Genomic DNA, 265193 nt, shown 5'->3' with positions numbered 1-265193 from the left:
GCCAAGCCTGCTGGGAAAACTGGTTCTGTTCCCTTGGCTGGAAAGTCAGTTTACAGTCTCTGAGTTTCTCCAAAAGGGCCGAATTGCCCGAAAACCTTACAGATGACAACTCTGTCTGTCCTGGCTTTTAACTTCCAGCCTAACTCCCTAAACTTGTTTATTACCTCCACACCCCTTTTCCTACCTATGTCGTTGGTACCAATGTGCACCACGACTTCTGGCTGCTCCCCCTCCCCCTTAAGGATCCTGAAGACACGATCCGAGACATCCCTGGCCCTGGCAGCCGGGAGGCAACATACCTTCCGGGAGTCTCGCTCGCGACCACAGAATCTCCTATCTATTCCCCTAACCATTGAATCTCCTACAACTATTTCTTTTCTATTCTCCCCCCTTCCCTTCTGAGCCCCAGAGCCAGACTCAGTGCCAGAGACCTGGCCGCTAGGGCCTTCCCCCGGAAGGTCATCCCCCCCAACAGCATCCAAATAGGTATACTTGTTTTGAAGGGGAACGGCCACGAGGGATCCCTGCACTTTCTGCCTGTTTGTTTTTTTCCCCCTGACTGTAACCCAGCTATTCTTGTCCTGTACCTTGGGTGTGGTTTCCTCCTTGTAACTCTTCTCAATCACCCCCCTCTGCCTCCCGGATGATCCGAAGTTCATCCAGCTTCAGCTCCAGTTCCCTAACACGGTCTTTGAGGAGCTGAAGTTGGATGCACTTCCCGCAGGTGTAGTCAGTGGGGACACCGGTGGTATCCCTCACCACCCACATCCTACAGGAGGAGCATGTAACTGGCCTAGCCTCCATCCCCTCTTACCTGACAGAATATAGCTGCCCTGTGGACTAACTAGATCTCCGCCCTCCGACCCTGCTCCCAGTCAGCTACACTTTCTGTAAACTCCTGGCTCTCTTCGCACTCTTTGCGGAAATGTCGGAAACAAAATGAAAGGAGCACCTTACTCCCTCCTCACCTAACTCCCTCGGTCACCAAACTCTCACTATCGCACTCAAATGCACCAAATTCAGCACTCCCTCGGTCACCAAACTCTCACTACAGCACTCAAAATGCACCAAATTCAGCACTCCCTCGGTCACCAAACTCTCACTATCGCACTCAAATGCACCAAATTCAGCACTCAGTGCAAACACAGTCTGCACTGTAGGGGATCACTTTTATACTGTGAATCTAGCCTCTGAAAACTGGCCTAATCCAATTAACTAATTAACAAGCTCCAGCTGCAAGTGCCTACAAGTAGAAGCCTGTTTAAAGCTTATTGAAAATTCACCTTCTTCTAAACCAAACAGCAACTTTTAAGTTAATTAACTAAATAAAAGAAAGACTAAACTTTAGATAAAAATGAAGCCTTATAGTCCGTCGGTCACCAAACTCTCACTATCGCACTCAAATGCACCAAATTCAGCACTCAGTGCAAACCTCACTGGTTTGAATAGAGGGATACGGACCCAGGAAGTGTAGGAGATTGTAGTTTAGTCGGGCAGCATGGTCGGCACGGGCTTGGAGGGCCGAAGGGCCTGTTCCTGTGCTGTACATTTCTTTGTTCTTTGTTCTTTGTCTTTAAGACAGAGATAGATAGGTTCTTGATTAAAACAGGGATTAGAGGTTATGGGGAGAAGGCAGGAGAATGCGGATGAGAAAAATATCAGCCATGATTGAATGGCGGAGCAGACGCGATGGGTCGAGGGGCCTAATTCTGCTCCGACGTCTTATGGTCCTAATCGTGGAGGAAACAAAGGGTAACGGTGTTTCAAAAAGAAATAGCTTGCATTTCCCTCGTGCCTTTCACAACATTGGGAGACACCAAAGTGATTTTGTACTTTGGGGCAGAACAGGGCGGAACCACACCACCCGGGACACCCGAGCAGCAGCCGGGCCCCGTTGCCCCAGAAGACGGCCGTCAACGGGGACCCAGGTCATGTAGCATTTGGGCCCGTAACGCCAGGAAGTTAAACACCAGTTAAGTTGCCATGGGTGCAGGGCACAATTTAGTCATAGGGGCTAGGGCACAACTCTGTATATATGTTGTCACATTAAGCACCTGTTCACTCTGTTACAACCTGCCTCTGTGCTCTGTCGATGGGTGTGAGGGGTGGACTGGTCTGCGCCAGGGTGGGGGGGGGGGGGCGGTGGCGGTGCGGGTAGAGAGGGGAATGGCCGGACGCTATGGGTGGCCTGGGCTCTTCACCCTCCCTCCCAGACCATCATCCCAGGGATTTGATGGCACCGTGTGATGGAATGACCAGCAGAGATCACTCATGTGGATGGTGGGAAGTGCCACCATGGGCAGGAGTCAGATGTTGTCATACGATGCATCGCAGAGCAGGTCGTCATCATTGTCCATCCCATGGACCAGACTCAGCGTTACTGCCAACCCAGGGCCTGCACTCTATAGTGCAGCAGGTATGTATCACGGAGGGGTTTGCAGGTGAGGGGGTGTCCGGGGAGGGGGGGGAGTGGCATGGTGGCCTCCGTGCCTGCCTGAGTCCCATGTCCTGCCCATCCTCCCCCTTCCCACATCCTCCTCATCGGATGAGGCCTGCCGTTCATCCCCCTCCTCCAGTAAGCCCCCTCTCTGCTGTGTGATGTGAAGGACGCCACAGGCTGCCACGATGCAGGCACTGAGTGCTCGCCCAGGGACTCCGTCAGGGCCCGTCGCTTTCCGCGGATTCACTTTCAAGAAGATAGCTCTTACCTCTGAGGCTGTAATAGTGGGATTGGGTGTGCCCAGGGCTGTTGGGGCGGGTGGCACTGATACATTGACTGACTGCTCAAAGTGAGCATAGAACTTGTTCAGATCATCGGGTAGGGATGCCCCAGATATTCCGCCTGGCCTTGCTTTATAGCCTGTAGGCCCTGCCATAGTCGTCGTGGGTTAGTGTCGTTGGCCTGGGACTGTAGTTTGCTGAAGTATTGTCTTAGGAGGCGGAACCCAAAGTGTTCCCTCCCGCTCTGCCTTCAGAAATTGAACACTTGCAGGCTGGATAGAGAGGAAAAGCTAGCTGGATCTGTTTTCCTGGGGTGATCCACAGCTTAAGTCTTAATCTGCTGCTGGATTTTAAAACAAAAGGCCCAGCCTGCACCCAGTGGCTGGACTAGATTTATTTGCAGTTCAACCTGGCTGTGCAGAGACAAAGGTCTTTACTTTGGACCTTTAGACAGAGTCCATCAGGTGGGAGAGAGAGAAATCAGAGCTGTGACCCTCCAGCTTCTGTTAAAACAAAACTAAAAGCCAAACACCATCCCACAGAAGAAGGAACATTCCAGAATGGTCAGCACCAATGAGCATCAAATATCAGGGGCTGGTTTAGCACAATGGCTTTGAAAGCAGACTAAGGCAGGCCAGCAGCCTCCCCGAACAGGCGCCGGAATGTGGCGACTAGGGGCTTTTCACAGTAACTTCATTTGAAGCCTACTTGTGACAATTAGCAATATTCATTAATTAATTAATTAATTAATTAATTAATTCATTCATTCATTATTCATATCAGCCAAGGCCCGGCAATTGTAAAACACCTCATCGGCCACCAGCCAAGTCCATCAAGACGTGTCATCGCTGCTGTCAGACCAAACAGCACATCCTGCTGGAGTTCCCTGTTTCTTTAAAATTATAGGTGGAGTCCATCTTAAAGGCATAGGTCCCATTAATTGTCCAGGTACAAAAATTGAAATAGAGGAATAACAGAAATTAAAAGGAAAAATAAGGGACAGACAGAGATTAACAGGAGGATCCTTACGTCAGTTACATTCTTTGTTGAATTAATATTGTCCCAAATAGACCGATTGTCAGCATGATATTCTTTCAGTAAACCTTTTTCACATTATATAAAAAGTTCTGACAATATATTGGACGAATAAACCCCTATATCCAGTGCTTCTACCAAAGCCAATATTTCCGCAGCTAATGTGCTTTTCCTGACTCTCTTTATTTTCTTGGCCTCTCAAGCCAATGGACAGCAGTTATCATTTTTTCCCACCAAGAATATGATAAATCCTGCGGCGCTAGAGTATCCATCTGGGAGGTTGGCACGTGAGGCATTACTGAAAATGACCAAACCACATTCTCCTGGCTCACCCAAGGCAGGGAACATCAGCTTTTTAAGTGTTTTATTTGCTTCCAGAACTTCCTCAACTGAAGCATGTTTGATCATGGTACTTAGCTCAAACACACACCTGGTTGTGGTGGCTTGAGGTCAATCATAACTGCAGGAGTTCCTCAGGGTCGTGTCCAAGGCACAACCACCTTCAACTGCTTCATCATTGGCCTCCCTTCTATCATAAGCTCAGAAGTGAGATGATCACAGATGACTGTACAATGTTCAGCACCATTCGTGACTCCTCAGATAATGAAGTAGTCCATGTCCAAATGCAGCAAGACCTGGATCAATCCAGGCTTGGGCTGACAAGTGGCAAGTTACATTCGTGCCCCACATGTTTCAGGCAATGACCATCTCCTGCATGAGAGGATCTAATCATTGCCCCTTACCATTCAATGGCATTACCATTGCTGAATCCTCCACAATCAACATCCTGGGGTTTACCACTGAACAGAAATTGAACTGGACTCGCCATGTTAATACTGTGGCTACTTGGGCAGGCCAAAGGCTAGGAGCCCTAAAGCGAGTAACTCAATTCCTGACCCCCTCCAAGCCTGTCCACCATCTCCAAGGCACAAGCCAGGAGTGTTATGGAATACTCTCCACTTGCCTGGATGAGCGCAGCTCCAACAACACTCAAGGAGCTCGTCACCATCCAGGACAAAGCAGCCCGCTTGATAGCTCCCCCTTCCACAAACATTCAATCTCTCCACCACCAAAAAACAGTGGCAGCCGTGTGTACCATCTACAAGATGCACTGCAGTAACTCACCAAGGTTCCTGAGACAGCACCTTCCAAACCCATGACCTCTCCCATCTAGAAGGACAAGAAAAGCAAATACTGGGAACACCATCACCTGCAGGTTTCCCTCCAAGTCATTCACCACCCTGACTTGGAAATATATCGCCGTTCCTTCACTGTCGCTGGGCCAAAGTCCTAGAACTCCCTCCCGAACAGGACAGAGGGTGTACCTACACCTCAGGGACTGCAGCGGTTCAATAAGGCAGCTCACCCCCACCTTCTGAAGGGCAACTAGGGATGGGCAATAAATGCTGGCCTAACCAGCGACGTCCACATCCCGTAAATGAATTTAAAAAAAAATCACAGATAGCATCACATCTAATTTGAGTGCTCAACATCCCAATCAATATATCTCAGTTGTTCTGTTTCTCCCTTGGTAGCTGGATCATCGATTTGAGAGGATCTAACCTGAGTTATAGGGACGTGATTAACTCTTTCTAGATAAGATTGTTGATTCAGTGTCACTACTGTCTTGTTTTGCTTAATGGCTAAACTTGTGTATTTAAAGGCCCCTGAAGCCCGACGTCCTACCTTGAATTCCTTCCTTATCTTCTCGATTACCCCTTGTTCAAATTCAACAGAGGCTGCCCACAGGAAATCATCAATATGCAATGTGAACATTCCAGCTAGTTTCTCCTTCTGGTACCAGCAGAATATTGCGTGGTTTGCCTTTAACTGAGGGCAACTTATTTTCAATAGGACAGACCCCGCTGAAAAATACCATGGGCTGGATTCTCTGCTTCTGAGGCTATATCCCCACGCCGGCGTGGGGATGGTGGCCTTTTGCACCAGATATATTGGCGTAAAATGGCCACTGATCCTCCATTTGGCTGGGGAATAGCATGCCGGCAGCATAGAGCACCCGGCCCTAGCTGCCGATACGGCCTGGAGAATTGCCGGGCATGCGCACAGCGACTGCCTGCAGCGGCCGCGCCGTGCTACATGGCCGGAGGCTGCTCGCGGACCCGGCCCGCGAAATAGTGCCTCCCCTTTGGGCGGCTCGCGCGCCCCGGACCACCCCACCATAGTGCCCCCAGCCCCGATAAAGCACCCCCTGCCCACGGATCGGCCCTCCCCCGACTGTGGCGGCGCTGGACTGAGGTCCGCAGCCGCCACGCCGAGTTCCCGACGGACGAGGCCACACACAACCGGCGTCATCGGGAACTCGGCCGGTCGGGGGTGGAGCATTGTGGGGCGGGCCTCAGGCAATGTCCTGAGGCCGTCAATACGTGCGCGGCGTACTTGCGGAGTACTTTGGAGTGGGCGGAGCGTCGCGATTTGGTCGGGAACTTAGATTTTCCGGCCGACCGCCAAACGGAGAATCCAGCCCCATATCCCTGATGCATCGTTCAACCCTTGAACACACTTGTTCATTTTCCGTAGCTTTCCTTCTATGTCACAAACTTCTTTGTGGGGTTTCAAGAAAACGTCTCTTTGAAAATGTGATGAATGGTTACTGTACCCTTAACACCATGTAGGTGATGCCCCTTTAAGACCGGGTGTAGATCCCTGGGGGACTCCGCCTCTGGCTCCGCCCACCAGGGAGTCGTATATAAGATGACGCCCTGTAGGCAGCACTCAGTGAGCACTCATCTCTGTAGCTGGCCCTTTCTCTGCTTATTAAAGCCTTCGTTTACCATTCCACACTCTCGTGTCGTTATTGAGGGTACTACAGAAACTTCCCCCCTTGTAAAAACGCAGCCGTTGGATCATAAATTTGCATTCCCAGGAATTTTACGCCAAAATAATCTTCAAACTCACTTTCCCTGCAGTAGATGAGAGCAGCTGTTCCCCTTAGTTGAAGGGTCAGCTACGAGGGGGACACAAGTTGAAGGTGAGGGGCAGCAGGTTTAGGGGGGATTTGAGGAAAAACGTTTTTACCCTGGGGGTAGTGACGGCTCTGGAATGGGCTGCCTGGGAGGAGGGTAGCGGCAGGTTGATTCACATCCTTTGAAAAGTACCTGGGTGAGTGCTTGGCACGTCACAACATTCAAGGCGATGGACCAAGTGCTGGCAAATGGCTCTTAGGTAGGCAGGTCAGGTGACTTTCATTCGGCGGTGCAGATTCGATGGGCTGAAAGGGCTCTTCTGCGCTGTATGATTCTGTGATTCTGATTCTCCGATCTGTGAGAAAAAGCTGGCTGTAACTTGGAAGGTACCCCTGTATCCTTCCACATTCCTTCCGACTTTCCAACTATCTCTGGTTTCCTTTATTAGTTTGTTTTCCAGTTTACTAGCGGTTACTAAAATCTCTCGGTCATGAGGACTTCCACTTCTATGGAGATTGCCATCTTGCTCTCTGGGCTTCATCCTTGTTAAACTAGGACCTCTAGTTACATCCCTTTCCCTTTCTGGACTACTGCTATTTAACCTTTCTCCCATACGAGCAGGACCTCGTGCACAAGTTTGCGATTTATTTCTGAGGTCACCGTCATTTTAAAAGCAGAAAAATTAGAACTAATTCTCATCCCTTTGAAAGCAGGGGGAGCATCTGATAGCACGGGAAGGCAGCTCTGGATATATTCCGCACACCAACTGGTATAGATTCTACCCCCCATCCTCCCCATCCCCAAACCATTTGCAAAGAGTTATTTGCGTGTACCGTCCATGTCAATGCCATTTGCAATTTATAATAATATTATTGTCACCAGTAGGCTTACGTTAACACTGCAATGAGGTTACTGTGAAAATCCCCTCGTCGCCACATTCCGGCGCCTGTTCGGGTACACTGAGGGCGCATTCAGAATGTCCAATTCACCTAACAAGCACGTCTTTTCGGGACTTTGTGGGTGGAAACCAGTGCACCCGGAGGAAACCCACGGGGAGAACGCACAGACTTCGCGCAGGCAGTGACCCAAACCGGGAATCAAACTGGGGCCCCTGGCACTGTGAAACTACAGTGCTAACCTCTGTGCTATCCTGCCGCCCTGAAGCAGATAATATTTTATGTAACATATCGTCCACTACGGTATGGTTTCTTTCACAAAGACCAAAGTCGGCCTTTGGTTTAGGGGCTGGTGTAGCACAGTGGGCTAAACAGCTGGCTTATAATAGGGAACAATGCCAGCAGCACGGTTCGATTCCTGTACCAGCCTCCCCGAACAGGCGCCGGAATGTGGCGACTAGGGGCTTTTCACAGTAACTTCATTGAAGCCTACTTGTGACGATAAGCGATTATTATTACTAAACGGGCCCTCAGCTGCAGTGTGCATAACTACAATGTTTACATTTTCTCACATTATTTGAAATTCCTCATTGGTAAATTCCCCACCATTATCAGTCAGGAGCTTCATTTTAGTTCCTAATGCTGTTCCTACCCATTTTTCCATGACCTTATTACAGTTCTTTTTTTAATTTGTTTTGTTACGAGACGTGGGCTTCGCTGGCTAGGCCAGCATTTGTTGCCCATCCCTAGTTGCCCTTCAGAAGGTGGGTGGGGAGCTGTCTTCTTGAGCCTTTGTAGACCATGTGATGTAGGAACACCCACTATGCTGTTAGGGAGTTCCAGGATGTCTATCCAGTGACAGTGAAGGAACGGCGATATATTTCTAAGTCAGGGTGATGAGTGACTTGGAGGGGAACCTCCAGGCGGTGGGGTTCCCAGGTATCTGCTGCTCTTGTCCTTCCAGATGGTAGTGGTCGTGGGTTTGGAAGGTGCTGCCTAAGGAACCTCGGTGAGTTCCTGCAGTGAATCTTGTGGATGGTACAATCGCTTGGCCAATAAACACTGGTCCAGCCAGCAATGCCCACATCCCATGAATGAATAACAAAAGTCTAAAATGTTCCCAATCTTCTGGCCTATCACTATTTTTTACAGCACTTTCTGCCTTTTCTTTCCAATTAGCATGTTGCATTATGAGACCAGCGTTTACGCAAGGGACTCGTAATTGGGAAATAGACCCTGCTTTGTCCTTTGGTCGCAATGCTGCTTTCAGTTCATGTTTTATCTTCTCACATTCCTTGTTGGCCTTTCTGTTGGATTTTTATCAGATTGTTATTATTTTTCCTATAATTTTACTGGGATGAGGTACTTACATTACCATTAACATGATGACAACCTGGACATTGCTCTCATTCCTCTCAAATGATACATTTTCTTCTGGCCTTCCAGCTGCTTATCAAGGTGGGGGTGGGGGGTGGGGGGGTCCTCAGAGCACATCACTCAGGGAACTCTGTACCAAATATAGGCGTCAACTGATTGCAAATTGTGTACACAACATCATCTGAAGTCAGAGGTCCCCAGCTGGAGATGTATCTGTTTAAGAACTACTGCACAGTAAAGAGAATAGGCATTGTATTTATTACTTACTATCTTGTGTTGTACTCCTTTAATGTTTAAACATTGACCTGGGCGAGGACATAATATTCTATCCTGTGCATGATATTGAGTTAATGATAAGTTGTGGAAGATATTGGGCGTGGATAAAATGTAACATCCTGCACTCCGAAGAATTGTTTCAAGCAGTGTACTGTTGAGTATGCACTAATCTATCCTGTTTCCAACCTCCCAGTACCTCCCTCCCAGGAAGGCAAGAGTTGGCAACACCAGAGTTCGAGGAGTGGAAGTGTCCCATTGCCTTGTACTGGCAGTGGGGGAGGAACATGCCGTTGGCAGTGGGAGAGGCGTGAGGTTAGAGAGGGGAGCGATCTCTTTGCATGAATGTGGAAAGAGGAATCACAACCCCTCCTGTTGAGATTTAAGCTGGAGATATCCGCCAATCTTTCTGACGCGACCAACGTCTGAAGGGACAGCCTTCAGGTGAGTCAGTGTAATTATCCTTATCTCTGACTGCGCTGCAGGTTCGGAAAGGAAATCCCCCTTGATGATGCACCTTGAGAAGTTGTTTTAAAGAAAAGCACATCTAACCATGTGATCAGCTCCAGATAGAAGCCAACATGCAACAGGCAATCTTGAATAAATGGGTCACCTTCAGATTGGCAAAATGGAACTAGTAAAGTGAAAGCAGGATCTGCATTGAGGCAGAAACTATTTGCAGTCTGGATGAAAAACTGAGGTGAAAGAGTATTTTAGTCAAATTTCCGGCAATATAAAAATAGGTAGGAAGGCGAGCTGTGAGGAGGATACAAAATGTAGCCATAAGGATATGAATTGTTTAAGTGAGTGGGGAAATCACTGTCAGATGTTGTACATGTGAGATTGCACACTTAACAATGCAATGAAGTTACTGTGAAAAGCCCCTAGTTGCCACAGTCAGGAAGAATAGAAAATACTTTTCACTGTACCTCGGTACACGTGACAATAAACAAAATCCAAATCCAAAAGTAGGGTATTTGTCAAATTGACAGAGATTGCCAGAAGCAGTGCTACAGAGGGACCTGGGTATCCTAGTACATGAATGACAACATGTTAGCATATATATCGGCAAGTAATTAGGAAGGCAAATGAAATGTTAATCTCCATTGCAAGTGAGGAGGCATATAAAAGTAGGGAAGTTTTACTACAACTGTACAGGGGAATAGTGACATTACATCTCGAGTGCCATGTGCGGTTTGGGTACTCTACTTATGGAGGGATTAATTGATGTGGAGGTAATTCAAAGAAGATTTAATCGGCTGATTTCTGGGATAAAGGGATTGTCCTAAAAGGAAAAATTGAGCCGGTTGTGTCCTCACTGGGGTCTGGAAGAATGAGACGTGTTTTTATTGAAACGTACGGTTCTAATTGCTGAGGGGGTGTTTCCGCTCATGGGGAATCTAGAACTAGGGGTATAGCTTCAAACGAAGGGGCCTCTCATTTAAGACTAAGATGAGGAAGAATTTGTTCTCTAAGCATTTGGAATTCTCTCCCTCAGAGAGCAATGGTGACTGGGTCAGTGAATATATTCGAGGCCAAGTGAAATAGATTTTTGGTTGACAAGGGGGGTTAAGACTGGAAAATGAACCTTTCGTCACATCAGATCAATCATGATCATATTGACCAGCAGAGCAAGCTCAAGGGGTTGACTCTTGTTCCTCTTCTTTATGTTTGTATGATCTGAATTTAGAACGTTGGGTTAAGTTGGCTCCAACGCTGTTCCTGTCAAGTGGATTGCCGACTCTCACACTCCGTGCACCTGTAAATGCTTTTGGGTCAGGAGGGGCTCCATCCAGGTTCGGTCAGGTCCGGGGAGAGGGGGTAAGTCCAAAGGGGGGGGGGGAGTTTGCCAGTGGGGAATACCATGGGGGAGGGGGTCCTTAGTGGGTGTGGGGGCAGGGGAGTGTCCTGGGGGTTCGGGGGTGTGGGGAGTGTCTCTTACAGGGGCTCAGTCTGGATATTTAAAATACGCTGAAGTTAGAAGTATTTTTATTTCTTCTAACTTTTTCAGAGTAACTATTAATGTAAAACTGGCAGAAACATCTGAACTCGGCAATTTAAATCACTTTGTCAGACGGAGCCCAACGCAGTGCAATTGTCCAGGGGAAGCTCGCGCTTCTGAACAATTGACAGGTAAACTATCAATTACCACAAAGACGAGAGTAGTGGAATAATCGAGGCTTTATTGAGCAAAGATGTTGTGTCTCCTGTAGCTGGAACCAGAATGGCTGCAGCACCGGCAAGCACACACGTTTATACGCCGCTTACTGGGCGGAGCCAGCAGGCAGGGATTTACCCATGTACCTCTAGTATATGTGTCTTACCGTAATACATACAATACAGCTAGTGATGACTACCACAAAACTTCCCTGGTGATGAACGATCAATTACAATTAAAGACGAGGTAGTAACATAACTGAAGGCTTTAATAGACTAGATTAGTTCCCCAGCAGCTTCGGTACAGAATGAGGGCTGCTGGGACGGCACCGGTTCTTATACCCCGCCTGTCAGGGCGGAGCTACATACCGAACAGCCAATGGTAAACTCCTAGGTTTAACCAATGGTCTTCAGCCTCTCGGATACTGCAATACCTGATAATACCACATTCACCCCCTGTTAAAAAAGAGTCCGGTTGGGGTGGTGGCCAGTGGTTACAAATGCATCTAACATGGTATGATCAGATATGGAGGTACCGTGATACCTCCTTACAGGGTTGTCGTGAATATTTACAAGCTTGGAAGATATATACATTCAGTGTTCATTTACAGTGACAGTTACAGTGAAGCAATTAGTCGGTTGGGTGGCCTGGTCGTCCTCCTGGATCGTCTGAGCTTCGGTGGTGATTCTGGTGGGGGTCCAGGCGTCTGCGACTCCGGGAGTGTGGCGTCGGCCTCCATGGCAGCTTCGTCACCCCTAGACGGCGCTGGTGGGGCAAATGGTTGACACGAGAGGGGGGTGCCTATAGGGGGCGTCGGTGGTTGGGAGGGCCTCGGCAGGAGCAGTGGGAGGACTGACCCTCCTGTGAGGTGCTGTGGAGGTGGGGGGGAGGGGGGGGGGTAATGGTTCGGTTGCGCGTGGGGTTCCGGCGGGCGCCAGGTCCCGAAGGGAGGCTGTATCTTACCGGCCGTCAGGGAACGCCAAGTAGGCGTACTGGGGGTTAGCGTGCAGCAGGTGGACCCTCTCGACCAATGGGTCCGACTTAAGCGCCCGCACGTGCTTCCGAAGCAGGATGGGTCCGGGTGTTGCTAGCCAGGTTGGGAGTGAGGTCCCGGAAGAGGACTTCCTGGGGAAGACAAGGAGACGTTGTACAGAGCAGAGACCGGATGGCATGGAGGGCCTCCAGGAGGACTTCTTGCCAGCGGGAGACTGGGAGATTCCTGGATCGTAGAACGGTCTTCCAGAACATTCCGTTCTCCCTCTCTACCTGCCCATTTCCCCAGGGGTTGTAACTGGTCGTCCTGCTTGAGGCAATGCCCCTGTTGAGCAGGAATTGACGCAGTTCGTCGCTCATAAAGGAGGACCCCCTATCACTATGTATATACGCGAGGAAACCGAACAATGTAAAGATACCCTGGAGGGCCTTGATGACGGTGGTTGTGGTCATGTCTGGGCAGGGGATGGCGAATGGGAACCGGGAGTACTCGTCAATCACGTTCAGGAAGTACGTGTTGCGGTCGGTGGAGGGGAGGGGGCCTTTGAAGTCCATGCTGAGGCGTTCAAAGGGACGGGAAGCCTTTATCAGGTGCGCCCTCTCTGGCCGGTAGAAGTGCGGTTTGCACTCCGCACAGATTTGGCAGTCCCTGGTGACTGTCCTGACCTCCTCGATGGAGTAGGGCAGGTTGCGGGTCTTAATGAAGTGGAAAAAACGAGTGACCCCCAGGTGGCAGAGGTCCTCGTGGAGGGCTCGGAGGCCGTCCACTTGTGCGGTGGCACACGTGCCGTGGGACAGGGCATCAGGAGGCTCGTTTAGCTTCCCGGGACAATACAAGATCTCGTAGTTGTAGGTGGAGAGTTCTATCCTCCACCGAAAGATCTTGTCGTTTTTTATCTTGCCCCGCTGTGCATTTTCGAACATGAACGCCACCGGACGTTGGTCAGTGAGGAGAGGGAATCTCCTGCCGGCCAGGTAATGCCTCCAATGTCGCACAGTTTCGACTATGGCTTGTGCCTCTTTTTCGACCGAGGAATGGCGAATTTCGGAAGCATGGAGGGTACGGGAGACGAAGGCCATGGGTCTGCCCGCTTGGTTGAGGGTGGCGGCCAGAGCTACGTGGGACGCATCGCTCTCGACCTGGAAGGGGAGGGGCTCGTCGATGGCGCGCATCGTGGCCTTTGCAATGTCTGCTTTGATGCGGCTGAAGGCCTGGCGGGCCTCCGTCGACAGGGGGAAGGTTGTGGACTGGATTAGGGGTCGGGCTTTGGGACCCACTGGGCATAATAGCTGAAAAACCCGAGGCAGCGCTTCAGGGCATTGGAGCAGTGAGGGAAGGGGAACACCATAAGGGGGCACATGCGTTCAGGGTCAGGGCCTATAACTCCATTTCGCACTACGTAGCCGAGGATGGCTAGACGGTCGGCGCTAAATACGCATTTATCCTTATTATACATTAAGTTAAGGATTTTCGCGGTCTGTAGAAATTTTCGGAGGTTGGTGTCATGGTCCTGCTGGTCATGGCCGCAGATGGTGACGTTATCAAGATACTGGAACGGTGCGCGTAAGCCGTACCAGTCAACCATTTGGCCCATCTCGCGTTGGAAGACCGAGACCCCGTTAGTGACACCAAAGGGAACCCTTAAAAATTGATAGAGCCACCCATCTGCTTCGAAGGCAGTGTATTTGCGGTCACTAGTACGGAGGGGTAGCTGATGGTAGGCGTATTTGAGAACCACCGTGGAGAAGACCTTGTATTGCGTGATCCTGTTTACCAGGTCGGATATGCGGGGGAGAGGGTACGCATCCAGCTGCGTAAACCTGTTGATGGTCTAACTGTAGCCAATGACCATCCTATGTTTCTCCTCGGTCTTTACCACCATTACTTGAGCTCTCCAGGGACTGTTGCTCGCTTCGATGACCCCTTCCCTTAGCAGCCTTTGGACCTCTGACCTGATAAAGGTCCGGTCCTGGGCACTGTACCGTCTGCTCCTAGTGGCGACGGATTTGCAATCCGGGGTGAGGTTCGCAAACAGGGAAGCCGGGTCGACCTTAAGGGTCACGAGGCTGCAGACAAGTAAGGGGGGGTATAGGGCCGCCGAATTTGAAGGTCAGGCTTTGCAAGTTACATTGGAAGTCCAACCCCAGGAGTGTAGCCACGCAGAGGTGCGGCAGGACATAAAGGCGGAACTTGTTGAATTTCCTGCCTTGGACAGTGAGGTTCGCTAGGCAGAAACCCTTTATCTCCACTGAGTGTGACCCGGAGGCCAGGGAGATTCTTTGGTTTACAGGGTTGGTAACAAGTGAACAGCGCCTTACCGTGTCGGGGTGTATAAAGCTTTCCGTGCTCCCAGAGTCGATCAGGCAGGCCGTCTCGTGGCCGTTGATGAAGACCGTCATCGTTGCTGTTACGAGTGTCCGAGGTCGACTTTGGTCCAGAGTCACCGAGGCCAGATGAAGTAGTTGCAGGTTCTGATCGGGCAGCGTGTAGTCGGCCGTGCTGGGGGCCTGGGGCCCCCTCCAAGATGGCATCGCCCATGGGTCGCACAAGGTGGTCGGGGATGGACAAAATGTCAGCGGGGATGGGCAAAATGGCGGCTCCCATCCGTCCAGCGTGGTGTCCGAGGGGCAAGATGGCCATTCCCGTGGGTCGCACGTGGCCCTAGGATAGGTGGGTGGCGGTGAGTGCTGGCCGCCTGGGGCCCGAAGGGAAGGTTGCCGCGGCGGTCCGGAGTTGCTGGAGACCGCGGCCATGGCTCGTGCCTGGCAGACTCCCACAAAATGGCCCTTCTTGCTGCACCCTTTGCAGGTGGAGGTGTGGGCCAGGCAGCGCTGGCGGGGGTGCTTCGCCTGCCCGCAGGAGAAACAGCCGGGCCCGACAGAGTTAGCGGGCCGTCTTACGGCGCAGGCCTGCGGGGGCACGGGGAAGGTCTGTGGGGCTGCTGCTGCAGGATGCCACGCAGCCTAGGGGGCCGCCGCGCGGTCGGGCGCACGGATTGCGCGTTTCTGGAGGCAACGTCCATGGACCCTGCCAGGGCCCGTGCCTCTCTAAGTCCCAAGGTGTCTTTTTCTAAGAGTCTTAGGCAGATCTCTGAGGAGCTCATACCTGCTACGAAGGCATCCCGGATTAGAAGTTCCGTGTGCTCGCTGCCCGAAACCTGCGGGCAGCCACAGTTTCTGCCCAGCACCAGTAGCGCACGGTAGAACTCCTCCAATGATTCTCCGGGGCTTTGCCGTCTAGTTGCAAGCACGTGACGTGCGTAGACCTGATTTACAGGGCGGATATAATGTCCTTTTAACAGTTTGTTCGCAGCATCGAAGTCCTCCGCCTCCTCGATGAGGGTGACGATCCCAGGGCTTACTCTCGAGTGCAGGAGATGCAGTTTCTGTTCTCCTGAGGGGGCGCCTCCGGCCGTCTCGAGGTAGCCTTGAAAGCACGCCAGCCAGTGCTTAAATATCGCCGCCGAGTTCTCCGTGTGGGGGCTGAGTTGTAGACACTCCGGCTTGATTCGGAGATCTATCCTTTCAGCTTAAGTGTAGTCTATTAAATTGATGCACGATCAATTACGCTTAAAGATGAGGTAGTAACATAACTGAAGGCTTTAATAGACTAGAACTGTTCCCCAGCAGCTTCGGTACAGAATGAGGGCTGCTGGGACTGCACCGGTTCATATACCCCGCCTGTCAGGGCGGAGCTACGTACCGAACAGCCAATGGTAAACTCCTAGGTTTAACCAATGGTCTTCAGCCTCTCGGGTACTGCAATACCTGATAATACCACACCTGGGAATTCCGAGAGGGATTCCTAGCGCATCTTTGGAGTTCTCCCCTTGTACGAAGCTGGGGAGCCAGGAAGTTACGTACATTATCTGGTCAATGCTGTTTGTGAGAGCCTGCTGTGCACAAATTGGCTGCCATTTTTCCCACATCACAACAGTATCTAGACTTTATTGGCTAGGAAGTGATTTGGGAGCTTTATCAAAGGGGCGTTATAGATGCGAGCTCTTTCTTTCCTTTAATAACTGATGGAGCAGCTGAAGACGATTGAGCCCTCCTCTCAGGTCCTGGAGTAGCAATGTCCTGGGATTGTGAGAAACAGCCTCACCATGACCCAGGGGATTGATAGTATTTATTTCAGTGTTGAAAACAAGCAATGTGAATGATTCTTTGGAAAGACAGCAGCAGATTGTTAACCCAGGCAGCACAGTGCTCATGTCCAAAACATTAATGTTTACCAGACTCGGATAACTTCAAACCAAAGTAGGCAAAGGGAGGGGGGGGGTCTGGGGTGTGGAGGGCAGTGTGAAGGGGGGTGGAGGGAGTCAGAATTTGGGAGTGTGCTCGAACAAGCTGAGATTCTGCCCTGTGCAAAATAAGCAAAGGAAATTCCAGTTGGAGAGAGTGGGAATGCCAAACGTCCACTACCCCGATCAGCTCACAGCTTGAATATTAGCCATTGGAGTGTCACTCTGCTTCTATATTTCTCCACAGCGTCAGAGCTCTGCATTCCTCCCTCGGACCTCCAAACGGGGCCTATTCAGGAATACGGAGTGTGCCTATTCTTCTTTGTAGTGCAGGATCATCGGAGAAGCAAAGACACAGCCCCTTTAATGGCACAAGCCACTGTAATTTGTGAAGTCTTCATTCTCCAACACATTGAGAATCTTTGGCGTATTTAAATAGCTTTTGCTGTGTTCGTGAATAAGTGTGAGTGAGATAAGTGGGTAGGGGGTAGGATGGTAGGGTAGTAGGGTGGTTAGGGTGCCACTTGAGTAGGGCAGCGTAGTGGTAGGTTGCAGGGTGGTGAGGTCATGTCAGGTTCGATTCATAGAATCATAGAATCCCTACAGTGCAGAAGGAGGCCATTCAGCCCATCGAGTCTGCTCCGACCCTTCGGGGCACCGCACCCAAACACACGCCTCCGCCCTATCCCCGTAACCCCACCTAATTGTGAGGGGGTCAGGGGATAGATGGAGGTTCCGGGGGTTTGGGAGATTGGCGATTTGGAGGGTCAGGAGGCGAAGGATAGGGGAGTTGGAGGATGGGGAAATTCAGAGGATCAAAGGGCTTAGAGATTTGGGGGGAGTCAGGGGGAAGTTAGGGAGCAGGGGTTGGTGGAGAGGGATCAAGCCTATGATGCCTCAGGCTATGTCTAGGCTGCTTTTCAAAATATGCGCAACACTTGCAGTCTGCAGTGCATTGGGGCTGGTGCAGTACGAGGGGCTGGTTTAGTTTACTGGGCTAAATCGCTGGCTTTTAAAGCAGACCAAGGCAGGCCAGCAGCACGGTTCGATTCCCGTACCGGCCTCCCTGAACAGGCGCCGGAATGTGGCGACTAGGTGCGTTTCACAGTAACTTCATTGAAGCCTACTTGTGACAATAAGCGATTTTCACTTCATTGTTGTATAAGAGAGGTCTCTGTGCAAACAGCGATTGCTTCCTCTCATTCCCTCTTGCCCGAGAGAGGCAGGCAGGGCGAGTGCATGGATATGCTAGGATGACAGGCTTCCCTGCGGTGCATGGTTCCATGGGCTGCATCATGTTTTGTACGTGCTCCAGGCTGCTGGCTTCCAATGCAGGCGACTGTAGATGGCCTCGGAGGACAACCTCGAGCAGCTCTGAGTCTGGAAGACCCAGCACAACGTTCAAAACTGCACCACCTTGGCAATGGGGCAACAGCAAGGACAATGACGAGGTGGCAGAGGTACATTCACCATGTCCTCCCAAAAGCCCAATTCTATCACCCTCATCCTTGTTTTCCACCCCTCCTGTTCAGAGAATTTAGCTGAAAAGAATTCAGCTGCAAGCTTTACTTCAATGTTGTCTTCCGAGGGTTTGAGGCCACCAAGGACACATGTGCGAAAGGCAAGGCCTAACACATCTGTATGAATGACCTGAGCCTCTGTAATGGCCTCCAGTTGACTGCCAATTAAACTAGCAAGTTGGGGGGAAGGGAAGTGTAAAGCTATGGACAGTATAATGGTTAATGGAGATCAAGGCAGCAGGTTACGTGACAGGTTATTATGTAGAGATATGGGTTCAAAGACAAGGAAAATTAGGAGAAGCGGTAAGAGGAAAAATAATTTGCGAAAAGTTACTGATCAAGGTGTTAGGATTCATAACAAAGACATAAAAAACAGCATAAGTGTACTTTACCTGAATGCTCGTAGTATACGAAATAAGGTAAATGAGTTGATGGCGCAAATCATCATGAATGACTATGATTTAGTGGCCATTACTGAAACATGGTTAAAAGCTGGTCACAACTGGGAGTTAAATATCCAAGGGTATCAGACTATACGCAAGGATAGAATGGACGATAAGGGCGGTGGTGTAGCTTTGTTGTTTAAGGATGGCATCCGGGCAATAGTAAGGGATGATATTGGTGCTATGGAGGACAAGGTTGAATCAATTTGGGTGGAAATCAGGAATAGTAAGGCGAAAAGGTCACTGATAGGAGTAGTCTATAGGCCACCAAATAGTAACAGGATGGTGGGGCAGGCAATAAGCAAAGAAATAACGGATGCATGTAGAAATGGTACAGCGGTTATCATGGGAGATTTTAATCTGCATATCGATTGGTTTAACCAGGTTGGTAAAGGCAGCCTTGAGGAGGAGTTTATAGAATGTGCCTGGGATAATTTCCTGGGACAGTATGTAATGGAACCTACAAGGGAACAAGCGGTCCTAGATCTGGTCCTGTGTAATGGGGCAGGATTGATTAATGATCTCATAGTTCAGGATCCTCTTGGAAGGAGCGACCACAATATGGTGGAATTTAAAATACAGTTGGAGGATGACAAGGTAAAATCAAACACTAGTGTTTTGTGCTTAAACAAAGGCGATTACAATGGGATGATAGAAGAACTAGCTAAGGTAGACTGGGAGCAAAGACTTCATGGTGAAGCAGTTGAGGAACAGTGGAGAACCTTCCGAGCGATCTTTCACAGTGTTCAGAAAAGGTTCATACTGACAATTTTCACCATTTTCCTGCACTATCCCCATATCCTTGACTAACTGAAATCTGCCGATCTGTGTATTGAATGCACTCAATGACTGAGCCTCCATAATCCTCCTTACTACTCCAAAGATTCAAAAGTGCACAGAAACTCCTCCTCATCTTCGTCCTGAATGACCTACCCCTTATTAGAAGTTTTTTTTTAACCTTACTGTGGAGCCCCCCCCCGCGCCCCCGCCGCCGCCCCCCCCCCCCCCCCCTGCCCACTCCCAACATCCTTCCTGCAGCTACTATGACGAGCCACATAGCAATTCTGTAGATTTCAATGAGATCAACTCTCCTCCTTCTAAACACCAGAAAACGCTGGCCCAGTCTCCTCAATCTCTGCCCTGGCCCTCAACTCGGCTCTCCCTGCCCTGCGTATGGCTACTTGATTATTGTTAAATTAGTGGAACACCATCACATCGCATTTTCTTCCTTTTGTTCCATTCCAGGTTTGTCTTCGAGGAACTTTGTGCACTGGTTACTGTATTCCGGTAAAAGGGCAGAATGGACTCCAGAATCCAGTCTGTGCCAATGGAAACTCTCCTGGTTCTCAGTCTCCTGCTTCAGGCCACAAGTGGCAGAGTCTACGAAAAATGTGAACTTGCCCGGATTTTGAAGGATAAAGGATGAGATGGATTTCGCAGACACAGCCTGGCTAACTGTGAGTCTCGTTTCATCAGTGCTCGTTAACACAGTGCTCGCATATTCCCACTCAACTGGGGCTTCGCTTGACCTCATTCCCTTCCACAATGGTGATCATTCGTGGTCACAGGTTCCTTTCAGTGGGTTAGGGAGTAAATAAGGACATAAGGATTAGGAACACGAGTCGGCAATTCTGTCCCACGTGTTCGCTCCGCTATTCAATACAATTATGGCTGATCTCCACTCGGCCTCAACTCCACTTCCCCGCCCATTCTCCATAACCCTTCACCCCATTAGTCATTAAAAATCTGCCTGTCTCCTCCTTAAATGTACTCAATCAGCAATCACCGTACTCTGAGGCAGTGAATTCCACAGATTCACGAAGCTTTGAGAGAAGTCATTTCTCCTCACCTATGTTTTAAATCTGAGACTCCTTTATCCTAAAACTATGGGGCAGGATTCTCCAATAATGGGGCGATGTCCCCAAGCGAGCGGGAAAACCGCGCCAACCACTCCGGCGTCAACGGCCCCCGAAAGTGAGGAATTCTCCCCGTTCAAAGGGGCTAGGTTGGCGCCGGAGTGGTTCCCGCAGCTCCAGCTGGCGGCGAACGGCCCGCGCAAGTCTGCGCATGCGCGGAATGGCCGGCGTATTTCCGCGCATGCGCAGGAGTTCCCGTTTCCGCGCCGGACCCCGTGCCATAAGCGGAGCCCTACAGGGGCCCGGCGCGGAGTAAAGTAGGCCCCCGTAGAACCAGCCCGCCCGCTGATTGGTAGACCCCGAGGCCAGGCCACCGTGGGGCCCCCCCGCAAGGTCGGATCCCCCCCTCCTCCCCTCCCCCTCCAGGACTGCCCCCGCACACTCACCTTCCAGGTCCCGCCATGCGTGAGGTGAGTAATTCACACCGGCGGGACTGTGCAAAACATGTCGCCCACTCAGCCCATCGGGGCCCAGAGAATCGCTGGGGATGGGGGCGGGCGGGGGGGGGGGGGGGGCACTGTCAACGGCCCCCGACCGACGTGGCGGCGATCCCACCGGCGCCCGAAAAACGGAGCCAGAGAATAGGGCAGCCGGCATTGGGGCGGCGGGGCATGATTCGCGCCTCCCCCCGGAGATTCCCCGACCCGGCGAAGGGTCGGAGAATCCCGGCCATGAGCTCTCGTTCTAGAACGCCCTACAAGATGAAGCAGACGGACTACATCAACCTTGTCAATACCTTCATCGTCTTATACACCTCAGTTAGATCTCTCACTCTTCTAAACTAGAGTGGCTATGAGCCTAAACTGCTCGAACTCTCTTCAGTAAGACAAACCCCTCACCTCTGGAATCAATCTAGTGAACCTCCTCTGAACTGCCTCCAATGCAACTACATCCCCCTTCAAATAAGGGGACCAAAACTGTGCACAATACTCCAGGTGAAATCTCACCAATGCTTTGCACAATTGCAGCAACACTTCCCTACTTTTATACTCTATCCCTTTAGCTATAAAAGGCAAAATTCCATTGCCTTCCTTATTAGCTGCTACACCTGCACACTAGTTTTCTGCGATTCATGCACAAGGACACCCAGAATCCTCTGCATCGAACCATCCCAAAGTTTCTCTCCATTGAGATAATAAGTTGCCTTTCTACTTTTCCAACCAAAATGGATGACCTCACACTTATCTATGTCAAGCTCCATCTGCTAGATTTGGACCCACTCACCCAGCCTACCTGTGTCCGTTTGTAAGTGTGTTATTTCCTCATTGCAACTTACTATCCCACCGATATTAGTGCCATTTGCAAATTTGGCTATCTTACCTCTTATCCAGTGTGTGGTGTTGGGCTGGGTTGCACACACCCATAAAGGCCAGAGTTGGGTCAGGTGACTGAACGGTATCCCAGGAATTGAGATTGGGCAAAGGGTTGGAACGGTCTTACTTTTCTTCATTGTCTGCAATCCAGGAAAAAGGGCGAACATTTCAGGTCTGTGACTTCTCAACAGAGCCAATTTCACCCCCAGCTTTGCTTTGATTGGCCACTGCCTCCGAATCAGTCTTTCCCAGAAGCTCAAAATGGCAACTTTCCAATGTTCAAACCACAGATTTTAAATCTTCAAGTTAATGCCCTTGATTTAGTTCATCGCCATGACTTCTATCAGTCTCGCTGGTGCCCTGAGTATGGGCTCAGTCCCTCACCTAGGCCATTAAATAACAGCATTATGAATGGTCTGTGAGTGGGAGCAACCGGTACAGAGAAAGAAACACCTCACCAAAACTAATTGAAGCAAAACCTTTGACAAGAGTGACAAGGGGATGGATAAAGTCAATGAAAGAAAGTTTCTGCTGCAAGAGATCTCAAGACGTTTGCACAATTTTTTTCATTCAATCATCATCAGGTGTGGCGTTGCTGGCTAGGTCAGCATTTACTGACAATTCCTAATTGCCCTTTTATGCGAGGTGAGGGTGAGCTGCCTTGTTGAACCACTGCAGTCCCTGTGGTGTAGGGACACCCACAGTGCTGTTAGGGAGGATGTTCCATTATTTTGACCCGGCGACAGTGAAGGAACGGCGGAATATTTCCAAGTCAGGATGGTGAGTGACTTGGAGGGGAATTTCAAGTTGGTGGGATTCCCATGTGTCTGTAGAACTTTGCTTCCAGATGGTAATGGTTGTGGGTTTGGAAGAAGCTGTCCAAGGAGCTTTGGTTAGTTTCTGAAGTGCATCTTGTAAATGGTACACAATGCTGCCACTGCGCGTTAGTGGTGAGTTATTCGCCGCAGGATTCCGAGCCTCTGATCTGCTCTTGTAGCCACAGCATTTATATGGCTCGCCAAGTTCAGTTTCTGGTCAATGGTAGCCTCAAGGATGGTGTTCTTGGGGGATTCAGCAATGGGAATGCCGCTGAATTACAAGTGGTGATGGTTAGACTCTCTCTTGTTTGAGATGGTGATTTCTTGGGACATGAATGGTGCGAATGTTACCAAATATCAGCCGAACATTGGATATTGTTCAGGTTCTGCATTTAGACCAGGGCCGGGATTCTCCGCTACCCGGCGGGGCGGGGGGTCCCGGCGGGATGGAGTGGCGGGAACCACTCCGGCGTCGGGCCGCCCCAAAGGTGTGACTTCTCTGCACCTTTAGGGGCCGAGCCCTCACCTTGAGGGGCTAGGCCCGCGCCGGAGTGGTTGGCGCGCAGCCGGCAGGCGAGAAAGGCCTTTGGCGCCACGCCAGCTGGGTCGGAAAGGACTTTGTCTGCCGGCGGAAGTCCGCGCATGTGTGGGAGCGTCAGTGGCTGCTGACGTCATCCCCGTGCATGGACAGGGGTGGGGGGGGGGGGGTGTCTCTTACGCGTCGCCCATGGTGAAGGCTGTGGCCGAGGCGGTGGGAAATGAATGCCCCCACAGCACAGGCCCGCCCGCCGATCGCGGGCCAGGCCACCGTGGGGGCACCTCCCAGGGCCAGATCCCCCCCCCCCCCCCCCCAGGACCCTGGCGCCCGCCCATGCCGCCTAGTCCCTCCGGTAAGAGAGGTGGTTTGATTCTCGCCGGCGGGACAGGCATTCCAGCAGCGGGACTTCGGCCCATCGCGGGCCGGAGAATCGCCGGGGGGGGGCCCGCCGACCGGCGCGGCGCGATTCCCGCCCCCGCCAAATATCCGGTGCCGGAGAATTCGGCAACCGGCGGGGTTGGGATTCACACCAGCCCCCGCCGATTCTCCGACCCGGCAGGGGGTCGGAGAATCCCGCCCATGGATTAACCCTAACCCTAAAACGACAGGAAGGTCTGGGTCCTGCTTGTGGACGGACCGACGGTGTTCTGCAAACCGCTCACCCAATCTGTGTTCAGTCTCTCCAATATAATGTAGACCCCATTGGGAGCAGCAAATGCAATAGGCCAGATTGAAGGAGGTGCCCGCGAAGCACTGTCTCACTTGAAAAGAGTGTTTAGGCCAGTGGATGGTGAGCAGGGAGGAGGTAAAGGGACAGATGTTGCATCTTGTTTGATTGCATGGTCAGGTGCTGTGGGGAGAGGGTGAGGTGTTGGGGGTGATGGAGGAGTGGACCAGGGTGTCCCGGAGGGAATGGTCCCTGTAAAATTCTAACTGTGGAAGTGAGGGCAAGATGTGTTTGGTGGTGGAATCATGCTGGAGTTGGCGGAAGTGGTGGAGGATGATTCTTTGAATGCGGAGGCTGGTGGGGTGAATGTGAGGACAGAGTGGGACCCTATCCTGATTCTGGGAGGGAGGGGAAGTAACAGTCAGTTCCGCTGCCATTTCTTTGTTTCCTGTTATTACTTCTCCAGCCACATTTTCCAGTGGTCCAATGTCTATTTTTGCCTCTCTTTTACCTTTTATATATTGAAAAAAACACTTCCTATCTTCCTTTATATTACTAGCTAGCTTGCACTCATATTTCATCTTCTCCCCCCTTATTGCTTTTTTAGTTGTCCTCTGCTCACTTTTAAAGGATTCCTAATCCTCTGGCTTGCCACTAATACTCGCCACTTTGTATGCTTTTCCTTTTTCTTTTATGCTGTCCTTGACTTCCCTCATCAAGCATGGATGCCTTGTCCTCCCCTTATTTAATTGTAATACCGTTACATCTGATTGCAGCTTCTCCCTCTCAAACTGCAGGGTAAATCCTATCATATTGTGGTTACGGCTCCCTAAGGGTTCCTTTACCTTAAGTCCTCATGCAGGCCCTGGCTCTGCAACTGCATCTCCAACTATGATGGGGCTGTCCTTTCCATAAGCCTGAGACCTATCTGGACGACAGCTAGTCCCTGGGCTGGGCCACCCTCCAAATGTCCGCCCCTCAGGGATTCCTAACTCCACTTGATATACCACTGCAGATGTACCACTGCATATGTGGGGTACGCACCAGAAAGTGACCCAGGTGCCTCTTCACTAACAAGCCCAACCGAGGTGAGTGTCTCTGGGATGGTGGAGGGAGCTGGTGATAGCAGCGATGACAAGTCAATGTCATCTCCAACATGTGCTCCAGGGAGTTGACAGGTGAGTCCAGGGTTTGCGGCGACCCCAGGTGGACCTGCCTCGTTCACAGGCAATCCTGAGAGACACAAGACAAGACACATGGTTCGATCGCGGGAAGGCATGGTGTGGGAGTGGTGGGGGGGGGGGGGGGGGCACACGTGCCATAGGGACATTGCAATTCATTGGGGGCTCACTTGGATCTCCGATGCCAACCTCTGCCTCTGCCTCTGTGACTGCCCACTCTCCAACCTCATCGACCAGGTCCATTGCCTTTTGTTCTGAGACTGTCCGGCGGGCCCCCTCCGATCTTTTCCTGCTCCCTGCGGTTGTGGGGCACCTTCTCATGGGAGGGGGACAGATAATGCACAGTGTGAGACACTCGGACGCGGGCAGCACAGGGAGTGCATGGCCAGTGGCCTATGTGTGCAGGGCGCCCGGCCATGACGGGTGGTATGGGTGTGGCATGTGCCATAAGGTGGGGTTCGATCGCCAGCTAGTGTTTCATAAATCATAGAATTTACAGTGCAGAAGGAGGCCATTCGGCCCATCGAGCCTGCACCGGCTCTTGGAAAGAGCACCCTACCCAAGGTCAACACCTCCACCCTTTCCCCATAACCCAGTAATCCCATCCAACACTAAGGGCAATTTTGGACACTAAGGGCAATTTATGATGGCCAATCCACCTAACCTGCACATCTTTGGACTGTGGGAGGAAACCGGAGCACCCGGAGGAAACCCACGCACACACGGGAAGGATGTGCAGACTCCACACAGACAGTGACCCAAGCCGGAATCGAACCTGGGACCCTGGAGCTGTGAAGCAACAGTGCGAACCACAATGCTACCATGCTGCCGGGGGGCGGTAGCTATGGATGTGTGCAACAAGGGTTGGTGCCAGGGGCACGGTGGTGGTGGGGTCTCACACTGGCTGGCCTGGGGGGGGGGGTTGCCCATCCTCACCCAGCACTGCCTACTGGTCTGTCTGGTGGGGGTTGCAGGTGATGATGGTGTTTGGGACATTGTAAGGTATGATTGGGTGAGAATGACTATGTCTCTCTGTGGGACAGCTCTCCCAATTATGGCACAAGCTCCAAATGTTAATAAAAAGGACTTTGCAGAGACAACAGATCTGAGTTTTCCATGTTGTTTCTCGTGCCTCGTGCTTGGTGGTCCCTCCAGTTTCTTTCCTCATAGACTTTCTAGTGGTTCATATGCAACTTCAAGGTTTACTTGACCATTCCAGGGGCAGCTGAGAGTCAACCTTTGCTGTGGGGACATGTATGAAGGGATGGCAAGAAATCTCCTGCCCAGATGGGCTTGTGCAAGAATCAACAGCGGCCACATGGTCATTATTAGGCTTTTTAAATTCCGTTTTTAGTGATTTGAATTCAAATTCTACCCTATTTCTTGGTGATATTTGAACCCCGGTCCCCAGAACATTGTAAGAGACTGGGTCTCTGGATTAATAATCCAGTGACTATTCCACGACACTTCACCATCACATTCCATAAACTAGAGCTCTGTAGTGGTGATGTGTGGAGGCCAGAGATGCTGAATTAACGTCCCACAAAAGTATAAAATTGAACTGCGCCAATTTGTGAGAGAGAAGCTGGATCAATAGGTGAAACAGAATCGTAGAAAGATACGGTGATGGGGTGGGATGAAGTGAGAGGGGGTAACTGTTTTGTTACGCTCTTGACGTAGCAGAAGCTGCTTCCTTGATGTGCACTCTGACAAAGGAAGGTTCAGACTTGGAGATAGCTTTAACACATTTATTACTGTAACGATTCTCCTACTTGGATTCGACTCTCCTGTTAATCCTGCTATAGCTACTCAGACTGACTAACCAGTCTGCTGCAATCCACGTGGTGGGTGTGATGTTCAATCACCCCTGTGTCTGTACTCACTCAGTGTCTCCACTGGAAAGTGACTGAGCATGTGTGCTGTGTCCTTTGAGATGGGTTGGTGTAATGCCCCCCTGTGTAGTGTCATGTCTGGATGTGTCTTGAATGCCCATTGGCCTTTTCCTATCTTACTGACCTATTGGTTGAATATCTGTGTGTCATGATGTCTCTGGTGCTCCCTCTAGTGTCTAGCTAGGTGTGGTGTGTTCACATTAACCCCTTGTGTATTTACAGTGATGCATATCACCACAGTAACTATGGCTGGGCAGGAAGTAGGCTTAGTTGTAATATTTCACAAAGGTAATTTCGGCTCGGGTTAAACATTTGTTCTTTTCGCTGACTGTCCCCAAGAAGCTGGTTAATACTAATCAGGCTGTACTGACTTTAAGGTTTACTAAACATCCAAGAATAGGAAATGAATTCCTGGTTTGTCATATTCCTGGAGCTCTCACCATTTACCCTTCCATCTTCAAGCACCCAATCGCCCAGCAGCAGTCGGACAGACTTTTATTTTCCACTTCTCCAATATTCTGATAACCAAATTGACAAAGCTGAAGTCACACAGGGTCAGGGGTGAGGTGGTAAGATGGATGCAGAACTGGCTCGGTCACAGGAGGCAAAGGGTGGCAGTTTTTCTGAATGGAAGGTTGTGACTCGTGGTGTTCCACAGGGATCCGTGCTGGGACCTCTGTTGTTTGTATTGTACATAAACGATTTGGAGGAAAATGTAGCTGGTCTGATCAGTAAGTTTGCGGATGACACCAAGGTTGGTAAAGTGGCAGTTAGTGTTAGGGATTGTCAGAAGATACAGCAGGACATAGATAGGTTGGAGGCTTGGGCAGAGAAATGGCAAATGGAGTTTAATCCAGACAAATGTGAGGTAATGCATTTTGGTAGGTCTAACATAGACGGGAAATATGCCGTAAATGGAAAAACTCTTGGCGAAATAGAAAGTCAGGGCGATCTGGGCGTGTAGGTCCACAGATCTTTGAAAGTGGCAACACAAGTTGACAAGACAGTCAAGAAAGCATACAGAATGCTTGCCTTCATTGGACGGGGCATCGAGTATAAAAACTGGCAAGTCATGTTACAGTTGTATAGAACCTTGTTAAGACTGCATTTGGAATATTGCGCACAATTCTGGTCGCCACACCACCAGAAGGATGTGAAAGCTTTGGCAAGGGTGCAGGGGAGGTTTGCGAGGATGTTTCCAGGTCTGGAGGGTGTTAGCTATGCGGAGAGGCTGAATAGACTCAGACTCTTTTCATTAGAAAGACGGAGGTTAAGGGTGACCTGATATTGGTCTACAAGATTATGAGGGGCATGGATAGAGTGGATGGGCAGGTGCTCTTTCCCAAGGTGGAGGGGTCAGTCACCAGGGGGCATAGGTTTAAGGTCCATGGGGCCAAGTTTCGAGGAGATGTGCGAGGCAGGTTTCTTACACAGAGGGTGGTGAGTGCCTGGAACGCGTTGCCAGGGGGAGGTTGTGGAAGCAGATACATTAACGGCGTTCAAAAGGCATCTTGACAAACACATGGATAGGATGGGTATAGAGGGATATGGCACAAGGAAGTGCTGAGGGTTTTGGTCAAGGGTGGTATCATGACTGGTACAGGCTTGGAGGGCTGAAGGGCCTGTTCTCGTGCTGTATTGTTCTTTGTTCTTTGACAAAGGTGTTCCAAAATAGGTTTTTACAAATTTTCTGTGATTTTGCTTCTCGGCAGTCATGTTCAAGAAATTAATTTTCAATTCCTGGAGATGCACGGGCACTCCCGGGCAGTTGGCGACCCTGGCAGCAAGGCTACTTTCGTCGACATTCTCAGGGGGATGTTTTAATCTGCGTTCAAACCTGTGTTTGTGAAATATTCAAGCAATAGTGTTCTTGTGTCATTTTAATTTTAGGGGTGTGCATGGTTGACTTGGAAAGTGGATTCAACACAAAAATAACAAGACATTATCGGAATCGTGGCAGAATCACGTCAACTAACTATGGAATTTTCCAGATTAACAATAAAGTGTGGTGTGACGATGGCACAGCCTCATTCAACTACAATCTCTGTGATCTCAACTGCAACAGTAAGTCAACCAACGCTACATCAGTCTTGCTTATTTTCCTGACTGTTACTTGACAGCCGTCGTGCTATGGGTGGTATTTTCAACCTCTGAATGGGAAGGGTGTAGTCACAAATCCTGCTCCAGCGACCACAATCTCCGAGGTGGCATTTCCCAAGAGTGCGGAGCTGTCGGAGGTGCGGCCTTTAGGAAGGGATGATGAACCGAGTCCTTCTCTGGTCGTTGCAAAAATCCCACTGCCACTGTTTTGAAGGTGAGCAAGGAAGTTATGCTGTGTGGATCTCTCTCCCTGAACCACGGTCCCTGAAAGAACAAGATAGTCTGGTCGTGATAGCTTTTGTGGTTTGTGAGATATTGCTGTTTGCATAGGGGCTGGTTTAGCACAGTGGGCTAAACAGCTGGCTTGTAATGCAGAACAATGCCAGCAGCGCGGGTTCAATTCCTGTACTGGCCTCCCCGAACAGGAGCCGAGATGTGGAGACTAGGTGCTTTTCACAGTGACTTCATTGAAACCTACTTGTGACAATAAGCGGGTATTATTATTACTACGTTTCCCCACATTGCAATAGCGACTACACTTCAACAAGTACTTAATTGGCTGCAAAACAATTTGGGTCAGCTTGAAGTTACGAAAGGCCAATCTCAAGTGAATGCAAGTCTTTTTCTGTCTTTCAATTTGCCAAACTGGGTGGGTGATGGTGGGTGAAGCTGTGGAGGGGAAAGGGGAGTGGGCTGGTCGAGAAGGTGACCCAGTGTCTCAGGGTCACATTTGTTGCTCTCTCCTGATTTCCCTTCATTCATCAGGTGGTGGTGAGCTGCCTTCTTGAGCCGCCGCAGCCCATGTGGTGTAGGTACACCCACAGTGCAGTTGGGAAGGGAGTTCTAGGATTTTGACCCAGCGGCAGTGAAGGAACAAATGATATAATTCCAAGTCAGGACGGTGTGTGACGTGTGGTTGGAATGGGTTAACAGACTTTCCAATTCAATGCTGATTTGATGTCAATTGTCCAATAGAAGTCCCTGATACATAAAGGGGTTACAGGTGGCACTATTGGTTGGTGGAGATTTGTGTGTGAAGTTGGATCAAGGAAAATAAAGGAGTTTTGTGGAGAAGCAGAACTCTTGTCTCCTTAATCTACAGCAACCCAGAAATCTTAAACAACTTGGAGGGGAGCTTGCAGTTGGTGATCTCGTCATGAATCTTCTGCCCTCGTCCTTCTAAGTGGCAGAGATCACGGGTTTGGAAGTTACCGTTTAAAGAGCATTGGCAAGTTGCTGAATGCGGAAGAGTGCGAAGAGAGACAGGAGTTTACAGAGAGTGCAGCTGACTGGGAGCAGAGTCGGAGGGCGGAGATCCAGTTGGTCCACAGGGCAGCTATATTCTGTAAGGTAAGAGGGGATGGAGGCTAGGCCAGTTGCATGCTCCTCCTGTCGGATGTGGGTGGTGAGGGATACCACCGGTGTCCCCGCTGACTATACCTGCGGGAAGTGCACCCAACTTCAGCTCCTCAAAGACCGTGTTAGGGAACTGGAGCTGAAGCTGGATGAACTTCGGATCATCCGGGAGGCAGAGGGGGTGATAGAGAAGAGTTGCAGGGAGGTAACCACACCCAAGGTACAGGACAAGAATAGCTGGGTTACAGTCAGGGGGAAAATAACAAACAGGCAGACAGTGCAGGGATCCCTCGTGGCCGTTGCCCTTCAAAAAAAATATACCGTTTTGGATGCTGTTGGGGGGGATGACCTACCAGTGGAAGGCCCTAGCGGCCAGGTCTCTGGCACTGAGTCTGGCTCTGGGGCTCAGAAGGGAAGGGGGGAGAATAGAAAAGCAATAGTTGTAGGAGATTCAATGGTTAGGGGAATAGATAGGAGATTCTGTGGTCGCGAGCGAGACTCCCGGAAGGTATGTTGCCTCCCGGGTGCCAAGGCCAGGGATGTCTTGGATCGTGTCTTCAGGATCCTTAAGGGGCCAGAAGTCGTGGTGCACATTGGTACCAATGAGGTAGGTAGGAAAAGGGGTGTGGAGGTAATAAACGAGTTTAGGGAGTTAGGCTGGAAGTTAAAAGCCAGGACAGACAGAGTTGTCATCTCTGCTTTGTTGCCGGTGCCACGTGATAGCGAGGCTAGGAAAAGGGAGAGAGTGCAGTTGAACACGTGGCTGCAGGAATGGTGTAGGAGGGAGGGCTTCAGGTATTTGGATAATTGGAGCCCATTCTGGGGCAGGTGGGACCTGTACAAGCAGGACGGGTTGCATCTGATCCAGAGGGGCACCAATATCCTGGGAGGGAGGTTTTCTAGTACACTTCGGGAGGGTTTAAGCTAATTTGGCAGGGGAATGGGAACCAGATTTGTAGTCCAGCAACTAAGGTAGCCGATATTCAGGATGCCAAAGCGTGTAATGAGGCAGTGGGGAAGGGAACACTGACAAAGGAGAGTGCTTGCAGGCATGGAGATGGGTTGAAGTGTGTATACTTCAACGCAAGAAGCATCAGGAATAAGGTGGGTGAACGTAAGGCATGGATTGGTACTTGGGACTACGATGTGGTGGCCATCACGGAAACTTGGATAGACGAGGGGCAGAAATGGTTGTTGGAGGTCCCTGGTTATGGATGTTTCAATAAGATTAGGGAGGGTGGTAAAAGAGGTGGGGGGGGGGGGGGTGGCATTGTTAATTAGAGATAGTATAACAGCTGCAGAAAGGCAGTTCGAGGAGTGTCAGCCTACTGAGGTAGTATGGGGTGAAGTCAGAAATAGGAAAGGAGCAGTCACCTTGTTAGAAGTTTTCTATAGGCCCCCCCATAGTAGCAGAGATGTGGAGGAACAGATTTTGGAAAGCTGCAGAAGTCACAGGGTAGTAGTCATGGGTGACTTTAACTTCCCAAACATTGAGTGGAAACTCTTTAGATCAAATAGTTTGGATGGGGTGGTGTTTGTGCAGTGTGTCCAGGAAGCTTTTCTAACACAGTATGTAGATTGTCCGACCAGAGGAGGGGCAATATTGGATTCAGTACTTGGTAATGAACCAGGGCAAGTGATAGATTTGTTAGTGGGGGAGCATTTTGGAGATAGTGACCACAATTCTGTGACTTTCACTTTAGTAATGGAGAGGGATAGGTGTGTGCAACAGGGCCAGGTTTACAATTGGGGGAAGGGTAAATACGATGTTGTCAGACAAGAATTAAAGTGCATAAGTTGGGAACATAGGCTGTCAGGGAAGGACACAAGTGAAATGTGGAACTTGTTCAAGGAACAGGTACTACGTGTCCTTGATATGTATGTCCCTGTCAGGCAGGGAAGAGATGGTCGAGTGAGGGAACCATGGTTGACAAGAGAGGTTGAATGTCTTGTTAAGAGGAAAAAGGAGACTTATGTAAGGCTGAGGAAACAAGGTTCAGACAGGGCATTGGAGGGATACAAGATAGCCAGGAGGGAACTGAAGAAAGGGATTAGGAGAGCTAAGAGAACAATCTTTGGCGGGTAGGATCAAGGAAAACCCCAAGGCCTTTTACACATATGTGAGAAATATGAGAATGACTAGAGCGAGGGTAGGTCCGATCAAGGACAGTAGCGGGAGATTGTGTATTGAGTCTGAAGAGATAGGAGAGGTCTTGAATGAGTACTTTTCTTCTGTATTTACAAATGAGAGGGGCGATATTGTTGGAGAGGACAATCTGAAACAGATTGGTAAGCTCGAGGAAATACTTGTTAGGAAGGAAGATGTGTTGGGCATTTTGAAAAACTTGAGGATAGACAAGTCCCCCAGGCCTGACGGGATATATCCAAGGATTCTATGGGAAGCAAGAGATGAAATTGCAGAGCCGTTGGCAATGATGTTTTCGTCCTCACTGTCAACAGGGGGGGTACCAGGGGATTGGAGAGTGGCGAATGTTGTGCCCCTGTTCAAAAAAGGGACTAGGGATAACCCTGGGAATTACAGGCCAGTTAGTCTTACTTCGGTAGTAGGCAAAGTCATGGAAAGGGTACTGAAGGATAGGATTTCTGAGCATCTGGAAAGACACTGCTTGATTAGGGATAGTCAGCACGGATTTGTGAGGGGTAGGTCTTGCCTTCCAAGTCTTATTGAATTCTTTGAGGAGGTGACCAAGCAGGTGGATGAAGGTAAAGCAGTGGATGTAGTGTACATGGATTTTAGTAAGGCATTTGATAAGGTTCCCCATGGTAGGCTTCTGCAGAAAGTAAGGAGGCATGGGATAGTGGGAAATTTGGCCAGTTGGATAACGAACTGGCTAAGTCAGAGAGTGGTGGTGGATGGCAAATATTCAGCCTGGATCCCAGTTACCAGTGGCATACTGCAGGGATCAGTTCTGGGTCCTCTGCTGTTTGTGATTTTCATTGATGACTTGGATGAGGGCGTTGAAGGGTGGGTCAGTAAATTTGCAGACGATACGAAGATTGGTGGAGTTGTGGATCGTGAGGAGGGCTGTTGTCGGCTGCAAAGAGACATAGATAGGATGCAGAGCTGGGCTGAGAAGTGGCAGATGGAGTTTAACTCTGAAAAGTGTGAGGTTGTCCATTTTGGAAGGACAAATATGAATGCGGAATACAGGGTTAACGGTAGGGTTCTTGGCAATGTGGAGGAGCAGAGAGATTTTGGGGTCTATGTTCATAGATCTTTGAAAGTTGCCACTCAAGTGGATAGAGCTGTGAAGACGGCCTATGGTGTGCTAGCATTCATTAACAGAGGGATTGAATTTAAGAGCCGTGAGGTGATGATGCAGCTGTACAAAACTTTGGTAAGGCCACATTTGGAGTACTGTGTACAGTTCTGGTCGCCTCATTTTAGGAAGGATGTGGAAGCTTTGGAAAAGGTGCAAAGGAGATTTACCAGGATGTTGCCTGGAATGGAGAGTAGGTCTTACGAGGAAAAGTTGAGGGTGCTCGGCCTTTTCTCATTAGAACGGAGAAGGATGAGGGGCGACTTGATAGAGGTTTATAAGATGATCAGGGGAATAGATAGAGTAGACAGTCAGAGACTTTTTCCCCGGGTGGAACAAACCATTACAAGGGGACATGAATTTAAGGTGAATGGTGGAAGATATAGGGGGGATATCAGAGGTAGGTTCTTTACCCAGAGAGTAGTGGGGGCATGGAATGCACTGCCTGTGGAAGTAGTTGAGTCGGAAACATTAGGGACCTTCAAGCAGCTATTGGATAGGTACATGGATTACGGTAAAATGATATAGTGTAGATTTATTTGTTCTTAAGGGCAGCACGGTACCATTGTGGATAGCACAATTTCTTCACAGCTCCAGGGTCCCAGGTTCGATTCCGGCTTGGGTCACTGTCTGTGCGGAGTCTGCACATCCTCCCGTGTCTGCGTGGGTTTCCTCCGGGTGCTCCGGTTTCTTCCCACAGTCCAAAGATGTGCAGGTTAGGTGGATTGGCCATGATAAATTGCCCTTAGTGTCCAAAATTGCCCTTAGTGTTGGGTGGAGGTGTTGACTTTGGGTAGGGTGCTCTTTCCAAGAGCCGGTGCAGACTCAATGGGCCGAATGGCCTCCTTCTGCACTGTGAATTCAATGATAATCTATGATTAATCTTGGACAAAGGTTCGGCACAACATCGTGGGCCTAAGGGCCTGTTGTGTGCTGTATTTTTCTATGTTCTATGTATTTTGTTGATGGTGCACAGTACTACTGGTGGAAGAAGTGAGCATTTAAGGTGCTGGATGGGGTGCCTTCCATTTGCCTTCTGTTACAAATCAGAGAATACATCCCGGCTGGTGAAGCATCAGATGATCTGCAGTGTGGTCAGCAGAGAGTGTTGTGTGCGCGGCTTCAGTTCTCCCTCGTAGTTTGTATGAGTAACATCCCGAAATAAAACCTCTCTGCGAGTTTGTAAGAGTCCAGAGTGTGGGCAACCTCCGTGCCTTTTCTCTTTGCCGCAAACTCAAAGATACGACAAAAGAGAAAACTGACGACGAGGATTGAGGCAAAAATAGTCGACTAAAACAGTGGAGCAGTGTCAAGGGTGGAAATAGATTCTCGGGACCTGCCTCTCACCCACGTCGGGTGAAGCAAGCCGCCGATGCAGTAAGGTTGTTTTAAAAATCGACTACAACCGTGAGTAAAGAAGAAAAACAGTTTGCAAACGTGTCTGCTGTTGAAGGGGTAGAGTTTGGATTGCAGAGGCCGCGCATGTGGCAAAACTAAATGGGCTACGGGAACAGGGATTCAGAAGTCTTCTGACTCTGTACAGGCCACTCCTCGGGGAAAAGGTCAAACCACAGTAAAGAATAAAGGAAAAAATGTGAAGCTACATTACAGGTAAGGGGACCACTTGTACCATTTGTGGTGTTGGGCGTTCTGACACACAGATGAGCCAACACGGTTGTATATGGTACAACGCTATTTTATTTAAACTTTCTATGTACCGTTTTGTCTTGATACTCTGCACGTGGGGATTCCATGGTTGTAATCTTGTAACAGGTCTTGTCCGTGTCTTTGTCCCCAGACCTACTGTCCACTAGGTGTCGTGCTCGTGCTTTTATGTGGTTGGTGTCCTTGTGTGTGATTGGTTGTGGTGTTGTGTGCTCTGATTTGTCTGTTGGTGTGTCCATCATGATGTGTGTGTTTGAATATCATGACATCCCCCCTTTTTACAAAGATATGTGCCTACGTGGTAATAAATATGATCGCGTCGTGAGTGCATCTAAGAGTGTGTGTGTGTTGTGTACAGCATGTGCATATGACGTAACTATTTACATGGGGCGATGTCGGGTGCGTCACATGAACAAGGTTGTACCATAACAGAACATGAATGCGAACGAGAAAAAAACTTGAACAGTGGTCCAGTCAGACGATATCTGGAACGATAAACAACAACAGGTTATCATATAAAATTGTGTAACTTGTTAGACATATGAACGGTGTTATAAGTCCAGTCTAATGGGCTTGCGACGAGTTCGGGTTGACCGTCAGGGTGGCACACCACTCATCGGCTGGATTGATGGCATTGACCTTGTTGACATCGATGACGGAAACGCGGAAGGCATCCTGGTCATCTGCATCACTTAACTGGAAGTCTTGATGCGTGGGCTGGACGGTCCTGACTTGTCTGCGAGATTGTCGGGGATGTGCAGGATCCATGGGTTGAGCCGAACGACAGTGGGCAGCATAGTGGCCCATCTTGCCACATCTGAGGCACTGTCGGTTTTTAGCAGGACATTGCCCTTTTAAGTGTACAGCTCCACAATTGCCGCACGTCATGACGTCACGGCGTTCGTTGCGCCACTGCGCATGCGCAGTGCGATCTTGCGGTGGGCGCGCCTGCGCAGTGCGTCCCTCGATGTGGCCGTTATTTGTGGTGCGCACCAGCGCGGGAGACCGCGAAAAGCGCGGGAAGCGGCCGCTGTCGTCCGGGCCGTGGGTCGGGAAGTAATCGACGGCCTGGATGCGTTCGGCGTCGTGGGCGGCCTGGCTTGCCGATTCGACGGCTGGGGACCCCCAAAAAGGGTTGAAAAAGCTCCTCCATACCTTGCAGGCGTTGCTGAAAGAGGTATCTTTCAAAACTTTCATTCACTTCAACATTAAAGTGCTGGTCCAGTTTGAGGATGACCGTGTCATATTTGGATTGGTTTTCGCCTTCTTCGAACACCAGTGAGTTGAAGACGTCGAGGGCGTGCTGACCTGCGTAGAAGAGGAGCAGTGCAATCTTCGTTTCATCCGAGGCACTCTGTTTTTCGTTGGCTCGGATGTACAGGTCAAATCCCTGCCTGAAGAGCTTCCAATTGGTACCTAGGTTCCCCGCGACTTGCAACGGCTGCGGTTTGTCGGTGCGGTCCATGTCCAGAATGGCAGGTTAGTTGGCAGGTATCGATCCACTCCTGTACCATGTGGTGTTGGGCATTCTGACACACAGATGAGCCAACACGGTTGTATATGGTACAACGCTATTTTATTTAAACTTTCTATGTACAGTTTTGTCTTGATACTCTGCACGTGGGGATTCCCTGTTTGTAATCTTGTAACAGGTCTTGTCCGTGTCTTTGTCCCCAGACCTACTGTCCACTAGGTGTCGTGCTCGTGCTTTTATGTGGTTGGTGTCCTTGTGTGTGATTGGTTGTGGTGTTGTGTGCTCTGATTTGTCTGTTGGTGTGTCCATCATGATGTGTGTGTTTGAACATCATGACACCATTCATCCAAAAGAATTAGAAGGAGGAAGTTGGTTGAAGCATAGATCCTAGGAACATGGATCTGAAAGTGTGGGAAGAACAGGTGCCATTGATGCATTCCATGAAGACTGAGACTTGGAAGTCATATGGGGAAAGATTGCAGTCATATATCGTAGCGAATCAAACACTGGAGTAGCTAAAGGTCGCAACATTTCTCAATTTGTAGGTCTAGGCCGCACAGGCCTGACTGCTGGGTGTAAGCCGCACAGGCCTGACTGCTGGGTGTAGGCCGCACAGGCCTGACTGCTGAATGTAGGCTGTGCATTCCTGACTGCTGAATGTAGGCCGTTCAGACCTGACTGCTGGATATAGGCTGCACAGGCCTGAATTCTGGATGTAGGCCGTTCAGACCTGACTGCTGGATGTAGGCCATTCAGACCTGACTGCTGGATGTAGGCCGTTCAGACCTGACTGCTGGATGTAGGTCGTTCAGACCTGACTGCTGTATGTAGGCCGTTCAGACCTGACTGCTGGATGTAGGCCGCTCAGACCTGACTGCTGGATGTAGGCCGCACAGGCCTGAATGCTGGATGTAGGCCGCACAGGCCTGAATGCTGGATGTAGGCCGCTCAGACCTGACTGCTGGATGTAGGCCGCACAGGCCTGAATGCTGGATGTAGCCGCACAGGCCTTAATGCTGGATGTAGGCCGCTCAGACCTGACTGCTGGATGTAGGCCGCACAGGCCTGAATGCTGGATGTAGGCCGCACAGGCCTGAATGTTGGGCGTAGGCCGCACAGGCCAAACTTAATGGTCATCAGATTAAGATGGAAGTGGATACAGGCACAGCTGTATTGTTAATACCTGAGACAATTTATCATCATAAGTTGAAGCATCTGCTTTTAAAAGCTTCAGATGTGATCCTAAGGACATACACATAAAAGGATACATTATGATGAAAGTAACAGTCAATTGACAGATGGCGGAGTTGCCTCTTCACGTTGTCCGTCAAAGATTTCCTGCTTTATTAGGCAGAGTACGGTTGACAAAGCTTAAACTCAACTGGGGAGCAATAAATCAATGAATTCGAGTCCAAGAACAACCTACAACAACTCCCAGACAAGTATGAGGAAGTGCTTGAAGATTTACCAGGCTCCATGATCGGAGCTGAAGTACAATTAAAGATCAAGCCAAACAGCACACCAAAATGTCTCAAATCTAGAACCGTACCATACGCCATCAGGCCAAAAGAGAGTGGTAAGTGAGGTACAGCAATCTGTCAGTGCCCAGCTCGCGATGGGGAAGCAAATGATGCGACCAGCAGACTGAATTCGAAGAGAAGCTTACATGAAAGTGCCCCCTTGAGAAATCTCAGCCCGCCCAGAACTGCAGTCTCAACACTGAGCAGCCCTCCGGCTTTAAGGCAAAGGAAATGCTCTCAGAATCTTACAACGTAATTTAGCGGAGCCTGTCAGCTGGCAGGCGAAACCTCACTTAGTTCTGCTTTGGCAACATAGAGAAAGGTTACTTACAGTCTGCCACGCTGTATTTGGTGAACGTGGTCAGTATGGAATTCTTTACAGCTCTCGCAACGTCACAGCGTGTAAGGACTGTGGCGCTGGAGACTGTGAGGAGGACGCTGAGGGCAATGAGGCTCTTCATCTTCTCGGCAGGAGATGTGTTCGGAGTTTGGCAGTGACTGCTCTTTTATGTAGGACCGTGCCTCTGGTTATCAATCCCACAAAGCTGGTCAAACAAAAACCTGGGAAAAATAAAGATAAAACTATGTTTGCCAGATTACTATTGAGTTTGGAATGACGGGCTGTCATTTAATAAACATTGCAATGCAAGGGGTGGGAGACAAGAACACAAAGGGTTGGAATTTGCAGTGAGGCATACTGCACGGCGCACCCACCATGCCCAGATGGAAGAAATCAAACCGCCCAATTGATAAGTACCACACCCCGCTCCCAATACCTTCCAACCTTTTTAAAAAAACATCTGTTTTAAAATCGACCATTGTATCCTGACACGCCTGAGTTTTCTGAGGATGCAGGTGGATTGTGGATTGACAGGGCAGCACGGTAGTACAAGTGGATAGCACTGTGGCTTCACAGCGCCAGGGTCCCAGGTTCGATTCCCCGCTGGGGCACTGTCTGTGCGGAGTCTGCACGCTCTCCCCGTGTCTGCGTGGGTTTCCTCCGGGGGCTCCGGTTTCCTCCCACAGTCCAAAGACGTGCAGGTTAGGTGGATTGGCCATGATAAAATTGCCCTTAGTGACCAAAAAAGGTTAGGAGGGATTATTGGGTTACGGGGATAGGGTGGTTTAAGTGGGTCGGTGCACTCGATGGGCCGAATGGCCTCCTTCTGCACTGTATGTTCTATGTTAACTGCCGCCTAATTAAGTCAAGAATCTCAATATTTTATGTGCCCCCCCCCCCCATCTGCTAAAAACACAGCTGGTGGGCAGGGCAGGCGGGGGGCGGTGCTGCGTAAAATCCAACTCAAGAATAAGAAGCAGAATAGGCTATGTGACCCTCTGGACCTGCCCCCCCCCCCACCCCCCCCCAGATATTTACATGTTTCAATAAGATCACCTCTCAATCTTCTGAACTCCAATGATGAAATGCCCACCCTTCCGCATCAGCTCACCCTTTCTCCCCCAGGAATTAGTCAAATGGGTAAAAGTCAAATCTGAAGTGAGAATGGAAAATACTCTCAGGCTGCAGAGCCCTTGGCACAGAGTTCACGTTTCGAGTCCGATTGACTGCTCTTCAGTCAAGCGAACCAGTTCTGAATTGCTTTGAAAGCATTTCTACCCTTCCTTAAGTAGGGGAGCCAAAACTGTACACAATCCTCCGAATGTGATCTGTACCTGGAGCAACACTTCACTACTTTTAAACTTGGGTCCCCTTGCAATACACACCGCATTCCATTTTGCCTTTCTACTCACTTGCTGTACCTGCATGCTAGCTTTTTATGATTTAAGCACCAGAATACCCAGATCCCTCTGTACCCAAAGTTCTCCAATCTCACACCATTTAAATAACATACTTCTATTCTTAGTGCCAAAGTGGATGATTTCACATTTTCACACATTATGCTTCATCCACCAATCTTGTTGCCTACTCATTCAACCCATTTAAATTCCTTTGCACATTTACTGCCTCTTCCCTATTCTCCAATGGGGAGTTTACTTTCCTCACTAAAATTGTGACACCAGCAAATATATTCTGTCCCTTCACCAAAGTCATTGATGTGGGACATCAATTTTGTGGGCAGCACGGTAGCACAAGTGGATAGCACTGTGGCTTCACAGCGCCAGGGCCCCAGGTTCGATTCCCTGCCGGGTCACTGTCTGTGCGGAGTCTGCGTGTCTCTCCGTGTCTGTGCGGGTTTCCTCCGGGTGCTCCGGTTTCCTCCCACAGTCCAAAGACGTGCAGGTTAGGTGGATTGGCCATGCTAAATTGCCCTTAGTGACCAAAAAAGTTTGGAGGGGTTATTGGGTTATGGGGAAAGGGTGGAAGTGGGGGCTGATGTTGGTCGGTGCAGACTCGATGGGACGAACGGCCTCCTTCTGCACTCTATGTTCTATGTAGATTCTAAATAGTCGAAACAGCAGAACGAGTCCCTTTGGCACTGGCCTAATTATAGCAGGCCAAACTAGGAGTGACCCATTCATCCATACTCTCTGCTTCCTGTTAGCTAATCAATCCTCTATACCTGCTGATATCCTGCCCCCTAAATTATGAGCTCTTTCTTTGTACAGTAACTTTTGGTGTGGCACCCTATTAAATGACGTTTGGAAATCCAAGTACACCACATCTACAGGTTCCCCTTTACCCGCATTGTTTCTCCCTCAAAGAACCCTAAAGTCTAGTCACACACAATTTCCCATGTACAAACTCAGCCTGCTTATATTATCATTTTGTAAATGTCACGTTATTATCGCCTTAATAGCATTTTCCCTATGACAGATGTTTCAACTGGGCTATAATTTCCTGCCTGCTCTCTCCCTCTCTCTCTTGAATGAAGGTTGTCACACTTGCAAATTTGGGATTGTTCTTGTGTCATCTGCAGCGATACAGAGGGCTGGTGTCCCCCCCCCCCTCACCCCCCGCCCCACTCCCTCAGTTTTGCTGTGACAGAGGCGGGCCACAACTAGCTGGTGGTGGGATCGCCTCGTCCCACCGCTGTCAATGGGTCTTCTTCTCGCCCCCTTCTCCACCGAGGTTGCCGTCGGCAGGACCAGACGATCCCCCTGGTGGGAACGGCTGGAAATGTTTGGCCAAAATATCTGTTCAACACTTCTGCCTTTTCCTCGGTTTCCCCAACACTCACTGGAGCTACTCTTTTCCTTTTTAAATACTTGTCAGCTCTCTAACTACCTGTTGTTATATTTCTCACCAGCCTTCTCACATATTGTAATTTCTCCATCTTATCGTTTTAGTCCTTCTTTGCTGGTTTCAAAAATCTGTCCAATCTTCTAGACCTGCCACAGATAGTTGCAGTATTGTACGCTTTTTCTATCAATTTGATAAGATACTTAACTATCTTAGTTAGTCACAGATGACGAATCAGTCTCATAGAGCCTTTGTTCCTCGATGGAATACAGAGGGAAAAGGACTTTAGGGCTGACTTCACTAATTTTATCCCTGGCGTAGAGATGAGGTATATATGGATGTTTCAAACATCTACAGTAATATCAGTCATATTACTTCAAGATACAGATACAACATACTGCCATGAAATGATGATTACACAATGTTCAGCACCATTCGTGACCCCTCAGACACCGAAGCAGTCCACGTACAAGACCTGGGCAATATTCAGGCTCGGGGCTGACAAATGGCAAGTAACATTCACGCCACACAAGTGCCAGGCAATGACCATCTCCAATAAGAGAGAATCAACAATTGCCTCTGGGTATTGAATGGCATTACCATCACTGAATCCCCACGACCAACATCCCGGGGGTGACTATTGATCAGAAACGGAACCGGACTAGCCATATAAACACTGTGGCTACAAGAGCAGTTCAAGGGAATCCTGCAGCGAGTAACTCACCTCCTGACCACCAAAGGCTGTCCACAATCTACAAGGCACAAGTCAGGAGTGTGATGGAATACTCCCCACTTGCCTGGATGAGCGAAGCTCCAACACCACTCAAGAAGCTCGACACCATCCAGGACAAAGCAACCGCTTGATTGGCACCCCATCCACAAACATCCACTCTCTCCACCACCGAGGCACAGTCTGTACCCTCTACAAAGTCCACTGCAGGAACTTACTAAGGCTCCTTAGGCAGCACCTTCCAAACCCACGACCACAACTATCCAGAAGGACAAGGGCAGCAGAACCTGGGAACCCCACCACTTGGAAGTTCCCCTCGAAGTCGCTCGCCATCCTGACTTGAAAATATATCGCCGATCCTTCACTGTCGCTGGGTCAAAATCCTGGAACTCCCTCCCTAACAGCACCGTGGGTGTACCTACAGCACATGGACTGCAGCAGTTCAAGAAGGCAGTTCACCACCGCCTCCTCAATGGTAACTAGGGATGGGCAATGAATGCTCCCCTCCTTGTTCCCTGAAGCGTGGCAAATGTTTTCTATTCTATCCAGTCCCCTTTTGAAAGCCATGGTTGAATCTGCCTGCTGCACATTCTCAGCCAGTGCATTCCTGATTCTCACCACTCGCTGCAGAGAAAGGGTTTTCCTCATGTTCCCCACTGGTTCTTTTTCCAATCATCATGTGGTGAATGATATCTGTATACATATGTACCTTTAATGAATAGGCCCCTTTAAGACCGGGTTTGGAACCCTGGGGGACTCGGCCTCCGGCTCCGCCCCCAGGAAGCTGTATATAAGGTTACGTTCAGTAGGCTGTCTACCCCCCCAGATCTTGTATTCCCATAACAGTGGTAGCTGCTGCCGCCCGTCCATTCCACCGAACACCCCCGTGTCAGGACCCCGACTGTGGTAATGTGGTGATGGTCACGCTAACTCCAACTGACCATTGTGGTCACTGACCGCACAGGCGAAGGCTATTGCTCATGGGGAATTGTCAATTCTAGTAATGCCAGCACCTAGAACATCGAACATAGAGCATACAGTGCGGAAGGAGGCCATTCGACCCATCAAGTCTGCGCCGACCCACTAAAGCCCTCACGTCCACCCTATCCCCGTAACCCAATAACCCATCTTAACCTTTTTTGGACACTAAGGGCAATTTAGCATGGCCAATCCACCTAACCTGCAGATCTTTGGACTGCGGGAGGAAACCGGAGCACCCGGAGGAAGCCCACGCACACACGGGGAGAACGTGCAGACTCCGCACCGGCAGTGACCCAGCGGGGAATCGAACCTGGGACCCTGGCACTGTGAAGCCACAGTGCTAGCCACATGTGCTACCGTGCTGCCCATCGCAGCTGCAAAGTGGCTATGTCAGCCATGTGTTCTGGGAACTCCTCCATTTTTCTGTACAACTACCTGCTTGCCTGGTCTTCTGTTGCTTTGGCTGCTGCCTCTATATTTAGTTGTTTTCTGCCTGACTGACCGCCTGGAGGAAAGAAAAGAAGGAAGAGGGGAGAAGGGGAAGGGGGAAGTTTGTCTGCCTGCCTGCAGGAAGAGAGAGAGAGTGAGAGGTGAGTGTTGCCTCTCCTCCTTTCCTGCTTGTCTCCCAGCCTGCCTGCCTGAGGGAGAAAGGGAAGAGAGGAGAGAGAAGTGGAGGGAAGAAGGAGACACCTGCTGTCCAGGAGAGAGGGAGAGGAGGGCTTGGTGCCTGTTTTCATCGACTGCCATTCTCTTTGAGACTGAGGTGGATGTGGGACTGTGCTGCCTATCTGTGTGTTACTGGGCCCTGCCTGGGCTGAAGGCTCAGCCCTGACCTGCCCACGCACCCAACACCCGGGGTGGGAGTGGGACTCCTGTGGATTGAGGTTCTGCTAGGCCCTCTGTGGTTGTCACCACTGATGTATATATTAGGCGATTGGTGGTAAGGCCCTGTACTACAGGTACGGGGGTAGTTCCCTGCCTGCTGGCTCTGCCCAGTAGGCGGAGTATAAATATGTGTGCTCCCCACACAGCAGCCATTTCGCCAGCTGCTATAGGAGGCCACACATCTTAGAGTAATAAAGCCTCAGTTGCATTCAACTCTTGTCTTTGTGTGATTGATCGCGCATCACCCTCTCTGGGCCAAAGACTTTTCCTCTTTCCACTAGCTTCCCACTTACCAATTATGGTGCCCTACCCTCCTGTGCCCCTCATATCCATCGTTTACTCCCCCTTTCCCTTCTCGCTCCTCCACTCAGACACCCAGCCCTCCCTGTCTGTTCCCACACTGCTGCAACCACAGCGGCCACATTCGGGTGAGTGTAGGAACTACCCGGCTGGTGACACCATCTTTGCCGGTGACGGGCCCCTCCCAGGCCACCTCTGCGAGGATGGCAGCCTCCATGGCGTCGACCGCTCCCACGGCACCGACACCTTTTCACCTGCTCACTCGGCGGCTATGCACACACCACAATGTCCGTGAAGGTGTGCGTCCGCGTAATTGCCGGGGTTGTTATCCCTTCGGCCGTTGTGGCCGTCTCCCGGATGAACGGTAAAGTCGTATTCTTCCTGTGTGCCGAGCAGGTGGTCCACCTCGCCTTCGAAAGGGGGCTCACGGTGGGTGGTACCCACGTGGCGGTGGACCTTCTAGAGGTCATTGCCTCCTCTCCCCCCTCCATCCGCTTTGGGAGGTTACGTCGTGGGCGGTGCCTCTCAGGCTTGGCCTCAAGGGCATCCCCTACGGCATATCTTCACCTCCCGGTGACAGGTCTTGATGTCATGGATGTCCTGTTTTCCTGGGCAGCCAACTATATAAACTTTGACCTGGACCAAGCCCATCAAGATGCCCGGGCAGCAGGATTTTCCACCATCGCTGGATTGCTGCAGGTCCAGCGGATAATGGATGGCACGCATGCTCACTGGGCAGTCCGGGGGCACCCTTCATTACCAGGAAGGGGTTCTGGTCCCTGAACATTTAGCTTGTGTGTGACCACCACACGAGTGTGCACGCTTCCCCAGGAGTGTGCATGACAGCTACATCCTGGGGCAGTCGGAGACCCCTGGCATCTTCGAGGGTCACCCCAGGGCGATCGGCTGGCTCTTGGGGGATAAAGGGTATCAGCTTAGGACCTGGCTAATGATACCAGAATGGAGTCCAGAGACCAAGGCGGAGACCCAATATAACGAGGCACAAATGGCCACCCGGGCTGTCATTGAGCAGTGCATTGGACTGATTAAATGCCGTTCTGGTGCCTCGGCCGCTGTACACCCCCCTGAAGATCGCCCGCCTTGTGGTTCTCTACTGTGCCCTCCACAACCTGGGGACGAGCTGGAGATGAAGGAGGAGGAACATGCGGCCACCTCTGACAAGGAGGATGAGCCGGACCAGGAGGGGCTGGAGGATGAGCCTGGGGAGGACCCGCGGGACCAGTCGGAGGGTGGAGGACAGGCCGCGGAGGTGAGGGTCCGGCATGCCTGGAGAACCAGGAAGGCCCTCAGCCTTGCCCACTTCTCAGAGGACGTCGCTCCGTCCTTCATCTTGCCTCCTCCCCCCTCCCCACCCACCGTTCCCCCCCCCCCCCCCATCCACCCTTGCCTCACACTACCCCGTCCCTCCCCCTCACCCGACCATCCCCCCCTCAATCACAATGTTCCCAGGGTCTGTGAAACATCACTCCAGAGTGGTGGGCCTGTGTTGGCTCTGTCAGAGGGTCAATAGACAAGGCAGGAAGGTGATGACAACCCGCTGTGAGCTGATTGGTGCTCCTCAATCTGTGTCACAGTCTGACTCTTGTCTGTCGGCTGAGTGCTCGCTCACACCCATTACCTACACGTGGAATGCCACAGTGGGTGCAGGATGGCACAGGTCTGGTAGCTGGGAGCCCTGGGGTTGGCACCGGGGAGGGCGAAGGGTTACTGGGGGAGGCAGGCGCAGGCCGTCCCGTTTTACAGAATAACGGGACAGATGCTTCACGTCTCTCGGGATTAACATTTTCAATGGTGCACGATCATGACCCCAGCTGTCCCGAGACCCCGCTGGTGCCTCCGCATCCCCCCCCCCCTCCCCCAGTGTCCTTTCAATGATCCTCTATCTGCTTAGCTCTCCCTGCTCAATCTCTACATCTAGATGCATCCCCAGGATGCACATTAGTGATGAAGGTAGCCTGCTGCTTCCTGCATCCTGTGGCCTTTGATGCCCCCGGCGGGTGGCCTCTGGAGGGTTTGGAGCTGGGAGGGCCCCTTCCAACTTGGCGGTGACACATGCCTTGCTGGGCTACCCTATTCTGAACGCTGACCCCAAGATACACTATTGTCGGGGGTTGTGGGGGGTCAACACGGGAGAGCCGGTAACCGACATCGTCACCCCATGGGGAGTCTCCGAGTTGGCCTGCTGTGCTCCCTCCTCCCAATCAGTGCCCGTAGGGCCCTGGGGGTCACTTCGGGATCGAGAAGCAGCTGGATTGAGCTCCGGATGCCCCTGCATCATCTACCTCTGCCAGCCCGGGTGGCTCCCCAATGTCTGCACATGGCGTTGAAGACCCTCTGTGAGCGGGCCAAGCTCTGCAATGCTTCGCCAATATCCACCTGAATCTGGGACATAGTCCTCAGCGGCTGGGACATGCTCCGGAGCACCTCAGTGATACCCACTTGACACTGGGACATGCTGCGTAGTGCACCGGCAAGGTCCACCTGAGATTGGGACATGCGGTGGTGTGCCTCGGCAATGCCCACCTGAGACTGTCGGAAAGGTCCACCTGCCTCAGGGACAGTCCCCCAGCGACTTGGACATGCTGTTGAGGCCCTCAGCCGCGGTCGGCACTGACTAAGCAATGCCTTGGACACCACCGCTCACGGTGCTGACATTGTGCTCCTGGCTCTCCACTGCCACCTTAGCAAGTGTTGGCCTCAGTGCCACGCATTTCCGGCACACTTTCCTGCGGCCGCAGCCTTTGGGATTCTGCCAATCGGCTGACTCTCACCACCACATGGAGGTTCCCCTCCAAGTCACTCCCCACCCTGTCTTGGAAATATATCGCAGTTCCTTCACTGACGCTGGGGCAAAATCATGTAATTCCCTCCCTAACAGCACTGTGGGTGTACCTACACCTCAGGAACTGCAGTGGTTCCAGAAGGCAGCTCACCCCCACCTTCTGAAGGGCAACTGATGTGGACCAGTGACTTCCACATTCCCTAAATTAATTTTAAAAATGGTGTTCCCAGGTATCTGCTGCCCTTGTCCTTCTAGATTGTAGTGGTCATTGGTTTGGAAGGTGCCTTGGTGAGCCACTACAGGTGTACACATCACCAGCAATCTGTCCTGGTTCAGCCATGTCGATGGTACGAACAAGAAAGCACAATAGCGCTTATTCTTCCTCAGGAAACTAATGAAATTCGGCATGCCTACATTGACTATACCCAACATTTACAGACGCACCATAGAAAGCAGCCTATCTGGCTGCATCACAGCCTGGTACGGCAACTGCTCGGCCCAAGACCATTAAAAACTACAGAGAATCGTGAACACAGCCCAGTCCATCACACGGACCTGCCTCCCATCCATTGACTCCATCTACACCTCCCGCTGCCTGAGGAAAGTGGGCAGTATAATCAAAGATCCCTCCCACCCGACTTACTCACTCTCCCAACTTCTTCCATCGGGCAGGTGATAGAAATGCCTGAGAACACGCGCGAACAGATTCAAAAACATCTTCTTCCCCGCTGTTACCAGACTCCAAATAATAATAATAATCTTTATTATTGTCACAAGTAGGCTTACATTAACACCGCAATGAAGTTACTGTGAAAGCCCCTAGCCGCCACACTCCGGTGCCTGTTCGGGTACACTGAGGGAGAATTCAGAATGTCCAATTCATCTAACAAGCATGTCTTTCGGGACTTGTGGGAGGAAACCGGAGCACCCAGATGAAATCCTGACTGACCCTCTTATGGACTGAACTGATCTCTCCACGCATCTTCTCTACTGAGTAGTACTACACTCGTATGCTTCACCCGATGTCTATGTCTATGTGTTTACATTGTGTATCTATCGTATGTCCTATGTTTTTCATGAACGGAATGATCTGCCTGGACTGTCTGCAGAACAATACTTTCCACTGTACCTCGTTACACATGACAATAAATATATATTAGTGCATCTTGTAGATGGTACACACAGCTGCCACTGTTCGTTGACGGTGGAGGGTTTGTATGTTTGTGGTCGGGGGAGCAATCAAGCGGGGCTGCTTTGTCCTGGATGGTGTCGAGCTTCTTGAGTGTTGCTGGAGCTGCACTCATCCAGGCAAGTGGAGAGTATTCAATTACACTCTTCAATTGTGCCTTGTAGAAGATGGACAAACTTTGGGGAGTAATGAGGTGAGTTACTTGCCCTAGGATTCTTAGCCTCTGACCTGCTCTTGTAGCCACAGCATTTATATGGCTAGTCCAGTTCAGTTTCTGGTCAATGGTAACCCCCAGGATGTGGATGGTGGGGGATTCTGTGATGGTAATGCCATTGAATGTCAAGAGGAGATGGTTGATTCTCCCTTGTTGGAAATGGTCATGGTCTGGCCCCGTAATGACTAAATAAACTTTATAAACCCTCTAAACGTACCCCATTACATACCGTTTCTTGTTTCAACAAACTTAAATAATTTTGTAAATGATTTAGGGAAACAGTAAGTTTTGGTGAGTAATGTAGAGCTGAATTGTCCTGCTGACTGACCCATGCTCACTCGCCTTGATTGCATAGTTGAGCCTGGGTGTGGACCCAAGAAGCAAACAAAACTGCAGAAAGAGCTGGAAGCCAGGGCCACAAGCATGGAGAAGACATTCAAAAGCACTCGAAACAAACCTGTCACACGCAAACAAGCAGAGCAACCAAAATAATCTCTGCCGAGCCGCGAGATATGACCTGTGCAGCAATTGCCTCATCCTTTTTAATCTGGACTGAATGGTATAGAAACCAAAAAAATTCCCATCATTAAAGGTTTTCACTTGCTTGGGAAGCAATTATGTTGAACAAGGGTGAAACATTGATTAGATAACAAAGGGTGTTATAAGGGACTTGTGGGCTGATAGAGAAAAGAGTTTGTTAAGTAAAGAAAGTTAAGCGTTATTGATAAGATTGTGTTAACCCAATTTGCCTTGTAGGGAATTGTATTTTATTTGTAATGTGCAATTTGCAAGTCAGGATGGGCACTAAACATGGGATGGGCACTAAACATTGTCCGAGTCAGCAATACCCACACCCTGTGAAAGAATTGAAAACAATTGTTATATCATTGCAAAAATAAATGAATAATAGGGTCGTTTGTGATGGGTGTTTGGTTTTATAAGCACTTTGGAATGTTGAGGTATATTAAAAATGATATTAATGATCACGTTGCTGTAAAGACCTAAGATAATGGGCAGTGTAAAAGTTTTGAATTCCCAAACAACAGCCATCATATGTGGCTATAAGCAAAATCGCCACAGTCCCTTATGACCATAGGCTGCTTTCCCCTTGGTGGGGAAGAGCTGGCTGGTGGTGAATTAACCTGGATTCTTGTACAACACGAAGAGAGGTTCATTAAGGGTGTTGCTCCATTCAATCAAGATGATGATCGGCTCACAGCCCCCACAGACACTCGGCTGTTACCTCTACACAGGGACACTGAACCAGCAAGAATGTATTCCCAGACACATAACACCCCTCCATCTTTACTTCATTAGTGCAACAACAGCAATTGACATTTATACAACAGATCCCCAGCTTTGATAAAGGGTCACCTGGACTCGAAACGTTAGCTCTTTTCTCTCCCCACAGATGCTGTCAGACCTGCTGAAATTTTCCAGCAGTTTATCTTTGGTTTCAGATCCCTAGATATGTTACTTCTCTATAAATATTTATAATTCAGTAAAACAGTCTCTTTGGTGGACACCAGGGGCGTCATTCTCCGACCCCCCAGCGGGTCGGAGAATGGCCGTTGGCCGCCGTGAATCCCTCCCCCGCCGGTTGCCGAAGTCTCCGAAGGGAGAAAAGTCGGCGGGGCGTTAATCATAGATTATCATAGAATTTACAGTGCAGAAGGAGGCCATTCAGCCCATCGAGTCTGCACCGGCTCCTGGAAAGAGCACCCTACCCAAGGTCAACACCGCCACCCTATCCCCATAACCCAGTAACCACACCCAACACTAAGGGCAATTTTGGACACGAAGGGCAATTTATCATGACCAATCCACCTAACCTGCACATCTTTGGACTGTGGGAGGAAACCGGAGCACCCGGAGGAAACCCACGCCTCCTCCCCGGCACGGGCCCCCCATCCCCCTCCCCGGCACGGACCCCCCATCCCCCTCCCCGGCACGGACCCCCCATCCTCCCACGTTAATGGCGGCGCAGACGTCGGAGAATGGCACGGGTGTGCACAAGGCAGCCGATTTTGGGCCTGCCGATATTCTCCCGTCCGGATGGGCCGAAGTCCCGTCGACGTGATGACGGGTCACGTCGACGTAAATCAAACCTCCTTTTAATCGGCGTCAACCTGTGCTCCAGGTTCACGCCGACCAGCGTGGAGGTGAGTGACGGCCTGGGGGGTTGGCTCTGGGCAGGCGATGGCGTGGCCGCAGTCTGAATGTGTGAGGAGAGGTGTGTCTCGGGTTGTGTGTGTGTGTGTGCGACGGGGGTGGTGGTTAGAGTGGGCTGGGCTCCGGGGGAGTGCCGGGAGGGGGTCAGTGCCGGGGAGGAGGATGGGGTCCGTGCCGGGGAGGAGGATGGGGGGGGGCGGGGTCCGTGCTGGGGAGGGGGATGGGGGGCCCATGCCGGGGAGGTGGATGGGGGGGGATCCGTGCCAGGGAGGAGGATGGGGGGTCCGTGCCGGGGAGGGGATGGGGGGTCCGTGCCGGGGAGGGGGATAGGGGCTCCGTGCCGGGGAGGGGGATGGGGGGTCCATGCCGGGGAGGGGGATGGGGGGCCCGTGCCGGGGAGGGGGATGGGGGGCCCGTGCCGGGGAGGAGGATGGGGGGTCCGTGCCGGGGAGGGGGATGGGGGGCCGGTGCCAGGGTGGGGGATGGGGGGGGGGCTCGTGCCTGGGTGGGGGATGGGGGGGGTGTCTGTGCCGGGGAGGAGGATCGGGGGCCCGTGCCGGGGAGGAGGTTGGTGTCCGTGCCGGGATGGAGGATGGGGGTCTGTGCCGGGATGGAGGATGGGGGGTCCGTGCCGGGTAGGGGGATGGGGAGGGGGATTCGTGCCGGGGAGGAGGATGGGGGGGTCCATGCCGGGGAGGGGTATGGGGGGGTATGTGCCGGGGAGGGGGATGGGGGGCCCGTGCTGGGGTGGAGGATGGGGGGTCCGTGCCGGGGAGGGTGATTGGGGGGGGGGCCGTGCCGGGGAGGGTGATGGGGGGGGGCCGTGCCGGGGAGGAGGATGGGGTCCGTGCCGGGGTGGATGATGGGCGGTCCGTGCCGGGGAGGGGGATGGGGGGTCATTGCCGGGGAGGGGGATGGGGGGCCCGTGCTGGGAGGAGGATGGGGGGTCCGTGCCGGGGAGGGGGGGTGGGGGGTCCGTGCCGGGGAGGGGGATGGGGGGTCCGTGCCGGGGTGGGGGATGGGGGGTTCGTGCCGGGGAGGAGGATGGGGGCCTGTGCCGGGGAGGGGGATGGGGGGTCCGTGCCGGGGAGGGGGATGGGGGGTCTGTGCCGGGGAGGAGGATGGGGGGTCCGTGCCGGGGAAGAGGAGGGGGGGTCTGTGCCGGGGAGGGGGATGGGGGGGTCTGTGCCGGGGAGGGGGATGGGGGCCCGTGCCGGGGAGGGGGCTGAGGTGGGGTGGGGGGGGTCCGTGCCGGGGACGAGGATGGGGGGTCCGTGCCGGGGAGGAGGAGGGGGGGTCCGTGCTGGGGAGGGGGATGGGGGGCCCATGCCGGGGAGGAGGTTGGGGTCCGTGCCGGGGAGGAGGATGGGGGGCCCGTGCCGGGAAGGGGGATGGGGGGTCCGTGCCGGGGAGGGGGATGGGAGGCCCATGCCGGGGAGGAGGTTGGGGTCCGTGCCGGGGAGGAGGATGGGGGGTCCGTGCCGGGGAGGGGGATGGGGGGGGGAGGGTCTGTGCCGGGGAGGGGGATGGGGGGCCCGTGCCGGGGAGGGGGATGAGGTGGGGTGGGGGGGTCCGTGCTGGGGACGAGGATGGGGGGTCCGTGCCGGGGAGGGGGATGGGCGGCCCGTGCCGGGGAGGGGGATGGGGGGCCCGTGCCGGGGAGGGGGGGTGCAAGGGCAAGTGAGTTGGTCCACCTGGCCAGGTGCCAGCCTCCAACAGTTGGACCCATGCGGTCCATGCCACCTGGCTGGGTGGAGGAGGGGATATGGGCAATGATGACATGTCGTCGTTCCCCTCCCCCCACCAGGCTGTCATGTTTTCCGATCATCCAGCGATGTTGACCGCCGTGGCGGCAGCCGCTAATGTCTATGTTGCCCTGGATGAGGAGGAGGAGGAGGAGGAGGAGGAGGAGCGTGCCAGAGAGGCGGCGCAGGCTGCCGCAGAGGGGCAGGCGGCAGCCGCCCAGGCTGGAGGGACACCTGACCGCCAGGGGGAGGAGGGGGAGGAGGACGTCGCGGCCCCACGGCAACGGAGGCACCCGAGGGCGCCCCGTGTGTACCGGCCCCGGCAGTCATACCAGGACCTCACAGACCGGGAATGCAGGAGGAGACTCCAGATGAGGCGGGAAACGCTGGCACACATCTGCCACCTGCTGGCACACCTGTCACCGCGTGGCACTGGCGGGGGACACCCTCTCCCCGTGTCCGTCAAAGTTACGGTGGCCCTGAACCTTTATGCAACGGGGTCATTCCAGGCACCGAGTGGGGACCTGTCCGGCATATCGCAGACATCGGTGCATCGGTGCATCCGGGCAGTGACAGATGCCCTATATGCCATGGCGCACTGCTACATCCGCTTCCCTGTGGACCGGGCCAGCCAAGATGCCCGGGCCGTGGGCTTCTCTGCCGTGGCCGGGTTCCCCATGGTCCAGGGCGCGATTGATGGGATGCACGTCGCCGTGCGGCCACCTGCAGATAACAGGGCTGTGTTCACCAATAGGAAGGGGACCTATTCGATGAACATACAGGTGGTCTGTGACCACCGCATGATGATCCTGCACGTCTGCGCCCGTTACCCAGGCAGTGTACACGACTTATACGTGTTGTCGCGGTCATCCATCCCCGGCATGTACGAGGGACGCCATTCCCGGCTGAGGGGCTGGTTGCTGGGCGACAGGGGCTACCCATTGCGATCGTGGCTGATGACGCCTATACGGAGGCCACGCAATGAGGCGGAGAACCGCTACAATGATGCCCATGTAGCGACAAGGGGAGTGATCGAGAGGTGCTTTGGCGTGCTGAAGATGCGTTTCAGGTGCCTGGACCTCTCTGGGGGCGCCCTCCAGTATAGGGTCGGCCGCATCATTGTGGTGTGCTGCGTCCTGCACAACATAGCCCAGCAGAGGGGCGATGTGCCGCAGGCAGAGGAGGGCGGAGTGGAGGAGCAGCAGGAAGAGGCGCAGTCCTCCCCAGATGAGGGGGATGGGGGCGATGGTCAGGGCAGACGGGCTAGACACAGGCGGGTGGCTGTCCACCGTTACCGGCTGGCCCAGCGGGCATGGGACAGGCTGATAGCCGCCCGCTTCACTGACTAGATGGGTGTGGGAATCGGGTAGTACGGCCACAGACCGCACACCATGGCAACAGCCGACCACCCACACCCCCCACCCATCCACCCACCCAGCACCCTCACCCCCCTCCCCAACCCCACCCACCCCGCCTGCATGCACACCACCCCCCCCATTGCCGATCCACCTGCGGCACAACGGCCGGACTCACACAGTTGCGAGTGGACGCGTGTCTATTGCAGGCCATGGAGGATGATGACAACCCGCCCTGCGGTGAGCTCCTGGCTCTACATCGTTGGACTATGTCTGACCCATGACCACAGTACCACCATCCACCCAGACCATCCCTGCATGCGGCTGTGACACTGCAGCGCACGGTCCCGTCCTCTGCCCGGGGGATGTTGATGGCGGCCCAGGGGGAAGGGGGCAGACTCACCTGGGGCTGAGGTAAGACCACCCCTCACACACACACTTGCGCTCAACGTACATGACACCCCCGCACACTTTGGACAGAGCACAAAGGCAGATTCTGTAGGTGTAACATTGACTTTAATAACCAAAGGAGTTCATGCACGTGCCCTAGCCCCTAAAACTCATCTGTGTCCTGCACCCGTGCCAACTTACTCAGTGTCTAATTGTTTGGCCTTACGGGCCCTTTGACTACGTCTACGTGGTTCCCCAGACGGTACAGCAGAACTGGAGGTGGACTCCTGTGATTCCTGCCCTCTGACACTGGATCCCTTTGGCGGCCGTTTCCTGGGGCTTCCTGGCCTAGATGGGCCAGGCTGCGGCCCGGGCGACTGGGATGGCGAGCTGCCAGCCTCTCCTGCCCGTTGCCCACCCGATGCACCTGAGACGGAAGGGGGGGACCCGGGACGGACCACACCACCTCCTCCTCCCTCGGGGTGCCCGATGGCCCCCAGGCCTCTACATGGGTGGGGGATGCGAACGGACTGGCCATCCAACGCCCCCCCCGACATCTGGCGCTGCCAGTCCTGGAGGCCCGTGCTGGTATCGACAGGGGTCTGCAGGTTTGCAGCCATGGAGCCCAGGGGATTGGCAAACCCTGTCTGTGACTGTGCGACGCCGGCTCGCACATGGCCAATGGCGCCGATGCCCTCAGCGATGACCTGCTGAGACTGGGCTATGGCCTGCAGAGACTGGGCTATGGCCTGCTGAGACTGGGCCATGGCCTGCAGAGACTGGGCCATGGCCTGCTGAGACTGGGCCATGGCCTGCTGAGACTGGGCCATGGCCTGCTGAGACTGGGCCATGGCGTTGAGCGCCTCTGCGATCTGGCGCTGGCACTGGCTCAGCAGAGGCCTCCTGTGAGAGGGCAGCCATGTCCTGGGCCACAGACACCGCCTGCACGGTGTAGCGCACAAAGACTCCGTGAGACGAATAGAGTGAAGTCGATGAGGCTTTATTAAGCGTGTCTGTTCCCCCGCAGCTCGATAGTAGAATGGACTCCGGCTTCTTATACTCCGCCTTCAGGGCGGAGCTAGAGGTCAACGGCCAACCAGGACCCTGGATCTGTCAGCCAATGACATTAGGGCTTCCAGTCCCACATGACCCTAATACATACTACCACATTCACCCCTTGTCAAAAATGAACCCGGCGGGGTGATGTTTCGCATGGTGGTAAGGGTTTACAGGGCTGGTCCTGGGAGGAAAACATTCACATGGCAATACAGTATGTACAATTTTGTCCTGTTTCAACTATTTACAGAAGGTATCGGGAGAAATGTTCTTGTGAAAAGTCCATATATTGATTTAGATCGACGCCACGAGTCGGTCGGGCGGTCTGGTCGTCCGTGTCGATCGCCTCGGCCCCGGTGGTGGTGGTGCTTGTACCAGTGTTGTCGTCTCCGGGAGCCTTACGGTTTCAGCTTGGGCTTTATTCTTGGTCGGGCCTGAGGGGAGGGGAACCGATCCTCCTGGGAAGGGGGCGGTCGCGGGGTGCGGCGGTGGCAGGAAGGGGGGGGGTTGGGTGAATGGTGTCGGGGGGGTGTGTGTGTTGCCGGCGGGTGCCAGATCCCGCAGGGAGACCGTGTCCTGTCGGCCGTCGGGGTACTCCACGTAGGCGTACTGCGGGTTCGCGTGGAGGAGGTGAACCCTTTCGACCAACGGGTTCGCCTTGTGTGCCCGCACATGCTTTCGGAGCAAGATGGGTCCTGGGACCACCAGCCAGGTCGGCAGCGACGTTCCAGAGGAGGACCTCCTAGGGAAGACAAGGAGACGCTCATGAGGCGTTTGATTAGTGCTCGTACAAATAGCGACCGGATGGAGTGGAGAGCGTCCGGGAGGACCTCCTGCCACCGTGAAACTGGGAGGTCCCTGGACCGTAGGGCCAGTAGGACGGTCTTCCAGACCGTGCCGTTCTCCCTCTCTACTTGCCCGTTCCCCCGGGGGTTGTAGCTGGTCGTCCTGCTTGAGGCTATGCCCTTGCTGAGCAGGAACTGGCGCAGCTCGTCACTCATGAAAGAGGACCCCCTGTCGCTGTGGACGTATGCGGGGCAACCGAACAGTGCGAAGATGGTGTTCAGGGCTTTAATGACGGTGGCCGCTGTCATGTCAGAGCAGGGAATGGCGAATGGGAAGCGGGAGTATTCGTCCACCACATTAAGAAAGTATGTGTTGCGGTCGGTGGAGGGGAGGGGCCCTTTGAAATCGAGACTAAGGCGTTCAAAGGGGCGGGAAGCCTTAATCAGGTGCGCACCATCCGGCCTGAAAAAATGCGGTTTGCATTCCGCGCAGATGTGGCAGTCCCTTGTGACTGTACGGACCTCCTCTAAAGAGTATGGGAGATTGCGTGACTTGATAAAGTGGAAAAACCGAGTGACCCCCGGGTGGCAGAGGTCCTCGTGGAGGGTTTGGAGGCGGTTAATTTGTGCGTTGGCACATGTGCCGCGGGATAGGGCATCGGACGGCTCGTTCAGCTTTCCGGGACGATACAAAATCTCATAGTTGAAGGTGGAGAGCTCGATCCTCCACCTTAAGATCTTGTCGTTTTTGATTTTGCCCCGCAGTGCATTATCGAACATGAAGGCTACCGACCGTTGGTCGGTGAGGAGAGTGAATCTCCTGCCGGCCAGGTAATGCCTCCAATGTCGCACAGCTTCCACTATGGCTTGGGCTTCCTTTTCCACTGAGGAGTGGCGGATTTCTGAGGCGTGGAGGGTTCGAGAGAAAACGGCCACGGGTCTGCCCGCTTGGTTAAGGGTGGCCGCTAGAGCTACGTCGGAGGCGTCGCTCTCGACCTGGAAGGGGAGGGACTCGTCGATGGCGCGCATCGTGGCCTTTGCGATATCCGCTTTGATGCGGCTGAAGGCCTGGCAAGCCTCTGTCGACAGAGGGAAGGTCGTGGTCTGTATTAGGGGGCGGGCCTTGTCTGCGTACTGGGGGACCCACTGGGCATAGTATGAAAAAAAACCCAGGCAGCGTTTCAGGGCTTTTGGGCAGTGCGGGAGGGGAAATTCCATGAGGGCGCGCATACGTTCGGGGTCGGGGCCTATTATCCCATTGCGCACTACGTAGCCCAGAATGGCTAGCCGGTTGGTGCTAAAAACGCACTTGTCCTCGTTGTACGTGAGGTTCAAGGCTTTGGCGGTCTGGAGGAATTTTTGGAGGTTGGCGTCGTGGTCCTGCTGGTCGTGGCCGCAGATGGTTACATTGTCGAGATACGGGAACGTGGCCCGCAACCCATGTTGATCAACCATTCGGTCCATCTCCCGTTGGAAGACCGAGACCCCGTTTGTGACGCCAAATGGGACCCTTAGGAAATGGTATAATCGCCCGTCTGCCTCAAAGGCTGTGTACTTGCGGTCACTTGGGCGGATGGGGAGCTGATGGTAGGCGGACTTGAGGTCCACGGTGGAGAAGACTTTATATTGGGCAATCCGATTGATCATGTCGGATATGCGGGGGAGAGGGTACGCGTCTAGTTGTGTGTACCTGTTGATGGTCTGGCTATAGTCTATGACCATCCTTTTTTTCTCCCCTGTCTTCACTACTACCACCTGTGCTCTCCAGGGACTATTGCTGGCCTGGATTATGCCTTCCTTTAGTAGCCGCTGGACTTCGGACCGAATGAATGTCCGGTCCTGGGCGCTGTACTGTCTGCTCCTAGTGGCGACGGGTTTGCAATCCGGGGTGAGGTTCGCAAACAAGGACGGGGGTTGCACCTTGAGGGTTGCGAGGCCGCAGATAGTGAGTGGGGGTATTGGGCCGCCGAATTTGAACGTAAGGCTCTGTAGATTGCACTGGAAATCTAATCCCAGTAAAGTGGGGGCGCAGAGTTGGGGAAGGACGTGTAGTTTGTAGTTTTTGAACTCCCTCCCCTGCACCGTTAGGGTAACTATGCAGAAACCTTGGATCTGTACGGAGTGGGATCCTGCAGCTAGGGAAATCTTTTGTGCGCTGGGATAGGTGGTCAAGGAACAGCGTCTTACCGTGTCGGGGTGGATAAAGCTCTCCGTGCTCCCGGAGTCGACTAGGCATGGTGTCTCGTGGCCGTTTATTAGCACCGTTGTCGTCGTCGTCTGGAGTGTCCGGGGCCGAGCTTGATCGAGCGTAATTGAAGCGAGACGTGGTTGTAGTAGTGGAGTGGGGTCCATTGTTGCCGTCCAAGATGGCGTCGGGGATGAACAAAATGGCTGCCCCCATACATCGCACATGGCTGGGGGGTCACAAGATGGTGGCGGGGGTGGACAAAATGGCCACCCCCACGCGTCGTACAGGTGTGGGGTGGTCCAAGATGGCGGCGCCCTTCCTCCCCTCGTGGTGGCCGGGACCCAAAATGGCGGCGTCTGCGGATCGCACATGGGGCGCTGGGGGGGTTGGGGAGCGTTAGGACCGCGCGGGGCTCCCTCATCTCTGGGGACAGCGGTGGTCGGGACGCAGGTTGGTAGCGCCGGTGGGTCAGACGTGGGGCGCGGGGGGGGGGGGTTTGGGGGGCGTTAGAGACGCGCAGAACTCCCTCTTCTCCGGGGAGAGCGGTGGTCGGGACCCAAAGTGGTAGCGCCAGCAGGTCATACATGGGGCGCGGGGGGGAGGTTGGGGAGCGTAAGCGGCGTGCAGGGCTCCCTGTTCTCCCGGGACCGCGGTGGTCGGGACCCAGAGCGGCTGCGCCTGCGGGTCGTACATGGAGCGCTGGGGGAGTTGAGGAGCGTAAACGGCTTGCAGGGCTCCCTGTTCTCCCGGGACAGCGGCGACCTCGCGGGACCGGCACACAGCCGCGAAATGGCCCTTTTTCCCGCAGCTCTTGCAGATAGCTGCGCGGGCCGGGCAGCGCTGTCGGGGGTGTTTCACCTGGCCGCAGAAATAGCAGCGGGTGCCCCCGGTGCGACTTGGCGTTTGGACCGCGCAATCCTGTGGGGTGTCCGGGGGGGGGGTGGGTTTGTCGCGACGGATACGTACGGAGCCCAATGGGCTGCCGCGCGGTCGGGGCCGTAGGCGCGGGTATTACGCGCGGCCACGTCTAGGGAGGCTGCTATGGCCCGGGCCTCTGAGAGTCCTAGCGACTCTCTTTCTAGAAGTCTTTGGCGGATTTGGGAGGAATTCATACCTGCCACAAAAGCATCGCGCATTAACATGTCCGTGTGTTCATTTGCGTTCACCGAAGGGCAGCTGCAGGCTCGTCCCAAAATCAGCAGCGCGGCGTAGAATTCGTCCATCGATTCTCCGGGACCTTGCCGTCTCGTCGCGAGCTGGTAGCGAGCGTAGATTTGGTTAACTGGGCGGACATAGAGACTTTTCAGTGCTGCGAACGCCGTCTGGAAATCCTCCGCGTCTTCGATGAGGGAGAAAATCTCCGTGCTCACCCTCGAGTGCAGGACCTGTAGTTTTTGGTCTTCTGTGACCCGGCCGGTGGCCGTTCTGAGGTAGGCCTCGAAACAAGTCTGCCAGTGCTTAAAGGCTGCTGCCGCGTTCACTGCGTGGGGGCTGGTCCTCAGGCATTCCGGGATGATCCTGAGCTCCATAGTCCTTTTTAGGCACGCTTAATAAATTGTAGCGCACAAAGACTCCGTGAGACGAATAGAGTGAAGTCGATGAGGCTTTATTAAGCGTGTCTGTTCCCCCGCAGCTCGATAGTAGAATGGCCTGCGGGGGAGGACTCCGGCTTCTTATACTCCGCCTTCAGGGCGGAGCTAGAGGTCAACGGCCAACCAGGACCCGGGATCTGTCAGCCAATGACATTAGGGCTTCCAGTCCCACATGACCCCTAATACATACTACCACACACGGAAAGCCCCAGGCCTCGCAAACCGTTCCCCATGTCTGACACCGTTGCACCCATTGCCTCCACCGCGGACGCCACCCGTGCGGTGTCGGCCTGGGTGGCACGTATGACCGGCACCACTCCCAGCTCCTGGACGTGGGTGGACTCCTCCACCTGCGACTGCAGCCGCCGCAAGCCGGCCGTCACCCTCTTCGCTCGTCTCCGGGTCGGTGGTTGCATCGGATCTATGGGTGGGTGTGGTAACTCCAGGAACCCGGGATCCATCTGGGCGGCAGATGTTCGCTTGGGCTGGGCTGCCCTCCGACCGCCCGGCCCCTCTGGTGCTCCTACCTCCACCTGCTGTACCGGGACGGCTGTGTTGTGCGCACCAGTGAGTGTATCAGACGCCTCATCACTAAAGTGCCCAACTGAGGTGAGTGTTTCTGCGATGGTGGAGGGTGTTGGTGACAGCAGTGGCGTTGTGTCGTGCTCTTCGTCCCACTCTGAGTCCATGGCACTTTGGGGTGGGGGTTCGTCTCCACCCACCCACTCTGTGTCACTGTCCGGTATTTCGTCTTCCTGGGTATTGCTGCCCCGGGTAGGGGTGTCCGGGGTAGGGGTGTCCTGGGTAGTGGTGTCCTGGGTAGTGGTGTCCTGGGTAGTGGTGTCCTGGCTCGGCTGTGACAGGGGCCTGTGGCTGCCCCTCTCGTTGCTGGGTGGCACACACCTGCGTCGTCGCACCTGCACGTGACGGGGGCGTCGTCTCCCTGTTGCTCCAGGTCTCTCCGTCTCCCGTGGTCTCCGAGAGACATCCTGCGGGCGTCGCATGCCGGAGGGTCCGGGTCTCTCCGTCTCCCGTGGTGTGCGAGGGGCATCCTGCGGGTGTCGCATGCCGGAGGATCCGGGTCTCTCCGTCTCCCGTGGTGTGCGAGGGGCATCCTGCGGGCGTCGCATGCCGGATGGTCTGGGTCTCTCCGTCTCCCGTGGTGTGCGAGGGGCATCCTGCGGGCGTCGCATGCCGGAGGGTCCGGGTCTCTCCGTCTCCCGTGGTCTCCGAGGGGCATCCTGCGGGCGGTCTGCATCTGCGGGGATGGGTGCCTGGACGTTTGGTCCTGCGATACACAATGAAGCATGCATGGTTAGACACGCAGGCAGTGATTAGGTGATATGGGGGAGGGGGGATATGGGGAGGGGGGATATGGGGGAGGGGGGATATAGGGGAGGGGGAATATGGGGATGGGCTGTCGGTGGCTCACTTGCTAGTACGCCCCCGACATTTGCATCAGCAAACTCCCGGTCCTCGGGTCCGCCAGCCAGTTCCAGGGCCCTTTCCTCGTGTACGGTCAGTGGCCTCTCATCAGCGGGGCCTCCTCCAGTCCTCACATGCTCCCTGGTGTTGTGTGCGCGTTTCTCCTGTGGCGGGGGGTGGTGGGGGTGGTGGTGGCAGGGGTAAAAGGCAACAGTGTTAGACAGGTATATGAATGCACGCCATCGGTTGCGCGTGTATTGCAGAGGTTAAGGTTAGGGCTGGATTCACTTGGGGATATGGGGGATATGGGGGAGGGGGGATATGGGGGATATGGGGGAGGAGGGGATATGGGGGAGGGGGGATATGGGGGAGGGGGGATATGGGGGATATGGGGGAGGGGGGATATGGATATCGGGCGGGGAGGGGGAGGCTCACCCTGGCTGCTCTGACGAGGTTGTTCACCTTCTTGTGGCACTGGGTGCCTGTCCGTGGTGTCAGGGCCGCAGCGGTGACGGCCTCTGCCACCTCCCTCCACAGACGCCGGCTGTGGCGTGGGGCAACTCTGCGGCCGTGCCCGGGATACAGGGCCTCCCTCCTCTGCTCCACTGCGTCCAGGAGCGCCTCCACATCCCGTGACTGGAACCTCGGGGCTGAGCGGCGGGCGGCCATCCGGTCGGGTGTTCCGGTCGGGTGGGGGGGAGCAGCGCGTCGATATGAGCCGTCACGCCGTGTGGTGTGTATGACGCTGCACGGCGTGAACCATGTGAGCAAGCGCGGATCCCGTCACGTCGCTGCTAGCCCATTTCGGGCCGGAGACTTCGCAATGATTTTTGCGGCGTGACGCAAGTCGGACTTGCGCCGTTTTTTGCGCCGATAACGGAGAATTTCGCCCCTGTTCATTTTTGGTAGAATTCGGTGTTCTTGAATTTGGCTACTTGCAACCTCGTAAGTGTAATGTTATGTAGACTGACAGGAAACTAAGGGGTTAATCAGAACACCCGGCTGTGGCACGGCCACTAGAGGGCACTACACAACTCATTATAAAACCAGACACACACTGGACCCCTCCTCTCACTCCTGGCAGGGACTGTAGGATTAGCACCAGAATAGTTTAGATCCTAGGCTGGGTCACCACATGTGGCCTAGATCCCAGTTGTACAGTTAGTCATTATCACTGAGTTACTAGAGTTAGATCAGCAGAGTGTCGAACTCATTTATCTAGTTGTTGTTACTGAATAAATCCTTTCAACTTACTTCAAAGACTGGAGTGTCTTTCAACATCGTCTATGGTCAGTGGCAACTTATGTTAATCAAACAGCATAACATAACATGGTACCGGTAGTGGCTGCTGCATCTACCTAGGTAAATTCAGTAAGTTTAGGGAAACAATCAAGACAGCGATTCAACAACAGAACGGCGCTGTCGAATCCAGGCACGGTGGACAAACCGCAAGCTCGTCATCACCTCAGGACCAACGGTAATCTTCGTGTTAACTGGCGCTTGTTTAAACAAAAATTCCAACTGTATGTTGAGGCGTCTGATTTAACAAACGTGACCGATGCTCGGAAAACAGCTCTCTTATTGACCCCTGCTGGTGATCACGCGTTAGAGATCTACAACTCGTTTAACTATACAGATGGGCAGGACAAAACTAAGTATGAAACCATCCTTAAAAAATTTGATAGCCATTGCGAGATGCAGGAAAATGAAATCTTTGAGCGCTACATTTTTAAGAAAAGGATACAAGGAACAGGTGAATCCTTCAACAGTTTTTTCACTAACCTCAGACTGCTGGCCCAATTTGTAACTTTGCTGCACTGGCTGACTCGATGATCAGAGACCAGATAGTTTTTGGAATCCACTCTGATCCTCTCAGAGAGCAACTACTAAAGCTCAAACACATGACTTTAGAAATCGCCATAGAAACGTGCACGGTGCATGAACACTCAAAAAATTGCTACCTACAGTATAAGAGCGCTGAACATGGTGAAAAAGCCTCCCTCGAGGTCGAGTGCGTCCAGGCCATCTCCCGATTGCAGCGCCCCCATGTTTCTGACGGCAGCCATCTTGCGCGTGCGAATCCGGGCCCCGCTCATGCGCAGTACAAGAAAAAGTATGAAATGCCCGCGAGCCGCTCCGCGCAGGCGCACCACGAGCAAAGGTACGAAACGGCCGAAAACCGCATCGCGCATGGAACGTCATGACGGTGACGCGATGATGTGCACAAATTGTGGAACCGCCCACTTTAGAAAAAAAATGCCCTGCAACCGGCAAACACTGTCTCAACTGCGGGAAACGTAATCATTATGCTGCCCAGCGCAGGCCCGCACCTCAATTCAGAAACCAAAGACCGCTCATAAAGCAGAGTCGCATCAGATGTGTGCAATTTCAAACGGACGAGTCTGATCCAGACGAGGAATAACTGGATAAACCATTCCAAGTGGGAATCATCACCAAGTTTGAAACCTCCGCACGGAACACTTCGAAAGTCAATTCAATCCATGCCATTGACGTTGACGCTGAATGGAACAGTGTTAACTGTAAACAACTGCCCCATTAAGTTCAAACTGGACACAGGTACCTCCGCCAACCTGATCTCGAAGTTCGACTTTACGAAGATCAAGAACGCTCCCAAAATCCTTCCAGCTGCCTGCCAACTCCAGGACTACAATGGCAATGTGATCTCCTCACTGGGGTCATGCCATTTAGCTGTATCCAACAACGACAGGGAGGCGAGCCTGAGGTTTGAGATTGTTCACCCTGACAAGTCATCGCTGTTAGGTGCGCCAGCCTGCAAGCAACTGAACCTCATTCGAAGATTCCACACCATGACGTCTTCTCATCACGCTCTCCAGACCAGCATTGACGGAATAATGGGACAATACCCAGATGTCTTCAGCGGCAAGGGCACACTTCCATATCAATATCAGATTCTGCTGCGTGCTGATGCGAAATCAGTGGTTCACCCACCCAGGAGAGTGCCCGCTCCCCTGAGGGAACGGTTAAAATCAGAACTTGCGAGTCTTCAGAAGAAAGGCACCATCTCCAAAGTCACTGAACCAACTGACTGGGTCAGTTCGATGGTGTGCGTCTCGGGGGACTTAAGAATCTGCATCGATCCCAAGGATCTCAACAAAAACATCATGAGGGAACACTACCCGATCCCAAAAAGAGAAGAGATCACAAGCGAAATGGCACACGCACATTTCTTTACCAAGCTATATGCATCCCAAGGATTCTGACAAATCCAACTAGAAGAATCCAGCAGAAAGATCTGAGGATCCTGGGATTATATTCATTGGAGCTTGGGAGGTTGAGGGGAGATCTAATAGAAACTTACAAGATAATGAGTGGCTTAGATAGGGTGGACGTAGGGAAGTTGTTTCCATTAGCAGGGGAGACTAGGACCCGGGGCACAGCCTTAGAATAAAAGGGAGTCACTTTAGAACAGAGATGAGGAGAAATTTCTTCAGCCAGAGAATGGTGGGTCTGTGGAATTCATTGCCACAGAGGGCGGTGGAGGCCGGGACGTTGAGTGTCTTTAAGACAGAAGTTGATAAATTCTTGATTTCTCGAGGAATTAAGGGCTATGGAGAGAGAGGGGGTAAATGGAGTTGAAATCAGCCATGATTGAATGGTGGAAGTGGACTCGATGGGCCGAATGGCCTTACTTCCGCTCCTATGTCTTATGGTCTTATAGAAAGCTCTGCACCTTCAACACGCCTTTCGGCAGATTCTACTCCAATCGAATGCCATTTGGGACCATCTCGGCATCTGAAATCTTCCACCGCATCACGGGACAGGTGATGGAAGGGATAGACGGAGTTCGTGTCTGCGTGGATGATGTTATCATCTGGTCCTCGACTCCAGAGGAACATGTGTCGTGACTGAAGAGGGTATCCAGGCGCATACCCGAGCACGGCCTCAAGTTAAACAGATCCAAATGCAGCTTTGGTATGTCCACGCTCAAGTTCCTGGGCGACCAGATATCGGAGCACAGTGTACGCCCCGACACGGACAAGGTAAAGGCCATTGAAGTGATGAACAACCCCGATTGACAATAAAGCGGTACTTCGCTTCCTTGGAATGGCGAATTGTTCAGGCAAATTTATCCCAAATTTGGCCACACACACCACGTCTCTACGACAACTGATTAAGAAGACCACCTCTTTCGAATGGAAGACCGAACATCAGAACGAGTGGTTGGAGTTGAAGGCAAAGCTCACCACTGCACCCGTTTTAGCGTTCTATGACCCTGATCGTGGAACCAAGATTTCGACTGACGCCAGTAAGGATGTGGAGATGCCGGCATTGGACTGGGGTGGGCACAGTAAGAAGTCTTACAACACCAGGTCCCTCTCTCCATCTGGCCCTGTAAAGACTTAATTACCTGCAAATACTCACATTCAAAGTATCGTCGTGCATCATTGACTTTGTCTATATATGTGGTTGTGGAACCTACCTCTTCACTCACCTGATGAAGCAGCTGTGCTCTGAGAGCTAGTGATTCCAAACAAACGTGTTGGACTTTAACCTGGTGTTGTAAGACTCCTTATTGTAGTTAAGGATCACTGACCTATCAAATGGTGAAATGAGGCCCATGAAGGCACTAGTGGAAACTTCTTACATCGAAAATTATGCTCAAAGCTTCTTTTTCTAGCAGAGCGTAATTCCCTTCTGCGCGGGTAGGACTGTGTGAAGCAAATGCTATTGGTCGTTCCTCTCCTGTAGGTGTAATGAGCGCGACGACTGCACTAACCCCATAGGGTGAGGCATCACAAGCTTCATTGTAATTAATTGCAACTTCATTTTTGGATTATAATGAAGCAACAGCTGTGACTTCAGTGAAGCTTCTTTCACTTCGTTGTTTACATTTTCACATTCTTCTGATCACTGCCATGCCTGTTTGACACATAGTGTTATGGGCGAGGCATTTTCAGAACCCCAAAATGTATCATGGAGTTCAACCAACCTCTCCCTTTAATGGATTTGTTGCTTTTCCGAGCACACGGCTTGTTCCCCAGGTGTGGGATTACAATTATGGACACATGGGTTTTAAACACAAAACAATGTTTATTCTATGCACTCAACTTAACCTTTTAAATAAACATTGGATCCCTTAACACCCCTTATTTCAAAGATAACCCTGAAAATAATACACCACTAAATAATCCCTCAGTTATTCCTTTCAACATCCAAGAGAGACTTAACACCTTTAAACAGAAACGCATCAGGTTAAAGAATATATATATTTTCTGTAGAATGGCAGAGATATATTAGCTTGGTTGCCTTCAGCTCCAGCACCTTTCTTTCTTCCTGCAGCTCTCTGGAAACACACAGACACACCCACAAGCTGCTTTTTCAAACTGGCTTTCTCCCTTCAAGCAACTCACAGCAAAACAGCCAGGCACTTTTCAAAACTTAAACTTCAAAATGGCTAAACTGAGCAGAGAGCCACCCACTCTATGACATCACTGTTTTCTTAAAGGTACATTGCTTAAACATCCAGTTCTTAAAGGTACTCTCACATGACACACAGCAACATGTGTAAATGATTCAATCATGCTGCTAAATTAAGCACAAATTGACCATAATAATTGATCAACTCTAAACATTATCTTAATTGTGTCACATTTTGAGGATGTGGTGCTTCCACGATTGATGACATTTTCTTCAGCTCTTTGTGTAAACCACCTTTGGCAATTATATGACTGTTGTAATTTATGGGAGACTTGTATATGTCCCACTTTTCCTTCTTAACTCTCATGTGTCTCTGTAACCACTTCAGAGTAGCTTCCAAATTCTCCAACTGTTCCCGTTCCAACAAACAAGTCTTCAATCAGCAGCAGTGGACAATGATCCATGCACAAAACTGGGTTAATAATAGTTTTGAAATCTCCACAAATTTTGTCTGAGCCAAACCGTCTTAACACAGGAATGATTGGTGTCACCCAATCACTTACAGTAACAGGTTTAATGACTCCTGTCCTTACTAATCTTTCTAGTTCTTCTTCAAGTTTTGGCTTGATGGCGTCTGGTACAGTTCCAGCTTTGAGACATTTGGGTGTGCTGTCTGGCTGGATTATTAGGTGTAGCTCAACTCCAGCCATAGAGCCTTCAAACACCTTCTCATACTTCTTCAGATGTTGGAGGTTGCTCTTTGAAGCCACTAATTGATTGACTGTTTCTCAGTTAAGCCTAACCTGAGCCAACCATGCTTTCGAAATAGAGCAGAAAAGTCTCCACGGGACAACATGAAGAGGCAACTTCGCCATCTGCCCATTTGCTCCTTCTTTCACCGTAATGCATCCTCTTAATGATACAACCACTTCAGTGAATGTCCTTAGATCACATTTGACAGTTTTAAAGACAGATGTCATTTTTTGTTAAATTGTCTCAGGCATTAGCGATACTGCTGTGTCTGTTTCTGCTTCCATTTTAAATTCATGACTTTCAAGTTTCTGATATGCCCCAAAAGTGTTGTTGATTGCCCTGCATTGACAAGACACCTAGCTTAAGCTCTTGTCGTAGTTCAGTTTTGCTGCCTTTTGAATGGTTATGAGCTTCATGCACTAATTTGCAGACAACGCTCGATTGTTTGACTGTTCTTGCACCTTCTTGGCATAGGAGAAGTTTTCTGAGCCCAACAAGCATTGGCAATGGGTCCCTTCTTGCCACAGTTCTTGCAGGTATTCGATTTACTCCAACATTCCCCCGCTAAGTGTCCGACATGTGTACAACGGTGACATGATTGGACCTTTGCAGCCTTGCTCCTTGGGGTATCCATTTGGTGGATCCTCGCTCCAGCCCCTAACAAGCGTCTCTTGTTGCACGCTCCGTAGATGAAAGGCCGCGCAAACACTCTGCTGACGTCAATGCACATCACATGACGAAAAGAGGGAAGAGGTGCTCTTTGCTTTTTCTCCTTGCTTGCTGACTTTCAAATCTTCAGAGAGGGACCTGGCCCTGCTGTAGTTGAGGACACAAGGGAGGCAGCTGATCGGTAAGTAGTGGACAGGGTGGGTAAGTCTTTAAACTTTCAGCAATTATAGTTTGAAAATAAGTTACGTGGTTTATAATCTGTAAAGGCTCTAATTGTTTATAACTTGGACAAGCAAAGACGGGCCGGCGGAAAGTTAATCTAAGTAGTCGGCAGGGAGCGGAGTTGGTAATTCACCTATTGGGTATTGGGGACTGGGGAAAATAAAACGGAAAAGTGACGTCACAGCAAAGCTGTGACCTGATTGCCTGATTATTCTAAATTTGAAAAACTAGAGTTATTAACTAAGCAGAGGAGTAACTAGGAGATTAGTGTATTTAGCATTTAATATTGATCAGAGAAATCTAGCGTAAGGGACCATATTGTTAATTTTAACTTAAATTTAAGAAGTATTTATCGTAACATATTTTAACATAATTAAATAATTGGTACTAAATTTAATAGCTATTTATTTGACGTAATTAATTAATTAGTGCTAGAAGTGTCAGCCAATGGGGTTCAGTGCTCTAACTGTGAGATGTGGGAGGTATGTGATGCTTCCAGCGTTCCGGATGACTACATCTGAATGATGTGTATCCAATGGCAGCTCCTCACAGACCGTGTTGTTCGGTTGGAGCAGCAGTTGGACGCACTTAAGAGCATGCAGATGGCACAAAGCATCGTAGGCAGGAGGTATAGAGATGTGGTCAAACCCAAGGTGCAGGCAGACAGATGGGTGACCACTAGAAAGGGCAGGCAGTCAGTGCAGGAATCCTCTGTGGCTGTCCCCCTCTCTAACAAGCATACCATTTTGGATACTGTTGGAGGGGATAGCCTATCAGTGGAAAACAACAGCAGCGGCACCACAGAATCATAGAATCAGAGAATCATCATAGAATTTACAGTTCAGAAGGAGGCCATTTGGGCCATTGGGTCAACACTGGCCATTGGAAAGAGCATGCTATGCCTCCACCCTATCCCCGTAACCCAGTAACTCCACCTAACCGATCCACCTAACCTGCACATCTTTGGACTGTGGGAGGAAAGCAGAGCACCCGGAGGAAATCCACGCACACACGGGGAGAAAGTGCAACCTCCGCACAGACAGTCACCCGAAGCCGGAATTGAACCTGGGACCCTGGAGCTGTGAGGCAGCAGTGCTAACCACTGTGCCATCCTGCCACCCCTGTTTTCAGCAGGGAGGGACAAAGCGCAGAAGAGCAATAGTAATAGGGGTCTCCATAGTCAGGGGCAATGATAGGTGCTTCTGTGGTTGTGACAAAGACTCAAGATGGTGTGTTGCCTCCCTGGTGCCAGGGTCCGTGATGTCACTGAATGGCTGCAAGGAATCCTGAAGGGAGAGGGTGATAAGGCAGAGGTCATGGTACATGTTGGTACCAATGACATCGGTAGAAATAGGGATGAGGCCCAGAATCAAGAATTCAGGGAGTTTGACAATAGAGTATCGAGCAGGACATCTCGGGTTGTAATCTCTGGATTAATCCCAGAGCCACGAGCTACTGAGTACAGGAATAGGAGACTAGCGCAGATGAGTGCGTGACTCAAGAGTTGGTGCAAGAGGGGTGGTTTTAGGTTCCTGGCCCATTGGGACCATTTTGGGGGAAGGTGGGACCTGTACAAGTAGGACTCTCTACACCTGAAGCAAAGCGGGACTAAAATCCTTGCTGGCAGGTTTGCGAGTGCTGTTGGGGAGAGTTTAAACTAGTTTGGAAGGGGGAGGGGATGCAGACAGGTAGCAGAATAGGGACACAGTATAACATAAAAAAGCAATCAGGTCAGAGGGAATACGGTGGTAGTAAATTTCAAGGGAGTAAGATGGCCTCTACTTTAATGCCAGGAGTTTTAAAGGTAAAATGGATAAGTTAAAGGCGATGATTGACACGTGTAATTATGATATAATGGCAATCATACAGACATGGTTGAGTGAAGGGCAGGAATGGCAGCCCCATATCCAAGGATATAGACTCTTCAGGCAAGACAGAGGAGGGCTTATAAGAGGAGGAGACATTGCATTAATAGTTAAGGAGACAGTTCCTGCGGTAAGGAGAGATGATGGGCTGGATTCTCCGAACCCCAACGCCAAAATCATGTATGGCGACGGGGCGGAGAATCCCCGATGACGATGAAATCGGAGGCGGCGCCGCTTTCGCGATGCTCCGCCCCCTGAAAAGCGGCGTACTCGAGGAGTACACCGCACGCTGTATCCACGGACTCAGGCCATTGCCTGAGGCCCACTCCGCGATGCTCTGTCTCTGACCGGCTGAGTTCCTGACGGCGTGGGACACGTGTGGTCTCACCCGTCGTGAACTCAGCGTGGCGGCTGTGGACTCAGTCCAGCGCCGCCACAGTCGGGGGAGAGCTGATCCGTGGGGAGGGGGGGCTTCATTCGGGTCTGAGGGCACCGTGGGTGGCGGTCCTGGGCGCGCGAGCCAGCCGAAGGGGGACTAGTTTTGCTGGCCAGGTCCGCGGGCTGCATCCACCATGAAGCACGGCGCGACCGCTGCAGGCCACCCCCATGCGCATACGCGACCACGGTCCCGGCAGTGCCCCGGGTCGTATCGGCAGCTAGAGCTGGGAGCTGCCTGGCTGCTAGCTCCCCCCGGAGCAGGGAATCAGTGGCTGTTTTGCGCCAGTTTTTCTGCCGTAAAACACCACTGTTTTCACGCTGGTGTGAGGATTTAGTCTCTAAAACGCAGAATCCAGCCCAAAACCTTGGAGGGGGCATCAAATAAAGCTTAGGAATAAAAAAAATGACAGCTACGTCGCTAGGTATTTATTATAGACTCCCAGTTAGTCAGCGGGAAATTGAGGAGCAAATATGTGTGCAATTCATGGAAGGGTGTAAAATAATGTCAGGGGATTTTAACTTTCCCAAAATTAATTTGGATAGCCATCCTGTTAAGGGCTGAGATGGAGTAGATTTCTTAAAATGTATACAGGGAAAAGTTTTGACTCAGTAAGTAGAGGATCCAACAGTGCAGTGTCTGACCTAATTCTGGGGAATTAAACCGGACAGGTGTGTTCGTTCAATTTGAATTTGTGATGGACAAAGAAATAGACAAGTTGCAAAAAAACGTTTTGGATTGGGGGAGAGTACATTTCAACAAAATAAAGCAGGATCTGGCCAAGGTAGACTGGAAAGAGTATTTGTGGGATAACCTACAGATGAGCAGTGAGAAGGGTTGAAAGATGAAATGCTGAGGGTACAGTACCAATAGGTACCCTCGCGGGTAATAGGAGGTGTAACAAACCCAGAGAACCATGCATGACCAGAGATACTCAGGATACGATGAGAAGGAAAAGAGAGGCGTTTAAGGGGAGCAAGTCTGCAGAGGCATTAGCGAAGTACAGAAAGTGCAGGGTGGAGCTTAAGAATTCAATTAGGAACAAAGAGAGGATATGAGAAAGCTCTGGTGGGTTAAAGTAGGGAAAATCCCAAGATATTCCATAAGTATATCAATGGGAAGAGGATAACCAGGGAAAGAGTAGGGCCCATTAGGGACCAAGGGGGAAATCTATGGGTAGAGCCATAGGAAATTGGTAGGGTGTTGAACAAATATTTCACATCTGTCTTCTCCCAGGGGAATGAGGAGGTAGTTATGGAACTCGGCGAGAGAGATTGTGAGGTTCTTGAGCAAATTTTCAGAGGGAGTGACAAGGTATTGGAGGTGTTGGTGGGCTTAAAAGTGGACAACCTCCAGGTCCGGATGGATTGTGTCCCAGGTTGCTGTGGGAGGCGAGGGAAGTTCTGAGATTTCTAGGTATGGGTGGTTCCTGACGGAAATTCATGACAATTTTCAGGAGTGCGGTTCCTCCAGTGATTGAACTTTTGAAAAAAGACAGGAAATTACTGTGGTCATCAGAATATCAGGAGGTGTTCGACCATCTGAAAACTGTGTCAACCACCGCACCGGTGTGGGTATGGGGCAGGGTTAGCTCAGTTTGCTGGATTATGAGGGGCATAGACAGAGTGGACAGTCAGAGGCTTTTCCCCAGGGTAGAGGGGTCAATTACTAGGGGGCATAGGTTTAATGTGCGAGGGGCAAGGTTTAGAGGAGATGTACGAGGCAAGTTTTTTACGCAGAGGGTAGTGGGAGCCTGGAACCCGCTACCGGAGGAGGTAGTGGAAGCAGGGACGATAGTGACATTTAAGGGGCATCTTGACAAATATATGAATAGGATGGGAATAGAGGGATACGGACCCAGAAAGTGTAGAAGATTGTAGTTTAGTCGGGCAGCATGGTCAGGAGGGCCGAAGGGCCTGTTTCTGTGCTGTACTTTTATTTGTTCTTTGGACAGCTGGTTTGTGACACAGAACATGGCCAACAGCACAGGTTCAAATCCCACACAAGCTCAGTTTATTCATGAAGGCCCCACGTTCTGAACCTTGTCCCTCACCTGAGGTGTGGTGATCCTCGGGTTAAATCACCACTAGTCAGCTCCCCCCTCAAAGGAGAAAGCAGCCTATGGTCACCTGGGACTATAGCAACTTTACTTTACCATATGTTGGCAAGCATTATGCCAAGCAGTTTAATGTGCAAATTGACACAAGTGATGTGGGTGTCGGTGCTGTACTGTTGCAGGAAGATAACAAAATAATTGAATGGCCTGTTGCTTATTTTTCTCTGAAACAAAATATTCATCAAAGTAAATATTCCAATCTCGAGAAAGAAACCTTAAATTTGGTATTGGCCTTACATCATTTTGATATTTATGTTTCTAACAACTCATCAGAGACAATTGTATATACAGACCATAATCCGTTAAAGTTTTTGGAAAAGTTTAACGATAGAAATGTAAGACTGTCTAGATGGAGTTTATTGCTCTCACTATTTAACACAACAATTACACATGGAGCAGGAAGATGAAACATGATTGCCAATGCTTAATCACTACTTTGAAATGTGAGAACACTGGAAGGTTCGAAGCTGGAGAAGGAAAAACAGAAATGGACTATACTTATGTTTGAGTTTGCATGTTTAAATGCTTTGTATCCTATAGCGTATTAGTTGTGTTTAGTAATGTGAAATACTTAGAGTTAAAAGGCTGTGTGAAAACAAAGATATTTTGATACTGTGTTAGTCATAAAGTTTGTCTTAATGTACAATATCCCTATTTCATTGTGCAATCACTCCTGGAGCAAAGTTTCCTTTCCTCACAGTCTTACAAAATTAAAATTCATTATTGGGGTTTCTGTCCAGTACCCTCGCAACTGTCGGGATCTGGTCTCGGATCGTAATACCATCACCTTCCCAAGGGCAATTAGGGATGGGCAACAAATGCTGCCCTAGCCAGCGAGGCCCACATCCCGTGAATCAATGAATTGAATAAAATCAACCTTGCCCAGAACCTTGCTGCAGTTCTTCCTCAGGGCTGTGCCTTTGGCCCCCAAATCTGCAGCTGTTGCATCAATGACTTCCTCTTCCCACATGTCAGCACCGGGAAGGTTTGCTGATGATGGCACAATGTTTATATCCATTTGTAATTCCTCAAGCAATGAAGCCGTTCACGTAACACAATGTGGATAGCGATCAGGCTTGAGCTGATAAATGCTGATTAACATTCATGACAAGCAATCTCGAACAAGAAGTCAACCATCTCCATCTCGTCTTGATGATTAACACCGTTAATGTTGCTGAATTTGTAATTGTCGTGTTATGTACTCTGGGATAATACAGGCTGCAACTGGATGCAGCTTTAGCCAAAAGATACTCCAGACCTTGAATCCAATAAATCAATCTGATTTATTGAACCAGTAGCACAGTTAGCACAGTTCTCTATGAGTTTGACTCTCTGCTAACCTAAGTGTGGTTACTCTGTCTGACTGAACTAGACTAGCTCTTAGCCACGTGCAGGAGGTGTGATACTGTACATACACCCTGACTCACTCTGTAGATGTTCATCAGTGGAAAGAGGCAGCGTGTGAGTGCCTCGTGCCTTTTATAGTGAGATACCACCCCTGAGGGTCCTGCCTGCTCATTGGCCATGTCCCGTTCTCTGTGTTCATTAGATGCCTGTCTGTGCCTGTCTGTATATCATTATCTGCATATCATGACAGTAATGTTGCTGAATCTCCTCCCATTAACATTCGGTGGGCTGGGGAGGGGGGGGGGGGGGGGCGGTGGGGTGAGGCAGGGGAGGGAGGGTTGTCAGCATTGACTCAGAAGCTTGACTGTGCCCCCCTAGAAATACTATGACTACAAGAGCAGGTCAGAGGCTGGGAATTCTATTGCAAGTAACTCACCCCATGACTCCCCAAAGCCTGCCCACTATCTGCAAGGCACAAGTCCAGGAGTGTAATGGAATATTCTCTACTCTGTGTGCAGCTCCAACAGCGCTTGAATTGCTCATTCAACTTGAGACTCTGATCCTCTGAACTAAGAAAGACAAGGGACGCGGACACACGGTAGCACAGTGGTTAGCACTGTTGCTTCACAGCTCCAGGGTCCCGGCTTGGGCCACTGACTTTGCGGAGTCTGCATATCCTCCCCGTGTCTGCGTGGGTTCCTCCGGGTGCTCCGGTTTCCTCCCACAGTCTAAAGATGTGCAGGTTAGGTGGATTGGCCATGCTAAATTGCACTTAGTGTCCAGAAAAATAAATTAGGTGGGGTTACAGGGATAGGGTGGAGGATGTGGGCTTAAGTAGGGTGCTCTTTCCAAGGGCCGGTGCAGTCTCAATGGACTGAAAGGCTTCCTTCTGCAATGGGTAAACCATCCAGTTTTGGAATATTTATATTGTATTTTCTCATCTGCACTGGACCTAAATCCGCAAACTCTCATTTAGCACTGTTGGAGTATCTAGAGCAGATGGACATCACAGGTTAAAGAAGGTGGCTCACCACCCTTTTCCCAAGGGCCACTGTAAGAGATCTACCATGCGGATTTAGTGAGGAGCTTGCGACACTAAAACTCAGTAGAAATTTGAGTTAAAACTTCTCGGGTGCAAAAAGAATCTTTTATTGCTTCGATTTGATTACAATTGAGAGTCATTTATATCTTATTCTCTAACAAGTCTGGCAAGCAAAAAGGACTTAAAGAGAAGCAACTTGTACACAATTTAACTTTTAAAATAATACTGAAATGGTTTCTTGCTTACGGCAAAACAGCTTGCATTTACTTCAAGAGTTAGAGTGGAAAAGTGAAAGTATGAAAAATAGAGCCAGCGAATAGTTTAGATCAAAGAATAGGATGATTCCGGAATAAAGATGGCCGTACGGATCCTCACGGTTATACAAAATCATATCAGTTTTAACCATCTATCTACATCTCTAAGTCATCCTAATTGGGTTGGGCTAGAATCAAATGAGTTTGATTTGACGGTTCGCTGTCAATCTTCAATGTGCAACATTAGTTTTAAATGTTTCATGTTTGAATACTTGTGCATGTTATGGAATGCGATTCTGTGCCAGTATCAAACCCAGTTCAAACTGGATTTCTGCTGACTTTGCTATTATCCACATTGTGGGCAATAGCGCCTTAATGTTGCTATGGTGTTGCTATGTCCTTGATCTGATAAATGGTACAGCACAAGTACAGTGTCAAACTGACTTTGAAATTATATTTGTCAGAACAATGGCTTTCTCATCTTTGCCCAGTAAAAGTGCAGTTTTAATCTCTACTGCTTATGCGTGAGTCAGGCTTTTTGTGTCTCTGTTGAATTATGTGTTTTAATCAGGACCTGAGGTTATGAGTGCTGAAATCCTTAATTTAAAATGGGTATTTAAAACTGGGGCTTAATATTTATGCTAAATAGCTATCTTTTACCTATCAGGTGTATTAGGAAATAGTTGGTTTCTACAGTCCCCGCTTTGATAAATCGAAAGAATAAGTGAGATATATTACAATAAGATAAAAGGTACAATTAATGCGATAGGATTTGCAGTTTAAAACAATAGAGTGGGCAAGCATTGCAATACAAGCATTTCAGCAAAGATTATTATAATTCTTAAAGAATCATTATTATAAAATAACAATTAATCAATTAATCAAATTTGATTCTACTGATTCAGTCTTAATACATTAACAATATGTTAACAATACAGTCAAATAATTGATTGATCAGTAACATTTCAACAATAATCCTTCATTTCTATTTCATCTAATGGTGGTGCAGTAGGGTTAGTGTGAATCATTCTGACAGGCGGTCCCCTGTGTTTAGCGAATAGTTCTTTGATGCACTTGATACATTGGCATGTTATGTAAATGATGAATCCAGCTACACAGGAGAATAAGATTATTCTTACTGTGGACATTCCAGTGTGTCCCAACCACCCGCAAAGCTTATCCCAGAGAGAGATAACGGGGGGTGGATCAAGTTTCTTGATTTCTCTTTGGATATGTGATGCCAGATCTTTAACTTCTTTTGAGTTATCTGGAATGAAAGTGCAACACTCTGCACCAATCAAGTTGCACATAGTCAAGTGCCATTCGATTTTGTAATGACACGGTTCGAATTGCTCGCATTTCATCAGAAATTTGGCCTAAGGCAGTGGCGGTGTAATCGGCTTCGAGTGGTTGGTTCTGAAACATAAGGGAGATGAGGAAGATGACGGATGGCAGGTACTAGGTAGCCTAAATAGGTATTACGGTAAAATGATATAGTGTAGATTTATTTGTTCTTAAGGGCAGCACGGTAGCATTGTGGATAGCACAATTGCTTCACAGCTCCAGGGTCCCAGGTTCGATTCCCGGCTTGGGTCACTGTCTGTGCGGAGTCTGCACGTCCTCCCCGTGTCTGCGTGGGTTTCCTCCGGGTGCTCCGGTTTCCTCCCACAGTCCAAAGATGTGCAGGTTAGGTGGATTGGCCATGATAAATTGCCCTTAGTGTCCAAAATTGCCCTTGGTGTTGGGTGGAGGTGTTGAGTTTGGGTAGGGTGCTCTTTCCAAGAGCCGGTGCAGACTCAGGGGGCCGAATGGCCTCCTTCTGCACTGTAAATTCAATGATAATCTATGATTAATCTAGGACAAAGGTTCGGCACAACATCATGGGCCGAAGGGCCTGTTCTGTGCTGTATTTTCTATGTTCTATGTATGTTAAATAGCAAGATCCTGACCAGTATTTTGGGAGCCAGGAATATGCTCTATCATCACAAATAAAATAAGTTTTATTATTTGTGATGTTATGTATGCCTGTTATTTTTGAGGACTGTTTAGTTCTTTGTAATAAATTTTGTGGACATTTATAAGCTGTGTTAACATCTAAATAATTAGTACAAACACTATTGCCCATTTTCATCCCTTTGGAGTGATTACTTTGGAGGCATATTGACCCTTTTTGTTTAATATTACTTGGGAGGCTAACATATTGAGGATTTCTGTTAGGGTTATATTTAAGTTGGAGCCATCCTGAAAAGATGTTTAGTGGATGGCCTGCAGATTTCCATAAGTTAATAAATTTCTGTAAATAAATTTTGTACCTTCCTTTTTCACATGAATATTCTCCAGAACGGACCACTACAGAGTGAGGGACACTCTGAAAGATGTACCATTCTGCTGTTTCTGAAGCATTAAGGGGGATAGTTGAGAAGGTAATACCCTCTCCTGAGTTAGTAGGGGTAGCAATGCATACCCAACAATTGGAAATGTTGAAATTAGACTTCCGGGTGCGGCTATGCAGAGCTAGGTTGCATTTTCAGTAGCTCCTGCTTGGAACGGACTTTTGGGCTCTTTCCAGGGCCCCCCACGGAATTTGTTTGACATTTCCCGGTGTGGGAAGAAGACTGCAACATTCCCCTGACAGTGTCCCCCAGGAATGGTATGTCTTTTGGTTACCAGACCCGGCAGAAATAGTAAAAGATTTGGCTGTAACTGCAGGGGAGAGAGGGGCCTCTTCCAGCATGCAGGTGGGGGAAGGGCAAGCTTAAAGCTGCAAGCTGACTTGAGGGCCTCTATTAAAGGTGAATTCTAGCAGCAGAGGGAACAACTGTGAAAAGATCTACCAAGGCCATTGAAGAAGTGGGGACGAGGCTTCCGGTGGCGGCCATGGAGGAGTAGGTCGCGCATTCGGCAGCTCCCGTCTGGAACGGACTCTCAGACCTTTTTCAAGAGTTTCCATAGACGTTTTGGGGCAGATTGGTGAAGCGAACACTGCCAGAAGGATTCCCTCTCGAGACTTCCGGTTGCGGCTATGCGGAGCTGAGTCGCACATTCGGCGGCTCCCGCAAAAACGGACTTTTGGGCTCTTTTCAGGGCCCCCAAGGGCACTTTTTCGACATTTCCCGGTGTGGGAAGGAGTTAATAATAGCTCCCCGTCAGTATATGGCTTTAATTAGGAGCGGGGCGACAAAAAAGGTGGTGGACCAGGAGAAGGGAGGGAAGAAGGACAAAATAGCAGCGGGCAGAGACCAGGCAGCGTGGAGGCAGTGGGCGGAGGAGCAACAGGAGGGTATCCAGCGCTGCCTCAGAGAGGTTAAAATGGACCTGCTAGAGCCGATGAAGGCTTCTATTGATAAGCTGCTGGAGACACAGACGGCCCAGGGGGTGGCGATCCGAGTGGCTCGACAAAAGATCTCTGACAATGAGGACGAGATCTTAGGCCTGGCGTAAAGGTGGAGGTGCACGAGGCACTCCACAAGAAATGGCAGGAGCTGTTCGAGGAGATGGAAAATCGGTCGAGGGGGAAGAATCTGCGGATTCTGGGCCTCCCGGAGGGGCTGGAGGGGCCGGACGTGGGGGCCTATGTGGTCACCATGTTGAACTCGCTGATGGGAGCGGGGTCCTTCCAAGGGCCCCTGGAGCTGGAAGGGGCCCTTGGAAGGACCCTTGGAAGGACCTTGGAAGGAAGAGTGTTGGCGAGGAGGCCCAAGGCTAACGAGCCTCCGCGGGCGGTGCTGGTGCGGTTCCATCGGTTCATCGATCGGGAGTGTGTGCTCAGGTGGGCCAAGAAGGAGAGGAGCAGCAGGTGGGAGAACGCGGAGGTTCGGATATATCAGGACTGGAGTGCGGAGGTGGCGAAGAGGAAGGCCGGGTACAATCGAGCGAAGGCGGTGCTGCACAGGAAGGGGGTGAAGTTTGGCATGTTGCAGCCGGCGTGACTGTGGGTTACCTACAAGGACCGGCACCATTATTTTGAGTCTCCAGAGGAGGCGTGGGCCTTTGTTCAGGCCGAGAAGCTGGACACAGGCTGAGGGTCGGGATGGGCGATTGGGGACTGCGGTGGATATATGTTATGCCTATTTTTGGTTCGGTGGGGGGGGGGGGGCCTTTGCATTGTTTTGGGTTTCTTTTTCTCTGTGTTTTTCTCTTTCCGGTTGGGGAGGGTGGATGAGGCGGGTTGGGCACTGTTTTGGTTGGTGGCGGGGCCTGGTAGGTGGAGAGCGCAGGCTTTTTTCCCACGCAGAAGACTGGGGGGGGGCAGGGCCGGGGCGGGGAAGCGAGGATTGTTTCCCGCGCTTAGAACGTAGGGGGGAGGGGGAGAACCTGTGGATGGGGAGTGGGAGAGGAGGGTGTGCCACACAATGGGAGGAGTCGAAGGGGAGGCGAGAGTAGCCGGGGTCAGCAGGGGTCAGCTGACTTGCGGAAGTGCAATGGGGGGAGTAAACCAGCTAGGATGGGTGGGGGGGAATCGAGTTGCTGTTGCTAAGGTCAAGGAGGAGCTGGAGCGAGTGGGGGGGGGGTCGAGACGGGGGTATGCCGCTGTGGGGAATGGGCCGGGTGTGGGGTGCGGCTAGTCGGCGGGGGAGGGGGGCGGGTAACCCCCTGATCCGGCTGATAACCTGGAATGTAAGGGGACTGAATGGGCCGGTTAAGCGGGCCCGCGTGTTCGCGCACCTGAAGGGGCTCAAGGCGGATGTGGTTATGCTCCAGGAGACACACCTGAAGGTGGCAGACCAGGTAAGACTGAGGAAAGGGTGGGTACGTCAGGTGTTTCACTCGGGGCTAGATGCCAAAAATCGAGGGGTGGCGATCTTGGTGGGAAAGAAGGTGTCATTCGAGGCGTCGAGCATTGTGGCAGATAATGGCGGTAGGTACATAATGGTAAGTGGTAAGTTGCAGGGAGAGAGGGTGGTACTGGTCAATGTGTATGCTCCGAACTAGGACGGTGCAGGTTTTATGCGGCGTATGTTGGGTCAGATCCCAGACTTGGAAGTGGGGGGCCTGATAATGGGGGGAGACTTTAACACGGTGTTGGATTCGGCACGGGATCGCTCCAGGTCTAGGACGGGTAGGAAGCCGGCGGCGGCTAGAGTGTTGAGGGGATTTATGGACCAAATGGGAGGGGTGGACCCTTGGAGATTTGCAAGGCCGGGGGCGAGGGAATTTTCATTCTTCTCACATGTCCCTAAGGCTTATTCTCGAATCGACTTTTTCATTTTGAGTAGGACGCTGATAGCGAGAGTAGAGGATACCGAGTATTCGGCAATAGCCATTTTGGACCACGCCCCGCATTGGGTGTACTTGGAGATGGGGGAGGAGAGGGACCAGCGCCCGCTGTGGCGCTTGGAGGTGGGGCTGTTGGTGGACGAGGAGGTGAGCGAGCGGGTCCGAGGAAGTATAGAGAGGTACTTGGAGACCAACGACAATGGGGAGGTCCGAGTGGGGATGGTATGGGAGGCACTGAAGGCGGTGGTGCGGGGAGAGCTGATCTCCATTAGGGCCCGCAAAGAGCAGAGGGAGCGGGGGGAGAGGGAGTGGCTGGTGGGGGAGATGGTGAGGGTAGACAGGAGGTATGCGGAAGAGCCTGAGGAAGGATTGTTGAGGAAGAGGCGCAGCCTCCAGGCCGAATTCGACCTGGTGACCACCAGGAAGGCGGAGGTGCAGTGGAGGAAGGCCCAGGGGGCGGTCTACGAGTATGGGGAAAAGGCAAGCCGGATGCTGGCGCATCAGCTTCGGAAGCGGGACGCAGCTAGGGAGATCGGGGTAGTTAAGGACAGGGGAGGGGAGCGTGGTGCGGAGTGGGGTTGGTATCAATGGGGTCTTCAGGGACTTCTACGAGGAATTGTACCGATCCGAGCCCCCACGGGAGAAGGGAGGGATGGGCCGTTTCCTGGACCAATTGAGGTTTCCAAAGGTGGAAGAGGGACTGGTGGCGGGACTGGGGGCCCCGATTGGGCTGGAGGAGCTGATCAAAGGGATAGGAAGCAAGCAGGCGGGGAAGGCACCGGGGCCGGATGGTTTCCCAGTCGAGTTCTATAAAAAATAGATGGACCTGTTGGGCCCGCTGTTAGTTAGGACCTTTTAATGAGGCAAGGGAGGGGGGGCTTCACCACTGACGATGTCCCGGGCACTGATCTTGACCCTGAAGCGGGAAAAGGATCCCCTGCAATGTGGGTCTTACAGACCGATTTCCTTGCTAAATGTAGATGCCAAGGTGCTGGCGAAGGTCTTAGCCACAAGGATTGAGGATTGTGTGCCGCAGATCATCCATGAAGACCAGACGGGGTTTGTGAAGAGGAGACAGTTGAACGCGAATGTGCGGAGGCTTTTGAACGATATCATGATGCCGGCGAGGGAGGGGGAGGCGGAGATAGTGGTGGCGATGGACGCTGAGAAAGCCTTCGATAGGGTAGAGTGGGGGTACCTGTGGGAGGTGCTGAAGAGGTTCGGGTTTGGGGAGGGGTTTGTCAGGTGGGTTAGGCTGTTGTATGAGATCCCGATGGCGAGTGTGGCCACAAATAGGAGGAGGTCCGAGTACTTTCGGTTGCACCGAAGGACGAGACAGGGGTGTCCCCTATCCCCCCTGCTCTTCGCACTGGCGATTGAACCCCTGGCTATGGCACTGGGAGAGTCGAGGAACTGGAGTGGGTTGGTGCGGGGTGGGGAGGAGCATAGGGTGTCGCATTATGCGGATGACCTGCTGCTGTATGTGGCGCACCCGGTGGGGGAAATGCCAGAGGTAATGAGGATCCTTAGGGAATTCGGGGACTTTTTGGGGTACAAGCTCAATATGGGGAAGAGCGAGCTGTTCGTAGTTCAGCTAGGGGACCAGGAGAGGGGGATTGGCGAGCTCCCACTAAAAAGGGCAGAGAGGAGCTTCAGATATTTGGGGGTCCAGGTGGGCAGGAGCTGGGGGGCCCTGCATAGGCTTAACTTTACAAGGCTGGTGGAGCAAATGGAGGAGGAGTTCAAGAGGTGGGACGCGTTGCCGCTGTCCTTGGTGGGTAGGGTGCAGTCAATCAAAATGACGGTGCTCCCAAGGTTTTTGTTCCTGTTCCAGTGGCTCCCCGTGTTTATCCCAAAGGCTTTTTTCAGGCGGGTTAACAGGAATATAATGGGGTTTGTGTGGGCGCAAGGGATTCCGAGGGTGAGAAGGGTGTTCCTGGAGCGGAGTAGAGATGGGGGGGGGGCTGGCGCTGCCCAACCTCTGTGGGTACTACTGGGCCGCCAATGCGACGATGGTGCGCAAGTGGGTGATGGAGGGGAAGGGGGCTGCATGGAAGAGGCTGGAGACGGCGTCCTGTGTGGGTACGGATCTGGGGGCGCTGGCAACGGTGCCGCTGCTGCTCCCTCCAAGGAGGTATACCACGAGCCCGGTGGTGGTGGCGACCCTCAAAATTTGGGGGCAGTGGAGGCGGCATAGGGGGGAAGTTGGGACCTCGGCGTGGACCCCATTACTGGGGAACCACCGGTTCGCCCCAGGAAGAACAGGTGGAGGGTTTTCGGGGTGGCACAGGGCAGGGATACGAAGGTTGGGGTCCTGTTTGTGAACGGGAAGTTCGTGAGCCTGGGTGAGCTGGATGAGAAGTATGGACTCCCCCCGGGGAACACCTTCAGGTACTTACAGGTAAGGGCGTTTGCCAGATGGCTGGTGGTGGAATTCCCGCGGCTACTGCCACACACAGTACAGGACAGGGTGCTCTCAGGGGGGTGGGTGGGAGTGGGGAAGATCTCGGAAACTTATCAGGTGATGCAGGAGGAGGAGGAGGCCTCGGCGGTGGAGTTGAAAGGTAAGTGGGAGGAGGAGTTGGGAGAGGAGATCGAAGAGGGGACGTGGGCAGATGCCCTAGGGAGGGTGAATTCTTCCTCTTCGTGCGCGAGGCTCAGCCAGTTTAAGGTGCTGCACAGGGCACACATGACCGGGACAAGGACGAGCCGGTTCTTTGGGGGTGAGGACAGGTGTGTTAGGTGCTCAGGGAACCCAGCAAATCACACCCATATGTTCTGGGCATGCCCAGCGCTGGAGGAATTTTGGAAGGGCGTAGCGAGCACGGTGTCGAGGGTGGTAGGACCCAGGGTCAGACCGGGCTGGGGGCTCGCAATATTTGGGGAGGCAGAGGAGCCGGGAGTGCAGGAGGTGAAAGAGGCCGGAATTCTGGCCTTTGCGTCCCAGGTAGCCCGGCGAAGGATTCTCCTTCAGTGGAAGGATGCGAGGCCCCCAAGCGTGGAATCCTGGATCAGCGATATGGCGGGGTTCATTAAATTGGAGCGGGTGAAATTCGCCTTGAGAGGGTCGGTACAAGGGTTCTTTAGGCGGTGGCAACCGTTCTTAGACTTTCTGGCAGAACGATAGACATTGGTCAATGGCAGCAGCAGCTCGGGGGGTGGGGGGGGGGGGGTGTTTACTTTATTTTTGTTTATGTTATTTACACTGGAGGATCTGAGGGGGTGTGTACACCTGTTGTGTTAAGTCGGGGTGTTAATGTTAATTTATTATTTAGGTACGGGGGAAGGGGTTTGGGGGGTTGCTTTTTTAGATTGTGTTTTGTACTTAACCCTGTTGGGTTCTTTTTTCTTTCTCATTTTGTTCTTGATATTTTATGAAAACCTTCAATAAAAATTATTTTTTAAAAAAAGGAAATGTTGAAATTTTTAGCATATAGTTTAGATGTGTGAAGGAATGTGTTCTTAGTAAGTTCTGGTACAACATTTACAAAGCTAATCAAATAACTGAGAATGAATATTACGGTAAACATTTTACAGATCTTAATATTTATACGCGCGCTTCAGATGTGATGCGTGGATCCAACTTTTCTTTCCTTAGTATTGCGCAAAACATTGATGTACTGATTTTTAAAAATTGATATCATGATTACATAATTCAGTAATAAACAATTAATAATAATAATTTCATGTATACAAATAAAATGATTATACAGTAAAATAACTGAAGTTTAGTATATGATTTAGTAATAAATTATTAATAATAATTCACTAATAAATGAATAATAATGCAGTAAATAATAGTTCAACAGAAACTTTCCATTTTGATGTTATTGGCTGGTGGTGCATATGAATAAATATGAGCCATGTGGAATGGTGGGGCACTGTGGGTAGTCATGCATTCGCCAAAGTATCTGATCAGCAACATTAGTACGTGAATGATAAGTCCAAATATGCAAAATAGGAAAAGTTCCTTAATGATGTTAATTCCTGTGCCACCCAACCAATGGAAAGTCAACCCCAAAGAGTAATCAAAAAGTTGGTCAAGTTTTTTAAAACTTTGTATTGGATGTGAATTGCCAAGTCTTTGACATCTTCAGGATTATACACAAAAGCCTGTTGAAAAGGTTAATTTTCCTACAGAAACAAAAAGGGCGTGGAGCTTTAATATATGTCACTTAAATGGACTGGGAGTAAAAGTTGGATTACTGCCAAATTCCCCTTATCAATTGTCTTAGAACAATGTGTTCTCTTGGAACATAGATTTGCTTTTAATAAAAATTGTTTTTTTTAAAGAAAACAGCTTCCACATTGTCTGAATTTTAATTTCCAAGCTAATTTTAAACATTTATTTTAAAATATCAAACACAATAACTTATTAAATATATGACTGAACCAATCTTGCGCTGAATGAACTTGGTTTTCTGTAGATAAATTTTTCGACTCTGTTAAAGGAAGCACAGCTAACCAGATTTGTTAATTTCTTAAAATTAATAAAGCAATATTCAAAATAATGACAGTTTTCTCAAATTATCAGTTCTTGGCAACTTTTTAGCGATACGTGACTTGGGGCACATCCCTGTACCCAGGAGGCGGGCCTTCATCGTAGGGGACCAGTTTGTAATCATGAAATCTGAAACTCGCAAAATGGCCGTCTTCAACACGAGAAAGGAATTCCATATTTCTTCTGGACAGATTTGTCGTTAACGGAGGAGGATAGGCAATGATTGACGTGCTTTTTTTAAGCTGTTGCGGTTTCGGACTGAGGTCAGGGTAGGAACAATTTAAAGCTGTCGACAGTTCTGGTTTTAAACCAGTGACAAAATGGGTTTTTGATAGATCTTTTACATGGTTTAAAACCCAGGCTGTTGTCTTTATCACTTCAACTCCAAGCTGTTTGGTGCTTAATGGGTTAAGTTGTATTTCACCTCGTTTGCCACGAGGCTCGTTGCTCAACCAAATATGTTTTTCTTGTTTATAAATCTCACAGTCTTTAAAGCTGCCGTGAGAGGCTTTTGGATCGGGGCAGCAGCATTTTGTGGTCGGTCTCAGAGTAAGATAACGGTTTGTTCTGGGGTAAAAGTGTCCGTGACAGATAATTCATTTGGCCAGGCCCCCCTTGTGGAACCTCGATCAATGTATTCATTGTTTTCACATCAGTAGCAGCTTGCAATAATGTAGGATTTGTTTTAGATATCACTGGTACATCTTGGGCTTTAGTTAAAATAATTTCAACTCTTCCCGTTGGTGGCGCTGTTTGCTTTGGAGAGTTCAACTGATTTTTTAAAGACAGATTTGAAGGGTATTGAGCTGTTAATTTGTCTGTCAATAATTTGTTATGACATTTCATGGTGTCCATGTCATTTTCCAAAATACATTTTTCCTCAAGTAACTGGCAATTTTGACTTTTAAGACCATAATTTTCTGATATTAACTGTTGAAGTTTGGATTCTGAGTCAGTATTTTTACGTTGTAATTCACCAATTTGAAATGATTGTTGTTGAACTTTAAAGGTTTCATTTTCCAATAATGTTTTAATCTGATCACATTGTTCAAGTTTAGATTTTGCATCTCGTAATTCTTCAACAAGTGCTGCTAGTTGGTCTTTAGTGGACTTAAGGTCATGATCGAATTTAGTTTTTGTGATTGTCTCTTGATGTTTTTGGAGCTGCGCCATTACTGCAAAAGACCATTTCATATGTTTTCCTCTAGTTAAGCGTGTGGTTTTTCCCCATGCCTTCTTGATATTATCAAGGGACCACTGTCCTTTGAGGATATTCAATTTTTCTTGCAACTTCAGACAGTCCAAATTGTCTACAAATCAAAGATCTAAGATCACCCAATATATTGTCAATAGAGACATCCGGCACAGTGCGACCTCCCTTGGACGTTGTGGGAAGTAGTTCTCTACCATTTGAAGGTCCTGAATCAATTTTAGGAGTCATGTCCGCCATAAACTCGGTCTTACACCTAATTTTTTGGTTGTCAACTATGTGTAATCTGTGTACATTACCACCACTATTCTTTCAGTCCCGTTTTATTTTAGTTTCAACGACCGGCACCCGATTGAATTAACACAGTCTATAAAAAGGTCCTTTCTAGGGGTCGAAGCACTGCTTGATGCGGCTTTAAGACTTTTAATGGGTGAAAAAGATATTTCTTACCCCAGTCTAGCCGTTTTTCTTTGGGTCTTCCGTCCTTCTGGTCTTTCTTCGGTCTGCTGATTTCTTCCTGGCTGGCTCCTCCCATTCTGCTGACTACACCAATTGTAAGAGATCTACCATGCGGATTTAGTGAGGAGCTCGCGACACTAAAACTCAGTAGAAATTGGAGTTAAAACTTCTTGGGTGCAAACAAGAATCAGTAATTGCCTCTATTTGATTACAATTGAGAGTCACTTATAGAACATAGAACTGTACAGCACAGTACAGGCCCTTCGGCCCACGATGTTGTGCCAAACTAGTCTGAAACTAAGATCAAATCAACCTACTCCCAATCATTCTAGTGCACTCCATATGCCTCTCCAATAACCGCTTCAAAGTTCCGAAAGTGTCCGACTACACTACCATAGCTGGGAGTGTAAAACACTTTCTGAGTAAAGAACCTACCTCTGACATCCCTCCTATATCTTCCACCATGAACCTTATAGTTATGCCCCCTTGTAACAGCTACATCCACCCGAGGAAAAAGTCGCTGAACGTCCGCTCGATCTATCCCTCTCGTCATCTTATACACCTCAATTAAGTCACCTCTCATCCTCCTTCACTCCAATGAGAAAAGCCCTAGCTCCCTCAACCTTTCCTCAGAAGACCCACCCACCAATCCAGGCAGCATCCTGGTAAATCTCCTTTGCACCCTTTCCAATGCTTCCACATCCTTCCTATAATGAGGTGACCAGAACTGCACACAATACTCCAAATATGGTCGAACCAAGGTCTTGTACAGTTGCAGCATAACCTCACGGCTCTTAAACTCAATTCCCCTGTTAATGAATGCTAACACACTATAGGCCTTCTTCACAGCTCTATCCACTTGGGTGGCAACTTTCAGAGATCTATGGACATGAACTCCGACATCTCTCTGTTCCTCCACATTCTTCAGAACCCTGTCGTTAACCCTGTAATCCGCATTCAAATTTGTCCGACCAAAATGAATCATCTCACACTTATCAGGGTTAAACGCCATCTGCCACTTTTCAGCCCAGCTCTGCATCCTATCAATGTCTCTTTGCAGCCTACAACATCCCTCCACATTATCCACTGCTCCACCAGCGGAGCTGGGGGTCGGCGTGGGGCGGCCACCGGAGAAGTGACGGCACGGCCGCAGGTGGTGGTGGAGGGTCGCAGGAGCCGTTGGTGGGTGCGCGCCGAGGGGGAGGGGGATAAGGCTGGGGGAGAGAGAGGGGCTGGGGCGGAGGGAGGGCCTGGAGGGGAGGGGGAGAGGGGAGGGGCTGGGGGAGAAGGGGCTGGGGAGGAGGGAGGGGCTGGGGGGGAGGGAGGGGCTGGGGGGAGGGAGGGGCTGGGGAGAGGGGGGGAGGGGCAGGTGGAGGGGCTCGGGGGGAGTGAGGGGTTGGAGAGGATGTGTGATGGAGAGGGCCCGTGATGGAGAGGGTGCGTGCCGGGGCGGAGAGGGGGGGTGGGGTGGTTAGGGAGGGGGGGTGGTTAGGGAGGGTGTGTGCCGGGGAGGAGGGGGGGGGTTGGGGAGGGTGCATGCCGGGGAGGTGGGGGTTTGGGAGGGTGCCTGCCGGGGAGGGGGGGGGGGTGTTGAGGAGAGTGCGTGCCGGGGAGGGAGGGGTTGGGAAGGGTGCCTGCCGTGGAGGGGGGGGGGGGGTTGGGGAGGGTGCGTGCCGGGGAGGGGGGGGGGGGGGTTGGGGAGGGTGCGTGCCGGGGAGGGGGGGATTGGGGAGGGTGCGTGCCGGGGAGGGGGTGGGTTGGGGAGGGTGCGTGCCGGGGAGGGGGGGGTTGGGGAGGGTGCGTGCCGGGGAGTGGGGGGGGTGTTGGGGAGGGTGCGTGCCAGGGCGGAGGGGGGGGGGTTGGGGAGGGTGCGTGCCGGGGAGGGGGGGGTGTTGGGGAGGGTGCCTGCCGGGGAGGGGGGGGGGGGTTGGGGAGGGTGCGTGCCGGGGAGGGGCGGGGTTGCGGAGGGTGCATGCTGGGGAGGGGGGGGGTTGGGGAGGGTGCCTGCCGGGGAGTGGGGGGTGGTTGGGGAGGGTGGGTGCCGGGGAGTGGGGGGGTGTTGGGGAGGGTGCGTGCCGGGGCGGAGGGGGGGGGGGGTTGGGGAGGGTGCGTGCCGGGGAGGCGGGGGGTGTTGGGGAGGGTGCCTGCCGGGGAGGGGGGGGGGTTGGGGAGGGTGCGTGCCGGGGAGGGGCGGGGTTGGGGAGGGTGCATGCTGGGGAGGGGGGGGGTTGGGGAGGGTGCATGCTGGGGAGGGGGGTGGTGTTGGGAAGGGTGCGTGCTGGGGCGGAGGGGGAAGGGAGTTGGGGAGGGTGCGTTCCGGGGAGGGGCGGGGTTGGGGAGGGTGCATGCTGGGGAGGGGGGGGTTGGGGAGGGTGCATGCCCGGGAGGGGGGTGGTGTTGGGGAGGGTGCGTGCCGGGGCGGAGGGGGGGGGGGTTGGGGAGGGTGCGTGCCGGGGAGGGGAGGGGTGTTGGGGAGGGTGCATGCCGGGGCGGAGGGGGGGGGGGAGTTGGGGAGGGTGTGTGCCGGGGCGGGGGGGGGGGGGGTTGGGGAGGGTGCGTGCCGGGGCGGAGGGGGGGGAGTTGGGGAAGGTGCGTGCCGGGGCGGAGGGCGGGGGGGGGGGGGGGTTGGGGAGGGTGCGTGCCGGGGAGGGGGGTGGTTGGGGAGGGTGCCTGCCGGGGCGGAGGGGGGGTTGGGTTGGGGAGGGTGCGTGCCGGGGAGGGGGGGGCGGTGTTGGGGAGGGTGCGTCCCGGGGCGGAGGGGGGGGGGGAGTTGGGGAGGGTGCGTGCCGGGGCGGAGGGGGGGGGGATTGGGGAGGGTGCGTGCCGGGGCGGAGGGGGGGGGGCGTTGGGGAGGGTGCGTGCCGGGACGGAGGGGGGGGGAGTTGGGGAAGGTGCGTGCCGGGGCGGAGGGGGGGGGGGTGTTGGGGAGGGTGCGTGCCGGGGAGGGGGGGGGGGGTGTTGGGGAGGGTGCATGCCGGGGCGGAGGGGGGGGGAGATGGGGAGGGTGTGTGCCGGGGCGGAGGGGGGGGGGGGGGGTTGGGGAGGGTGCGTGCCGGGGCGGAGGGGGGGGAGTTGGGGAAGGTGCGTGCCGGGGCGGAGGGCGGGGGGGGGGGGTTGGGGAGGGTGCGTGCCGGGGAGGGGGGTGGTTGGGGAGGGTGCGTGCCGGGGCGGAGGGGGGGGGTGGGGAGGGTGCGTGCCGGGGAGGGGGGGGGTGTTGGGGAGGGTGCGTGCCAGGGATTGGGGGGTGTTGGGGAGGGTGTATGCTGGGGAGGGGGGGGGTTGGGGAGGGTGCGTGCTGGGGAGGGGGGGTGGTGGTGTCCGCCTGGCCATGTGGCATCTGGCAACAGTCGCGACCATGCAGCCCATGGCACCTGGCTGGGGGCTACGTGCAATGGTGATATGTCGTCTACCCCACCCCCGCCCCCCCCCACCTCCACCCCCCACCCCCCACCCCCTGCAGGCCGTTATGTTTGGTCATCACCCAGCGATGTTGGCCGCCGTGGCGGGAGCCGCACTTCTACATGTTGCCCTGGGGGAGCTGGAACAGGAGCGTGCCAGGGAGGCGGCGGAGGCTGCCGCAGAGGAGCGTGCCACAGGGAGGCAGGTGGCAGCCACCCAGGCTGGAGGGCCACCCTCACGACAGGACGAGGTGGAGGAGGAGGTGGTGGTGGTGCCATGGCAACGGAGACGCCCGATGAGGCCCCGTGTGTACCCGCCCCGATCGTCGTACGAGCACCTCACGGACCGGGAATGCAGGAGGAGACTCCGGATGAGCCAGGAAACCGTCGCCCATATCTGCCACCTGGTGGCACACCTGGCACCGCGTGGCTCTGGGAGAGGACACCCTCTCCCCGTGGCCGTCAAGGTTACGGTGGCCCTGAACCTTTACGCCATAGGGTCATTCCAGGCACCGAGTGGGAACCTGTCCGGCATCTCGCAGGCATCGGTGCACCGGTGCATCCGGGCAGTGACAGACGCCCTATATGCCATTGCGGACCGCTACATCCAGTTCCCTGTGCACCGGGCCAGCCAGGATGCCCATGGCCCAGGGGGCGATGGATGGGATGCACGTCGCGGTGCGGCCACCTGCGGATAACAGGGCCGTGTTCACGAATAGGAAGAGGATCTATTCCATGAACATTCAGGTGGTCTGCGACAAGCTGATAGCCGCCCGGGTCACAGACCAGGGCGGGTGTGGGAATCGCTGAGTATGGGCACAGACTGAACACCACGGCACCAGCCTACCACCCTCACCCCACCCAACCAACACCAACCACCCTCACCCCACCCACCCAACACCAACCACCCTCACCCCATCCACCCAACACCAACCACCCTCACCCCAGCCACCCAACACCAACCACCCTCACCCCAACCACCCAACACCAACCACCCTCACCCCAGCCACCCAACACCAACCACCCTCACCCACCCACCCAACACCAACAACCCTCACCCCATCCACCCAACACCAACCACCCTCACCCCACCCACCCACCACCAACCACCCTCACCCCATCCACCCAACACCAACCACCCTCACCCCATCCACTCAACACCAACCACCCTCACCCCACCCACCCACCACCAACCACCCTCACCCCATCCACCCAACACCAACCACCCTCACCCCATCCACTCAACACCAACCACCCTCACCCCACCCACCCAACACCAACCACCCTCACCCCGCCCACCCAACACCAACCACCCGCACCCCAACCACCCAACACCACCACCCGCACCCCACCCACTCACCACCAACCACCCTCACCCCACCCACCCAACACCAACTACCCTCACCCCACCCACCCAACACCAACCACCCTCACCCCACCCGCATGCACACCACCCCTCCATTGCACATCCACCTGCGGCACAACGGGCCGGGCTCACACGGTCGCCGGTGGACGCGTGTCTATTGCAGGCCATGGAGGATGATGACAACCCGCCCAGCGATGAGCTCCGGTCTCCACATCGTTGGACAATGTCTGATCCATGGCCACAGCACCACCCTCCACCCGGACCGTCCCTGCATGTGGCCGTGACACCGCAGCGCACGGGCCCGTCCTCTGCCCGGGGGGATGGCGAGGGCGACTCGGGGAGAGTGGCGGCACTCTCACCTGAGGCCGACGTTCTATCACCCCTCACACACCCACTGGCGCTCACCTCACACCACACCCCCGCACGCATCGGACGGAGCACAAAGGCAGCTTCTGTAGGTGTGAAAGTGATTTTAATAACAAACAGTTCATACACGTGCCCTAGCCCCAGAACTAATCTGTGCCCTGCACCCATGCCAACTTATTCAGTGTCTAATCTTTTGGCCTATGACTACGTCTAGGTGGTTCCGCAGACGGTACAGCAGAACTGTGATTCCTGCCCTGTGACTAGGGACCCCTTTGGCGGCCGTTTTCTGGGGCGGCCCGGCCTAGGTGGGCCAGGCTGCGGCTCGGGGGACTGGGATGGCGAGCTGCCAGCCTGTCCTGCCCGTTGGCCACCAGATGCACCTGGGAGTGAAGAGGGGAGTCCGAGGTGTCGCGGTGTTCCGGGACCTCCTCTACAGGGGGACCCAGAACGAGCCCCAGCACCTCCTCCCTCGGGGTGCCCGATGGCCCCGGGGCCTCGACATGGGTCGGGGATGCGAACGGACCGAGCACCCGACACCCCCCCGACACCTGGCGCTGCCAGTCCTGGAGGCCCGCCCTGGTATCGACAGGGGTCTGCAGGTTTGCAGCCATGGAGCTGGCCATCCTTGTCTGTGTCTGGGCGACGCCGGCCAGCACCTGGGCAATGCCGCCGATGCCCTCAGCGATGGCCTGCAGAGACTGGGCCATTGCCTGCTGAGACTGGGCCACGGCATTGAGCACCTCTGCAATCTGCTGCTGGCTCTGGCTCATGGCCTCCTGTGAGAGGGCAGTCATGTCCTGGGCCACGAAAGCCCCACACCTTGCATACAGCGACCCATGTCTGACACCGTCGCACCCATTGCCTCCACCGGGGACGCCACCCGTGCGGTGTCAGCCTGGGTGGCTCGCATGACCGGCACCACTATCTGGACTCCTCCACCTTTGTCTGCAGCTGCCGCAAGCCGGCCGTCACCCCCTTCGGCCGTCCCTTGGTCCGTGCCAGCATCGGGTCTATGGGTGGGTGTGGTAACTCCAGGAACCCGGGACCCGTCTGGGCGGCAGATGGTTGCCTGCGCCGGGCTGCCCTCCGACCACCCGGCCCCTCGGCTGCTCCTGCCTCCACCTGCTGTACCGGGACGGCTGTGTTGTGCGCACCAGTGAGTGTCCCAGATGCCTCATCGCTAAATTGCCCAACCGAGGTGAGTGTCTCTGCGATGGTGGAGTGGAGTAATGGCGTGCTCCTCATCCGACCCGAAGTCCGGGGTCACCTGGAGTGGTGATTCCTGTCCATCCTTCCGCTGTGTGTGGGTGCCGTGTGCGTCAGTGTCCTGTGCGTTAGTGTCCTGGGTCGGCTGCGACGGGGGCCCGTTGCTGTGGCTGCCCTCCTCGTCGCTGGGTGTGGCCCGCCGGCGTTGCCGCACTCGCACTAGATCTGGGCGGCGTCCGCCCGGTGCTTCGGGTCTGTCCCTGGCTCGTGGCCGCCCTGAAACGTCCAGTGGGCGTCATATGCCTGATGGGCCACGTCTGTCCTCCCTTCCCCCATATCCCCCACCCCCCAAATCCCTCCTCCCCCAAATCCCCCCTCCCCCCATATCCCCTTCCCCCATATCCCCATATCCCCCTTCCCCCATATCCCCCATATCCCCCTTCCCCCATAGCCCCCTTCCCCCCTATCCCCCATATCCTCCCTTCTCCCATGTCCCCCCTTCCCCCATATCCCCCACCCCATATGGGGGGATATGGGGGAAGGGGGATATGGGGGAAGAGGGGATAAGGGGGAAGGGGGATATGGGGGAAGGGGAGATATGGGGGGATAAGGGGGAGGGGGGATATAGGGGAAGGAGGGATATGGGGGAAGGGGGTATATGGGGGATATGGGGGAAGGGGGGATATGGGGGAAGGGGGATATGGGGAAGGGGATATGGGGGAAGGGGGATATGGGGGAAGGGGGGATAAGGGGGGATAAGGGGGAGGGGGGATATGGGGAAGGAGGGATATGGGGGAAGGGGGTATATGGGGGATATGGGGGAAGGGGGGATATGGGGGAAGGGGGATATGGGGAAGGGGGGATATGAGGGAAGGGGGAATATGGGGGAAGGAGGGATATGGGGAAGGGGATATGGGGGAAGGGGATGTGGGAGAAGGGGGATATGGGGAAGGGGGATATGGGGGAGGGGAAATGGGGGATATAGGGGAAGGGGGGATATAGGGGAAAGGGGGATATGGGGTGTATGGGGGAAGGGTGGGTATGGGGGAAGAGGGGGTATGGGGAAGGGGGATATGTGGGAAGAGGGGATATGGGGGAAGGGGGATTATGGGGGAAGGGGGATATGGGGGAAGGGGGGATATGGGGAAGGGGGATATAGGGGAAGGGGGATATGGGGGAAAGGGGGATATGGGGGGTATAGGGGAAGGGGGTATGGGGGATGAGGGAATATGGGGGAAGGGGGATATGGGGGAAGTGGTGATATGGGGGAAGGGGGGATGGGGAAGGCAGAAAGGGGGGCAGGCAGTGGGGGGTCTCAGTTGGTGCTGCGCCACGGGCTGACATTTTGCCGGTCTTGGGGGGCGTCTTTTGTGCAGTGACGCCACGCGTCCGTGACAGGTGATGCCGTCGCGAATGGCGTCACGCTGCGACTAGCCCATTCTGGGCTGGAGAATTCGCGATGTTTCGTGGGGCCCGACGCCGGAGTGATTCGCGCCGTTTTTGCCGGGTTCGGGCCATCGCGCTGATTCACGGAGAATCCCGCCCCACATCTCAATTGTGCCTATCCCTGACAGTTCCTGTTTCCATCTTATGCTCCCCAATTGTTGCCTAATCGCATCGTAATTACCCTTCCCCCAGTTATAAACCTTGCCCTGCCGTATGTTCCTATCTCTCTCCATTGCTATAGTGAAAGTCACCGAATTGTGGTCACTATCTCCAAAGTGCTCTCCCACAACCAAATCTAACACTTGGCCCGGTTCATTACCCAGTACCAAATCCAATGTGGCCCCGTCTCTTGTCGGTCTATCCACATAGTGTGTGAGGAAACCCTCCTGCACATACTGGTAAAAATAGCCCCACCCAAACTATTCGAATTATAGTGGTTCCAATCAATATTTGGAAAGTTAAAGTCACCCATGACAACTACCCTGTGACTACCGCACCTATCCAAAATCTGCATTGCAATCCTTTCCTCCACATCTCTTTTACTGTTTGGGGACCTATAGAAAACTCCTAACAAAGTGACCGCTCCTTTCCTATTTCTATTTCTACTTAAATCTTATTCTCTAACAAGTCTGGCAAGCAAAAAGGACTTAAAGAGAAGCAACTTGTACACAATTTAACTTTTAAAATAATACCGAAATGGTTTCTTGCTTACGGCAAAACAGCTTGCATTTACTTCAAGAGTTAGAGTGGAAAAGTGAAAGTATGAAGAATAGAGACAGCGAATAGTTTAGATCAAAGTATAGGATGATTCCGGGATAAAGATGGCCGTACGGACCCGCACAGTTATACAAAATCATATCAGTTTTAACCATCTATCTACATCTCTAAGTCATCCTAATTGGGTTGGGCTAGAATCAAGTGAGTTTGATTTGACGGTTCGCTGTCAATCTTCAATGTGCAACATTAGTTTTAAATGTTTCATGTTTGAATACTTGTACATGTTATGGAATGCGATTCTGTGCCAGTATCAAACCCAGTTCAAACTGGATTTCTGCTGACTTCGCTATTATCCACATTGTGGACAATAACGCCTTAATGTTGCTATGGTGTTGCTATGTCCTTGATCTGATAAATGGTACAGCACAAGTACAGTGTCAAACTGACTCTGAAATTATATTTGTCAGAACAATGGCTTTCTCATCTTTGCCCAGTAAAAGTGCAGTTTTAATCTCTACTGCTTATGCGTGAGTCAGGCTTTTTGTGTCTCTGTTGAATTATGTGTTTTAATCAGGACCTGAGGTTATGAGTGCTGAAATCCTTAATTTAAAATGGGTATTTAAAACTGGGGCTTAATATTCACGCTAAATATCTATCTTTTACCTATCAGATGTATTAGGAAATAGTTGGTTTCTACAGCCACCAATGGCTACATTCCACAAATAAATACCTGAAAACTAAACTCGAGGCTTGATATTTTCTGCATTTCTTTATCGATGGCACATTCCTGCAAAATGACTGTCCTGTGTTGGCATCGCTGAGCTTTAGCTGATAGTTGGAAAGAAGTGTTACAAAGCAGAATATTTTCTTGGTTCAGTGAATCAAACGCAATGATGTGGATTATAAGAATTGAATGAAATCAGCCAGAGCTGGTTTATCGTCACCATGGCAGCCTCTCGCTGTAACGCTATTCTGCGCTGATGTCACCATTATGATTGTGTCCAGTGAACGGAATCTGCCACTGCCTGTAGCCAGAGAGAAGAGCTTGTGTGAATCATAGAATCATAGAATTTACAGTGCAGAAGGAGGCCATTCGGCCCATCGAGTCTGCACCGGCTCTTGGAAAGAGCACCCTACCCAAGCCCACACCTCCACCCCATCCCCATAACCCAGTAACCCCACCCAACACGAAGGGCAATTTTGGATACTAAGGGCAATTTATCATGGCCAATCCACCTATCCTGCACATCTTTGGACTGTGGGAGGAAACCGGAGCAGCCGGAGGAAACCCACGCACACACGGGGAGGATGTGCAGACTCCGCACAGACAGTGACCCAAGCCGGAATCGAACCTGGGACCCTGGAGCTGTGAAGCAATTGTGCTATCCACAAGGCTACCGTGCTGCCCGTGAATGCATGGGTGGCAGAGGCTGCACATCTGTGAGAAGTAAAACCAATCGACATTGCGCTGACAGTTTTACAACTTACACCCAACACGAGGCAGTTTTATCTCTGCACCCCCTGCAAAACAATGTCATCCTTGCCTGACGTGAAAAGGTAATGCCTTGAGCTTATGTCAATTCCACAGGTTCTGGCCGTTTCCCTGGTGTGAGGGATTCACAATCGTTCATGGCCACAGACAGTAGATATCGGAGAGATATTTGACTATGGGAAACCTCATCTGATCCTCCATGAGGTTGGTAATTTCCTCTTGATCATCCACCCTCGCTTTGGCCTGATTGGCTGAAGCAGCACTGTGTTGGCCAATGTGGTGAATCCCCAATTGGATCTGAAATATTCACCAATCTAATGCACAGAAAGTGATTATATAACTTATATATTTAGCATCTGCAGGAAAAATATCTTATTGCATCACACTTTTATTGAATTTTAACAATGTCAAGATAAATGCGACAAGTTTTAGACTTGGTTCCAGCAAATGGACCAAAAATCAGAAGTTCTTTCAGCTAGTACAGGCGACACTCAATCCAGAAAATGGCTAAGATCTCGGTTGCGACAATTGTCCTTCCAGCCATACCTGTAAAAGAAAAGAGCATTAGACATGAAAGCACTGGGAGTGGACCATTGATTGTCCATCCTACCCCAGTGGCTTGAACCTGGAACGGGCGACAGTTCCATTATACTGACTGGACTCCCGTGCTTCATCAAGCAGTCATTCATTGGGCTGGATGTCAAAGCAGGAAACATGGCCGCCTGGCCCAAGTAATTGGGGACAGGCCGCATGGCAAGTTCCAGGCAGTGGAAAACCGTAAACAATGAATTTATGAATATATCCACCCTGTCAATGCGCCTCAGGATCGTAAAGGCTTTGATCAAGTTGCATCTTACTCTTCTGAACTCTCATGGATACAACCCTAACCTCTCCAACATTTCCTCCTGGGATACCGCCCACCCCCATCCAGCCCTGTGCGGCCACAAGGTGCCGGGAGAAGCCTCCCGTGAGTTTCCCAACAGACATTGCGCCTCAGAGAACCCACTTAAGCATGCTGATGCTGGATGTAACTGTCTCCTGCCGGATCTAACTGTCTCCTGGCAATGACTGGCCTCCCCGGGGAGAGCCCAGCCTGGCGTCGATGAGTAAAGTACCACACAAACGTGGACTAGGCGGAACTGTGTCTGGGGGTCTCCCAGGACTTTGGAGGCCTGTGTGGGGTCAGGAACAGGGTAGGGTGGCATTCTCGCTCTCCCCTTGACATCTGGGCACCTCGACACTGCCAAGCTTGGACCTTGGCACTGCCACCCTGACATTGTCAAGATGCCTGAGTGGCACTGCTGGGCGAGCAGGAGCACTGACAGGGTGGCACTGCCAAGGGACAGGGACTGAGGGGCACCCATGCAGATGAAAGGAAGTATGAGGGGGATGTGACAGATGGGGGAGTGAAGGGTGGGCATGAAGGGGCCTCCAGAGGCTTGGGGGGGGGGGGTCCTGATAAGGGGGCCCCAAAGAGGTCGAGTAAAAGCCTTGGAAAGGAAGGGTTCTCAGCGAACCCATAGCAGGGTGGCCTTACTTGGAGGGTTATGGATAATGGCCATGTGCGTGGGTGGGCAATATTGCCCATGGGTGGGGGTGTGGGAGACTTCCAACCCCACTTCGAGATCAAGACACTACTTTCAAAATGGTGGCCCAATCTCTGAGGAGCCAGCCTGCCCAGCTCCCCAGCAATCAAACAAACTCTAAAGGCAGGATGTGCTGGCTGTTCATGCCAGCGGTATATTCCGGTCACTCCGATGACGCACGGGATTCCCGGCGACGAGGGGTGCAGTCAATGGGAAATCCTGTTGACAATGGCGGGACCAGGAAAATCTCGCTGGTGGGCTGTCTCTGCGCCAAATAACATGCAGCGGGTTTGACGGTAAATCCTGCAGCCCGGAAAAACTCCCCAGGGCCCGGAAAAGTGACTAAATGTGTTTCGACAGCGGTGGGAAACTCGTCAACAGGGCCGGGGAGTCAAACGCGCCCGAAATGAGACTTAGGGGGCTATGGAAAGATTGCAACAGCCGTGGGGACCATGTAACGGTCTGTTGGCCTCGGGTGGGAATTTCCGGTCGTCGGACGATGAAGCCGAAACATCCCTCCCAGAGTCTTTTCCATTGGGTCGCGCCGTAATAGACGGCTCGGAGAACAGGCTTTGCAGACACCAACCTATCGGAGCACCATTACTCCCAAAGCCAAATGATGTTTAGAGACAGCCAGAAACAAGAAATCAAAATGTTTTCCCATACCAGGCACCCATTCCTTGGGAGTCTCTCACCACCCTTTTTGCACACAGAATGTCATTGATGATGTCAGAATTGAGAAAATCTACAAAGAAAAAATGCAATAAGATATTCAAATCAATTCATCGAGTGTGCCGCGTAAAGTTCGTGACGCATGGTTTTTGATTTGGCAAAAACAGTTTGGCATTGGGCAGGATTTTCAGCCATTGGCCAGTGGCGGGTTCCACCACCCCGCCGATGTCTGTGACGTATTGCATTGTTCACCGACTGCGCAGCCGGGGAACCCACCACATGGGCTGGTCGCGATCGGCAGGACAGGAAGATCCCATCGCCGGGAAGGCTGGAAAATTCAGCCATATTCTTACTCAGCAACTCATACCTCACAACCATGTCCTTGACGGGGCGGCACGGTAGCACAGTGGTTAGCACAATTGCTTCACAGCTTCAGGGTCCCAGGTTCGATTCCAGGCTTGGGTCACTGTCTGTGCGGAGTCTGCACGTTCTCCCCGTGTGTGCGTGGGTTTCCTCCGGGTGCTCCGGTTTCCACCCACAAGTCCCAAAAGACGTGCTTGTTAGATGAATTGGACATTCTGAATTCTCCCTCAGTGTAAAGAACAGGCAGCTAGGGAATTTTCACAGTAACTTCGTCTTGTAGATGCTGGACAGGGTTTGAGGATTCGGGATGTGAGTTAACCGCTAAAGAATTCCCAGCCTCTGACCTGCTCTCATAGCCACAGTGTTTACATGGCTAGTCTAGGTCAGTTTCTAGTCAATGGTAACCGCCAGTAAGTGGACAAGTGGTACAGGAGTCAGAATGCACTCACCAAAAGGATGCTGGAAGAAGCCTCAATTGTAACTTTGACACAGAGAACGTGATTGCACAAGCGCAATGGGCTGAACTGGCCACCTTTGTGCTGCAGGAGTCTACGGTGAGGAACTGGAAATGTGACCAAAATGAGAGATAGCAATCCTGTAAGAAGAATCCATTAACTTTAAATTTACAATGGGTCGTGCTGAGAGGGCATCATTGAAGCCTTAACTGCAAGGATTAAACCACTTAAATAAATTCTGGTTAACCTGTTCTGATTCAGTTCCAGGTAGGTACAATGCATAACACAGGTACTCACCTCGATTTCGCTGTGAAGTCGACTCCTCCAGTTTGAATCTCAATCTGTCTGGGGCAACAGCTTTATATTTCTGCAATTGCGTTGCACAACATCGAAACAAAGCACACGTAACAACTCTGCACAGATAGCAACCCAAGCTGGCATTCGATAATACCTATTCAGTGTTTCCTGGAAATTAGATGCATGAGAAAATTTGGATCCCAGCCAAGTTTTCTTTTCTCAAAAAGCCATAGCAAACTTCCAATCCGAAAGCTTCAGGCCATTTTGAAATGTACCCCACCCCATAGCATAACTTACACCCGAAAACCAACGGGGAATTTTTTGGGAGAGCATTGGGAAGGGTTAAGCTCCCTAAACTGGTATTCCAGGTCTGACGTTAAAAGCAATCGAAAATGATGGAATAAATGTGTCAATTAACTCTGGGATTATCCGGGTTAACGATGAGGAGAAGGATAAACACACACATGTTCTCCTCAATCATCATCAGTCACAGTAGTCACAATAATCAATGTAACATCAATGTCACTCATGCCCTTTCATTATTGTAACAGCTGTGGCTCAGTGAGGAGTGTTGTGTGTCAGGCAGTCGTGGGTTCAAGTCCCGGTTCAGCGCCTAAGGCTCAAAACCGATTATTTTACACGCCCAGTGCAGTACTGAGGAAATGCTGTCTTTTGACTAAGATGTGAAGCAGAGCCTGTTCTGATCTCCGATCTCTCAGATGATCACAAAATGATCTTCTGGAGTTCTGGCCAAGACCTAAGCCTCAACCATGGGCAGCATGTGTCCAAAAATGTTCGGTGGGGTTACTGGGTTATGGGGATAGGGTGGGGGTGTGGGCTTAAGTGCGCTGCTCTTTCCAAGGGCCGGTGCAGACTCGATGGGCCGAATGGCCTCCTTCTGCCCTGTAAATTTTATGATTCTAACCAACATCACGAGAATAGATTATATCTGTCCATCCTCATGTTGCTGATTGCTGTTTGTGGAATCTTGCCATGCCTAAATTGGCTGTTGTGTTTCATACGTTCCAACAGTAACTATAATTTAAAAAGCACTTCATAAGCTCTGCAGCATATTTGGGTGCCCTGAGATCATCAAAATGCGATGGAAATTCTTTCTTTCCTTTCTCCAGACCTGAGTCTTCAGAAGGACCCACTGGAGGTTTATCCGAGACATGCCTCGTCAGACCTGGAATACTCCTGCACACCTTGGGGTTGAGGGACACTGGAAGTGGAAAAATGTTGAGGGTGAGAGGACCACATGAAAGTTTGAGATTAAGTTAAAATTGGTAGTACAGAACTTGACACGTGCGGGAAAAAAAACCACATTGTCAAGGTTTTTCATCTTACACTCATCAGGACAATTCGCAAAATCATCAAATGTAAAGGCAACAACAATTTATACATAATGAGAAGAGAATGCTGAATGGTGGCATGAGGACTCTGATTGGTAGATGTGGTGTAATGGAGAGTACACCAGTTGAATGATGGCTGACAGTTAACTTCCAAGCTTTGTTGAAATTCAAACCTGGCAGTTAACTCTGTTTGGTCAAAGCACTATATTGGGAAATGAACCAGAGAATGGCTGTTGCCTAATTTGTTTAGTTGAAACCGGTGCAATGTGTTTGTTCTTTCCAACTGCAAAGAACAGGACCTTGTGTACTTATACATGTAGTTTCTAGCTAAGACCCAGGGATGAAGTCCATCAGGCGCAGAGACTTGGCAACCTGGAACTTCCTCAGTTTTCTTTGTATAGCTTCCCAAGTGATTGTAATTTCATCAAGTTCCACTTTTCCTTCCACATCCTGATATGCAGCTATTACTGGAATTGTTTTTGTATCTGCAATAGAGAACACAGAGCATTTCATCCACCGTTATCTTATTATCTACTATAATCTTCACATCCTCACTGTCCAGCGGACCAACACTCACCTTACCAACACTTTCCTTGTTGAATTACCTCCGGAAACTCTTGCTATCCATTTTAAAATTTTGAGCTCGCTTCCTCTCATTCTCTAATTGTTTTACGTCAGATGAACCACATTCTCTGCCATTCTTTATCTTCCGACCAATCACTTGTGCTATTTCCACATTTGCATTGTGGCATGGTAGTCGAGTGGCTTGGGTCATCACAGACAGGTTAAGGTGCTAAACTGGGGAAAGGCATAACGTGAGACAGGAATTGAAGAAATTGGATTGGGTGCGGCTGTTGGAGGGTAAATCCACATCGGACAAGTGGGAATCTTTCAAGCGACAGTTGATTAGGATTCAGGAAAGTTTTTGAGGGAACAAAGGATAAGTATGGGAAGTTTAAGGAGCCTTGAATAACAAGGGATATTGTGAGCCTTGTCAAAAAGAAAAAGGCAGTTTATAATAAGAATAATAATCTTTATTGTCACAAGTAGGCTTACATTAGCACTGCAATGAAGTGACTGTGAAAATCCACCAGTTGCCACACTCCGGCGCCTGTTCGGGTATATGGAGGGAGAATTCAGAATGTCTAAATGACCTAACAGCATGTCTTTCGGGACTTGTGGGTGGAAACCGGAACACCCGGAGGAACCCACGCAGACACGGGGAGAACGTGCAGACTCCACACAGACAGTGACCCAGAGCGGGGATCGAACCTCGGACCTCGGAGCCGTGAGGCAGCAGTGCTATCCACTGCGTCACCGTGCTGTCTGAGGAGGTGACAAAGATAATTGATGAGGGGAGGGCGGTGGATGTTGTTTACATGGACTTCAGTAAAGCCTTTGACAAGGTGCCTCGTGCCATACTGGTACACAAGGTGAAGTCACACGGGATCAGAAGTGAGGTTGCAAGATGGATATAGAGCTGACTCAGTCATAGAGGGCGGAGGGTAGCAATAGAAGGTGTTTTTCTGAATGGAAGATTATGACTAGTGGTGTTCCACAGGGATCAGTGCTCGGGCCTCTGTTATTTGTAGTACACATAAACGATTTGGAGGAAAATGTAGATGGTCTGTTTAGTAAGTTCCCGGATGACACCAAGGTTGGTGAAGTGTCAGATCGTGTTGAGGATTGTCAGAGAATACAGCAGGACATAGATAGGTTGAAGACTTGGGCAAATAAATTGCAAATGGGGTTTCATCCGGACAAATGTGAAGTTATGCATTTTGGTAGGTCTAACGTAGAGGGGAAATATACCATAAATGGTAAAACTCTTAGGAATATAGAAAGTCAGAGAGATCTGGGTGTACAGGTCCACAGATCTTTGAAAGTGGCAACACAAGTGGACAGGGTAGTCAAGAAAGCATATGGAATGCTCGCCTTCGTTGGATTGGATTGGATTTGTTTATTGTCACGTGTACCGAGATACAGTGAAAAGTATTTTTCTGCGAGCAGCTCAACAGATCATTAAGTACATGGGAAGAAAAGGGAATAAAAGAAAATACATAATAGGGCAACACAACATTTACAATGTAACTACATAAACACTGGCATCGGATGAAGCATACAGGATGTAGTGTTAATGAGGTCAGTCCATAAGAGGGTCATTTAGGAGTCCGGTGACAGTGGGGAAGAAGCTGTTTTTGAGTCTGTTTGTGCGTGTTCTCAGACTTCTGTATCTCCTGCCCGATGGAAGAAGTTGGAAGAGTGAGTAAGCCGGGTGGGAGGGATCTTTGATTATGCCGCCCGCTTTCCCCCGGCAACGGGAGGTGTAGATGGAGTCAATGGATGGGAGGCGGGTTTGTGTGATGGACTGGGCGGTGTTCACGACTCTCTGAAGTTTCTTGCGGTCTTGGGCCGAGCAGTTGCCATACCAGGCTGTGATGCAGCCAGATAGGATGCTTTCTATGGTGCATCTGTAAAAGTTGGTAAGAGTCAATGTGGACATGCCGAATTTCCTTAGTTTCCTGAGGAAGTATAGGCGCTGTTGCGCTTTCTTGGTGGTAGTGTCGACGTGGGTGGACCAGGGCAGATTTTTGGAGATGTGCACCCCTAGGAATTTGAAACTGCTAACCATCTCCACCTCGGCCCCGTTGATGCTGACAGGGGTGTGTACAGTACTTTGCTTCCTGAAGTCAATGACCAGCTCTTTAGTTTTGCTGGCATTGAGGGAGAGATTGTTGTCGCTACACCACTCCACTAGGTTCTCTACCTCCCTCCTATATTCGGACTCATCGTTATTCGAGATCCGGCCCACTATGGTCGTATCGTCAGCAAACTTGTAGATGGAGTTGGAACCAAGTTTTGCCATGCAGTCGTGTGTGTACAGGGTGTAGAGTAGGGGGCTAAGTACGCAGCCTTGCGGGGCGCCGGTGTTGAAGACTATTGTGGAGGAGGTGTTGTTGTTCATTCTTACTGATTGTGGTCTGTTGGTCAGAAAGTCGAGGATCCAGTTGCAGAGTGGGGAGACAAGTCCTAGGTTTTGGAGCTTTGATATGAGCTTGGCTGGGATTATGGTGTTGAAGGCGGAGCTGTAGTCAATAAATAGGAGTCTAATGTAGGAGTCCTTGTTTTCGAGATGCTCTAAGAATGAGTGTAGGGCCTGGGAAATGGTGTCTGATGTGGACCGGTTGCAGCGGTATGCGAATTGTATGGGTATGGGTGAATTATGGGCTGCTGGGGCACTCGCCAGCGGATTGTTGGTTACCTGCTCAAACCGAGCATAGAATGCATTGAGTTCATCGGGGAGGGGTGCGCTGCTGCCAGAGATACTGTTCGGCTTTGCTTTGTAGCCCGTTATGTTGTTTAGTCCTTGCCACAACCGCCGAGAGTCTGTCTGTGACTCGAGCTTGGTTTGATATTCTCTCTTGGCATTCCGGATGGCTTTGCGGAGGTCGTACCTGGATTTCTTGTCTAGGTCAGGGTCGTCTGCCTTGAACACCTCAGATCTGTCCTTCAGTAGGGAGTCAATCTCGCGATTGAGCCATGGTTTCCGGTTGGGGAAGGCACGTACTGCTTTCTTTGGCACGCAGTCGTCCACACATTTGCTGATGAAGTCTGTGGCATACTCATTTAAGTTGGTCGCTGAGTTCTTAAATATGGACCAGTCCACTGTCTCTAAGCAGTCACGTAAGAGCTCTTCTGTCTCCTCGGACCAGCACTGCACGACCTTCTCAGATGGATTCTCCCGCTTGAGTTTCTCATAGAATGTACAGTGCAGAAGGAGGCCATTCGGTCCATCGAGTCTGCACCGGCTCTTGGAAAGAGACTACCCAAGGTCAACACCTCCAAGGTCAACACCTCCACCCTATCCCCATAACCCAGTAACCCCACCCAACACTAAGGCAATTTTGGACACTAAGGGCAATTTATCATGGCCAATCCACCTAACCTGTACATCTTTGGACTGTGGGAGGAAACCGGAGCACCCGGAGGAAACCCACGCAGACACGGGGAGAACGTGCAGACTCCGCACAGACAGTGACCCAAGCTGGAATCGAACCTGGGACCCTGGAGCTGTGAAGCAATTGTGCTATCCACAATGCTGCCGTGCTGCCCACAATTCCCCTCACAATAAATTGCAACATTTTATTGATTTTCCTAATTATTTGCTGTGCCTGTTTACTAGCCATCTTCAAATCTTTCATCAATGTCCTTCCTCTATCACAAAGTCAGAAGTGGGGATGTTTGCTGATCGTAGCACAATATTCAGCACCAGTTGTGGCTCCTCAGATAATGTCCGTGTCCATATGCAGTCAGTCACTCCCTCACAGTCACTTGGCCACTCAAAGGTGGGCTGTTGGCTGCGAGGTGCCGCGCAAGTCCCCGCTCGAGCCCTGGAATGGTCGTGAGGCGTAAAAGTTCAGGGCTGCGCTGACCTTGACGGTCAACGGGAGCGGATATCCTCCTTCTCCAAGTGGCGGCAAGTCCTCGACATGGCGCAGGTGCCGCACCATCCCCTTGTTGAGGCGGAGCCTCCTGTGGTACACGCTGTCAGTTATCTGCTCGAAGGAATAGCGACGCTTGTACACCTTGGCCCGTTGCAGGCCTCCCCCTTTGGGTCCTGCCATGGCCTGTTAGGTGGCCGGGTTTGCAGGGTGTGTGCGGGGGTGGGGGGGGGGGCAGCACGTGGGCCACCGTCTCAAGCCTCTGTCGATGCTGCATCTGCCACTGCCTTCTCTGGCGTCTGGCCGCCTGGCCTGCCAACAGCACCTCTAGGCAGGTATTGCTGGGTCCACAATATCATCCATACCGTTAAATATCTGTTAGGAATTGGAGAGTGTGTGAGATTGACACCCAGTGATGACTTCCACGCTGGGACCCTCCAGTCCTCCCATTGCCCCCGCCCCCCACTCCCCGGGAAGCCCTGCCCTTGCATCCCTGGCCGCAGCGAGGGCCCGTGCTCACCGGATCCCACACCCCAGACACCCGCATGTTACGCTACCTGGACTGGGTGCAGGTCCCCTCCCCCGGTGCACTCACCTACCCTCCGGTCATAGCAATGTCCCCGGTGCAGGGAGCCAGCCAGTCCTCTGATGGAGCGAGCTGCCGCTCACAATCGGCTGGGTGGACCTCTGCCCAATCGTTGATGGGCGATTCATCACCTCTGCTCGACCCGTTTGCCGACGACTAGCTCTGTAACGAGTGTTTCAGTCTTTCTAGCATCTATGACCACATCATGACCCTCAGAACATGTACCGTATGGAATGGATATCAAGTATATCTCTGGACATGGAGCCGAATTTTCCAACCCTTCCCGGTGGGGCGTCTTCCAGTCCCGCTGATGGTCACCGCAACGGCAGAGGGTGCAGGCCATTTAAAGCCCTGTAGACATCGGTTTGTGAGGATTTCTTTGAACCAGTTCACCGAAACATTCCTGGGGTTTATCATTGACAACTGTTCTCTATTTGGTCATTGCAACAAAAAAAACACTGAGTTAAAAGAGTCAAACATTAACCCTCAGCTTGTGGGGTCGAAGAAAATTGGCCATTTGCAGTAATGGGACATGGGGAGAATTGAGAAATGTTTGACGTGTCACTGATGTTGACATTATTTCAAACCCGACGACTTCTCAATGGTTCCCGGCTCTGAACACTGGACTGGCAAAAGGCAAGTAATTATAGTGTTGCATTGTCTCATCACATACTGGGCAGATTCGGAGGGAATTTGCTTCAATGCTGTTGCATTGAAACTTGCAGCAAAGCTGCCAGCTTCGGTGAAGCAAATGTTACAGCGAATGTTTCTCCTCATCCGTCACTTCCAGGTACAGTAAAATGTGCTGGAATCTCTCTGTATTCGTGAAGCTAATCCACCAAACCCTCCAAAGTATTTCATAGCATTTACAGTGCAGAAGGAGGCCATTCGGCCCATCGAGTCTGCACCGGCTCTTGGAAAAAGCAACCTACTTAAGCCCACGCCTCCACCCAATCCCGTAACCCAGCAAACCCACCTAACCTAAGGGCAATTTAGCATACCCAATCCACCTAACCTGCACAGCTTTGGTCTGTGGGAGGAAACCGGAGGAAACCCACACAGACACGGGGAGAACGTGCAGACTCCACACAGACAGTGATCCAAGCAGTGAATCAATCGAGGGACCCCGGAGCTGTGAAGCAACAGTGCTAACCACTGTGCTACTGTGCCGCCGTAACCATGACAAACCTTCCAAAATAGGGAAGGGGAATGGGCCTAGATAGGGTGCTCTTTCGGAGGGTTGGTGCAGTGTCAATGGGCTGAATGGTCTCCTTCTGCACTGTATGGATTCTATAATTCTATGAACATTATCTAATATGCTTCAATAGGCAGAGGTCCTTAGCTGGAGATGTTTCTGTTTAAGAACTACAGTACGGTAAAGAGAATAGGCACTGCTGTATTTATTATCTAATATTTCACTGGTTAGCAACACATGATGCTACAGTAATATTTAAATTGTGAGTAGTTAGAGCTGGGACATGATATTCTATCTTGAGCAGGATATTGAGTTAATGATAAGATGTAGAACATTGAGGGCTCAGACATTATGTTTTGTCCTGTAGCTTGAAGATCTGGCACACTGCGTGTACTCTTTAGTCTGTCTCCAACACATGACTTTCCACAAATTCCCACCCCCACCGCCCCCATCAACACAACCCTGCACCAGACTCCAGACTCCATCAGGGGCTGGTTTAGCTCACTGGGCTAAATCGCTGGCTTTGGAAGCAGACCAAGGCAGGCCAGCAGCACGGTTCAATTCCCGTACCAGCCTCCCCAAACAGGCGCCGGAATGTGGCGACTAGGGGCTTTTCCCAGTAACTTCATTGGAAGCCTACTTGTGACAAGTGATTTTCATTTCATTTCCCTCCCAGGATGGAAAGCGTCGCCAACACTAGAGATCAGACAGTGGAAGTGTCCCATTGGCTGATGCCGGCAGTGGGGGAGGAACATGCCATTGGCTGTTGTGAGGGGTGTGGGATTGGCGTGGATAATGATCCACTTCCAGGAGTGCATAAAGAAACTGCTCCCATTGGGTTTAAGGTCGGAATCTCTGCCACTCTTTGCCACGGAAACACAGTCTGAAGGGACAAGCTGTTCACCATCCTGATTCCTTCAAACAACACAGTGAGTCAGTGTAATTATCCTCATACTGGGCTGCGGGTTCGAGAAGGGACTCCCCCACGTTGATTGAGGAGTTGTTTTAAAGAACGTGTTGCACGTAGTTGTTTTAAAGAAACCTGCAAATGTCACGAAAACATACAAAATTCTGAAGGGAATTTTGACAGGGTAGATGCTAAAAGATTGTTTCTGTTGATCGGATAATCAGAACATCGGGGTCGCGGTCTCAAGCTAAAGAGCTGATCCTTTGGGAATGAGATGAGGAGAAATTGCTACACACAAACTGCTGTGAATCTTTGGAATTCTCAACTCCAGAGGCTTGTGGCTGCTTCTTTACTGAATATATTTCAGGCTGGGTGATGCACGATCAATTAAACTTGAAGACTAGGTTGTATCATAACTGAAGGCTTTAATAGACTAGATCTGTTCCCCAGCAGCTTCGGTACAGAATGAGGGCCTCTCGGGTACTGCAATACCTGATACTAGCACATTCACCCCCTGTTAAAAAAAGAGTCCGGCGGGGGTGGTGGCCAGTGGTTACAAATGCATTGAACATGGTATGATCAGATATGGAGGTACCGTGAGTATTTACAAGTGTGGAAGATATATACAGTCAGTATTCATGTACAGTTGCAGTTACAGTGTAGCAATCAGTCGGTCGGGTGGCCTGGTCGTCCTCCTGGATCGTCTGAGCCTCTGTGGTGGTTCTGGTGGGGGTCCGGGCATCTGCGACTCCGGGAGCATGGCTTCGTCGTCCATGGCAGCTTTGTCACCCCTAGACGGCGCTGGTGGGGCAAACGGTTGACACGAGAGGGGGGCGCCTGTAGGGGGCGTCGGTGGGTGGTATGGCCTAGGTAGGAGCGGCAGGAGGACCGACCCCCCAGTGAGGTGCTGTGGGGCGGGAGGGGGTGGGGGTGATGGTTCGGGTGCGCGTGTGGTTCCGGCGGGCACCAGGTCCCGGAGGGAGACTGTATCTTGCCGGCCGTCGGGGAACGGCACGTAGGCGTACTGGGGGTTAGCGTGCAGCAGGTGGACCCTCTCCACCAACGGGTCCGACTTGTGCGCCCAAACTTGCTTCCAAAGCAGGATGGGTCCGGGTGTCGCTAACCAGGTTGGGAGCGAGGTCCCGGAGGATGACCTCCTGGGGAAGACAAGGAGACGTTCATGAGGTGTCTGATTGGTAGTTGTACAGAGCAGTGACCGAATGGCGTGGAGGGCCTCCGGGAGGACATCCTGCCAGCGGGAGACAGGGAAAGTCCTGGACCACAGGGCCAGTAGCACGGTCTTCCAGACAGTTCCGTTCTCCCTCTCTACCTGCCCGTTTCCCCGGGGGTTGTAACTGGTCGTCCTGCTTGAGGCGATGCCCTTGCTGAGCAGGAATTGACGCAGTTCGTCGCTCATAAAGGAGGACCCCCTATCACTGTGTATGTACCTGCTACGAAGGCATCCCGGATTAGATGTTCCGTGTGCTCGCTGCCCGAAACTTGCGGGCAGCCACAGTTTCTGCCCAGCACCAGTAGCGCACGGTAGAACTCCTCCAGCGATTCCCCGGGGCTTTGCCGTCTAGTTGCAAGCAGGTGACGTGCGTAGAGCTGGTTTACAGGGCGTATATAATGTCCCTTTTACAGTTCGATCGCATCATCATAGTCCCCCGCTTCCTCGATGAGGGAGAAGATTCCAGGGCTTACTCTCGAGTGCAGGAGATGCAGTTTCTGTTCTCCTGAGGGGGCGCCTCCGGCCGTCTCGAGGTAGCCTTGAAAGCACGCCAGTCAGTGCTTAAATATCGCCGCCGAGTTCTCCGCGTGGGAGCTGAGTTGTAGGCACTCCGGTGTGATTCGGAGATCCATCCTTCCAGCTCAAGAGTAGTCTATTAAATTGATGCACGATCAATTAGACTCGAAGACGAGGTTGTAACATAACTGAAGGCTTTAATAGACTAGAACTGTTCCCCAGCAGCTTCGGTACAGAATGAGGGCTGCTGGGACGGCACCTGTTCTTATACCCCGCCTGTCAGAGGGGGGTGGGGGGGGGGGTGGGATTGGGGGGGGGGTGGGGGGGAATTATTGTTAAACGAGTGGGACACCAGGTCATTCGAAAAGCATTTTCTTCCCTGTGTTCTATTCCAGATTCACCTTTGAGGAACTTTGTGAGCTGGACACAGTATTCCTGTAAAAGTGCGGAATGGACTCCAGACTCCAGTCTGTGCCAATGAAAACTCTCCTGGTTCTCAGTCTCCTGCTTCAGGCCACAAGTGGCAGAGTCTACGAAAAATGTGAACTTGCCCGGATTTTCAAGGGCAGTGCATTAAATAACCATTACAACAGCTTGGCACATTGTGAGTCTGACCACATCAGTTCTATAATCATAGCCGAGTGCTTGACCTCACTGCTTCCCACAATGGTGACAATTTAAGGTCACAGGCTCCTGACAGTGGATTAGAGAGTAAATGCAGTGTGTGGTGTCGGACTGGGCTGTGCAGACCATAAAGGCCACAGTTTCAGAACATTCACTGTCAGCTTGGGTCCGGTGACCGAACGGTATCCCAGGAAAGGTGAGGGGGGGGGGGCGGGGAATAGAGGAAATGTGCTGGAAACAGACTTACTTTTCTCCCGATCTGTGCAATTCCCGGGCTTAGAGATTTATAGGAATGTGGGAATGTTATGCCCCAGCCCTGGGGAAAGGGCAGACACAGTGTGGACACATACTGTGTGAACAGGAACAGTGTGGCACAGGTACAGTGTGGACAGGCACAGGGGTGCACAGGCACAGTGGGGCACGAGCACAGTGGGGCACAGGCACAGTGTGGACAGGCACAGTGTGGACAGGCACAGTGGGGCACAGGCACAGTGGGGCACAGGCACAGTGGGGCACCGGCACAGTGTGGACAGGCACAGTGTGGACAGGCACAGTGTGGACAGGCACATTGTGGACAGGTACAGTGTGGACAGGCACAGTGTGGACAGGCACAGTGTCGACAGGCACAGTGTGGACAGGCACAGTGTGGACAGGCACAGTGTGGACAGGTACAGTGTGGACAGGCACAGTGTGGACAGGCACAGTGTGGACAGGCACAGTGTGCACAGGCACAGTGTGGACAGGTACAGTGTGGACAGGCACAGTGTGGACAGGCACAGTGTGGACAGGTACAGTGTGGACAGGCACAGTGGGGCACAGGTACAGTGTGGACAATTACAGTGTGGACAGGCACAGTGTGGACAGGCACAGTGTGGCACAGACACAGTGGGGCACCGGCACAGTGGGGCACCGGGACAGTGGGGCACAGGCACAGTGTGGACAGGCACAGTGTGGACAGGCACAGTGTTGACAGGTACAGTGTGGACAGGCACAGTGTGGACAGGGACAGTGTGGACAGGCACAGTGTGGACAATTACAGTGTGGACAGGCACAGTGTGGACAGGCACAGTGTGGCACAGACACAGTGGGGCACCGGCACAGTGGGGCACCGGGACAGTGGGGCACAGGCACAGTGTGGACAGGCACAGTGTGGACAGGCAAAGTGTGGACAGGCACAGTGTGGACAGGTACAGTGTGGACAGGCACAGTGTGGACTGGGACAGTGTGGACAGGCACAGTGGGGCACTGGTACAGTGGGGCACAGGCACAGTGTGGAAAGGGACAGTGTGGCACAGGCACAGTGTGGACAGGCACAGAGGGGCACAAGTACAGTGTGGCACAGGCACAGTGGGGCACAGGCACAGTGTGGACAGGCACAGTGTGGACAGGCACAGTGTGGCACCGGCACAGTGTGGCACAGGCACAGTGTGGCACAGGTACAGTGTGGACAGGTACAGTGGGGCACAGGCACAGTATGTACAGGCACAGAGTGGCACAGGTACAGTGTGGACAGGTGCAGTGGGGCACAGGCACAGTTTGGACTGGCACAGTGGGGCACCGGCACAGTGCTAACAGGCACAGTGTGGCACAGGCACAGTGGGGCACAGGCACAGTGTGGACAGGTACAGTGTGGACAGGTACAGTGTGGACAGGAACAGTGGGGCACAGGCACAGTGTGGACAGGTACAGTGTGGACAGGTACAGTGTGGACAGGTACAGTGTCGCACAGGCACAGTGTCGCACAGGTACAGTGTGAACAGGTACAGTATGGACAGGCGCAGTGTGGCACAGGTACAGTGTGGACAGGTACAGAGTGGACAGGCACAGTGTGGCACAGGTACAGTGTGGCACAGGTACAGTGTGGGCAGGAAAAGTGTGGACAGGTACAGTGTGGACAGGTACAGTGTGGACAGCTACTGTGTGGACAGGAACAGTGTGGACAGGAACAGTGGGGCACAGGCACAGTGTGGACTGGTACAGTGTGGACAGGTACAGTGTGGACAGGTACAGTGTGGACAGGAACAGTGGGGCACAGGCACAATGTGGACAGGTACAGTTTGGACAGGTACAGTGTGGACAGGTACAGTGTCGCACAGGTACAGTGTCGCACAGGTACAGTGTGAACTGGTACAGTATGGATAGGCACAGTGTGGCACAGGTACAGTGTGGACAGGTACAGAGTGGACAGGCACAGTGTGGCACAGGTACAGTGTGGCACAGGTACAGTGTGGGCAGGAAAAGTGTGGACAGGTACAGTGTGGACCAGTGTGGACAGCTACTGTGTGGACAGGAACAGTGTGGACAGGAACAATGTGGACAAGTACAGTGTGGACAGGTACAGTGTGGACAGGTACAGTGTGGAGAGGTACAGTGTGGACAGGCACAGTGGGGCATAGGTACAGTGTGGACAGGTACAGTGTGGACAGCTACAGTGTGGAGAGGTACAGTGTGGACAGGCACAGTGGGGCACAGGTATAGTGTGGACAGGTACAGTGTGGACAAGCACAGTGTGGACAGGTACAGTGTGGACAGGAAAAGTGTGGACAGGAAAAGTGTGGACAGGTAGAGTGTGGACAGGTACAGTGTGGACAGGTACAGTGTGGAGAGGTACAATGTGGACAGGTACTGTGTGGACAGGTACAGTGTGGACAGGAAAAGTGTGGACAGGTACAGTGTGGACAGGCACAGTGTGGACAGGTACAGTGTGGACAGGAAAAGTGTGGACAGGTACAGTGTGGACAGGTACAGTGTGGACAGGTACAGTGTGGAGAGGCACAGTGTGGACAGGTTCCGTGTGGACAGGTACCGTGTGGACAGGTACAGTGTGAACAGGCACAGTGTGGACAGGTACCATGTGGACAGGTACAGTGTGGACAGGTACAGTGTGGACAGGTACAGTGTGGACAGGAAAAGTGTGGACAGGTACAGTGTGGACAGGTACAGTGTGGAGAGGCACAGTGTGGACAGGTACCGTGTGGACAGGTACCGTGTGGGCAGGTACAGTGTGGACAGGCACAGTGTGGACAGGCACAGTGTGGACAGGTACAGTGTGGACAGGCACAGTGTCGACAGGCACAGTGTGGACAGGAACTGTGTGGACAGGAAGAGTGGGGCACAGGCACAGTGGGGCACAGGCACAGTGTGGACCGGTACATTGTGGACAGGTACAGTGTGGACAGGAACAGTGTGGACAGGTACAGTGTGGACAGGTAGAGTGTGGACAGGCACAGTGGGGCACAGGTACAGTGTGGAGAGGTACAGTGTGGACAGATACAGTGTGGACAGGGACAGTGTGGACAGGTACAGTGTGGACAGGTACAGTGTGGCACAGGTACAGTGTGAACAGGCACATTGGGGCACAGGCACAGTGTGGCACTGGCACAGTGTGGACAGGTACAGTGTCGACGGGGACAGTGTGGACGGGCAGAATGTGGCACAGGCACAGCGTGGACAGGTACAGTGTGGGCATGTAGTGTGAACAGGTACAGTGTGGACAGGCACAGTGCGGACTGGTATAGTGTGGACAAGCACAGTGGGGCACAGGTACAGTGTGGACAGGTACAGTGTGGCCAGGTACAGTGTGGACAGGCACAGTGCGGACAGGTACAGTGCGGACAAGCACGGTGGGGCACAGGTACACTGGGGCACAGGTACAGTGTGGACAGTAACACTGTGCACAGGTACAGTGTGGACCGGTACAATGTGGACAGGTACAGTGTGGACAGGCACAGTACGGACAGGTACAGTGTGGACAAGCACAGTGGGGCACAGGCACTGTGGGGCGCAGGTACAGTGTGGACAGGAACAGTGTGGACTGGTACAGTGTGGACAGGTACAGTGTGGTCAGGTAGAGTGTGGACAGTCACAGTGTGGCACAGGTACAGTGTGGAGAGGTACAGTGTGGACAGGTACTGTGTGGACAGGAACAGTGTGGACAGGTGCAGTGTGGACAGGTACAGTGTGGGCAGGTAATGTGTGGACAGGTACAGTGTGGACAGGAACAGTGTGGCACAGGTACAGTGTGGACAGGCACAGTGGGGCACAGGCACAGTGTGGCACTGGCACAGTGTGGACAGGTACAGTGTGGATGGGGACAGTGTGGCACAGGCACAGTGTGTACAGGTACAGTGTGGACAGGTACTGTGTGGACAGGTACAGTGTGGACAGGTACAGTTGGGACAGGTACAATGTGGACAGGTACAGTGTGGACTGGCACAGAGCGGACAGGTACAGTGTGGACAAGAACAGTGGGGCACAGGCACTTTGGGGCACAGGTACAGTGTGGAGAGGAACAGTGTGGACAGGTACCTTGTGGACAGGTAGAGTGTGGACAGGCACAGTGTGGCACAGGTACAGTGTGGAGAGGTACAGTGTGGACAGGTAGAGTGTGGACAGGTACTGTGTGGACAGGAACAGTCTGGACAGGTACAGTGTGGACAGGTACAGTGTGGACAGGTATTGTGAGGACAGGTACAGTGTGGACAGGAACAGTGTGGCACAGGTACAGTGTGGACAGGCACAGTGGGGCACAGGCACAGTGTGGCACTGGCACAGTGTGGACAGGTACAGTGTGGACGGGTACAGTGTGGATGGGTACAGTGTGGCACAGGCACAGTGTGTACAGGTACAGTGTGGACAGGTACTGTGTGGACAGGTACAGTGTGGACAGGTACTGTGTGGACAGGTACAGTGTGGACAAGTACAGTGCGGCACAGGTACAGTGTGGAGAGGTACAGTGTGGAGAGGTACAGAGTGGACAGGCACAGTGTGGACAGGTACATTGTGGACAGGCACAGTGCGGACAGGTACAGTGCGGACAGGCACAGTGCAGACAGGCACAGTGGGGCACAGGCACAGTGGGGCACAGGTACAGTGTGGACAGGTACAGTGTGGACAGGCACAGTGGGGCACAGGTACAGTGTGGACAGGTACAGTGTCGATAGGTACAGTGTGGAGAGGTACAGTGTGGACAGGCACAGTGGGGCACAGGTATAGTGTGGACAGGAACAGTCTGGAAAGGCGCAGTGTGGACAGGTACAGTGTGGACTGCAAAAGTGTGGACAGGTACAGTGTGGACACATACTGTTTGAACAGGAACAGTGTGTCACAGGTACAGTGTGGACAGGCACAGGGGTGCACAGGCACAGTGGGGCACTAGCACAGTGGGGCACAGACACAGTGTGGACAGGCACATTGTGGACAGGCACAGTGTGGACAGGCACAGTGGGGCAAAGGCACAGTGGGGCACCGGCACAGTGTGGACAGGCACAGTGTGGACAGGCACAGTGGAGCACTGGCACAGTGGGGCACAGCCACAGTGGGTCACCGGCACAGTGTGGACAGGTACAGTGTGGACAGGTACAGTGTGGACAGGCACAGTGTGGACAGGCACAGTGTGGACAGGTACAGTGTGGACAGGTACAGTGTGGACAGGCACAGTGTGGACAGGTACAGTGTGGACAGGCACAGTGTGGACAGGGACAGTGTGGACAGGCACAGTGTGGACAGGGACAGTGTGGACAGGGACAGTGTGGACAGGCACAGTGGGGCTCAGGTACAGTGGGGGACAGGTACAGTGTGGACAATTACAGTGTGGACAGGCACAGTGTGGACAGGCACAGTGTGGACAGGCACAGTGTGGCACAGAAACAGTGGGGCACCAGCACAGTGGGGCACCGGCACAGTGGGGCACAGGCACAGTGTGGACAGGTACAGTGTGGACAGGCACAGTGTGGACAGGCACAGTGTGGACAGGCACAGTGTGGACAGGGACAGTGTGGACAGGCACAGTGGGGCACTGGTACAGTGGGGCACAGGCACAGTGTGGAAAGGGACAGTGTGGCACAGGCACAGGGTGGACAGGCACAGTGTGGTCAGGCACAGTGGAGCACAAGTACAGTGTGGACAGGCACAGTGTGGACAGGCACCTTGTGGACAGGTACAGTGTGGACAGGCACAGTGTGAACAGGCACAGTGTGGACAGGGACAGTGTGGACAGGCACAGTGTGGACAGGTACAGTGTGGACAGGCACAGTGTGGAAAGGGACAGTGTGGCACAGGGACAGGGTGGACAGGCACAGTGTGGTCAGGCACAGTGGAGCACAAGTACAGTGTGGCACAGGCACAGTGGGGCACAGGCACAGTGTGGACAGGCACAGTGTGGACAGGCACAGTGTGGACAGGCACCTTGTGGACAGGTACAGTGTGGACAGGCACAGTGTGGACAGGCACAGTGTGGACAGGGACAGTGTGGACAGGCACAGTGTGGACAGGTACAGTGTGGACAGGCACAGTGTGGAAAGGGACAGTGTGGCACAGGCACAGGGTGGACAGGCACAGTGTGGTCAGGCACAGTGGAGCACAAGTACAGTGTGGCACAGGCACAGTGTGGACAGGCACAGTGTGGACAGGTACAGTGTGGCACCGGCTCAGTATGGCACAGGCACAGTGTGGCACAGGCACAGTGTGGACAGGCACAGTGTGGCACCGGCTCAGTATGGCACAGGCACAGTGTGGCACAGGTACAGTGTGGACAGGTGCAGTGGGGCACAGGCACAGTGTTCACAGGCACAGTGTGGCACAGGCATAGTGGGGCACAGGCACAGTGTGGACAGGTACAGTGTGGACAGGTACAGTGTGGACAGGTACAGTGTGGACAGGAATAGTGGGGCACAGGCACAGTGTGGACAGGTACAGTGTGGACAGGTACAGTGTGAACAGGCACAGTGCGGCACAGGTACAGTGTGGACAGGTACAGAGTGGACAGGCACAGTGTGGCACAGGTACAGTGTGGAACAGGCACAGTGTGGGCAGGAACAGTGTGGACAGGTACAGTGTGGACAGGTACAGTGTGGACACGTACTGTGTGGACAGGAACAGTGTGGACAGGAACAATGTGGACAAGTACAGTGTGGATAGGTACAGTGTGGACAGGTACAGTGTGGAGAGGTACAGTGTGGACAGGCACAGTGGGGCACAGGTACAGTGTGGACAGGTACAGTGTGGACAGGTACAGTGTGGAGAGGTACAGTGTGGACAGGCACAGTGGGGCACAGGTATAGTGTGGACAGGTACAGTGTGGACAAGCACAGTGTGGACAGGTCCAGTGTGGACAGGAAAAGTGTGGACAGGTACAGTGTGGACAGGTACAGTGTGGACAGGTACAGTGTGGAGAGGTACAATGTGGACAGGTACTGTGTGGACAGGTACAGTGTGGACAGGAAAAGTGTGGACAGGTACAGTGTGGACAGGCACAGTGTGGACAGGTACAGTGTGGACAGGAAAAGTGTGGACAGGAACAGTGTGGACAGGTACAGTGTGGAGAGGCACAGGGTGGACAGGTACAGTGTGGACAGGCACAGTGTGGACAGGCACAGTGTGGACAGGTACCGTGTGGACAGGTACAGTGTGGACAGGCACAGTGTGGACAGGTACCGTGTGGACAGGTACAGTGTGGACAGGCACAGTGTCGACAGGCACAGTGTGGACAGGAACTGTGTGGACAGGAACAGTGGGGCACAGGCACAGTGTGGACCGGTACATTGTGGACAGGAACAGTGTGGACAGGAACAGTGTGGACAGGTGCAGTGGGGCACAGGCACAGTGTGGACAGGCACAGTGTGGCACCGGCTCAGTATGGCACAGGCACAGTGTGGCACAGGTACAGTGTTCACAGGCACAGTGTGGCACAGGCATAGTGGGGCACAGGCACAGTGTGGACAGGTACAGTGTGGACAGGTACAGTGTGGACAGGTACAGTGTGGACAGGAATAGTGGGGCACAGGCACAGTGTGGACAGGTACAGTGTGGACAGGTACAGTGTAGCACAGGCACAGTGTCGCACAGGTACAGTGTGAACAGGTACAGTATGTACAGGCACAGTGCGGCACAGGTACAGTGTGGACAGGTACAGAGTGGACAGGCACAGTGTGGCACAGGTACAGTGTGGCACAGGTACAGTGTGGGCAGGAACAGTGTGGACAGGTACAGTGTGGACAGGTACAGTGTGGACACGTACTGTGTGGACAGGAACAGTGTGGACAGGAACAATGTGGACAAGTACAGTGTGGATAGGTACAGTGTGGACAGGCACAGTGTGGAGAGGTACAGTGTGGACAGGCACAGTGGGGCACAGGTACAGTGTGGACTGGTACAGTGTGGACAGGTACAGTGTGGAGAGGTACAGTGTGGACAGGCACAGTGGGGCACAGGTATAGTGTGGACAGGTACAGTGTGGACAGGTACAGTGTGGACAGGTACAGTGTGGACAGGTACAGTGTGGACAGGTACAGTGTGGAGAGGTACAGTGTGGACAGGCACAGTGGGGCACAGGTATAGTGTGGACAGGTACAGTGTGGACAAGCACAGTGTGGACAGGTCCAGTGTGGACAGGAAAAGTGTGGACAGGTACAGTGTGGACAGGTACAGTGTGGAGAGGTACATTGTGGAGAGGTACAATGTGGACAGGTACTGTGTGGACAGGTACAGTGTGGACAGGAAAAGTGTGGACAGGTACAGTGTGGACAGGTACAGTGTGGACAGGAAAAGTGTGGACAGGTACAGTGTGGACAGGTACAGTGTGGAGAGGCACAGGGTGGACAGGTACCGTGTGGACAGGTACCGTGTGGACAGGTACTGTGTGGACAGGCACAGTGTGGACAGGTACCGTGTGGACAGGTACAGTGTGGACAGGCACAGTGTCGACAGGCACAGTGTGGACAGGAACTGTGTGGACAGGAACAGTGGGGCACAGGCACAGTGGGGCACAGGCACAGTGTGGACCGCTACATTGTGGACAGGTACAGTGTGGACAGGAACAGTGTGGACAGGTAGAGTGTGGACAGGTAGAGTGTGGACAGGCACAGTGGGGCACAGGTACAGTGTGGAGAGGTACAATGTGGCACAGGTACAGTGTGGACAGGCACATTGGGGCACAGGCACAGTGTGGCACTGGCCCAGTGTGGACAGGTACAGTGTCGACGGGGACAGTGTGGACCGGCACAGTGTGGCACAGGCACAGTGTGGACAGGCACAGTGTGGGCAGGTAGTGTGAACAGGTACAGTGTGGACAGGCACAGTGCGGACTGGTATAGTGTGGACAAGCACAGTGGGGCACATGTACAGTGTGGACAGGTACAGTGTGGACAGGTACAGTGTGGCACAGGTACAGTGTGGACAGGCACAGTGCGGACAGGTACAGTGCGGACAAGCACGCTGGGGCACAGGCACAGTGGGGCACAGGTACAGTGTGGACAGTAACACTGTGCATAGGTACAGTGTGGACCGGTACAATGTGGACAGGTACAGTGTGGACAGGCACAGTACGGACAGGTACAGTGTGGTCAGGTAGAGTGTGGACAGGCACTGTGGGGCACAGGTACAGTGTGGAGAGGTACAGTGTGGACAGGTACTGTTTGGACAGGTACTGTGTGGACAGGAACAGTGTGGACAGGTACAGTGTGGACAGGTACAGTGTGGGCAGGTAATTTGTGGACAGGTACAGTGTGGACAGGAACAGTGTGGCACAGGTACAGTGTGGACAGGCACAGTGGGGCACAGGCACAGTGTGGCACTGGCACAGTGTGGACAGGTACAGTGTGGATGGGGACAGTGTGGCACAGGCACAGTGTGTACAGGTACAGTGTGGACAGGTACGGTGTGGACAGGTACTGTGTGGACAGGTATGGTGTGGACAGGTACAGTTTGGACAGGTACAATGTGGACAGGTACAGTGTGGACAGGCACAGAGCGGACAGCTACAGTGTGGACAAGCACAGTGGGGCACAGGCACTGTGGGGCACAGGTACAGTGTGGACAGGAACAGTGTGGACAGGAACAGTGTGGAAAGGTACCTTGTGGAAAGGTAGAGTTTGGACAGGCACAGTGTGGCACAGGTACAGTGTGGACAGGTACAGTGTGGACAGGTACAGTGTGGACAGGTATTGTGTGGACAGGTACAGTGTGGACAGGAACAGTGTGGACAGGTATTGTGTGGACAGGCACAGTGGGGCACAGGCACAGCGTGGCACTGGCACAGTGTGGACAGGTACAGTGTGGACGGGTACAGTGTGGATGGGTACAGTGTGGCACAGGCACAGTGTGTACAGGTAGAGTGTGGCAGGTACTGTGTGGACAGGTACAGTGTGGACAGGTACAGTGTGGACAGGTACAGTGTGGACAAGTACAGTGCGGCACAGGTACAGTGTGGACAGGTACAGTGTGGAGAGGTACAGAGTGGACAGGCACAGTGTGGACAGGTACAGTGTGGACAGGCACAGTGCGGACAGGCACAGTGGGGCACAGGCACAGAGAGGCACAGGTACAGTGTGGACAGGTACAGTGTGGACAGGCACAGTGGGGCACAGGTACAGTGTGGACAGGTACAGTGTGGACAGGTACAGTGTGGAGAGGTACAGTGTGGACAGGCACAGTGGGGCACAGGTATAGTGTGGACAGGAACAGTGTGGACAGGCACAGTGTGGACAGGTACAGTGTGGACTGGTACAGTGTCGAGAGGTACAATGTGGACAGGTACTGTGTGGAAAGGCACAGTGGGGCACAGGCATTGTGGGGAACCGGCACAGTGTGGCACTGGCAGAGTGTGGACAGGTACAGTGTGGGCAGGTACAGTGTGGAGAGGTACAGTGTGGACAGGTACGGTGTGGACAGCCACTGTGTCGACAGGTACCGTGTGGACAGGCACAGTGTGGACAGGTACCGTGTGGACAGGTACAGTGTGGACAGGCACAGTGACGACAGGCTCAGTGTGGACAGGTACTGTGTGGACAGGAACAGTGAGGCACAGGCACAGTGGGGCACAGGCACAGTGTGGACCGGTACATTGTGGACAGGTACAGTGTGGACAGGAACAGTGTGGACAGGTACAGTGTGGACAGGTAGAATGTGGACAGGCACAGTGGGGCACAGTTACTGTGTGGAGAGGTACAGTGTGGACAGGTACAGTGTGGACAGGGACAGTGTGGACAGGTACAGTGTGGACAGGTACGGTATGGCACAGGTACCGTGTGGACAGGCACATGGGGGCACAGGCACAGTGTGGCACTGGCACAGTGTGGACAGGTACAGTATGGCACAGGCACAGTGTGGACAGGTACAGTGTGGACAGGCACAGTGTGGACAGGCACAGTGCGGACAGGAATAGTGTGGACAGGAATAGTGTGGACAAGCACAGTGGGGCACAGGTACAGTGTGGACAGGTACAGTGTGGCACAGGTACCTTGTGGACAGGTAGAGTGTGGACAGGCACAGTGTGGCACAGGTACAGTGTGGAGAGGTACAGTGTGGACAGGTACCTTGTGGACAGGTAGAGTGTGGACAGGCACAGTGTGGCACAGGTACAGTGTGGAGAGGTACAGTGTGGACAGGTACAGTGTGGACAGGTACTTTTTGGACAGGAACAGTGTGGACAGGTACAGTGTGGACAGGAACAGTGTGGACAGGTACAGTGTGGACAGGTACAGTGTGGACAGGTATTGTGTGGACAGGTACAGTGTGGACAGGAACAGTGTGGACAGGTACAGTGTGGACAGGTACTTTTTGGACAGGAACAGTGTGGACAGGTACAGTGTGGACAGGTACAGTGTGGACAGGTATTGTGTGGACAGGTACAGTGTGGACAGGAACAGTGTGGCACAGGTACAGTGTGGACAGGCACAGTGGGGCACAGGCACAGTGTGGCACTGGCACAGTTTGGACAGGTACAGTGTGGACGGGTACAGTGTGGACGGGTACAGTGTGGACAGGTACTGTGTGGACAGGTACTGTGTGGACAGGTACAGTGTGGACAAGTACAGTGCGGCACAGGTACAGTGTGGACAGGTACAGTGTGGAGAGGTACAGAGTGGACAGGCACAGCGTGGACAGTTACAGTGTGGACAGGCACAGTGCGGACAGGTACAGTGTGGACAGGTACAGTGTGGACAGGTACAGTGTGGACAAGTACAGTGCGGCACAGGTACAGTGTGGACAGGTACAGTGTGGAGAGGTACAGAGTGGACAGGCACAGTGTGGACAGGTACAGTGTGGACAGGCACAGTGCGGACAGGCACAGTGGGGCACAGGCACAGAGGGGCACAGGTACAGTGTGGACAGGTACAGTGTGGACAGGCACAGTGGGGCACAGGTACAGTGTGGACAGGTACAGTGTGGACAGGTACAGTGTGGAGAGGTACAGTGTGGACAGGCACAGTGGGGCACAGGTATAGTGTGGACAGGAACAGTGTGGACAGGCACAGTGTGGACAGGTACAGTGTGGACTGGAAAAGTTTAGACAGGTACAGTGTGGACAGGTACAGTGTCGAGAGGTACAATGTGGACAGGTACTGTGTGGAAAGGCACAGTGGGGCACAGGCATTGTGGGGAACCGGCACAGTGTGGCACTGGCAGAGTGTGGACAGGTACAGTGTGGGCAGGTACAGTGTGGAGAGGTACAGTGTGGACAGGTACGGTGTGGACAGCCACTGTGTCGACAGGTACCGTGTGGACAGGCACAGTGTGGACAGGTACCGTGTGGACAGGCACAGTGTGGACAGGCTCAGTGTGGACAGGCTCAGTGTGGACAGGTACTGTGTGGACAGGAACAGTGAGGCACAGGCACAGTGGGGCACAGGCACAGTGTGGACCGGTACATTGTGGACAGGTACAGTGTGGACAGGAACAGTGTGGACAGGTAGAATGTGGACAGGCACAGTGGGGCACAGGTACTGTGTGGAGAGGTGCAGTGTGGACAGGTACAGTGTGGACAGGTACAGTGTGGACAGGTACAGTGTGGACAGGTACAGTGTGGCACAGGTACCGTGTGGACAGGCACATGGGGGCACAGGCACAGTGTGGCACTGGCACAGTGTGGACAGGTACAGTATGGCACAGGCACAGTGTGGACAGGTACAGTGTGGACAGGCACAGTGTGGACAGGCACAGTGCGGACAGGAATAGTGTGGACAGGAATAGTGTGGACAAGCACAGTGGGGCACAGGTACAGTGTGGACAGGTACAGTGTGGCACAGGTACAGTGTGGACAGGCACAGTGCGGACAGGCACAGTGCAGACAGGTACAGTGCGTATAAGCACGGTGGGGCACAGGCACAGTGGGGCACAGGTACAGTGTGGACAGTAACACTGTGCACAGGTACAGTGTGGATAGGTACAATGTGGGCAGGTACAGTGTGGCCAGGCACAGTACGGACAGGTACAGTGTGGACAAGCACAGTGGGGCACAGGCACTGTGGGGCACAGGTACAGTGTGGACAGGAACAGTGTGGACAGGTACCGTGTGGACAGGTACAGTGTGGTCAGGTAGAGTGTGGAAAGGCACAGTGTGGAACAGGCCCAGTGTGGCACTGGCACAATGTGGACAGGTACAGTGTGGACAGGTACAGTGTGGATGGGTACAGTGTGGCACAGGCACAGTGTGCACAGGTACAGTGTGGACAGGTAATTTGTGGCAAAGGTACAGTGTGGACAGGTACAGTGTGGACAGGCACAGTGTGGACAGGCACAATGTGGACTAGCACAGTGTGGACAGGTACAGTGTGGAAAGGTACAGTGTGGCACAGGCACAGTGGGGCACAGGTACAATGTGGACAGGAACAATGTGGACAGGTACAGTGTGGCCAGGTACAGTGTGGACAAGTACAGTGTGGAGAGGCACAGTGTGGAGAGGCACAGTGTGGACTGGCACAGTGTGGACAGGTACAGTGTGGACAGGCACAGTGTGGAGAGGCACAGTGTGGACAGGCACAGTGTGGACAGGTACAGTGTGGACAGGTACAGTGTGGACAGGCACAGTGAGGAGAGGCACAGTGTGGACAGGCACAGTGTGGAAGGTACAGTGTGGACAGGTACAGTGTGAACAGGTACAGATTGGAGAGGTACAGTGTGGAGAGGTACAGTGTGGAGAGGTACAGTGTGGCACAGGCACAGTGGCGCACAGGTGCAGTGTGGTCAGGCACAGTGTGGACAGGTACAGTGCGGACAGGCACAGTGTGGACAGGCACAGTGTGGACAGGTACATTGTGGACAGGTACTTTGTGGAGAGGTACAGTGTGGCACAGGCACAGTGGTGCACAGGTACAGTGTGGACAGGCACAGTGTGGACAGGTACAGTGTGGACAGGCACAGTATGGACAGGTATAATGTGGACATGTACAGTGTGGACAGGTACAGTGTGGACAGTTACTGAGTGGACAGGTACTGTGTAGACAGGTACAGTGTGGACAGGCACAGTGTGGACAGGCACAGTGTTGACAGGTACAGTGTGGACAGGTACAATGTGGACAGGCACATTGTGGACTGGTACTGTGTGGAAAGGTACAGTGTGGCACAGGCACAGTGTGGACAGGTACAGTGTGGACAGGTACAGTGTGGACAGGTACAATGTGGACAGGCACAGTGTGGACAGGCACGGTGTGGACAGGTACGGTCTGGACAGGTACAGTGTGGACAGGCACAGTGTGGACAGGCACAGTGTGGAGAGGTACAGTCTGGACAGGCACAGTGTGGACAGGCACAGTGTGGAGAGGTACAGTGTGGACAGGCACAGTGTGGAGAGGGACAGTGTGGAGAGGTACAGTGTGGAGAGGTACAGTGTGGAGAGGTACAGTGTGGAGGGGTACAGAGTGGACGGGTACAGTGTGGACAGGCACAGTGTGGACAGGCACAGTATGGACAGGTACAATGATGAACAGGTACAGTGTGGACAGGCACAGTGTGGAGAGGCACAATGTGGACAGGTACAGTGTGGACAGGCACAATGTGGACAGGTACTGTGTGGACAGGCACAGTGTGGAAAGGTTCAGTGTGGACAGGCACAGTGTGGACAGGCACAGTGTGGACAGGTACAATGTGGACAGGTACAGTGTGGACAGGTACAGTGTGGACAGTTACTGTGTGGACAGGTACAGTGTGGACAGGTACAGTGTGGACAGGCACAGTGTAGACAGGTACAGTGTGGACAGGTACAATGTGGACAGGCACATTGTGGACAGGTACAGTGTGGACAAGTACAGTGTGGACAGTTACTGTGTGGACAGGCACAGTGTGAACAGACACAGTGTTGACAGGTACTGTGTGGACAGGTACAGTGTGGACAGGCACAGTGTTGACAGGCACGGTGTGGAGAGGCACAATGTGGACAGGTACAGTGTGGACAGGCACAATGTGGACAGGTACTGTGTGGACAGGCACAGTGTGGAAAGGTACAGTGTGGACAGGCACAGTGTGGACAGGTACAATGTGGACAGGTACAGTGTGAACAGACACAGTGTTGACAGGTACAGTGTGGACAGATACAATGTGGACAGGCACATTGTGGACAGGTACAGTGTGGACAGGCACAGTGTGGACAGGCACGGTGTGGACAGGTACAGTCTGGATAGGGAGAGTGTGGACGGGCGCAGTGTGGAGAGGTACAGTCTGGACAGGCACAGTGTGGACAGGCACAGTGTGGACAGGTACAATGTGGACTGGCACAGTGTGGAGAGGCACTTTGTGGACAGGCACAGTGTGGAGAGGTACAGTGTGGACAGGCACAGTGTGGAGAGGTACAGTGTGGAGAGGTACAGTGTGGAGAGGTACAGTGTGGAGGGGTACAGTGTGGACGGGTACAGTGTGGACAGGCACAGTGTGGACAGGCACAGTATGGACAGGTACAATGTGAACAGGTACAGTGTGGACAGGCACAGTGTGGAGAGGCACAGTGTGGACAGGTACAGTGTGGACAGGCACAATGTGGACAGGCACTGTGTGGACAGGCACAGTGTGGAAAGGTTCAGTGTGGACAGGCACAGTGTGGACAGGCACAGTGTGGACAGGTACAATGTGGACAGGTACAGTGTGGACAGGTACAGTGTGGACAGTTACTGTGTGGACAGGTACTGTGTGGACTGGTACAGTGTGGACAGGCACAGTGTTGACAGGTACAGTGTGTACAGGTACAATGTGGACAGGCACATTGTGGACAGGTAAAGTGTGGACAGGCACAGTGTGGACGGGCACGGTGTGGAGAGGCACAACGTGGACAGGTACAGCGTGGACAGGCACAATGTGGACAGGTACTGTGTGGACAGGCACAGTGTGGAAAGGTACAGTGTGGACAGGCACAGTGTGGACAGGCACAGTGTGGACAGGTACACTGTGGACAGGTACAGTGTGGAAAGGTACAGTGTGGACAGTTACTGTGTGGACAGGTACTGTGTGGACAGGTACAGTGTGGACAGGTACAATGTGGACAGGCACATTGTGGACAGGTACAGTGTGGACAGGCACAGTGTGGACAGGCACGGTGTGGAGAGGCACAATGTGGACAGGTAAAGTGTGGACAGGCACAATGTGGACAGGTACTGTGTGGACAGGCACAATGTGGAAAGGTACAGTGTGGACAGGCACAGTGTGGACAGGTACAATGTGGACAGGTACAGTGTGGACAAGTACAGTGTGGACAGTTACTGTGTGGACAGGCACAGTGTGAACAGACACAGTGTTGACAGGTACAGTGTGGACAGGTACAATGTGGACAGGCACATTGTGGACAGGTACAGAGTGGACAGGCACAGTGTGGACAGGCACGGTGTGGGCAGGTACAGTCTGGATAGGTACAGTGTGGACAGGCGCAGTGTGGAGAGGTACAGTCTGGACAGGCACAGTGTGAACAGGCACACTGTGGAGAGGTACAGTGTGGACAGGCACAGTGTGGAGAGGTACAGTGTGGAGAGGTACAGTGTGGAGAGGTACAGTGTGGACAGGCACAGTGTGGACAGGCACAGTGTGGACAGGTACAATGTGGACTGGCACAGTGTGGAGAGGCACTTTGTGGACAGGCACAGTGTGGACAGGTACAGTGTTGACAGGGACAGTGTGGACAGGCACAGTGTGGACAGGCACAATGTGGACAGGCACAATGTGGACAGGTACAGTGTGGACAGGTACAGTGTGGAGAGGTACAGTGTGGAGAGGTACAGTGTGGACAGGCACAGTGTGGACTGGTACAATGTGGAGAGGCACAATGTGGACAGGCACAGTGTGGACAGGTACAATGTGGACTGGCACAGTGTGGAGAGGCACTTTGTGGACAGGCACAGTGTGGACAGGTACAGTGTTGACAGGGACAGTGTGGACAGGCACAATGTGGACAGGCACAATGTGGACAGGTACAGTGTGGAGGGGTACAGTGTGGAGGGGTACAGTGTGGACAGGCACAGCGTGGACAGGCACAATGTGGACAGGCACAGTGTGGACAGGTACAGTTTGGACAAGCACAGTGTGGACAGGCACAGTGTGGAGAGGTACAGTGTGGACAGGCACAGTGTGGACAGGCACAGTGTGGAAAGGTACAGTGTGGACAGGCACAGTGTGGACAGGTACAATGTGGACAGGTACAGTGTTGACAGGTACAGTGTGGACAGGTACAATGTGGACAGCCACATTGTGGACAGGTACAGTGTGGACAGGCACAGTGTGGACAGGCACGGTGTGGACAGGTACAGTCTGGATAGGTACAGTGTGGACAGGCGCAGTGTGGAGAGGTACAGTCTGGACAGGCACAGTGTGGACAGGCACAGTGTGGAGAGGTACAGTGTGGACAGGCACAGTGTGGAGAGGTACAGTGTGGAGAGGTACAGTGTGGAGAGGTACAGTGTGGACAGGCACAGTGTGGACAGGTACAATGTGGACAGGCACGGTGTGGAGAGGCACAATGTGGACAGGTACAGTGTGGACAGGCACAATGTGGACAGGTACTGTGTGGACAGGCACAGTGTGGAAAGGTACAGTGTGGACAGGCACAGTGTGGACAGGTACAATGTGGACAGGTACAGTGTGAACAGACACAGTGTTGACAGGTACAGTGTGGACAGGTACAATGTGGACAGGCACATTGTGGACAGGTACAGTGTGGACAGGCACAGTGTGGACAGGCACGGTGTGGACAGGTACAGTCTGGATAGGGACAGTGTGGACGGGCGCAGTGTGGAGAGGTACAGTCTGGACAGGCACAGTGTGGACAGGCACAGTGTGGAGAGGTACAGTGTGGACAGGCACAGTGTGGAGAGGTACAGTGTGGAGAGGTACAGTGTGGAGAGGTACAGTGTGGACAGGCACAGTGTGGACAGGTACAATGTGGACTGGCATAGTGTGGAGAGGCACTTTGTGGACAGGCACAGTGTGGAGAGGTACAGTGTGGACAGGCACAGTGTGGAGAGGTACAGTGTGGAGAGGTACAGTGTGGAGAGGTACAGTGTGGAGGGGTACATTGTGGACGGGTACAGTGTGGACAGGCACAGTGTGGACAGGCACAGTATGGACAGGTACAATGTGAACAGGTACAGTGTGGACAGGCACAGTGTGGAGAGGCACAATGTGGACAGGTACAGTGTGGACAGGCACAATGTGGACAGGTACTGTGTGGACAGGCACAGTGTGGAAAGGTACAGTGTGGACAGGCACAGTGTGGAGAGGCACAGTGTGGACAGGTACAGTGTGGACAGGCACAATGTGGACAGGTACTGTGTGGACAGGCACAGTGTGGAAAGGTTCAGTGTGGACAGGCACAGTGTGGACAGGCACAGTGTGGACAGGTACAATGTGGACAGGTACAGTGTGGACAGGTACAGTGTGGACAGTTACTGTGTGGACAGGTACTGTGTGGACAGGTACAGTGTGGACAGGCACAGTGTTGACAGGTACAGTGTGTACAGGTACAATGTGGACAGGCACATTGTGGACAGGTAAAGTGTGGACAGGCACAGTGTGGACAGGCACGGTGTGGAGAGGCACAACGTGGACAGGTACAGCGTGGACAGGCACAATGTGGACAGGTACTGTGTGGACAAGCACAGTGTGGAAAGGTACAGTGTGGACAGGCACAGTGTGGACAGGCACAGTGTGGACAGGTACACTGTGGACAGGTACAGTGTGGAAAGGTACAGTGTGGACAGTTACTGTGTGGACAGGTACTGTGTGGACAGGTACAGTGTGGACAGGCACAGTGTTGACAGGTACAATGTGGACAGGTACAATGTGGACAGGCACATTGTGGACAGGTACAGTGTGGACAGGCACAGTGTGGACAGGCACGGTGTGGAGAGGCACAATGTGGACAGGTACAGTGTGGACAGGCACAATGTGGACAGGTACTGTGTGGACAGGCACAATGTGGAAAGGTACAGTGTGGACAGGCACAGTGTGGACAGGTACAATGTGGACAGGTACAGTGTGGACAAGTACAGTGTGGACAGTTACTGTGTGGACAGGCACAGTGTGAACAGACACAGTGTTGACAGGTACAGTGTGGACAGGTACAATGTGGACAGGCACATTGTGGACAGGTACAGTGTGGACAGGCACAGTGTGGACAGGCACGGTGTGGACAGTTACAGTCTGGATAGGTACAGTGTGGACAGGCGCAGTGTGGAGAGGTACAGTCTGGACAGGCACAGTGTGAACAGGCACACTGTGGAGAGGTACAGTGTGGACAGGCACAGTGTGGAGAGGTACAGTGTGGAGAGGTACAGTGTGGAGAGGTACAGTGTGGACAGGCACAGTGTGGACAGGTACAATGTGGACTGGCACAGTGTGGACAGGCACAGTGTGGAGCGGCACTTTGTGGACAGGCACAGTGTGGACAGGTACAGTGTTGACAGGGACAGTGTGGACAGGCACAGTGTGGACAGGCACAATGTGGACAGGCACAATGTGGACAGGTACAGTGTGGACAGGTACAGTGTGGAGAGGTACAGTGTGGAGAGGTACAGTGTGGACAGGTACAGTGTGGAGAGGTACAGTGTGGAGAGGTACAGTGTGGAGAGGTACAGTGTGGACAGGCACAGTGTGGACAGGTACAATGTGGACTGGCACAGTGTGGAGAGGCACTTTGTGGACAGGCACAGTGTGGACAGGTACAGTGTTGACAGGGACAGTGTGGACAGGCACAGTGTGGACAGGCACAATGTGGACAGGCACAATGTGGACAGGTACAGTGTGGACAGGTACAGTGTGGAGGGGTACAGTGTGGAGGGGTACAGTGTGGACAGGCACAGCGTGGACAGGCACAATGTGGACAGGCACAGTGTGGACAGGTACAGTTTGGACAAGCACAGTGTGGACAGGCACAGTGTGGAGAGGTACAGTGAGGACAGGCACAGTGTGGACAGGCACAGTGTGGAAAGGTACAGTGTGGACAGGCACAGTGTGGACAGGTACAATGTGGACAGGTACAGTGTGGACAAGTACAGTGTGGACAGTTACTGTGTGGACAGGCACAGTGTGAACAGACACAGTGTTGACAGGTACAGTGTGGACAGGTACAATGTGGACAGGCACATTGTGGACAGGTACAGTGTGGACAGGCACAGTGTGGACAGGCACGGTGTGGACAGGTACAGTCTGGATAGGTACAGTGTGGACAGGCGCAGTGTGGAGAGGTACAGTCTGGACAGGCACAGTGTGGACAGGCACAGTGTGGAGAGGTACAGTGTGGACAGGCACAGTGTGGAGAGGTACAGTGTGGAGAGGTACAGTGTGGAGAGGTACAGTGTGGACAGGCACAGTGTGGACAGGTACAATGTGGACTGGCACAGTGTGGAGAGGCACTTTGTGGACAGGCACAGTGTGGACAGGTACAGTGTTGACAGGGACAGTGTGGACAGGCACAGTGTGGACAGGCACAATGTGGACAGGCACAATGTGGACAGGTACAGTGTGGACAGGTACAGTGTGGAGGGGTACAGTGTGGAGGGGTACAGTGTGGACAGGCACAGCGTGGACAGGCACAATGTGGACAGGCACAGTGTGGACAGGTACAGTTTGGACAAGCACAGTGTGGACAGGCACAGTGTGGAGAGGTACAGTGTGGACAGGCACAGTGTGGACAGGCACAGTGTGGAGGGGTACAGTGTGGATAGGCACAGTGTGGTCAGGTACATTGTTGATAGGTACAGTGTGGACAGGCACAGTGTGGACAGGCACAATGTGTACAGGCACAATGTGGACAGGTGCAGTGTGGACAGGTACAGTGTGGAGGGGTACAGTGTGCAGGGGTACAGTGTGGACAGGCACAGCGTGGACAGGCACAATGTGGACAGGCGCAGTGTGGACAGGTACAGTTTGGACAAGCACAGTGTGGACAGGCACAGTGTGGAGAGGTACAGTGTGGACAGGCACAGTGTGGACAGGCACAATGTGGACAGGCGCAGTGTGGACAGGTACAGTGTGGACAGGTACAGTGTGGACAGGCACAGTGTGGACAGGCACAGTGTGGAGAGGTACAGTGTGGACAGGCACAGTGTGGACAGGCACAGTGTGGAGGGGTACAGTGTGGACAGGCACAGTGTGGACAGGCACGGTGTGGACAGGTACAGTCTGGACAGGAACAGTGTGGACCGGCACAGTGTGGACAGGCACAGTGTGGACAGGCACTGTGTGGAGAGGTACAGTGTGGAGAGGTACAGTGTGGACAGGCACAGTGTGGACAGGCACAGCGTGGACAGGTACAGTGTGGAGAGGTACAGTGTGGAGAGGTACAGTGTGGATAGGCACAGTGTGGACAGGTACAATGTGGACTGGCACAGTGTGGAGAGGCACAGTGTGGACAGGCACAGTGTGGACAGGTACAGTTTTGACAGGTACAGTGTGGACAGGCACAGTGTGGACAGGCACAGTGTGGACAGGCACAATGTGGACAGGCACAGTGTGGACAGGTACAGTGTGGACAGGTACAGTGTGGAGGGGTACAGTATGGAGGGGTACAGTGTGGACAGGCACAGCGTGGACAGGCACAATGTGGACAGGCACAGTGTGGACAGGTACAGTTTGGACAGGCACAGTGTGGACAGGCACAGTGTGGAGAGGTACAGTGTGGACAGGCACAGTGTGGACAGGCACAGTGTGGAGGGGTACAGTGTGGAGGGGTACAGTGTGGACAGGCACAGTGTGGACAGGCACGGTGTGGACAGGTACAGTCTGGACTGGTACAGTGTGGACAGGTACAGTGTGGAGGGGTACAGTGTGGACAGGCACAGTGTGGACAGGCACAGTGTGGAGGGGTACAGTGTGCAGGGGTACAGTGTGGACAGGCACAGCGTGGACAGGCACAATGTGGACAGGCGCAGTGTGGACAGGTACAGTTTGGACAAGCACAGTGTGGACAGGCACAGTGTGGAGAGGTACAGTGTGGAGAGGTACAGTGTGGAGAGGTACAGTGTGGACAGGCACAGTGTGGACAGGTACAATGTGGACTGGCATAGTGTGGAGAGGCACTTTGTGGACAGGCACAGTGTGGAGAGGTACAGTGTGGACAGGCACAGTGTGGAGAGGTACAGTGTGGAGAGGTACAGTGTGGAGAGGTACAGTGTGGAGGGGTACATTGTGGACGGGTACAGTGTCGACAGGCACAGTGTGGACAGGCACAGTATGGACAGGTACAATGTGAACAGGTACAGTGTGGACAGGCACAGTGTGGAGAGGCACAATGTGGACAGGTACAGTGTGGACAGGCACAATGTGGACAGGTACTGTGTGGACAGGCACAGTGTGGAAAGGTACAGTGTGGACAGGCACAGTGTGGAGAGGCACAGTGTGGACAGGTACAGTGTGGACAGGCACAATGTGGACAGGTACTGTGTGGACAGGCACAGTGTGGAAAGGTTCAGTGTGGACAGGCACAGTGTGGACAGGCACAGTGTGGACAGGTACAATGTGGACAGGTACAGTGTGGACAGGTACAGTGTGGACAGTTACTGTGTGGACAGGTACTGTGTGGACAGGTACAGTGTGGACAGGCACAGTGTTGACAGGTACAGTGTGTACAGGTACAATGTGGACAGGCACATTGTGGACAGGTAAAGTGTGGACAGGCACAGTGTGGACAGGCACGGTGTGGAGAGGCACAACGTGGACAGGTACAGCGTGGACAGGCACAATGTGGACAGGTACTGTGTGGACAAGCACAGTGTGGAAAGGTACAGTGTGGACAGGCACAGTGTGGACAGGCACAGTGTGGACAGGTACACTGTGGACAGGTACAGTGTGGAAAGGTACAGTGTGGACAGTTACTGTGTGGACAGGTACTGTGTGGACAGGTACAGTGTGGACAGGCACAGTGTTGACAGGTACAATGTGGACAGGTACAATGTGGACAGGCACATTGTGGACAGGTACAGTGTGGACAGGCACAGTGTGGACAGGCACGGTGTGGAGAGGCACAATGTGGACAGGTACAGTGTGGACAGGCACAATGTGGACAGGTACTGTGTGGACAGGCACAATGTGGAAAGGTACAGTGTGGACAGGCACAGTGTGGACAGGTACAATGTGGACAGGTACAGTGTGGACAAGTACAGTGTGGACAGTTACTGTGTGGACAGGCACAGTGTGAACAGACACAGTGTTGACAGGTACAGTGTGGACAGGTACAATGTGGACAGGCACATTGTGGACAGGTACAGCGTGGACAGGCACAGTGTGGACAGGCACGGTGTGGACAGTTACAGTCTGGATAGGTACAGTGTGGACAGGCGCAGTGTGGAGAGGTACAGTCTGGACAGGCACAGTGTGAACAGGCACACTGTGGAGAGGTACAGTGTGGACAGGCACAGTGTGGAGAGGTACAGTGTGGAGAGGTACAGTGTGGACAGGCACAGTGTGGACAGGCACAGTGTGGACAGGTACAATGTGGACTGGCACAGTGTGGACAGGCACAGTGTGGAGCGGCACTTTGTGGACAGGCACAGTGTGGACAGGTACAGTGTTGACAGGGACAGTGTGGACAGGCACAGTGTGGACAGGCACAATGTGGACAGGCACAATGTGGACAGGTACAGTGTGGACAGGTACAGTGTGGAGAGGTACAGTGTGGAGAGGTACAGTGTGGACAGGTACAGTGTGGAGAGGTACAGTGTGGAGAGGTACAGTGTGGAGAGGTACAGTGTGGACAGGCACAGTGTGGACAGGTACAATGTGGACTGGCACAGTGTGGAGAGGCACTTTGTGGACAGGCACAGTGTGGACAGGTACAGTGTTGACAGGGACAGTGTGGACAGGCACAGTGTGGACAGGCACAATGTGGACAGGCACAATGTGGACAGGTACAGTGTGGACAGGTACAGTGTGGAGGGGTACAGTGTGGAGGGGTACAGTGTGGACAGGCACAGCGTGGACAGGCACAATGTGGACAGGCACAGTGTGGACAGGTACAGTTTGGACAAGCACAGTGTGGACAGGCACAGTGTGGAGAGGTACAGTGAGGACAGGCACAGTGTGGACAGGCACAGTGTGGAAAGGTACAGTGTGGACAGGCACAGTGTGGACAGGTACAATGTGGACAGGTACAGTGTGGACAAGTACAGTGTGGACAGTTACTGTGTGGACAGGCACAGTGTGAACAGACACAGTGTTGACAGGTACAGTGTGGACAGGTACAATGTGGACAGGCACATTGTGGACAGGTACAGTGTGGACAGGCACAGTGTGGACAGGCACGGTGTGGACAGGTACAGTCTGGATAGGTACAGTGTGGACAGGCGCAGTGTGGAGAGGTACAGTCTGGACAGGCACAGTGTGGACAGGCACAGTGTGGAGAGGTACAGTGTGGACAGGCACAGTGTGGAGAGGTACAGTGTGGAGAGGTACAGTGTGGAGAGGTACAGTGTGGACAGGCACAGTGTGGACAGGTACAATGTGGACTGGCACAGTGTGGAGAGGCACTTTGTGGACAGGCACAGTGTGGACAGGTACAGTGTTGACAGGGACAGTGTGGACAGGCACAGTGTGGACAGGCACAATGTGGACAGGCACAATGTGGACAGGTACAGTGTGGACAGGTACAGTGTGGAGGGGTACAGTGTGGAGGGGTACAGTGTGGACAGGCACAGCGTGGACAGGCACAATGTGGACAGGCACAGTGTGGACAGGTACAGTTTGGACAAGCACAGTGTGGACAGGCACAGTGTGGAGAGGTACAGTGTGGACAGGCACAGTGTGGACAGGCACAGTGTGGAGGGGTACAGTGTGGATAGGCACAGTGTGGTCAGGTACATTGTTGATAGGTACAGTGTGGACAGGCACAGTGTGGACAGGCACAATGTGTACAGGCACAATGTGGACAGGTGCAGTGTGGACAGGTACAGTGTGGAGGGGTACAGTGTGCAGGGGTACAGTGTGGACAGGCACAGCGTGGACAGGCACAATGTGGACAGGCGCAGTGTGGACAGGTACAGTTTGGACAAGCACAGTGTGGACAGGCACAGTGTGGAGAGGTACAGTGTGGACAGGCACAGTGTGGACAGGCACAATGTGGACAGGCGCAGTGTGGACAGGTACAGTGTGGACAGGTACAGTGTGGACAGGCACAGTGTGGACAGGCACAGTGTGGAGAGGTACAGTGTGGACAGGCACAGTGTGGACAGGCACAGTGTGGAGGGGTACAGTGTGGACAGGCACAGTGTGGACAGGCACGGTGTGGACAGGTACAGTCTGGACAGGAACAGTGTGGACCGGCACAGTGTGGACAGGCACAGTGTGGACAGGCACTGTGTGGAGAGGTACAGTGTGGAGAGGTACAGTGTGGACAGGCACAGTGTGGACAGGCACAGCGTGGACAGGTACAGTGTGGAGAGGTACAGTGTGGAGAGGTACAGTGTGGATAGGCACAGTGTGGACAGGTACAATGTGGACTGGCACAGTGTGGAGAGGCACAGTGTGGACAGGCACAGTGTGGACAGGTACAGTTTTGACAGGTACAGTGTGGACAGGCACAGTGTGGACAGGCACAGTGTGGACAGGCACAATGTGGACAGGCACAGTGTGGACAGGTACAGTGTGGACAGGTACAGTGTGGAGGGGTACAGTATGGAGGGGTACAGTGTGGACAGGCACAGCGTGGACAGGCACAATGTGGACAGGCACAGTGTGGACAGGTACAGTTTGGACAGGCACAGTGTGGACAGGCACAGTGTGGAGAGGTACAGTGTGGACAGGCACAGTGTGGACAGGCACAGTGTGGAGGGGTACAGTGTGGAGGGGTACAGTGTGGACAGGCACAGTGTGGACAGGCACGGTGTGGACAGGTACAGTCTGGACTGGTACAGTGTGGACAGGTACAGTGTGGAGGGGTACAGTGTGGACAGGCACAGTGTGGACAGGCACAGTGTGGAGGGGTACAGTGTGCAGGGGTACAGTGTGGACAGGCACAGCGTGGACAGGCACAATGTGGACAGGCGCAGTGTGGACAGGTACAGTTTGGACAAGCACAGTGTGGACAGGCACAGTGTGGAGAGGTACAGTGTGGACAGGCACAGTGTGGACAGGCACAATGTGGACAGGCGCAGTGTGGACAGGTACAGTGTGGACAGGTACAGTGTGGACAGGCACAGTGTGGACAGGCACAGTGTGGAGAGGTACAGTGTGGACAGGCACAGTGTGGACAGGCACAGTGTGGAGGGGTACAGTGTGGACAGGCACAGTGTGGACAGGCACGGTGTGGACAGGTACAGTCTGGACAGGAACAGTGTGGACCGGCACAGTGTGGACAGGCACAGTGTGGACAGGCACTGTGTGGAGAGGTACAGTGTGGAGAGGTACAGTGTGGACAGGCACAGTGTGGACAGGCACAGCGTGGACAGGTACAGTGTGGAGAGGTACAGTGTGGAGAGGTACAGTGTGGATAGGCACAGTGTGGACAGGTACAATGTGGACTGGCACAGTGTGGAGAGGCACAGTGTGGACAGGCACAGTGTGGACAGGTACAGTTTTGACAGGTACAGTGTGGACAGGCACAGTGTGGACAGGCACAATGTGGACAGGCACAGTGTGGACAGGTACAGTGTGGACAGGTACAGTGTGGAGGGGTACAGTATGGAGGGGTACAGTGTGGACAGGCACAGCGTGGACAGGCACAATGTGGACAGGCACAGTGTGGACAGGTACAGTTTGGACAGGCACAGTGTGGACAGGCACAGTGTGGAGAGGTACAGTGTGGACAGGCACAGTGTGGACAGGCACAGTGTGGAGGGGTACAGTGTGGAGGGGTACAGTGTGGACAGGCACAGTGTGGACAGGCACGGTGTGGACAGGTACAGTCTGGACTGGTACAGTGTGGACAGGTACAGTGTGGAGGGGTACAGTGTGGACAGGCACAGTGTGGACAGGCACAGTGTGGAGGGGTACAGTGTGGAGGGGTACAGTGTGGACAGGTACAGTCTGGACAGGCACAGTGTGGACAGGCACAGTGTGGAGAGGTACAGTGTGGACAGGCACAGTGTGGACAGGCACAGTGTGGAGGGGTACAGTGTGGACAGGCACAGTGTGGACAGGCACGGTGTGGACAGGTACAGTCTGGACTGGTACAGTGTGGACCGGCACAGTGTGGACAGGCACAGTGTGGACAGGCACAGTGTGGAGAGTTACAGTGTGGACAGGCACAGTGTGGACAGGCACAGTGTGGACAGGTACAGTGTGGACAGGTACAGTGTGGAGAGGTACAGTGTGGAGGGGTACAGTGTGGACGGGTACAGTGTGGACAGGTACAGTGTGGACAGGCACAGTGTGGGCAGGTAAAGTGTGGACAGGTACAGTGTGGACAGTCACAGTGTGGAGAGGTACAGTGTGGACAGGCACAGTGTGCACAGGCACAGTGTGGACAGGTACAGTGTGGACAGGTCTAGTGTGGACAGGCACAGTGTGGACAGGCACAATGTGGACAGGCACAGTGTGGACAGGTTCAGTATGGACAGGTACAGTGTGGACAGGCACAGTGTGGACAGGCACGGTGTGGACAGGTACAGTCTGGATAGGGAGAGTGTGGACGGGCGCAGTGTGGAGAGGTACAGTCTGGACAGGCACAGTGTGGACAGGTACAATGTGGACTGGCACAGTGTGGACAGGTACAGTGTGGAGAGGTACAGTGTGGACAGGCACAGTGTGGACAGGTACAATGTGGACTGGCACAGTGTGGAGAGGCACTTTGTGGACAGGCACAGTGTGGAGAGGTACAGTGTGGACAGGCACAGTGTTGAGAGGTACAGTGTGGAGAGGTACAGTGTGGAGAGGTACAGTGTGGAGGGGTACAGTGTGGACGGGTACAGTGTGGACAGGCACAGTGTGGACAGGCACAGTATGGACAGGTACAATGTGAACAGGTACAGTGTGGACAGGCACAGTGTGGAGAGGCACAGTGTGGACAGGTACAGTGTGGACAGGCACAATGTGGACAGGCACTGTGTGGACAGGCACAGTGTGGAAAGGTTCAGTGTGGACAGGTACATTGTGGACAGGTACAGAGTGGACAGGCACAGTGTGGACAGGCACGGTGTGGGCAGGTACAGTCTGGATAGGTACAGTGTGGACAGGCGCAGTGTGGAGAGGTACAGTCTGGACAGGCACAGTGTGAACAGGCGCACTGTGGAGAGGTACAGTGTGGACAGGCACAGTGTGGAGAGGTACAGTGTGGAGAGGTACAGTGTGGAGAGGTACAGTGTGGACAGGCACAGTGTGGACAGGTACAATGTGGACTGGCACAGTGTGGAGAGGCACTTTGTGGACAGGCACAGTGTGGACAGGTACAGTGTTGACAGGGACAGTGTGGACAGGCACAGTGTGGACAGGCACAATGTGGACAGGCACAATGTGGACAGGTACAGTGTGGACAGGTACAGTGTGGAGAGGTACAGTGTGGAGAGGTACAGTGTGGACAGGCACAGTGTGGACAGGTACAATGTGGACTGGCACAGTGTGGAGAGGCACTTTGTGGACAGGCACAGTGTGGACAGGCACAGTGTGGACAGGTACAGTGTTGACAGGGACAGTGTGGACAGGCACAATGTGGACAGGCACAATGTGGACAGGTACAGTGTGGAGGGGTACAGTGTGGAGGGGTACAGTGTGGACAGGCACAGCGTGGACAGGCACAATGTGGACAGGCACAGTGTGGACAGGTACAGTTTGGACAAGCACAGTGTGGACAGGCACAGTGTGGAGAGGTACAGTGTGGACAGGCACAGTGTGGACAGGCACAGTGTGGAAAGGTACAGTGTGGACAGGCACAGTGTGGACAGGTACAATGTGGACAGGTACAGTGTTGACAGGTACAGTGTGGACAGGTACAATGTGGACAGCCACATTGTGGACAGGTACAGTGTGGACAGGCACAGTGTGGACAGGCACGGTGTGGACAGGTACAGTCTGGATAGGTACAGTGTGGACAGGCGCAGTGTGGAGAGGTACAGTCTGGACAGGCACAGTGTGGACAGGCACAGTGTGGAGAGGTACAGTGTGGACAGGCACAGTGTGGAGAGGTACAGTGTGGAGAGGTACAGTGTGGAGAGGTACAGTGTGGACAGGCACAGTGTGGACAGGTACAATGTGGACAGGCACGGTGTGGAGAGGCACAATGTGGACAGGTACAGTGTGGACAGGCACAATGTGGACAGGTACTGTGTGGACAGGCACAGTGTGGAAAGGTACAGTGTGGACAGGCACAGTGTGGACAGGTACAATGTGGACAGGTACAGTGTGAACAGACACAGTGTTGACAGGTACAGTGTGGACAGGTACAATGTGGACAGGCACATTGTGGACAGGTACAGTGTGGACAGGCACAATGTGGACAGGCACGGTGTGGACAGGTACAGTCTGGATAGGGACAGTGTGGACGGGCGCAGTGTGGAGAGGTACAGTCTGGACAGGCACAGTGTGGACAGGCACAGTGTGGAGAGGTACAGTGTGGACAGGCACAGTGTGGAGAGGTACAGTGTGGAGAGGTACAGTGTGGAGAGGTACAGCGTGGACAGGCACAGTGTGGACAGGTACAATGTGGACTGGCATAGTGTGGAGAGGCACTTTGTGGACAGGCACAGTGTGGAGAGGTACAGTGTGGACAGGCACAGTGTGGAGAGGTACAGTGTGGAGAGGTACAGTGTGGAGAGGTACAGTGTGGAGGGGTACATTGTGGACGGGTACAGTGTGGACAGGCACAGTGTGGACAGGCACAGTATGGACAGGTACAATGTGAACAGGTACAGTGTGGACAGGCACAGTGTGGAGAGGCACAATGTGGACAGGTACAGTGTGGACAGGCACAATGTGGACAGGTACTGTGTGGACAGGCACAGTGTGGAAAGGTACAGTGTGGACAGGCACAGTGTGGAGAGGCACAGTGTGGACAGGTACAGTGTGGACAGGCACAGTGTGGACAGGTACTGTGTGGACAGGCACAGTGTGGAAAGGTTCAGTGTGGACAGGCACAGTGTGGACAGGCACAGTGTGGACAGGTACAATGTGGACAGGTACAGTGTGGACAGGTACAGTGTGGACAGTTACTGTGTGGACAGGTACTGTGTGGACAGGTACAGTGTGGACAGGCACAGTGTTGACAGGTACAGTGTGTACAGGTACAATGTGGACAGGCACATTGTGGACAGGTAAAGTGTGGACAGGCACAGTGTGGACAGGCACGGTGTGGAGAGGCACAACGTGGACAGGCACAACGTGGACAGGCACAATGTGGACAGGCACAGTGTGGAAAGGTACAGTGTGGACAGGCACAGTGTGGACAGGCACAGTGTGGACAGGTACACTGTGGACAGGTACAGTGTGGAAAGGTACAGTGTGGACAGTTACTGTGTGGACAGGTACTGTGTGGACAGGTACAGTGTGGACAGGCACAGTGTTGACAGGTACAATGTGGACAGGTACAATGTGGACAGGCACATTGTGGACAGGTACAGTGTGGACAGGCACAGTGTGGACAGGCACGGTGTGGAGAGGCACAATGTGGACAGGTACAGTGTGGACAGGCACAATGTGGACAGGTACTGTGTGGACAGGCACAATGTGGAAAGGTACAGTGTGGACAGGCACAGTGTGGACAGGTACAATGTGGACAGGTACAGTGTGGACAAGTACAGTGTGGACAGTTACTGTGTGGACAGGCACAGTGTGAACAGACACAGTGTTGACAGGTACAGTGTGGACAGGTACAATGTGGACAGGCACATTGTGGACAGGTACAGTGTGGACAGGCACAGTGTGGACAGGCACGGTGTGGACAGTTACAGTCTGGATAGGTACAGTGTGGACAGGCGCAGTGTGGAGAGGTACAGTCTGGACAGGCACAGTGTGAACAGGCACACTGTGGAGAGGTACAGTGTGGACAGGCACAGTGTGGAGAGGTACAGTGTGGAGAGGTACAGTGTGGAGAGGTACAGTGTGGACAGGCACAGTGTGGACAGGTACAATGTGGACTGGCACAGTGTGGAGAGGCACTTTGTGGACAGGCACAGTGTGGACAGGTACAGTGTTGACAGGGACAGTGTGGACAGGCACAGTGTGGACAGGCACAATGTGGACAGGCACAATGTGGACAGGTACAGTGTGGACAGGTACAGTGAGGAGAGGTACAGTGTGGAGAGGTACAGTGTGGACAGGCACAGTGTGGACAGGTACAATGTGGACTGGTACAGTGTGGACAGGTACAGTGTGGAGGGGTACAGTGTGGACAGGCACAGTGTGGACAGGCACAATGTGGACAGGCACAGTGTGGACAGGTACAGTTTGGACAAGCACAGTGTGGACAGGCACAGTGTGGAGAGGTACAGTGAGGACAGGCACAGTGTGGACAGGCACAGTGTGGAAAGGTACAGTGTGGACAGGCACAGTGTGGACAGGTACAATGTGGACAGGTACAGTGTGGACAAGTACAGTGTGGACAGTTACTGTGTGGACAGGCAGTGTGAACAGACACAGTGTTGACAGGTACAGTGTGGACAGGTACAATGTGGACAGGCACATTGTGGACAGGTACAGTGTGGACAGGCACAGTGTGGACAGGCACGGTGTGGACAGGTACAGTCTGGATAGGTACAGTGTGGACAGGCGCAGTGTGGAGAGGTACAGTCTGGACAGGCACAGTGTGGACAGGCACAGTGTGGAGAGGTACAGTGTGGACAGGCACAGTGTGGAGAGGTACAGTGTGGAGAGGTACAGTGTGGAGAGGTACAGTGTGGACAGGCACAGTGTGGACAGGTACAATGTGGACTGGCACAGTGTGGAGAGGCACTTTGTGGACAGGCACAGTGTGGACAGGTACAGTGTTGACAGGGACAGTGTGGACAGGCACAGTGTGGACAGGCACAATGTGGACAGGCACAATGTGGACAGGTACAGTGTGGACAGGTACAGTGTCAAGGGGTACAGTGTGGAGGGGTACAGTGTGGACAGGCACAGCGTGGACAGGCACAATGTGGACAGGCACAGTGTGGACAGGTACAGTTTGGACAAGCACAGTGTGGACAGGCACAGTGTGGAGAGGTACAGTGTGGACAGGCACAGTGTGGACAGGCACAGTGTGGAGGGGTACAGTGTGGATAGGCACAGTGTGGTCAGGTACATTGTTGACAGGTACAGTGTGGACAGGCACAGTGTGGACAGGCACAATGTGGACAGGCACAATGTGGACAGGTGCAGTGTGGACAGGTACAGTGTGGAGGGGTACAGTGTGCAGGGGTACAGTGTGGACAGGCACAGCGTGGACAGGCACAATGTGGACAGGCGCAGTGTGGACAGGTACAGTTTGGACAAGCACAGTGTGGACAGGCACAGTGTGGAGAGGTACAGTGTGGACAGGCACAGTGTGGACAGGCACAATGTGGACAGGCGCAGTGTGGACAGGTACAGTGTGGACAGGTACAGTGTGGACAGGCACAGTGTGGACAGGCACAGTGTGGAGAGGTACAGTGTGGACAGGCACAGTGTGGACAGGCACAGTGTGGAGGGTGTCATGATATTCAAACACACACATCATGATGGACACACTAACAGGCAAATCAGAGTACACAACACCACAACCAATCACAGACAAGAACACCAACCACATAAAAAGCACGAGCACGACACCTGGAGGTCAGTAGGTCTGGGGAGAAGGAAACAAGAAAGAGCTGTTGAAACACCACAAGCAGGGAGCCCCCCACGTGCAGAGTGCAAAGACCAAGTTGTAAATAGTGAGTTTAAATAAAGAAGCGTTGTACCATATGCAACTGTGTTGGCTCATCTGTGTGTCAGAACACCCAACACCACATGGTACAGGAGTGGATCGATACCTGCCTACCAACCTGCAATTCTGGACATGGACCACACCGGCAAACCGCAGCCGATGCAAGTCACGGGGAACCTAGGCACCAACTGGAAGCTCTACAGGCAGCGATTTGACCTGTACATCCGTGCCACCGAAAAACAGAATGCCTCGGATGATTCGAAGATTGCAATGCTCCTCTTCTACGCAGGCCCCCACCCAAACGATGTCTTTAATTCACTGGTGTTCGAAGAAGGCGAAAACCAGGCCAAATATGACACGGTCATCCTCAAACTGGACCAGCACTTTCAAACTGAAGTAAACGAAACTTTCGAAAGATACATCTTTCAGCAACGCCTGCAAGGTAAGGAGGAGCTTTTTCAACCCTTTTTGACGCACCTCCGGATTCTGGCGCAGTCCTGCGGTTACGGCACCACTACAGAGTCCATGATCAGGGACCAGATTGTTTTTGGCGTTGCCTCTAGTGGCCTACGCCAGCAGCTTCTTAAAATAAAGAGCCTCACCTTAGCGTCTGCTGTGGAAGCCTGTGTCCTCCATGAAAATGCTACCTGCCGTTTTGCCCGATTTCAGGCGTCCGAGTTGGCACGGAGGGGGTCCCCAGCCGTCGAATCGGCAAGCCAGGCCGCCCACGACGTTGAACGCATCCAGGCCGTCGATTTCTTCCCGCCCCACGGCCCGGACGACAGCGGCCGCTTCCCGCGCTTTTCGCGGTCTCCCGCGCAGGTGCGCGCCAAAAATAACGGCCACAACGAGGGACGCACTGCGCAGGCGCGCCCACCGCAAGATCGCACTGCGCATGCGCAGTGGCGCAACGAACGTCGTGACGTCATGACGTGCAGCAATTGTGGAGGTCTACACTTAAAAGGGCAATGTCCTGCAAAATACCGACAGTGCAACAGATGTGCCATGATAGGCCACTACGCAGCCCGCTGTCGTGCGGCTCAACCCATGGATCCGGCGCATCCTCGACAACCTCGCACACGAGTCAGGACCGTCCAGCCCACGCATCAAGACTTCCAGTTAAGTGATGCAGATGACCAGGATGACTTCCGAGTTGCCGTCATTGATGTCAACAAGGTCAATGCCATCAATCCAGACGATGAGTGGTGTGCCACCCTGACGGTCAACCGATCGCGCGTCGCCTTCCGTCTGGACACCGGCGCATCCGCCAACCTGATTGCTTACTCTGCAGTCCAGGCCATGAAGGTCAAACCACCCATCACACCATCCCGGCTTAAGATGGTTGACTATAACGGGAACGTTATCCCGTCCGTAGGATCTTGCCAGCTACAGGTGACTCACAAGAGGTACACGGCCACACTCCCCTTCGAAGTTGTGGGCTCATCAAAGGACTCGTTACTGGGCGCACAAGCGTGTAAGGTCCTTCACCTGGTACAGCGCATCATGTCTCTCTCTCCAGATGAGATATCCGACTTCCCGGATGCTGAGTTCCACGCGAATCTCCATTCCCTCCTCGCTCACAACCAGGAGGTTTTTGAAGGCATGGGGACATTGCCACACACGTACAAGATTCGACTCAGACCGGACGCCATCCCTGTCGTTCACGCACCTCGCAGGGTTCCTGCGCCTCTCAAAGACCGCCTCAAGGCACAACTGCAGATTCTTCAGGACCAAGGGGTCCTATCCAAGGTCACGGAGCCCACGCCATGGGTCAGCTCCATGGTCTGTGTAAAGAAGCCCTCTGGCGAGCTCCGTATACGTATAGATCCAAAAGATCTGAACAACAACATCATGCGGGAACACTATCCCATCCCGAAACGAGATGATCTCACCAATATAGACGGGGTCCTTATGAAATCGCATAGGATCGTCATTCCACACAGTGTGCGCCAGATGATTCTTCGTCAACTACACGAAGGCCACTTGGGCGTCGAAAAATGCAGACGAAGGGCCCGGGAGGCGGTATATTGGCCGGGTATTAATGAAGACATAGCCAACATGGTGCTCAACTGCACAACCTGTCAGAGGTTTCAGCCAGCGCAACCAACGGAAACACTTCTACCACACGAGATGGTGACGTCCCCCTGGGCGAAGGTGGGTGTTGACCTATTTCACGCGCTCGGCAGAGATTACATTGTTATTATAGACTACTTCTCAAACTACCCGGAAGTCATGCCTCTCCATGATCTGACGTCGTCCGCAGTCATTGGGGCCTGCAAGGAAACGTTTGCTCGCCATGGCATTCAAAGGACTGTCATGTCAGACAATGGACCTTGTTTTGCCAGCCGTGAATGGTCGTCCTTTGCCGCAGCATATGGTTTCACTCATGTGACATCCAGCCCTCTGCATCCACAATCGAACGGGAAGGCTGAAAAGGGTGTCCACATCGCAAAGCGGCTCCTGTGCAAGGCGGCTGATGCCGGATCGGACTTTAACCTTGCCTTGCTGGCCTATCGATCGGCCCCGTTATCCACGGGCCTCTCGCCAGCGCAGCTACTAATGGGTCGCTCCCTCAGGACGACGGTACCTTCCGTCCTGGCACCGATAACAGACCATGAGGCGGTTCTTCGGAACATGCAACTGCAGCGTGATCGCCAGAAAGGTCGGTACGACACACGAGCGACGGACCTGCCCCCCCTGTCCTCCGGAGACAAAGTACGCGTCCATCAACCGTATGGTGGCTGGTCAGCACCGGCCGAAGTCCTCCGACAAGTGGCTCCCCGCTCGTTCCTGGTTCGCATGCCGGATGGTTCCGTGCGTCGCCGCAATCGGCGCGCCCTTCGCCGACTTCCACGCTCACAGCCACACAACACGCCAGATCCTCAACAGGCTTCCGAGGATGACTTTGTGGAGCTGCCGCACATCACGCCCTTTCCATCGCCACCCATGGCCATGCCTGCACAGCAGCCGGTGGTTCTTGATCCACCCTTAAGGCGGTCAACCCGAATTCGTCGCAAACCCATTAGAATGGACTTATAATACAGTTCATATGTTTAATAAGTTGGACAATTTTACATGATAACCTGTTGTTGTTTATCGTTCCAGATGTCGTCTGACTGGACAACTGTTCAAATTTTTTTTCTTCTTCTCTCGTTCGCATTTCTGTTATGTTATGGTACAACTGGATTCATGTGACGCACTCGACATCGCCCCATGTACATAGTTCCGTCATAGACACATGCTGCACACGACACACACACACTCTTAGATGCACTCACGTCACGATCATATTTATTACCACGTAGGCACATATCTTTGTAAAAAGGGGGGATGTCATGATATTCAAACACACACATCATGATGGACACACTAACAGGCAAATCAGAGTACACAACACCACAACCAATCACAGACAAGAACACCAACCACATAAAAAGCACGAGCACGACACCTGGAGGTCAGTAGGTCTGGGGAGAAGGAAACAAGAAAGAGCTGTTGAAACACCACAAGCAGGGAGCCCCCCATGTGCAGAGTGCAAAGACCAAGTTGTAAATAGTGAGTTTAAATAAAGAAGCGTTGTACCATATGCAACTGTGTTGGCTCATCTGTGTGTCAGAACACCCAACACCACAGAGGGGTACAGTGTGGACAGGCACAGTGTGGACAGGCACGGTGTGGACAGGTACAGTCTGGACAGGAACAGTGTGGACCGGCACAGTGTGGACAGGCACAGTGTGGACAGGCACTGTGTGGAGAGGTACAGTGTGGAGAGGTACAGTGTGGACAGGCACAGTGTGGACAGGCACAGCGTGGACAGGTACAGTGTGGAGAGGTACAGTGTGGAGAGGTACAGTGTGGATAGGCACAGTGTGGACAGGTACAATGTGGACTGGCACAGTGTGGAGAGGCACAGTGTGGACAGGCACAGTGTGGACAGGTACAGTTTTGACAGGTACAGTGTGGACAGGCACAGTGTGGACAGGCACAATGTGGACAGGCACAGTGTGGACAGGTACAGTGTGGACAGGTACAGTGTGGAGGGGTACAGTATGGAGGGGTACAGTGTGGACAGGCACAGCGTGGACAGGCACAATGTGGACAGGCACAGTGTGGACAGGTACAGTTTGGACAGGCACAGTGTGGACAGGCACAGTGTGGAGAGGTACAGTGTGGACAGGCACAGTGTGGACAGGCACAGTGTGGAGGGGTACAGTGTGGAGGGGTACAGTGTGGACAGGCACAGTGTGGACAGGCACGGTGTGGACAGGTACAGTCTGGACTGGTACAGTGTGGACAGGTACAGTGTGGAGGGGTACAGTGTGGACAGGCACAGTGTGGACAGGCACAGTGTGGAGGGGTACAGTGTGCAGGGGTACAGTGTGGACAGGCATAGCGTGGACAGGCACAATGTGGACAGGCGCAGTGTGGACAGGTACAGTTTGGACAAGCACAGTGTGGACAGGCACAGTGTGGAGAGGTACAGTGTGGACAGGCACAGTGTGGACAGGCACAATGTGGACAGGCGCAGTGTGGACAGGTACAGTGTGGACAGGTACAGTGTGGACAGGCACAGTGTGGACAGGCACAGTGTGGAGAGGTACAGTGTGGACAGGCACAGTGTGGACAGGCACAGTGTGGAGGGGTACAGTGTGGACAGGCACAGTGTGGACAGGCACGGTGTGGACAGGTACAGTCTGGACAGGAACAGTGTGGACCGGCACAGTGTGGACAGGCACAGTGTGGAGAGGTACAGTGTGGAGAGGTACAGTGTGGACAGGCACAGTGTGGACAGGCACAGCGTGGACAGGTACAGTGTGGAGAGGTACAGTGTGGAGAGGTACAGTGTGGATAGGCACAGTGTGGACAGGTACAATGTGGACTGGCACAGTGTGGAGAGGCACAGTGTGGACAGGCACAGTGTGGACAGGTACAGTTTTGACAGGTACAGTGTGGACAGGCACAGTGTGGACAGGCACAATGTGGACAGGCACAGTGTGGACAGGTACAGTGTGGACAGGTACAGTGTGGAGGGGTACAGTATGGAGGGGTACAGTGTGGACAGGCACAGCGTGGACAGGCACAATGTGGACAGGCACAGTGTGGACAGGTACAGTTTGGACAGGCACAGTGTGGACAGGCACAGTGTGGAGAGGTACAGTGTGGACAGGCACAGTGTGGACAGGCACAGTGTGGAGGGGTACAGTGTGGAGGGGTACAGTGTGGACAGGCACAGTGTGGACAGGCACGGTGTGGACAGGTACAGTCTGGACTGGTACAGTGTGGACAGGTACAGTGTGGAGGGGTACAGTGTGGACAGGCACAGTGTGGACAGGCACAGTGTGGAGGGGTACAGTGTGGAGGGGTACAGTGTGGACAGGTACAGTCTGGACAGGCACAGTGTGGACAGGCACAGTGTGGAGAGGTACAGTGTGGACAGGCACAGTGTGGACAGGCACAGTGTGGAGGGGTACAGTGTGGACAGGCACAGTGTGGACAGGCACGGTGTGGACAGGTACAGTCTGGACTGGTACAGTGTGAACCGGCACAGTGTGGACAGGCACAGTGTGGACAGGCACAGTGTGGAGAGTTACAGTGTGGACAGGCACAGTGTGGACAGGCACAGTGTGGACAGGTACAGTGTGGACAGGTACAGTGTGGAGAGGTACAGTGTGGAGAGGTACAGTGTGGACAGGCACAGTGTGCACAGGCACAGTGTGGACAGGTACAGTGTGGACAGGTCTAGTGTGGACAGGCACAGTGTGGACAGGCACAATGTGGACAGGCACAGTGTGGACAGGTTCAGTATGGACAGGTACAGTGTGGTGGGGTACAGTGTGGACAGGCACATTGTGGACAAGCACAATGTGGACAGGCACAGTGTGGACAGGCACACTGTGCAGGGGCACAGTGTGGACAGGTACAGTGTGGAGGGTACAGTGTGGACGGGTACAGTGTGGTCAGGCACAGTGTGGAGGGGCACATTGTGGACAGGTACAGTGTGGACAGACACAGTGTGGAGAGGAACAGTGTGGACGGGTACAGTGTGGACAGGCACAGTGTGGCACAGCTCAGAGGGGCACAGGCGTAGTGGGGCCATGCCAAAGGCAGTTCATCACTAATTGCTTCCAGCAAGACTTCAGTTATGTCGACAAAATGTCAATCAGGTATTTTGCTGCTTCCAGGGTCGAAAACATTTCTTTTTTAAAATAAATTTAGAGTGCCCAATTCAATTTTTCCAATTAAGGGGCAATTTAGCGTGGCCAATCCACCCACACTATACATCTTTGGAATGTGGGTGCGAAACCCACGCAGACACGCAGAGAATGTGCAAGCTGCACACGGACCACATCTCCTGATGTCAGCACTGACTGCTGGAGCATCTCTCTGCTCCTCAATGTAATATGTTTACCAACGATCCGTTCCTCCACGTCTACTCGGTACGACAGGAGTCCAGTCCCAGAGACAGTAATAATAATAATAATAATACTCGCTTATTGTCACAAGTCGGCTTCAATAAAGTTATTGTGAAAAGCCCCTAGTCGCCACATTCCGGCGCCTGTTCGGGGAGGCCGGTACAGGAATTGAACCCGCGCTGCTGCCTTGTTCTGCATTACAAGCCAGCTGTTTAGCCCACAGTAATTACAGGTATCCAAGTTGATCCATTCCTGAAGTTTCTTTTTATGTACTGAAAATGTTTTCTTTTTGTTTGCAGTGGTGATGGCTCAGTGATTAGATCTTGAGGTTTGCGTGTTTAAACATAAACACTTTGATTGGTCGACCTTAACTATGTACAGTTCCAGATGTGGTCTTGTATGATGCTGGTCTATGGAGGCTTGCTGCCCATTGAGTTGTGTCCAAGATGGTTCTCTGACCATGTGGCTACAAACATCGCTCTACAGGCGGTGACACTCTCCAGTCCCACGATAACCCTTGCACCTTATATTCTAATGCATGCAGGCACACATCACAATACAACACGGACTTATGTCGTGACAGTTCTTTCCCAATTCAATTCTTCACTCGACTTGTTCTTATTTTCTAGTTGATTTTTCATGGAGTTCAGCTTATTCTACATTGCATCATTAATCTCTCTTTCTTCTTCACTTCATTTTGTAAATTTTTACAACTTTTTTTTGTAAGTTTGCTGTCAGTCATTTTATCTTGTTGTTTTCATCTTATTGTCCATACCCGTAACCCCACCTTACCCTTTTAAAAATAAATTTAGAGTACCCAATTCATGTTTTCCAATTTCGGGGCAATTTAGTGTGGCCAATCCACTTACACTGCACATCTTTGGGTTGTGGGGGCGAAACCCACGCAAACACGGGGAGAATATGCAAACTCCGCACAGACAGTGACCAAGGTCGGAATCGAACCCGGGTCCCAGGCACTGTGAATCAGCAGTGCTAGCCACTGTGCCGCCATGCCATCTCTGCCACTGCGCCACCAAACACTGCTTTCAGTCTTCTCCTACTTAAAAAAAATCCCTCCTGCAACTCTTTCTTTTTTTCAACTTAACTTTTCCTTAAACTCAAAATCAGCGACTTGCTTCCGAGGGTAATTTTCTCCCATTTTTCTGAAGTTGGACGATTCCAAACTTTCGACTCTGCCGTCCAGGTCAGGTTTGTTCTGCGCCTGCGCCTCATTGGGCCTTGCAGATTGCCTCGCCTCCTTGTCTGTAATGCGAATGGGCATACCTTCCTGAATTACGTTCACCCTTCCTGTGGATTGTGATCCAAGGCTCTTGGCCAGGGAGCTTGGAGCTTTTCATCTTTTCTGATTCTTCATTACTCAGAGTCCGGCAATATCTCAACATCTCAAATGGGCCCACTTGCCCACAGAGAGGCATTTGGGCGAATACTTCTTTTTTCAGACTTTGATCAAAACAGGCTACTCACAGATGTAAGGCCAGAGGTAGTGACATCATAGTTTTATCCTCATCGCCAGATGTAATAATGCACGTTCACAGATTTCATCAGAAACAAGAAAGTTATTCATTAATAATAAACAACCTCTAGAGGCCAGCAGCCCACAAGGCTGTGCTAGAGCAGCTTACGCCCTCAGTCTCTACATGTCTACAACCTAAGAGAGGACTCCACCCTCTGAGTCTCCATTGGTTCCCAAGCCAGTTGATCCACTTCTGCTGAGTTGTCCTTCAAGGGACAGTCACCACAATTCACCACACCTTGCAACTTTAACTCTCTGCCCCAGTCAGACTGTATTTTCTCCCCCATCTCTAATATTCCATTAACTGAGGGGGTCGGTCCGCTCAGTTGGTTGGACGGCTGGTTCGCGATGCAGAGCGAGGTCAGCAGCGTGGGTTCAATTCCCGTACTTGGCTGAGGTTATTCATGAAGGACCCGCCTTCGCAACCTCACTTGAGGTGGGATGACCCTCCGGTTAAACCACCCACCACCAGCTCTGCCCATCCAAGGAGAAAGCAGCTGTGGTCCTCTGGGACTATGACAGCTTTCATTTCAGTAACTGAATTGAAAAAGGTCTGGTAAAGTATAAAAGGGTCTGGATTCTCCCAAAATGGGATTATGTCCCCATGCCGGCGTAAAAACCTGGCGTTTCACTCCCGAGTTTCCGGTAAAAAAGATCAGCTAATTCACTCACCTTCAGGGGGCTGGCAGGGATCCAGAGTGATTCCCGCAGCGTTAGCTGCTGATCCGGGCCCCCGGACTTCTGGTTTCGAGTCTGCACATGCACAGGGCAGCGGCCTCCAGCGGCCGCAGCGAGCGCCATGGCGGACTCGGACCGCAGAGGCAGCTGAAGAATGTAGGCCCCCACGATCGGCCGTGCGCCCGAAGATCTGACCGGCCCGACCTGTCCCCCAGCCGCCCATAAGGCCCCCCCCCCCCGACACCGGTACCCGATTCGCCCGCCCCCCCCCCCCCCGCGCCCCCCCCCCCCCCCCGCAACCAGGACGGCCACGGACTGAGTCCGCAACCGCCACGCGAGCTTCCTGAACGCCGTCGGGAACTCGGCCGGTCGGTAGCTGAGTATTGCCGTGCAGGCCTCTGGCAATGGCCTCCCAGCCGCGCGGAGTACTCCCCGAACACGCCGATTCTCGGGTCCCAAAGAATCGGCGGAACGGTGTTGGGCCCGATTTCGGTGTGAAAATGGATTCTTCGCCCCCTCGCCAAATGCGATTTCGGCGCAGGGCTGTGGACAATCCAACCCAAGGTTCCCGGTATTTTACTGTCAGTGCTGCTGAAAGCGGCTCCGTGCAGAGGAATTTTCAATGGCTGGACAGTTGGAGAGAACGCAGTTTTAACAGTATTAACGAGCTTCTTGCGACAGTTAACACAAAGAGCAAAGGTTTAACAGGAGGAAAATTGGTGTCGGTGCAATATTACAACCGATATCACTCTTGTGCCATTGGAATTATAGGGGTCTGCATAGCTGAAGCTGAAAGTGGCTTCGACACAAGTGCCAAAACAGGGAATCGGTACGGGATCTTCAAGATTTCCAGTGGCCGCTGGTGCGACGATGGTACTTCCCAATTCAGCAATAATCTGTGTCGGATCAGCTGTAACAGTAAGTCAACCGGCGCCGGACAGATTGTGCCGATTATTTGGGTTATCAGTTGTGGGTCAGTGAGGAGCGCTCACAATCTCTGAATCAGAAGTGTGGGCTAGGGTCCAGTTTGAGAGAGTTGAACACCGGCTCCGGGCTGGAATTTCCTGGTCCAGTGCTGCAGGAGTGCGGCGCTGCTGGAGTGCGGCACTGCCGGAGGCGCTGACTTTAGGACCCTGTGTTAAACTGAGTCCCTGCCTGATTTGAAAGACCTTACGGCCGCCATTTTGCAGATGCATTGGGGAGTTGTCACGCGTGTCCAGGGTTAACCTTTTTTCCCTTCACAAACAACACTGCAAGAGTTGATAACGTTATTATGCCATTGCTTGTGTGGGAGTTTGCATTTTGCATGTTTACTGCCAGATGTTCTACTTTGCAACATGACTACACTTCAAAAGATATTTCATTGGCTGTAAAGCACTTTGATATATTCTTAAAATGTGAAAAGTCCTGTCTTCACACTGAGGATACCTTCCATCATGTTGCGTGGCTAAATGGGATAGATTTCAACAGGGTGGTCGCATTGTGTGGTATCAAGGTGCCCGGGCAAAACTGAAGTCGATGGGAATCAGGGCAAAACTCTCCACTGGTTGGAATCATATCTTGCATAAAGGAAAATGGATGTGGGTGTTATCTCTGTCATCAGGCATCATTGCTGGAGTTTCTTAGGGTAAAGTCCTGGGCCCAACTCTCTTCACCTGCATCCTGAATTACCTTCACTCCATCATAAGGTCAGAAGCGAGATGCTTGCTGATGATTCAGCACCATTCACACCACCTCAGATATTGAGGCAGCCCATGTCCATGTGCAGCAAGTGACAACATTTAGTTATTGGCAAGTAACGTGTGCCAGACAATGGCCAGCTCCGATAAGAGGGAATCTAACCATCTTCTCTTTGCATTAAATGGCATTATCATCATTCAACCTCCCACGATCAACATCCGGGGGGGGGAGTCTGCACTTCTCCCTGTGTGTGCGTGGGTTTCCTCCGGGTGCTCCGGTTTCCTCCCATAGTCCAAAGATGTGCAGGTTAGGTGGATTGGCCATGCTAAATTGACCTTAGTGTCCAAAAAGTTTAAGTGGGGGTTACGGGGATAGGTTAGAGACGTGGGCTTGAGCAGGGTGCTCTTTGTAAGGGCCGGTGCAGACTCGATGGGCCGAAAGGCCTCCTTCTGCACTGTAAATTCTATGAATGTATAAATAATGTGGTTACAAAAGCAGCTCGGAGGCTGGGAATTCTGCAAAGAATAACTCACCTCCTGACTGCACCTGAAATAGCGGTTGGCACAATGGTGTCTCTGTTGTAATGGTGGATGTGTAACAGCTTTTGATATTCTCTGTTATAGATTTTTTGGACGACGATATCACTGATGATATTAGATGTGCTATAAGGATATCTCAGTCCCACGTTGGAATGGAAGAATGGTATGTCGATCCCTGCTACAATATATTGTCTCTCGCTAACCATTTAGAATTCAAAACGGTGGATTTATTACATTTAAATGGAACCTCAAGGTGGAAAGTAGAGCAGCCTGTGGGTATTATCATAACTATCAGCATTGCAAGGGTTAATGTAGTGTCGAGAGTAGCCACTAGAGGGAGCTAAAGGTAAAACTATACAAGGCAGTAATGGTAGACCTTAGGGGATGTGTGTATGCAGGAGATAGCTAGTGACGGTCATTAGAGCTGATAGTGTGAGTAAGGTTAGATTTAGTTAGATGCTATTGATCAGTTCTGTATTCTTAAGGACTAAGTGTTGAATCTTAGTTTTAGTAATGCAAATAAAATCATAGCTTTATGTAAGTAAAAGCTATTCTGTGGTCTTTGTGAACACTACGCCAACCATCCTAAGTAAGCAACACAAAGAACACCACACGGCCAACCCTGGTTGGGGTAATTTCTGGAGGCGTCATCAAATGACCACTGCCCACAAGCTGCCCCGCCCGGTGTTCCTGCCTTCTCTCCACCATCCTGCCTCACTGCCTTCCTGCAACCGACTGGCAAGTGGAATGATCCTCTTATCGATTTGCCTCATCTGTCGGCCAAACAGCCCCCTTTTCCCCATCCTTAAAACCTTTACAGCTAATCACTGGAAGTTAAAAAAATTTTTAAAAAAAGTTCCCCCCCACTTTAAGGATGAAGCTGGGACAGAACACCCACATTTACCGAAGTTCCAGAAGCGGCAACGGCAATCTCAGCCCTGTCGGGCCTCCAAAATCCTCCTTTTAAACATTTGGGGCCTTGTAACAAAATTGGGCCAACTTTCCAACAGACTAGTCAGACAGCAGCCTGATATAATCATACTCACGGAATCATAATTCACAGACCATTCAGTACCACCGTCATCCCTGTGTCTGCCCTGTTATAGTCCCACTATGTGGAGCTGTCGGCGTTGGACTGGGGTGGGCACAGTAAGAAGTCTTACAACACCAGGTTAAAGTCCAATAGGTTTGTGTGGAATCACTAGCTTTTGGAGCACTGCTCCTTCCTCAGGTGAGTGAAGAGGTGGGTTACATAAACACACATATAGACTTGCCCCACCCCTAACAACATCCCGCACCCCACCTTACCATCAGAAGGGAGTATCTCTGGGGGCGGAATGGTGATGCAGTGGTTAGCACTGCAGCCTCATGGCGCTGAGGACCCGGGTTCGATCCCAGCCCCGGGTCACTGTCCATGTGGAGTTTGCACATTCTCCCCGTGTTTGCGTGGGTCTCACCCCCACGACCCAAAGATGTGCAGGGTAGGTGGATTGGCCACGCTAAATTGCCCCTTAATTGGGGAAAAGAAATGAATTGGGTATTCTAAATTTATAGAAAAAAAGGAACAGAGAATTCCGCCCCTGAAGTTTGGCGTGAATTTCTCTGGGAGTTCCGAACATTGACTCTGGGCCACAGAAAGTTTGATGGCACCAGCTCAAACATGGCAAAGAAACCAACTGCTGGTTAACAACTAATGTCCCAATGCCCCCTCTCTCACCCCATCCCCAACCGTTTACATTGCTCCTCTGTATCACACCAATTGGAAGAGGCACTAAAGGTGGCAAATGTTTTGTGCGTTCGGAACTTCAAATGCCACCACCAGGAGGGGCTCACTGGTGCTGCTACTGAGTGAACTGGCAAAGGCCAGAAAGACCGTGGCTGCTGCACTCAGTCTGCGGCAGGTAGTGTGGCTACCAACCAAAGGTCAAATCCTAATTGACCTCAACCTCACCTCTCTACCTGTCACCGATGCATCAGTCCATGATGTCATTGGTGTGAGTGGCCGCTGGACAGTCGTTGTGCTCGAGCGAGATCGCGACGATGCCGGTGAATAGCGAGAGAGGCCAAAAACGTGATCCGCCTGGGCGCCAAACCGTTAGCGATGCAACCGGCCTGCTTCCTGAGGGGCAATCAGGATCTCACTGCAATGTGCCCTGAAACCAATAATCACCACTTAATACAAATCTCCATACAAATAACGAGTGCCACCCCATATCCCATGGCCTCTCCAGCAAGTGGTCACGCTGGCTCCGATTGGAACTCCTTTTGAAAAACGTGAACCTGCCAGGGGGCTGCTGCGGGAGCCCGAGGAGGTGAGTAGCCATCTTCGCTCACGGAAAAGAGCTCTCGGGCACTGTGCTTGCTGCCCCTGTGCTCGGAGGAGGGTGGGGGGGGGGGGAACCAACCTCATTTGGGGTGGACCTCGATGGAGGGTGGTGGTATCGGGGCTAGGGTGCGCACCTGTATCATGCACAACCATTCTGGGGGCAACCCTAGTCCATGCCTGTCTGCCCCACCGACCACCCATAACCCCCACTGACCGCGGAGGCCGCTGGCCGTACAGCTAAAGGTTACAGCGAATAGGGAATTAGCAATCATTGTTAAGTGAGCAATTGACACATCCCAAGGGCTTGCGGTTCATAAGGAGGAGGTGTTAGCAATTCTGGAAAGTGTGAAAATAGATACGTCACCTGGGCCGGATGGGATTTATCCTAGGATTCTCTGGGAAGCTAGGGAGGAGATTGCTGAGCCTTTGGCCTTGATCTTTAAGTCATCTTTGTCTACAGGAATAGTGCCAGAAGACTGGAGGATAGCAAATGTTGTCCCCTTGTTCAAGAAGGGGAGTAGAGATAACCCCGGTAACTATAGACCAGTGAGCCTTACTTCTGTTGTGGGCAAAATCTTGGAAAGGTTTATAAGAGATAGGATTTATAATCATCTGGAAAGGAATAATTTGATTAGAGATAGTCAACACGGTTTTGCCCTGCCTGCAGCAGTAGTGGACTCGCCAACACTAAGGACATTCAAATGGTCATTGGATAGACCTATGGACAATAAGAGAATAGTGTAGATGGGCTTTAGAGTGATTTCACAGGTCGGCGCAACATCGAGGGCCGAAGGGCCTGTACTGCGCTGTAATGTTCTATGTTCTAAGTGGATCCCCATGGGTGGGCGGGCCATGGAGCATGTGGGGATTATTGCTCAGCATCCCAATCAGACCGTGTTGCTTGGACACTGTGCCTGAACACTGCGGGAGACAACATCACAGGCGCAGTAGCCATCATCTGAACCCCCAGGGGATGGGTCCAAGCCCCGGGGACATGTCCAGGGGATGGGCCTCAGCCCCGGGGACATGTCCGTGGCCGGGGGATGGGCGAGTGCAATGGGGAGGGGACCAGCGTCCGGCGGAAGCAAAGTTTTATGTTCAGCTGCCTGGGGTGCAGGGTGTGGGGTCCGGTGGTCAGGCGTCCAGCCCACTGCTGCCGGGCATGTGTGGGCAGAGCTTACCAGGTGGGGGAAAGTCTTGCAGCGGTTCCAGGACCTCCATGTCAGGGGGACGGGGCATGGGATTTGGTGGTCGACCTGCGTCGGAACAAAAAGCCAGAGGCGCTAAACTGGTTGTGGTGAAAGTTCTTTATTTTGTCTGAAACAAGTGTACACCACTGCCCCCCTCTCCCCCTCTCCAATCCCCTCCCCCACAACGCACAATAAGCCCTTGCCCACTACCTCCCCCCTTTCCCTCCTCTCCCCAGTGCGCTCCCAGTGATCCTCGACATGCCTTCCGTGCTCTATCGCTGCGTCTCGGAGTTTCACCAGGATGCACATCTGAAGAGGAGGCAGCCAGCTGTTAACAATGTTGCGTGGCCTTCGATGCCCCTGGCCAGATGTCCTCTGGCGCCTCTGGGGCCGGAGGGTCCCCGCGCACTTGCCGGCGACACATGCACAGCCCGTCGTCCTATTCCGGGTGCTGACCGCGAGCCGCGGCCTCGTCGGAGGGGGGGGGGGGGGGAACCTCAGTCGCCTCGGCGCCATGGCTGTGAGTTGAGTGGGGTTGGCCGTGCAAGAGCAGTTTAAGTGCCGCTCTACCTTGTTAGCGGGGGCCTGGCAAACGCAGTCCTGGCAAATTGTCTGGCGAGCCATGATTTGCGGCATGAAGCCCGTGGGGCCTCCACACGTGGACCAATTAACGTTGAATTGTGGTGACAGTCTGACCGGGAAGAGCATCGGGAAGTCCCCGCTCGCTACCACACCTAGAAACATTTCCAATGAATCACGGCCAAAGTCTGAGCTTCACATTAAGGTTACCCTCCAGTATGTTGTGTGGCGTCGCCACACTGTTAAATGGGATAGATTTTGAACAGATTCAATGACTTAAAACTGGGCAAAGGTGAGGGACGGTGAGCCGTCAGCAGCAGCAGAATTATTGCCAAGAACCATAGATTGTAACTTCCGCAGTCAGCATATCGCCCACTCTACCATTGCTATCCAGCCAGGATCAATCCTGGTTCAATGAAGAGTGCAGGCGGGCAATCAAACCAATAAGCAGAGAAGACCTGTCCCCAATGCCGGGGGAGACGAACACATCAGTGCAAAAGGCAAGGTAGAAGGATGTTCACTTCTTGTCCCTGTCCTTCAGATCTGACACTGTTTTTCATTGCAGGGTTGCGTGGCTAAGCAACTGTGGGAGACGAGATCTCAGTCACTTTCTGGATGGTTGCGAACAGTAAAGATGGAAGAGACTCCATTCAACATTCTTCTTTGCACCTCCCTATCGAGACCCTTTAACCAGTTAGCTTTGCATTGTTGGGACAATCACACCTCACTAAACTGCCCTGACCGGTAATCAGGCCCCTGGGGTCACTCTCTACACCTTTCGCTGGTGGGGCTGTGGGGAGGGGGCGGTTCATTGTCAAGAATTGTGACCTCCTTACCTCGTCACCATTTTGCAGTGAAGGACCTGGTCCAGGAGATGTCCGTTCCCAGCATCGGTGTGAATCCAGAGGATAAGGACCATGGCGTTCCCAAATCTGTTTCCTTCTCTCTGCTGTGTGAGACAGGCTTGGGAGAGACTTTGATCAGCTTCAATGGAAGTGGTGACGCAGTGACCCAGGGTCAAGCTCTGGACACCTGGATTCAAATCCCACCTCAATTAAAAAAACAGAACCATAAAATTCCTACAGTGCAAAAGGAGGCCATTTGGCCCACTGAGTCCACACTGACCCTCTGAAAGAACGCCCTACCTATGGCCACTCCCCAGCCCTAAACCTATAACCCCAGCTGACCTGTCGACACTAAGAGGAAATATAGCATGGTCAATCCCTCTAACCTGCACGTCTTTGGACTGTGGGAGGCAACCAGAGCACCCGGAGGAAACCCACGCACACACGGGGAGAACGTGCAGACTCCGCACAGACAGTGACCCAAGGCCGGAATTTAACTCTGGTCGCTGTGAGGCAGCAGTGCTAACCGCTGTGCCACCATGCCGCCTTAAATCATGGGATAAAAGCCTAATGATGGCCAGGAAATCATTCACTAATGCTCTACGGAAATAAATCTTCCGCTGGCCTACACAAGACTCCAGATCCACAAAAATGTGGTTGGCTTTTCATTGTTCCCTGAAATAGCCTCAATAAATGTTGGCCCCGCCAGTGACACCCACATCCTAAAAAAAAGCATCTGCGCGGCAGAGGGTAAAAATAAAGCAATGGATGGCACCTGTACCTGTACTTGAACTTGACCTGTACCTGTACTGGGCCTGTATCTGTACCTGTACTGGACCTGTAAGTGTACCTGTACATGTACTGGACTTGGACCTGTTCCTGTACTGGACCTGTATCTGCACTTGTACCTGTACCTGTACCTGCTCTGAACATTTAACTGTACCTGTATCGAGCCTGGACCTGTTCCTCTGCTGGACCTGTACGTGTACCTGTATTTGACTTGTACCAGTCCTCGACCTGGACCAGTACTGGACCTGGACCTGTTCCCCTGTTGGACCTGTAACTACCTGTATTTGACCTGTACCTGTACCTGCACCTGTCCCTGTATCTGTACTGTACCTGTACTGGACCTGTACCTGTACTGGACCGGTACCTGTACCTGTACTGGACCTGTGGCTGTACTGTACCTGTACTAGACCTGGACCTGGACCTGTTCTGGACCTGTACCTGTACTGGACCTGTGGCTGTATTGGACCTGTACTGGACCTGTGACTACTGTATCTGTACTGGACCTGTACCTGTACTGGACCCGTACCTGTACTGGACCTGTGACTGTACTGTACCTGTACTAGACCTGGACCTGTACCTGTTCTGGACCTGTACCTGTACTGGACCTGTGGCTGTATTGAACCTTTACTGGACCTGTGACTACTGTACCTGTTCTGGACCTGTGCCTGTTCTGGACCTGTACCTGTACTGGACCTGTGGCTGTATTGAACCTGTACTGGACCTGTGACTACTGTACCTGTTCTGGACCTGTACCTGTTCTGGACCTGTACCTGTATTGGACCTGGCACGGTGCATGTGAAACTCACTTAACAATTTGGCACTCTTAATGTCTTAGACTGATTCTAAAACCTTCCCTTCAGCCCAGATATAAATGAATGAGAACTACACGTGTAGATTGTGATGGTGAGGGACAGAGAGGGTCACCATGTGAAGTGTTAACTTGTCCCAACTTTGCACCGATTCCCTTCATTGCTTCCGTTCTGCTTCTGTAACGCTTCAAACTCCAGCTTTGTGGTGAGTTATTTCACAAGAGTTACCACAAGAGTCAGCAAATAAATGAACACAGCAAAAAGATCTAAACAGTCTGCAATATTCTTTCAACAACGACAAGTTGTCTTTACATAGCGTAATGAACATTCTGGAATGTTTCACAGAGGAGACATCTGATTGAAACAGGAAATGTTGGACATGTGCTGCTGGCCTGGAAGGTGCTGTGGGCAGCGAAACAGAGCCAATGGCGGGATATTCTACCCCCCCCCCCCCCCCACCACCCTTCGCCCACGGTGGAATGAGGGGGGATGTCCTTCAGTGGGACTGGGATCGGAAGATCCAGGGGAAGGGATGGAAAATGCTTCTCATGTTCTGAGGAAAATTGGAAACTCCATAGGTCTGATGGAGAGGATAGAAAAAAGGATAAAAATTAAGGCTTGTGAGAGGGCGGAAGATGCCAGATATTAACTGGCAAAGGGAGTGGTGATGGGAAAAAAAGCTAAGTCTTGATGGGGTGAGAATGGCAGAATAATGAAGAGACTTCTTCCATAAGGACACAAGAGAAAAAATTAATGAAGATTAAGGGGTGGCGCAGCGGCACGTTGGTTAGCACTGCTGCCTCGCAGCGCCAGGGACCCGGGTTAAATTCCGACCTCGGGGGACTGTCTGCGTGGAGTTTGCACTTTCTCCCCGTGTCTGACTGAGTTTCCTCCGGGTGCTCTGGTTTCCTCCCACAGTCCAAAGGTGTGCAGGTTAGGTGGATTGGCCACGCTAAACTGCCCCTTAGTGGGGGCCATGGGGATGGGGCGGGGGATTGAGCCAGGGTGGGGTTCTCTTTTGGGAGGGTCGGTGCGAATGCATTGGGCCAAATGGCCTCCTTCTCCACTGTTCTATGATTTCTATGAAACAGGCAAAATAATGGAATCAAAATGGCGGCACAGGTTACAATCGCAAATTGTTCAATTCAATGTTAAATTCAGAAACCTATGACTCAACTCATCGAAAGGCGAGGTTATCTTGAGCTTCATTCGCACTCCACAGTCGGCGGATGGCAAAGATGTCAGCATGAGAGCGCAGTGAAGAGTTCAAATGCCAGGGCGTCTGAAGGGAGGATAAGGAAAAACCCTCTTGTGGTTCTGGGAGGGAAGGGCAGGGTTGAGAACAAAAGTGCATACAAAAATATTTGGACATAGTCGAGAGATAGCCAGCAGCGGAGGGGGTGGGGGAGGGACGGCTGTGGGTGAGTGCAGAGGCTGCACCTTTGGTCGAGGAATTTTGAGTATTTGGCTTATATACCGTTTGAGTTTTGCTGGCATGATTTGGTTAAGTATGGTCAATACTCTACCTATTGTGAACAGCTGAAGATGCGTGCTGCTTGATATGAACCATGAGTCACTGTGATGTTTAGCCTATATACCTGGTACCTCACAGGCACTGAAATTCAGACACCACATTGCTCATTAGTGTGATAGAAAGAATGTATTTATGGCTTGACGGCAGTATCCCATTGGTGGAAAATACCACTCATGTTGCTACTAGTATGAACTGGCTGGTTTCTCCTGTTATTCGAATTTTGAGTAATCTTAGCATTCCAAGATATCATCGAATCATCGTATCCCTACAGTGAAGAAGGAGGCCATTCAGCCCATTAGGTTTGCACCAACCCTCTGAAAGAGAACCTGACCCAGGCCCACTCCCCCAGCCCATCCCCACAACCCAATCTTCACAAAGGGGCAATTTAGCTTGGCCAATCCACCTAACCTGCACATCTTTGAACTGTGGGTGGAAACCTGAGCTCCCGGAGGAAACCCACGCAGACACGGGGAGAAAGTGCAAACTGCACACAGTCACCCGAGGCCGGAATTGAACCTGGGTACCTGCTGCTGTGAGGCAGCGGTGCTAACCATTGTGACACCCAAGAAATCTGAGGTAGACTGGTACTTTTCAGGGCCTTGGGCCCTGTGATAAGATCTGACTTATCTTCCCGTTGAGCAAGTGGCTGTGTCCTAACAGACCAAGGGTGTTTCTAGGCATGCACAGATCGGGATCCAGGGGTTGAAGTTCTGGGCCGAGGACAAGGGCACCTGAGCAAATAAGGAAAACAACAGATCATATGACTGAGGAGCAGGTGAAATCCCTGAAAAGAATCTCAGACTGGGGGCACGGAATGGTCTGAAAGAAAGAACAAGAGAGAGAGAGAGAGAGACGAGCAAAGAAAGACGCACAAAATAGTAAGAGTTTTGCAGGGAGCTGCGAGTCGGAGCGGAGATTTTAAAAGATCGCGGCCTAGTTTCGGGAGCCGTTCGGTAGAGGAGGAGCATCTCTGTCAGGGAGAGAACCTGAGAACATCTAAGACCCTGAGAAGGTAAGAAGGTAAGTAAGTGATTTTTACTCATTTTTACTTTTATCCCTTTTTCAAATTGTGTGTGTGTGTGTGTGTTGGGGGGGGGGGGGGGGGGGGGGGCGGGTGACGGGACTGAAGTGACATCACAGAAAAGCTGTGACCTGAGTGGCTGGTTGGGAATCTACACTAAATTAAAAAAATTAAGCATTGGTAACTAATTAAACAGAATTACTTAATTATAATTTAGAGGGGTATCTAAGCCAGAGATCGGAGAGTACTATATTTAGCTTTCACATTTATAGTAGAAATCTAGTGCTAGGAAACAGATAGTTAACAGTAATTTTTTAACTTTTAATTTTAATTTACTAATTCATTGACGCAATGTCAGTTAGAGGGGTGCAGTGCTCTGACTGTGAGATGTGGCAGGTCCGGGAGGCTTCCAGCGTCCCGGATGGCTTCATCTGCAGAAAGTGCACCCAACCGGAGCTCCTCACAGACCGCATGGTTCGGTTGGAGCAGCAATTGGATGCACTTAGGAGCATGCAGGTGGCAGAAAGCATCATAGATCGCAGTTATATAAATGTGGTCACACCCAAGGTGCAGGCAGAGAAATGGGTGACCACCAGAAAGGGCAGGCAGTCAGTGCAGGAATCCCCTGTGGTTGTCCCCCTCTCGAACAGGTATACCCCTTTGGATACTGTCGGGGGGATGGCCTATCAGGGGAAAACAGCAGCAGCCAGAGCAGTGGCACCACGGCTGGCTCTGATGTTCAGAAGGGAGGGTCAAAGCGCAGAAGAGCAATATTCATAGGGGACTCTATAGTCAGGGGCACAGATAGGCGCTTCTGTGGACGTGAAAGAGACTCCAGGATGGTATGTTGCCTCCCTGGTGCCAGGGTCCAGGATGTCTCCGAACAGGTAGAGGGCAGCCTGAAGGGGGAGGGCAAACAGGCAGAGGTCATTGTACATATTGGTACTAATGACATAGGCAGGAAGGGGCATGAGGTCCTGCAGCAGGAGTTCAGGGAGCTAGGCAGAAAGTTTAAAGACAGGACCTCTAGGGTTGTAATCTCAGGATTACTCCCTGTGCCACATGCCAGTGAGGCTAGAAATAGGAAGATAGAGCAGCTAAACACGTGGCTAAACAGCTGGTGTAGGAGGGAGGGTTTCCATTATCTGGACCACTGAGAGCTCTTCCGGCGCAGGGGTGACCTATATAAGGACGGGTTGCATCTAAACTGGAGAGGCTTAAATATCCTGGCCGCGAGGTTTGCTAGTGTCACACAGGAGGGTTTAAACTAGTATGGCAGGGGGGTGGGCCCGGGAGCAATAGGTCAGAAGGTGAGAGCATTGAGGGAGAACTAGGGAATAGGGACAGTGTGGCTCTGAGGCAGAGCAGACAGGGAGAAGTTGCTGAACACAGCAGGTCTGGTGGCCTGAAGTGCATATGTTTTAATGCAAGAAGTATTACGGGTAAGGCAGATGAACTTAGAGCTTGGATTAGTACTTGGAACTATGATGTTGTTGCCATTACAGAGACCTGGTTGAGGGAAGGGCAGGATTGGCAGCTAAACGTTCCAGGATTTAGGTGTTTCAGGCAGGATAGAGGGGGGTGTAAAAGGGGTGGCGGAGTTGCGCTACTGGTTAGGGAGAATGTAGCTGTACTACGGGAGGACACCTCAGAGGGCAGTGAGGCTATATGGGTAGAGACCAGGAATAAGAAGGGTGCAGTCACAATGTTGGGGGTTTACTACAGGCCTCCCAACAGCCAGCGGGAGATAGAGGAGCAGATAGGTAGACAGATTTTGGAAAAGAGTAAAAACAACAGGGTTGTGGTGATGGGAGACTTCAACTTCCCCAATATTGACTGGGACTCACTTAGTGCCAGGGGCTTAGACGGGGCAGAGTTTGTAAGGAGCATCCAGGAGGGCTTCTTAAAACAATATGTAGATAGTCCAACGAGGGAAGGGGCGGTACTGGACCTGGTATTGGGGAATGAGCCCGGCCAGGTGGTAGAAGTTTCAGTAGGGGAGCATTTCGGGAACAGTGACCACAATTCAGTAAGTTTTAAAGTGCTGGTGGACAAGGATAAGAGTGGTCCTAGGATGAATGTGCTAAATTGGGGGAAGGCTAATTATAACAATATTAGGCGGGATCTGAAGAACATAGATTGGGGGCGGATGTTTGAGGGTGTAGCACCATCGATCACACACGAGGCGAGACGTAAAGAACTTCAATCGAGGCTTTATTGAGCAAACTTGTTCAGACTCGTTCCCCAGCAGCTCAGTCACAGAATACAGCTGCGGGGAATAACCCAGGTCCTTATACCCCGCCTATCTGGGTGGAGCCCAGTAGGCGGCGGATCCAATCGGGATCCAGCATCTGTCCTCCAATGGCTCCTCGGCATTCATGGTGTACCGTATTACCCCTAATACATACCACCACATTCTCCCCTTGTTAAAAAAGAACCCGGTGGGGTGGTGGGTGGTATGGTGGTAGGGGTTTACAGGGTCGGTGCCTTAACCATTGAACTAGAGACAATCATGCCGCTTTTACTGGGCCACCAAATTATTCACATTTCACCCGATTTGCAGCGTTAACTATTTACAACAATGCCGCTTTACTGGGCCACTGAATTATATACATCTTAAGTCGATTCGATGAGTCGAGATGGTGCTCTGGTCGCCCTTTCCGATCGTCTCAGCCCGGGTGGTGGTGCTGGCTCGGGTCCGGTCGACTCTGGGAGCATCGCGCTGTCCCCCTCTGTTTCCTTACCCCTGGCTGGGCCTGGGAGGAGAACTGATCCCCCCGGGAAGGGGGTGGCTGTGGGGTGCACCGGCGGGAGTGAGGGGGAGGTGATTTGTGTTGCGGGGGGGGGGTGGAGAGCTCCGGCGGGCGCCAGGTCCCGCAGAGAGGCCGTGTCCTGTCGGCCGTCTGGGTATGCCACGTAGGCGTACTGCGGGTTTACGTGGAGTAGGTGTACCTTCTCCACCAGTGGGTCTGATTTGTGCGCCCACACATGTTTCCGGAGCAGGATGGGTCCCGGGGCTTGCAGCCAGGTCGGAAGTGACGTTCCAGAAGCGGACCTCCTAGAGAAGACAAGGAGGCGCTCGTGAGGGATTTGGTTAGTGGTGGTACACAGCAGGGACCGGATAGAATGAAGGTCATCCGGGAGTACTTCCTGCCAGCGGGAAGTTGGGAGACTCCTAGACCGTAGGGCCAGTAGGACGGTCTTCCAGACCGTTCCGTTCTCCCTCTCTACCTGCCCGTTCCCCCGGGGGTTGTAGCTGGTCGTCCTGCTCGAGGCTATGCCCTTACTGAGCAGGAATTGACGCAGCTCGTCACTCATGAAGGAGGACCCCCCATCGCTATGGATGTAGGCGGGGAAACCGAACAGGGTAAAGATGGTGCCGAGGGCTTTAATGACCGTGGCCGCGGTCATGTCGGGGCAGGGGATGGCGGAGGGGAAGCGGGAGTATTCGTCAACGACGTTAAGAAAGTACATGTTGCGATCGGTGGAGGGGAGGGGGCCTTTGAAGTCCAAACTGAGGCGTTCAAAGGGACGGGAAGTCTTTATCAGGTGCGCTCTATATGGCCTGATAAAATGCGGTTTGCATTCTGCGCAGATTTGGCAGTTCCTGGTGACTGTTCGGACGTCCTCGACGGAGTAAGGGAGGTTGCGGGCCTTTATGAAGTGGTAGAAACGAGCACCCAGGACCGGACGTTTATCAGGTCCAAAGTCCAGCGGCTGCTGAAGGAAGGCATAATCCAGGCCAGCAATAGTCCCTGGAGAGCCCAGGTGGTAGTAGTGAAGACAGGGGAGAAGCAAAGGATGGTCGTAGACTACAGTCAGACCATCAACAGGTACACGCAGCTAGATGCGTACCCGGGTGGCAGAGGTCCTCGTGGAGGGCTTGGAGACGGTCCACTTGTGCTTTGGCACAAGTGCCGCGAGATAGGGCATCGGACGGCTCGTTCAGCTTTCCGGGACGGTACAAGATCTCATAATTGTAGGTGGAGAGTTTGATCCTCCACCGCAGGATCTTGTCGTTCTTTATCTTGCCCCGCTGTGCATTATCGAACATGAAGGCTACCGACCGTTGGTCAGTGAGGAGAGTGAATCTCCTACCGGCCAGGTAATGCCTCCAATGTCGCACAGCTTCCAGTATGGCTTGTGCCTCCTTTTCCACTGAGGAGTGGCGAATTTCTGAAGCGTGTAGGGTCCGGGAGAAAAAGGCCACGGGTCTGCCCGCTTGGTTGAGTGTGGCCGCCAGAGCTACGTCGGACGCGTCGCTCTCGACTTGGAAGGGGAGGGAGTCGTCGACGGCGTGCATCGTGGCCTTTGCGATATCCGCTTTGATGCGGCTGAAGGCCTGGCGGGCCTCTGTCGACAGGGGAAATGTAGTGGACTGGATTAGTGGGCGGGCCTTGTCTGCGTACTGGGGGACCCACTGGGCGTAATAAGAAAAGAAGCCCAGGCAGCGTTTCAGGGCTTTGGTACAGTGGGGGAGAGGGAACTCCATGAGGGAGCGCATGCGTTCGGGATCGGGGTCTATCACTCCATTACGCACTACGTAGCCAAGGATGGCTAGACGGTCGGTGCTAAACACGCATTTTTCCTCGTTGTAGGTGAGGTTGAGGGTGTTAGCGGTCTGGAGGAATTTTTGGAGGTTGGCGTCATGGTCCTGCTGGTCGTGGCCGCAGATGTTGACGTTGTCGAGGTACGAGAACGTGGCCCGTAAACCGTGCTTGTCGACCATGAATAAAACTCTCCGTGCTCCCCGAGTCGATCAGACACGGCATCTCGTGCCCGTTCTCCAGCACCTTTGTCATTGTCATCTGGAGCGTCCGGGGCCGCGACTGGTCGAGGGTCACCGATGCCAAACGTGGTTGGTGTATCAGATCGTTGTCTTCAGGCAGTGTGGAGCCGTCCACGCTGGGGTCCTTGCCTGTCAGCCAAGATGCCGGCGTCCATGGATCGCACGTGGTCAGGGGTGGACAATATGGCCGCTCCCATGAGTCGCATGTGGCCGGGGGTGGACAAAATGGCCGCTCCCATGGATTGCACGCGGCCCGTGGGTAGGAAGATGGCGGTGCCCGTCCCCCCCTCATGATGTCCGGGGTCCAAAATGGCGGTGCCCGTTGGCCGCCCGTGGGTCACTGAGGGGGTTGAACCCGTGGTCCCATTTGTTCCCCGGAGATAGCGGCGACCCCACGGGACTGGCACACCGCTGCGTAGTGCCCCTTTTTACCGCAGCTTTTGCAGGTGGCCGAGCGGGCCGGGCAGCGCTGGCGGGGCTGTTTCGGCTTCCCGCAAAAATAGCAGCGGGGCCCCCCGGGTGGTCTGGGATTCTGGCTGCGCATGCTTGCGGAGGGGTGGGGGTTGCCGGGGGGTCGGTCGCGGCGGGGGTCCATGGAGCCCAAGGGGCTGCAGCGCGGTCGGGGGCATAGGCGCGGGCGTTTTGGGAGGCCACGTCGAGGGAGGCTGCAAGGGCCCGTACCTCTGTGAGTCCGAGAGAGTCTTTCTCTAAAAGTCTCTGGCGAATTTGCGACGATGCCAAACCTGCTACGTACGCGTCTCTGATCAGGAGGTCCGTATGTTCGTTCGCCGTAACCGCTGGGCAGTTGCAGTTTCGTCCCAGGATCGTTAGAGCATTGAAGAAATCATCTAGCGATTCCCCGGGGATTTGTCGTCTCGTCGCGAGCTGGTAGCGTGCGTAGACCTGGTTGACGGGCTTAATGTAGATCTCCTTCAGCAAGTTGAGCGCCGCTGGGAATTCTTCCGCGCCCTCGATGAGTGAGTAGATTTCGGGTCTCACCCTGGAATGCAGGACCTGCACCTTCTGGTCTTCTGTTGGTCTGCCGGGGGCCGTTCGGAGGTATCCCTCAAAGCACGCCAGCCAGTGCTTAAACGCCGATGTTGCGTTTGCTGCTTGGGGGCCGATTCGCAGGCACTCCGGGCGATCCGGAGCTCCATATTCCTTTTTAAGTCTGCTCAATAAATTGTAGCACCATCGATCACACACGAGGCGAGACATAAAGAACTTCAATCGAGGCTTTATTGAGCAGACTTGTTCAGACTCGTTCCTCAGCAGCTCAGTCACAGAATGCAGCTGCTGGGATTAACCCAGGTTCTTATACCCCACCTATCTGGGTGGAGCCCAGTAGGCGGATCCAATCGGGATCCAGCATCTGTCCTCCAATGGCTCCTCGGCATTCATGGTGTACCGTATTACCCCTAATACATACCACACAGAGGGCAAATCAACACCTGACATGTGGGAGGCTTTCAAGTGTCAGTTGAAAGGAATTCAGGACCGGCATGTTCCTGTGAGGAAGAAGGATAAATACGGCAATTTTCGGGAACTTTGGATAACGAGAGATATTGTAGGTCTCGTCAAAAAGAAAAAGGAGGCATTTGTCAGGGCTAAAAGGCTGGGAACAGACGAAGCCTGTGTGGAATATAAGGAAAGTAGGAAGGAACTTAAGCAAGGAGTCAGGAGGGCTAGAAGGGGGTCACGAAAAGCCATTGGCAAATAGGGTTAAGGAAAATCCCAAGGCTTTTTACACGTACATAAAAAGCAAGAGGGTAGCCAGGGGAAGGGTTGGCCCGCTGAAGGATAGGCAAGGGAATCTATGTGTGGAGCCAGAGGAAATGGGCGAGGTACTAAATGAATACTTTGCATCAGTATTCACCAAATAGAAGGAATCGGTTGATATTGAGTCTGGAGAAGGGGGTGTAGATAGCCTGGGTCACATTGAGATCCAAAAAGACGAGGTGTTGGGTGTCTTAAAAAATATTAAGGTAGATAAGTCCCCAGGGCCTGATGGGATCTACCCCAGAATATTGAAGGAGGCTGGAGAGGAAATTGCTGAGGCCTTGACAGAAATCTTTGGATCTTCACTGTCTTAAGGTGATGTCCCGGAGAACTGGAGAATAGCCAATGTTGTTCCTCTGTTTAAGAAGGGTAGCAAGGATAATCCAGGGAACTACAGGCCGGTGAGCCTTACTTCAGTGGTAGGGAAATTACTGGAGAGAATTCTTCGAGACAGGATCTACTCCCATTTGGAAGCAAATGGACGTATTAGTGGGAGGCAGCATGGTTTTGTGAAGGGGAGGTCGTGTCTCACTAACTTGATAGAGTTTTTCGAGGAGGTCACAAAGATGATTGATGCAAGTAGGGCAGTGGATGTTGTCTATATGGACTTCAGTAAGGCCTTTGACAAGGTCCCTCATGGTAGACTAGTACAAAAGATGAAGACACACGGGATCAGGGGTGAGCTGGCAAGGTGGATACAGAACTGGCTAGGTCATAGAAGGCAGAGAGTAGCAATGGAAGGATGCTTTTCTAATTGGAGGGCTGTGACCAGTGGTGTTCCACAGGGATCAGTGCTGGGACCTTTGCTGTAGTATATATAAATGATTTGGAGGAAAATGTAACTGGTCTGATTAGTAAGTTTGCAGACGACACAAAGGTTGGTGGAATTGCGGATAGCGATGAGGACTGTCAGAGGATACAGCAGGATTTAGATTGTTTGGAGACTTGGGCGGAGAGATGGCAGATGGAGTTTAATCCGGACAAATGTGAGGTTATGCATTTTGGAAGGTCTAATGCAGGTAGGGAATATACAGTGAATGGTAGAACCCTCAAGAGTATTGAAAGTCAGAGAGATCTAGGAGTACAGGTCCACAGGTCACTGAAAGGGGCAACACAGGTGGAGAAGGTAGTCAAGAAGGCATACGGCATGCTTGCCTTCATTGGCCGGGGCATTGAGTATAATAATTGGCAAGTCATGTTGCAGCTGTGTAGAACCTTAGTTAGGCCACACTTGGAGTATAGTGTCAATTCTGGTCGCCACACTACCAGAAGGATGTGGAGGCTTTAGAGAGGGTGCAGAAGAGATTTACCAGAATGTTGCCTGGTATGGAGGGCATTAGCTATGAGGAGCGGTTGAATAAACTTGGTTTGATCTCACTGGAACGAAGGAGGTTGAGGGGGGACCTGATAGAGGTCTACAAAATTATGAGGGGCATAGACAGAGTGGATAGTCAGAGGCTTTTCCCCGGGGTAGAGGGGTCAATTACTATGGGGCATAGGTTTCAGGTGAGAGGGGCAAGGTTTAGAGTAGGTTTACGGGGCAATTTTTTTTACACAGAGGGTAGTGGGTGCCTGGAACTCGCTACCGGAGGAGGTGGTGGAAGCAGGGACGATAGTGACATTTAAGGGGCATCTTGACAAATAGATGAATAGGATGGGAATAGAGGGATATGGACCCAGGAAGTGTAGAAGATTGTAGTTTAGTCGGGCAGCATGGTCGGCACGGGCTTGGAGGGCCGAATGGCCTGTTCCTGTGCTGTACATTTCTTTGTTCTTTGTTCTTTGTTCTAATTCTAAGGCTAGATTTTCGAGGATGAAGAATGAAATCCCTTAAGAGAAATGGAATTTCAACAAGATCTGTTTGCTGACAGTGTTCACTGATGTCAGGATAGGTTGCAGAGACATCCATGGCTTCTGGCTCAATGAAATTTGCCATTGGTTCTGCGTCAGTACATGTGACAATAAATCAAAATCAAATTTCTTCTCAGGGACTCATTAGACTTTGCAATTCTCTTCTCCAAAGAGTTACCCCCCCTTGGTCCAACGCGAGGTTCACCATGTCGGGGCAATGCTGGCAGAGACCACAAGTTATCTGCGCCCACGTGATTCCTGGCCGCGGGGACCGGAGAATCACAGAGGGTCAGGGCAGAGGGCGCCGGGCCCGCTAAATAGATGGGTCATTAAGGCTCATTACATCCCCCCATCGGCACACGGTCATGGATCTCGATTCTGCCACCAGCAGCGGCAGGGGGAGGGGGCACCCAGTGTCGACGCCAATTTTGCCCTGACGTCCGATTCTCCGGACCATAGGGGAAACGATGCAGGCATCCCGGGATGGAGAAACCCGTCCGCTGTGTCTCCGCCGACAAAAAGAACTTTGACTCCTTTTAAGCAGCTCAAACTGCCAGCGCTGAGAAAATCCATCCTTTGTCGCACACACAGGAGAAGTGGGAGGCATGTCACATGATCCCCTCCTGTAATATCGCCAGATGAACCTGAACCCAGGCAGTCAATGTTTGACAGCCAAAGCGAAACAGTCCTCCAGGCAAACAACCTGACGATGTCACCATCTTACCCTCGAGCAGGTCACAGCAGAAAGATCTTTGCTCAGGTGAAATTCCTGACCCTGATCCACACTGTGAATGACTGGAACATTGAAACTTGGACCTTCAAGGCGAATTCAATTCCTGGCACCTCCTCCCATCGTGGGCGTCCTCACTTATGGAAATTCGGATCTGTCATGATATACACCAGTATATCATGGTGCAGATACACACACACTGATGGACACACAGCAAGACCAATCAACACGCACAAAACCGCAGCCAATCACCAGTTAGAGCACACTCACTATAAAGACAGGGGGCATCAGAGTTCCCGCTCATTCGGGATGCAGCCTCCTACAAGGACAGAGCTGACAGCTTGCAGCACAGATCCTCACCATGTGCTGAGTGCATAGACTGGTTAGGACAAGGCATAGGTCTTTAGTTTAATCTAACATCGTGTTAACCCACAGTGAAATTATGTTCAACAGTTTCTAACTTAATAAAATAGTGTTGCAGTATTTTAAGTGTTGGTGGTCTGTATGTGTTCCACGGATCCAGAACACCCAACACATCAGGACCACCCTGCAACAGGCAGGCAACTACCCTCCGAAGGAGTGGGCCATTATTCTTTTGATTCTGTCTCACCAAAAACTATGCCTCGTATTTTTATCATGGTCTTGCCTTGATCACCTTATCCCTCTTTTATAGTGTGAGCGTTTTATAGTGTAAGATTATTATTATGAGCACAAAAGTGGCGGATGTTGCCAAACCCCTTTCCCCCGTTTTGGGGCTGTGTGGAATAAACCAACCCTTTAACTTTATCTTGTCTCGAGTTTGCTGCGTGAGATATTCACGGGGGTTCGGAACACTCCAATTATGAGGGGAGGGCAAAATATGTCACCACTTATAAAGGGGGGGGTGGAAATCAAAACTAAAAACACCTTTGTGCTCACGGACAGGTGGGGGAGAGGATAAAGCAGGATTGTTTGAACTAAACTCACTGCCGTCCCCAACGACAGCGTAATACAAGGTAATGTATCTGTGAATCAACAGCATTCAAAGGTGGCCACTTTCAAGCAGAGCTACTTACCAGTTACTGGAGAGCAGAACATTTGGAGTGTGTGGAATGAAAAACCAGAGGTCGGGATATTTGCTGTGTTTGTTTGTTAGCTGTGCCCAGCTGCCTGGACACGTTAAAAAAACAGAAATGATTTGCGGATTTACTGTGTACTGCACAATAATATAAATTCTAAGCAATGAAAAGAATGCATGCCAGGTGGGTAATCTTGGTGACTGCCAGGGCAGCCTCTCACTGTCCACTTGCCATCCTGAAGGAGGTTTGAGACTCTAATCCATTCACCCTGTTCAGCTGATCACATCCGCTCGATTTGCTACTGCACAAACACATACATGTTTGGTGAGATTTTGTTCTGCAGCTGCTGTCGTTTGCCGAACTTAAAATAACTTGAGAATGACATGGTCATGCTGACCCTCACTGCTCTGTACTCTGTGGTTAACTATCGCAAGGTGAGGATTGCTGGAGGTGACAGGAAGACATCAAAGGACTGGTCGGGTGGGTAGAAAAGTGGCAAATGGAATTCAACCCGGAGCAGTGATGGATCCTGGGAGGTCAAACAAGGCAAAGGTTAATGCAATAAATGGGAGAATATTTAGAGCAGCAAAGGGAGTGAGGGACCTTGGGATGAATGTCCACAAATCCCAGATGGAAGCAGGACAGGTTGATAAGGTGGTGAAGAAGGCCAATGGAATCCTGTCATTCTGAGCTGACGCAGAGAGTATAAGAGCAGGGAGGGTATGTTGGAACATTAGTTAGGCAACAACTTGAGTCCTGTGTGGCGTTCTGGTCACCTCAATGTAGAAAGGATGTAATTAGATTAGTGATCTTAGAATCATAGAATTTACAGTGCAAAAGGAGGTGATTCGGCCCATCGAGTGTGCACCGGCCCTTGGAAAGAGCACCCTACCCAAGCCCACACATCCACCCTATCCCAGTAACCCAGCAACCCCATCTAACCTTTTTGGACACTGAGGGCAATTGATCACGGCCAATCCACCTAACCTGCACATCTTTGGATTGTGGGAGGAAACCGGAGCACCCGGAGGAAACCCACGCAGACACGGGGAGAACGCGCAGACTCCGCACAGACAGTGACCCAAGCCGGAAATTGATTCTGGAACCCTGGAGCGGTGAAGCAACTGTGCTAACCACTGTGCTGCCCACATGATGATACAGAGGAGATTTATCAGGGTGTTACCAGGGCTGGAAAATTGCAGCCATGGGGGAAGATTGGGTCGACTGGGATTGTTCTCCTTGGAAGAGGGAGGCTGAGGGGAGATTTGATTGAGATGTACAAAATTGTGAGGTGCCTGGATAGAGCAGATGGGAAGAGTCTATTTAACTGAGCGAGAGGTCAGTGACTCGGGGGTTGGTAGAATGATTAGAGGGGAGTTGAGCGGAAATGTTTCCACCCAGAGGGATGTGGGGGTGTGGAACTCACTGCCTGAAAAGGACAAAGAACCCGAAACTCATTGACAAGGTGCCTGGATTTGCACCTGCAGTGTCGTAACCTTCAGTGCTGCGGACTAACTGCTGGAAAGTGGGAGTAGGCCGGGTGGCTTGATTTTTGTCCCACGCAGACAGGATGGGCCACATGGCCTCCTTCTTTGCTGTAAACCTTCTTTGATTCTAAGAGGACTGAAATGCACTTCATTGCATCAGGTAATGGTGGGTTTACGATACGAGGCAATTTTCGCTCCTCCAACAACTTTGTCTTTTCACATCTTGAAGCTTGTGTCACCCTCAGGGTTTTTTCCTGTTTCCCAGTGTTGAGGGGAAAAGCGATACTTCCTCCTGCTTGGTCAAAGCATATTTGGCAGCATATTCCCCTGTGAAATCCCCACTTGGATCCATAGCTGGGCTAGTAATTCCCAATGTTACACTAAATCCTTCGATTGAAACTGTGTAGAAGTTACATTACTTGGTTTACCCGGAGCTGGTTTAGCTCACTGGGCTAAATCGCTGGCTTTTAAAGCAGACCAAGGCAGGCCAGCAGCACGGTTCACTTCCCGTAACAGGTGCCGGAATGTGGCGACTAGGGGCTTTTCACAGTAACTTCATTGAAGCCTACTCGTGACAATAAACGATTTTCATTTCATTTTTTCAAAGGTTTGGGACTGGATTCTCCGGAGCCCCAGCCACGTGTTTCCGAGCGGTGCGCCGTTCGCTGACGGCGGGATTCTCTCTTCCCGCCACCGGCAATGGGATTTCCCATTGAAGCCGCCCCACTCCATTGGGAAGCCCGAGGGCGGGGGGGCGCTGCCAGAGGAAAAAGAGAATCCTAATGGCGGAAGAATTCCGGACTTGATGTCCGCACAGGCGAACATCCAAGAAAATTTCTCTTGTCAATGTGCACATGTCGAACTTTGTCGCGGTGAGCACTGGATGGGAACAGAGGTGGAAAGTATGGAAATGGTCAGGCTCTCCCTCAGCAATACTGAAATTCTATTGTTAATATTAGCAATACCAGTTACCTGCACGTGCTTTAAGCAAGTTTGGAAAGACTGAAGCTCAGACCTTCCTCGTCTGAATCTCAATGTGACACAAGGATTAGGTTATCACACTGACAAGGTATTACACGGAGACAAGGTCTGCAAAGGAGAACAGCATTTCCATTACTGGATTAAATTAGTTCCCCAACGTGATTAATGGATCCAAATTGTTCACAAAGCAAATGGACAGGAAATGGTAACATAACTGATTTAATATCGGCAGAAAGTGTAGGTTCGTCAATCGCACGTTCACTGGACTTTTAACAATGTTGCGCTGACTATTAAATGCACCGCATGCTGTGGGTTGGGTGCACAAAGTGAGCTCTTTTGTGCATCACATTTTGCAGTCATCCAGAAAATTGTTGAGGTTTCTGTTCTGGCATCTTTTCTTCCAGCCATACCTGCAAAAGAAAGAAAAGGAGCTGAACAAGGGCGAACTTCGGAAGTGACCAATGAAAGTCCCCACAACATCCATGTTTCCTTTGCAGGAACATTGAAGGCGATCGCACGGTATTGTGACGCACCGGCTCCATGACGCTGCGAGGCCATTAAATCTCACGAGGTGCCACCCGCGAGATTATTCGATACTCAGAATGCCTCGCCAGATTCTCATTGGATCTCGCAAGACGTCGCGATCTGGATCTCGTCCTCGCTGGGTGGAGCACCGGGGGAGGGCCTCAGTTGACGTCCCGAGGCCGTCCATGCAACGTGCGGAGTACGCCGTTTTCGAGGGGGTGGACCATCGCAAAAGCGGCACCGCCCCCGATTTCGGCAGAAACGGGGATTCTCTGGCTGATCGCCGACCGTGATTTCGACTTCGGCGACCGGAGAATCACACCCAAAATCTCCCTGAATGGCAACAGACTTAATCACGAACAACATTCCGTCTATCTTGGTGTTACCCTTGCCTGAACACTAACATACAAAAAACATCTGAACAAGACAAAACAAAGGTCAAAACATGAAAGCGCCTCCTGAGCAAACTTGCTGGCTCTACATGGGGTGCAGATGCTCAAACCTTAAAGATCTCAGCTCTGGCCATCATCTACTTGCCTCCAGAGTACTGTGCATCAGTGTGGTACAACACATCCTATACACATCTTGTAGGTACCCAACTCAGCACAACAATGTTCATCATCTCAGGTACCCTCTGATCAACTCAACTTCATTAAAAACAATTTCCTCATCACAGATCCCACAACCCACCCACCCGGCTCCAATCTGCCACGCCAACGTCAGCACTCCTCAACATTTACCGCAAGGGCCAAGGCCTTTTTGCAGTAAATCGGTACAAGTGGGGCCAGCTGTGGTGCCCCCCCAATCAATGGCTCACATCACTGAAGTCTGCACCCTGACAAAACTCAGCGGAGGGCTCAGAGAGCTCCATTTAGTCACGGTGCAAGCTATTGCCTGAAAACCGGCAAAAGCAAATAGATTGAGGATCATTGATTAACGTAGAGATTGGACCACATATGGATTATTGCAATGCTCTCATCCCATTCTCTATCCTACATAAACTTCATCCCATCCAAATCTGTGCTGTCACTGTCCTGCAATGATATCACAGACATAGAATCATAGAATCCCTACAGTGCAGAAGGAGGCCATTCAGCCCGTCGAGTCTGCCCCGACTCTCTGAAAGAGCACTTGCACAGGGTCATTGCCCCGTAACCCCACCTAACCTTTGAGCACTAAGAGACAATTTATCAAGGCCAATCTGCCTAACCTGCACACCTTTGAACTGTGGGAGAAAACCAGGAGCACCCGGAGGAAACAAACGCAAACACGGGGAGGAAGTGTAAACTCCACACAGACAGTTACCCATGGCCAGAATTGAACCCGGGCCCCTGGAGCTGTGAGGCAGCAGTGCTAACCACTGTGCCACCATGCCGCCCTTTTTTTTTAAGGAACATCCTCTGCTTGACCTTGTCTTTCATCCTCCAACGAAACAATGTAAAAATTGTTGCCCAGTATTTCTCCCAATCCTATTTCTATAATCATCTGGAGAGCATCACCAGCATCACATCCAAACCCTCCATTTCAATGACTGTTCATTCTTCATCCTATTATTGAATCAGAGAATCCCTACAGCGAAAAAGGAGGCCAATCGGCTCATTGGGTCTGCACCGGACCTCCGAAAGAGCACCCTACCTCGGTCCACTCCCCCCGCTATCCCGCCCTATCCCCAGAACCGATCCTGTACATCCCTGGATACTAAGGGGCAAGTTAACATGGCCAGTCCACCTAACCTGCACATCTTTGGACTGTGGGAGGCTGTACCTTCAGCTAACTTGGCCATACATCCAGAATTACCTGTTCAGATTCCATTTATCTTGCCATTTCCCATGCTCCTTCTCGGACCATACTTCATTCCCGTTTCTTTGACCAACGCTGTGGTCACTCCTTCTGTTGGGCCCTTCTTTGTTTCAAAATACATGTCTTTCTCCAGTCTCTGTGGGATATTATCCGCATTAAAAATGGCACATTGTGGTGAACACGGCCTACAATGGCCAGTCAATAGCCCATTGCAAACCTCCCTTTGAGTGTAGGTGAGAACTCAAGAAATAGGAGAAGGCCATATGGTCCATTGAGCGTGGTCCACTGCCATTCAGTATGATCAGAGGTTTGAGCTGCACTTTCCTGCCTGCACACTGTACCTCTTCATTCGCTGAGATTAAAAATATGCCTATCGCCGCCTGAAAGATGAGCAAAGATGGTACGTCCACGGTAGAGGATTCCAAAGATCCAGAAACCCTGGAATGAAGACGTTTCGTATTATCTCAAGGCTAAATGACCGGCCCCTTACCCTGACACTGTGCACCCTTGTTCTGGGTTACCAGGCAAGGGGATCAGAGCCTCACTAACTGGATTTGATTTCCCCTCCTTTGTGTGGGGTCTGCGGAAGACTCACTGGCCTCACCTCGTCAGGGGTTAGGATGTGCTGTACCTCCCTTTTGTAATCTTCAGGCAGTGCCCATTGGTCGCCAGTCTGGAGCAAGAGCAGCCCTCTTTTTATTGCCTGATTTATTCACTGAGTTACAAGAGAAAGACATTGTCATGAAGCAACCATTTCACTTTTAGGGTCAACCATTGAACACTGAGTGAACCAATCAAACCGGGCTTCAAGCCAATTGTGTTTTAATGATATCCAGTGGGAAAAAGTGGATGATTGCCTGAGTATATTCAATCCGTGAGACTCATAGACAACTCATAGCCCAAGCAGCCACAGTTTTGGCAAACACCAAAATATCGGAGCTCCATTCCTCTCAAAGGCAAATGAAGTTCAGAGACAACTAAAAGCAGGAAAATAAAATGTTTTAACATACCAGGTATTCATTCCTTGGGGTCTCACTATCCTTTTCACACACTGAATGTCATCTGTGATGTTATCATTGATAAAATCTACAAAGGGAAATACAACATTGGTATTAATTTCATTGAGTGTTCGGATGTGAATTATCTACTGATGTTCATGGCCTAAGGTCTGTGATTTGGCAATAAGTGGTTTTGTCTTTGAATGAATGTGTCTAGATACCCAGGGCTCTTAAATACTTTTAATCTCTGTTTTTTTTTTACTGGTGTGATACGATGTTCCTGCATCCGAGGGCGTTAGGTCGAGTTGAGGGAGTCGCTCACAGTGGTATCAGTCTCGACCTGGCCAGCAGGGATTCAACATGCCTTGTAGATGGTGGACAGGCTTTGGGGAGACAGGAGAAGGGTTACTTGCCGCAGGAGTCCTAGTGCTTAACCTGCTCTTGGTTTTGTACTCCATTCTCCTCACAAAAAACAACAACATTCTAATAGCTTCTCTAATTTTTGCTGTCCCTGCTTACTACCCTTTTGTGATCCATGCACTCGGACACCCAGATCCCTCTGCATCGAGTTCTGCAATCTCTCACCATTTAGATAATGTGTTTTTTTTTCATTCTTTGTTCCAAAATGTGCAACTTAATGTTTTCCCACATGTTGCTCTATTTGCCAGATTGTTACCCACTCACTTAACTCATCTATATCCTTTTGTAGCCTCCTTATGTCCACTTCATAACTTACCTATCTTTATGTCAACAAATTCAAACCCTTCATGCAACACCGATCCCTGTGCCATGCAAATTGTTACATCTTGCCAACCAGAGAATGACCCATTTATGTTTAATTTTGGTTTCCTGGCGAAATTCTCCGTACTTGGCGCGATGTCCGCTGACCGGCACCCAAAACGGCGCAAATCAGTCCGGCATCGCGCCGCCCCAAAGGTGTGGAATCCTCCGCATCTTGAGGGGCCGGGCCCTAACCTAGAGGGGCTAGGCCTGAGCCGGACTGATTTCCGCCCCGCCAGCTGGCGGGAAAGGCCTTTGGTGCCCCGCCGCCAGCTGGTGCGGAAATGACATTGCCGGGCGGCGCATGCACGGGAACGTCAGCGGCCGCTCACGGCATCCCCGCGCATGTGCAGTGGAGGGGGTCTCTTCCGCCTCCGCCATGGTGGAAAAGAGTGCCCCCACGGCACAGGCCCGCCCGCGGATCGGTGGGCCCCGATCGCGGGCCAGGCCACAATGGGGGCACCCCCCAGGGCCAGATCGCCCCGCGCCGCCTTGTCCCGCCGGTAAGAGAGGTGGTTTAATCCACGCCGGCGGGACAGGCATTCTAGCAGCCAGAGAATTCGGCAACCGTCGGGGCCGGGATTCACGCAAGCCCCCGCCGATTCTCCGACCCGGCGGGGGATCGGAGAATCTCGCCCCTGATAGCCAACCAATCGTCTATTCATGCAAATATGTTACCCGCTACTCCATCAGCTTTTATTTTTATAATAAACTTTTAATTTTATCGATTTATCAAATGCCTTCTGGAAATCTAAGTACAGTACATCCACCAGTTCCCCTTTATCCACAGCACATGTTAACCTTTTCAAAGAACTCCAATAAATTGGTTAAACATGATTTTTCTTTCACAAAACCAATGTGACTCTGCATGATCACCATTAATTTTCTAATCGCCCTGCCATGACCTCTTTAATAATAACTTCTAACGTTTTCCCTGTGATAGCTGGCCTGTAGTTTCCCGCTTCCTGTCTCACACCCTTTTTGAATAAGGGAGTTACATTCTCTATTTATGCATTAACATAAGAGCTGATTAATCAATCCTACTTCATCGCACCTCATTGCACAATACCATTATCTAATTTGGTCTGCTCCCTGATTGGCTCCAGATTGTGACATTCTAAGAAAACATTCAATGAATTCCTCATCCAGGCTCCCTTTGCACGTTTGATTTTTCTGGTCTGTATGAAGATTGAAATTCCCCCTGGTTATTGCCATGCCATTTTTATACCCCGTCCTGCCATGTTAGGGGGCTAGTTCTTCTCCTCCTCCAAGGTTAACCTGACCTGTCTGCTGTAGTTTCAGTGCTGCTGCTGGCTACTGCCTCAGTCACTGCCATTCCATCAATGGAGCATCTATCTCCTCCATGGGCATGCGGGCATACTGCCGTATGTGTCCCCACCAGTTAGGCACTGCTACCTCCCCGCTGTGCATTATCTTATCCTGCAGGAGAGAGCGGGGAGTGTGTCAGTGAGAGGTGAGTGCCATGTGTTTGGTTGTCATGGTTATGTAGCTGGTAGTGTGCCCAAGCTGCAGTTCTTCTTGCACATGAAGGTGAGGTAAAGCTATGAGGTACGAGTGGTGATCAGTACAAGCTGTTGGTAGGTGAGTGATAGGGGTGTGTTGCACTGGGCAGGGTCTGAGGCTGGTGGTTCTGCCGGGTTTGAAGATGCATTCACTGACCTTGGCCACTTGAGTAAGGTCATTGAATTTGTTATCACATTCATGGCCGGGTCGAGATTGCTAACATTAACCGTGATGGCTTTCTGGTTGCACTGGTTCTGAACCAACAAAAGAAAATCTCCAGAGTTTGCAATTCTCTTCTGTTGCACCTTCACTCCGTTTCCTTGCAGATCTGACTCTCTCTTTCCCAGCTACCTCGAGCCTTTGCGGAATACACATCCCCCATGGAGGCTCCTGTTGGCTTTAGGCCAGGCAGGCTACCTCCAAATCGTGCTGGCCTCACGCAAGCGTGGGCCCCTTATGAGGCTTTCCGCCATCTAAAAGCATTTTTAACTGCACATGACAAAATAATTTACATGACCGCACCGCCATGGAGTTGGCACCTGGCCCGCCTTGGAAGCAAGGGCACGAATTAATCATTCATCATGCTCCGTGTGCCAGTTTCTTTGGGCTGCACAGCTTTGTTGGCCTGGATTTCCGCAACCTCTTCCAAAGTCTACGGTGCCCTTGAACTCTCTGTCTTCTGGCTCCATCCTTTTGCCCCTTCTTCCTCCACACCAACCGACATCAGCCATTGCCTCGGCCCAAAGCTTTGGGATTCCCTCCTGACATGTACGGGAATTGAACCCGCGCTGTTGGCCTGGCTCTGCATCACGAACCTCTGCTCCCTGCCCATTCATGTATCCGTTTAGATCCATCTTAAATGACGCTATCATGCCCGTCTCTACCACCTCCGCCGGCAATGCGTTCCAGGCACCCACCACCCTTTGCGTAAAGAACTTTCCACGCATATCTCCCTTAAACTTTTCCCCTCTCACCTTGAACTCGTGACCCCTAGTAATTGAGTCCCCCACTCTGGGAAAAAGCTTCTTGCTATCCACCCTGTCTATACCTCTCATGATTTTGTAGATTTCAATGAGGTCCCCCCTCAACCTCCGTCTTTCTAATGAAAATAATCCTAATCTACTCAATCTCTCTTCATAGCTAGCGCCTTCCATACCAGGCAACATCCTCGTGAACCTCCTCTGCACCTTCTCCAAAGCATCTCCATCCTTTTGGTAATGTGTACCAGAACTGTACGCAGTATTCCAAATGTGGCCGAACCAAAGTCTTATACAACTGTAACATGTCCTGCCAGCTCTTCAATTTTCCCCAGGGCTTTTTCATTTACCGTATAGTTCGCTCTTGAATTGGATCTTCCAAAATGCATCACCTCGCATTTGCCCGGATTGAACTCCATCTGCCATTTCTCCGCCCAACTCTCCAATCTATCTATATTCTGTTGTATTCTCTGACAGTCCCCGTCACTATCTGCTACTCCACCAATCTTAGTGTCATCTGCAAACTTGCTAATCAGACCACCTATACCTTCCTCCAGATCATTTATGTATATCACAAACAACAGTGGTCCCAGCACGGATCCCTGTGGAACACCACTGGTCACAGTTCTCCATTTTGAGAAACTCCTTTCCACTACTACTCTCTGTCTCCTGTTGCCCAGCCAGTTCTTTATCCATCTAGCTAGTACACCCTGGACCCCATGAGATGTCGCTTTCTCCATCAGCCTACCATGGGGAACCTTATCAAATGCCTTACTGAAGTCCACGTACATGACATCTACAGTCCTTCCCTCATCAATCAACTTTGTCACTTCCTCAAAGAATTCTATTAAGTTGGTAAGACATGACCTTCCCTGCACAAAACCATGCTGCCTATCACTGATACGCCCATTTTCTTCCAAATGGGAATAGATCTTATCCTATTTCATTTGCCTTCCTAACTGCCGACTGAACTTCATGTTAACCTTAAGTGAATCCTGAACTGGACTCCAAGTCCCTTTGTGCTTCAGATTTCTGAGCCTTTCCCTATTTAGAAAATAGTCTATGCCTCTAATGTTCCTACCAAAGTGCATAACTTCACATTTTTCCACATTGTATTCTATCTGCCACTTCTTTGCCCACTCGCCTAGCAGGTCCAGGTCCTTCTGCAGCTTCCCCGCTGCCTCAACACTACCTGTTCCTCTACAGACCTTTGTATCATCTGTAAACTCAGCAACAATTCCCTCAGTTCCATCTTTCAGATCGTTAATGCATATCGTGAATAGTTGCGAATTGTTACCTCCTCAAAGAATTCTAACAGGTTTGTCAGACATGACCTCCCCTTGATAAAGCCGTGCTGACTCAGTCCTATTTTATCCTGCACTTCCAAGTACTCCGCAAGGTCATTTATAATAATGGACTCTAAAATCTTACTAACGACCAAAGTCAAGCTAACTGGCTTACAATTTTCTGTCTTCTGCCTCCCTCCCTTCTTAAACAGTGGTGTTACATCTGGGACCCTCCCTGGCTCTAGTGATTCCCAAAAGATCACCATCAATTCCTCCACAATCTCCTCAGCAATCTCCTTCAGAGCTCTAGGGTGTAGTCCATCCGGTACGAGTGATTTATTCACCTTCAGACTTTTCAACTTTCCCAGAACCTTCTCCTTAGTGATGGCCACTGCACTCACCTCTGCCCCCTTACTTTCTTGAAGCTCTGACATCCTACTGCTGTCTTCCACCGTGAAGACTGATGCAAAGTAACTGTTCAGTTCCTCTACCATTTCTTTGTTCCCCTTTACTACTTCTCCAGGTTCATTTTTCAGTGGTCCAATGCCCATTCTTGCCTCTCTCTTATCTTTTATATATCAGAAAAACCCTCTTGCAATCTCCTTTTATATTACTAGCTAACTTATACTCATATTTCATCTTCTCACCCCCTTCCGGCTTCTTTAAATAAATAAATAAATCTTTATTAGTGTCAAAAGTAGGCTTACATTATCACGACAATGAAGTTACTATGAAAATCCTCTACTAACACTAACTGACTACTATAGAGCCACTATAAAATATGTCTATTGTTATGGGCGAGGCATTTTCAGAACCCCAAAATGTATAATAGAGTTCAACCAACCTCTCCCTTTAGTGGATTTGTTGCTTTTTCGAGCACACAGCTTGTTCCCTAGGTGTGGGATTACAATTATGGACACGTGGGTTTTTAAACACAAAACACTGTTTATTCCATGAACTCAACTTAACATCTTAAATAAACATTGGATCTCTTAACTACCCTTACTTCAAAGATAACTCTGAAAATATTGCAACAGTAAATAATTCCTCAAAATGTTCCTTCAAACTTCCAAAAGACTAAACACCTTTAAACAGAATCATATCAGGTTAAAGGCTTTATCATTATGAGTTTAAATCACCCCAAAGGATCCAGAGATAGTCTTTCATGGCAGAGATCCAGCTCATTGCAAACACAGACACTCCCAAGCTCTTTTCAAACTGCAAAACTAAACTGAAAAATGGCTGATCTAAAGCCTAGCTCCACCCACTCTCTGACATCACTGTTTTCTTAAAGGTATGTTGCTTAAACATCCATGTCTTAAAGGTACTCTCACATGACACTCTCCACCAACACGACTTACTCCCAACTTCCCCCAGGCACAGAGCTGCATGGTAGGCTTACACACCCACACTGCCACCTGCTGGTCAGAGGTTGTGTATAAATTATATACAGAATTGCTTTATGCACGTCATCACAAACCCTGATTACATTTTGGGTTTAGCTCAGGTTAGCATGGGGCTGGTTTAGCTCAGTTTGCTGGTAAGCTGGTTTATGATACAGCACAAGGCCAACAGTGTGGCTTCAATTCACATACTATAATCATTTTTATTAGTGTCACAAGTAGGCTTCCATTAACACTGCAAGAAGTTCCTGTGAAAGTTCCCTAGTCGCCACATTCCAGCGCCTGTTGGGGTACACAGAGGGAGAATTCAGAACATTCAATTTACCTAACAAACAAGACTTTCGGGACTTGTGGGAGGAAACCGGAGCACCCGGAGGAAACTCACGCAGACCCGGGGAGAAGGTGCAGACTCCGCACAGACAGTGACCCAAGCCGAGAATCCAACCAGGACCCATGATGTCGTGAAGCAACAGTGCTAACCACTGTGCTACCGTGCCACTCTTGTCTAGCTTAGCTGTGCTCTGCTTGCTTTTAAAGGCTTTCCAATCCTCGAGCTTCCCGCTAATCCTCGCCACAATATATGCTTTTTCTTTTTGTTTTATGCTGTCCTTGACTTCCCTTGTCAGCCGTGATTGCCTCGCTCGCCACTTAGCATGTTTCCTCCTCCTTGGCATGAATTTCTGTTGTGCCTCCCGAATAACCCCCCAAAAACTCCTGCCATTGCTGTTCCACTGTCTTCTCTGCTAGGCTCACCTTCCAATAACTGTGGCCCGCTCCTCCCTCATGTCTTTGCAGTTACCTTGACTCAGTCGTAATAGCGCTACATCTGACTCCAGCTTCTGCCCCTTAAAACTGCAGGCTGAATTCTATCATATCGTGGTCACTGTCCCCAAAGGTCGACCTGAAGTGCAAAAAAAAAGGGAATTTTTGTTGGAGTGTTTAATATCATATTATCAACCCCAGTATAAATAGGAGAACAACCTATTATGGAACGAATATGAGGAATGACTGCTTGAATGAAGTGCTGGAGACTGATCGGCACCAATAGAACTGTAATCCATTCCTGGTTCAAGCAGGAGATGGCAGACTAAACTTGGTGACCAAACTGTCCTTAGCTCCTGATACCTGTAAAGAAAGGTGACTTTGCCGGGACCCTCATTGATCATTGCTACAATTCTCTCATTTCCGATGCTCTTTTCCCTCACAGGGGTGACACTAGATTTATCGGCGGAGGAATGGGTCTGTCAAATTATCTCGATGAATGTCACCTTTAGCAGGCCAATTACTGGGCAGCACGATGGCACAGTGGTTAGTGTCATAATATACACCAGTATATCATGTTGCAGATTCACACACACTGATGGACACACAACGGGACCAATCAAAACACACAACACCGCAGTCAATCACCAGTTAGAGCACACGCACTATAAAGACAGGGGGCATCATTCGAGCTGCAGCCTCCTAGTAGGACAGAGCTTACAGCTTGCAGCACAGATCTTCACCATGTGCTGAGTGCCTAGACTGGTTAGGACAAGGCATAGGTCTTCAGTTCAAGCTAATATTGTGTTAACCCACAGTGAAAGTATGTTCAACAGTTTCTGACTTAATAAAATAGTGTTGCAGTATTTTAAGTGTTGGTGGTCTGTATGTGTTGCATGGATCCAGAACACCCAACACATCATGATACCAGGAGTTGAGGGATATTAGAACTTCTTAGACCTACCTGCAAGTGATCTGCCTTCCACCAGCATACAGCCATCCTGCAAAATGGACAGCGTCCGCCCGTCGCCGCCGCTCCGCATCACCGGTAACCTCGGGGCCAACTGGAAGATATTCAAACAACGCTTCCAGCTCTACCTTGAAGCCACAGACCGGGAAGCTGCCTCAGACACCACTTTTCGAAGATCGCACTCTTCCTATCCACGGCTGGGGAACATGCTATCCACATTTTCAATTCTCTCACCTTTGCAGATGATGAAGACAAAACAAAGTTCAAGACGGTCCTCCTCAAGTTTGACACTCACTGCAGCATAGAGGTGAATGAAAGTTTCGAGCGCTGTGTATTCCAACAGCGTTTGCAGGGTAAGGATGAACCTTTCCAGTCCTTTCTCACCCACCTCCGCATCCTCACGCAGTCCTGTAGCTACGGGCCCACCTCCAAGTCCATGATACGCGACCAGATCATTTTTGGTGTTCAGTCGGACCCCCTACGCCAGCAGCTCCTCAAAGTAAAGCAGCTCACCCTAGCGACCGCCATCGAGACCTGCATGCTACACGAAAATGGCACGAGTCGGTATTCCCACATCCAAGCGGCTGAAACGGCGCGGCAAGGTCCCCATGAGGTGGAACAGGTCCAAGCAATCGAGCAACTCCAGGGCCTCCGCCTGGATGAGGGCGGCCATTTCGCGCGCTTTTCGCAGACTCCCGCGCTTGTGCGCACCAAACGAGGGGATGGCGACGTTGACGAATGTAATGCGCAGGCACGCACCGCGTACGACCGCGCCGCACATGTGCGGTGGCGCAACGAACGTACTGACGCTACGACATGCGGCAACTGTGGCTCCACCCATTTAAAGCGGCAATGCCCTTCCAAATCCCGACAATGCCTGAGATGTGGCAAACTTGGCCACTATGCTGCTTCATGCAGATCAGCTCAGCCTGCCAAGGTAAGTCTCTCCTTTAAAACACTTGTCTTTGCAGGAGCAGGCCAGTCGATTTCAGCGGGAGCGGAGCAGGTTAGTCAATTTCAGCGGGAGCAGTGCGGAAGTGATTTCTGGGAGATAAGTCTCTCCTTTAAAAACACTTGTCTTTGCAGGAGCAGGCCAGTCGATTTCAGCGGGAGCGGAGCAGGTTAGTCAATTTCAGCGGGAGCAGTGCGGAAGTGATTTCTGGGAGATAAGTCTCTCCTTTAAAAACACTTGTCTTTGCAGGAGCAGGCCAGTCGATTTCAGCGGGAGCGGTGGGCTAGTGATTTCTGGGAGACCTTCACAGGAGCAGGCTAGTCAATTTCAGTGGTAAACATTTACCTGGTCCCGTTTTCGGTCCCTCTTTGCTGTTTTAAAAAAAAAAATTTAGTGTTTAATGCAGGAACAGGAAGTTCGACCCGCGGACTTCTGGGAAGACCCTCACCAATAAATTCTGGTGGAGAGGAAACCCGAGACACTACACGTGTAGTGTCTCCCACCCGCCCTCCTCCTCTAACCTAATAATAAAACCCATTGGTGTGAGGTAAGTACCATATTTTATTATTATTATTATTTTTTTAAAAAAATTTAATTTAGTTGTTAGCCAGATCTTGGTAGAAAGTTAGAGGGATGGCAGGGAAGGGAGTGCAATGTTCCTCCTGCAGGATGTTTGAGGTGAGGGATGCCATTAGTGTCCCTGCTGATTTTACCTGCAGGAAGTGCTGCCATCTCCAGCTCCTCCAAGACCGAGTTAGGGAACTGGAGCTGGAGTTGGAAGAACTTCGGATCATTCGGGAGGCAGAGGGGGTCATAGATAGCAGCTTCAGGGAATTAGTTACACCAAAGATTGGAGATAGATGGGTAACTGTAAGAGGGACTGGGAAAAAGCAGTCAGTGCAGGGATCCCCTGCGGTCGTTCCCCTGAGAAACAAGTATACCGCTTTGGATACTTGTGGGGGGGGGGACTTACCAGGGGTAAGCCATGGGGTGCGGGCCTCTGGCACGGAGTCTGTCCCTGTTGCTCAGAAGGGAAGGGGGGAGAGGAGCAGAGCATTAGTAATTGGGGACTCGATAGTCAGGGGCACAGATAGGAGATTTTGTGGGAGCGTGAGAGACTCACGTTTGGTATGTTGATTCCCAGGTGCAAGGGTACGTGATGTCTCGGATCGTGTTTTCCGGGTCCTTAGGGGGAGGGGGAGCAGCCCCAAGTCGTGGTCCACATTGGCACAAACGACATAGGTAGGAAAGGGGACAAGGATGTCAGGCAGGCTTTCAGGGAGCTAGGATGGAAGCTCAGAACTAGAACAAACAGAGTTGTTATCTCTGGGTTGTTGCCCGTGCCACGTGATAGTGAGATGAGGAATAGGGAGAGAAAGCAATTAAACACGTGGCTACAGGGATGGTGCAGGCGGGAGGGATTCAGATTTCTGGATAACTGGGGCTCTTTCTGGGGAAGGTGGGACCTCTACAGACAGGATGGTCTACATCTGAACCTGAGGGGCACAAATATCCTGGGGGGGAGATTTGTTAGTGCTCTTTGGGGGGGTTTAACCTAATGCAGCAGGGGCATGGGAACCTGGATTGTAGTTTTAGGGTAAGGGAGAATGAGAGTATAGAGGTCAGGAGCACAGATTTGACGTCGCAGGAGGGGGCCAGTGTTCAGGTAGGTGGTTTGAAGTGAGTCTACTTCAATGCCAGGAGTATACGAAATAAGGTAGGGGAACTGGCAGCATGGGTTGGTACCTGGGACTTCGATGTTGTGGCCATTTCAGAGACATGGATAGAGCAGGGACAGGAATGGATGTTGCAGGTTCCGGGGTTTAGGTGTTTTAGTAAGCTCAGAGAAGGAGGCAAAAGAGGGGGAGGTGTGGCGCTGCTAGTCAAGAGCAGTATTACGGTAGCGGAGAGGATGCTAGATGGGGACTCATCTTCCGAGGTAGTATGGGCTGAGGTTAGAAACATGAAAGGAGAGGTCACACTGTTGGGAGTCTTCTATAGGCCTCCAAATAGTTCTAGGGATGTAGAGGAAAGGATGGCGAGGATGATCCTGGATAAGAGCGAAAGTAACAGGGTAGTTATTATGGGAGACTTTAACTTTTCAAATATTGACTGGAAAAGATATAGTTTGAATACATTAGATGGGTCGTTTTTTGTACAGTGTGTGCAGGAGGGTTTCCTGACACAATATGTTGACAGGCCAACAAGAGGCGAGGATTTGGTTTTGGGTAATGAACCAGGCCAGGTGTTGGATTTGGAGGTAGGAGAGCACTTTGGGGACAGTGACCACAATTCGGTGACGTTTACGTTAATAATGGAAAGGGATAAGTATACACCGCAGGGCAAGAGTTATAGCTGGGGGAAGGGCAATTATGATGCCATTAGACGTGACTTGGGGGGGATAAGGTGGAGAAGTAGGCTGCAAGTGTTGGGCACACTGGATAAGTGGAGCTTGTTCAAAGATCAGCTACTGCGTGTTCTTGATAAGTATGTACCGGTCAGGCAGGGAGGAAGGCGTCGAGCGAGGGAACCGTGGTTTACCAAGGAAGTGGAATCTCTTGTTAAGAGGAAGAAGGAGGCCTATGTGAAGATGAGGTGTGAAGTTTCAGTTGGGGCGATTGATAGTTACAAGGTAGCGAGGAAGGATCTAAAGAGAGAGCTAAGACGAGCAAGGAGGGGACATGAGAAGTATTTGGCAGGTAGGATCAAGGAAAACCCAAAAGCTTTCTATAGGTATGTCAGGAATAAGCGAATGACTAGGGAAAGAGTAGGACCAGTCAAGGACAGGGATGGGAAGTTGTGTGTGGAGTCTGAAGAGATAGGCGAGATACTAAATGAATATTTTTCGTCAGTATTCACTCAGGAAAAAGATAATGTTGTGGAGGAGAATGCTGAGACCCAGGCTAATAGAATAGATGGCATTGAGGTACGTAGGGAAGAGGTGTTGGCAATTCTGGACGGGCTGAAAATAGATAAGTCCCCGGGTCCTGATGGGATTTATCCTAGGATTCTCTGGGAGGCCAGGGAAGAGATTGCTGGACCTTTGGCTTTGATTTTTATGTCATCATTGTCTACACGAATAGTGCCAGAGGACTGGAGGATAGCAAATGTGGTCCCTTTGTTCAAAAAGGGGAGCAGAGACAACCCCGGCAACTATAGACCGGTGAGCCTCACGTCTGTAGTGGGTAAAGTCTTGGAGGGGATTATAAGAGACAAGATTTATAATCATCTAGATCGGAATAATATGATCAGGGATAGTCAGCATGGCTTTGTGAAGGGTAGGTCATGCCTCACAAACCTTATCGAGTTCTTTGAGAAGGTGACTGAACAGGTAGACGAGGGTAGAGCAGTTGATGTGGTGTATATGGATTTCAGCAAAGCGTTTGATAAGGTTCCCCACGGTAGGCTATTGCAGAAAATACGGAGGCTGTGGATTGAGGGTGATTTAGAGATGTGGATCAGAAATTGGCTAGCTGAAAGAAGACAGAGGGTGGTGATTGATGGGAAATGTTCAGAATGGAGTTCAGTTACAAGTGGAGTACCACAAGGAGCTGTTCTGGGGCCGTTGCTGTTTGTCATTTTTATCAATGACCTAGAGGAAGGCGCAGAAGGGTGGGTGAGTAAATTTGCAGACGATACTAAAGTCGGTCGTGTTGTCGATAGTGTGGAAGGGTGTAGCAGGTTACAGAGGGATATAGATAAGCTGCAGAGCTGGGCTGAGAGGTGGCAAATGGAGTTTAATGTAGAGAAGTGTGAGGTGATTCACTTTGGAAGGAATAACAGGAATGCGGAATATTTGGCTAATGGTAAAGTTCTTGGAAGTGTGGATGAGCAGAGGGATCTAGGTGTCCATGTACATAGATCCCTGAAAGTTGCCACCCAGGTTGATAGGGTTGTGAAGAAGGCCTATGGAGTGTTGGCCTTTATTGGTAGAGGGATTGAGTTCCGGAGTCAGGAGGTCATGTTGCAGCTCTACAGAACTCTGGTACGGCCGCATTTGGAGTATTGCGTACAGTTCTGGTCACCGCATTATAGGAAGGACGTGGAGGCTTTGGAGCGGGTGCAGAGGAGATTTACCAGGATGTTGCCTGGTATGGAGGGAAAATCTTATGAGGAAAGGCTGATGGACTTGAGGTTGTTTTCGTTGGAGAGAAGAAGGTTAAGAGGAGACTTAATAGAGGCATACAAAATGATCAGGGGGTTGGATAGGGTGGACAGTGAGAGCCTTCTCCCGCGGATGGAAATGGCTGGCACGAGGGGACATAGCTTTAAACTGAGGGGTAATAGATATAGGACAGAGGTCAGAGGTGGGTTCTTTACGCAAAGAGTAGTGAGGCCGTGGAATGCCCTTCCTGCTACAGTAGTGAACTCGCCAACATTGAGGGCATTTAAAAGTTTATTGGATAAACATATGGATGATAATGGCATAGTATAGGTTAGATGGCTTTTGTTTTGGTGCAACATCGTGGGCCGAAGGGCCTGTACTGCGCTGTATTGTTCTATGTTCTATGTTCTATATCGCTTCAGCCAGCCGCGCAGGAATGTCCGGGCCATTCAACCCACGGTCACCGAGTCCGATGCGGACCTACTACCCGAAATTGACACCGAGGACCCGAAGGCGCCTTTTCGAGTCGGTGTCGTCACAAAAAACAGGGTGTCCCCGAAGCAAAGACACCAGCCGCTGTCGGACAGCATCGATCCAGACGATGAGTGGAGTGCCACCCTGACGGTCAACCGGTCCCAAATACGATTCCGCCTGACCACTGGTGCCTCCGCCAATCTCATTGCGCGGTCTGACCTCCAAAGCCTTTGTGTCAAACCAGCCATCCTTCCATCAGCCTGCCAGCTATTAGATTACAATGGCAATGTCATTGCTGCCAGCGGCTCGTGCCAACCTGAAGTGACGCACAGGTCACGCAAAGCCATCCTTCCCTTTGAAATTGTGGGCTCCTCGAAAGCCTCCGTGCTTGGCGCGCAGGCATGCAAGCTGTTGAACCTAGTTCAGAGAGGTCACTCTCTCTCTCCTGATGACAATTCTGCCTTTCAGGACACTGACTTCAGGGCGCAATTCGACGCCATTACCAACCAGCACCACAACGTCTTCGAGGGCATGGGCACGCTCCCGTACACCTACAAGATTTTATTAAAACAGAATGCCACGCCTGTGGTGCATGCACCTCGCAGGGTCCCAGCACCCCTTAAGGACTGCCTCAAGCAGCAGCTGCAGGACCTCCAGAACCAAGGAGTGATTTCCAAAGTCACGGAACCAACCGACTGGGTCAGTTCCATGGTATGTGTAAAAAAAGCCTTCCGGCGAATTGAGAATTTGCATTGATCCCAAGGATCTAAATCACAATATCTTGAGGGAGCATTATCCAATTCCCAAGCGCGAAGAGCTCACATGTGAGATGGCTCGCGCCAAGCTCTTCAACTAACTCGACGCCTCAAAAGGATTCTGGCAAATCTAGCTCGACAAATCCAGCAGGAAACTTTGCACATATAATACCCCCTTTGGCAGATATTGTTACATAGAACATAGAACATAGAACAATACAGCGCAGTACAGGCCCTTCGGCCCACGATGTTGCACCGAAACAAAAGCCATCTAACCTACACTATGCCATTATCATCCATATGTTTATCCAATGAACTTTTAAATGCCCTCAATGTTGGCGAGTTCACTACTGTAGCAGGTAGGGCATTCCACGGCCTCACTACTCTTTGCGTAAAGAACCTACCTCTGACCTCTGTCCTATATCTATTACCCCTCAGTTTAAAGTTATGTCCCCTCGTGCCAGCCATTTCCATCCACGGGAGAAGGCTCTCACTGTCCACCCTATCCAACCCCCTGATCATTTTGTATGCCTCTATTAAGTCTCCTCTTAACCTTCTTCTCTCCAACGAAAACAACCTCAAGTCCATCAGCCTTTCCTCATAAGATTTTCCCTCCATACCAGGCAACATCCTGGTAAATCTCCTCTGCACCCACTCCAAAGCCTCCACGTCCTTCCTATAATGCGGTGACCAGAACTGTACGCAATACTCCAAATGCGGCCGAACCAGAGTTCTGTACAGCTGCAACATGACCTCCTGACTCCGGAACTCAATCCCTCTACCAATAAAGGCCAACACTCCATAGGCCTTCTTCACAACCCTATTAACCTGGGTGGCAACTTTCAGGGATCTATGTACATGGACACCTAGATCCCTCTGCTCATCCACACTTTCAAGAACTTTACCATTAGCCAAATATTCCGCATTCCTGTTATTCCTTCCAAAGTGAATCACCTCACACTTCTCTACATTAAACTCCATTTGCCACCTCTCAGCCCAGCTCTGCAGCTTATCTATATCCCTCTGTAACCTGCTACACCCTTCCACACTATCGACAACACGACCGACTTTAGTATCGTCTGCAAATTTACTCACCCACCCTTCTGCGCCTTCCTCTAGGTCATTGATGAAAATGACAAACAGCAACGGCCCCAGAACAGATCCCTGTGGTACTCCACTTGTGACTGTACAACAGGATGCCGTTTGGGATCATATCTGCTTCAGAAGTGTTCCATAGGATTATGGAACAAATGATGGAAGGCATTGAAGGTGTTCGCGTCTATGTCGACGACATAAACATTTGGTCCACCACCCCACAGGAGCATGTGAATCGCCTCCAGCGCGTATTCAAACGCATACGTGAGCATGGCCTCCGCCTCAACAGGGCCAAATGCTCTTTTGGTCAGACGGAACTCAAGTTCCTCGGGGACCACATCTCCCAATTGGGTGTGCAGCCGGATGCGGACAAGGTAGCTGCTATCACAGCTATGAAAACACCAGAGGACAAGAAGGCAGTCCTCCGATTTCTGGGCATGGTCAATTTTTTAGGTAAGTTCATCCCTAACCTCGCCTCTCATACCACGGCTCTCAAGAACCTGGTCAGGAAGACGACAGACTTCCAATGGCTCCCTGCCCACAAGCGCGAATGGAGAGAACTCAAAACAAAACTGACCACGGCCCCGGTCTTAGCTTTCTTTGATCCAGCAAAGGAGACCAAGATTTTGACCGATGCCAGCCAATCCGGCATTGGGGCAGTGCTCCTTCAACGTGATGAGGCCTCATCATGGGCTCCCGTTGCATATGCGTCACGCGCCATGACCCCCACGGAGCAGCGCTACGTGCAGATAGAAAAGGATTGCCTGGGCCTTCTGACCGGTGTGGTTAAGTTTCACGATTATGTCTACGGACTTCCTCAATTCACCGTCGAGACAGACCATCGCCCGCTGGTCAATATAATACTGAAAGACTTGAACGACATGACGCCTCGCCTCCAGCGTATTCTTCTCAAGCTCCGGCGATATGACTTCCAGCTGGTATACACCCCAGGCAAAGACCTCATCATTGCTGACGCTCTCTCCGGGTCAGTCAACACTCCATGTGACCCAGCGGGATTTGTCTGCCAGGTTGACGCCCATGTGGCATTCGCGGCCTCCAATCTACCTGCCACGGATGAACACCTCGTCCAAATTCGCCGCGAGACAGCGGCTGACGCTTTGCTACAGCGTGTCATGCGCCACCTAACGGACGGGTGGCTCAAGGGCCAATGCCCTCAATTCTAAAATGTCAGAGATGATCTTGCGGTAGTAGACGGGGTTCTTCTAAAACCGGACCGCATTGTCATCCCGCATAGCATGCGCCAGCTCGTCCTGGAACAACTACACGAGGGCCACCTTGGCGTGGAGAAGTGCCGCCGACGGGCCCGAGAGGCAGTGTACTGGCCCGGCATTAATGAGGACATAGCCAACACAGTGCTCAACTGCCCCACTTGTCAGCGCTTCCAGCCGGCCCAACCACGTGAGACCCTGCAGTCCCATGGGTTGGTCACATCACCATGGACCAAGGTGGGCATCGACCTGTTCCACGCGCTGGGTAGAGACTATGTCCTGATCGTGGACTACTTTTCGAATTACACGGAGGTGATACGGTTGCACGACATCACTTCGTCTGCAGTCATTCGTGCCTGTAAGGAAACCTTTGCTTGACACGGCATTCCACTCACGGTTATGTCGGACAATGGCCCCTGCTTCGCCAACCAGGAATGGTCCAACTTTGCCAAGCGGTACAATTTTGCCCATGTGACATCCAGTCCCCTGTACCCACAATCGAACGACAAATCGGAGAAGGGAGTACATATAGTCAAACGGCTCCTCTGCAAGGCTGCCGATGCTGGGTCCGATTTCTACCTCGCCTTGCTGTCCTATCGCTCTGCCCCATTATCCACTGGCCTGTCGCCAGCCCAGTTACTCATGGGTCATACCCTGAGGACGACGGTGCCGTCCATCCATGTCCCAGACCTCGACCACGTTCTGGTCCTTGGCCGGATGCAGCTGTCTCGTGCACAGCACAAGGCGGCTCATGACTCCCGTGCAGCTGATCTCCCTGCCCTGGCTCCAGATGACAACGTCCGCATCCATCTTCCGGATGGTGGCTGGTCTGCAACCGCTGTTGTCCTTCGGCAGGTGGCCCCCCCACTCGTTCCTGGTTCATAGAACATAGAACATAGAACAATACAGCGCAGTACAGGCCCTTCGGCCCACGATGTTGCACCGAAACAAAAGCCATCTAACCTACACTATGCCATTATCATCCATATGTTTATCCAATAAACATTTAAATGCCCTCAATGTTGGCGAGTTCACTACTGTAGCAGGTAGGGCATTCCACGGCCTCACTACTCTTTGCGTAAAGAACCTACCTCTGACCTCTTTCCTATATCTATTACCCCTCAGTTTAAAGTTATGTCCCCTCGTGCCAGCCATTTCCATCCGCGGGAGAAGGCTCTCACTGTCCTCCCTATCTAACCCCCTGATCATTTTGTATGCCTCTATTAAGTCTCCTCTTAACCTTCTTCTCTCCAACGAAAACAACCTCAAGTCCATCAGCCTTTCCTCATAAGATTTTCCCTCCATACCAGGCAACATCCTGGTAAATCTCCTCTGCACCCACTCCAAAGCCTCCACGTCCTTCCTATAATGCGGTGACCAGAACTGTACGCAATACTCCAAATGCGGCCGAACCAGAGTTCTGTACAGCTGCAACATGACCTCCTGACTCCGGAACTCAATCCCTCTACCAATAAAGGCCAACACTCCATAGGCCTTCTTCACAACCCTATCAACCTGGGTGGCAACTTTCAGGGATCTATGTACATGGACACCTAGATCCCTCTGCTCATCCACACTTTCAAGAACTTTACCATTAGCCAAATATTCCGCATTCCTGTTATTCCTTCCAAAGTGAATCATCTCACACTTCTCTACATTAAACTCCATTTGCCACCTCTCAGCCCAGCTCTGCAGCTTATCTATATTCCTCTGTAACCTGCTACATCCTTCCACACTATCGACAACACCACCGACTTTAGTATCGTCTGCAAATTTACTCACCCACCCTTCTGCGCCTTCCTCTAGGTCATTGATAAAAATGACAAACAGCAACGGCCCCAGAACAGATCCTTGTGGTACTCCACTTGTGACTGTACTCCATTCTGAACATTTCCCATCAACCACCACCCTCTGTCTTCTTTCAGCTAGCCAATTTCTGATCCACATCTCTAAATCACCCTCAATCCCCAGCCTCCGTATTTTTTGCAATAGTCTACCGTGGGGAACCTTATCAAACGCTTTGCTGAAATCCATATACACCACATCAACTGCTCTTCCCTCGTCTACCTGTTCAGTCACCTTCTCAAAGAACTCAATAAGGTTTGTGAGGCATGACCTACCCTTCACAAAGCCATGCTGACTATCCCTGATCATATTATTCCTATCTAGATGATTATAAATCTTGTCTCTTATAATCCCCTCCAAGACTTTACCCACTACAGACGTGAGGCTCACCGGTCTATAGTTGCCGGGGTTGTCTCTGCTCCCCTTTTTGAACAAAGGGACCACATTTGCTGTCCTCCAGTCCTCTGGCACTATTCCTGTAGACAATGATGACATAAAAATCAAAGCCAAAGGTCCAGCAATCTCTTCCCTGGCCTCCCAGAGAATCCTAGGATAAATCCCATCAGGTCCCGGGGACTTATCTATTTTCAGCCTGTCCAGAATTGCCAACATCTCTTCCCTACGTACCTCAATGCCATCTATTCTATTAGCCTAGGTCTCAGCATTCTCCTCCACAACATTATCTTTTTCCTGAGTGAATACTGACGAAAAATATTCATTTAGTATCTCGCCTATCTCTTCAGACTCCACACACAATTTCCCATCCCTGTCCTTGACTGGTCCTACTCTTTCCCTAGTCATTCGCTTATTCCTGACATACCTATAGAAAGCTTTTGGGTTTTCCTTGATCCTTCCTGCCAAATACTTCTCATGTCCCCTCCTTGCTCGTCTTAGCTCTCTCTTTAGATCCTTCCTCGCTACCTTGTAACTATCCATCGCCCCAACCGAAACGTCACACTTCATCTTCACATAGGCCTCCTTCTTCCTCTTAACAAGAGATTCCACTTCCTTGGTAAACCACGGTTCCCTCGCTCGACGCCTTCCTCCCTGTCTGACCGGTACATACTTATCAAGAACACGCAGTAGCTGATCCTTGAACAAGCCCCACTTATCCAGTGTGCCCAACACTTGCAGCCTACTTCTCCACCTTCTCCCCCCCAAGTCACGTCTAATGGCATCATAATTGCCCTTCCCCCAGCTATAACTCTTGCCCTGCGGTGTACACTTATCCCTTTCCATCATTAACGTAAACGTCACCGAATTGTGGTCACTGTCCCCAAAGTGCTCTCCTACCTCCAAATCCAACACCTGGCCTGGTTCATTACCCAAAACCAAATCCAACGTGGCCTCGCCTCTTGTTGGCCTGTCAACATATTGTTTCAGGAAACCCTCCTGCACACACTGTACAAAAAACGACCCATCTATTGTACTCGAACTATATCTTTTCCAGTCAATATTTGGAAAGTTAAAGTCTCCCATAATAACTACCCTGTTACTTTCGCTCATATCCAGAATCATCTTCGCCATCCTTTCCTCTACATCCCTAGAACTATTAGGAGGCCTATAAAAAACTCCCAACAGGGTGACCTCTCCTTTCCTGTTTCTAACTTCAGCCCATACTACCTCGGAAGAAGAGTCCCCATCTAGCATCCTCTCCGCCACCGTAATACTGCTCTTGACTAGCAGCGCCACACCTCCCCCTCTTTCGCCTCCTTCTCTGAGCTTACTAAAACACCTAAACCCCGGAACCTGCAACATCCATTCCTGTCCCTGCTCTATCCATGTCTCCGAAATGGCCACAACATCGAAGTCCCAGGTACCAACCCATGCTGCCAGTTCCCCTACCTTGTTTCGTATACTCCTGGCATTGAAGTAGACACACTTCAAACCACCTACCTGAACACTGGCCCCCTCCTGCGACGTCAAATCTGTGCTCCTGACCTCTATACTCTCATTCTCCCTTACCCTAAAACTACAATCCAGGTTCCCATGCCCCTGCTGCATTAGCTTAACCCCCCCCAAAGAGCACTAACAAATCTCCCCCCCAGGATATTTGTGCCCCTCACGTTCAGATGTAGACCATCCTGTCTGTAGAGGTCCCACCTTCCCCAGAAAGAGCCCCAGTTATCCAGAAATCTGAATCCCTCCCGCCTGCACCATCCCTGTAGCCACGTGTTTAAATGCTCTCTCTCCCTATTCCTCACCTCACTATCACGTGGCATGGGCAACAACCCAGAGATAACAACTCTGTTTGTTCTAGTTCTGAGCTTCCATCCTAGCTCCCTGAAAGCCTGCCTGACATCCTTGTCCCCTTTCCTACCTATGTCGTTAGTGCCAATGTGGACCACGACTTGGAGCTGCTCCCCCTCCCCCTAAGGACCCGGAAAACACGATCCGAGACATCACGTACCCTTGCACCTGGGAGGCAACATACCAAACGTGAGTCTCTCACGCTCCCACAAAATCTCCTATCTGTGCCCCTGACTATAGAGTCCCCAATTACTAATGCTCTGCTCCTCTCCCCCTTCCCTTCTGAGCAACAGGGACGGACTCCGTGCCAGAGGCCCGTACCCCATGGCTTACCCCTGGTAAGTCCCCCCCCCACAAGTATCCAAAGCGGTATACTTGTTTCTCAGGGGAACGACCGCAGGGGATCCCTGCACTGACTGCTTTTTCCCAGTCCCTCTTACAGTTACCCACCTATCTCCAATCTTTGGTGTAACTAATTCCCTGAAGCTGCTATCTATGACCCCTTCTGCCTCCCGAATGATCCGAAGTTCTTCCAACTCCAGCTCCAGTTCCCTAACTCGGTCTTGGAGGAGCTGGAGATGGCAGCACTTCCTGCAGGTAAAATCAGCAGGGACACTAACTGCATCCCTCACCTCAAACATCCTGCAGGAGGAACATTGCACTCCCTTCCCTGCCATTCCTCTAACTTTCTACCAAGATCTGGCTAACAACTAAATTAAATTTTTTATAAAAAATAATAATAATATAATAAAATATGGTACTTACCTCAGACCAATGGGTTTCCTCTCCACCAGAATTTATTGGTGAGGGTCTTCCCAGGCGTCCGTGGGTTGACTTCCTGTCCCCGCCTAAAACACTAATTTATAAAAAAAAAAAAATTCTCAGCTCCTGCTGAAATGGACTAACCAGCCAGCTCCACTCCCGCCGAAATCGACTGGCCTGCCCCTGCAAAGACAAGTGATTTTAAAGGACAGACTTACCTCCCAGCAGCCACTTCCGCACTGCTCCCGCTAAAACTGACTCACCAGCTGATTCTCCCGCCGAAATCGACTGGCCTGCCGCTGCAAAGACAAGTGCTTTTAAAAGACAGACTTACCTCCCAGCAGCCACTTCCGCACTGCTCCCGCTGAAACTGACTCACCAGCTGATTCTCCCGCCGAAATCGACTGGCCTGCCCCTGCAAAGACAAGTGCTTTTAAAGCACAGACTTACCTCCCAGCAGCCACTTCCGCACTGCTCCCGCTGAAACTGACTCACCAGCTGATTCTCCCGCCGAAATCGACTGGCCTGCCCCTGCAAAGACAAGTGCTTTTAAAGGACAGACTTACCTCCCAGCAGCCACTTCCGCACTGCTCCCGCTGAAACTGACTCACCAGCTTTTCTCCCGCCGAAATCGACTCAATTCAGCTACCGGATGGCTCCATTCTGCGCCGCAATCGACGCGCCCTTCATCTTGTTCCACGCTCGCTACGTGATCCTCCACTGTCGCCTCGCCCTCCTGCTGACCCTGCTACGGACTATGCAGAAATCCCTGTCACTCTGCATCCCGCTGACTCTGACGCAGTCCTGCCCGCTCCTGAACCGGCGGCTCTCGACCCACCCTTGAGGTGGTCAACCAGAATTCGTCGCCCACCTCAGAGATTTAATTTATGAACTTTGTGGACTTATAGACTTTCTGAATTGTTTTGTTGCTTTGTTTGATCGTTTCCCTGGTTTATATATAGTGTTGATCTCGTTATTCTTGCTGCATACTGCTTCTCTGCACCAGGCACCTTCCCATGTAAATAGCTTAGTTCTCATGTACGTAGTCCTGTAAATATGTCTTCGCACCCCACACGTAGTGAGGAACATTCTCACCATACATTATTTATTGCCACACATATACGTTCTTTTATAAAAGGGGGGATGTCATAATATACACCAGTATATCATGGTGCAGATACACACACACTGATGGACACACAACGGGACCAATCAACACACAGAACACTGCAGTCAATCACCAGTTAGAGCACACGCACTATAAAGACAGGGGGCATCATTCGAGCTGCAGCCTCCTAGTAGGACAGAGCTGACAGCTTGCAGCACAGATCCTCACCATGTGCTGAGTGCATAGACTGGTTAGGACAAGGCATAGGTCTTTAGTTCAATCTAATATCGTGTTAACCCACAGTGGAAGTATGTTCAACAGTTTCTGACTTAATAAAATAGTGTTGCACTATTTTAAGTGTTGGTGGCCTGTATGTGTTCCACGGATCCTGAACACCCAACACATCAGTTAGCACTGTGGCTTCACAGCGCCAGGGACCCGGGTTTGACTCCCGGCTGGGTCACTGTCGGTGCGGAGTCTGCACATGCTCACCGTGTCTGCGCGGGTTTCCTCCGGGTGCTCCAGTTTCCTCCCACAAGTCCCGAAAGAAGTGCTGTTAGGTAATTTACACATTTTGAATTCTCCCTCTGTGTACCCGAACAGGGGCCGGAGTGTGGCGACTAGGGGATTTTCACTGTAACGTCATTGCAATGTAAGTCTAATTGTGATAATAAAGATTATTATTATTATCCCTGTAACCAGCTCAGCAATGTGTTGCATTCACTTGGAACCTTGCATTTGACATGTTTAAAAATTCAGTAAAGATGCATTGCCTGTGGATGTTAAATCAGTAAAGTTATCACATTCTCTGCATATGATTTGTGAATGATTTGTCATCTATTCACCATCCTGAAAGAACTTTAGTCCAGTTACAGTCATCTTTGTTGTAGACGTGAACTACACATGGTAGAGAGTAAGTGTGGTAATATGGTGCACAGATGGGATTAAGAGGTTGAAGTCAGAAAGTCTGAACTTCAGTCATTCTGAACTTACTAAACCATGTTGTTTGGGAACAATTGGTACTACTGACCCCGTATTAGCAAATGATAAGACGTCAGTGTGGCTGAACTTGAGTCTAACACTGAGACAAATTCTCCACACTTGAACATCATTGAGTGACCACTTCTACAAAACTCAATATGTATGTCAGAGAGTCATACAGCACAGAAAAGGCTCTTCAGCCCATCCTATTAAAAACAACCACCTAACGTTTTAAATCCCATTTCCCAGCACTTGTCCCGTAGCCTTGTATACCCTGGGATCGCAAGTGCACATCGAGATACTTGTTCACTGACATGAGGGTCTCTGCCTCCACCATCCTTTCAGGCAGCGAGTTCCAAACTCCCACCACCCTCTGGGGAAAAATGCTTTTTCTCACATCCCCTCGAAACCTTCTGCCCCTTCCCTTAAAACTATGCCCCCTGGTCATTGATCCCTCCATCAAGGGAAAAGGTTTCTTCCTGTCTACTCTATCGAAGCCCCTCATAATTTATACATCTCAATCATTTCCCCCCTCAGCCTCCTCGTTCCTTAGGAAGATTGCATCTTTGCAAATCTCTGGTCCGGTCCAGCTTCTCCTGGCAGAGTGAAGAGATGTTCACTCCCTGATGCCCTGTGTCCAACGCAATGTATCCAGTTAAAATTTAGAAGAAATTTACAAGTGCCTCCAGTTGCTATGCAAGGCCCACATACAGCTGGCCAATTGACTCATTACGCCCTAGCCCTCTCTAAGCAAAATAGAATCACAGTTGGAATTGAAACTATAATACTAATCTTTAAAAATAATCTTTCTTATTGTCACAAGTAGGCTTACATTAACACTGCAACGAAGTTACTGTGAAAATCCCCGAGTCGCCACATTCTGGCGCCTGTTCGGGTACACTGAGGGAGAATTCAGAATCTCTAATTCACCTAACAGCACGTCTTTCGGGACTTGTGGGAGGAAACCGGAGTACCCGGAGGAAACCCACGCAGACACGGGGAGAACATGCAGACTCCCCGCTACACATGGAAACCACAAAGATCTTGGGAGTCAGAGGTGCAGCTGTCTATCGTCGGAGAACTGCTCGAGCATTCCTCCGAACATCAGTCCCGAGCAAATGAGGTCAACTACAAAGGAATCGGACCAGATCTATCTCTTCTTGATTGACATCAGGCACAAAATAAACAACAACAGGCTGCAGCTGGATTATAATTTTGATTCCCAAGATGGCACCGGAGTGTGGCGAGTCTCTGTGAGCTCTCCCCTACAGATCCTGTCCCCACATTACCATTATTACAGTATGTTCTCTGGAGACATGATAGAGCAATCTGCCTGGAATGTAAGCAGAACAATATTTTTCACTGTACCTCGGTACGCAAGACAATAAATAAATCAAATCAAATCAAAAACCGTTGTCCAGCGTGAATGCAAATATAAGTGATATGGATATGCCGGCGTTCGACTGGGGTGAGCACAGTACGAAGTCTTACAACACCAGGTTAAAGTCCAGCAGGTTTATTTCAAACACTAGCTTTCGGAGCACTGCTCCTTCCTCAGGTGAATGAAGAGGTATGTTCCAGAAACATATATATAGACAAATTCAAAGATGCCAAACAATGCTTGGAATGCGACCATTAGCAGGTGATTAAATCTTTACAGATCCAGAGATGGGGTAACCCCAGGTTAAAGATGTGTGAATTGTATCAAGCCGGGACAGTTGGTAGGATTTCGCAGGCCAGATGGTGGGGGATGAATGTAATGCGACATGAATCCCAGGTCCCGGTTGAGGCCTCACTCATGTGTGCGGAACTTGGCTATAAGTTTCTGCTCGGCGATTCTGCGTTGTCGCGCGTCCTGAAGGCCGCCTTGGAGAACGCTTACCCGGAGATCAGAGGCTGAATGCCCTTGACTGCTGAAGTGTTCCCCGACTGGAAGGGAACATTCCTGCCTGGTGATTGTTGCGCGATGTCCGTTCATTCGTTGTCGCAGCGTCTGCATGGTCTCGCCAATGTACCACACTTCGGGACATCCTTTCCTGCAGCGTATGAGGTAGACAACGTTGGCCGAGTCTGTAAGGTTTTCGGGCAATTCGGCCCTTTTTGGACTGCCCAAGAATAAAACCCAGAGACTGTAAACTGGACATTTGTCAGCCAAAAGAACGTAACCAGATTTCCCAGCAGGCTTGGTCCGCTGAGCTGAGTAGGGGCATAGGTATTTACAAACCCCCCCCAGGAGCTACAAGGAAGAAGGAGCCAGACAACTAGATAAGATTAAACACAGAGACAAAGGGGCATGGTAATGCTGTAAGGGGCCTGCCTGCAAGCAGGACAATGGGATGGTCATAGCCCCATGCAGATGTAAATGACTTTGCCTCCACCAGAGCAGTATCCAATCAACACCCCATCAACATAGCAGCGATCTCCAGAGCAGATGGAAGACTTTGAACTTCTTCACAAGGGAGCTCAACCTCGTTATCTCAAAAAGCAGACTGGAGGCGGACCTAGGGGAGGTACTCCTATCTTGACAGGTCTGACAGGCTCAACGGGGGCAGGACCAGCGGGAACTTTAAACCTTATGGATTCAATGCAAAAGGGGCTGGCCGAACACAGGAAAAAGCCAGGTAAAACGGATATAAAAGGGGCTGTGTTTCGATTGAGGGTCTCTTGGCTCGACCTCTCCACCTTTGACTTGACCTCTGCAGCCTGTGACCGTAAGTACCCTGCAGCAGCTTGCGAAACTCCCTTGACTTTAATAGTGGTTGAGGCTTTGGGGAAGGGGGCTTGATTTGTGTTTTGTGCTATTGCTAAAACTGTGTAACCATAAGATTTTTCGTTGTGTCCGTTATAGTACTTTCTGAATAGACTTAGTTTGTGTTAGAGTTTAAGATTTTATTATATTTTCTTCTGTTGATGATTTTGACCTGGGTTTTGCAATAAACCTTGATTTACTGATAATTGGAGTCGTTTAAATTCTTCAATCTCTCACCAGCGATCTCTGACCAAGTCATTGTTAAAATATTCCTCACCTTAATTCCGGGTTCAAGAATCAAGGGTCATCTTGAGCGATTCACTCAGGACAGACTGCTGGTTAGGTAATAAACAGCAGTGTCCTATTCTCTCTCTTGGGAAAGCTACTCCAGCGAAGTAGGAACCGGGTGGGTGTTGCACCACCGGCAAGAGAGAGAATCACCTGGGTATTGGTAGGGGTCTGGAGATCTGTGTGATATAAGCCTCAGGCTGCCGGTTAGGGATAAACGGCAGGCTTGATTCAGTGCTCTCTTCAGTGGAAGTGTCCCAGTGCGGCATCCCCTGGCCTCTGAAGTTTCAGTGCCAGCTGGAGAGAGACACACACAGATACTCAAACCCCAGATATCGGCCCAGTAGTGGAGTAGCAGAGATGGCACCCTCTACAAGTCGCACGAGTATGTACCGCGTACCTGGTGGGTGGTGTTCTCACGTGTAATAGTGGTATCCATGTCGATGATCTGGCACGTCTTGCAGAGATTGCCATGGCAGGGTTGTGTGGTGTCGTGGTCACTGTTCTGAAGACTGGGTAGTTTGCTGCAAACAATGGTTTGTTTGAGGTTGCGCGGTTGTTTGAAGGCAAGTAGTGGGGGTGTGGGGATGACCTTGGCAAGATGTTCATCGTCATCAACGACGTGTTGAAGGCTGTGAAGAAGATGACGTAGTTTCTCCGCTCCGGGGAAGTACTGGACGACGAAGGGTATTCTGTCGGTTGTGTCCCATGTTTGTCTTCTGAGGAGGTTGGTGCGGTTTTTCGCTGTGGCGCGTTGGAACTGTCGATCGATGAGTCGAGTGCCATATCCCGTTCATACGAGGGCATCTTTCAACGTCTGTAGATGTCTGTTACGCTCCTCCTCGTCTGAGCAGATCCTGTGTATACGGAGCGCTTGTCCACAGGGGATGGCTTCTTTAATGTGTTTAGGGTGGAAGCTGGAGAAGTGGAGCATCGTGAGGTTATCCGTGGGTTTGCGGTAAAGCGAAGTGCTGAGGTGACCGTCCTTGATGGAGACGAGTGTGTCCAAGAATGCAACTGATTTTGGAGAGTAGTCCATGGTGAGTCTGATGGTTGGATGGAACTTATTAATGTCATCGTGTAGTCGTTTCAGTGATTCTTCGCCGTGGGTCCAAAGGGAAAAAATGTCATTGATGTATCTGGTGTATAACGTCGGTTGAAGGTCCTGAGCAGTGAGTAGGTCCTGTTCAAACTTGTGCATGAAGATGTTGGCGTATTGGGGTGCGAATTTGGTCCCCATGGCTGTTCCGTGCGTCTGGATGAAGAACTTGTTGTCGGAGGTGAAGACGTTGTGATCCAGAATGAAGCGGATGAGTTGCAGAATTGCGTCTGGAGATTGGCAGAGGCCAACAGCGAACCCCAGCAGACTATCAATGAACCGGAACAGCAGACCGAGAGATCTGTGGTGCGGCAACCGAAGAGGAAAGAGTCGAATTGGACCCCTCCGGAAGGCCGCTGCCTTAGACTCGACATGTATGCTCAAGCCGTCAGGAGTCGCGTCAATGCCAGATTCATCAGTCGCATTCACAAGACAGCCCCGAACGTCAGCCAAGCACAACGCAGTGCCATCCGCGCTCTCAAGACCAACTGCAGCATCGTCATCAAACCAGCAGACAAAGGAGGGGCCACTGTCGTACTGAACAGAACGGACTACTGCAAAGAAGTATACCGACAACTGAACAACCAAGAACACTACAGACAGTTACCCGCAGATCCGACCAAGGAACACATCCGCCAACTTAACAGACTGATCAAGACCTTGGATCCAGATCTTCAGAGCACCCTACGTGCTCTCATCCCACATACTCCCCACATTGGAGATCTCTACTGCCTCCCGAAAATACATAAGGCCAACACACCAGGCCGCCCTATCGTTTCAGGCAATGGGACCCTGTGTGAGAACCTCTCTGGCTACATCGAGGGCATCTTGAAACCCATCGTACAAGGTACGCCCAGCTTCTGTCGCGACACGACGGACTTCCTACAGAAACTCAGCACCCATGGACCAGTTGAACCAGGAACATTCCTCGTCACAATGGACGTCTCGGCACTCGACACCAGCATCCCCCATGACGACGGCATTGCTGCAATAGCCTCAGTACTCAACACTGACAACTGCCAATCTCCAGACGCAATTCTGCAACTCATCCGCTTCATTCTGGATCACAACGTCTTCACCTCCGACAACAAGTTCTTCATCCAGACGCACGGAACAGCCATGGGGACCAAATTCGCACCCCAATACGCCAACATCTTCATGCACAAGTTTGAACAGGACCTACTCACCGCACAGGACCTTCAAACGACGTTATACACCAGATACATCGATGACATTTTTTTCCTTTGGACCCTCGGCGAAGAATCACTGAAACGACTACACGATGACATTAATAAGTTCCATCCAACCATCCGACTCACCATGGACTACTCTCCAAAATCAGTTGCATTCTTGGACACACTCGTCTCCATCAAGGACGGTCAACTCAGCACTTCGCTTTACCGCAAACCCACGGATAACCTCACGATGCTCCACTTCTCCAGCTTCCACCCTAAACACATTAAAGAAGCCATCCCCTATGGACAAGCGTTCCGTATACACAGGATCTGCTCAGACGAGGAGGAGCGTAACAGATATCTACAGACGTTGAAAGATGCCCTCGTACGAACGGGATATGGCACTCGACTCATCGATCGACAGTTCCAACGCGCCACAGCGAAAAACCGCACCAACCTCCTCAGAAGACAAACATGGGACACAACCGACAGAATACCCTTCGTCGCCCAGTACTTCCCCGGAGCGGAGAAACTACGTCATCTTCTTCACAGCCTTCAACACGTCATTGATGACGATGAACATCTTGCCAAGGTCATCCCCACACCCCCACTACTTGCCTTCAAACAACCGCGCAACCTCAAACGAACCATTGTTTGCAGCAAATTACCCAGTCTTCAGAACAGTGACCACGACACCACACAACCCTGTCATGGCAATCTCTGCAAGATGTGCCAGATCATCGACATGGATACCACTATTACACGTGAGAACACCACCCACCAGGTACGCGGTACATACTCGTGCGACTCGGCCAACGTTGTCTACCTCATACGCTGCAGGAAAGGATGTCCCGAAGCGTGGTACATTGGCGAGACCATGCAGACGCTGCGACAACGAATGAACGGACATCGCGCAACAATCACCAGGCAGGAATGTTCCCTTCCAGTCGGGGAACACTTCAGCAGTCAAGGGCATTCAGCCTCTGATCTCCGGGTAAGCGTTCTCCAAGGCGGCCTTCAGGACCCGCGACAACGCAGAATCGCCGAGCAGAAACTTATAGCCAAGTTCCGCACACATGAGTGCGGCCTCAACCGGGACCTGGGATTCATGTCACATTACATTCATCCCCCACCATCTGGCCTGCAAAATCCTACCAACTGTCCTGGCTTGATACAATTCACACCTCTTTAACCTGGGGTTACCCCATCTCTGGATCTGTAAAGATTTAATCACCTGCTAATGCTCGCATTCCTAGCATTGTTTGGCATCTTTGAATTTGTCTGTATATATGTTTCTGGAACATACCTCTTCATTCACCTGAGGAAGGAGCAGTGCTCCGAAAGCTAGTGACTTCGAAACAAACCTGTTGGACTTTAACCTGTTGTTGTAAGACTTCTTACTGTGCAAATATAAGTCTTATCCTTCCCCACACAGAAGCATTAAATTAAACACACTTAAAACTATAGCTTGCTTCCAGTGTTTATCCATATCAATATAAATCTCTTAAAACTATCTTTGTTTTCCTAACATTGCTTACACAAGCCAGAACCTATGGAATTGGCAATAGCCAATGAGACACCAGCTTCATGTATGTGCATGCACAGTGAAATGAAATGAAATGAAAATCGCTTATTGTCACAGGTAGGCTTCAAATGAAGTTACTGTGAAAAGCCCCTAGTCGCCACATTCCGGCGCCTGTTTGGGGAGTCTTGTACGGGAATTGAACCGTGCTGCTGGCCTGCCTTGGTCTGCTTTAAAAGCCAGCGATTTAGCCCTGTGCTAAACCAGCCCCGGGGCGCACGCGGGGGTGCACAATGATTTGTGTGCATGTGAGTGAGTGAGAGCCTCAGAACGGAGCGAGGTCGACACACAGGCACCCTTCTCTTCCTCCTCCTCGCTAATTCCCCACAAACCTAGCCACGAAGCAGGCAGGACAAGGAGGATAACCCAGATGACAGGGCAACCTGCTTCTGACCCCTCCACTTTCGTATCAATTCTACGTAGCTCAGCTCGGAATGTTCATCACCAGCATCATAAACAAGGTCAATGTCAGTGAAACCCAGCTTCTGATCTCAATCCAGGTTCCCACTCTCTTTCCCGGTGACTAGCCCTTGGGGTCAAGTCTGTCTCCCTCTTGCTCTGCTTCTTAAGTGAAAAGGCAAAAGCTGTGCTCCTGGTTAACTCTGCTGTTTGGCACATCTTAATGGTCATTCTTCTGAATCACATTTTTTGGAATTATCAATTTATTGCTTTGTCATCGACTTTTTTTTCTGAAGTCATGTTTAATGTGTCAAATCGTATCTTTCTGAAATTTGCTGATTGCTGCCTTGAATAAGAGAAAAATTAACATGTGGTCCCTCCTGGACAAAGGTTGGACCCCACTATTATAATCCATTTTAGTGAAGTCAAGAAGATATTCTGTTTCGTAATGCTTGTGGCAGTGGCATTAGTGCTATATGCCATCAATACAAAAGACAGCAACTTTCAGGTCTAGCGTTTTAATCCTTACACACTTCACAAACTTTCCTAATCATTATCATAGAATTTACAATGCTGAAGGAGGCCATTCGCCCCATCGAGTCTGCACCGACCCTTGGAAAGAGCACCCTATTGAAGTCTACACCTCCATCCTATCCCCGTAACCCAGTAACCCCAAGTAACTATTTTTTGATACTGAGGGCAATTTAGCATGGCCAATCCTGCACATCTTTGGACCCTCCCTCCCATATCAGAGACTCCTGTCTGGAGATAAAATCAGTCCGGGCAGAAACAGCAAATTTTCCGTCCGGTGCGGTGCACCCCCGGGATTCTCTGTCTCACCAGCCGGTCAATGGTGTTTCCCATTGTGGGCAGCCCCACGCCATCGGGAAATCGCCGGGCTGCCGACAGCGGAGAATCCAGCCCTATTGTTTATTTACTCACCTGTCCTTTACACCTGCTGCTTCAACAGAGGTGTAAAAAGCAGCAGCTGCTGCTTCATCGAAAGCCAAAACCACATCACAAGACTTTAAACCGCCTCAGATCTTTTCATCTGCCAGGCCTCCATACACTTTCAAAGAGAAAAAGCTTTTAGTAGGATGAAATTGACAGGGTAATAATAGCTTCCAGGCAGCTAGGTGTCCGGATTGTTTATTTTCATTTCCCTTCAGGCTTGAATGCATCACTTTGAACCTATCCTCAAAGGTTATAGACATCTATGAGTTAAGTGCTTTCACTTCCTCTTTTTCTCAATGGAAAGCACTTAACTGTTTTTGAAGCGGTCAGGAGCTGTTAATCGTTAGCGAGGTGTTTATATCTATTCTGCCAGTGCAAACCAAAAGTGATTCAGCTCCGGCAAGAGAAAATAATGTCCCAAACAGAGAATTGAGCCCAAGATATGAAAGGGAGCACTCCTTCAGTACTGCCTTGGATAGAAGGCAGAGGAGGATTTGAACCTGGAACTTACTGACTCAGAAGCAACAGTACAATCCACTGAGCCATCATTGATAAAGATCTGCTCTGAATTCCCGAGAGTCCTGACACATCTTGATTTGGCCCCAGGAGAAGTAAAGGGACACGAAAGACCTCAAACGTATTGGGGAACTCTTGGATGGAAGGAAAAATAGCACGGGGAGTGTCGCGTTGAGCGTTTCAGGTTTAAAGATTAAGTGTTAAGTTAGTAATACTTGCTTTGTTCAATTCTTGTACAGTGAAAGCTTTTGCTTAAAACATAAACATGAAGTCTTGTAGCTTATTTCTTACTGGGAGTTTGACTTTTGTTTTGAAAGTTGCGGGTCTCCACCAAAATCATAAAGTAGGGGGAAAAGTCCTCCTGGAAAATTCACTGCTCACCCCACGCCAGAGATTAAAACCCGTCCAGGATTTTGTGTGGAGTATTTTAATGATGCGCTGAATTATTTACCTCTGCACCTCTTTTTACACCCATTTTTTAACTTTCTGGTGTTCTGGGTCCGGCCATCTTCACACCACCTGATGCTGTTGATCTGGAAGATTCCGTAGTCTGAAGACAGAGTCTTTCCACCTCTCCTGTTACGTCCGACGACTCTTGTATCATAATTGCTTTCATGTTGAACCAAACACACCCCTAAAATGAAGGCAAATCACACCCTTGTGTTAGACATTTCCTCTAGTACCCCCTCTCCCCCTGCCCCAACAACCCCCCTTCTCAAACCCCACCACCCAGCCTCATATAGATCCCCCATGTGCAATCTCCTCAGCAAGGACCAGCTCCAAGAGTGGCATGGTGGTGCAGTTCACTGCTGCCTCACAGCTCCAGGGACATGGGTTCAGTTCCGGCCTCGGATGGCTCTCTGTGTGGATTTTGTATGTGATGCACGATCAATTGCACAGAGCCGAGAGTTGGATACAACTGGGGCTTTATTACTCGAAGATGTGTGGCCTCCTACAGCAGCTGGCGAAATGGCTGCTGCATGGGGAGCACACATATTTATACTCCGCCTACTGGGCGGAACCAGCAGGCAGGGACTACCCCCGTACCTGTAGTACAGGTCTTACCACACATCTCCTAATATATGCAACAGTGGTGATTACCACATTCACCCCCTGTTAAAATTGAGTCTGGCGGGGGTGGTGGAGAACTATGTACAGAGCAAGTTTAATATACAGAAGCGAAAAAAATATTTCTTTCTGAAGTCCAATACAAGGTGGTTTGATAGTCCTGAACCAATTATAGATTTAGCCGGTCTGCGGTCTTGATGTGGCGTTGGGAGCGACGCAATGGTGGCGGCGATTCCAGTGTTGGCCTGGTCCTCGGTGATGAGCATGCCGAAATCCTCTTCATCCTCGGGCGTGGGCAGGGGGAGGACGAATGGTCCTGGGGGAGTTGCGGCTGGGTGCGCCGGGGGCGGAGGGGGGGGGGTGGAGCTGGGCCAGAGGTGTGTGTGTATGTGTGTGTAACCTGCTGGTGCCAGGTCCCTGAGGGAGACAGTATCCTGGCGGCCGTCGGGGTACGCTACGTAGGCATGCTGGGGGTTAGCGTGGAGTAACTGCACCCTTTCAACCAAACTGCACCCTTTCAACCAGCCTTGTGGAGTCTGACGTGCCTACGGAGGAGTACCGTTCCTGGGGCTGCGAGCCAAGTCGGGAGCGACACCCCGAATGTGGACTTCCTGGGGAAGGCAAAGAGTCGTTCATGGGGTGTGTTGTTAGTGGCGGTGCATAGTAGTGACCAAATGGAGTGGAGTGCAGCAGGGAGGACCTCCTGCCAGTGGGAGGCCGGGAGATTTCTGGACCGTAGGGCCAGTTGGACGGCCCTCCAAGCCGTCCCATTCTCCCTCTCCACCTGCCCGTTTCCCCGGGGGCTATAGCTGGTCGTCCTGCTGGAGGCGATACCCCTGCTGAGCAGGAACTGACGCAGCTCATCGCTCATGAATGAGGATCCCCTGTCACTGGGGATGTAGGCGGAGAAGATTGTGTTGAGGGCCTTGATGACAGTGGCAGACGTCATATCGGGGCATGGGATGGCGAAGGGGAATCTGGAGTATTCATCGACCACACTGAGGAAATACGTCTTACGTAAGGGGCGGGAGGCCTTCACCAGGCGTGCGCGGTCTGGCTGGTAGAAGTGCAGTTTGCACTCCGCACAGACCTGGCATCCCTGGTGATAGCCCTGACTTCCTCGACGGAGTAGGGCAGATTGCGGGCCTTTATGAAATGGTACAACCGTGTGACTCCTGGGTGACAAAGGTTATCGTGCAGGGTCCGGAGTCGGGCCACCTGTGCGCATGCACATGTACCGCGGGATAGGGCATCTGGGGGCTCGTTGAGCTTGCCGGGGCGATACAAAATCTTGTAGTTATAGGAGGAGAGCTCGATCCTCCACCTAAAGATTTTATTATTTGTGATCTTGCCCCGCTGTGTGTTATTGAACATGAAGGCTACCGCCCGTTGGTCACTGAGGAGAGTGAATCTCCTGCTGGCCAGGTAATGCCTCCAATGCCGCACAGCTTCAACGATGGCTTGGGCCTCTTTTGCGACGGAGGAGTGCCGAATTTCGGAGGCATGAAGGGTGCGGGAAAAGAATGCCACGGGCCTGCCTGCCTGATTGAGCGTGGAGGCTAGGGCAATGTCTGAAGCGTCGCTCTCCACTTGAAAGGGCAGCGTCTCGTCTACTGCGTGCATCGCGGCCTTGGCGATATCGGCTCTAATACGGTTGAAGACATGTTGAGGCTCGGCCGTCAGGGGAAAAGGGTGGACTGGATGAGTGGGCGGGCCTTGTTCGCATAGTTTGGGACCCACTGTGCGTAGTATAAAAAGAACCCCAGGCAGCGTTTGAGGGCCTTGGGTTAGTGGGGAAGGGGGAGCTCCATGAGGGGCGCATGCTGTCGGGATCGGGCCCCAGAACTCCGATCTGTACCACATAGCCGAGGATGGCTAAGAGGTTTGTGCTGAATACGTTCTTTTCCTTGTTATAGGTAAGGTTTAGGAGAGTGGCGGTGTGGAGAAAATTGGCACGGTTGGCATCGTGGTCCTGCTGATCGTGGCCGCAGATGGTGACATTGTCTAGGTACGGGAAGGTGGCCCGCAACCCGTACTGGTCGACCATTCGATCCATCTCCCTTTGGAAGACCGAGACCCCGTTGGTGACGCTGAAGGGAACCCTGAGAAAATGGTAGAGGCGGCCATCTGCCTCAAAGGCAGTGTATGGACGGTCCGACTTCCGGATGGAGAGCTGGTGGTAGGCGGATTTCAGGTCAATTGTTGAGAAGACCCGGTACTGCGCAATCTGCGTCAAGCTGCGTGTACCGATTGATGGTCTGGCTGTAGACCATCCTGTGTTTCTCCCCAGTTTTAACCACTACCACTTGGGCTCTCCAGGGGCTGTTGCTGGCCTCGATAATACCCTCCTTAAGCAGCCGCTGGACTTCGGACCTGATGAAGGTCTTGTCCTGGGTGCTGTACCGTCTGCTCCTAGTGGCAACGGGCTTGCAATCCGCAGTTAGATTGGCAAAAAGGGGGGGGGGATCGACCTTGAGGGCCGCGAGGCCGCAAGCGGTAAGGGGGGGGTAAGGGCCCGCCGAATTTGATGGTGAGGCTCTGGAGATTGCACTGGACGTCCAGGCCTAATAGGAATGCACTGCAGAGATTAGGAAGGACATAGAGGCGGAAGTTACTAAATTCTACGCCCTGGACCGTGAGGGTGACTGTACAAAAGCCTCGGATCGGGATGGAGTGGGATCCGGAGGCTAGGGAGATCCTTTGATTGGTAGGATGGACCGTGAGGGAGCAGCGCCTTACCATATCTGGGTGTACAAAGCTTTTGGTGCTCCCGGAGTCCAGCAGGCACGAGGTCGCATGGCCGTTGATTTTCACCGTCGTCGACGCGGTGGCCAGGTTGTGCGGACGAGATTGGTCCAGAGTCATCGAAGCGAGCTACGGGTAGCCGTCGGATGCTTCGGGTGGCGAGCGTGTGCGGTTCCGATCTCGGGATGTCCGGAGACCCTGTGGGGGACAAGATGGTGGCGCCCATGGGGCGCACGTGGCCGAAGGGCGACAAGGTGGCGGCACCCATTGGTCGTACATGGCCCCGGGAGGAGAAGATGGTGGCTCCCATTGTGCGTCTGGCATGGGGGAGGGGGCGATAGCGGGTGCAATCGCAGCGACTGCGCGGGCCTGGCACACAGCCGCAAAGTGGCCCTTTTTACTGCAGGTTTTACAAACTGCAGTGCAGGCCGGGCAGTGTTGGCGGGGGTGCTTCTGCTGACCGCAGAAGTAGCTGCGGGGATCCCTGGCGTGCCGGATCGGCGTGCGGCGCAGGCGTATTGGGAAGGCAGGGCCCCGGCTGAGGAAGTCATCAGCGGGGTCCAGGAGAGGTAGGAAGGGGTAGAAGGGTGGGCAGCGTGGCGGGAGAGGTATGATTGTACATTACGGGATGCGACCGTCATGGAGAGCGCCAAGGTTTTTGTCTCCGCCAGTTGGAGCGTGGCCCCTTCCAGTAATCGTTCTCGGATGCGGTCCGACGCAATCCCCGTCACGAAGGCATCGCGCATGAGGAGGTTCGCGTGTTCGGCGGCCGTAATGGCCTGACAGTCACAGTCACGGACGAGTGGAATTAGTGCCCGCCAGAAGTCTTCGATGGACTCACCAGGTAGTTGCGAGCGGGTGGCGAGTACATGTCTGGCAAAGAGCGTGTTCGCCTTCTGCACGCAGTGTTCTTTGAGGAGTTCCATTGCTTTTGCGTAATTCGTGGCGTCTTGGATCAACGGGAACACGCTGGAGCTCAGTCTGGAGTACAGGACGTTTATATTCTGAGCTCAGTTGGCGCGGGGTCCGCAGCGTTGATGTAGGCCTCAAAACATGTTAGCTGATGTGTTGGGTGTTCTGGATCACATACAGGTCACCAACACTTGAAATAGTGCAACACTATTTTATTAAATCATTAACTGTTTAAACTTACTTAGACTGTGGGTTAATACAATACTAGCTTTAACTAAAGACCTTTGCCTTGTCCTAACCAGTCGATGCACTCAGCACATGGTGAATGTCTGTGTTGCAGGCTGTGAACTCTGTCCTCCTCGCTAGCTGCAACTTGAATCAGCGGGAACTCTGATGCCCCCTGTCTTTATAGTGTGTGTGCTCTCACTGGTGATTGGCTGCGGTGTTGTGTGTGTTGATTGGTCCCACTGTGTGTCCATCAGTGTGTGTCTGCACCATGATATACTGGTGTATATTATGACACTGGCCAGTGAGTAAAGTCTTTTCGGCGTTGAGCGAGTGCCGATCCAATTGCAGGCGATCGGGCTTAATTCTGATATCCATTCTGTGGAAAATCTGACTGTAATAAATTGATGCGCAATCAATTGCACAAAGACTAAAGTTGGGGACAACTGTGACTTTATTGCAGTCAGATGCGTGGCCTCCTGCTGCAGCTGGCGAAATGGCAGGGCACTGGAGGTCATGCATATTTATACGGTTCTTAGTGGGCGGAGCCAGCCGGCAGGGGCTACCAGCGAACCTGTAGCGCAGGTCCTACCTTACATCCCCTAATACAGTGGTTCACCACAGGCCGCACGTGGTGGGGATTGAAAAAGATGGCGGCGCCCATGGGCCGCATGTGGTCCGAGAAGGGGAAGATGGCGGCGCCCACTGGCCGCGCGTGGTCTGAGGGGGAGAGGATGGCGGCGCCCACTGGCCGCGCGTGGTCTGAGGGGGAGAAGATGGCGGCGCCCACTGGCCATGTGTGGTCTGAGGGGGAGAAGATGGCGGCGCCCACTGGCCGTGCATGGTCCAGGGAGGTGAAGGTGGAGGCGCCCATTGTCCGTACGCGAGGGGGGTCGGGGCAATAGCGGTGACTGAGCAGGCCTGGCACACCGCAGCGCAGTGCCCCTTCTTGCCACAGGCCTTGCAAAGGGCGATGCGGGCCGGGCAGCGTTGGCGGGGCTGTTTCTGTTGCCCGCAGAAGTAACATCGGGGGCCCCCTGGCTGGCGCATGGCACAGGCGTATTGACTGGGTGAGGCCTCCTGTGGGGTGGCCGTCTGCGGAGTCCACGATGTGTAGGAGGGGTGGGCTGCGCAGCTGGGGGTGTTGGCCTGAATATTGCGCGAGGCGACTGTTATCGATAGCGCCAGTTTTTTTGTTGCTGCGAGTTCGAGCGTGGCCCCTTCTAAAAGTCGCTGGCGTATGAGGTCTGACCCTATCCCCGTAACAAAGGCGTCCCACATGAGGAGGTTTGAATGTTCCGTGGCCGTGACAGCCTGACAGTCACAGTCTCTGACCAGGGGAATTAAAGCACGCCAGAAATCTTCTACGGACTCACCAGGGAGTTGACTGCGAGTAGAGAGTACGTGTCTGGCGAAGAGCGTGTTCGTCTGCTGGGCGTAATTCTCTTTCAGTAGCGCCATGGCTTCATCGTAGTCCTGGATAAGAGGAAAGACGTTAGAGCTCAGCCGTGAGTAGAGTATCTAGATCTTCTGAGCTTCCGGGATTGGGTCTGATGTAAGTTTCGAAACAGGCTAGCCAGTGTTGAAAGTCCTTTTTGGCGTCGCTTTATTGCGGATCCAGCTGCAGGCGATCCGGCTTGATCCGGAGGTCCATCTTCTGAAAATCTTAGTGTAATAAATTGATGTGCGATCAATTGCACAGAGACGAGAGTTGAATACAACTGAGGCTTTATTACTCTAAGATGTGTGGCCTCCTACAGCAGCTGGGGAAATGGCTGCTGTATAGGGAGCACACATATTTATACTCCGCCTACTGGGCGGAGCCAGCAGGCAGGGACTACCCCCGTACCTGTAGTAAAGGGCCTCACCACACTTCTCCTAATATATACAACAGTGGGTTAGAACATAAGAACTAGGAGCAGGAGTCGGCCATCTGGCCCCTCGAGCCTGCTCCACCATTCAATGAGATCATGACTGATCTTTTGTGGACTCAGCTCCACTTTCCGGCCCGAACACCATAACCCTTAATCCTTTTATTCTTCAAAAAACTATCTATCTTTATCTTAAAAACATTTAATGAAGGAGCCTCTATTGCTTCACTGGGCAAGGAATTCCATAGATTCACAACCCTTTGGGTGAAGACGTTTCTCCTAAACTCAGTCCTAAATCTACTTCCCCTTATTTTGAGGCTATGCCCCCCAGTTCTGCTTTCACCCGCCAGTGGAAACAACCTGCCCGCATCTATCCTGTCTATTCCCTTCATAATCTTATATGTTTCTATAAGATCCCCCCTCATCCTTCTAAATTCCAACGAGTACAGTCCCAGTCTACTCAACCTCTCCTCGTAATCCAGCCCCTTCAGCTCTGGGATTAACCTAGTGAATCTCCTCTGCACACCCTCCAGTGCCAGTACGTCCTTTCTCAAGTAAGGAGACCAAAACTGAACACAATACTCCAGGTGTGGCCTCACTAACACCTTATACAATTGCAGCAGAACCTCTCTAGTCTTAAACTCCATCCCTCTAGCAATGAAGGACAAAATTCCATTTGCCTTCTTAATCACCCATTGCACCTGTAAACCAACTTTTTGCGACTCATGCACTAGCACACCCAGGTCTCTCTGCACAGCAGCATGTTTTAATATTTTATCATTTAAATAATAATCCCTTTTGTTGTTATTCCTACCAAAATGGATAACCTCACATTTGTCAACATTGTATTCCATCTGCCAGACCCTAGCCCATTCACTTAGCCTATCCAAATCCCTCTGCAGACTTCCAGTATCCTCTGCACTTTTTGCTTTACCACTTATCTTCGTGTCGTCTGCAAACTTGGACACATTGCCCTTGGTCCCCAACTCCAAATCATCTATGTAAATTGTGAACAGTTGTGGGCCCAACACTGATCCCTGAGGGACACCTCTAGCTACTGATTGCCAACCAGAGAACCACCCATTAATCCCCACTCTTTGCTTTCTATTAATTAACCAATCCTCTATCCATGCTGCTACTTTCCCCTTAATGCCATGCATCTTTATCTTATGCAGCAACCTTTTGTGTGGCACCTTGTCAAAGGCTTTCTGGAAATCCAGATATACCACGTCCATTGGCTCCCTGTTATCTACCGCACTGTTAATGTCCTCAAAAAATTCCACTCAATTAGTTAGGCATGACCTGCCTTTTATGAACCCATGCTGCGTCTGCCCAATGGGACAATTTCCATCCAGATGCCTCGCTATTTCTTCCTTGATGATAGATTCCAGCATCTTCCCTCCTACCAAAGTTAAGCTCACTGGCCTATAATTACCCGCTTTCTGCCAACCTCCTTTTTTAAACAGTGGTGTCACGATTGCTAATTTCCAATCCGCCGGGACCACCCCAGAGTCTAGTGAATTTTGGTAAATTATCACTAGTGCATTTGCAATTTCCCTAGCCATCTCTTTTAGCACTCTGGGGTGCATTCCATCAGGTCCAGGAGACTTGTCTACCTTTAGCCCCATTAGCTTGCCCACCACTACCTCCTTGGTGATAACAATCCTCTCAAGGTCCTCACCTGTCATAGCCTCATTTCCATCAGTCACTGGCATGTTATTTGAGTCTTCCACTGTGAAGACCGACCCAAAAAACCTGTTCAGTTCCTCAGCCATTTCCTCATCTCCCATTATTAAATCTCCCTTCTCATCCTCTCAAGGACCAATATTTACCTTAGCCATTCTTTTTTGTTTTTATGTATTTGTAGAAACTTTTACTATCTGTTTTAATATTTTTTGAGCAAGCTTACTCTCATAATCTATCTTACTCTTCTTTATAGCTTTTTTAGTAGCTTTCTGTTTTCCCCTAAAGATTTCCCAGTCCTCTCGTCTCCCACTGATCTTTGCTACTTTGTATGTTTTTTCCTTCAATTTGATACTCTCCCTTATTTCCTTTGATATCCACGGTCGATTTTCCCTCTTTTTACCGTCCTTCCTTTTTGTTGGTATAAACCTTTGCTGAGCACTGTGAAAAATCACTTGGAAGGTTTTCCACTGTTCCTCAACTGTTTCACCATAAAATCTTTGCTCCCAGTCTACCATAGCTAGTTTTTCTCTCATCCCATTTTAATCTCCTTTGTTTAAGCACAAAACACTAGTGCTTGATTTTACTTTCTCACCCTCCATCTGTATTTTAAATTCCACCATATTGTGATCGCTCCTTCCGAGAGGATCCGTAACTATGAAATCCTGAATCAATCCTGTCTCATTACACAGGACCAGATCTAGGACCGCTTGTTCCCTTGTAGGTTCCATTACATACTGTTCTAGTTGTCGCTGTGTGTTTCCTCCGGGTGCTCCAGTTTCCTCTCACAGTCCAAAGATGTGCGGGTTAGGTGGATTGGCCATGATAAATTGCCCCTTAGTGTCCGAAGGTTAGGTGGGGTTATGGAATTACTGGGGTGGGGGAGTGGGCCTAGGTAGGGTGCTCGTTCGGAAGGGTCAGTGCAGACTCGATGGGTCGAATGGCCTCCATCTACACTGTAGGGATTCTATGATTTACCATCTCTCTTCTTAATAATCTGAGAATTAATACTGAGGCAGGGTTGGATTAACAGGAATGTGCTCCACAGCAATGAATAATATGAAGTCAAATACAATACACTCTCTGACACAGTCAGTAACATTGTTTTGTGAACAATAACTATGGAAATGTGTGGTTTTTCTTTCCAACATTTTTAATCAGGCAGCGTTTGCTGCTGATGCATCCGGCCAACGACTTCCTTGATTTTGTGCGAATGAACATGCAGGTGCCCAAGCACAAACGGGCGTCGATGGCCATCCTCCATTGATGGGAGACACAGTGGTCGCCTCGAACTTCGGGCTCTGCAGACACGACACACCAGCTTCCTTGTGTGGCGCAACTTGAGCTGCACAAGTTTTGTTTTTGAAAATGGCGCTCCGTGCTCACAGCTCTTTGGTTCCAGAAACTTCTGTAGATTGTTTACCCTTCTCTCGCTCCACGCCCCGGCTTAGCTAATCAACTACAGTGCCGTCAGCAGTGAACAGACTCACGTAGTCAAGCACTGAACACCTTAACACTACACACGTCGATGCGCCTCAGCTCCACACCAAGCAGTGCACTTAATAAGTAAAGCTATTGTCATAATATACACCAGTATATCAAGGTGCAGACACACACTGATGGACACACAGTGGGACCAATCAACATACACAACACCGCAGCCAATCACCAGTTAGAGCACACGCACTATAAGGACAGGGGGCATCAGAGTTCCCGCTCATTCGAGTTGCAGCTAGCTAGGAGCACAGAGCTCACAGCCTGCAACACAGACATTCACCATGTGCTGAGTGCATCGACTGGTTAGGACAAAGCAAAGGTCTTTAGTTAAAGCTACTATCGTGTTAACCCACAGGCAGAGCATGTTAAATAATTAATGATTCAGTAAAATAGTGTTGCACTATTTCGAGTGTTGGTGACCTGTATGTGGCTTTGGAGCGGGTGCAGAGGAGATTTACCAGGATGTTGCCTGGTATGGAGGGAAAATCTTATGAGGAAAGGCTGATGGACTTGAGGTTGTTTTCGTTGGAGAGAAGAAGGTTAAGAGGAGACTTAATAGAGGCATACAAAATGATCAGGGGGTTGGATAGGGTGGACAGTGAGAGCCTTCTCCCGCGGATGGATATGGCTGGCACGAGGGGACATAACTTTAAACTGAGGGGTAATAGATATAGGACAGAGGTCAGAGGTAGGTTCTTTACGCAAAGAGTAGTGAGGCCGTGGAATGCCCTACCTGCTACAGTAGTGAACTCGCCAACATTGAGGGCATTTAAAAGTTTATTGGATAAACATATGGATGATAATGGCATAGTGTAGGTTAGATGGCTTTTGTTTCGGTGCAACATCGTGGGCCGAAGGGCCTGTACTGCGCTGTATTGTTCTATGTTCTATGTTCTATGTTCCACGGATCCAGAACACCCAACACAACAGCTATCAAGTTACACGACAAAAGGTGCACTGGAAACCAAATCGGGTGTCCAGGATATAGTCGGAAAAAGTCAAGCTTCGAGGCAACGATCGTCAGCTACGATCTATTAGTGTACAGAATATGAGACTCACAGTTTGCCAGATTGTAACCACGATATCCATCCAATCCATTCTTATGTAAAAGTTCAGCAAGCTCGCATTTCTGATAGACGTACGGACCTGTCCCTGTGAGCAGGGCACTGAGAATGAGAAAGGTTTTCATTTTCCTGATCACTGCACGACTTGCAGTTATTCCTTTTGGCTTTGGGTCAGGAGTCTGGGCCCTAACCCCTCCCCCCCCCCCCCCCCCCCCTTCCCCACCCCACCCAACACACACACACACACACACACACAACTCTATCATTATTGTGCACATCAAATAACTTGAATGAAAACACAAAGAGCCTCTGACCAGTCTTAGAATTTTGGCTCCAATTCATCAAAAGGATGAGATTTCCAGGAACATTTTAAAATATTATCTCAAACCGGGGAGCTCTGCAATCCTCCTTTCCGTGAAAATGACTGTTTGGTTATCAGAAGATAACAAACACTGTTTGGTCCATGGAAATTCAAAACTCTATTTTCCCCAAAGCTCGTGCCCAGCTGAGCTCGGAACAAATCCAATGTTTCTATCCTCAGCAAGTTAGCTGCTGCCATTCTGTGCATTGAGCTATCAACATCCTGGGGGATACAATTGAGCAGAAACCGAACGCGGCTAGCCATATACATACTGTGGCTGGAAAGGCAGGTCAGAGGCTCGGATTCCGGCGATGAGAAACTCGCCCCCTGCCTCTCCAAAGCCTGTCCACCTGCAATACACAAGTCAGGAATATTATGGAATATTGCCTGAATGAGAGCTGCTCCAACAAAACTCAGGAAGCTCGACACCATCCAGGGCAAAACACCCCCTGACCATAAAACCATCAGAAATAGGAACAGGAATGGGCCATTCGGCCCCTCTAGCCTGCCATTCAAGAGGATCACGGTCGATCCGACTTTCCTCACGCCCACTTTCCTGCCCTTTCCCCATAACCCTTGATTCCCTTACTGATCAAGAATCTGTCTCTCTCAACCTCAAATATGCACAAGGACTCTCCCCATTGCTCTCTCAGCAAGGAACACCGCCCTTTATTCTGAGAATTTGCCCTCTGGCCCTAGACTCTCCCAGGAGGGGAAACCCCCTCTCAGCATTTACCCTGTCAACCCTTTAAGAATCCTAGGGCTTGGATTCTCCGATTCTGCAGTTGACGCGCTGTACAACATGGCACAGGCCGCGCGCGGACCGAGCCTGTCAAAAACATCCCCCCCCTGTAACCCCCTTCTCCACTCCTGGATCACCCCCCACAGGTCTCCCCAGCCTCGCCGAAGCCTCCCTGCCAGCAGAACGCCCCCCCCCCCCCCCCCCACCGACTGTGCTGGCGCTGGACCCGCAGCCGCCACGCGAGTTCCCTGAAAGTTGTGAGGACCCGTGTCCCGCGCCGTCGGGAACTCGGGCGGAGCTTCGGGGAAGGGCCTCAGGCGATGTCCTGAGGCCGGCCTGGAATGCCGTTTTTGAGGGGGCGGAGCATTACCCCGATTCCGGCGTAAAGACGGATTCTCCAGCTGATCGCCGAACTCAATTTCGGCGTTGGCGATTCGAGAATCCAGCCCGATGTGTTTCAATGAGATCACGTCTCGTTCGTCCAAATTCCAATGAATAGTGTTCCAACCTGTTTAACCTTTGCTCATTAGGCAATCCCCACAAACCGGGTATCATCCTACTGAACCTTCTCTGAACCGCCTCCAATATAACAATGAGCGCAGTTTCCAAAAATATCTCAAAGTGTCATTTGGGGCAGGCTCGGAGAAGTGTTTCCCACGGAATTTTGAGTGAGGTCCAGACCTGGATTCAGCTTCATTCAACCATTTTCTGGGGCCTCGGGAAGTTTCTTACCGGCCTAGACCACACTTCTAAATGCTTTCAGTGGTGAGGAGCTGAACTTGCGGCAAGACCGGCTCCTCAGAGATCAGGGTGCCCTTTTGAAAGTGTTCCCCAATCTCGAAGTGAGCCTGAGGGTTCCCCACATGGACAATGCCCTCCCCCCCCCATGTATGGGCATTAGCCGTCCCCCCCCCTCCAAGTGAGCACTGCCTGCTATGGGGTCGCTGCGGGCCCATTGTTTAAGGCCCCCCCTTTAAGGAGCCCCCTTCAATCCCCCAACCTTTATGAAGCCCCTCCCCCCCTCCCCAACCTGGCATACCCCCTCCTCCCCCTTTCATGGGCCTGAGTTCCCTCAGGCCCTGGCCCGTGTCAGTGCCAACCTGGCACCTGGGGAGCCTGGCACTCGGACAGTGTTGCTGGCACCCTGGCATGCCCAGATTGGTGCTGGGGAGAACACGGGGGGAAAATCTCATCCAATATCTTTCCTTAAATAAGGAGCCCGAAGCTTCTCACAGTATTCCAGACGTGGTCACACCAGTACCTTGTAGCAAGACTTTGCGATGCTTATACTCCAACCGCCTTGAAATAAGGTCCAACATTCCATTCGACCCGCTGCACCTGTGTGCTGGATTTCTGTGTTTTATGGTCAAATACTCCCATGTCTCTTTGTGTTGCAGCTTTCGGCAGTTTTTCTCCATTTAAGTAATGCTTGTTCTCCCTTCCAAAATTAACAACTTCCCATTTTCCCACTTTCTTCTCCATTCGCAAGCATTTTGCCCACTTACTAACCTACCAATATCTCTTTGCAAACTATTTGTATCCCTGTCACAACTTACCTCTCCACGTATTTTTGCATCGTCTGCAAATTTAACGACAGTACAGTCACTTCCTTCTTCAAAGTCATAGATATATGTTGTAGACAGACAGTGTCGGTCCCAGCACTGATCCCTCTGGAACCCCACTGGTTACAAGTCGGACAACCTGAAAAATAACCCCATCTCCTCATTCGCTGTGTCCTGCCCATTAGCCAATACCCAAGGCAACAGACTACATCCAACACCACGGGACTCTTATCTTATGATTTACCCTTTTATGAGGTACCTTGCCGAATGCCTTCTGGAAGTGCAAATACACCACATCCACTGGTTCCCCTCTATCCAGTCTGGTTGAGACTGCCTCGAAAAACTCTAATAAATTAGTCGGACATGACTTCCCTTTCATGAAGCCATGTTGACTCTGCTTAATTAGGTTATGGGGCGGGATTATTCGGAAACCGGCGGGGCGGGCAACTCCAGCGGGACGGAGTGGTGTGAACCACTCCAGCGTCGGGCCGCACCGAAGGTGCAGAATCCTCCGCACCTTCAGGGGCTAGGCTGGCCCCGGAGTGGTTTGCGCCACGCCGGCCGGCGGGGAAGGGGCTTGGCGCCACGCCAACCGGCGCCGAAGGGCCTCATCCGGCCGGCGCGAGTTGCCGCGGGAACGGGAGTGTCAGCATGTGCTGGCGTCATCCCAGCGCATGCGCAGGGGGGGGTTCGTCTTCACACCGGCCATGGCGGACCGCTACCCCAACCCTCACGGAGGAATAGAGTGCCCCCACGGCACCCCCCCGCACCCCCCCCGGGGCCAGACCCCCCCGCACCCCCCCGAGGACCCCGGAGGCCGTCCGTGCAGCCAGGTCCCACCAGTTAGTACCTGTCGTAACATACGCTGGTGGGACCGGCCGAAAACGGGCAGCCACTCGGCCCATCGCCGGGGGGGGGGGCCGCCGACTGGCGGGGCGCGATTCCCGCCCCTGCCAAATCCCCGGTGCCGGAGAATTCAGCAGCCAGCAGGGGCAGGATTCATGCCGCCCACCCCGGCGATTCTCCGAGCCAGCAGGGGGTCGGAGAATCCTGCCCATGATTTTCCAAATGTGCTGCTATTACTTCTTTACCAACTTGCTTGGTTGGCAACTCTTGCGCCACAGGAAAAATTCACATCCTCAACCACTTGCACACAGTGTCAACAGTGTGTATCGCAGACAGGAGACACGACAGAAACTCATCAATGTCCCTTTGGCAGCACCTTCTAGACCTGCGACCTATAAAAGGAAGAACAAGGGAAGTGGGCACACGGGAACACCACCTCCTCCAAGTTTCCCTCCAAGTCTGGAACCTCCACATGAACAAGCAATAAGAGGTCCTTGGCTTTATCCTTTTTGCAAAAGGGATTTCACCTCAACTGAAGCAAGAACTTAAAATAAAAAATAGTAATTGCTGTAAAAGGTCAGCAGGTCGAGCAGCACCTGCAGAGAGAAAAATAGTGCCGCACCGACATAGGGCGTGACGGTAGCACAGTGGTTAGCACTGTTGCTTCACAGCTCCAGGGTCCCAGGTTCGATTCCCGACTTGGGTCACTGTCTGTGCGGAGTTTGCATGTTCTCTCCATGTCTGCGTGGGTTTCCTCCGGGTGCTCCGGTTGCCTCCCACAAGTCCTGAAAGACTTTGTTGGGTGAATTGGACAGTCTGAATTCTCCCTCCGTGTACCTGAACAGGTGCCGGAATGTGGCGACTAGGGGCTTTTCACAGTAACTTCATTGTAGTGTTAATGGAAGCCCACTTGTGACAATGAAGATTATTATTAAAAAATTATTAATATTATTAAAGTCATCGACGTAATGGAAAAGACTTATGGCACAGAGCCGAGAAAGACTGCAACAAGGAAAGTGGTACATACCTCACAAAAGTACAGACATAACCAGGGCCCATGAGGGTACCCATAGCCAAACCGTTTATTTTCAGGAGGAAAGGAGAAATTGGCCGGAGCTTTCTGGTTGTTCCCTCCAGCAGGATCTTCTGGCTCTGCCAGTGGTAAATCGACACCGCGGGTTTCCCAGTGGTGTGGGGTGCGTTGAATTTGAATCTCCGTTAACAGCAGCCGGATCAAAAGATCCCGCCGCCAGCCAATGGCGGACTGCATCTGCTGCCGTGAAGCACACTGGAAGGTCACGCGGAAAATCCCGTACGTGACAGAACAAGTTCACCTGGGCGGAGGAGAGCGATGGTGCACGGGGATTGTTCAGGCCTCTGCTAAAGGAAGAGGCAGAGAGGCCTCAGACAATGGTGGGAGGGGGGGGTGGAGGTGCAAAGGGATTGGACGTTTATAGTTGTCGATTGTTGATATGATGTAAGGCAACAGAGGAATCATGAATATAGGAGAGAAGAGACGGGACAAGAGGAGAGAGAATGCAGTCAAGATAGGAAGAACTAGGCTCCGTGAGACTGGAACAGGCCGAAATAATAGGTCCACCTATTGTGGATTTTGGAAGCAGGTCGAACGGACCCTGGAGGGTTGGGGGACTGTGAGGTTGGAGGCTGTGGAGCGAAGAACCTCAGAGGTGATGAGGTCAATGAAAGTCCTGGAAATAATGGCTTGGTGTTTGGCCTTGGTCCAGAGGGAGGTAGGAGGAAGTGTCTGAGAGTAACTGCTCAGCCTCTGCAAGGTGGGTGCCAGCACAGCAGACAAGAACAGCACCACCCTCGTCGGCAGGTTTGATTAAAAATGTCAGGGTTTGACCTCAGGGAATGGAGGACAACAAGTTCAGAAGGAGTCAGGTTGGATTGGATTGGAGGGCAGGGAAATTAAAATGGCTGATGTTGTGGCAACGGTTGTCAATAAAATAATCAAGAGCAGGTAGGAGACCGGGGAGGGGTCCAGGTAGAGGGAGATTACTGGAGGCGGGTGAAAGGATCCAAAGAAAGGGGTGAACACTCCAAGTGCCTGGGGTTTTGCCAAACCAACACTTATCCCCAATGCCTGCTGTGAAAAAAGGATTACATAGAGACACGATGATCTCTCATTTCCTCAAATGCTTTTTCGTTGTTTGTTTTCTTGTTTTCTCTGTACCTTAGCTTGCTGAGGAGATTCCTGGAGTGCTATCAAAAACAAATTATTTTTAAGAAACGCTGTTCTTCTCTATTTTCAAGGGCATGAACCATCCCTTTGTTTTCAGAAAGAGCACATTGCCGCTCCTTATCGATCGGAAGACAAGGAAAGAAACATAGAAACAGGAGGCCATTCATTCTGTTGAAATTACAGTCTCTGAGGTCACCGAACAACAATTTGTAACTGTGTAAATATGTATCAATCTGGAAGCTTACCCCAAACACTCACTCAGCCTTTCATTACAACAGCTTCTATCAAATACCTCTCAGTTACATTCCATTGTTCTCACTTTCCTTTGTTTATTGGAGACAGTTTATAGGGAAGAACCTTGCATTGTTGGAATTGCCAGCCTATCATTGCAAAATCAATGGAGAAATCTGGAGGATTCTGTGCAGTGGAACCACTGATGGTCAATTCCTGTCTTTTTATTTTCCTTTTTCTGTCTGCAGTGTCTGCCTTACTTAAATTTAAACCCTCGGTCCATGAATCACTCTTTCCTTCAGCATGGTAGCACAGTGGTTAGCACAGTTGCTTCACAGCTCCAGGGTCCCAGGTTCGATTCCCGGCTTGGCTCACTGTCTGTGCGGAGTCTGCACATCCTCCCCGTGTGTGCGTGGGTTTCCTCCGGGTGCTCCGGTTTCCTCCCACAGTCCAAAGATCTGCAGGTTAGGTGGATTGGCCATGATAAATTGCCCTTGGTGACAAAAAGGTTAGGTGGCGTTACTGGGTTACGGGATAGGGCGGAGGCGTGGGCTTGAGTAGTGTGCTCTTTCCAAGAGCCGGCGCAGACTCGATGGGCCGAATGGCCTCCTTCTGCACTGTAAATTCTATGATTCTATGATTCACAAACCTCATTTTCAACATGATCATATTATGCCAATCCTGTTAATTGGTGTTCTCTCACTGTTACATTATTGATGGATTTATTGCTCAATCTAAAGTGACAAGTTGAGTTGTTTCAAGAATATATTGTTCCACAAAACTGCCTCGAACATACTCAAGACTCTCCTCCTTTGGAACTCGAGCTGTTCTCTTCCCCTCACCCAGATGAAAGTTAAAGTCTCTAATTCTAACTTCTCTCCTCTGAGCCAGGCTTTTCTAAGCTCTGTGTTTATGTCACAGACGCCAACTCCCACAACAGAACCTCCGACATGTCGTTCATTTTTCTCATCCGAGGTCGGAGTCACAGGGCCCTCAAACATGTCCAATCCACTCCCCCCACCTCTGCTCTCGCCCCGTCCCACCCATCCCAGAACCATGGTCGGGTTCCGCGATTGTCCTCACTTTCCACCGCACCCGCCTCCACATTCAAAGGATTATCGTGTGTCATTTTCACCAGCATGATGCTGTCACCAAAACTTTCTTCTCCTCCCCTGGCAGCATTCTGAAGGTTCTATACCCTCCGTGACGCCTTGGTTCACTCCTCTATCACTCCCATCACCTCATCTTCTTCCGACAGCATCTTCCGATGCAATTGCTGGAGGTGTAATGCCTGCCACTTTAGCCCCTCACTCCTCACTCTCCAAGGCACCAAATGCTACTCCCAGGCGAAGTAGCGATTCATTTGTATCCCTTCAACTCGTTTGGTTGTATTCACTGATCAAAATGCGATTTCCTCTATTTTGGGAGGACAAAATGCAGACTGGGTAACTGCTTTGCAGCGAACCTTCGCTCAGTCTGTAAGCTGAACCCTGACCATCCTCTCGCTTGCCATTTCAAGTCACCATCATGCTCTCTCACTCACATTTCTGACCTCGGCATGTTGCCATGTTCCAGGGAAGCCCAACGCAAGCTTCAGGAACAGACCCACATTTTCCAATTAGGCACTTTACAGGCTTGTGTTCTGATTGATCCACAGGACGTGTGCATTGTTCTGGCTCCTCAGCATTTATTTTTAAAAACAAAAATAAATTTACAGTACCCAATTAATTTTTTCCTATTGAGGGGCAATTTAGCGTGGCCAATCCACCTAACCTGCACACCTTTGGGTTGTGGGGGCGAGACCCGCGCAGACACGGGGAGAATGTGCAAACTCCACACGGACAGTGACCCGGGGCCGGGATTGAACCTGGGACCTCGGCGCCGTGAGGCAGCAGGGCTAACCCACTGCGCCACCGTGCTGCCCCCCTCAGCATTTATTGACCATCCCCCAGAGAAGATGGCGGTGAGCTGCCTTCTTGAACCGCTGCAGTCCATGTGGTGTAGGTACATCCACTCTGCTGTTAGGGAGGGAATTTCAGGATTTTGATCCAGTGACAGTGAAGTAACGGCCGATATATTTCCAAATCAGGGTGGTGAGCGGCTTGGAGGAGAACCTCCAAGTGGTGATCTTCTCACATGGCTGCTACCCTTGGCCTGATAGGTGGTAGTGGTTGTGAGTTTGTAAGGTGCTGTCTCAGGAGCCTTGGTGAATTTCTGCTACCGTGTGACCGTGGTGAGGGAGTAAATGTTTTTGGAAGGGGTGCCAATCAAGCGGGGCTGCTTTGTCTTGGATGGTGGCGAGCTTCTGGAGTGTTGTTGGAGCTGCGCTCATCCAGGCAAGCGGAGAGCATTCCATTTCACTCCCGACTTTGTGCCTTGTAGATGATGGACAGGTTTTGGAGAGTCAGGAGGTGGCAAGGATTAGTGGGAAGCCAGAGGATTGTGAAGCCTTTAAAAGCGAGCAGAGGACAACTAAAAAAGCAATAAGGGGGGAGAAGATGAAGTACGAGTGCAAGTTAGCTACTAATATAAAGGAAGATAGGAAGGGATTTTTTTCAATATATAAAAGGTAAGGGAGAGGCAAACATAGATATTGGACCACTGGAAAATGTGGCTGGAGAAGTAATAACAGGAAACAAAGAAATGGCAGATGAACTGAATAGTTACTTTGCGTCAGTCATCACGGTGGAAGACACCAGTGGGATGCCAGAGCTCCAGGAGAACCAGGGGGCAGAGGTGAGTGCAGTGACCATTACTAAGGAGGAGGTTCTGGGGAAACTGAAAGGTCTGAAGGTGGATAAGTCACCTGGACCGGATGGACTACGCCCCAGGATTCTAAAAGAGATAGCTGAGGAGATTGTGGAGGCATTGGTGATGATCTTTCAGGAATCACTGGAGGCAGGGAGGGTCCCAGAGGACTGAAAAGAGGCTAATGCAACACCGCTATTTAAGAAGGGAGGGAGGCAGAAGATGGGAAATTATAGATTGGTTAGCCTGACTTCGGTCATTGATAAGATTTTAGAGTCCATTATTAAAGATGAGATCGCGGAGTACTTGGAAGTGCATGGTAAAATAGGACTGAGTCAGCACGGCTTTGTCAAGGGGAGGTCATGTCTGACAAATCTGTTAGAGTTCTTTGAGGAAGTAACAAAGAAGTTAGACAAAGGAGAACCAATGGACGTGATTTACTTCGATTTCCACAAGGCCTTTGACAAGGTGCCACAGAGGAGACTGTTAAGTAAGTTAAGAGCTCATGGTGTTCAGGGTAAGATCCTGGCATGGATAGAGGATTGGCTGACTGGCAGAAGGCAGAGAGTGTGGATAAAGGGGTCTTTTTCAGGATGGCAGCCGGTGACTAGTGGTGTGCCTCAGGGGTCGGTGCTGGGACCACATTTTTTCACAATATACATTAATGATCTGGAAGAAGGAACTGAAGGCACTGTTGCTAAGTTTGCAGATGGTACAAAGATCTGTAGCGGGACAGGTAGTATTTAGGAAGCAGGCGGGCTGCAGAAGGACTTGGACAGGCTAGGAGAGTGGGCAAAGAAGTGGCAGATGGAATACAATGTGGAAAAGTGTGAAGTTGTGCATTTTGGAAGGAGAAATGGAGGCATAGACTATTTTCTAAATTGGAAAATGCTGAGGAAATCAAAAGCACAAAGGGACTTGGGAGTCCTTGTTCACGATTCCCTGAAGGTTAACTTGCAGGTTCAGTCAGCAGTTAGGAAGGCAAATGCAATGTTGGCATTCATGTCAAGAGGGCTAGAATACAAGACCAGGGATGTACTTCTGAGGCTGTATAAGGCTCTGGTCAGACCCCATTTATAGTGTTGTGAGCAGTTTTGGGCCCCGTATCTAAGGAAGGATGTGTTGGCCTTGGAACGGGTCCAGAGGAGGTTCACAAGAATGATCCCTGGAATGAAGAGCTTGTCATATGAGGAACGGTTGAGGACACTGGGTCTGTACTCGTTGGAGTTTAGAAGGATGAGGGGGGGATCTTACTGAAACTTACAGGATACTGCGTGGCCTGGATAGAGTGGACGTGGAGAAGATGTATCCACTTGTAGGAAAAACTAGAAGCAGAGGACACAATCTCAGACTAAAGGGACGATCCTTTTAAACAGGGATGAGGAGGAATTTCTTCAGCCAAAGGGTGGTGAATCTGTGGACTCTTTGCCGCAGAAAACTGTGGAGGCCAAATCACTGAGTGTCTTTAAGACAGAGATAGATAGATTTTTGATCAAAAAGGGGATCAGCGGTTATGGGAGAAGGCAGGAGAATGGGATGAGAAAAATATCAGCCATGATTGAATGGCGGAGCAGACTCAAAGGGTCTCAACAAGGCACTAATTCTGCTCCTATGTCTTATGGTCTTACGGTGAGTTATTTACCGCAATAATTTGATATTGGATTCAGCGATGGTAATGCCATTGAATGTCAAGGAATGATGGTTTGATGCTCTCTCTTGTTGGAGATGGTCATTGTCTGGCACTCCTGTGGCGTGAATGCTCCTTGTCACTTGTCAGCCCAAGCCTGGATATTGTTCAACTCTTGCTAAATTTGGACACCTTGTGATTTTTTATTATTTGTTGTGTCATGCGAGAATGCCTTTAAGAACTGGATGTTTAAGCAATGTACCTTTAAGAAAACAGTGATGTCAGAGAGTGGGTGGGGCTCAGCTCAGTTCAGCTATTTTGCAGTTTGATTTTGCAGTTTGCAGGAAGAAAGCAGGGTGCTGGAGCTGAAGTCAACCAAGCTAATATGTCTCTGCCATTCTACAGAAACTATATATATCCTTTAACCTTCTGTGATACTGTTTAAAGGTGTTGAGTCTCTTGGAAGTTTGACGGAACATTTTAAGAAATTATTTACTGTTGCAATATTTTCTGAGTTATCTTTGAAGTAAGGGGTGTTAAGAGATCCAATGTTTATTTAAGATGTTAAGTTGAGTTCATGGAATAAACAGTGTTTTGTGTTTAAAAACCCACGTGTCCATAATTGTAATCCCACACCGAGGGAAAAAGCCGCGTGCTCGGAAAAGCAACAAATACATTAAAGGGAGAGGTTGGTTGAATTCCATGATATATTTTGGGGTTCTGAAAACGCCTCGCCCATAACAATTGGGGGCTCGAGGGGGATAAAAGTCTATTGGATTGGCTTTTGTGAACTTAAAGACAGTGAAGGATTGTTGCTTTTCTGGTGTGGTATTTTAGTTTAAGTGGGGAGGGTGTGTTGTGAACAATGGCTCTTTCAGAGGCTCAGAAGTTTTTGGGGGTGGAGAATGTCACACATAGTACCTTACGGACTGAAATGAAAAGCATACTGTTAGATTTGGCAAGAATATTGCAGGTAACATTACCTGACAAAATACGAAAAGATGAGGTAATTATGGCGGTGGTTAAGCATTTAAAGTTGCCTGAGATAGAGTTTGACTCATTGGAAATGGCAAAAATTCAGTTGCAAATTAAACAAATGGAACATCAGAAAGAATTAAAGTTGCTGGAATACGAGAGTGAGAGAGAGGAAAAAGAAAGAGAAAGAGAGAGAGAGGAAAAAGAAAAGGAGAGAGAAGAAAGGAGAAAAGAAAGAATAGCCCTAGCAGAACAAAAAGATAAAGAGAGGGAGTTTGAACTTCAGAAAATGGCCATGAAATGTGACAATCAGTTAAAATTGGCAGACATAAAGGGACACGTACAGTTGGAGGAGATGGATGAGGATAATGAGACAGAGCGCCATAGTCGAAGACGTGGTGAAGATCTATTTAAATATGTCCAAGCACTGCCAAGATTTGACGAGAAGGAAGTGGAAGCCTTTTTCATTTCATTTGAGAAGGTAGCTAAACAAATGAAATGGCCACAGGACATGTGGGTGTTACTGATTCAAACAAAGCTGGTAGGTAGAGCTAGTGAAGTGTTTGCATCACTACCGGAGGAGGTACCTGGAACGTATGAGGAGGTGAAGAAATCCATCTTAAGTGCATATGAGCTAGTGCCTGAAGCTTACAGACAAAGGTTTAGAAATTTAAGGAAAGAATTTGGTCAAACATACATGGAGTTTGAAAGGCTCAAACAGAGTAATTTTGATAGGTGGATAAGGGCTTTGAAAATAGACCAAACGTATGAAGCTCTCAGAGAAATTATACTTTTGGAGGAGTTTAAAAATTCAATTCCTGATGTAGTGAGAACTCATGTGGAAGAACAGAGGGTTTAAACTGAGCGATTAGCAGCAGAAATGGCAGATGCTAATGAATTAGTTCATGTATCAAAGATTGGTTTCCAACATCAGTTTCAGCCGGTGAGGGATAGAAACTGGGGACATGAGAAATACTCAAGTGGTAAAGGTAAAGGTGATCTGATGAGAGACAATAAAGAGAGTGTACCTCAGATTAAAAAAGAAATCCAGGAGGGTGGAAAAGAAATGAAAAGTTTCAGATGTTTTCACTGTAATAAACTAGGCCATGTAAAGTCACAGTGTTGCTGGTTGAAGAAAAGCACTGGGAAGGCTGATGTGGTAAAACAGGAAAAGACAGTGGGGTGTGTTAGAGTGGTAGAGGAAAGCCCAAGGGAAGTGAAGGAGGTGCAAACGATTGTACAGCCTGTTCAAGAAGTAATTGTTCAGAAAGTGCCAGATGTCTTTAAAGAATTTACTTGTGTGGGTAAAGTTTACTCATGTGTATCAGGAGGAGCAGGAAAAAAAGTCACAATTTTAAGAGATACAGGGGCTAGTCAATCTTTAATGGTAAGAGATGAGGAATTATGTAGTTTGGGAATAATGTTGCCAGAAAAGGTGGTGATATGTGGAATTCAGGGTGAGAGGAGTAGCGTTCCATTATATAAGGTAAGGTTGGAAAGTCCAGTGAAGAGTGGTGAAGTGGTAGTAGGAGTAATAGATAAACTATCGTGTCCAGGAATACAGTTTAACTTGGGTAATGATATAGCTGGATCGCAGGTGGGAGTGATGCCTACTGTGGTTGATAAGCCAGTGGAAAATCAGACAACTGAAGGGTTGAAGGACGAATATCCTGGGATTTTTCCGGATTGTGTAGTAACAAGGTCGCAAAGTCACAGGTTAAGACAAGAGGAGAAATCAAAGAGTGACGATGAAGTTGAAGCGCAATTATCAGAAACGATTTTTGATCAGATGGTTGAAAAAGAACAAGAACAGGTGGAGGGTGAGGCGGATATTTTTAGTTCAGGAAAATTTTCAGAGTTACAACAGAAAGATGTAGAAATAAAACAAATATATCAGAAAGCATATTCGGAAGGGGAATCTGAGGGTATACCAGAGTGTTATTACCATAAAAATTATGTCTTGATGAGAAAATGGAGACCTGTACACATGCAGGCGGATGAAAAGTGGGCAGAAGTTCATCAAGTTGTATTGCCGGTAGGGTATAGAAAGGAGGTGTTGCGAGTTGCACATGAGGTACGAGTGGGAGGTCATTTGGGAATAAGGAAAACTCAAGCTAAAATCCAGAAACATTTTTTTTTTAAATAAATATTTTATTGAAAATTTTTGGTCAACCAACACAGCACATCGTGCATCCCCCACACAACACTATAACAACACAAACAACAATGACCTACTTTACAAACAGAAAATGAACAAATAATAAATAACAAAAATGAAAACTAACCCTAACTGGCAACTGCCCCACCACAAGCAACACTCTCCAAAAATACAATTCAACAGTCCTATATACAATCATCTGTAGCAACGACCCACACAGACCACACAGTATATATTAACAACCCTGAGAGTCCCTCTGGCCCCTCATTCCCCCCCCCCCCACCTCCCCCCACCCACCCCCCCCACCCCCGATCCTGGGCTGCCGCCGCTGCCTTCTTTTTTCCATTCCATCTATCTTTGTGCGAGGTATTCGACGAACGGTTGCCACCGCCTGGTGAACCCTTGAGCCGACCCCCTTAGAACGAACTTAATCCGCTCTAGCTTTATAAACCCTGCCATGTCATTTATCCAGGTCTCCACCCCCGGGGGCTTGGCTTCTTTCCACATTAACAATATCCTGCGCCGGGCTACTAGGGACGCAAAGGCCAAAACATCGGCCTCTCTCGCCTCCTGCACTCCCGGCTCTTGTGCAACCCCAAATATAGCCAACCCCCAGCTTGGTTCGACCCGGACCCCCACTACTTTTGAAAGCACCTTTGTCACCCCCATCCAAAACCCCTGTAGTGCCGGGCATGACCAAAACATATGGGTATGATTCGCTGGGCTTCTCGAGCACCTCGCACACCTATCCTCCACCCCAAAAAATTTACTGAGCCGTGCTCCAGTCATATGCGCCCTATGTAATACCTTAAACTGAATCAGGCTTAGCCTGGCACACGTGGACGACGAGTTTACCCTGCTTAGGGCATCTGCCCACAGCCCCTCCTCGATCTCCTCTCCCAGCTCTTCTTCCCATTTCCCTTTTAGTTCATCTACCATAGTCTCCCCTTCGTCCCTCATTTCCCTATATATATCTGACACCTTACCATCCCCCACCCATGTCTTTGAGATCACTCTGTCCTGCACCTCTTGTGTCGGGAGCTGTGGGAATTCCCTCACCTGTTGCCTCGCAAAAGCCCTCAGTTGCATATACCTGAATGCATTCCCTTGGGGCAACCCATATTTCTCGGTCAGCGCTCCCAGACTCGCGAACTTCCCATCCACAAACAGATCTTTCAGTTGCGTTATTCCTGCTCTTTGCCACACCCCATATCCCGCATCCATTCCCCCCGGGGCAAACCCATGGTTGCTTCTCATCGGGAACCCCCCCAAGGCTCCAGTCTTTCCCCTATGCCGTCTCCACTGTCCCCAAATTTCAGTGTAGCCACCACCACCGGGCTTGTGGTGTAGTTCCTCGGTGAGAACGGCAATGGGGCTGTCACCATAGCCTGCAGGCCAGTCCCCCCACAGGAAGCCCCCTCCAATCTCTTCCACGTCGCTCCCTCCTCCTCTCCCATCGACCCACTCACCATTGAAATATTAGCGGCCCAATAATACTCACTTAGGCTCGGTAGTGCCAGCCCCCCCCCCCATCCCTGCCACGCTGCAAGAATCCCCCCCTCACTCTCGGGGTCTTCCCGGCCAACACAAAACCCATGATGCTCTTTTCAATCCTTTTAAAAAAAGCCTTCGTGATCACCACCGGGAGGTACCGAAACACAAAGAGGAATCTCGGGAGGACCACCACCCCAACCGCCTGCACCCTCCCCGCCAGCGACAGGGACACCACATCCCATCTCTTGAAATCCTCCTCCACTTGTTCCACCCACCGCGCCAAATTTAACCTATGCAATGTGCCCCAATTCCCGGCTATCTGGATCCCCAGGCAACGAAAGTCCCCTGTTACCTTCCCCAATGGTAGGCCCTCCACTTCTCCACTCTGCTCCCCCGGATGCACCACAAACAACCCACCCCTCCCCACACTCAATTTATACCCTGAAAAATCCCCAAACTCCCCAAGCATCCGCATTATTTCTGGCATCCCCTCCGCCGGGTCTGCCACGTATAGTAGCAAATCGTCCGCATACAAAGATACCCGGCGTTCTTCTCCCCCCCCAAGCACTCCCCTCCACCTCCCGAAACCCCCCAACGCCATCGCCAGGGGCTCAATCGCCAGTGCAAACAACAATGGGGACAGAGGGCATCCCCGCCCCGCCCCTCCACGGAGCCGAAAACACGCAGATCCCCGTCCATTCGCGACCACGCTCGCCATCGGGGCCCCACACAACAGCTGCACCCATCCAACACACCCCCCTCCAAAACCAAATCTCCCCAACACCTCCCACAAACAATCCCACTCCACTCCACCAAATGCTCTCTCGGCATCCATCGCCACCACCATCCCCGCTTCCCCCTCCGGCGGGGCCACCGCCACTACCCCCAACAGCCTCCGCATATTCGTGTTCAGCTGTCTCCCCTTCACAAACCCAGTTTGGTCCTCGTGGACCACCCCCGGGACACATTCCTCTATTCTCATTGCCATTACCTTGGCCAGGATCTTGGCATCTACATTTAGGAGGGAAATAGGTCTATAGGACCCGCATTGTAGCGGGTCCTTTTCCCTCCCTAAGAGAAGCGATATCGTTGGGGGCAGTTGTCCCCTTTCCTTTGCCTCATTAAAGGTCCACGTCAATACCGGGGCGAGCAAGTCCACATATTTTCTCTAGAATTCGACTGGGAATCCATCCGGTCCCGGGGCCTTTCCCGCCTGCATGCTCCTAATTCCTTTCACCACTTCTTCTACCTCGATCTGTGCTCCCAGTCCCACCCTTTCCTGCTCTTCCACCTTGGGAAATTCCAGCCGATCCAAGAAGCCCATCATTCTCTCCCTCCCATCCGGGGGTTGAGCTTCATATAATTTTTTATAAAATGTCTTGAACACTCCATTCACTCTCTCCGCTCCCCGCTCCATCTCTCCTTCCTCATCCCTCTCTCCCCCTATTTCCCTCGCTGCTCCCCTTTTCCTCAATTGGTGCGCCAGCAACCTGCTCGCCTTCTCCCCATATTCGTACTGTACACCCTGTGCCTTCCTCCATTGTGCCTCTGTAGTGCCAGTAGTCAGCAAGTCAAATTCTACATGTAGCCTTTGCCTTTCCCTGTACAGTCCCTCCTCCGGTGCTTCCGCAGATTGTCTGTCCACCCTCAAAAGTTCTTGCAGCAACCGCTCCCGTTCCTTACTCTCCTGCTTCCCTTTATGTGCCCTTATTGATATCAGCTCCCCTCTAACCACCGCCTTCAATGCCTCCCAGACCACTCCCACCTGGACCTCCCCATTATCATTGAGTTCCAAGTACTTGTCAATGCACCCCCTCACCCTTAGACACACCCCCTCATCTGCCATTAGTCCCATGTCCATTCTCCAGGGTGGGCGCCCTCCTGTTTCCTCCCCTATCCCCAAGTCTACCCAGTGTGGAGCTATAACCGTATACTCCGTTCCCCTCACCTTCGGGATCAACGCCCTTCCCAGCACAAAAAAGTCTATTCGCGAGTAGACTTTATGGACATAGGAGAAAAACAAGAACTCCTTACTCCTAGGTCTGCTAAATCTCCACGGGTCCACACCTCCCATCTGCTCCATAAAATCTTTAAGTACCTTGGCTGCTGCCGGCCTCCTTCCAGTCCTGGACTTCGACCTATCCAGCCCTGGTTCCAACACTGTATTAAAATCTCCCCCCATTATCAGCTTTCCCATCTCTAGGTCCGGAATGCGTCCTAGCATCCGCCTCATAAAATTGGCATCATCCCAGTTCGGGGCATATACGTTTACCAAAACCACCGTCTCCCCCTGTAGTTTGCCACTCACCATCACGTATCTGCCCCCTTTATCCGCCACTATAGTCTTTGCCTCGAACATTACCCGCTTCCCCACTAATATAGCCACCCCCCTGTTTTTCGCATCTAGCCCCGAATGGAACACCTGCCCCACCCATCCTTTGCGTAGCCTAACCTGGTCTATCAGTTTCAGGTGCGTTTCCTGTAACATAACCACATCTGCCTTAAATTTCTTAAGGTGTGCGTGTACCCGTGCCCTCTTTATCGGCCCGTTCAGCCCTCTCACGTTCCACGTGATCAGCCGGGTTGGGGGTCTTCCTACCGCCCCCCCCCCCCCCCTTGTCGATTAGCCATCCCCTTTTTCCAGCTCCTCACCCGGTTCCCACGCAGCTGTATCTCCCCCAGGCGGTGCCCCCCCGCCCATCCCCTCCCATACCAGCTCCCCCCTCTCCCCAGCAGCAGCAACCCAGTAATTCCCCCCTCCCACCCCCCCCCCCGCTAGATCCCCCGCTAGCGTAATTACTCCCCCCATGTTGCTCCCAGAAGTTAGCAAACTCCGGCCGACCTCAGCTTCCCCCCGTGACCTCGGCTCGCACCGTGCGACGCCCCCTCCTTCCTGCTTCTCTATTCCCGCCATGATTATCATAGCGCGGGAACCAAGCCCGCGCCCCTCCCCTGGCCCCGCCCCCAATGGCCAACGCCCCATCTCCTCCACCTCCCCTCCTCCCCCCATCACCACCTGTGGAAGAGAGAAAAGTTACCACATCGCAGGATTAGGACATAAAACTCCTCTTTCCCCCCTTTTTAACCCCCCTCTTCGCCCCCCACATTCGCCCCACCACTTTGTTCAAACGTTCTTTTTAATAACCCGCTCATTCCAGTTTTTCTTCCACAATAAAAATCCACGCTTCATCCGCCGTCTCAAAGTAGTGGTGCCTCCCTCGATATGTGACCCACAGTCTTGCCGGTTGCAGCATTCCAAATTTTATCTTCTTTTTATGAAGCACCGCCTTGGCCCGATTAAAGCTCGCCCTCCTTCTCGCCACCTCCGCACTCCAGTCTTGATAAACGCGGATCACCGCGTTCTCCCATTTACTGCTCCGAGTTTTCTTTGCCCATCTAAGGACCATTTCTCTATCCTTAAAACGGAGGAATCTCACCACTATAGCTCTGGGAATTTCTCCTGCTCTCGGTCCTCGCGCCATCACTCGGTATGCTCCCTCCACCTCCAACGGACCCGCCGGGGCCTCCACTCCCATTAACGAGTGCAGCATCGTGCTCACATATGCCCCGACGTCCGCTCCCTCCGCACCTTCAGGAAGACCAAGAATCCTCAGGTTGTTCCTCCTTGCGTTGTTCTCCAGTGCCTCCAACCTTTCCACATATCGTTTCTGATGTGCCTCATGCGTCTCCGTCTTCACCACCAGGCCCTGTATGTCGTCCTCATTCTCAGCTGCCTTTGCCTTCACGACCCGAAGCTCCCGCTCCTGGGTCTTTTGTTCCTCCTTTAGCCCTTCGATCGCCTGTAGTATCGGGGCCAACAGCTCTTTCTTCATTTCCTTTTTGAGCTCTTCCACACAGCATTTCAAGAACTCTTGTTGTTCAGGACACCATGTTAAACTGCCACCTTCCGACGCCATCTTGGTTTTTGCTTGCCTTCCTTGCCGCTGTTCTAAAGGATCCACTGCAATCCGGCCACTTTCTCCTCCTTTTTTCATCCGTATCCAGGGGGGATTCCCTTCTGGTTTACCGCACAGTGTTTTTAGCCGTCAAAATTGCCGTTGGGGCTCCTATCAAGAACCCAAAAGTCTGTTTCACCGGGAGCTGCCGAAACGTGCGACTCAGCTGGTCATCGCCGCACCCGGAAGTCCCAGAAACATTTTTATTGGCCTGGACTACATAAAGATGTAGTTACATTTTGTCAATCATGTAACACATGTCAAGTGATAGGGAAACCTCAAGCAGTGATAAAACCAGCACCCTTAATACCCATTCCAGCATTTGAGATAACTTTTACAAGGGCCCTAATCGATTGTGTAGGACCACTTCCTAAAACAAAAAGTGGGAATCAATATCTTTTGACTGTAATGGATGTGTCTACTAGGTTTCCAGAGGCCATTCTAGTACGTAATATTACAGCTAAAAGGATTGTGGAGGAGTTACTTAAATTCTTTACTAGATATGGACTACCCACAGAAATTCAATCGGATCAAGGATCAAATTTTACTTCAAAGTTATTCAAAGAAGTTATGGACAGCTTAGGAATAAAACAATTTAAATCAACTGCGTACAATCCAGAATCGCAGGGAGCGTTAGAAAGGTGGCATCAGACATTAAAGACAATGTTGAGGGCGTATTGTTAAGATTATCCAGAGGATTGGGATAAAGGAATCCCATTCGTATTGTTTACAATTAGGGATGCACCTAATGAGTCTACCAAATTTAGTCCTTTTGAACTAATTTTTGGTCATGAGGTAAGAGGACCACTTAAATTGATTAAGGGAAAATTGGTGTGTGAGAAATCAGAAATTACACTATTGGATTACGTGTCAAATTTTAGGGAACGATTAAATAGAGCAGGTGAATTGGCTAGACAACATTTGAAAGTTGCACGAAATGTGATGAAACGGGTAGCGGACAAGAAATCCAAAATTCGTAGTTTTGCCAGTGGGGATAAAGTTTTAGTGTTGTTACCAGTGGTAGGGGAGCCTTTAAAAGCTAGGTTTTGTGGACCATATCAGATTGAAAGGAAATTAAGTGAGGTGAATTATGTGGTAAAAACACCAGATAGAAGGAAGACTCACCGAATGTGTCATGTGAATATGCTTAAAGGGAAGGAAAGACAAAGGAGGTTTTAATGATTGTAACTCAAAGTGACGAACCAAATCCAGGTGACTGTGAATTTGACATACCTCAAATTAAATTGGAAAATGAGAATGTTCTTAAAAATTGGGATGAATTGTTCAGTTACCTTCCAGAGGAAAAACGAACTGACCTGAAAGATTTATTGATATCACTTGGGCAAGTTTGTAGAGATAAATTGGGAAGTACTAAAATGGCTATACATGATGTAGATGTGGGAAATGCTGTTCCTATCAAACAACATCCATATAGACTTAATCCTTTAAAGTTGGCACAGGTTAACAAAGAGGTTTAGAGTATGCTTAAAAATGGCATAATTGAAGTGGGTTTCAGCCAATGGAGCTCACCCATAGTGATGGTACCTAAACCAGATGGTACCCAACGGTTCTGTGTGGACTATCGAAAGGTGAATGCAGTTCCAAGAACGGACTCTTATCCTATCTCGCTTTTGGAGGATTGCATTGAGAAATTGGGACAATCTGCTTTTATTTACAAATTCCAGACATGGAAAGAACATTTTAAACATCGTATGGAGTTCTTTGATCAACTTCAGGCGGCGGGTTTGGTGATGAACCTTGCCGAAAGTGAATTTGGAGGAGCCCGAATCACTTTCCTTGCGGAGTTTCCGATACCCTCAAGACGAAGGGAAATAATGCGATTTCCTATCATGAATGAATTTGATCGAACAGCTGTGCAAAGGTTTTGTGGCGTGATTACTCCACTGATGGAATTGCTGAGGAAACATAAAAATGTTCAATGGACAGCGGACTTTCAACAGACATTTGACTGCCTTAAAGCTGTGATTCCCAATGCTCCTGTATTGGAGAATTGCAAGGGGCTCTGTGGTCAGATTGAACTAAAGTATCTGATTCTAAAGAGAAATGCCGAGGAGTAGAGGAATGGATGGATCGTGCGGAGACTTTGTTCAAAGAGACTGTCAATCGAGAAGGATTTCGGTTGGAGGAAGAAGAACAAAGAAAAATGGACTATATTATTATACCTGTTTGCATGTGTTTTTTTTAAAAAACAAAAAGGTATATTTACTGTGTACTGTGTACAGCATGGATTTAGTAAGGGGAGGTCGTGCCTGACAAACCTGTTAGAGTTCTTTGAAGAGATAACAAATAGGTTAGACCAAGGAGAGCCAATGGATGTTATCTATCTTGACTTCCAAAAGGCCTTTGATAAGGTGCCTCATGGGAGACTGCTGAGTAAAATAAGGGCCCATGGTATTCGAGGCAAGGTACTAACATGGATTGACGATTGGCTGTCAGGCAGAAGGCAGAGAGTTGGGATAAAAGGTTCTTTTTCGGAATGAAAACCGGTGACGAGTGGTGTCCCGCAGGGTTCAGTGTTGGGGCCACAGCTGTTCTCTTTATATATTAACGATCTAGATGACGGGACTGGGGGCATTCTGGCTAAGTTTGCCGATGATACAAAGATAGGTGGAGAGGCAGGTAGTATGGAGGAGGTGGGGAGGCTGCAGAAAGATTTAGACAGTTTAGGAGAGTGGTCCAAGAAATGGCTGATGAAATTCAACGTGGGCAAGTGCGAGGTCTTGCACTTTGGAAAAAAGAATAGAGGCATGGACTATTTTCTAAACGGTGACAAAATTCATAATGCTGAAGTGCAAAGGGACTTGGGAGTCCTAGTCCAGGATTCTCTAAAGGTAAACTTGCAGGTTGAGTCCGTAATTAAGAAAGCAAATGCAATGTTGTCATTCATCTCAAGAGGCTTGGAATATAAAAGCAGGGATGTACTTCTGAAGCTTTATAAAGCATTAGCTAGGCCCCATTTAGAATACTGTGAGCAATTTTGGGCCCCACACCTCAGGAAGGACATACTGGCACTGGAGCGGGTCCAGCGGAGATTCACACGGATGATCCCAGGAATGGTAGGCCTAACATACGATGAACGTCTGAGGATCCTGGGATTATATTCATTGGAGTTTAGGAGGTTGAGGGGAGATCTAATAGAAACTTACAAGATAATGAATGGCTTAGATAGGGTGGATGTAGGGAAGTTGTTTCCACTAGCAGGGGAGACTAGGACCCGGGGGCACAGCCTTAGAATAAAAGGGAGTCACTTTAGAACAGAGATGAGGAGAAATGTCTTCAGCCAGAGAGTGGTGGGTCTGTGGAATTCATTGCCACAGAGGGCGGTGGAGGCCGGGACGTTGAGTGTCTTTAAGACAGAAGTTGATAAATTCTTGATTTCTCAAGGAATTAAGGGCTATGGAGAGAGAGCGGGTAAATGGAGTTGAAATCAGCCATGATTGAATGGTGGAGTGGACTCGATGGGCCGAATGGCCTTACTTCCGCTCCTATGTCTTATGGTCTTATGGTCTTATATATTTCTTAGTGGATGGTGCAAAAGTGAAAAATGAAACCATCTTGAAGTTGATGGTTTATTTTTTTTTCTTGGTGGGAGGTGTCATGTGAGAGTACCTTTAAGAACTGGATTTTTAAGCAATGTACCTTTAAGAAAACAGTGATGTCAGAAAGTGGGTGGAGCTGGGCTTTAGATCAGCCATTTTGCAGTTTATTTTTGCAGTTTGAAAAGAGCTTGGGAGTGTCTGTGTTTTGCAGTGAGCTGGATCTCTGCCATGAAAGACTATCTCTGGATCATTTAGGGTGATTTTAACTCAATTGTACAACCTTTAACCTGATGTGATTCTGTTTAAAGGTGTTAAGTCTCTTGGAAGTTTGAAGGAACATTTTAAGAAATTATTTACTGTTGCAATATTTTCAGGGTTATCTTTGAAGTAAGGGGTGTTAAGAGATCCAATGTTTATTTAAGATGTTAAGTTGAGTTCATGCAATAAACAGTGTTTTGTGTTTAAAAACCCACGTGTCCATAATTGTAATCCCACACCTAGGGAAAAAGCCGTGTGCTCGGAAAAGCAACAAATCCATTAAAGGGAGAGGTTGGTTGAACTCCGTGATACATTTTGGGGTTCTGAAAAAGCCTCGCCCATAACAGTTGATACGATGTGAGCTTCCCTGGCTGGGCGGCCATTTATTGACCATTCCTAGTTTCCATCATTGCAGTTCCCTCATTGCTGTCTTGTGATACCCTCAGTTTTACAATCCACAAATTTGAACAGCTTCATCAGTCTGTTCTTGGAATGTTTCCCTCTCGTTCTCTGAGAAAAGCTTTATCCTGCCTCCTCTCTTCAGCCTATCCAGCTAGGTGTACACTTTTTCTTAAATATCAATCCTCTTGAGATTGTAAGAAAGGCAGATTCGCATTTGTAACACCAAACAGCAATTGTATCTCTGGTCGGGTTGCCTTTGAGGCTTCACAATGATCAGCTCGGCATTGCAAAAGGTTGATGAGTACGTCAATCCCTTCACCCTGTATTCGACTGCACCGATTACATTTTACCATCTCTGAAAATATATTTTTGAAGGCTGATGTGTGAATCAAAGGTTGCAACGACAATCTCCAAGGAGGCTCTTAAACTCTACGCCTCGGTTAAGAAAGGCAAGAATACCAACTTTATCCACACTGTTGCTTTAAGGGACCCATGAAAATGCACACCAAGGTCCCTCTGATCCTCGGTGCTTCCCAGGGTCCTGCCATTTATCACGTATTCCCTTGCTTTGTTTGTCCTGCCCAAGTGCATCACCTCACACTTATCCGCATTGAATTCCATTTGCCACCGATCAGCCCATCTGACCAGCCCGTCAATATCCTCCTGTAATCTCAGTAAGACCATAAGACATGGCAGCAGAATTCGGCCACTCGGCCCATCGAGTCTGCTCTGTCATCCAATCATGACTGATATTTTTCTCATCCCCATTCGCCTGCCTTCTCGACATACCCTCTGATTCCCTTGTTAATCAAGAACCTACCTATCTCTGTCTTAAAGACACTCAGTGACTTGACCTCCAAGACCTTCTGCGGCAAAGAGTTCCACAGATTCACCACCCTCTGGCTGAAGAAATTCCTCCTCATCTCGGTTTTGAAGGATCGTCCCTTTAGTCTGAGATGGTGTCCTCTGGTTCTCGTTTTTCCTCCAAGTGGAAACATTCTCCGCGAATCGGCGGGGCGAGTCACTCCGGCGCCGAGGAGTGGCGTGAACCACTCCGGCGTCGGGCCGCCCCGAAGGAGCGGAATCCTCCGCACCTTCAGGGACTAGACTGGCGCCGGAGTGTTTGGCACCACGCCAACCGGTGCCAAAGGGCCTCCACCGGCCGACGGGAGTTGGCGCATGCGCGGGAGCGCCACTGTGTGCTGGCGTCATCCCAGCGCATGTGCAGTGGGGTTCTTCTCCACACCGGCCATGGCGGAGGTTGACAGAGGCCAGTGCGGAGGGAAAGAGTGCCCCCATGGCACAGGCCCGCCCGCGGATCGGTGGGCCCCGATCGTGGGCCAGGCCACCGTGGGGACACCCGCCGGGACCAGATCCCCCCGCGCCCCCCCCCCCCCCCCGAGGACTCTGCAGGCCGCCCGTGGAGCCAGGTCCCGCCGGTAAGGACCTGTTGTGATTTACGCCGGCGAGACCCCCCGAAAACGGGCGGCCACTAGGCCCATCGCGGGCCGAAGAATCGCCGGGAGGGCCGCTGCCAGCAGCCGCCGACCAGCGCGCCACGATTCCTGCCCCCGCCAAACACCCGGCGCTGGGGAATTCGGCAGCCGACGGGGGCGGGATTCACGCCGCTCCCCTGGCGATTCTCTGACCCGGCAGGGGTCCAAAATATCTCCAAAATTTGGGTCATCTGCAGCTGTTGAAATTGCTCCCAGACACCCAGGGCGGGATTCTCCGCGAACTGGCAGGGCGGGCACTCCGGCGCCGAGGAGTGGCATGAACCAAAAGACCCCGGTATTAATGTTATCGAAGGTACTGGGCGAGATTCTCCATTTATGTTCCCCCGCCGGAAGAGAATTGCTACCGATTTACATTCCCCCTGGGAGTGCAAATCGGGAAGCAATTCACTGTCACCTGCCAGGTAGATTTATGCGTGGTGAGGGATACAAGGGATTCCCGAGGGAATTCCACGACCGGGCCGCCATTTTGAGTGGGGGGTCAGGGGTGCCCCTAATACACAGGCACTCTTGTAATAAGGGAACCCCCGCAGGGACCCCTGTAATACAGGAATCCCATACAAGGGCCACCTACCTAAAGGATCGCCCTGCACAACCCCCACACAAACCACCACCCCTCACTCAGAACACCCCCCAAAAAAGGGACCTCTGTTTGGAAGCTAGAGAGCAGTCCAGACAGGGGCAGTGCGAAGGATTATCGCTGTAATACTCACCTTGCAGCTCTATGTGTCCATTCCTCCAAAGAGAGCAGCTGTGTCTGGTTCCCACAGATCCATTATCTACAAGCCTTTTATAGCTTTAGAGTAGTGTTCTGTGATTGACAGCTCATAAAGAACATCTGCAGCTTTGATCTATTCATATCCTTTCATGCTTCAGTGGCCTAAATGGCGAAACCCCAATGTTTGTAAAAATTGACCACATCAAAGGGAGGTAAGTGCAGTGAAATCACAGGCTTGAGTGATTGGAATGCACTTACATCCTCATGCTGTCCATAAAGCCACACATACATACTGGGCTGGGTTCTCCGAGCCTCCACGTCGAAATCGGGATCGGCGCAGGGGAGGAGAATGGCCGTTTACGCCGAAATCCAGTCCGACGGCTCTCCCGCAATTCTCCAGTCCCCGGAGAAGTGCTTGCGAATCGCGCACGCGTGATCTACTCGGCGCGGGTAGGGAGCCATTGACAGAGACCCTCTCCGCGATTCTGCGAGGCAAACTGGCCGAGTTCCCGACGGCGTGGTTCTGACCACATATCGGCCATTGGGAACGGCCGGTGGCGGCAGCGGACTCAGTCCGCGGCCGCCCTGGTGGGGGGATCCTTCACCAAGGGGGGGGGGCCTCATGGATGGCCAGGCAAGCGATCGGGCGGCGCGCGGTCTCGGGGGGGCCTACTTCTTGTATCAGGGTCCATGGTGCGAGTCCACCGTGTCGCACGGGGCCGCCGCCGTGCACATGCGCGGACTCCCGGCCCGATGTGCGGTGGCCCGTATCCACAGCCAGAGCTGCGAGAAGCACTCCGGGGCTCTGCAAGCCCCCTGCAGGTTGGAGAATCACTAAGGAAAGTCCAGAGTGAAACGCCAGCGTTTTTACACTGGCGCGGGGACATAGACCCATTATTGGAGAATCCAGCCCATTGTTTGACTGGAAAGTAACTGGTGGCAGAAGATCCTCTGGATAACTAACCACATAAGCTCTCGCTGCCAATTCAGCTGTTTGTGCGCCCATTGCTGAGGGCAGCATCAACGCTAAACCTATCACAGGTTTGCCTGTGTGGCCTTCAACATAAATACCACAGCCTGTTTTTCTAGTGCCATCCTCCAACATGGAAAAACCATCTACGAACATTTTAATTTTCGGTCCGATTGGTCTCTCTGTGCCCCTCCCCTTTAATTCCGGCACCAATGGACCCTTGGGCACGTTTGCTGCTGAAGCAGTACATTTATTTGTGGTCCCGTGGTAAATATCATTGCCCGCTGAGAATGGCTTTGAGTAAATTCGTGTGACGGAGATACCCTGGAGCACAGAGGCGACCGAGCAGTGGTCGATTGTGCCGTTTTTATACCTCCGTCCAATAAAAGTTGGACAGGAATGCATCAGGATTTAAACATATAATATCATTAACAGACTGGACAGCCCCAAATACTGCCCAGAGGTGGCGCTGACACACAGAGAAAGCTGACACTGATATGTAAAGAGGCTCCAAGTGGCCTCTGCCAGGTGATGTATAGTGAGAGTTTTGTGCAAAGGCTGTTGGAATGAAATAAATGTGTTTGTGAAGAAGGAACAGATCTTTAGACTCTTCACATCACAGCAACTAAAACGTCTAACACAGACGACAGTGCCGCAATTGTGGTGAACCCGTCAATGTGATTCCAGCAGTAACCCACCAACCCTAAAAAGGATCTTAAAGGCCTCACATCCATAAGGACCGGTAGTTTTAAAATTGATTCTGAGCTGATCAATTTCTTTCTTTCCATGTTTCATCACGGTTCCCAAATATGTGACCTGAGTTTTCATTACTCCTGCCCTTTTCAGATTTGCTTTTAGCACAAGAGAGGTAAAGGTTTCAATAATTCATCCACCAATTTAAGGGGCTGGATTATCCGTTTGGGAGACTGTTCTCCCACCGGAGGTGAATTGCAACATGGCGTTTCGATAGCGGGATTCCCTCTGGAATTTGCATGGCAAGGAATACGGATTGCTTGCCGATTTGTGCTCCCAGCGGGGGTCTAAGTCTAATGCCCACCAGAAACATGTTATCCTGTAAGCCCCTCTGATACTCCAGGAGATAGGTCTTAGCCCTTCTTTGAGTTGACTCGAGTGTTTACCCGCACTGATTGACTCGTCTAACTCTCTAACTCACACAAATCCCTGATCTGTCTTCAGGTAAACCAAGACTACCTAGCTCAGCGTCCTTGATGTTATGAATATTCCTCTTCTCATTCAAGGAAACTCTTAGTCGACTTTTCACGCTCCGCGTTCTCGCGCAGTAGTAGTTAATTTAGCGCTAGTTTGTGAGTATCTATAGTTGGGATTCAGGCCTGATGGTGGAAAAATCCCCACCCTTAAGTCAGGCCCATCCAGGGTCACCAATGTTGACTGGGACCCTCGCTCCAGTCGATTGATAGACACAAGGGGTGGGATTCTCCGTTGCCCGATGCTGATCCCGTAATTAGTGATGGGGCGGAGAATCGACTCCAACGCCCAAATCGACGCCAGTTTGACACCGGTTAGCCATGTTCCGGCCCCTCGTGAATGGCTAACCGCATCATGCGCCTTTGCAATGGCATTGGCACGTCATCGGCAGGCCCTCCCGTGATGCTTCCCCCCCCCCCGATGGGCGGAGTTCCCGACGGCGCGGGCATGTGTGGTCTCAGCGGTCGGGAACCAGGCGTGGCAGCTGCAGACTGTGCCCTGCACAGGCTGCGATCCGTGCCGCTGGCCGGGGGTGGGGACTTCCGCGGAGGCTGGGGGAACTGGCGGGGGGTGGCTAGGGGGTGGCCAGGGAGTGGTCTGTGGGGCCGCGGATGGTGGGCCGGGTCGGGCCCGGGCACTGCCGGCGACATGTTGTACTGCGCGACCGCTGCAGGTTGTCAGCCATGCGAATGCGCGGCCAGAGAGCCGACCATTCTCCGGCCATCTATGGCGCAGGAGTCGGGGGTTTCACCCAGCGCCGCTGCTAGCCGCTCACCGGTCCCGGAATCGGTGAGGGGCCGGCGCCGATTTTCTGGTCGCAAACCTCCTGCGAATTCTCCGTTCGAGCCGGCACTTAGCCACTGAAACGGCGAATCCAGCCCAAACTTTGAATCAAATCACTTTTTATTAAACACAATATAAAATCTCAACTGTAGCAACAGCACAGGAATGATTCGACCTTCCTGTGGTAACACTATAAGTTCGTCAGCGTAACTTAGGCTTAAAACTTACGTAATAACTTTTAGTGGACCTGTGGAGACTTCACCACCCAATGGCACTGGCCAGGCACATGCGGGGACCAGACTCCATCTTCAACTTCCTGGTCATTTCCCAAAGTTATTCCCAAGCCAGGGAAGCTCCTGCATGCCGAGGTAGCCGCCCAATTCTAGTCTCTCCCTTTCTGCCTGAGCCTCTCACTTGCTCCATTTTTGTATCCTGCCAAACCTCACGCTCTGACCGTTCCTAGGCCAAACCATCCATTGAGGGCGGACATGGTCTTTAATCCTCTGAACCGTGACAATTCCTACAATCGCGCTTTTCATCATCGTCAAAAGAAAATGTTGGCTCCACATGTTCATCAGGAGCAATGTTGACACCTGTAAACTTTGCCCCCACCTTTCCAGGTCTTTCCGTAGAATCCTTTTTCACATGCGTATTCTTTCACAGTTTCCCCATGTACTTCTCCGGCATCTGATGGCAACAGAACTGTCCCGTACACATTTCTTGCACCAGACTCTGGTCAAATTAAACTCTCTCTCCTTCTCAAGCTGTGGCCTTTGGTGTTTGAGAGCTCATCTTTTGGAGAGATCAATGGTATTGAACTGATGATATGTACTGAGGAATGTGTGGGCTGTTGTCTTTTCCTTCTCCACCCCTGGTACACCACCAAGCTTTCTCTGCTTTGCTAATTCTTTCATCTTTCTCCAACCCTCCCTGGTTCATCCAGGCCCAACACACTGTTAGATTCCCCATGGACAGCCGTCTTCCTGCTCGGCATGCTCCCAGGTTCAATATTGTCCTTCTTTTAGGATTAACTGATCTTGAAAATGAAAAATGAAAATCGCTTATTGTCACAAGTAGGCTTCAAATGAAGTTACTGTGAAAAGTCCCTAGTCGCCACATTCTGGCGCCTGTTCGGGGAGGCTGGTACGGGAATTGAACCGTGTTGCTGGCCTGCCTGGGACTGCTTTAAAAGCCAGCGATTTAGCCCTGTGCTAAACCAGCCCCTCTTAATCTGTGAATTGTAGTTTAATCATCCCTGGGGTCAAAGTGTGTTTCACTGCAGTGGTCATTCTTTTAAAAAATAATTCTATTTTGCAGAACCTGGGTGCTTTTAGCAGCCAGAAGGTGAAATTAACAAAGGAATCTGCTTTTCCGTCTGGACTAATAGATTGTGGTTTGACTGGGAAGTCCCTGGGGAGTTAATGTTTGCAGCCTGCAGAGATAATTTGTTTTTCAGCTTGGGGAGATTAGGTCATTGGTGGGTGGAGCCAAGGAATGCAGGGACATTTTTTCAACAACTTTTGGGAGGCAGCTTCTTTTGCAGAAATTTTGAGAGAGGTGAATTCTGATCTGCCTGATGCTGAGTCCACAATTCTCCCACAGTGTGATCGATTGAGAGCTGTATGTTCCTTTTCTTGGTGTTTAATGGGAAATTGAGTAGTTTAGCACAGGGCTAAATCGCTGGCTTTGAAAGCAGACCAAGGCAGGCCAGCAGCACGGTTCAATTCCCATACCAGCCTCCCCGAACAGGCGCCGGAATGTGGCGACTAGGGGCTTTTCACGGTAACTTCATTTGAAGCCTACTTGTGACAATAAGCGATTTTCATTTCATTTCCGAATGTTTAAAGGGTAACTGTAAGCTGTCCTTTTTGGGTGTGAAGTTAAAAAGTTTGATATTGCATCCATAATAAAGTTTTGTTTTAAAAATAACCAAGTCCTCGTTCTTCATGCAATCACTCCAGGGGTGAATCATTCTTTCCGCACAGTCTTAGAAATAAACTAAAATTCTGGGGTTTCGGTCTGTAACCTAGCAACTGTTGGGGTTTGGTCTGGGATTGTAGTACAAATCCAATGCTCCCGTCACTGGGATGCTAAATGCTGTTGCCTCACCTTCACTAATCGCACTCCCCCCCCACCCCCGCCCCCCCCCCCGCCCGTGTAAACGAGGTTATGGCTGACCTGATTGCGACTTTAACTCCACTTTCTTGCTGCCCAACCCCCTCGCCCCCACCCCAAGCCTCACGTCTTCTGTTGATCACAAATCTAACTCAATTTTGAATATGTTCAATGACCCAGTCTCTCGGACAAGGGTGGAAGAACTGAAAGTGTGAAGCAACCAATCAGGTCAGAATGATTGGAAATGGAAATGGGCGTATTTGAAATGCGAGGAGTTCCACGACAGGTGTTACGAAATATAAGGATAGTTTAAGCAATTTATATTTGTAATAGTGCAGCACGGTGGCACAGTGGTTAGCACTGCTGCCTCACAGCACCAGGGGCCCAGGTTCATTTCTAGCCTTAGGTGACTGTGTGGAGTCTGCGCGTTCTCCCCGTGTGTGCGGGTTTCCTCCGGGTGCTCCGGTTTCCTCCCACAGTCCAAAGATGTGCAGGTTAGGTGGATTGGCCACGATCATTGCACAAGGTTACAGGGATAGGGTGGGAGAGTGCCCATTCGGCCCATCACATCTGCAGCGACCCTCCGAAAGAGCACCGCACGTAAGCCTGCACACCCACCCCCACAACCTCATCTAACCTGCACATCTTTGGACACTAAGGGGAGCTTTATCCCATTGCCTCCCTCTTTGGCCTTGCTACAGGTAATCTTTTACCATTGAATCGGTCCCGACCTCCACGCTATCACAAACCTTCCCTTTTTCCCTTCTTCCTACTCATTCTCTTTTCACTCGCTCAACCCTGTCATGTTCTGCAGACTGGACGATATGGGTGATGCCCTGCAGAACATCTAGTTTCAATAATTTAGTCTGAAACAACTGCGCGGTAAAGATAACTGGAATAAATAAATAACAAACGACTAACACTAACTATTATAGAGCTACTGCAAAATACGTCTATCCACCAACACGACATACTGCCAGGCACAGAGCCGCGTGGTCCGCAGACACTCCCACACTGCCACCTGCTGGTCGGAGGTCGAGTTTAATATTATGTACAGAATTGCTTTATGCACATCATCACAAATCCTTCCTACATTTCAGGTTTAGCCCAGTTTAGCAATGGCCTGGTTTAGCTCAGCTGGCTGTGGAGTTGGTTTATGTTACAACACAAGGCCAACAGTGTGGGGTCAATTCCCGTACTAGCTGAGGTTATTCATGCAGGAAGACCTTCTCAGCCTTGCTCCTTGCCTGAGATGTGGTGACCCTCAGGTTGAATCACCACCTCATCTGGGGCTCTGGAAATTCATTACATTTCTAACTTTTCCCAGTTTTGAGTCAACTTTGCTTCTCTCTTCACCGATGCTGCCAGATCTGCTGAGTGTTTCCAGCATTTTTTGTTGTTATGTTCTATTTTGGCAAGTACACTAATGTCTCCGGACAATGGATTTCTCTTTATCTTGTGGTGACGTTAGTCTTCAGTTTTTTGCCCATTAAGCAACAAATTTTAAGTCCATTTAAAGCCGTGAGCTGGATTCTCCGTCGGCAGGGATCCCCCGCATCGTCGGCAATGCACCCACGCCCGCGGATTTCCCAACGGTGTGGGGATGCCCACAACCGGAAACCCCATTGGCCGGCTTGCGGGACGGAGGATCCCGTTGCCGGCCGGGGTGCGCCTCACCAGAAAACGGGTGCGGCGGGGCGGAGAATCCCGCCCATGAGCTGTTGGACCAGGGTTGGCGCTGCAGTAATGGTCACTTTCAGGGTGAAGTCACGAGCCATGATGGAGACTTCTGGTGAGGGCACAATAAGAGTCTTCAGTCTCGTTCTGCTCACCGCACTTTAGCAACGAGACGAGAGACCTTGAGGGGGTGAAAAGGAAATTTACCAGAATGGTACCGGGGCGAGTGACGCCAGCTGCGAGGTTAGATTGGAGAAACATTGATTGTTCTCCTTGGAGCAACGGAGATGAAGGGCACATTTGATAAAAGTGTGCACGATTATGACAGGTTTGGGTAAGGTAGGCAAGGGAAACCTGTTTCCATTAGATCTTGCTACAAAGATTAGGGAACTCTGATTTAATGATACGGAAACAAACAACCCAATAATTAACGTTTTCACTGACAAGAATAATAATTGTGCGAAACAAGCGTGACACTGGTGCGAGAAGATGACAAAGGGAGTAATTGCTACGGTAATTGTTAGCTCATATAAAAGGAGTTTGTTAAGTGAAGAAAATTAAAGGTATTGAAGGTAATGTTAATTGAAATTGTGTTATAGATAGTTGTATTTTATCTGTTTTTTAATTGTGTAAACATGTGGATTGTTATGCAAAGGAGGTGACAGGAGTGTATAATTGTGACAGTTTGCGATGGGTCTTTGGTTTTATAAGGACTTTGCAATGCTGTACTATGTTAAAAACACTGTACACAATGGAATTGTCAAGACCAAAGACAGGCGGGATTCTCTGATCCTGGGGCTAATGTTGATGCCGTCGTAAACGCCGCCACGTTTTACGATGCCGTCAACAGGCCCCCAGGAGCAGTGATCCTGAGCCCGACAGGAGGCCAGCATTGTCCTGGAGCGACACACGCCGCTCCAGCTGCCGATATCAGCGTCAAATGGACCCCGCTGGTCTGCGCATGCGCGCTGCGACCGGTGCGAATGCGTGCATGTGCGGTAGCTCCCTTCTTCGTGCCGGCCCCGACGCAACATGGCGGAGGGCTACACGGGCCGGCGTGGAGTAAAAGAGGCCCCCACCACGAGAGACTGGCCCACCGATCGGTAGGCCCCGACCGCGGGCCAGGTCACGGTGAAGGGTCGGACCCCCCACCCCGCCCCTCTCACCAGGCCGCCCCCCGCAGGATGGATGCCGAGGTCCCGCCGGGTAAGACCAGATGTGAACGGCGCCGGCGGGACCCGGGTTTTCTTGGCGGCCACTCGGCCCATCCCGGGCGGAGAATCGCCCGGGGGGGGGAGGGGGGGGGCGTAAAGTGGCCCCCGACTGGCGCCGATTCTACACTCACCGGCGGACCGGCGTCGGGGCGGCGTCGCACGATTCGCGCCCGGCCCGGCGATTCCCCGACCCGGCGTGGGCAGAGAGAATCTCGACCAGGTTTCCCCAAAGCTTTCCAGCTGTGGACAGCTTGAAACGTCTCAGGAATTCAGGCGGGCATCCTGAGCAACATTCCTATTCGATTGAAGAATTAAACCACACAAATTATTATCATTGCAAAATAGGGACAAACACACAAAACCAAACTTAAAAGATGTTTCTATGTCTGATATATAGACATTTACTCCAATAAAACAGTTCTGTTATTCAACAAATACTTCCCAAGTCTTAGCTTTTTGTCATTTTTAATGTTCTTTGTACACCCACCCTCACACACTCCCTCACCCTCACACACTCCCTCACACACTCCCTCACCCTCACACACTCCCTCACCCTCACACACTCCCTCACACACTCCCTCACCCTCACACACTCCCTCACCCTCACTCACTCCCTCACCCTCACTCACTCCCTCACCCTCACACACTCCCTCAACCTCACACACTCCCTCAACCTCACTCACTCCCTCACCCTCACTCACTCCCTCACCCTCACACACTCCCTCACCCTCACTCACTCCCTCACCCTCACTCACTCCCTCACCCTCACACACTCCCTCAACCTCATACACTCCCTCAACCTCACTCACTCCCTCACCCTCACTCACTCCCTCACCCTCACTCACTCCCTCACCCTCACACACTCCCTCAACCTCACTCACTCCCTCACCCTCACTCACTCCCTCACCCTCACACACTCCCTCAACCTCACACACTCCCTCACACACTCCCTCACTCTCACACACTCCCTCACCCTCACACACTCCCTCACCCTCACACACTCCCTCACACACTCCCTCACCCTCACACACTCCCTCACCCTCACACACTTCCTCACCCTCACTCACTCCCTCACCCTCACACACTCCCTCAACCTCACTCACACTCCCTCACCCTCACACACTCCCTCACCCTCACACACTCCCTCACCCTCACTCACACTCCCTCACCCTCACTCACTCCCTCACACTCACACACTCCCTCACCCTCACTCACACTCCCTCACCCTCACTCACTCCCTCACCCTCACACACTCCCTCACCCTCACACACTCCCTCACCCTCTCACACTCCCTCACCCTCACTCACTCCCTCACCCTCACACACTCCCTCACCCTCACTCACTCCCTCACCCTCACACACTCCCTCACCCTCACTCACTCCCTCACCCTCACACACTCCCTCACACACTCCCTCACCCTCACACACTCCCTCACCCTCACACACTCCCTCACACACTCCCTCACCCTCACACACTCCCTCACCCTCACACACTCCCTCACCCTCACACACTCCCTCACCCTCACACACTCCCTCACCCTCACACACTCCCTCATACACTCCCTCACCCTCACACACTCCCTCACCCTCACACACTCCCTCACATACTCCCTCACCCTCACACACTCCCTCACACACTCCCTCACACACTCCCTCATACACTCCCTCACCCTCACACACTCCCTCACCCTCACACACTCCCTCACCCTCACACACTCCCTCACACACTCCCTCACCCTCACACACTCCCTCATACACTCCCTCACCCTCACACACTCCCTCACCCTCACACACTCCCTCACATACTCCCTCACCCTCACACACTCCCTCACACACTCCCTCACACACTCCCTCATACACTCCCTCACCCTCACACACTCCCTCACCCTCACACACTCCCTCACCCTCACTCACTCCCTCACCCTCACACACTCCCTCACCCTCACACACTCCCTCACCCTCACACACTACCTCACCCTCACACACTCCCTCACCCTCACTCACTCCCTCACCCTCACACACTCCCTCACCCTCACACACTCCCTCACCCTCACACACTCCCTCACCCTCACTCACTCCCTCACCCTCACACACTCCCTCACCCTCACACACTCCCTCACCCTCACACACTCCCTCGCCCTCACACACTCCCTCACACTCACACACTCCCTCACCCTCACACACTCCCTCACACTCACACACTCCCTCACCCTCACACACTCCCTCACCCTCACACACTCCCTCACCCTCACACACTCCCTCACACTCACACACTCCCTCACCCTCACACACTCCCTCACCCTCACTCACTCCCTCACACACTCCCTCACCCTCACAAACTCCCTCACCTTCACACACTCCCTCACCCTCACACACTCCCTCACCCTCACTCACTCCAACACCCTCACACACTCCCTCATCCTCACACACTCCCTCACCCTCACACACTCCCTCACCCTCACACACTCCCTCACCCTCACACACTCCCTCACCCTAACATACTCCCTCACCCTCACACACTCCCTCACCCTCACACACTCCCTCACTCTCACACACTCCCTCATCCTCACACACTCCCTCACCCTCACTCACTCCCTCACCCTCACACACTCCCTCCCTCTCACACACTCCCTCACCCTCACACACTCCCTCACCCTCACACACTCCCTCACCCTCACACACTCCCTCACCCTCACACACTCCCACACCCTCACTCACTCCCTCACCCTCACACACTCCCTCACCCTCACACACTCCCTCACTCTCACACACTCCCTCACCCTCACACACTCCCTCACCCTCACACACTCCCTCACCCTCACACACTCCCTCATCCTCACACACTCCCTCACCCTCACACACTCCCTCACCCTCACACACTCCCTCACCCTCACTCACTCCCTCACCCTCACACACTCCCTCACCCTCACACACTCCCTCACCCTCACACACTCCCTCACCCTCACTCACTCCCTCACCCTCACACACTCCCTCATACACTCCCTCACCGTCACACACTCCCTCATCCTCACTCACTCCCTCACCCTCACACACTCCTTCACCCTCACACACTCCCTCACCCTCACACACTCCCTCACCCTCACTCACTCCCTCACCCTCACACACTCCCTCACCCTCACACACTCCCTCACACTCACACACTCCCTCACCCTCACACACTCCCTCACCCTCACTCACTCCCTCACCCTCACACACTCCCTCACACTCACACACTCCCTCACCCTCACACACTCCCTCACCCTCACACACTCCCTCACCCTCACTCACTCCCTCACCCTCACACACTCCTTCACACTCACACACTCCCTCACCCTCACACACTCCCTCACCCTCACACACTCCCTCACCCTCACACACTCCCTCACACTCACACACTCCCTCACCCTCACACACTCCCTCACCCTCACTCACTCCCTCACCCTCACACACTCCCTCACCCTCACACACTCCCTCACCCTCACACACTCCCTCACCCTCACTCACTCCCTCACCCTCACTCACTCCCTCACACTCACACACTCCCTCACCCTAACACACTCCCTCACCTTCACACACTCCCTCACCCTCACACACTCCCTCACCCTCACTCACTCCCCCACACTCACACACTCCCTCACCCTCACACACACCCTCACCTTCACACACTCCCACACCCTCACTCACACCCTCACCCTCACACACTCCCTCACCCTCACTCACACTCCCTCACCCTCACACACTCCCTCACCCTCACACACTCCCTCTCCCTCACACACTCCCTCTTCCTCACACACTCCCTCACCCTCACTCACTCCCTCACACTCACACACTCCCTCACCCTCACACACTCCCTAACCCTCACATACTCCCTCACCCTCACTCACTCCCTCACACTCACACACTCCCTCACCCTCACGCACTCCCTCACCCTCACTCACACTCTCACACCCTCACACACTCCCTCACCCTCACACACTCCCTCACCCTCACAAACTCCCTCACACTCACACACTCCCTCACCCTCACTCACTCCTTCACACTCACACACTCCCTCACCCTCACACACTCCCTCACCCTCACTCACACTCCCTCACCCTCACACACTCCCTCAACCTCACACACTCCCTCACCCTCACACACTCCCTCACCCTCACTCACTCCCTCACACTCACACACTCCCTCACCCTCACACACACCCTCACCCTCACTCACTCCCTCACACTCACACACTCCCTCACCCTCACACACTCCCTCAACCTCACTCACACTCCCTCACCCTCACACACTCCCTCACCCTCACACACTCCCACACCCTCACACACTCCCTCACCCTCACTCACTCCCTCACACTCACTCACTCCCTCACCCTCACTCACTCCCTCACCCTCACACACTCCCTCACCCTCACTCACTCCCTCACCCCCACACACTCCCTCACCCTCACACACTCCCTCACCCTCACACACTCCCTCACACTCACACACTCCCTCACCTTCACACACTCCCTCACCCTCACTCACACTCCCTCAACCTCACACACTCCCTCACCCTCACACACTCCCTCACCCTCACACACTCCCTCACACTCACACACTCCCTCACCCTCACTCACTCCCTCACCCCCATACACTCCCTCACCCTCACACACTTCCTCACCCTCACACACTCCCTCACACTCACACACTCCCTCACCCTCACACACTCCCTCACCCTCACTCACACTCCCTCAACCTCACACACTCTCTCACCCTCACACACTCCCTCACCCTCACACACTCCCTCACACTCACACACTCCCTCACCCTCACTCACTCACTCACACTCACACACTCCCTCACACACTTCCTCACCCTCACTCACACTCCCTCACCCTCACACACTCCCTCAACCTCACTCACACTCCCTCACCCTCACACACACTCCCTCACCCTCACTCACACTCCCTCACCCTCACACGCTCCCTCACCTTCACTCACATTCCCTCACCCTCGCTCACATTCCCTCACCCTCACACACTCCCTCAAACTCACTCACACTCCCTCACCCTCACACACTCCCTCACCCTCACTCACACTCCCTCACCCTCACACACTCCCTCACCCTCACTCACACTCCCTCACCCTCACTCACACTCCCTCACCCTCACACACTTCCTCACCCTCACACACTCCCTCAACCTCACTCACACTACCTCACCCTCACACACTCCCTCAAACTCACTCACACTCCCTCACCCTCACACACTCCCTCAAACTCACTCACACTCCCTCACCCTCACACACTCCCTCAAACTCACTCACACTCCCTCACCCTCACACACTCCCTCACCCTGACTCACACTCCCTCACCCTCACACACTCCCGCAAACTCACTCACACTCCCTCACCCTCACACACTCCCTCACCCTGACTCACACTCCCTCACCCTCACACACTCCCTCACCCTCACTCACACTCCCTCACCCTCACACACTCCTTCACCCTCACTCACACTCCCTCACCCTCACTCACACTCCCTCACACTCACTCACACTCCCTCACCGTCACTCACACTCCCTCACCCGCACTCCCAAACCCTCACACACTCCCTCACCTTCACTCACACTCCCTCACCTTCACTCACACTCCCTCACCCTCACTCACACTCCCTCACACTCCCCCACGCTCACTCACACTCCCCCACCCTCACATACTCCCTCACCCTCACTCACACTCCCTCACCCTCACTCACACTCCCCCACCCTCACACACTCCCTCACCCTCACTCACACTCCCTCACACACTCCCTCACCTTCACTCACACTCCCTCACCCTCACTCACACTCCCTCACCCTCACTCACACTCCCCCACCCTCACTCACACTCCCCCACCCTCACATACTCCCTCACCCTCACTCACAATCCCTCACCCTCACTCACACTCCCTCACTCTCACTCACACTCCCTCACCCTCACTCACATCCCTCACCCTCACATACTCCTTCACACTCACACACTCCCGCACATTCACTCACACTCCCTCACCCTCACTCACACTCCCTCAACCTCACTCACACTCCCTCCCTCTCACTCACACTCCCTGACCCTCACACACTCATACACACTCCCTCACCCTCACTCACTCACACACACTCCTTCACCCTCACACACTCGCACACTCCCTCACCCTCACACACACGCCCTCACCCTCACTCACACTCCCTCACCCTCACTCACACTCCCTCAACTCCACTCACACTCCCTCACCCTCACTCACACTCCTTCACCCTCACTCACACTCCCTCAACCTCACACACACTCCCTCTGCCTCACTCTCACACCCTCACCCTCACTCACACTCCCTCACCCTCACTCATACTCCCTCATCCTCATTCACACTCCCTCGCCCTCACTCACACTCCCTCACCCTCACTCACATTCCCGCACCCTCACTCACACTCCCTCACCTCACTTACACTCCCTCACCCTCACTCACACTCCCTCAACCTCACTCACACTCCCTCGTCCTCACTCACACCCCCTCAGCCTCACTCACACTCCCTCACACTCACTCACACTCCCTCAACCTCACTCGCACTTCCTCATCCTCACTCACACTCCCTCACCCTCACTCACACTCCCTCACCCTCACTCACACTCCCTCACCCTCACACACTCACACACACTCCCCCACCCTCACTCACTCACACACACTCCTTCACCCTCACACACACGCCCTCATCCTCACCCACTCCCTCACCCTCAATCACACACATTCCCTCACCCTCACACACTCACACACACACCCTCACCCTCACTCAATCACACACATTCCCTCACCCTCACACACTCACACACACTGCCTCACCCTCACACACACGCCCTCACCCTCACCCACTCCCTCACCCTCCTCAATCACACACATTCCCTCACCCTCACACACTCACACACACACTCACCCTCACTCACACTCCCTCAACCTCACTCGCACTCTCACCCTCACTCACACTCCTTCAATCTCACTCACACTCCCTCACCCTCACACACTCACACACACTCCCTCACCCTCACCCACTCACACACACTCCCTCACCCTCACCCACTCACACACACTCCCTCACCCTCACCCACACACCCTCACGCTCACTCACCCTCCAACACATACTCATACACACCCCCTCACACACACTCCCTCAACCCAACTCACACTCCCTTACCCTCACACACACTTCCTCAACCTCACCCACACTCCCTCAACCTCACTCACACTCCCTCAACCTCAGTCACACTCCCTCACCCTCACTCACATTCCTCAACCTCACTCACACTCCCTCACCCTCACTCACACACCCTCAATCTCACTCACACTCCCTCAACCTCACACACAGTCCCTCAACCTCACTCACATCCCTCAACTTCACTCACACTCCCTCACCCTCACTCACACTCCCTCACCCTCACTCACACTCCCTCACCCTCACTCACACTCCCTCACCGTCACACACACTCCCTCAACCTCACTCAAACACACTCCCGCACCCTCACACACTCAAACACACTCCCTCGCCCTCACCTCTCAGACTCCCTCACACTCACTCACACTCCCTCACCCTCACACACTCTACCTCACCCTCACCCACTCACACAAACTCCCTCACCCTTACACACTCACACACACTCCCTCAACCTAACTCACACTCCCTCACCCTCATTCACACTCCCTTACCCTCACTCACACTCCCTCACCCTCACTCACATTCCCTCAGCCTCACTCCCACTCCCACACCCTCACTCACACTCCCTCACCCTCACTCACACTCCCTCACCCTCACTCACTCCCTCAGCCTCACTCACACTCCTTCACCCTCACTCACACTCCCTCAACCTCACTCACACTCCCTCAGCCTCACTCACACTCCCTCACACTCACTCACACTCCCTCAACCTCACTCACACTCCCTCTTCCTCACTCACACTCCCTCACCCTCACTCACACTTCCTTAACCTCACTCATACTCACTCACCCTCACTCACACTCCCTCACTCTCACTCACACAACCTCACCCTCACACACTCACAGACCCTCCCTCACCCTCACTCACTCACACACACTCCTTCACCCTCACACACCCGCACACTCCCTCACCCTCACACACACACCTTCACCCTCACTCACACTCCCTCACCCTCACTCACACTCCCTCAACTTAACACACACTCCCTCACCCTCACTCACACTCCCTCACCCTCACTCCCTCAACCTCACCCACACTCCCTCTGCCTCACTCTCACACCCTCACCCTCAATCACACTCCCTCACCCTCACTCACACTCCCTCATCCTCATTCACACTCCCTCACCCTCACTCACACTCCCTCACCCTCACTCACATTCCCTCACCCTCACTCACACTCCCTCACCTCACTCACACTCCCTCACCCTCACTCACACTCCCTCGCCCTCACTCACACTCCCTCAGCCTCACTCACACTCCCTCACCCTCACTCACACTCCCTCAAACTCACTCACACTCCCTCAGCCTCCCTCACACTCCCTCACCCTCAACACACGCCCTCACCCTCACCCACTCTCTCACCCTCCTCAATCACACACATTCCCTCACCCTCACACACTCACACACACACCCCCTCACCCTCACTCACACTCCCTCAACCTCACTCACACTCTCTCACCCTCACCCACACTCCCTCACTCTCACTCACACTCCCTCACCCTCACACACTCACACACACTCCCTCACCCTCACTCACTCACACACGCTCCTTCACCATCACACACACGCACACTCCCTCACCCTCACACACACACCCTCGCCCTCACTCACTCTCCGTCACCCTCACTCACGCTCCCTCAACTTCACTCCCACTCCCT

General features: G+C 51.6%; 2 protein-coding genes and 1 long non-coding RNA gene across 8 annotated transcripts; 2 read left to right on the top strand and 1 right to left on the bottom strand.

Moving 5' to 3' along the window:
* Positions 1-9433: 9433 nt before the first annotated feature.
* LOC140427647 (uncharacterized) lies at positions 9434-28969 on the top strand. The gene is made up of 3 exons (XR_011948582.1): positions 9434-9670; positions 19830-20041; positions 28800-28969. It is a non-coding gene; the product is annotated as an uncharacterized lncRNA (long non-coding RNA).
* A 68142-nt stretch (positions 28970-97111) lies between these two features.
* On the bottom strand, positions 97112-223110 carry LOC140427645 (lysozyme C-1-like). 4 transcript variants are annotated; one of them, XR_011948580.1, is made up of 4 exons: positions 106502-106865; positions 102042-102262; positions 98992-101949; positions 97112-97285 (listed from the first exon to the last, which is right to left on the bottom strand). XR_011948580.1 is itself a non-coding variant. In XM_072513094.1 (4 exons), exons 1-4 carry the CDS (start codon positions 223103-223105, stop codon positions 97231-97233), a joined length of 447 nt encoding a protein of 148 aa, XP_072369195.1. In that variant the 5' UTR covers positions 223106-223110; the 3' UTR covers positions 97112-97230. The 4 variants fall into 4 exon arrangements, 2 of the variants coding, with proteins under 2 accessions (XP_072369195.1, XP_072369194.1); XM_072513094.1 differs by lacking the exons at positions 102042-102262; positions 106502-106865 and adding exons at positions 212367-212549; positions 222976-223110 and having other exon boundaries at positions 98992-99070; XM_072513093.1 differs by lacking the exons at positions 97112-97285; positions 98992-101949; positions 102042-102262; positions 106502-106865 and adding exons at positions 176803-176982; positions 179908-179983; positions 212367-212549; positions 222976-223110.
* LOC140427646 (lysozyme C-2-like) lies at positions 106984-161607 on the top strand. 3 transcript variants are annotated; one of them, XM_072513096.1, is made up of 5 exons: positions 106984-107128; positions 110737-110945; positions 153357-153503; positions 154889-154967; positions 159465-161607. In XM_072513096.1, exons 2-5 carry the CDS (start codon positions 110792-110794, stop codon positions 159529-159531), a joined length of 447 nt encoding a protein of 148 aa, XP_072369197.1. In that variant the 5' UTR covers positions 106984-107128; positions 110737-110791; the 3' UTR covers positions 159532-161607. The 3 variants fall into 3 exon arrangements, with proteins under 3 accessions (XP_072369197.1, XP_072369198.1, XP_072369196.1); XM_072513097.1 differs by lacking the exon at positions 106984-107128 and adding an exon at positions 107264-107282; XM_072513095.1 differs by lacking the exon at positions 106984-107128 and adding an exon at positions 108447-108616.
* Positions 223111-265193: the final 42083 nt, after the last annotated feature.

Source organism: Scyliorhinus torazame, chromosome 8 (genome assembly GCF_047496885.1).
Source record: "Scyliorhinus torazame isolate Kashiwa2021f chromosome 8, sScyTor2.1, whole genome shotgun sequence".
NCBI classification, from domain to species: domain Eukaryota; kingdom Metazoa; phylum Chordata; class Chondrichthyes; order Carcharhiniformes; family Scyliorhinidae; genus Scyliorhinus; species Scyliorhinus torazame.
Note: the sequence above shows the minus strand (reverse complement) of the source record. Positions and strands in the feature narration are given on the sequence as shown.

What these genes read in the sequence shown, in the direction of transcription:
- LOC140427646 (XM_072513096.1), top strand. Translation starts at nt 110,792, where the DNA reads ATGGACTCCAGACTCCAGTCTGTGCCAATGAAAACTCTCCTGGTTCTC. An exon ending in TTACAACAGCTTGGCACATT is followed by an intron (nt 110,946 to 153,356) that starts GTGAGTCTGACC and finishes TTGGAATTATAG; the next exon opens with GGGTCTGCATAGCTGAAGCT. An exon ending in CACGTTGGAATGGAAGAATG is followed by an intron (nt 154,968 to 159,464) that starts GTATGTCGATCC and finishes TTTTCATTGCAG; the next exon opens with GGTTGCGTGGCTAAGCAACT.
- LOC140427645 (XM_072513093.1), bottom strand. Translation starts at nt 223,105, where the DNA reads ATGAAAACCTTTCTCATTCTCAGTGCCCTGCTCACAGGGACAGGTCCG. An exon ending in TGGTTACAATCTGGCAAACT is followed by an intron (nt 212,550 to 222,975) that starts GTGAGTCTCATA and finishes CCTTCATTTTAG; the next exon opens with GGGTGTGTTTGGTTCAACAT. An exon ending in CCCCAAGGAATGAATACCTG is followed by an intron (nt 176,983 to 179,907) that starts GTATGTTAAAAC and finishes TTTCTTTTGCAG; the next exon opens with GTATGGCTGGAAGAAAAGAT.